The following is a 288,358-nucleotide window of genomic DNA, read 5'->3' on the forward strand; positions in this document are numbered from 1 at the left end:
GATCTGTCCACACACAACCCCACACAGGGCTTGAACTCACAAACTGTGAGATCATGACCTGAGCCGAAATCAGATGTTCAATGGACTGAGCCACCCCATGAATATTTTTATTTCTCATCTTTACTGAACCAAAAGTGATACATCAGGCTTCCTAATATAAAGTGTTAGGATGAAATACCCAAATAGAAGCACAATGTGTCCAAGAGGCAGGTGGGGGCCAGATAACAGGGGTATTGGTTTTTACAGGTTTTTTTTTTCCCCCATGATTTTCAGGCTTTCCTACTTGGGGCTATAAGTCCATAATCAGATGTGTGTTTGTCTGATTTTGAAATCCAAAACCGATTCCTTCCTACAGAAACCCTAGCTTCTGAGTAGCAGCCCATTTGCACATCCATCTCAAGTTGGGGAGCCAAAGGCTTGTGACAAGGTTTCCCGGACGACGCGCCTGGCTAACCTGCCACAATTACAATCCATGGGGAAAACCAGAAATTCCAGTGCCTATTATGTTGTTCCAATGCCCACGAATTGGGTTGGGGGACTGCCTGAAAACAGTATTTTTAGTTTGGCAGTAGTTTATAGTGTCATTTGGCAGGAAATGCCTGAAATTCAGTTATTCAAATTCACTTTTTAAGCCAGTCAGTAGAGCCTGTGTAGAGGATCAGATTGTACAGATGGAATTCTTGGCAAAATCTCTGGAAACTTCCAGGATTATCTGATTCTACAGGGGTCTGTGTCTTTCACTGCCCTTGACTATTTTGCCAGTCTGTAGAAACTGAAGTTAACCTGTAAAAGGCTGACAGAGATGCAAATAATTCCCACCTAAGAAATGCAAATGAATTTTGTCCAATGAGGATGTATTGATCTCTACTTAGTGCAAGAGGCCAGTTTTGCCTCTATCAGCAAATTCAATTCAATATTCCAGATTACCTGTAGATATGTTTTCCTTGGAGTCTCCTTAGAATGAGTTTTTTATTTTTATTTATTTTATTTATTTATTTTTAATGTTTATTTATTTTTGAGAGAGAGAGAGAGAGAGAGAGAGAGACAGAACATGAGCAGAGGAGGGGCAGAGAGAGAGGGAGACACAGAATCAGAGGCAGGCTCCAGGCTAGGCTCCGAGCTGTCAGCACAGAGCCCGAAACGGGGCTCGAACTCACGAACTGTGAGATCATGACCTGAGCCAAAGTCAGACACTCAACCGACTGAGCCACCCAGGCGCCCCTCCTTAGAACGAGTTTTTATTTCTTACTAGTTTCCTCATTAAAGAATGAGTAAAATAAAATCTTTGACACGTACTCATTTCATATTTGTATGAATCACATTTTTAAAAATTACCTTTAACACCTTGGTTCTCTAGCACCTTAGTTCATCCCCAAAAGTGAGGTCAAGGAGCACCTGGGTGGCTCAGTTGGTTAAGCTTCCGACTCGTGCTCAGGTCATGAGCTTGCAGTTAATGAGTTTGAGTCTCACATTAGGCTCTCTGCTATCAGCGTGAAGACTGCTTCAGATCCTCTGTCCCCCTCTCTCTCTGCCCCACCCCACATCCACTTGCATCCTTTTTCTCTCTCTCAAAAAATAAACTTAAAAAAAATCAAAAGTGGGGTTGACAAGGAGTGAGGGGAGAACCCTGAATTTTTGACTGAGTATTTACCCAGAAGTGACTAGTGGAATGAGCTACTTGAAAGAATAAGATAATATTTACCCTTATTCCTGGATATAGAGGTTCTAGATTTGGGTTGATTTCAGTATAGAGTTATAAAAGCATTTTATGTTTGTATAGGCAAATTTGAGGACTGCTGTGATTCTCTTTTTTTTTTTTTTAATTTTTTTTTTTTCAGCGTTTATTTATTTTTGGGACAGAGAGAGACAGAGCATGAACGGGGGAGGGGCAGAGAGAGAGGGAAACACAGAATGGGAAACAGGCTTCAGGCTCTGAGCCATCAGCCCGGAGCCTGACACGGGGCTCGAACTAACGGACCTCGAGATCGTGACCTGGCTGAAGTCGGACGCTTAACCGACTGCGCCACCCAGGCGCCCCATCCTTTTTTTTTTTTTTTTTTTTTTTTTTTTTAAATCCTACCATTTTAACTTGTTCACTTATATAACAACAACAACAACAACAAAAATGGTAATAACAGATGTGCTAGGCTTAAGAAGCAGGATGGAAACTTGAACACCATTGGATATCACTCTGTCTCTGCCTCCATCTCTGCGGCCCGCCCCCCCTCACCTCTCCAGCACCTGTTCCCGTGTTAATTTCACTCTCCCAAGCTGCCTTCTCCATCAGTTGTGGTCCGGCTGCTAGCATCTCAGCACCTCTTACTCATATTCTCTGTGGAAAAAAACAAGAGCACCATTAGCATAAGTCTTTTTCAAAACTGTCGGCATGAGAAGGAGCGTTCTAACTTGAGAAGGAGGTGGAATCTTGTATAAGGCTTCAGCAGGCAGGGTCAGCTGAAGTTCAGCTAGTTTCAAGAATATTTGTTCAAGGGTGGTACTCAGGGAAGGGAGCAATTATTCTGGTTAATGAACAGCCGTGTTTGGACAATTTGGATTTTACTAAGAGAAGTGGAAGGAACAGTGAGGGGCTGAGGTCATGTGCAAGAGGGGGTGCAAGCTACAGTGGACAGGGACACGGAGGGCCACAGTGGACACTTTAGAGTTCTTCAGCGTCTCTTACACCTCATAGTCCTCAGACCAGAGAGACCATTTTCCCCACATGCAGTTGGCTAAATCCTAGGGACGAATTTTGATTGATCGTGCTTATTTCTGGACCACTCACTGTGCTCAGGGAGTCAGAGCCAAGAATGAAGAGGCTGTTCCTAGGCAGATCCAAAGGCTAGAACAAGGGAGGAAGAGCTCTTATAAGGAAGGAGTAGCTCAGACCTGGCCCATGGGGGCATCACAGTGAGTGGGACAGCCCCCACCCCTCATCCTCATCTGTGTTCACAAAACCCTCCTTTTCCTCCTCCAGGTGAACAGCTCAATTTTGCCTTTAGGGGACACTGCTTAGGGGAGGACCACTCAGAGATCTATTTGCCTAATGTGCAGAGATGAAAATCCTTCTGAGAGCAGCCCTAAGCACAAAAGCTGGACACAGCCCTCATGCCCAGATTTCTTCCACAATCCTGAGAACTGTCTAAATGATCACCATGGACACTTAGGGAAGATAAACAAGTTTGGTTTGAATAAACATCCCAATATTGGCAGTGTTCCCCTCCTCCTCATTCTTTTCTCTCTCCCCTTTCAGGTATTCAGTGCCCATAACCCCTTCTCTCCTATTATAGGGGCCAAGGGCAGGCTGCCCCAAGATGGGCCACTTTGGCATAAAGATTATTTTGAGTTAAAAGTAATCAAAACCAAACAGATGCAGGAAAAGCTCTCTGCCTCCCCCTCAGCTGCCTAAATTTATATTGAAAAGGAGAGTCTGTACCAGGAAGAGAGCTATTAAGAGACTCTCCTTTACCTAAGAAACTTATCTGCATAATAGAGCAAACTTGCTTTTCCAAACATCTTTCACCTTCCTGCTAATGGGTTTTCTCCCCTTTGCATCCTCAGACCCTACCCCATCTTTAGCTCATATACACTCCATGTTGCCTCATCGTCTTTGCAATTTCATGTTTGGGTGGATTCCTTATATGTGTTCCTATTAAATTTGATTTTCTCCGGTTAATCTGTCTCATGTCAATTTGCTTCTAAGTCCAGCTGGGGCAGAGGAAGGCCTTCCTTCCCAACATGGTAAAAGTAAAACAGATCTGCCCTACAAACATAGTTAAAACAATTAAGATTCAGGAGAAGGAAATATTTGTCCTTATTATTTATATTTTGCTAGAAGAACAAGTTGGTGACATATCATGGACTTTAAAGTTCAAATCCCCAGAATATGAATCTTAACTTCCCACTTACTTGCTCCATGATTGTGGGCAAATACTTAACCTCAGTAAGTTCCAGTATTCTCATTTGGGAAATGGATAGTAGTGCCCACCTCACAATTTAAAGGGATTATGGATATAAAGAATATATGGAGTATATTAAAATCCAGTCACTATCATTTTTCTGGTGATGATGTGGTGATAATTATGAAGGCACTAAAACCTACTCACCTATATGTTTTCGTCCCCACTTACTATTTTTAAAATGGAATTTCGGGAATAGAAAGGAACTGGCAGATGACCTCAGCCAGTGGTCAAGCCTTTCTCAAGAGATCTCTGTTGCTCCAGGGCCAGGAAGGAGGGGAATAGGGTAAGGACTCATTGATGGAGAAGAGTAAACCTCTGTCCTGCAGAGCGGGGCTAGTGAGCCAGGGACAAAGGAATGCTCATTTTAGAGACTTGGATCCAGACTTGCTCTATGTGTGTGTGTGTGTGTGTGTGTGTGTGTGTGTGTGTGCGTGCGCGCCCACGCGCGTACGTGCGTGATCATGGTGTATGTATCCATGTATGCCTGTGTGTCTGGATCTGTGTATGTTCATAGGACGTGGCTGTTAAATGGAATAGGACATCAAGAAATTATCAACACTGACACTGATTACAGATACTGGCAAATTAGCAGTATAGAAAGGGGGAATGAAATTTGGCTTAGCTGTGTAAAAGTAATACTAATTATAGTCACTTACATCAGCCCCTCACCATTTATGCCTAATTACTGTGCAGCACAATCATAATCATGTGTGACATTAAGTATATGCCCAGTTAACTTCCATGTAACCTGCCTTGGTTAGGATCAACATATCTGTTCCACTTAGACACCTGCTTGGAGATACACCGCCTAAAGTGTTTGCTACTTTCGGGGCTAACAAGAGGGACTTGACTCCCTGGAGTTCTAGAACTATCTGCCAGGTTGTACTGACAGTTACTCTAGTTTGGGAAAGCAGTCCTCTCAAACATACCCGAATGCAGGAGGAGGCACAAAGGATCTGAGGTTTTTTCCCTCTCCTTCCACACCTTCAGAGGGCCCAGGGAGTTCATCTCCCACAGCTGAGGGGACAGAGACAGAGAGAGTGAGAGAGTATGAGCAAGAGATAGCAACAGAGAGATATAGAGATAAACAAAGACATGCAGTCCAAGAAACAAGAAGCCAGTCAGAAAGAGGCAAAGGAGATTCAGAGACACAGACAGAGGTGGCGACAGAGGAGAAAGTAGACACAGAAAGATATAAAAAGTGGGGGTAGAGGCCCAGAGTCAGTTCAGTGAGGAGAGTGAATTCAGATGCCTCTGTAGGCCTGGTTGATTTTCTCTGATAATTTATGATACAAAACAGTTCTCAGAAGCAGACTCAGACAATTCATTGGAGGGTCCCTCATTGTCCTGGATGGTGTGGAAACAGGAGGAGCAAGGTGAAAAGAAACGGGAGGTAGAGAGAAGATAGACAAAGACAGAAAAACAGAGAGATGGGGTAAGACAGATAGACATGGAGGGGTCAGGGAAAGGGAAGAGGGGAGTGAGGGGGTTAGTGAGTCTTCTGGATGCTTGGTCAGTACCAGGCTGTGGAGACAGAGAAACGAGGATATATTCATGACTTCCTTGTGGTGATAAAAATTTCCATGTCCTTAATGCACAGTGGGGATATGATTCGTTTATTGGGCATCAACTATGCACTGGAACCAGGCTAAATGTTTTTACCTATACTGACTCATTGAATCCTCAAAATGACACTAGCTGGCAGGTACTATCATGATGCCCATATTATAGAAAAGGAAACTGAGGCATGTAACCCGCCCAAAGACATCCAGGTAGTAAATGAGATTCAAATCCTGCCATCTGGCTGTAGATCCTATGTTCTCAGCCATGACATATCACCAGCAAAGCTAGCAGTAAAAACCAGTTAAGGGATCCATGATTTCAAAACATTCTTGCTTAATGATAATTAATTTTTAACTTTTAGAGAGAAAGAGCTAGTGGGGTAGGGGAGCAGAGGGAGAGGGAGAATCTTAAGCAGGCTTCACGCTCAATGCAGAGCCCAATGTGGGGCTCAAACACAAAACCCTGGGATCATGACCTGAGCCAAAATTAAGAGTCAGATGCTCAACTGACTGAGCCACCCAGGTGTTCCAATTTTATTAATTTAATATGCAAGTCAATCAACATTTCCAGAATGTAACATTTCATTCCATGAAGACTTCAATATCTTGTTAGCTCAGCAAGAGAAGCAGGGGCAGAACCCTAGTGTTGTGGCTGACAAAGAAATAGAAGGCTGTAGGGGTCTTATTCCCTCATGACTTTCACACAGTGAGATGGGCAGATTGCCGTGTCTCACCTCCGTAGGTCCTACTTCTGCAGTGAGTGTGGCTCCTGTTGCTTTTCCATTAAGTGACCTTGAAGAGACTGGTTTCTCAGTGACTCCAGTTTTCCCTGTGGAAACTCAAGCAAAATCTCTTCATCAGCTTTCTGATCTGGTAATAAATAATGATAATTTGTAAGAGAACTCATTTGGTTATCATCCTTGGAGATTAATTGAGTAATTAATTTTAACCAAGTGCTTATGAAATATAAAGTGCTTCATAACTCTTAAGGATTTATGCTCCAGTGTTCTTATTAGGCCGGCAGGGCAGAGATCCTCTGCTTCGAAATGAGAAGCTGATTATGAATGCCCCTGATCAGGGCTGTTTCTCACTAGACTGCACCAATCCCCACTCAAGAACTCATCGGGAAGGCAGATGATTGTCATTTTTTACTTGCCAGACTGAAACTCTGAGCACTGAACTGCAAATTGGAAGGAACCAGAAAGAATTTGGCTTCCTGGTTACTCAATTGCTGGTCGTGTGTGCACCATATTGATTTTTCAGTAGGGGGGATCTTTTCTGGGAGTGGTGGTGCTGGTGTAAATGGCTTCCTATGTCCGTGGAACCCTTGCCACACCAAGCACCAGGGGATACTGGCATGATTGTAGCCCGTGCTTCCTTTCCATCACTGCTCACTTTTGAACATACTGACAACTAACACGCACAAAAGGCAAGAAGGTGACCTTATTAGTTAGTGATTGAAACATAAACTTTGGAGTCATACAGGCTGGGTTTGAATCTGGCATAACTGTTCCCCACCTCCCACCGTTTCTTCTGTGCAGATAACGCCTCAGTTCAACTTATATTATTGTAAAAAAATGACTATGCTAGAATCTTTAGAGAACTTGGTGACTGTGGTAGACAGAGCCAAAAAGATCTGTCCACGTCTGAATCCCCAGAACCTGTGAATATTATCTTATACGGCAAAAACATATATGGGTTACCCAATCATGGCAAACGATGTGATTATGTTAAGGGTTTTTTGAGGAGGTGTTTACCCAGGATTATCCACGTGGGCTGTAAATAATCCAGTGGCAAGTGTCCTTATAAGAGTGAGGCAGAGGAAGATTTGACAGAAGAGGAGGAAGCGGCAATGTGACCATGGAAGCATGGATTGGAGTACTGTGGTCACAAACCAAGAAAGCCCTGGAGCCACTAGAAGCTGGAAGGGGTAAAGGACAGATTATCCCTGGAGTCTCCAGAGGGAGCACAGCCCTCTTGCCCCCTTGACTTCAGACTTCTGAGCTCCACAGCTGCAAGACAATACATTTCTGTTGTCTTATGCCATTCAATTCGTGGTAGTTTGTTAGGGCAGCCACAGGAAACTAACACGGTGACTAATGGGATGAGGGAAGTGGTAACAGGGAAACTCGTTTTGCTTGGTACCTGTTAGTGGTGTTAAAACAAAATAGTGGTCTCTTAAATTCCGCTGTGAAGTATTCTTGTTGATCTTAGAACGGCATTCACACAACAACGTCTTTTCAGAATAAAGATAGAGCAACCAAAAAGTCAGCATTTACATTACAGCGACTTGATTTATTACCTTTGAAATTTTCCCTCCCTTCAGGCGTTACATCGTTGTGAGGACATGTTCCTTATAATGCCAAAAATGATACTATATGTAGTTGACTTTGATATGTGTTTATTCCCCCTGCAGAACACACACACTCACATTGAACTCACTCCTACGGACTGCGTGCAGGGTTTAGCTACAGCACCGCTAGATAGGTTAAATTTCCTTAGGACACTCTTCTGTTGATATTGCAGGCGTTAAACCTGTTGGGGAGAAATCCAAACCCACATCATAGAAAAATTCAATGTTATGGTACCCCTCCATTAAAGTGCCTGCATAAAAGCATATTTTTTTTAAACTCAGGTTTATTGAAATGTAATTTATATGTAGTAAAACTTACCCTCTTTAGTCTACAGTTCTGTGAGTTTGAACAAATGCATAGTCTTATAACCACCACTGCAATCAAGATACAGAACAGTCTGTCATCCCAAAAAGTTCTTTCACACCCCTTTGCGGTAGCTCTGCTTCCTAGCAACCAGGGTCTCATGACAGACACAGATAAGCAGGTGAGTTACCTCTCCTGCCTTCGTGCACAGTGCTTCCTTGGCCATGGCCACACCAGCCTTATTGGGTCCCTTGTCCTCTCCACGCCTCCACCCTCAAGTTTTACCCCTCTTGTCCCTTTCAGCTGGAATACTCTTCTCTTTCTTTTGCACCTAGGCAGCCCCTACTCATCCTTGAGATCTCAGCTTTGACACCTTTCCTCAGAAAAGGCTTTCCTGAGTAGTTCCAATCCCTCTCTGTTGCACTGAACACATGTCAAAAGGCGATTTCACATTTGTTTGTGTATTCTTTGGTTAGTCTTCCCTTTAAACCGTAAGCTTCCTGAGGGTGGGGACTGGGTTTTGCTCATGATCTAATGCTTAGCATATAATACAGTAGTAGTGGGGCGCCTGGGTGGCTCAGTCGGTTAAGCATCGGACTTCAGCTCAGGTCACGATCTCGCGGTCGGTGAGTTCGAGCCCCGCATCGGGCTCTGGGCTGATGGCTCAGAACCTGGAGCCTGCTTCCGATTCTGTGTCTCCCTCTCTTTCTGCCCCTCCCCCATTCATGCTCTGTCTCTGTCTCAAAAATAAATAAACGTTAAAAAAATTAAAAAAAAAATACAGTAGTAAGTACTCAATAAATATTAAGTAAATGAATCCATACTTTGAAACTAGTGATGTTCTAGATGTTTACTTTTGATTCTTTAAGATCAATATTATCATTGCTGTTTCACTTTAGTGATTTTTTTTCTGATGTGATGATCTTAAACCATACATTGTTAGACATTCCTCCTTTTACAAGGTGGACTCTAATTCCTCTCCCACTGAATGTAAGCTGACTCAGTGACTCACTTCTAATAAACAGAATACAGCAGAAGCGACAGTATCATAAAGGGTATGGCACTTTCTCCTTGCTTCCTCTGGGGACACTCAGCTTGCGGTAAGCCAGCTGCCATGTCATGCAGACAATTCAGCAGGCTTATGAAGCCCACGCAGTGAGTAACGGAGGCCGTCTGCCAACAGCCATGTCAGGGAGGGAATTGGATCCTTCAGGCCCCCGTCAAGCCTTCAGAAGGCAGCCCTGGCTGTAACCTCACTGTAACCTCATGAAAGACCCTGAGCCAGAACAATCCAGCTAAGGCCCCTCCCAGATTCCTAACCCAGGGAAACTGTGTGAGAGGATAAATGTTGGCTGTTTCACGCTAGTAAGTTTGAAGATGATTTGTTACACAAGAGAAGCTGAAAGAGGTGATGAGGGAAGAAAAGAACAGCAAGCGTAAGTAACTTGTTTTAAGGTCACACAACCAGTAAATGGCAGGTGCGAGATCCAAACACAGGTCACGTGGCTCCAGAGCGTGCTTCTCTGTGTCACACCATGCTGCCTCCTAAAGGTGCTTAGCATGACAAACGCAAAATCGTTGGGCTGCTTTACAAAATCTTTGCAGATTTGTTCATGTTACAGTTTCAGGAGGCTGCTTTCTGGATTTCCAAAGAAGCTGCTGACTGGAGGAGTTCCTCAGAGAAGAGTAAGTCAAAAGGCAATTCTAATGGAGAAGTTTAAGTGTACTGAACTATTTAAAGAATTTCTGTGAAGATGTTCTGTTGGATGAGTGGATTGAAGCAAGTTTGTTATAAATTTAAAAAGAGAAAGTTTAAAAACCTGAAAGTAACTTTTTTTTTTCTTTAGCTCACTATTGTGGTGTAGTAAAATAGTTTTCACAATGTGAATGCATTATACTAGATTGCTCAATTTTTTATATATTCTACGTATTGATGTGTTTAATATTTTATATATTACACATCTTTAATAAATATTTATAAATATATATGGTATATATATGATATATATATGGTGTATATATATGGTGTGTGTATATATATATATATATATATATGATGTGCATATATATATGTATATATATATGGTATACACGAGGGAATTACTGAAAATTCGGTATTTCACTCAGATTTCCTAGTTATTATTCCAAAGGTCCATACCTTGCAGTAGGCAAAGATTTCTTCAACAGGACACGAAAGCAGGGATCTCAACATACAACCTTATGTAGCCATTGCAAGCTATTTACATGCCTGGTGCCCAGTGGTTTTGCAGTCTATGCTGATTAGAACTAATATCTTCATTCCATCACCCTGGAACGACTCATTTCCCTTCCTCCTTCTATTCCTTCCCTCTTCTCAAATTAACAAAACATTTTTTTCATCTAATCACTCCACTCATCTTTACTGTCTTTCTTTATTAAAGCATTGTCACTAGTTTCCTCCTCACGAGTATTGGACTCTTTAAGCTAATTTATGATGAGATCCTCTGGCACCTGAAGCAGGAATGTTGCTGCTCCATGGAAAGTTCTGCAATTGTGAACCAGAGAGATGTCTCTCCATCCCTTGAATGTGATGGCATCTTCATGTCTGTGCAGGAGATTTAACTTGAGAATTGCTCCTCGGTGGCAAGGAACATGGAACACTTTGGTTCTCCCAATAACTTTGCTTTTTAAGAATCTCAAATCACCCTGGAGCTGGAAAAAAAATTAATAATGCCAAGTAACAGCACCTAGGTCTCCTTGGCTAAATAAAGCCCATTCCAGTGGTTGCTTTTATTTTTTTTAATTTTTAAAAATATTTTACTTATTTTTGAGAGCGAGAGACAGAGGCAGAGTATGAGTACAGAGAGGGAGACACAGAATCTGAAGCAAGCTCCAGGCTCTGAGCTGTCAGCACACTGCACACCGCGGGGCTCGAACTCGTGAACTGCGAGATCATGACCTGAACTGAAGTCAGGCGCTCACCCGACTAAGCCACCCAGGCGCCCTCCAGTGGTTACTTTTGGAGCCCATAACTAAAATCTCAGAATCCTGTCCTCTTCACAGCCCATCCCCCAACGGGAGCTCAGTTGTCTGTGACGTGGAGTTTGGCCTCTCTTTTCCACTCCTCTCCTGGGGCCTGCTTCCCAGCTGGTGGGGTGAGGAGAGGTGGGAGAGGGTTCAGGCAAGTGTAGATGTGAGTGCTGGCACATTGGAGGTGATGGTGGGGACATGAGTATCAGTTCCAATTGGTCCTCACTGCTTCTTTACTGACTCTTGGCAATAAAAAGCTGGTGATGTCTCTGGCAGGGATGGGACTTTTGGGGACTCAGTAAACAACTCCCCTCTCACTGGGAGGCAGACCTGGGACTCAGGCTGAGGGAGACAGGAACACCACAGTAACTCCTGATAATGCTTATACATCTCTGCCTCAGACACATGGACCCAGTCATGATCCCCAGCCTTGCTGATTCCTGTTGCAGGCCTGCAGGGGTGAGGCTGACCATGCTTCCTTTCTCATAACCAAGAGAAAGAAAGGGAGTGCTGAGTAAACACATAAAATTCTTCTACCCACACTCACCAGTCAGGCAAGTCCCTCTGCCTCCTGGGATGGGCAGTGAGTGAGACAAGAGCTGAGGGAAGTCTCAACCAAGAAAGTAAAAAACAATCCGAATGCACATGTAGGAATATGTATGCACATTTTTATCTGATTTTGTAAGCAGCAGAGTGAGAGATATGGAAGTATACCTGGTAAGTAGTTCATAGGATTGCCCAGTTTGGCGGGTGGTGGCTGGGATACAATGTGAAAGGAGAAGAGGAACAGAGTATAGAGAGATAAGCAAAACGGGGAAAATCACCAAAACCCAGTATTACGGTGTCACCACAATATATATATATATATATATATATATTATTGTAGTAAGAAGTGATATTCAGGGCACCTGGTTAGCTCAGTCAGAAGAGCATGCGACTCTTGATCTCAAGATCATGAGTTCAAGCCCTGTGTTGGGTGTAGAGCTTAAATAAATTTTTAAAAATCTTAAAAAAAAACAAAAAACAAAAAAAGAAGTGATATTCACAATATTTCAACCTGTATGGCATGGTTAATACTCTACCAATTAAAGTAGATACCAGGGGCGCCTGGGTGGCTCAGTCAGTTAAGCATCCAACTTTGGCTCAGGTCATGATCTCATGGTACATGAGTTTGGGCCTCACGTTGGGCTCTCTGCTGTCAGCGCAGAGCCTACTTCAGATCCTCTGTCTCCCTCTCTCTCTGCCCCTCCCATGACCATGCACACGGTGCTTTCTCTTTCTCCCTCAAAAAATAAACATTAAAAGAATAAATAAAATGATGTTTAAAAAAATAAAGTAGATACCAAAAAACTGGGGCAGGATCCCTGAAAATTCCCTCACTGAACCAGGCGTTAATCTGAATTGTAGGGTGCTCCAAGGGGTCCTGGGAGGAGACCGGGAGACCAGGGTGGTAGGATGTAATTTTGAGGATTGAGGGAGTGTGGCAGCACTTGAAAGGCTCAAGACCATAGCTATTTACTAAACCACTTCAGAAGCACGTCAATGTTTTGACAACGTGTACAGCTCTATCAAGGCATTCCACTTAAATAACATACTTGTTGACTTACTCATAAATTAACAGCAAATCCTTAAAATATAACTGGAAAGTTTTCTTCCTATACTATGTTATCTAATTCAACTGGGAATAGGCATAGCTTGTATGAAGAAAACCTCTGAATTCTGGGTGCTGGAGGATCACTTTAAAGCCTCACTCAAATGACTGGAAAGTTGATGCTTGGCTGTTGGCTGGAAACTTCATCAGGGCTGTGGATTAGGGCCTTAGTTCTTCTCCATTTGGGCCCCTCCTCAAGCTGCTTGAGCTTCCTTACAGCATGGTGGTTGGGTTCCAAGAGAACCAGGAGGTGGCCTTTTATAATCTAAGAAGTCACACAGTGTCAGTTCAGTATAGTCTATTGGGCAGGGCAATCGTCCAATTTTTAGGGGAGGGGACCACTCCATGGGAAGAGTGTCAAGGTCTTACCATAAGAAGAGCATATGGCTTCAGATTCTGTGTCCCTCTCCCTCCCTGCCCCACACACTCTTATCTCTCAAAAATAAATAAACATTAAAAAAAATAAAGAAGAGCATATGGCAAGGAAAATATGGGAGGAAATACAATACACCACAACAAATTTCTGCTATGTCTGTGATATGCATATTCCATGCTGGCATGGGTCCCAAAGGTCTCTGCTTTTTTCCATGCTGCCACATGAAGGGCAGCGATTAGCTTGTATAATTGAAAAATTGGAGGAAAAAGGGAAAAGTTAGTATTTTATAGTCAACCAAAGGAAGAAATAAAGTTAATATTTGTTAAGTTCCTATTTAACAACATGGCAGGCTTTGTGTTGGGCACCTGTCATGGATCTTTATTAATTTCAAGATTTCAAGATCCTTATTAATCTTCACCACATAATATGTACTATTACTACCACTTCATAGATGAGGAAATTAAGACAGAAGAGGTATTTAGCAACTTGTCCAGCTATACAACCAGTAACTGATGGAATCAGGATGGCAATACTGGTCTGCTTAACTTCAAAGACTATGTTCTTTCTGCCATGCTGTGCCTCAGAGTGTAGACTATAAACACAATCTGTAAAATGTCCCTATTTTGTTTTTTCTATGTAGTTAATTTTGTTTCTTCTTATGCATACATAAAAGATCTTTTCTTCTCAAAAGGGTTAGAATAAAATATGGCAAATAGTATAAATGTATGAATGGACTTCTTTTTTCTAAATAACCAACAAAGTCTTCTCAAGGAGCATTTAATATAACTCCCTTCTCAATTAATGCCCACGTTATCATTTGTCCATGTAGCAATGTAGAAATTACTACATGGGGGAATTCTATGAGAAACCCACATTAAGGGCACCTGGGTAGCTCAGCCGGTTAAGTGTCCGACTTTGGCTCAGGTCATGATCTCATGGTCAGTGTGTTGAAGCCCTGTGTCGGGCTCTGTGTTGACAGCTCAGAGCCTGGAACCTGCTTCAGAGTCTGTGTCTCCCTCTCTCTCTGCCCCTCCCCCACTCTCACTCTGTCTCTCTCTCAAAAATAAATAAACATTAAAAAATAAAAAAAAAAGAAACCTATGCTAATTATTATGCTAATTATATTGTAAGGTAATGTAAATTTTACGACATATAGAGGAATTCAGTATGGGAGTTAATTAAGTACACAATGATGGGTAAATTGAGATACAAGTTCCATGTTTTGTACATATGTACTTTAGGAATACATATTAATATTAAATATACCATGGGACTCCCTGTGTAGAGAAAATGGACATTTCTGTTGTTGCAGAAGGGATTTCCCTATTGTGGGGCACAGATAATGGAGTTCATCATAATTAGAACTCCTCAATCATCAATTAGGTGTGTTTAATCTGGGTGTAAGGACCTCTGTTGCAATGATCAGGGAGGTTTTCACTCAGATATCTATTTATAAGATCTGGCACTGGTGATGGAGGGGATAAGAATGCCCCTCTCTTACGTGGTGCTAAATCCAAATCTAAAGGAGTAGTGAATGACAGAGACTGAAAGAATTACACATACTTTACCATACTGTTAACCCAAGCAGGAATGCAATTCAACCGTAACACAGTATGTCATCAATCCATGCTGCTGAGAGGCTTTTGACACTGACTTGGAAATAAAATTTCCTACTGAAACCTACTCTTTATTTTACTTATTTATTTTTTTATGTTTATTTATTTTGAGACAGAGAAAGAGAGTGGGGGAGGGGCAAAGAGAGAGGGAAAGAGAGAATCCGAAGCAGGTTCTGTGCCATTAGCACAGAGCTCGATGTGGGGCTCAATCTCACACACGGTGAGATCATGACTTGAGTGGAAATCAAGAGTCAGACGCTTAACCGATGGAACCGTTAGGCACCCCGTGGTCTACTCTTTAAAATGAATAAATGATTGTTCGGAACGGAGACATGCTAAGTCACTTGGAGGGAACAGAATGGCTTCCAGGCCAGCAGGGCTTTGCGGTGATTTAGTGTTTTACGAAAACACCGTTGTCCATCAGAATTTAGGCGGCTTTGAACACAAACAAAAATGGTCACTGAGGCAAATGCTGGTTGGGTCTATTTGATCATTGTTCAGGAGGAGGAAGCCTTAGTCTTTTAAATGGTCCACTCTTATTCATTCATTAACTGAACTTTATCAAGAGCCTACCCGGTCAGGCATTATCCTAAATGCTGGAAATATGGAAGTAAAGAAGTCAAAGTCCTTATGGAGTCTACATTCTAGTGGGGAAGGCAGTCAATACAAAAAAATAAACACACATACCAATAACATAAAGTCTGTGGTCTGAAAAAAAGCTTAAGAAGGTAGGAAGACTGTGAATGAGGGCAGTGATGAGGAAGGAAATGGCATTATTTTAGATTAAAAGGTCAAGAAAGGCGCATCTGAACAGGTGACCTTAAGGCAGAGATTCTTGAATTAAATAAGAAAATGAGCCATATAAAGATTAGTGGGGAAGAGAGTTCTAAGTAAACACAACAGCAAGTAGAAAGCTCAGAGGTTGGAATGAATTTGTATGTTCAAAGAACAGAAAGGCCAGTTTGGGTACCCATTAGTGCTATTTGCCAAATGTGCTGGTTCTCTCTCCTTCTAGGAACAAGGTAAGATTGCATTAGCTAGTTCTTCTGTGCATAGGTAGGACCATATGACTTATTTTAGACAGCAAATCATGAGCAGAAATGACATGTGCCATTTAATGGACAGGATGAATGCAAGGCTGTCTACAACTCTTTTTTCTCTTTCTGGCATGTTGATTGGAAATACTTCAGACAGTGACTGCTCCATCAACCAGAATCTAAGAATGAGGAAGAAAACAATGAGGGCAAAGTTCCCAGCTGACTTCTAATAGACATAAATGTGAGCAAGAAACAAATTGTATTGTGCCAAGCCTCTGAGATTTGGAGTTTTTGCCTCAGTATAGCATAACCTGTCCTAGTTGATACAGTCAGCGTAACTGATGGAAGAAAGCTAGAGGGAGAGAGGTAGGAGATGTCATCTAAAGGATAAGCGGTGGGCAGATCATGTGGAGCCTTGTAGATTATGATACATTTGGATTTCATTCTGCATGAAAGAAAACTCTTTGGAGAGCTTCAAGCTGGAGAATGACATAACGACTTGCATTTTTTTTTTTTTTTTAATTTTTTTTTTCAACGTTTATTTTATTTATTTTTGGGACAGAGAGAGACAGAGCATGAACGGGGGAGGGGCAGAGAGAGAGGGAGACACAGAATCGGAAACAGGCTCCAGGCTCTGAGCCATCAGCCCAGAGCCCGACGCGGGGCTCGAACTCACGGACCGCGAGATCGTGACCTGGCTGAAGTCGGACGCTCAACCGACTGCGCCACCCAGGCGCCCCACGACTTGCATTTTAAAAGAATCATTGGGAGTGTCTGGGTGGCTCAGTCAGTTAAGCATCTGACTCTTGATTTCAGCTCAGGTCATGATCTCACAGTCATGGGATCAAGCCCCACGTTGGGCTGTGTGCTGAGGGTGGAGCCTGCTTGGGATTTTCTCCCTCTCCATCTGCCCCTTCCTTCCTAAAAAAAAAAAAAAAAGAATCATGCAGTCATGTAGGGGAAGTCCTTATTCATGGGAAATACATAGTGAGGTATTTAGGGATAGAGTATAATGTCCTCAACTTACTTTCAGTATGTTCAGTATGGTTTAGTAAAACATGTGTTTGCATATATGTGCATGTGCACATGGACAAAGGGGTAAAATGGTATTTGGAAAATCTAGATGAAGGGTATGTAGGTGTTCATTGTATGGTTTTTTCAACATTTTTGTGGATTTAAAAATGTTTAAATCAGGGCGCCTGGGTGGCTCAATCGGTTAAGCGCCAACTTCGGCTCAGGTCATGATCTCGTGGTTCGTGAGTTCGAGCCCTGCATCAGGCTCTGTCCTGCAGCCTGCTTCGGATTCTGTCTCCCTCTCTCTCTGTTCCTTCCCTACTTGTGCTCTGTCTCTGTCTCTCAAAAATAAATAAACATTAAACAAAATTTTCAAAATAAATAAATTTTAAATAAAAAATTGGGGGGAAATAACTGAAGAGAAGTACAAGATGAGACAGAAACAAAGGCTGTAGGAGGCTGCTGCAGGTCAGAGGTGAGGTGATTTGGGCCGCACTAACAATTGTGAGGATCTGAAATCTATTTTATATGTGGAACCAGAGGATTTGCTGATAGACTGGCTGTGGGATGTGAAGTTTAGAGTCAAGTTGTCTCTTCAGGTTTTATTCTGAGCATGTGGACAGGTGGTGGATACCATTAACTTAAGACAGGACAGCAGGGAAAGAACCAGGTTTAGGGGATGGGAAATAGCAATCCCGTTTTGGACACGTTAAGGGTGAGTCTCCAAGTAGAGACTGGGTTGGCAGTTCAGTGAGTGAGCCGAGGCTTCAGAGAAGAGGCTGGCTGGGAAAACAAAATTTGTAATAACCAGCGCATAGTGGCATACTGAGAAATTACCTTTCTACCTCTTCCCTATGCATGTTCCCCCCCAAGTTACTGCCCCTACCCCTTTTAGTTTGTGTATCCACTTAGAGTTTAGATTGTCACCAATGTCTTTCTTACAAAGCTGCAAGGAATAACTATAACATGATAGACAGACAGATAGATGGCTCCTGAGCTGTAGTTTTTGTTTTCTCTGCTGCGCTGTGATGATGGGAAAGACATATTCTATTCCTTTTGAGAGGGGGTAAGTAGTATCTGATGAAAGTTCAGGCTGCAATTGCATTCCTCTTCCCTCCCCTAGGGTGACACATGGACACCATGCCACTCCACTTCCAGTATAAAGTGATTAAATAGCTCCCCTGGCTTCAAAGAGTTAGGGCTATTCAACAATCTAATGCCTATTGTTTAGGGGATAAAAATAGCTTGTGCTGGCCCAGTGGAAAAAAATCAGGAGGTTCACGAAAGTTATCAGGGAAATGCATTTGTGGGAAGTGGTCATGTAACTTCAGGACACAATAATAAAAATCCCAGTTGAGAAGTTAGCACGTATTTGTCCTTTTCTCCCTTCCATGGTGTGGCAGATTGTATTTTCCAAAGATAGCTGCCTCAACATATCTCATCCCACATGATCTTCTAATAATGTGACATTGACACTCTTGCCATTGAGTGGTGAGGCCTGTGTTCCCTCTCCTTGAACTTCAGCTGAACTTGGTGATTGCCTGAACCAACAGAATACAGTGGAAGCTGTCCAGCTAAGGTTGGGTAACCCCCACAACCATGGGAGGTAATAATATAGTAGTTCAAATCTAGTAAGTTAGTTTTGAAGTTATTCATTATGCAGCAACAGAAAACAGGAACATGGGCTTGACTTCATCTTTTATATTTTCTTTGGTCTTGATTCTTTAATTTATATTCAGATTTTACAGTAATTTTGTCTGCTCTTGTTGCAGGCAGGCCATCTCAAATTCTTTGTGGAAGAGGGTTTAAATACAATGTAATTACATTTGTAAAAGTGCTCTCCTGTCTAACCCAGTGATGTAAACTCCCTGGTGTTATTCTGTAAACGATAAAGATAACCCATGAAAGCTCTATCACCATTTTTGAGGGATATTTTTTTAAAGAGATTAGAAGAGATTTAAAAGAAAAAAGATTGCTTCGTGTAGACCTGTTCTACATTTTCTGCTCTTTCTCCCCCAAAACAGATTCTTTCCCATGCAACTTTGACAGAAATAATTATGACCTCCTCTATGACGATCAAATGACTGATTCAGTCAACAAACAGTTCTTCAACAGACATTTATTGGCTACTATTGTGTGCCAGATATTAGACCAGGTGCCAAACATACAAAGACCCAGGCCCAGCTTACAAAGGGGCTTCTGGACTCCTGATTATTTATAGCTATAAAATGCCTACCATATGCAAGGACATATGTCTGGGCAAGGACATATGTCTGGGCACGGCTAGAAAAGCCTTTGAATGCCTTTAATGACGGTGTATTTAAAATAGCAACAATAAAATAAAGTAAAACTATCTAATGATCTAACAGACAATTTAAAAAGTGAATGGAAAAAATTGTACAGCAATATTACAGTAGGTTCATACATCTATGAATTCAGTACAAGAAACAGAATTAATTTACTCTCTCCATCTCAGAAGTGAAACAATGCTATCATATGGCATAAACCTTAAAAAAATGAAATTACAGTTAATTTAAAAGATCATGAGATACTGCAAGATGTTAGTTTAATATGTTCTTAGTCATCACTTTTTCAAGTTTTACTGTAATTAAAATTTTTAAATCAGGTTTCCTAAATTCAATACCAATCCAAGACAGTGTCATTACCTTTTCAGGAAAGGGGTATGGAGGCAGGAACTACAGTTTACCACAGTGGAGTCAGCATTTGGCACATGAAAAGCACTCATTAAGAATTTGTTGACTTTGTGAGGTGCCTGCGTGGCTCAGTGGGCTAAGTGACCAACTTCAGCTCAGGTCATGATCTCGTGGTTCCTGAGTTCAAGCCTCATATCTGGCTCTGTGCTGACAGCTCGGAGCCTGGAGCCTGCTTCAGATTCTGTCTCCCTCTCTCTCTACCCCTTCCCCACTTGTGCTCTGTTTCTGTCTCTTGAAAATAAATAAAAACTTAAAAAAAAAAAAAAAGAATTTGTTGACTTCATAAGTTGGAAACATGTACTTAGGAGAATGGATTAAAGGTAATAGTTTTATTCAACAGGCACTTCTGAATACTTGGTATAAACTTGGTATAAACTTGGTGTTTTGGGTGTTACAGAGAACTATTAAAAGTAGAGGACACTGTCCTTATCTACGGCTAGATGCACATCATTTGCACTTATAAACCTTTATAATAAAATATAAATATATGAAATTCACATTAGAAATAAATAATTTTCAAATTCTTTATTACAAATTAACTCTGGCTATGCACCAAATATAAGAAAAACTAGCAAATACGTGAATTATTTTTACAAGCTCTTAGAGAACAGGAGAAAATACAGTATGAATTTCATAAGCTTTCTGAAATTAACTTTTAACTACAGAAATGAAAGTAAGTTTGCAATGCACAAAGTCATATTTCTAGTTACATATTCAGTGATGTATGGACAGTGAAAAAATATATACAGGCTTTTCCACATAAAACAGAAATAAATAAGGGGATATATAAAAGTAAAAACTAATTTAGTTTATATGCTTCTTGAGAAAAGAAATCAAGACTTTTTATTCATTGCTTTTTAGAAATTAGGAATAGAGAAAATACATTATTTTAAATGAAGCAAATAATGTTTAATATTATAAACAATTAGAATAGGATGACATGTGAAGACCTTATCCAAATCTCAGATTAAATAATCCTATGAACTAAATAAATACAGAAAGGCAAGGAGGACAGATGAAGAAAGTGAAAAAATGTACAGAAAAGTAAGAAGGACTATAAAGGAACACCCTCTCGCATATACACGGACTAACACAGAGCTGAGACACAGGGAAACTTAAGGGGAAGAAAGACACACAGTCATATCTTGGCTTCCCTCATGTGGAAGGCTTCCTCCTCAGAACAGTTCCAGAATGTTGTCTAATATTTGTGTCTGAATGTCTGCTAGCCTCTTACTGTAGTTCTTCTAAAGATTTTTTTTAAGTTTTGATGTTTTCCTAACTAGACCAAATTGATTTGAGAATCAGTGGTCACATTTTTTACTTTATGGCTTGAGTTGGGTTAAAATTTTGGTTAATAAAAAAACTTCCAATTTTATACTTCCTCTTCTGAATCTTGATCATAAACTTCCTGAGGTTGTCTCTTAATATTGATTACCAAATCAATGGTTAAAATTTTTGTTAAACATTGAAGAACGGAAGTTAGTAATTGGTATTTACTAGCTACCGATTCCAAACCTGTCTGACTGCTTACCATGGGTTGATGGGTTTGTATCGCATGGAGAGTTCTTACATATATTTGTGGAAAGCTATAGTTTCCCTTCTTAGACTTATACAGGATTTTGGGAATGCCTAAAAGAGCATTAGCTATTATCACGCTAACCATAGTTTCTTCTGATTGGTGACATTTTTTGGCGTAGTTAAGAAGATAGTAATGTAACAAAAACTCAAAATTACCACCCACTGGCAAAACACAACCTGCTGGTATTGATGAGAAGCAGTAACCGTGGGATGTACACATCTCCAGTGACTTCTCTCTCACTGCTAACATGCTTCCCCTTCCAGCAATTTCTGTGACTTGTAAATTTTCATAAGAAATTTCTATTCTAGTGTTTTCTGTTGTTGAATTAGCAGAATTACTCTCCATAAATGGTTCACTGTCATCAACTATCCTGGTTTTGGCTAGAGACAAATATCTCAATGTTTCATCTGTCTGGTATGTATCTGTTGGTGTCACTTTTGGTATTGAACGTGGAATATGTGTTTCTAATTCTATACTTGGAACTACAAAATTTGAATATACTTTTAAATATGTTTGAGTTGTTGCCAGCTTACCTTTGTTCTCTACAACTGTGCCCTGATATGGGCTTTGCATTGAGCCATTAACAATTTCTGGCAATGGCGTACTTTCTCTGCTATTCTTGTAGGTAAGAGGACTTGATGCATAATTTTGATCACTGGCTTGTATCATGTAATTTAGATCAAGGTCTTTAAATAACTGCCGAAGCATTTTAAATGCTCCATGTAAAGCACTTTTATGCTGTTCCACAAGACCCTGCACTGGTGCACAAAGTACTATACAGTGTGGTATAAACGAACATGTGCCAATCAAGCCAAGATGAACATACCTTTTGGATCTAAGGATAAGGGGCTTACAAAAATTCATCAAAGCAGAGTTACAGATTTCATACCGCGAAGAGGTATGCGGCAATACAAAGGGAGAAAGACCAACAACCCTCTGGATAAGAGATACTTCTTCAGAGGATAAACACTCCACGACAGATATGCCATTCAGTCCTGCATAATAAATAACTAAATCTGGTTGTTTCACACTAGACAGCAGCAATTTTACATTCTGACTCTGTAAATGTTTCATGATTGCTTTCGTCCTTTCCATAATCCAAAACTGAGATGTCCGAAACTGCGCTTCTGAATTTAAAACAAACTCTGATCCAGAAGTTGAAAAAGGGGGCTGAATAGTCTCTGTTACTATCACTATTCTTATGTCACCATCTGCTGGACAGTATACAGAAAAGTCTCTATGAAGCACAAGCCCAGCTATGATCCTGGAATCTGAGACAGGAAGGCCAGTGACACCAACGTTCAACTCTATAAAATAGTCATCCACTAACTCAAATATTTCTTCACATCCACTTTCACAAGCCATACACTTGAAAAAGTAGTCACACATCAATTGTGAAATAAAGTTTTGATTATTTCTTCCCACTCTTCCACAAAAGTATGCTTCTAAGAGCAACTCTAAAGAGCTTCTACACAATGTTCTCTCTTTAGTGGATGAAGAAAAGATGGACAAAAAGTGTTTGCTTAAGTAGTGGCCCATAATATGATCTAATACTTGTGTCTGAAACTTCAGAAGAGCCTGAGAAATAAATTTCCACTGACAACAATTTTTCCAATGCCTTCTAGGGGTTTGAATATTTTTGGAAATCAAAGAATCCTGTTCTTTGTCTGTGACTGCATGAAGTCCTCTGAGTAAGTGACAAAGAAAGATAATAAATGTTTTAGCACCATCTCCTGTTTTTCTTAGATGACTGGAAACACAGGCTACCACCATCCTGTACAAAAAAAGAAATAAAGCAACTCAGAATTTCAGCGGGCTGCCTTCTTACAAATAAATCAAGTCGAAACCATGGCTTCACAGGTAAAGGCATAAAATAATACTGTCCTTTTGATATCTTTAGTATTACTTTTTCCTTTTTTTCAAGTTACTTTGTTCTATTTCAAGATTCTGGGGTTAGGTGGAGCAGGGAGGAGGGGGAATCAATGTTCTTGGAAGTTTGGTAAGATTTGACGTCCCCAAGAACATTCCATTGCACACCGCTCGAACCTTGAGCATACAATAGTCTCACCCGAGGTCAGTCTTCCCAATAGTACATTCTAAGGAAGGGTCAGGAGATAGCCTGCGGTGCCCGGCTCTGGGCAGGAGAATGGGACAATAGTACCTGGCTAAGGGACACGATAACGAGCTGGAACGCGGGACACGGGTACCTGGCTATGGGATGTTCTAAGTGTAGCGCCTCCAAAAGGCAGCCTCCATCCCGACTGATCAGCACCTCGCCGGTGGGCTTCGTACACAGAACTTGCCGCCCCTCGGGGCCCACGCAGCAGCTCACGATGGTCTCCAGCACTTCCGCCACCCGCAACGCCACCTTCGCGGACCCCGCGGCGGCCATAGGGCGTAACACCCGCGTGGCTTCCGGCAGCCGGCGGCGAAGCCCTAGCACCACCAGAAGGAGGGAGGAGCCCGACGGAAGCGGAAGGGGCGGGGAGGGGGCTGTCAGCTGACACAGCTCGGCTCACTCCCCCCTATAACCCACTAGCGGAGTAGCCTGCTGTTCGGCCACCTGGGACTAGCGTTCCAATAGCTCGCGAAGCTAGGAAAGAGGGCAAGGCTTCCCGGGAGCTAGCTGTTCCTGGAGCGGAAACTGCTGGCCCTTTCCCAGTTCCCTGGGTAAATTCATTCCCTGCAGCGGCTTCAGCTGCCACCAAATCTCTCCGTCTCCCAGGAAACGTCCTTCCTCTCTGGAAGTCGGCACGCCTGGGGAGCGTATGTGAAGGAGGGAATGGGCACCGCGGGTGGACCTGGGCTCGTGCCCCACCCCTGACAAAACCTCCGCGTTGGACTCATGAATATTCTGTCCACAGTATCATCAGTTGCTCTTCTTCCCATCACAGAGGCCGGCTCGGGATGCCGGACGGATGGGCAAAGGCCTGGCCTTCACGGTCACGAGCTGCAGGCTTCATGCTTTCCGCAGGGGGCTTTGCCAGATTTCCTTGACGTGGATATCACTTTAAGTACCCCAGCCACCACAACTTACTTTTTCTTTAGCAGAAGGTATAGACATGGGAAGACTTAGCTACACTAGTGATCACTAGTATGCCTTTAAAGCACACAAAGCACAGGGGTACCTGAGTGGCTCAGTCGGTTAAGCGTCTGACTTTGGCTCAGGTCATGATCTCATGTCCGTGGGTTCAAGCCCCGCATAGGGCTCTGTGCTGACAGCCTGGATCCTGTTTCAGATTCTGTGTCTCCCTCTTTCTCTGACCCTCCCCTGTTCATGCTCTGTCTCAAAAATAAGTAAATGCTTAAAAAAAAAGAAAATAAAGCACAGTGGCCTAAGATTGTTGGGTACAACTGCAGAAGAAAACAGGCAGAAAGAACATACACCTGGGTTTGCGATGACACTTATCTGCGACATTAAGTAACCTCTTCCATCTCCAGTTAAAAAAAAAAAATAGTAGTATATAAAAGAAAACCTCACAAGAGAGTGAGAATGTTTGCAAAGAGTTTTTTTTTTTTTTTTTGGCATGGTGCCTGGCATATATTAAGCACTCAACGATTATTTACAGCACCCCCCCCAAACTGTGATATTCAGTCGCGTATTGACCCACTCTCTCTACAAGAAAATGATATTTTGTAAATTGCAGAAGAGCCAATTAGGATGATAGCACAACACAGGACGCCTATTACAGTGCAGTCAATATTAGTAACAAAATTACTTATCTTGCAGCTTTTTCATTGAGGTTGAAGAATGAGGGGCTGTTCTCCTTTCCTCTCATTCCTATACATAGGCTAGGGAAAATCTGTAATGCCCTCCTTTCTATTCCCCCCAATTAGTAAGACAGAACCAACTATTAGCCAGAAGCAAGTGGATTCTGAGGAGAGAGCAAAAATGGAAGGGGAAAAGGACAGAGGAAAAGAGAGGAAAACCAGGCAGGAATGATTTGGAACTCACCTGATGTTGACTCAGTATGGACTAGTAAGTGATTTGGGGGGGGGGGGGGGGAGAAAAAACTTCTATATAGGTTTTGTATATATACTTGTTTAATGGTAACATTTTTTCTGGTTCTACCCATCACAAAGCAGCAGTGGATATAGCTATAGTATACTGATTGAAGCAGTGGATTAATCTAAACATTTAAAAGTGCTACCATCAGAGTTCTACTTAAGCGTACAGTGGAAGGAGAGTGGATATTGAAGTCAGACATGAATTCAAACTTATGCTTGCTATCACTTTTACTGTATAGCTTTTGGAGTCATTTAACTTCTCTGAGTCTCAGACTCTTCATCTATAAGGTCGGGCTAACTTCCACTTAGCTTAAGGTTATTATGAGTAGTTAAGAAGAATGAATATAAAGCACCAAGGAAAGCATACAGTAGGGATTCTATTAAATCCCTTCCCAGCCCTTCACCCTCCTTCACAACTACCCCTACAAAAAAAGATTTTTTTTTTTCAATTTAAAAATTAGGATGAAGTAATTCAGTCACTTCAAAGTCATTATGTTATATTCAAAGTCATTTGATCACAGTTTACTCTTTTTAAGAATTTTATTCAGAATGCCTACCTGTAGAAGTTAGCATAATTTTACAGATTAGAAAAATTCAATTGTTTTGTCTCTGCAAACATTTATAATAGGTTAGGAATAATAGATTAGAAACGTAATACATTACAAAACAGTTGCCTATGACTGTCTGTACATCTACTATGCACCTTAGGGAAAGGATGTGACAGTGTGCTGTACTTACACTGCAGATAACACACTTTTTATTCTATTATACAAAACTGACCAGTGGTAGTGTCTGAATTTATAAATGGCTATTAAACAGGATATTTAACTTAAATGTATATTTAGCATGCTAAAAAGTGAAAAAATTTTCAACTGAAGTAATTCTGTGGCTCATCAATTCAAATGTTTCATGGCATTTTTCTTTAAATAAACATCAATATTGTAATACTAAATAATTTTACATGATAAATGCAAAAAGATAAAATTTTCTAAACATTTTAGAAAGTATGTTCACATTCATTTTGTCATGGGTTTCTTGTGGCTCTTCTAAATATGTTAATCATATTAAGGAGACACTGGTCCTATACGATTTTAACAGTCCATCTTCAATTAAAAACTGTAACCAAACAAACAGTATATTAAAGAGTAACAAAAAGTAACTTAAATATACTAAATTCACACACTATACGTAAACAAAATCAAGTCAAATTACATAAAGTCAAATGACACAATAGTGGCAGGTTACACATTTTAAAGAATTTCTTTATCCATGTAGTCACATGAAATAGAAGCTGAAATGTAAACTCAGTGATTTGTGTGGTGTTACCCCTTACTGGTTCAAATTGGAAAATTTGGTATAAATGCTAATATTAGTATTTTATTTCTGTACATTTAACATAATTCAAAATCATCTACAGCATCAGGTATGGCTCATCAATTTTGCCATCATCACCGTATATCAACCAAAAAAAAAAAAACTCAAAAATATATATTCATTGCTCATTAGAAATGCTAAACACCGGAAAAAATGGAATTTTGTTTTCTTAAATAGTTGACTAAGATATTCTTCAAAAAGTTAAAACTGCCTTCCACAGAATTTTATGTGTAGTATGGCACAAGTTGACACCCAAAACAGTGTGAATTCCATCAAAAAGGCACTGTTTACAATACTCAGAATAATCTGACAAATCTACTTCAATGATGTCTGAGAGTGAAGAATATACTTGAAATAGTTAAATAGACAAACCCTTATAAAAGTACAGCATTACTGTTTAAATATACTATAGCTATATAAAAGGAAATAAAATGACACAGAGAAATGACCCTTTATGGCAGTTAAGCCTATAAACACTTAGAATCATATTGTAGTTCTGTAACACAAAAATAACAAAAAGTAGTTTCTTAAAGGCACAAAAGCGTGAATACTAAATGAGTGTTGTATTTTACAAGGCCAACTTTTTCAATGGAATGGTGACAAAGATTACACTGTACCTTTATAAGTGATGCAAAAAAGTACTGACATGAAATACAAGTGAAATAGCTATTGCTGAAACTTACTTATTTCACATGCCCTATTTATTATCTGTTCCTGGGCCAGCTACACCTCACTAAATGGTGGATAATTGAAGGCATAGTACATTTCATAACTAAAACAAATGCACATGTCGATAATTATTACTCATGTAAATTTTCATGTGAAAAAATAAAATTTTTGATCAAATGAAAAAAAAAGTGGTCATAAGATCTTAAATCCTAGAAACCATCATGAGGCTCTCAAACAACTGGGAACTGTAAATCACAATTTTTATGAATCCATGTTTGAAGGAGTATTAATCTCAGGTAGGGAACATTCAAAGTCAATTACATATATGGCTACATACAAAGTTAATTACGTGTCTTAAAGGATTCACATACTAAGCCTAGTATAACCACTGATCTAAAAACTAAGCCACCAATTCCTGAGTTTTGTGTTCAGTTCACAGAAAGGAACTCATACAACTAAAAGCATAAGAAGACTATTAGATTAGATGTATGCTTTCAGTGTATAAGAAACAGTCATGAGTAACCCTGCTCTTTTTCATGAAAGTTTTTGACTCCTTGAGTAAGAAGAACCCAAAACATCTGCTCTAAAAAGAAAAACATAAAGAACATAACTACCTTCCCAGTCTTAGAAGATACCTGTACAAATAAAACACTATTTCGACCAAATGAAAAGAACACACAAGTGGGTAGGACTAAAACCCCAAAAGGGGGTTATCAGCAAAAAATTTTAAGTTTTCAGGGTTTAATGATGAAATTATTTTTGTGATCAGCCAATCAACTTATATATAAATACTAATTGAAACCATAAAAAGGATCAAATTGTACAATATTTACAAAATATCATATATCAATCAATAGGCAGTTGAGCATGACATTGGTAACAGAGAGTGAGGACAAAAACGACACAAGTATGAAATACAAACAAATCTCACCTGTTCTAGTGTAGACATATCTATACTTATACCAGGTATAGGTACATCTTATTTATAATTCAGTCAATTAAAAAAAGTGCTTTCACATGTACATATGGAATACAGCATTATTTTGCCCAAACTATATGGCTCTTCTTAAAACCGAAGACTATTAAGATAGCTAAATTGGTAAGGGAGAAAAAAAGCAGGCTCTTTATCACTTTCAATTTTTGTAATTTAGCAATCATTCCTTGACTGTATATATTTTGGCATAAACAGTTGATTGTAATTTTGCTAGTGTCTCACAGTCTCTTCTTAGTCAAAGGCAAATGTAGCCAGAATAATTATTCTGACTTTTCATTAATAACCATTCCGAAAGGTATACTTTCAGGATTCTAAGACATATCTTAGGACAACATGTTCCTAAACTTAGCTACATTTGCAAAAATTGCTTCTGAGGGCTATAAATATTTATGACAAACATTAAAATATTAACCTGAAAAAAAATTAGGAAAAAGTGTGCCTGAGTCTGAACAAAAAAAAATCTTGAAGTGTGGTTTGTCACAGAATGAAGTTACTGAGAACAGAGGAATAATTAGACCTCAGAACTTGATGCTCTTCTTAGATGCTCAACTTATTGCACATTTTAAAGAAATAAATTTTAATGCACACATAAATGCTACGACACAAAGTTTTTCTTACTGCCTTTCTCTTATTTGGCTTTTGAAGTAAAATATTGGTTATAATTTTTTCTATTCTATTTACTCACTGAATACACTACGTTCTGAACGAAAGCTAAAATAAGTTTTTCATAATGAAAAACATAAATTATCATATGCCCTATAAACAACTCTAGAATTTGGCCTATGCTACTGGACCAACGGGGTTACAAGAAACAAAAATAAGAAAAAAGGACAGCAATTTTGACCACAATTTTTTAAGCAAGTGCTTAAGGTGGTATTATATAGGTATAAGAAAGATATAATCAATAGATCCAAAGAGCTGCATATCGGTTTTTTATGTCGATAAACACACACACAGATTTATACCTGTCTCTATAAATATTAAAATTCTAGGGGTTAAAAAAACTGTGTGTAAACCTTTAAAAAAGCAATCTGCCACCTTGTCTCTCTCAGTACACCAATTTCGACTACACTTTTTTCTTGCTGTTTCTAGGAACACAATTGAGCTGGGTGCTTTGGAAATGATATTTCTAACAAGACAGTGTTTTGAACTATTTATAATATGTCTATTATGCCATCATTTCCCATTCTGTAATTCCTTATTGATAAAAGTCTTGTGCCTGTTGTATGAAGAAAATAGATTGCTATGTATATATTTTATAAGATTGACAGCATTTTTGTTATGAATGTTAATGTTATATCTCAGAACACACTATAGAATACAAAGACTACTGTCAGGTATACATAAGACACAATTGTGTATACATGTGGACTTATTATACTCACATGTAAACACACTGTCACAAAAGCTAGAAATGTTCTGGCACTTAACACATAGCTCACTTTAATGACCAAGAGTTCTTATTTCAGGTTAAGGAAAAAAGGTATGAAAGGTCAACACCTCTACATTTATCTCTAAGATTTTTGTTTTAGAAATATTGTGACATTTTAACAAAGACCAAACCAACTTGAACATTGGTCCCAGGCCAAATTTGATCATTCCAGTTCATTGATTCAACTGTAAGGAACTTCTACTTAAACATGAAGTTTATTATGACTTGAAGCAAAATCAGGAGGAAAATGATGAAGTAGTCTTTTTGTTGCAGAAAATAATCTGTGGCAGGTGTGCTTGAAACTAAATGATTTCGAAGAGCCATAATATTTCTACAAAAATAAGAAACAAATTTTAAAATTATTTGTCAAAATGTTAGCATATAACTCACAATTTGATACGTGAGACTTAATTAGTAAAGTCTTAGTTAAGAGAACACTTAATTACATTATCTAAGGTAACTTGTTTAATCAATTACTACTACAACATCAACAGGAAGCTGATTATGTTATGTGAAGCCGTTATTAGGTCTTGTCTAAATCTACATTCCACATTGTACCAAATATATTACTCGATGATGTGCATCAAACAGAATTATTAAAGTTAGAGGATATAAAAATATACCACTTTTCTCTGTTATCACAGTGGTTTTAAAACAAAAATTGTGCTTCTTAGTTGGTCTAGTAAAGTTCTTTTATCTTTACTTTGGGGAAGATAGAAGTAGATTTGGAGAAAAATTCCAAATTCTCTAAGAAAACGTAATACAACAGATTTCATGACATTCCTAATTTGAAAAATGCTATATAGGCATTTCATATACTAACGAAAATAAAATGTTAATTTAGTCATTAAATGAGCTTACATTATCCTCATGCCATCCTAAATGCTTTTGGCTAAAAAAAAAAAAAAAGCTGATTTCATTCCGCCCCCCCTGACTTCTACACTGGTATACCAGTATAGAGAAAGAAAGGAGGCAAATGAACAAGTAGGCTCATTAATTTATAAAGAAATTAAACTAGGAAATGAGCATTTTATATAAGGGCTGATGATATCAAGATGCAGAAGACATGTTCCCTCCTCTAAAGGAGCTCATTGTCCAGTTGCGGGAGGGGGTGGTGGTCGTGTGGTAAACAGACACACATAATAACAACTCTGTAATCCAATAAACGCTCAAAAGTAGCATGCAGAGGGAACTGTACAAGGACAGTGCAGGGATTAATAACTCTACAGGGCAATGTGGGTAATTAGAAATGTTACAAAAAGGGTGGCATTTGAATTATATTCTGAAGGATAAACAGGGATTTTCTTGATGGGCAGGGTGGGAGGAAGAACAATCTAAAAAGTGGATTCAGTGTGGGCAAAGCTCCAAAGATGAGACAGTACAGTATATTCTGGAGCTGTAAGGAGTTTCACAGAACTGGAGCATGGGACAGGCACAGGGGAATGGCAGGAGATAAGGCTATAAATGAAAGGCTATAAATGAAAAAAACAACTAAATGTAAGCTGTAAGATCACTAAGAACTGAGAAATCTTTTTTTTTTTTTAATCCTCTAATATAGTAATGGGAGGAAACCAATCTACACTCCTACTAGCCTTAGCAATGGGGCAGAAAGAATCAGGAGTTCTCCTCCAAGGAATTTTCTTTTTTTTTTTTTTTTTTTTTTTTTAATGTTTATGTATTTATTTTTGAGAGAGAGAGAAAGAGAGAGAGAATATGAATGAGCTGGGAGGGGCAGAGAGAGAGGGAGACAGGGAGTCCCAAGCAGGCTCTGGGATGTCAGTACCGAGCCCAATGTAGGGCTCCATCTCATGAATTGTGAGATCATGACCTGAGCCCACTTAACTGACTGAGCCACTCAGGTGCCCCCTTCAAGGAACCTTCCTAAGTGTTAATGATTTTTTGTTGCTGGATCTGGGGAGGAATGTGTGAGGAAGGGTCTGGGACTACAAAAAGAGCCCTCAAAGGTCTCAGGGTGGTGGCTATTTACCCCTTGCTATGGAAGCATTTCAATATGTCAACACATGATGCACTCCTATTAAATATTAGCCAGGTACAAAGGGACTGCAGAAACCTTTGCTAGCCAACTTTCTCAGAAACCACCCCTCTACCACATCCAACACACCTACATTTCTAGGTATGCTACAGCAATAAGATAAAGAGATTCCACTTGTATAATCACAGAGGAGAAATCACCACTCTCCCCCAATATTTGAATGGTGATGGAATTTCACAAGTTGCAGTCGTCAGGCGACAGAGGCCAATCTATCTTAATAGCTCAACAATGTTATAAAAATGTAAAGTTTGCATATGATTTCCTACATAACAGATTCTTAACTATCTCTCTAGACTTAAATAGCCACTGTCCATATATATTACCTTTTAATTTCTTCCTGCGTTTGTTTTATAGATTCGATGGAATTTTGAATGTCTCCCAGTTCTATCCCTTTCTTTCTTCTCGTATTTGGTTTTACTGATTGAGCTAAAAAGACATTTGGAATAAAGTTGATGAAAATAGCAAACACATTTAATTATAAACAATTTACATTTCAGCTTAATGAGCCTTATATAATAAAATTTTTCCTAGGCATTATTTTTATGGCTTAGAATGTAACATAGTAATAGTAATACTCTGCATTAAAAAAAAAGTGTTTAGTTTTGAGGGGGTGGGGGAGAGGGGTGGAGAGAGAGACAGAATCTGAAGCAGGCTCCAGGCTCTGAGCTGTCAGCACAGAGCCTGATGCAGGGCTCAAACCCACGAGCCATGAGATTATGACCCGAGCTGAAGTCAGAAGCTTAACTGACTGAGCCACCCAGGCACCCCAATACTCCGCATTTTTAAAGTTTCAATCATTAGTTGAATTTTTTTGTGGCATCAGTTTCATTTTTTTAACTAAATGAAATAGACAACAAACAGTTAATTAAAAATACATATATTAATTTGGGGGAAGGTATTATTCTTGTGTCTCTTGTCCATTTGCTTACTTCTGAAGAAGTCAGCTTCTTAAGCTCCCTTTTCAGTGTTTTATTAATTGTTATCTTTATTTCCCTGGTCACCCCAATTTTAAGCCTTTTCAGTTGGTTTTGCTACCTCTTCTACAAATTTTTACCGTCAACGAGTAAACTTCTTTTTTTTTTTTTTTTTTTACCTTCAAACCTATCATATCATTCCTTCCTTTCCATTTTTGTTCGTTTTGGTTCTCATTTGTAAAATAGGGATAATAATACTACTCAAACTCCACATGGTTGTGGTATGGTATGTTAAACATCTAGCTTGGCACACGTTACGTGTTATTTACCTTATAAATTACAGGTAAATAGTGCAGTGGATAAGAGAGTGAATTAAGGAGCCAAAATATCTTCATATATTACATGTATATATACTGTCTTATGGGATATGTGACCTTGTGCAGGTTAACCTGTATCTCAATTTACTTTTCTGTAAAATGGGAACAAAACAGCGCAACTAATATTCCCTGTCTAGCACACTGGTTCCATATGACTCCTACTTTTAAACTTTTATTCCTTTTTGACTGCAGTATCTCTTGATCCCACCCACATCCCTCAAGCTTAGACTGCTGCAATCCATTAGAAATCCTAATAATTCATCAGGGTTCTTTTAAAAACTGCCCTCAAAGTGAATTCAGCTCCCTCTGCTTTAAACTATTATTTGTTATCTACTCATTTCCCGGCATTTATCGTTTATTCACTTCTACTGTCATCTCTGTAAAAATAAGCTCCCAGCTTAGAGTGAGCTTAGTAGAGAACTATGGCTTTAAAAAACTGTATTTTCTCAGACATTCATTACTTTAATCCTTTCTTGATTATATGTCAGTGTAATTCAAGACATTTTACACATTATCTGGCTTGTACAAGAATGGCATACTAGTTAATCTAGTTCATAATTTTGATATATTTTTACTTGTCTGTGACTTATAAACACTACAATAATTTAATCTAAAAGTGAAAAATTTTTTTGAAGCATGGAACTGAGTTCAAAGCTCAAAAACTGGTCCCTGCATTGAATCTAGGAAACCATCAACAACTTCTCAGGAGCTAACAAGATGTAAAAAGAACGAGTACTACAATGTGGTTCTTGATTTGCATGTTTTCCCTCACCTTTCCCTTGTGGCCTGGTCTTGCAATTTATCTATAATCTAAAACTGCTTTTTAGGCACACCATCTCTGTCCCCACCAAAACTCCCAAATTATCTTGAGTTAATATGAAAAATGCTTTTTATACATTAAACATAATACAGTAATATCCTTTTAAAAGTTTAGACGCTTATAGTGAATAGTCTGCAGTAAACATTTTTACCTTCACTTCCAGATGAGTCTTGGATATCAGGTTCTGGGGAAGAATAGCCTTTTGCCACTTTCTTCTGTTGCCTGGTTGGCTTATGTTTCATTTTTGGGACACTAACCTGAAGAAAAAGCCCAAACTATAATGTGAATTTGCAATGAGTTTTGTAATTAAATACCAATGTTGTAAAACTGTCAAAACTATCAGTTCATGGGCACTTTAAGTATACTGAAATAAAAACAAAGATGAAATAGTCTAATTAAAACCTAACAAGAGGTGGTAACACTTATACAATCATTTAATCTTAATAGGAAACATTAATTCAGCACAAACAAGAAAAATATTAAAAAATATACAATGAAGAGTTTCCCTTCACTCCTGACCTCTACTAGCAATGCAGTATCTCCATCACAAAATAGATACTGCTATTAGTTTGTATATCCTTCAAAAGACAATTTTATGTACAAATGTGAATACAGACGCCCCCCCCCCCCCCCGCCAAGCTTCTAATTGCACCAGTCAGTACCTTTTTCAGTCATACTTATCTTATTCCCAACATTAGAAACATTCCCATTGGATGATGTTGAGTTTCCAATAAAATTATTTATTTACTTTTAATAATATCTGGATATTGCAGAAAGCATCTTATAATAAATAAAAATATTATTTGGCAGAGCATGATTTAAACCTACAGAAAGCATTTGAATGCATGCACAAGATTCAGAAGTATATTAAATGTTCAACCAGGACTAAATTTTTCTTAAAATAATATACTTCAGAGTCTACCCTATTAATAGGCTTGCAATTCTGAAGGTCAATCCTAAATATAAAAATTCAAATTCAAGAGGAGAAACTAGAATTAGAAGGGTAAGGTAATTTACATGCTTAGAAAGAGGGAACCAGTCATCGTTAAGTCTTTAACTCTATTCAGACCTGTTTACTATTCTAAATAGGAATTATCCTCTATTACCTATTCTTTTACAAAATTTTATTCAAAAGATTGAAATTAAAATAAAATTTCTATAATTTTATTATAGAAAATAAACAATGAGCAGGTAAGTTCTGGATTCAGCCTGTATTATGCCCTCTTACTTCAAGTCATAGAGACCAAACACTGTTACATTAGAATCCAAATCCACCTTAGAGTAGGTTCAAATTGGAGATTGATGAAGACTGGTAAGAAGTATTTAAAATGACAAAGGGAGTCAATAAGCTATGTCTCTCTGTATGCAAAGATTTACTGTCATCAGTAAACTCTACTTTTAGGAGGAAATACAGAAGCCCTGTCTGTCTCTACCATGTTAGTGTTGTTGAAGGAAGAAACAAAATTTTAAAATGTTTTAAAATTTCTAAATTGTAATAACGTGTGTGTGTGTACATATATATATATGTATATAAATAAATTTTGTCGTCTTAGCCATTTTTAAGTGTACAATTCAGTAGTATTAAGTAGATTCACAATATTGTGTAAATATCACAGCTACTTCCAAAACATTTTCATCATCCCAAAGAAAGACTGTTAACAATTAAGCAATGACTTCCCATTCCCTCTTCCCTATGGTCAATAGTAACCTCTTTTTCACTTTAGTTATTGTATTTTTGAACCCCAGAAGTTGTTTGGTTCCTTTATATATTTTCTTTTTGTTGATATCCTAATTTTGTTTATGTATCTTTTTCTTGATTTTCTTTTGTTCTTTGTTCCTGTTTCATTTAACTCTTTGGGCACATTTAAGACAACTGTTTTTGAAGTCCTTGTCTGCTAAGTCTCGTGTCTAGATTTCATCAGGGATGGTTTCTGTCAATTTATTTTGTTCCTTTTAATGGGTCATGCTTTCATGCTTCTTTCTATGCCTTGTAATTCTTCATGGAAAACCCTGGACATCTGAGTGTGATAATGTGGTAACTCTGGAAATCAGATTCTCCACCTTCCCCAGGGTTTTTCTGTTTCCTGGATTGATGAAAGCTATAGTACTCCATTTGTTCACAGAAGTTCCTAAACTATTTCTGCAAAGACTGTAATGTTGTTCATGGTTACTGAAATTTCTGTTCCTTAGCTTATGTTCGGTTAGCATTTTGACAGAAACTTCCTTGAACACCAGTAGCCAAATAAACCGAAACAAAAGACAAAAACGAAAACAAAAAAATACTCTCCCACTCTTAGCAGACTGTTCAGTGTAGGGGCACTAAGCCAGACTTGCACTGAGCTTAGGAGTTAGCTCAGTGTTCTTTCACTGTTCTTTTCTGAGCATAAGCACCTTACCTTGGACATTTGGTTTTCTAAAATCCCTGATGCCCCAGTTTTCCAAACAATCGCTCCCCAGCTTTTGTTCCTAGGCCTTACATAGTCTATTGTATTGTTTCAACGATAGTCTTTTGCCCCAAGTGTGTGCAGGATGTCAGTATGGTTCATAGCACTTCCAAGAAATGCCTGCAGCCTTTCTGCCTGGGCTCTGAGTTATCAGCAAAAACAGAAATGCCTGCCCTGTCAGCATCCTTAAAGTAGCCCCTAGACAGGTTAAAATAGACGTACACAATTTGTGAATAAGATCTACTCTGTTCCCTCTGGAGCCAGGGCTCTCATTGAGAATGTGGGGGCCCTTCAAGACAACCAGTGCATCAGTGAGGAGTTGGGGCAAGGGCAAGTAAAAATAACTGCTTTGAAGTCACTTCTCTCTTGATTCATTATTCACTCTGTTGCTGCAAACCTGACTATTTTCCATAGTTTTGGCAAATTTGGTTCTGACAGCTCCTGCTTGCTTTTTTGTTTCTTTGAAGGGAAAAGAGCTTGGAGCTGCCTATTCTGCCATTTTGCTGACTCAACATTTAAAATTTTGAAGTTAAATTTTAAACATTGGCTGCCAAAGATACTATGGGTTTGAAAAGTTCATATGCCTAGCAGATCTTGTTACTTTTTTATTACATACCATTGGAGTGCGATGTTTCACTTTGGTCTGGATAACACCATCTTTTTCAAACTGTATCATATCATTAAGTGGGTCCCACGGTCTAGTACTGCATAAATGAAAAAAAAAAAAACCATTTATCTAATAACTAAACACTCAAATACTTTTCCAAAAATGTTGTCTATAATTAAATTTTCATTAGTAATTATGAACCTAGCTGTAAGATTAAGAATTATCATATCTAATCTTCTGATCCTCAGCTTACTTTATAGACCACTATCATGGCATCAAATTTACAATGAATGAAACATGAAATTTAAAATCTCATACTAATTTATAGATAGGGCTTAATAAAAAAAAAATACCCCAACAGTAAAAATTCTAGAAATAAAGGCAAAAAACAATGCTCATATACTGTTTGTTATTTATGTTTTAATTACTTACTCTGCAAACTTGTAATGCCATTCTCCTGTGAGTGAATCAAGCTCAAATAACTTGCACGCCCACTCTTCACTTTTTGTTTTCCGATCTCTGGCAGCTTGTCTTTGAGCTTCTTCTAAAACGTACTTCTCTTGAGTAGCTTCTGTTTGGTCTTTGGCATTTATGGCTCGAGTTACCCGCTGCCAGAGTCTAATACATGTGCAAAAATAGCATTAAAAAAGCAAAAGAAAATCAAATCTACATAGAATAGACTTGAATCTCCTTGAGAGAAAAATGATGCCTACGTGGGTTTTTGGTTTTGACAAAGCTTATGCTCACAGGCTTAGAAATGAGTCAAGATATAAAAAGTGGTGTCTTGAGTAGAAATACACAGTGGAAACTAAGTTTCTTCTTGCCAAGGAAAAGTTTTTACCTGGGTTCTTAAACATATGGTGATGAATGGTGCTGACCCAAGATAATAAGAATGTACTGAACGCTCAAGAATCTACATTTTTAAGTTCTTGGGATGATTCTTATACACACTGTGTAAGATCCACTAGCCTCAAAGATCCAACACTGTAATGCCATGCTTTTCAACCTTGAATGTAGGAATTATCAGAGAACTTTTAAAATCAGAATCTTGGAAGTAGGCCCAAGTACTGGTTTTTTAAATGTTTTCTGGGTGATATTAATGTGTAGCCAATTGAGAACCACTGACTGAGGTAAAATCTTTTCCCCTACTAAAGTTTAGTTTTTTATTAGACAAATAAAACTATGACATCTATATTACTCTACCTGTGAAGACAGCATGTTGTGACTGAAAGAACACAGGTTTTGGAATCAGACAGACTTGGGTTGAATCCTGTTTCTGTCACTGCTTGGCTGGTGAACTAAAAGTTACTTATCCTAAGACTCGTTTCCTCATCTTTAAAATATGTGAAATTACATTCACACCTCAAAAATTGTTGTATGCTTTGCAAAGCTTCACCCTGGATAGAGGGCATCATGTGGTTATAGCTGAAACCATTTTTAGAACTGCCGCATACATATTCTTTCATTTCTGACAGCCCCAATTTTGGGTGCAAAAGAAAAGTACACAGACTTGAATCGCCATGACAAAGAATGATATGCATGTGAGAACATGTAGTGAGGACTCAACTAATGTGTAAAAAGTACCTGGTAGAGTGTGTTTTACACAGAAAACTTCTAACACAAATAAATATAGTAAGAATAAAACTGGGCAATATTCATATAATTTTTTGGTTCAAAAGCATAAGAGATCCAGCAAGAATTCCATGACTTGAGAACAGAAACTATGTCTTTAATTATTGCTCAACTAATGGAAGTCCTCTAGAAGCCTGCATATCCAGTGACATAGTTCATATATTTTGCAAATCAAGAATAATTAGTCCCATAATTTTATACAAACAAAAGCTTTTGTTTTTAAATAGGCCCTGGAGCAGATAAGAGAAAGGAAAAAATGGGAAGTTTTAGTTTAGAGCTGCAGAAAACCAGTACGATTTTTTAACTAGTATGATTTGCATATTTATTTGACATTCACATATACAAAAAAAAAAATCCTGTCACATCACACAAATGTTAAAACTATTTTTGCTGAATTAAAATGTGACTGAAAAGTGACAGAGAAAAGTGGCCAACTATTGAGGGGTTAAAAAATACTCTTCGATGCTCATGAAGTGGCTGAAAAATGGTATACTTACTTCTCTGATTCAAAATCTCCCTGCTCTTCAAATTTTACAGTGTGCCTTATTAATCTCCACTGCTTAATGTCTGGTGTTGGATTCCAGAAGACCTCTGAATTATCAGTCTTTTTGTCATTAATAAAAACTTCACTGTCCTGTATTTAAAGAAATTAAAAATTAATGTAAAGAACTATCATTATTTATTTTTATTTAAAAAAAAAATTTTTTTTTAACGTTTATTTTTGAGACAGAGAGAGACAGAGCATGAACGGGGGAGGGGCAGAGAGAGAGGGAGACACAGAATCCGAAGTGGGCTCCAGGCTCTGAGCTGTCAGCACAGAGCCCGACATGGGGCTTGAACTCACGGACCGTGAGATCATGACCTGAGCCGAAGTCGGCCGCTTAACTGACTGAGCCACCCAGGCGCCCCAAGAACTATCATTATTTAAATTAGGATTATTTAGTATAGTAATATAAAAACTTTTTCCGGTACTTAATCCCACAGTTAAACACATTTCTAAAACAAATACAACTAGCACTTTTCTAAAAGCTCCAAATGTCTTGTCATTTCATAAAACCATTAAATAAGTACTTCTAGTCATTTAAAACTTTTGGTTGAACACACAAAAAAGTTCATGAGATTTCAAAAGTTTTACTTAATAAACAAATTTCCAACAATTACTTGCAAAACCTCAACAACGATTTCTGAATTGTCACAGAGGAGCACAGTATTTGCTAACAGCTACAATGAGATGCTGCTATCTACGTACTCAACATAAACCTCAAAGAACCTTTCTTAGCATTAAAAATTTGAGTACAATCCTAGAAATTTCATTTTTTTAAAAAAGATAGTTTTATCTTTTTTTCCAAATGATTTTTAGATAGAAGTAAAATTTGAAAATTACAGAGCATATGCTACAGAGCATATGCGGCCTCTTGGTTGAATCTCCAGATCCAGTTTCACTTTCTCATCACATTTCTCATCATTTTCTGATTATAATGCAGAAAACAGCATACACTCAGTGTTCACAGTGACAGTGCATCTAGGCAGTACCATTATATACCCTTTTTCATTTAAGCTCCTCTTAACAAAATTAGGTAAGTGCGAATTTAGGTCAGCAGAGAAATAAATAAAAGCTGTTGCTTCCAAATACCACTATACCCTTTCCATGTCCCTGAAAAGGAACTGTAACTCTAACTGGAAATGCCTCTTTCTTCTAGGTGAGGGGCAGGACACTGCTCCAAGAAGCAGCCAGCCCTGGAGCCAGAGTGCACAGGCTGGAACTCTTGCTCCATCACTTTGAGCAAACTGTTTAAACTCTCTGTGCCTCAGTGTCCTCCTCTGTAATACGGAAACAGTTATTACCCACTTCATACAGTTATTCAGTATCAAATGAGTCAATACGAGTAACATTTTTAAACAATGCAGTATATTCTAAATGATAAGTGTTAGCTATTTTTATTGAATTAAACTTTTGGAAAGGTAAAGTATTATTACAAGACACGAAATATTGTTGATAACAGATCAATGCCCAAATATTTGTTAAGCTGAAGCTTATAGTGAATAGTGATGTTTTTAGCAATGGAATAAGTGAACTTTTAAAATGTGATTTTTAATTTTTTTCACAGAATAAAATTCTTTTTGTTAAAGCTAAAATAGAAAAATACTTACCCAATGGCCTTCCAAAGTAGCTAGGACTTCTTTTCCCAATTTAAGTTTCCCTGATATTTGATTAACACAGTCACTACTACCTAGAAATGGCTTTTAAAAGAGAAAATGTTACAGAAAGAGTTTACTTTTATCTTATATTTACATATAATGTAGACAAAAACAAACGAAAGAAGTAAGTATATAGTTACAGTGCTACTAAAGCATGAAGGGTGAAATGCTGACTCAAATTTTAGTCAGAAACGTTCAACGAAATCGGAATTTGTTGCTGTGGAAAAAATAGGTAAAAATAAACAGACTGTGTGAAGTCCAAATAAACATGTTGAGAAAGATCACAAATGATAACTCATGCTCTCTGCTCTCTCCTGACTCAACTGAGCTGTCAATGCTACGGTATGTTTAAGCAAGAACAATTCAGTAGACTTAAGGGACTTAACTCATCTGTTAGAAGTAATAATACCCCTGCCTTCAAAACTAAACAGTAAAACAATACTTAACCAAAAATCCTCCAAAATTAAGTTATAAGGAAAACACTTTGAGTTACTATATTGCCTTACTAATGTCGCTCATCTGTGACAAAATTTTGATGTTCCAATCTAACCCTTAAAAGTATCATAAATTACTTAAAACATCTTTAGTCATGATTTTCTTTTCTTTTTTTCAACGTTTATTTATTTTTGGGACAGAGAGAGACAGAGCATGAACAGGGGAGGGGCAGAGAGAGAGGGAGACACAGAATCGGAAACAGGCTCCAGGCTCTGAGCCGTCAGCCCAGAGCCCGACGCGGGGCTCGAACTCACGGACCGCGAGATCGTGACCTGGCTGAAGTCGGACGCTTAACCGACTGTGCCACCCAGGCGCCCCTTTAGTCATGATTTTCAAATAACACTATCACCATACCAAAAAAAAAATTTGCTAAGATTAAAAAAAAAAAAAAAAACAACAAAGGGCACTCCACCAAATAATACTTAAAAGAGATACTTTTTATTAGAACAAAGTTGCTGATCAGCTAGATAGCAACATAGAAATTTAACAAATATTAAACAGTTCATAGAAATATTCTTTGAATATAATATGTTGTCCTATACCAATAGCAGCCATGGTAAAAAGGTCTTAAATTTCCCTTTCACTCAGAGGCAGAGAGAATTTTCCAAAGATGGCCATCTTCCCACTGAGAAGTGGGGTCCATATCTCTTCCCCTTGAAGTTTTTTTTTTTAATTTATTTATTTTGAGAGAGAAAGTGCAAGTGGGGGAGGGTCAGGGACAGAGAATCCCAAGCAGGCCCTGTACTGTCAGCGCAGAGCCTGACATGGGGCTCAAACTCATGAAGCGTGAGATCATGACCTGAGCCGAAGTTGGATGCTTAACCAACTGAGCCACCCAGGTGCCCCTTCCCCTTGAATCTGAGTGAGCTTATAACTCTTCAACTAATAGAAAATGGTGGAAGTGATGTAATTGGACTTCTGAGACCAGGTCATGGATGGCAATACAGCTTCCACCCTGGTCACAACAACACTTGCACTTGGAACCCTGAGCCACCAAGTAAGAAGTCTGACTACCTTGAAGCCACTATGCTGTAAGGAAGCCAAGCCAAATGGAAAGGCCACATATACTAGGTGCTCAGATCAGTAGTTCCAGTCTTTTAGTCTTCCCAGTCCAGGCACCAGACATGGAAGTGACTGAGCCTTCAGATTATTGGCCCCAGTTGCTGAGTCACTCACAACCTGCAAGGCTTCCCAGCTAAGGCCCCAAACATGATGTGGCAGAGATAAGCCATCCGCAATATGCTCTGTCCAAATTACAGAACCCCTATGGATCAGAACAAGGTTGTTTTTAAGGCTGTGAGTTTTGGAGTAAATTGTTAGGTATACAATTCTTAGTGTACACAACTACAGCTCAAGCTGATACATGCTTTGTGGTATTTTGTAATGTTTTAATTTACTGAGAAATTTCTATCCATTTACTCCATATATCTCATTTGTTATATTATACCAACAGTTTTATTAATTAAAATTAAAACAAAAAAAAATGGTTTTGTGTGGACTTGGATCTGCCAAGGCTGTCTTTTGATGAATTCTGTGTTCTTATATTTATTTTTTAATAAGGAACTAAACTGTGCTCTTTGTTCAATATTTATAGCACAGATCTTCTTTAATTGGGTGATACCTTCTATCCCTACTAACCTTTAGTTTGAATTCAAGTATTGCACTGTATCCAGTTTTTTGACACGTAATATTGACTATTCCACCAAGCTCCAGTGTCATTGTGCCATAAAGAATTCCTAAAGAAAAAAAAAACAATTTCGAAAAAAGGTTGGAGAGAGAGCAACACTGGCTAGTAACCAGCAGAACTTTATAATCTAATCTCCTTCTAGGAAAAACCAATAATTCAAGAGCATTCTGTCCCACCCAATAACAATCAGTAGCATACACATAAAGTTGTTTCTGTAGGACTTAAATACAGGATACAATTATTTACAGATTCCATTCCATTTGTAGATGGAACTATTTCAGAATTCACATTCTTACGAAAATATATTAGCAATCCCCAAATAAATACTCACAGCACTTTTGTAATCATTCATGGACATGCACAGAGTGGTGAAAAATTTGAGTTGTCCAGTGTGCAAACTGCCAGCTGAGGTTGAACAAGGTAACACTGCCTTCTGGTTTCATCTCTCATTTGGTAAACAAGTGCCTTTTTTGCAGTATATTTAAGTGCCACATTTTTCACATTTTGGTGCTTTTTGGTGGGGATTTTGTTGTTTAAAAATGACCCCCAAATGGAGTGCTAATGTACTGTATAGCATTTCTAAGTACAGAAGGCTATAATGTATCTTGTTAAAGCTTGACTCAGGCATGAGTTATAGTGCTGTTGGCTGTCAGTTCAATGTTAATGAATCAATAATATATAATAAGGCGTCTTTGAATAGAAACAAGGTTAGGCATTGATTGATTGATGAAAATGTGTCAAGAGGCTCACAGGAACCTAGCCTTGCGTTTCCCCTAGGATCAATAGTTTAGTATTCTTTAAAACAGTGTTTGTGATGACTTTATGGAACATAGCTATTACAAATAACAAAAATCAACTGTATAAATAAGACAAACATATAAAAAATTCCCTCAAAAATAGGTTCTGTGGTGAAAAGTTGAGAAAATTCATTTAACTCTGTTAAACTGTGTGTGTTCTTGTATGAAACTGTTAAAGCTGCCTTTAATATGCAAATGTACAATGTTAATTTCCAAGAGGGGACCAGACTATGCAATGTTTCTCATACTTATTTGGCTATGGAACTCCTTTTGTAAAGCAATTTGTGAGATTAATGATTTGGGGAACACATCTTAGAAAATACACAAGGGTAGAAAGCAATCATTATTTCCTATGCTCATTCACAAAGGGGTTATTATAATCTCCTTTTTCATGCCAAAAAAAAAAAAAGCCACTAGCATTGGGTATCTATATAAAATATCATTCTGTTTATTCTAAATGATATAAAATTTAAAAATATATTTCTTATCAATTCCATTCATAATTTCAGATATTTCACTTCATGTCTATTTTAAGAACCACACATGAAGCTCTAAGAGTTATCCAGCCTGAGGCCACAAGGTGGCCACTCTGTACTTCACACAAAGTAGGTCCATGTTACAGTCGATAGGAGTCAACAAGCCTAGAGTTTAGTCTCAACGTTCTTACTAAGTAGCTGATTTGGCCTTAGGCAAGATTCTTAAAACTTTCGGTTTTTGTTTCTGTGAAATGAGGCCACATTAAATAATTTCCATGTTTACATGAATCAGTCCCTAAAAAAGGATAAGTACCCAAAAAAGTTATTTTTAAAAAATGGGCTGGAAAGGAGTATACAGATAATGACCAAGCTGATGCCCTATAGTATAGTAGTGCAGGTCACAGAGATCTTGACTCTGCAACATCCTAGCTATGTGATCTCTGGCAAATTAACTTCTGTGTGCCTCATTTTCCACATCCATAAAACAGAGACAATATTATCTACTTTATAGGGCTGCTGGATGGCTGGGTACCTGGCCTGTTGTAAATGATAGTTTAGTATCTTTATTTTAGTATAATACATTAGTTTTTAAGAAATTGCCAAATGAGAATAAGAAACATTTTTAAAGTATTTAGTACACTGAGAAGCAGGAAATTAAAATTTTAATAGGGGGTGGTAGTACAAGAAAATGAAAATCACTTGTGAAGATTTTGAAATAATGGGCAGTTTCATCCATTTTAAAACCTGCACATTAGGCAAATGAAATTCGATTATTATAAATCAGCCTCTTCCAACTAGGTATGTTTTATAAAAAGTCTGATGTAGGTGAATTAATTCACCACAGAAATATTCAGCAGATGATAGCAATAATCTTCAGTACCTATAAACCAAGGACACTTTCAAATGAAAGGCTGACTCCATCAATCAGAAAACCCAACAGATTACAGCCATATACATTTACTTAAACAGGTTTAAGGAATATCTAACTCAAGCATGGGAAATACTTACCTTTACAATGAGCATACGGCATTGTCATGACATAATCTTCGCCTCTATTCAAGAAAGTTAATCGTGCTTCTCCTTCTAATATTGCGGATAATGAATTTCCTAAATTAAATATTATTTATTAAATTTAACAAAACCAATGCAACCAATTCAAAATAAAATATATTTAGGACACCCTTCATAGATCTACAGTGGAATGTCTTAAAAACGTCTCAATCTCAATGTGCCCAAATATATATTTGTTATCTTATGTCCAAAACATACATGACCCATATTCCTGGTCTTATAAAATGAGCACGTTAAAAAGGTACAGTTATGTGCTTATTATGTTATTTTATATGAGGCTCTTAAAAATCTTAGAAGTGTGGGACGTGCAATAAAACATTGCTTTATGGCATGGCTTAATGTATCTAATGTTTGAATAAAAACATTATTATTTATCTGCAAGTTACATAGGTAAGTCCCAAGCTTTAAGTACTAAAATGGACACAATACTACTATAGATAATTTAGAAAAAGAAAACATAAGCACAAACCATCAAAATGCAATTGATGATAGAATTTCATGGTATTTTCTTCTAGCTTTTCTCCCAAGTGTATTTTTCTTTTCCCCTATCATCAGTTTTATTGAGGTACAATTTACATACAATAAGTGACCCACTTTAAGTGTGTATTTTGATACTCTTGACAACTGTATACAGTCACGTAACCATCACCATCACAATCAAGATATGGAACTTTGCATCAGCCCCATAGAGTTCCCCGTTCCTCCAGCCTCAGGAAAACACTGGTCTGTTTTTTATCACTGTAGTTTTACCTATTCTAGAATTTGTATAGATGGAATCATAAAATAGTTTACAGTGTGTCTGACTTCTTTTACTTAGCAAAATGTTTCCCAGAGACATCCGTGCTGTCGTACCAACATTTCATACCATTTTAACAACATTTATTTAAATTCTCTTTAATTTCCTCACCAATGCTTTTTAGTTTTTCACTGTACAAGTCTTATACATCTATTATTTTATTCCTGAATATTTTATTTTCACATAGTATTATAATTAATGAGTTGTTTTTTAAATTTCATTCTGCAAATGTTCATTTTGAGTATACAGAAATACAATTGACTTTTTATTTTGGCCTTGTATCCAGCAACCTTACTAAACTCATTTATTAGTTCTAGTAGTGCTTGGTATACTCTTGAGAATTTTCTATATAGATTAGGTATGCATATGGTTTTTAACTTCCTCCTTTCTAATCTGTATGCTTTTTCTTTAACTTGCCTACTGCATTGGCTACAACCTCTAATAACAATTTTATAAAGAAGTAGTGAGAGTCAACATCTTTGCCTTGTTCCTGGTCTTAAGTAAAAATTATTTAGGGGCACCTGGGTGGCGCAGTCGGTTAAGCGTCTGACTTCAGCCAGGTCATGATCTCGCGGTCCGTGAGTTCGAGCCCCGCGTCAGGCTCTGGGCTGATGGCTCAGAGCCTGGAGCCTGTTTCCAATTCTGTGTTTCCCTCTCTCTCTGCCCCTCCCCCGTTCATGCTCTGTCTCTCTCTGTCCCAAAAATAAATAAACATTGAAAAAACAAATTTAAAGTAAAAATTATTTAATTTTCACCTTAAGAGTATGAAGCTGGCTATTATTTTTCACAGATACCTTTAATCTAGTCCTAGTTTGTTAAGAGATTTTATTATGAGTCGGTGTTGAAATTTGTCTAATGCTTTTTCTGCATTTATTAAAATATAGTTTTCTTTTATTCTATTAACATGAACTACACCAATTTTCAATGATATATCAACCTGTGCCTTTAAGATAAACCCACTTGATAAACTGATTATGATATGTATCATTTTAATATATCCTTTTATGTGTATACTACTCTTCATAAATACTGATTTGTTACTAATTTGGTAAGGATTTTTGCATGTACTATATATTCATGAGAGATAATCATATGTACTTTTCCTATAATATCTGGTTTTGGGATTAGGGTATGTAGACCTCATAAAATGAGCTGAGAAACATTTCCTCTTATTTTCTATAAACAGTTGTATAGAATTGGTTTTTTTTTTTGTTTTTGGTATTATTTCTTTGGTATATATTTTGGTATTATATATATTAAATTTTTTTTAATGATTTTTAATTTTTTTCTTCCAAAAAATTTTTTTAACGCTTATATATTTTTTGAGACACAGGGTGCCAGTGGGGAAGGGGAAGAGAGAAAAGGAGACACAGAATCTGAAGCAGGCTCCAGGCTTCAAGCTGTCAGCACAGAGTCTGATGCGGGACTCGAACCCATGAACCATGAGATCATGACCTGAGCCGAAGTCTGACGCTTAACTGACTGAGCCACCTAGGTGCCCCATAATGTTTATTTTTGAGACAGAGAGAGACAAAGACAGAGCATGAGCAGGCGAGGGGCAGAGAAAGACGGAGACACAGAATCCAAAGCAGGCTCCAGACTCAGAGCTGGCAGCACAGAGCCCGACGTGGGGCTCAAATTCATGAGCCGTGAGATCATGATCTGAGCCGAATTCGGATGTTCAACTGACTGAGCCACCCAGGTGCCGTGGTATAATTTCTTCTTTAAATGTTTAGAAGAACTGAAAACATCTGGAACTGGAATATATCTCTGAAGGAAGACTTTAAATTACTAATTCAATTTCTTTCCCTGATTTAAGACTATTAAAATTTTATGCCTTTTTTGGGTCAGTTTGGTAATTTTTATTTTTCAAGGGATTTGCCCAATTCATCTAAGCTGTTCTAAGGAATATTATTGTTCATAATGTTTCCTTATCATTCTTTCAGTATCTGTAGGATCAGGAGTGATTCTGCTCATTTATTCCTGATTTGTACCTTTTTTTTGATCAGTCTACAATCAACTCTTATAATTTCTGATTTTCTGTACTGTTTGTCTACATTCTACACTGACGTCTGCTCTTCATTATTTCCTTTCTTCTACTTAGTTTGAACTTAACTAGCTCTTTTTCTAATTTCATAGGGTAAGAAGTTAGATCACTGATTTAGATCTTTCTTCTTTTCTAACTTAAAGTTATAAATTCCCCTCTCAACACCACTTTTGCCGCATCTCACCAATTTTGGTATGTTGCATTTTTATTATCATTTAGTTTAAAATATCTTCTAATTTCTCTTGCAATTTCTTCTTTGGTCCATGGATTGTAGAAGTGTGTTGTTGAATTACTAAATATTTGGAGCTTAACTTGGTATCTTATTATTCATTTCTAATTCTATTTCCTTCAGGGGCGCCTGGGTGGCGTCCGACTTTGGCTCAGGTCATGATCTCACAGCTCGTGAGTTAGAGCCCCATGTCAGGCTCTGTGCTGACAGCTCGGAACCTGGATGGAGCCTGCTTCGGATTCTGTGTCTCCCTTTCTCTCTGCCCTAACCCCCTCGCATTCTGTCTCCATCTCTCTCAAAAATAAACATTAAAAAAAAATTAATTCTATTTCCTTGAGGTTGCAAAACATACTCTGTATGAATTCTTTTAAAATTTATGGAGAGTTATTTTGTCATCAAATATCATCATTACCAGTGAAAATACCATATATATACTTAAAAATAATGTGTATTCTGTCATTGTTGTAATATTTTAGAAATATCAATTAGGGTAAGGTGGTTGATAGTGTTCTTCAGGTCTTACATGTCTTTGCTTATCTTTTATCTAGTTGTCTCATGTTCTAGAATTGCCTATTTCTCCCCTTAATTCTATTTTTGCTTCATGTATTTTGAAGTTCTGTGGTTAGGCATACATTTATTATTATGGTGATGTATTAAACCTTTTATCTTTATGAAATGTTCTTACTCTGTTAATACTTTGTCTTAAAATGTATTAATATAGCCACTCAACTGTACTTAATGCTTGCATAACACACCTTTTAAATTTTCCATTAACTACAAAACGTCAAGAAAGAAACAGAAACTACATGTTAAGAGGAATACACTCTATCCAGATGTCTTTAAGTTTAGCTTCATTTAGACTAAAAAAAAAATGAATTCCTAGACCAATATAAACTATCAACTCACCTAGCAGTTTCTATACAAACAATTCAAAAACCAAATGGAAGAAGGAAGTTATCAAAAAAGTGCCCCTACAAGGCCTGAATTTTGTAAATTCTTTCAAAATATAAAGTAACAGAGAGCGCTGATATACACAAATCATAATGTAACAGAAAAAAACAAGGCTAACTGCTGAAGTAATCTCAGAAAGTGAGCGATGCACTTGGTACTCATAAAAATTTCTCAAGTGCAGAACACATGCTCATAAAAGTCATTTATGTTATAATCAGAGGAGGGGCATGGAGGGATGGGAGGTAAGCGGGGAGAGAACAACCTAAATATAGAAGAAAAAAAAATCATCTTCTAAAACAAGCAAAATGTAAAACTAGGCAAAAAAACAAAATCAAGACCCCAAACATCAAAACACATAAAGGATAGCTTAAAGAAAAATAAAGGCATATACCATATTCTTTTATCAAAAACTATTGTTAGATTTCCCTGTTATAGACCCATCTATGGTTCTCCACTCTATCAGGTAACCAGACCCTTAGTTTCTGTTGACATATTTTCCCAATCTTACAATAATTATTTTTTTCTCTCAGATTTAAAATTCTTCATTTAATTCATTGATTTTTCTCCATTTAAAAATTAATTTTAAAAAACAAAAGCAATTAAGGTTAAATACATTCTACTAGTATACAGCTTTAGCTATTTGCTTGTTTGAATTGTCATAGTTTTTAGATTAAGGTTTCCTACAGTAACCATATTTCACTATTTTCCCTTATACTAATGAAAGTTTTTATTAGTATGTTGTTTGGCCCAAGATTAATTATCATTACTGACTGACCCTGGACCAAGTATTCTAACTGTACTTGTATTCTTTCCCTCTTTATTCAAAGACTAAATAGAATGACCAACCCCTCAGATACAATGAGATAGAACAAAAACCTTCAGTGGGACTAAAAGCAAAAAAATACATTATGCACTAAAATGGCTAAGAGTGGTCATTCTATCTTTTGATAAATGGTGCTTGTGATGAATTTACATATATGTGATGAATACTTACACAAAATGAGTCTTATTTATGAATCATACTTATGAATGGGCAAAGAAAAACACTACAAAGGAAAGACCATTATCCCAGTAAAGATGATACTTAAAATGACATATAAATTCCTTTCTGAAAACAACCTAAGACATTGTCTATAGAAAAGCTCACCAGGAAATACTACCTTCCAGAAAAAAGGGGCAGACTGAGACAAGGGGAAACTCACCATAGAACTTGGACTTAGCCAGGATACTACCACTAAGGCAAAATCCATCCTTTCGGTTACTAACATAAAAGGCAGATATTGGTGGATGATGGGACACCTATTGAACACAGAAAAAAACATAAAATATAGTAACATAAGCATATTATTGTACTATTGTCAAAGTTCAAGTCTTAACTGTATACTCTAATAATTAGTACGAAGAAATGTTTGGTAAGTGGTAAAATTAAACATTGATTATAGTAACCAGCCTCCAAGATATCTCCCAAGGAAACCACCTTCTGGTATTCACACATTAGATAGGCTCCTCTTACAGTGTACCAAACCAAGTTTGTATAAAAGTGATAGTATGTCACTTCTGAAATTAAGCTATAATGCACCATCCATTTTGGTCTCTTTCTCTCTCAGATCATTAGCTCTGAGCAGCCAGCTTCCATGTTGTGAACAACTCTACAGAGAAGCCCATATGAGGGGAACTGAGTGCTCTTGTCAAAAGCCACGTGATGAGCTTGGAAGTGATATCTTTCAGCCCAGCTAAGTCTTTTTTAAAAAAATTTTTTTTTTCAATGTTTATTTATTTTTGGGACAGAGAGAGACAGAGCATGAACGGGGGAGGGGCAGAGAGAGAGGGAGACACAGAATCGGAAACAGGCTCCAGGCTCTGAGCCATCAGCCCAGAGCCCGACGCGGGGCTCGAACTCATGGACCGCGAGATCGTGACCTGGCTGAAGTCGGACGCTTAACCGACTGCGCCACCCAGGCGCCCCCCAGCCCAGCTAAGTCTTTAGATGACTGCAAAGCTGGCTGACATCTTGACTGCACACTCATGAGAGACCCTGAGCCAGAACCACCCGGCTAAGCAGCTCTCAGATTGCTAAACCTCACTGTAGGAGCTAATAAATGTTTGTTTTGAGCCATTAAATTTTGGAAGCCATTTATTTATACAGCAATGGATAACTAATACAGTGGCTATTTTTGTATAGATTACTTAATAGGCTGTAGGAAACAAAAGTTTTAACAAATGTTACTTCAGTAATCTAATATTTTCAAAATATATACACATTATGTTTTCTGAAATGAGTCAAAGCTAAAATCAAACTCTTCTCAAGCTTCTCAATTTAGCAAGGATTTACAATGAACTAAAATGCAAGGTGGCATAATCAATAATTAAAAAATTAATACACAGATAAGTGGTTTCAATTTGAAAGGTATATCAAAATTTCTAGGGAAGAGGAAGGTTTTTCAAATGAAACATAGTCTCCTCATTCTTCTTAAACTTCTCGTGAGAATTATTATAGTAAGGGGTCACTGTTATTGAGAAATAATGTCATATTCCTCAGGACCAGGGAGTAAAGGGGAGGACAGGGGAAAGATTAAGAATCATGAGTAAGATGTATATATGTCTAAATTAATGAAAGATTAAAACCAAGAAAAAAATTTTAAAGACATTTTATCTCTACCCTCAACGTGGGGCTCGAACTCACAACCCTATGGTCAAGAGTTGCATGCTTCACTGACAGAGCCAGCCAGGAGTCCCAAAATTAAGAAATATTTTTGACTGCCTACTATGTATACAACAAAAAGAGAGATTTGTAGGAAGGGCATTCCTTCGAGGAGCTGACAATTTGATTAGGGAAATAAATATTCTGTACAAAGTTAATGTAAGTGTTAAAATAACAGCTTAATGGAGATCACAAAAAAGAATACAGAAGAGAGAAATCAGTGGGAGGTGTAGTCACTTGGATCATGAAAGAGGAGTAGGTTAGGGTTGATTTAGATGGAAAATAGCTAAGAAGAAATATTGGGATGGGAGAATTAAATTTAAAAATAATGAGGCCAAAAAGTACAGTATCAGGTTACCTAGTTGTGAATGCACAGACAGGTCTAACTACTGCCAAAGGTTCAGAAAGGCATCAAATTTGAGATTAATTTAGAAAGATAAGGAACACTTTGAATGCCAGACAAACAGCTGTAAAATCTGATTTAGGAACTAGGAAACCACTGAACAATTTTGGTCACAAAGAAGACAAAACCAGTGTGGGAGGATGGCTCAGGAAACATAAAGATTTATTTTTGGTCACAGGATTCCATGACTATAATAGTAATACCTATAAGTATGGTATTTAGTCATATTCAGTACTAAATGATTAAGTGCTTACCAAATGTTCACTAATAAGAAAGGTTAATAATCAACAGTGAGTTTACTGAGTTAATATTTTTTATTAAAATATCCCAGTAACTTCTGAACCAGTTTTGTTTCTGTAACATGCACTTCTAATACCTGTTCAGCAATATAAAATGTTTTGCTGTTTGTTCTGGGATGAATCCACAAACAACGGAAAGTCTCACCAAGTATAGGATTGTAAGGTTTCTTCAGTCCCTAGGAAAAAAACATACAAGTTTCAAAATACACATCTGGAAGACTTCACCTCCTCCCAGTCAAAATGGATTTAACTCTTATCCTTATAAAATTTCACAGTAGAGACAGGAAATAAAGTGAAGTAACTTCAATCATAATATAGGTCTAAATGATTAAGTATTTTACAATTTTTCTAACTCAGAGGCCTTGAAATGCTTTTCAATAGATAAAGATAACATAAAAAATAAAGAACTCATATTAGGCTAAAGAAAGTTAAATATAAACATTACCTTTGGCTTTTTATAGAATCCTGACAAATACCATTTCACTACTTTCTTCAAACGGAAGTAAGGATTTTCTTCAAGAGCAGCCCTAAAAACACAAAATGGTATAAACAAAACTTTTACAAAATATCTCACAAATTCTCCCTCGTATTTATCAAGTAAACCAACTGAGTATATGATTGGAAAGTGTAAGTCATATTTAAAAAAATTTTTTTTTTTTTAGCATTTATTCATTTTTGAGAGACAGAGGGAGACAGAGTACAAGTGGAGGAGGGGCAGAGAGAGAAGGAGACACAGAATCCGAAGCAGGCTCCAGGCTCGGAGCTGTCAGCACAGAGCCCGACGCAGGGCTCAAACTCACAAACCGTAAGATCATGACCTGCGCCACCCAGGCGCCCCAATTATAAGTCATATTTAAAACAGATGGCAAAAACAACCATGTAAATCAGTCTGTAAGAATAACTTTTCATAATCTGGTTATTTTTCTCCCCATTTTTCCCATTGTTTGATACACTGCTCAGGTCTTTGTTCAAGTAGTTTTTACAAACTCTCCAAACCAAGGTTTTTCAAGTGGGGTTCTGGAGAGCCTTAGATATTGCCAGGGGTTCTGTGAGAAATTATCATTGAAAAAAATGAATGTATTTTGAGATTCAAGAACTGCGTGATGCCTAGTATTTGCAATGATGGGGCAATGGCCAAGCAGCCTCATCAACAATTTTGTGAGAGGTGTTCAGTTCCATATGTCAGAGAAGGATCACGTTCATTTGATTTAGTCTATTCTCAGTCACTTATTTCAATTAGAGGAGATTAAGGATAACTGGTGAATGCTGCCCTACAAGAAGGGAGGACAAGAGGTTGATATTAGCCTCTCCCATGCAAAATGCCCCCCTAGGAATAGGACTGTATATCCCTTGAGCTCCTATTACAAAACAGAGAAGTTTCAAATCACAAATATGGAAGTTTTAAGATAATTTAAGTCAATCAGCGCTATTTTTAGCCTTCAACCCTAAGTGCTACCAAATGATTTTCCAGAGTAAATAAATTCGATCATTGTAACTGATAATCAAAGAACAATTTTCATTTTAAAGAAATTTTTAGAACCATGACTCAGCTACCCCTTTACCCTTTTGCTATTGCTCTAAACTGCAAAATGTTGCAAAACATTGTAGATGTCAGAAGTGAATTCTGAGTTTTCACATGTATATGTATGCATATATAATATATATAATATACATTACAACTTCGTACATACGTATATTACAATTTAATTATTTATTATTTCCTTCAAGCATGTCTGAAGGTTCAGTGTATGATTTTTGAAGATGAAGTGTGAAATGGAAGAGACCAGGCTTAGGTTTACCGACCACTGTGCCAAGTTGAAACGCTGCTCTTAAAGGGAGTAGCAACCTTCTGTGCTCTTCCTATCTTGATTTAAATTCTCTTGCTATTCAACTTTACTTACTATTTTGTATTTGCATAGTTCAGAACGCAAAGCAACACGGAGAAGTATACATGTCTTGCTATTGTCCCATCTCTCCATATAGGCAACTTTTTTCTTTTTTTAGCTTCTTTTAATAAAGTTTTCTTTAAGCATAAAGAAGCAAATAAAAATACGCAGCCTTCCTTTTCTTAAAAAGATAAAAAAGGAAACAAACCACATATTTTTTGTACCTTGCCTTTTTCACATACACATAATCCTGGAGATCCCTCCAAATCAGGTTACAAACTTCTTCCTTATATGTAAATGCACCGTATGTTATTAACCCACCAGTCAACTGTGGCTCAATACTTGAGTTATCTAATCTTTTTCTATTACAAGCCCTACCACAACAATCTTGTATATATGTCATTTTGAATATGTAGAGATATATTTATAGGGGCTATTCCCAGAAGCAGAATTACTGGATCAAAGGACTGACTGCATCTATAATTCTGGTAAATACTGCCAGGTTCTTTTCAAAAGCACTATGCTGGTTTGTGTCACGCAGCAGTGGCAGCAGCAGCAGGAGCATACAAGTGCCTGCTGCCCCACAGAGCCTTGGCAACAGGGTGTGTAGCCAGAAAACTGCAACCTTTCAACTTAGGAAAGTGGGCATCTCTCAGGAAGATTGGTCATTCATAGGAACCTGCCTCACACTCAGAGAAATGAATTTCTACACAGAAAAAAGAACTATAATATATAAAGCAAAACTGGGGTATAAAAGCTTTTGGATTTTGGTCACTGTGATTGATAAAAAAACTATCTTTTTGTTTGAATCTGCACTTTTCATATTTTGAGTGAGATTTACACATTCAAGCACTGTTTCTATTCATCTTTGAAGTACCTGGTCATTTCCTCTACTCCTTTTTCTATTAGGTTGCTGGTCATTTTCATTAAATTTCTAAGAGCCCTTTTTATTTTAGGGAGATTAACAATTTGGGTATGCCTTAATTTGCAAAAAATTTCCCAGTTTTTCAATTATCTTTTGATTCAGCTTATGACTTTTTTGCAACGTCCACTAATGCAACTAATAGCCTAATAAAGCAACTAATAAATTTAATACAGATATTGATAAAGAATCTAAAAGCCAGGCCACAGGACCAGAACCTAGCATCTCAGAACACGCAGTGTCTTGAACAGCTGGAATGGGGGCAGCATGTGAAACCTGGAAAGGTATACATAAAGTTGATGTCTTTTACTGGTTCCCCAAGAAACCGCTGGGAAAGAGATCGGCAGCTCCTCCTCCACCTCCTTTACGCCTGCCTTCCCCAGAATTACATCCAGGATCAGCTGGCAGGAAACAAAGCAAAGATGAAAGTGGGGATTTATACTGTGAGCCAGCAACTGGCGGAGCATTCTGGTTGTGGAAAGCAGCACATCCCTCATGAGCACGCGGACAGGATAAGCACAAACAGAAGCACAAGCCCCAGGATGGGACCTGAACAAGAGCTTAGGTGACCTGGGGGAGAACAAGGAACGCTACCACCTCTCCCCATGTTAGGTCAGGAAACAGGTCAGGGAGCCTGTGAAAGCAGTACTGTCTGTCAGGTAAGGGACAGACTCCTTGTCTTCCTCACACTTGTGATCTCTCAATTCAACTGCATAAATGGAAACATTAGAGCAAAGTATTAAGTATTCTTCTTATTAAGGTCAACTGTAGAACTGGTGGAGAGAGGGACATCTCATTAGAGCCTAGTTTTGGTAATGCATAACCACTGTAATTTGCACTCTGAAAAAAAAATCTCTTAAAACCATGAAGCATCTTTCATTTTAAGAAATGAGAATCTGGGGCGCCTGGGTGGCGCAGTCGGTTAAGCGTCCGACTTCAGCCAGGTCACGGTCTCGCGGTCCGTGGGTTCGAGCCCCGCGTCAGGCTCTGGGCTGATGGCTCAGAGCCTGGAGCCTGTTTCCGATTCTGTGTCTCCCTCTCTCTCTGCCCCTCCCCCGTTCATGCTCTGTCTCTCTCTGTCCCAAAAATAAATAAACGTTGAAAAAAAAATTAAAAAAAAAAAAAAAAAAAAAAGAAATGAGAATCTACTTACTCAGATAAGAAATCTGCATGATAGTAATAATCTGAAAGTTTATCCAGGAAAGAACGAGGTTCCAAAATAAATGTCGGCAGAACCACCCTGGACAGGTCCATGCCAGGACGGACTTGTTTCAACAGTGTCCAGATAAGGCTTTTGTTTTCTTCAGACACAGTTTCTGTTTGAGAAGCCTCACCTGCCTTTAGCAATTGACAAAAAAATACTCAAATATCATATTTATCTCAGACACATTAGATATGTAAAAAAACAGCTGATGTTGAAATATGCATACTCTGTAAGACTATCCCAAGCATTCTTAAAATGGGAAATAACTCATTAGGTAATAAGTCTATAGCTATAAAACTTAGGTAAAAAGAGTAGTTGTTAAGAGACATCAAAATGAAGGATATACACAAAGAATTCATTACAAAAAATATTACATGCAATTATTTTATACCATATTCACTTCTAAGAATTAGCAATACCAGGAACATTACAAACTCATGTGTCCTTGCAATTCACATTGTACCTGGCGTACTATCCTATTTCAAAAACAAACCTGAAGAAAATGTAAACTTTAAATTTAATAGAATTTATTGGTACTCATGTGAGTACACGTTATTTATAAATCCTGAGATATTTCACGTGTATGCAATTTTTAAAATAAAATAGGTATCATCTAAATGTTCTCTTTTAGAAAAATAAGCAATAGGTCAAAGAAACGTCTTCAATTTCAGCTGAAAATTTCCAAGGATCAGAAAACCAATATCCCTGAAAATCATAGACTTTTACCTCTCCTAGTTCTTCATGGCTCTGTTCAGTGTAGGTAGTCTCCTTTAAAGGCTCCACGGGCTCAGGTTCGATGTAAGAGTCATCTTGCCTTTCGGATGTATCTGTGTCACTTTCTTCACTTTTCCCCATCACCTCATTGTCAGACTCATCATGTTCTTGATCATTTTCTTTATCAGATTTATCAGAATACATATCTTGGTCCTTAAAATGCTGCCGTTCAATTTCACTATCATTTAACCTTGAAGGTAAGAAATATTAAGAGAAAGAATAAAAGAGACAAAGAATATTTAATTTATAAATCAGAATGATATGAACATTTATTCAGAATTTGAGTGTCAGGCACTGTTCTGTGTTTTAGATAATTTTACTCAGTTAACACTCAAAAATAATCCTATGAGATAAGTAATATTATTATTCTCACTTTACAGATTAATAAATAAAAGCACAGAGAAATTAAATAACCTGGGAAATATTACAAAAGAACATTCTGAACTCTGCCTCTTTACCATTTAGGGCAAAAAGCTTCCAACAGTAAAGTTTTGGACTTTGCCTTGCTAGATTTTTTTCTTGGTTTTATAAACATCATCACTTGAATCAACCTGTCACTTCTGGCCTAAAGAAAAACTTCCAGGGGCGCCTGGGTGGCTCAGTCGGTTAAGCGTCCGACTTCGGCTCAGGTCACGATCTCACTGTCCATGAGTTCGAGCCCCGCGTCGGGCTCTGTGCTGACAGCTCAGAGCCTGGAGCGTGTTTCGGATTCTGTGTCTCCCTCTCTCTCTGACCCTTCCCCGTTCATGCTCTGTCTCTCCCTGTCTCAAAAATAAATAAAAAAAAAAAAAAAAAAACGTTAAAACAAAAAAAAAATTAAAAAAAAAAAAAAAAAAAGAAAAACTTCCAAGTCAAGATTATTATCAGATTCTCAAGTGAACTCAAATGAATTATGACTTTCCCTCTGTAAAGGTCTCTCCAAAGTCACTTGAAGTGAGTGAAAATGTAAAAGATAAGTAATTATATCTCTTTAATACTTGACTCACAGGTTTAATCTTGAGAAAAAAAAATCCAAGGAGAACTAGAAATGGATATTTCAGTTTATGGAAATAAACCTATAGCCTAAACAGATTAAGATGCTACCCTCACCCTACTCATACAGTGATTAGGGTTAATAATCTGTACAAAATAGAACTTATAAAAAAACTCATTTCCAGCTTCAAAAAATTAAAAAAACTTTTTTCCAAAATCTTCATTTGGATTCTAACCAAAGAATTTCTAATAGAAATTCATTCTTATGGTAATTATTTTCTTTCTTTCCCTTTATAATCATGTTTTTTTTAAGTTTCTTTATGTATTTTGAGAGAAAACAAGCATGCGTGTGAGGGAGGGGGAGAGAAACAGGGAGAGAGAATCCCAAGTAGGTTCCTCGCTGTCAGCACAGATCCCAATGCAGGGATCGATCTCACAAACCGGGAGATCATGAACTGAGCCAGTTAAGAGTCAGATGCTTAACCCACTGAGCCATCCAGGCACCCCTATAATCATATATTTTAAAATAGCAGTCTAAAATTGCTGTCTCTGCTTTCTTATCACCTATTCACTCTTTAATCTCTCACGATCTGGTTTTCACTCCCCTAAATCCACTGAGTCTGTTCCTTTAAAGGTAACTAATGACAGCTTAGTTGACAAATCCAGTGGCCTTGTATAATCTTCACCTTCTGTGACTTCTCTGCATTACAGGATTGTGACAATTATTTTTCTTAAAATGGTATTAGTGCCTCAGTTCCATGTAACTGTGGTTTGACTTTTTGAGCTCTCTGATCTTTTTTACTTCCTTCCATCTATAAGATATTTTAATCTTCCTTGACCCTCTTTTATTTTCTCTGTCCTCTCTCCCCTTTGGCAGGCTTGCCAGTTTCAAGCCTTCACCATCATTTGTTTGATTTTCAAACCCATGCATGCAGAAATAAGCTTCAGACCTATGTTTTTAAATGCTTGGCTGATATCACTTATATGTCCTGGGGCCAATGCATCCTCAACATGTGCAATTATTTAACATATTATCATCTCCCAACATGGTTCTTTATTTTACTATCATCTTATCGGTCACTGAGATTTAAAACTTGTAATCTTCTTTAATTTTACCCACTCCCTGTCCCTTACATCTAGGCAGACTATGTATCTCAAAGGTAGGCCTCCACTTACCTGGTCTCTGCATCTCTTAGCTCATGTTTTGTCATACGGCCAAATGAAAATGTTGCTATGTTGACTACCTTTGTAAAAATCTGTTATATTGATCTTCCCTCTGATTCCCTAGCTGAATGTTATCTTTCCAACTTCTAAATTCTCCTGATCCTGTATTACCCTACAGCATCTCTCCTTTGGTTGTTTGTGTCATTCTTATCTTCCTATCATTTATAGTTGCCTGGCATTTTATAGGTTTTAAACAAAATAAAACATCTCTCCAGGATCAGAAAGCTAGTATGCTGTTGCACTGGATTCAAATTTAGGATCATATCTGATACATCTCCCTATTTATAATGCAGTGAATAATACAGCAAAGTGTATGTCTCATATACAAAAGAGGCTCAAAAATTTAAATGAATAAATATGTGCAGATGAATTTTTAAGATTCCAAAATAAGAGCATTTAAAAATTATCTGGTATTCAATAAAAACAATGGACTATTTACAGCTGAAGAGCTTCAAGGGAAAAATCTTGGGAAGGGGCACCAACAAACACCCATTCCTAACTTTGAGGAAAGTAACCTCAGTGCTGTTGGGAATAAGTAGCTTCAGAGCAGAGGCTGAATACTGGGGCAAGGAAGGAGAAGTCTAAGTTTCCCTCCAAAGCAACAAAAGAGATTTGAACCTCAACTAAGGTACTTGTTTGTTTCCCCAGGGAAATATTTTTTTTTAGTATTAACTACAACGAATGTTTCAGGGTATAAAACCACAAATAGGATACAGTTCCAACTTGAAACACCTGTGGTATAACAGGAGCATTCCACAAATACCAAGCAGAGCAAGTCAAGTGCCATTACCAAAAAAATTAAAAAGTGCTACAAAACAGTAATAGAAGAACAGATTATATCTCATTATTGTGAAGCAAGAAACGCTTTGCATTTGATGTAATATTTGAGATTGGTCTTGAAGAATGGGATTATGAAAGGAAAAAAGAGCAAGGAGGACTAGAAAACATTTTTTTTTTTAATTTTTTTTTTTTTAACGTTTATTTATTTTTGAGACAGAGAGAGACAGAGCATGAACAGGGGAGGGGCAGAGAGAGAGGGAGACACAGAATCGGAAGCAGGCTCCAGGCTCTGAGCCGTCAGCCCAGAGCCCGATGCGGGGCTCGAACTCACGGACTGCAAGATCGTGACCTGAGCCGAAGTCGGACGCTTAACCGACTGAGCCACCCAGGCGCCCCTAGAAAACATTCTTAATGGAGGGAACACCATGTATAAAGAAAAGTATGTATTTGGGAAAGAACAACTACTTCACATTAGCTGAAATAAAGGAAATAACTTTCTATACCTTATTACAGCAAATAAGCAAATGGTAAATCAGGCCTCAGACCATATAATGGGAAGAAAACAGCCACGTTCAATTCTAGATACACCACAAAAATTCTAGGCCTGCCACTAACCTAGTGAATAACATCGTCCCTTCTAAAAATCACCAAATTAGTGGCAATAGCTACTTACTGAAAGTTGTCACCACTGTGGAGATTGTTAGCACGTAATAAGCCATACAAAGTCACATGTGTGCTCTCTGATGAAATGCTCAGGTCATGTTCCTTTCCTTCTCTGATCATTGTACGTTTAAGAAGACTAGAACATTTCAAGGCCAACTCCAAAGCATCCATCCAGCACCTTCCTAGAAGAACACAGATTCATAAGCAATATAGTTCAAGAAACTATAAAAACAAGGATCCATCTTAATTTAATACTGTTAACCTTTAAGCATACTATTATTTCTTTGAGAAACACTCACTGGAAAAGTTCATGTGAATATAAAATCTTGCAAGGATTTTTTAATGCAGTTTTTCAGTTTAGCAAGTGCTTTTCACAGACCAAGCATCTAAAAACCACTGGTAAATGAACAGTATATAGAACACATTAGAAAGTACACCTAATCTAAAATAAATACACTTTACTTCTAAAATCTTAGAACATTAACAGGTAGTATAATTCGTAGCTACCAACGAAGGTACAGAAAATACACTAAAGGGGTTATGCTTCTACTATAAACAACCTTATCAAATTAATATTTTGTTTCTGATAAAAGGTCTAACCTCAGGTTTACTACCATCCACTTTACTTATAGGTACGAAAATCTGAAGTCATGGAAATAAATGCCTGTACAATATTGTCATTAACTACCGCATTATTAGAAACACTAATAACTTTATTTTTAAATTAAAATTTAGAACTGTATTAGCAAAATAAAAAAGTTAGTTGCTCTTAAAATGTATATATATATTTCCATATCTGTTGGAAACATCAGCCAAGTAAAACGCTTTTCATAACATAAGCTTGTGCCTATTATATTTTAAAAATAATCATCAGGTAAAAGTAAACTCTAAAAGGTTACAAGATTCCCTATGTTAAGTTAGTCTAAACTATAAAACATAAAAGTGAGGAAGAAATCCATTATCAATTATTAAGGTTTTAAAGTTAGTGTGGCTTTCCCATTAAATAAGTTTTACCCTCTCCATATTGCTTCAAGAATTAAATATTAAGTTACTAACTGCAAAAAAATTTGTATTTGAATCTTCTATATAAAAAAACTCAAAACAGTATATACGTGTATAAATGTTAATTTTTAACAACAAAATACAAATAATATTAAATGTACCTCTAAAAGTACAAAACCTAGTGAGTTACCACAAAGAACACTAACGAAAGTAAAAAGAGTGTTAACATATCAATGGAGGATGAAGAAGAAAACTTTCGCTAATTCATCACTCAATTATACAGTGCTTCCTATCAGATTTTTGTCTACAAAGTTAATGTTTTTAGTATTATAAGCAATTTATAATTACAATATGTCTGCTCCAGTACCATACTAAAGAGATTTTCCCCAAAGGAAAATACACAGTGGCATATAAAATAAACCCTTAAAAAAAATCAAATCCATCAAAATCTGTATTTACCATCTGACTCTGAAGTAGCTCGGATGATCAAGTAACTGCTAGGTAAGGGTTGAGTTATAGATCCAACTGCTTCGCCTTTGGGGCCCTGAAAAGCAAAGCAAAGCAAAGAAAAGCAAAGCAAAGGTATACAGTTCATATTATGAAATCTCAACTTCATATTATCCACTATTACCTATAATATTCTAAAAGCAAACAAGCTTTAATTTTATGCTTAAAAAATATTAGGTAAAGTTTTAAGAAAGTAAGTATTAAGGAAAGTTTTCCCCCTCCAACAAGTATACATCTTTAATAGAAAGTTGAACAACTTAGAGCTATCATTAAACATGATCTCTATTTATGGTTCACATAGTAAAGAAAAACCTGCAACTTATTATACTAGACCAAAGTTTAACTTAACAGAGAATTTCCATCCAAAAGATACTAAGTAACATTAAATTTCTAGAGGCCTAAAAAAAAGCTGGAAATAAAATTTATAATAAAAAGAGAAATGAATTTTGAATAGGTCTAGGGGAAAAAAAATCTCTTTTACAACCATTGATATACTTGTTATAAAATACTTGTTATGAAATACTAACTAAAAAAGTTAATTTTATTTTTCCAGAAATAAAATGGAATTTTTTCTTTGTTGTTGTTGGCGAGGGTGATTTGTTTTAGAAGTATACAACACCAAGAACCCTAAATAATTAGTATCACCAAGGCTAATCTTAGGTGAACGCAGTTATTCTTTGGGAAGGAAATCTGAGGATGAACTCACAGTATAATTTTGATAGTAAAGCATAATTTTAAGTTGTAAGATCAAAGAATAAAATGAATTTGAGAAGCATAAACATAAAGAAGGTAAAGATTCAAAATGAAAAAGTAGAAAAAGTCAATATAATTTTAACTAATACTGTAATATCCCTTGGGTATTTTCAAATAGCTTTCTAATTTATGGGCCAGTTCCTAGAACCATCACAGAGTAGGATCTAGTCACACTGCTTAGGTTTCAAGCTTGGTTCCATGCTAGAAAAATTTCTTAGGTAAACTCTTTAGGCCTTAATCTCTTTACCTAGGTAACAGGGAGAAATTATAACCTCCTTAAAGGTATGAGAATTAAAAAAGAGTCCATATAAAATGTTCGAGTCCCTAATACAAAGTAAAAACTCACAAATATTACTTTTACTTAATCACAGATACTGACTTTGAAGGTGTTTAAACAATATCCTGAGCATATTTTGCTTGTGGAAAATATTCTGATGATTGTCTAATTGTACAAATTTTCCTCCCACCAGTATTGGGAATTCAATAAATTTGACATTAAAAATTTTTAATAATTTAAAAATTCATTAAAATTCTGGGGCACCTGGGAGGCCCAGCTGGTTGAGCATTCGACCTTGGCTCAGGTCATGATCTCACGGTTTGTGGGTTTAAGCCCTGCATTAGGCTCTCTCTGCTGTCACCAGAGAACCTGCTTCAAATCCTCTGTCCCCTTCCCCAGTTACATGCTCTCAAAAATAAATAAAACATTCAAAAAAAAAATAAAAATTCATTATAATCCTTACAATTCCTAAGAATAGTAGTAAAGAATACTGTACATAAAAGGTTTTGAAAGTGTTTTTTTTTTTTTTTCTTACTTGAGAATCACATGATATATAGTTAACAGAGGTTCTATGGGTTAAATTCTTTCCCTATGGGAAGTACCTAATTCCAGAATGAAACTAACTCTCTAATCCTAAATTTATTCCTGGTATGACTACAGACTAGTGAAATAAAGGTTAAAAGTCCAAGTTTTTAAGAGGTGTATGTATACTGCCTAATTAAGCAACACTAAAAAAAAAAAAAAAAATTAAGCTGAAGCTATTTTAACTCTATATCTCAATTAGGTGGTTTTCCTTAAGGGAGAACATCTAAACCCTTTATTCATGTATAACTGATCTTCTTAGAAACTGAAACAATTATTGCTTTGTAAGAATTTAACTAAATTCATTATTTCAGTTAGCGTATATGGAATGTCTAATGTTTGTAGAATCCCTCGGTAGTTAATCAAATAAGGCGTTTCTATTTTCCTGATTAAGTTTCTGCTTTTATAACACAGGAGTGATCACAGTTATGCTTTTTAGTTTTATTATTTTTTAAATATTTTTATTTATTTTTGAGAGAGCATGAGTGGGGCAGGGGCAGAGAGAAAGCAAGACACAGAATCTGAAGCAGGCTCTAGGTTCTGAGCAGAGAACCTAGCAGGCTCTAGGTTCTGAGCACAGGATCTGCACAGATCCTGACGTGGGGCTTGAATCCACAAACTGTGAGATCATGAACTGAGTCGAAGTTGGACACCTAACCAATTGAGCCACCCAGGTGCTCTGGTAATTGGAAATTTTTAAAAACACACTACAAACTGAATCCCCATGGATAAGAGTTTATAAGGTACAGAGTAAATTTGGGAGACATTTTCCTCAAAAAATTTTAAGTCAGATCTTTTTATAGTTTTTTTTAATGCTTATTTATTTTTGAAAGAAAGACAGCTTGCTCACATGCAAGCGGGGAAGGGGCAGAGAGACAGGGAGACACAAAATCTGAAGCAGGCTCCAGGTTCTGAGCTGTCAGCACAAAGCCCCATGTGTGGCTCAAACTCACAAACCATGAGATCATGCCCTAGCTGAAGTCAGACACTTAACTGACTGAGTCACCCAGGTGGCTTAAGATCCCTTAAGTTAGATCTTAACGGTAAACAAAGCCTTTTGGTACACAATTCATTGTGGGTAGAGAAAAAAGAGGAATAATGCACTTGAAAACAAGCAAATTTAGAAGTGCTTGCAGAGGTTAACAATCATTAGGTTAATTAATTTATCTCTGTTCTACTCACAGATTGTCATCTTTACCTTTCACCTATATAACAGAGTGCTTACCTTCACTGCCCAAATAGACTGCTCCAAAGGATGAAAAAGTTTGAAACAAAAGCCGTCCTTTTTTGATGGACGCTCAATGATTTCACAGGCATTCAGAAGGACTGTTCCTACCCACTGACCATTTTTCTGGGTTTTATAAATCAGTAGCACCCCAGGTTTCAAAACACACCACAACTTGGTCCAACTCTTTAAAGTACCACGAATCTACAGAAAGATAAGTTAATTTAGGAAATAAAGCTGTTTTTATCTTTTTTGCTCCACAAGATACAAATTCAGTAATGGCAAATATCTAAAATTTCTACAACATATACACTTAAGATTCAATAGATTTTTTTTTAAGCTACTAGATGTCAAGGACTGCACAGAAAGACAAAAAGCATGGCTCCTGCTTCTGAAGAACTTAAAGTCTACCTAGAGGCTAGGTCAACAGTTTCAAAGTAATGTGCCAAGTAGAATAGAATGCTTTTCCTAACCCTCCACGCCAGCTCAGGGGCCATTAAAATATACTTTTCCTAGTCCCAAGATTCTCTTCTTCTTACCGTCTATTGTAATTTTATTTGTGGGAGTATAAGATTATTCCATCTTTTAAGATTCTTTCCCCTTTTACCCCCTACATCGACAGTACTGAAGTCACTGCCAGCATGCACACCAGGCATTCCCTAAATATTCACTGAGTGGTAGGAAGAGGGAAGAACCTCCTTCGAGCCCCTAAAATTACCTTTTTTAAGTTACTTTGTTCTTAGTAATTACATAAAATGTGCCATTTAAGTTCTTGGAAAAATTTTAAAACACAGTTACATGAATCTCTCTCTAGTCTCAAAATGTTCCTCATCCCAGGGTTTAAGGCTATGTCAATAGTAGGTCTATAACTGGTTTTTCCTATCAATGTCTATTTCTGTCATCCGTTAAAAATGTTTCTATGCAAATCACTGAATTCACAATACTGAAAAGAATGCTAATCTACTTAGAATAAAAACTAGGATTATCCTCACTTTTATTTACTATAAAACATCTGCTCTCTCAAAGCACTTACCTGAATTATGAAATAAATATAGGGCTCCCTAACCCCTGAAATAGGCATACCACAATAACTCTAAACAAGAAAAAGTTAGAAATGGGGAGTTTGGAGTCAGGAATGAAGAAGAGAGAAAATCTTTGAGAAAAGTACATGTTTATGTAAAAGAAACGGAGAGATAAGAGAAGCAAATGGAAGAGTTACCCTGAGATAACATTTTGTATTTGGGACATGTGACAGTATAACATGGATGGAAAATGATCAGAATGAAGGTTATGATTTAGAAAGTCAGCCAGGGGATGTGTTAGGGACACTTTTAGGGGGTTAGCTGCAGAAATCCTATGTCAGAAGAGGAAGCTTAGCTCTGAAAAACCCACATGAGATATACAGCATAAAGATTTCTAAGTAGAGTCAATATAAGTCAGAACGTGTCTTTAGCACAACACTGAAGAAGATCCCAGCACTACCTGAACTAACAAGGAAACTATCATTGGGCTCCCATTTTAGTAAGAGAACTCTGACAAAAGATCTCATAAGGATTATACGTTGGAGGCTGGACCAATGTTTTGGGAGAATAGAAAGCTTTCAGGGCTGGGGTGACTTTTAGATTAATGCCAGATACTAAAATTTCCTGGGAGACAGAGTCTCATTAGATCATTCTTACACTTTGCATTTAGTCTGAAAGATTCCTACCAAAGAAGAATGAGAAAGAAAGAGTGGGATGATAAAAAAAAGTAAATAAAAGTAAGTGGAAATAACCAGAGGCCAAAACAAGGTATGGAAACAGCACTATGCATGTTGGAAAATTAATCCTTTCCAAATAACAATTTTTATATTAACTTTGTTTCATATCTTCTCAATAATGCATGCCACACCTATAAAAATACTAGTAATTTAAACAGCAAAATTAGATTATATAAATGTCACACAAATCAAAAAGCCCTTTAAAAAGAACTGCTATCCATTTTCAATGTTATTGTCAAGACAGACAATATTAAGTTTCCTTCTCCCCATTATGACTAGAACATAGAACCTCTGGGATACAATTAATAGTTTGCCAGTGAAAAACAATCATCCCAGGAGTTGTTTTTGTCTTGTAGGCTTTAGGTGCTCTTTGGGCTTTCCTATTCCTGTAGGTAAACATCCAGCAATTTGAATTCAAGCTTCAATACAAACTGACCTTCAACCAATCAGCCATAACAATAACAGAAGGATCTGTGATTGTACTGAGTAACTCCTTTGTGGCTCTTTTCTTTTCTTCTCGGTAATTTTTCTTTTGCACCTATTTTACACAAATAATAGAAAAATTAAAAATTCACTAGAAATGGGCAATTTCTGTCCAAATTTTTTAGGTCTATAGAATGTAGAGCATACAATTCTAAACCTCTTTTAGAATTCTAGCTTCTTAGGATAAAAGAACTTTTAAAGAGCTGGTAGGAATTTTTAATGTTTAGAATCTTGTTTTTCTGATCACTAGCTCTGTATGTTTTTGAAGAATTTTACTTTTAGTTACACAATACTACATGAATCCAGTCTCATGGTAAGAATTTCAAACAACACAAATAAAACTAAAGCTGTCTTTATTATACCCTATCCTATTCCAATCCTCAGAACTGACCACTGTTAACACTTCCAGAAAACACTATCCTTTCAGGCTTTTTCTATGTATACCACCTAAAAAATATACAGCTTTTGTGGTTCTGCCTTTTTAAACACATTTTTTAAAAAGGTTCTTCTATTCAATATTTTTTGGAGCATTTCCATGCCTATCTCAGTAAGAGCTAATATTTACTGGGCATATTCTGTGCACCAATTACTGTGCTAATAAGCACTTTACATGTACTACCTCATTTAATCTTTGAAATAACCTTGGAAGTAGGCCAATTATTATCTTTATTTTACAGATGAGAAAATTGAGGCACAGAGAGTAACTTGCCCAGGATCACACAGCTAGTAAGTCATGCAGGCACAACTCAGAGGCAGACTGTCTCTAAAAGACATGGTCTTAACCACCATGCTATACTGCTTCTATAATTTTTCTTAGTAAGTTCTCTCACTGATGGAAATCCACTCTGTTACCAGTTTTTCATTTTACAAACAATGCTATGATTATTTGCAACTGGCAATTTTGTTCTTTCTTTGTATTATGATGTAAGAAATAATTAAGAAACCACAAAGTGGTATTTATTCAATCAAAATATTAAAGTTTTACTTTCAAAAGTCACCTGTGAGATAGTCTAGGAAGGCAGGAGTGGATTAACATAGTCTCATTATTGCTCTGTTGTTATTACACAGACGAGAGAAGAGTAGTGGAAAACTCCCAGTGATGAACTTCTCTTAGCTATAAAACCTTCCTAGTTGCACTTAATAGTAAAGAAGTTTTAATAATTATACAACCAAAATACTTCAGACTTTGGTCTTTATTAATATTCATATCTGAATTAACAGATTTAATATGGGATTGCAAATACAAATGCATATAGGATCAGATATAAGAAAAAAAAGGGGGGTAAAATAGACCATGCAGGGACTTAGAGTGGACTGGAAAGCATGTTATTTCTTAAGGTCAAGGATCTGTGGTCATTCTGGAAGACAGTCCAAAGGGAGTATTTCTTAGACAGGGGCTGGAAATCTGAACTTGTAACTGTTACTGCAAATTTTTAAACCATTGTGTGGGTCAAACAAAATATCTATCTGTGGGCCAAATTCAGCCCATGACTTTTAGTAAACTTGAATGTCAAAAAGCATCACAGCTTCCCATCATGTGTTCTACAACACAGTGATATGCCTAACTCAGGTACAATTGTGCAGATACGCCAGTCCTCAGCCTCTGGACGGCAAGGTGAGGCCTGAAGAGGCACTGGATGGTCATCAAGTAGCCTTTTCAGTTGACTCCAGTGTGCCACACAAATAGTAACAGTTTTTATGTGTGCCTGTCTGACATTATTTTTCTTTCTTTAGGAGATACATCTCTTTCTGTTATCCTACTTTCAAAAGCACATGCAAAGCATAATGTTATTTATGAAATAGCTGTGGAAACTAACCTTGAGAGATTCTTTTTTTGTGAGCTTGCTTGAAGCTGAACTATCCTTCTCCGAGCCATTATAAAGTTTAGATTCAGACTGAAATCACAGGGAAATGAACAAAAAAGAAATAATAATTAAAACCTTCACTTATTCTATACATACAGCATATAAAAATTGTTAAAGCTATGTTTGTGACATTCTTCCCATTTATCACTGTGATACAGCCTATACAAATTATATACATTATACACAAATTATATACAGCATATACAGCCAAATACAAATTTTCAAATGTCAATTTTCCCTATAAAGCATTTGTGTTTAAAAACTAATCCATGTTAAACCCACAAAAGTACTAAAATAAACGCTAATCAGGGGCGCCTGGCTGGCTCAGTCAGAAAAGGATGCAACTCTTGATCTTGGGGTCTTGAGTCTGAGCCCCACATTGGGTGTGGAGATTACTAAAAAAACAGACTTAAAAAAAAACCTAGTCAATAAATTAAACCACATTATAAGATTAAGTAAGATCATTTGTAAATTTTTGCATTCTATTTTCTAGACAATTTCTAGGAAACATACGCAATTATTTATTCTTAAAACAAAAGTATCCAAAGGAATGTTAATTTTTTAACACTTAAAATATTCCAAATCAAAAAACCAAACCACGTGTATTCTAGCAAGTTACCGCATGTACTGCCCTATTGCTACTTCTCCAATGGAAAGAAATATATAGATCTTCAGAAATTAGTATTAAAACACTATCTCATTTGTAGTGTTTAAAAACCAATATTCCTAACATCTATTTCTTCCTACCTATCCAGTGCCCCTTGAGTATTATGGTCTTAAACTTGTTTCCAGACTTTGTTTATATTTGTTTTCATTTGATCTTCACAAGAACCTTGAAAAATAGATTTAACAAGTGGTTTTATCTCCATTTTACAAATCATGATCTTCTAAACTAACAATAAATAATAAATATACAGGGATATCTAGGTCTCTTAATCCAACACTCTTTTAAAGAAACTACATTCTTTAACCAGAATAAAAGAGCATAAACATGAAAACTGCTTCTGTAAATCTTGGAACAATACAATTAAACATGTTTAGTGCTTTGTGTTCTATGATTTTCATTTTTTCTATTGTTTTATCTATTGTTAGACACAGGTACTTAAAGTTCTAAGCGTGACTCCTAGTGCCAAGAAAGTATGGGGGGCTTGATCCAAATGGTGGTTTTCAAATGCTGAATTGCCAATGTGCATATCACTAGGTGTGCTCACGGATAAAAAAAAAACAAAAAAACAAAAAAACAAAAAACTTTGGGTATAAACTCCCTCACTCAACTTTAAAAACCATGAAGGCAGGGACCATATTTTTTCACCAATGATACCCAGGTAACACCTGGGGAAAAAAAAAAGGGCTCACCAAATACCTGATGAATTAATAAAATGAAAATTAAACTAACATTTGCAACTCACTTCTTTTACCTCTCCTGAAAATGCCTCTGCTACTAGGTATAAAATATGGGTTATTACAGTGGTGATAATAATAACTGGCTGAACTAGACAGAAGAGAACTACAAACTACTGGAGGTGGGAGTTAACCCAATTAAATTTTTGTTGAAGTCACTCCTTTCAGGACTAGACTTGAAACACCATACAATTTACTCTGAGAATGGCACAGATTATGATATCAAAACAATTTTACAAAATTCCTCAAGCCAAACAGGTCTCTGTCTTCTTCTTGCCGCTGAGAACCCAAGGATGGCAAAGGTACTGTCAGAAGAACAGGATGATTTCTATTTCCCCCAGCTTAATAGGAAAATGTGTATTATAATGTACTTCTTAGATGCTGGTAAATGAAGAATAAATGCTAATGAAAATTAATGGCTACTTATTCTTTACCAAAAACTATTCTAAATACTTCATCCTCACAGCAACCCTATGAGATAGTAGTTAGTATCTCCCCTTTGCTAATAAGGAAACCAAGACTAACCAACTAAAAATAACTTCCCAAAGTCATAGAGGCAGTAAGTAGATGAGCTGGGATTTGTTCCCTGGTCTACCTAATTCCCAGTCTCAGGTTCTTGGCCACCTTTTTAATGATTTCTCACCTTTTAAAATTATTCACACAGACTCTCAGCCAGACTCAAATTTAAGATTTATCTTCACAAACAACAGGAATTAATGATTCCTTTGATGATTAAATGAGGTAGTGTATATGATGTGTATAGCATAGTTGTATGTACTGTGTTTCAGGTTTGTGACTATCTCCTAGATTGCAAATGCTGTCAAAAATTTGACCTTTAAATGAACATTATATGAGAATACTTTCTACTTGCTTTGAAAACTAAAAAATACTACATATATAAGGGATAATGGTGATGATGATGGTGATGATGATGATAATAAGTTACTATATCAGATATTCTGATTTGGAAAGTCCTTTTAAATGTCCAAGTAAGTATATTTTTTATAGCAAGTGATAGATGATTCAGAGTATCTATAGATGGGCAGATGTATGGCTGAGGGGAAAATCAAGTCAATAAATAGATCTTGGCTCAAAAACCCACTATCCTTGTAACAGGATTCCTTTTATCCCACTAGACACAGTACCCTTGCTGGTAACTCCTTCTGTTGAGATGGACAACATTTCTTTTAGGGGCGCCTGGGTGGCTATGTCAGTTAAGCACCTGACTTCAGGTCAGATTATGATCTCAGGGTTCTTTAGTTGAAGTCCCACCTCTGGCTTCATGCTGACAATGCAGAGCCTGGTTGGGATTCTTTCTTTTTTCCTTCCTCTCTCTCTGCCCCTCCCCACTCCCCCTCTCTCAAAATAAATAAACTAAAAACAAATTTTTAAAGTAAAAATTCTTTTAAAAATGCTAACATGGTGGCACCTGGGTGGCTCAGTTGGTTAAGCATCCAACTTTGGCTCAGGTCATGACCTCACGGTTCATGAGTTCAAGCCCCACATCGGGCTCTGTGCTGACAGCTCAGAGTCTTGAGCCTGTTTCAGATTCTGTGTCTCCCTCTCTCTCTGCCCCTCCCTCACTCGCATTCGGTCTCTCTCTCAAAAGTAAATAAACATTAAAATAAAAATGCTAACAGGAAGATGGGATGACTTCATTAACTGACTTTTCCAATTCACACTCATTTACAGAATGCATGAGAAATAGAAACCATATTTTTTTAAATGGGGGGGGTGTAAAAAAATGCGGGGGTAAAAAAGGGTGTATTCCAAAAAAAGGATATATTCCATTTTGCTCACTGGTCTTAATCATGTATTTTAAGAAATAACTTAATCCCAAATCTTATGATCAAAATGGCAGTATTATTACTTTTTGTATCAAGTTCAGAAAAGTATACAGTTAAAATTATGATGAGCTCAGTTACATATACTGATTTTTTAAAATTTTTTTAATGTTTATTTATTTTTGAAAGAGAAAGAGAGAGACAAAGTGCAAGTGGGGGAGGAGCAGAGAGGGAGACCCAGAATCCAAAGCAGTCTCCAGGCTCTGAGCTGTTAGCATAACTCATAAATTTAAAAAAAAATTTTTTTAATGTTTATTTTTGAGAGAGAGAGACAAAGTCAGTTATGCACACTGATTAAAGAAGGAATAACAAAACTTTAAGACTAAAATGTTCAGAATTCCATGTGAATGTAGTTTAATGACAAATGTATAAATTTTAAGATTGTTGTGAAAAACAAGAGAATAGGTTATGTGTTAAAATATTTAAGGACAAACTAGCAATTATGCATCTCTTCAGCTAACAGAATTAACAAGCATTAAACCTAAAGATGGAATCAATAGGTTCCAGCTTGGAAAATAACAGGATGAGTATAATCTTACTTACACTAGTTATCACATTAAGAATCCCCAGTCATTCACTGTAATTCTTTTTTTGTTTTTTTTTCTTTTCAAGTAAGCTCTATGTCCAAAGTGAGTCTTGAACTCACAACCACAAGCAAGAGTTGCACACTCTACCTACTGAGCCAGCCAGGTGCCCCTCACTGTAATTCTTATTCAAAGAAAGAAAATGAATCCTCAAATACCTACTATTAGTCAGGTACTCTGCCAGGCACTTGCGGTATCACAGTCTGGGGTGTGGATCTTATTTGCCTTGCACAGGCAAGAAAACTAAAGCCACTTTGACTCTTGAGAGTTACTTAATTTCTCTAAGTTTCAGTCTGTTCACTTATAAAATGGGGCCGATAATACCCGTATCCTCAAGTATCGTTATGAGAGTTAAGAGGACACACAGTAAGCTTTTAATACAAAATAGCTATTAATATCACTGTAATTAGTATCTATATAGGTAACGAATGTAAGATTCAAGCTCACACTTTTTATTCTAAAACAGTTCTGTCCAACAGAACTTTCTGAATGACAGAAATGCCATATGTGGCTACTGAGCACTTGAGATGTGGCTAGTGTAACTGAGGAACTAAATTTCTAATTTCAGTCAATTTTAGTTAATTCAAATTTAAAGAGTCATATATGATCAGTGCTGTTGTTCTCAAAGTGCATTTCTAAAGCCTGTGCTTTTTTCATTAACGCACCCTGCTCCAGTAAAGTATGTAAACTTTCTTTTCAGGCTCCCTGCTCTCTCTGCCGCCCACCTCCTAATTTAGAGACTTCATATGGGTGACTGTGATATGTAAGTATTTAAGTATTTAGGCTTCTGAATAGGAATACTGCTCTACTAAATATTCACCAATTCTGGCATTAACTGCCTGAAAATAGGTCTTTACAGTTCTATAAATTTCACTGTATTTCTAGCACTGAAGACCCAAGATAAATTATTTCCTCTTTAATTTTCGTTAATAAAACATCTCATATAAAATGAACAAGGAATTTCTCATTCATATGTTTTATATATATATGAATTACTATTAAACTTTCATCCCGAGTACTTTTACACATATGATATTTATGTAATGAATACTTGAAAAGTGTGGATAAAATTTATGTAAAATTATATATACATATCATGGACTCCTCCCAATCATTCCCATGAATGGAAACAAAAATGTAGGGTTTTTTTCATCTTCTGTTTATCACACATATGCCCACTTCAATTTTGCTAAGAAAGAGGTGCTTAATCATGGAACAGTTTCTCTCCCACAGAGGTATGCCACAACTGCTACATAAGAACAGCTGCAGACCAGTAGCTGTGGAAGAAAAATAAGGGGTTTTAAAACCAAAATCCAGTGCTGAGAATAGCAGAGAATTTACTAGTTTAAGAAATAGGTTTTCTTACAGTCACTGAAGTTTGATTCCACAAACAAAAGCTGCTTCTGCTATTAAACCTGACCAGAAATAATAGTCAGAAGTCAAATTCCTTAACAAATTATAGCAAATCTAGTGAATTAAGAAAGGAAAACCAATGTGTTACACAATGTTTCTCAAATTTGAATATCTACCCTTTAAAGAACAAATTCTCAACAGTAAGAATATGCATAAGTATCCCAGTTTGAGAATCACTAATTTAGGAAACTTTATCTGATTCTATCTAAGAAGAGATCTTTCAACTGCAGGCTACTGCAGGAGATCTTCAGCCTTTGGTAAAATGTATGTATTTTGATAGTCATTCAGATAAACTCAAAACACTTAAGAATTAAAACAAAACAAAACCACACACAAATCCTCAGAATTTATCTGAATGGAACCCTCAGACTTCAGTCTGTTACTATAATAGACATACCAGAAACAACAGAACTCTGGAGAGAACACACTGGTTACCAACAGACTGTATTCCCAAGTAATCAACAGCAGCCACATCAACCCCAGTGGATCATGGTTTAGATAAACCAACATAAAAACATGTCATAAAATTGGATAGGATTTTAGTGTTAGTTCCTCATCTTAAATATTAGAAAAATGCCATAATAATGTATTTGGGGACAGCATATGCTTACCTTGCTCTTTGACATAGAAAGTGAAGATTCATCTTTATTTTGAGAAATGTCTTCCTTTCCTCTGTCAAAACCTTTAAAACACATTGTCATCATTTCAATATTACTATATAGCATGTAGGCATTAGAAAGTAGAGGCATATAAGTCATCCAATTTCAAATATACATTATATTTTATGAACACTGGTATAAAAAGCCTAGACCAAACATAGCGTTAAACTATTATAGTTTAAAAGATTTCTAAGGGATCATACGTAGCTTAATAACTCTTTAAAATAAATTAAGGCTTACAAAGGCAATGAAGTCTTTTCCTGAATCCATCAACATAAAGCTCAAGACCTCTTTTCTGTGATCTCAGAACACTTTGTATAAATTCAGGCCTCATGGAGCTTTTATTCTAGTGAGCTGTTTTCTAATGAAGAATCCTAACTGACAGAAACAACTCAACATACTTTTCACACCTCTTGCCAAATTGGAAACAACTCCAGAACTGGTTTTGAGAGACTAGGGAAATAAATCTAGGTTGAGGGACAGACTTAAAAACATCTAACAATGTGCTTACTGTGAGAATTACATGAGGATCCATTAGAAAACACTTAGCATTAAAAAAAAAAAAAGAAAAAGAAAACACTTAGCATAGCATTTTCCACATAGTACACATTCAGTTAATATTGACTCTTAAGATGATCGTTGGCACTAATGCTGCACAAATTGTAAAAAGATAAATCTAAAATACACCAATGCACTGGGATGAACATGCACAGATCCCTGCACTCATGTAACACATTAATGTAACACTGTGCCAAGGCAATTAACAAATTAATGTTATTATAATACAATGAGAGAAATGTTAATACTGAAATTTTTGTGTCAAGTAAAAGGAGTACTCATTTTAATAATGTTCTTTCTACTTTTGAGGGAAAGTATTATTAACTCTTCCCTATAATTATTTGTTCTAAGTCTAATAAAAGCCTGTATTAAATAAATATATATATATATAATTGTTCATAAAGCAGCACTTAAAAAATCATCAGTAGCACCACTGCCTGAAGCATTTAGAAATCCGTTCTAACATACCAGTGATACCATTTATTCTGCATTTGGTTTATATTAGCTAAAAATAAATCCATTCCAATTTCCTAATCCAGAGATTTGGTTGAATTATTTTCTGTAATATGAAGAAGGAATCTCCCCCTGTCCTCCCAACTATGGTAAGGAGAAGGATCACTCAAACCCAATACGAGGGGGAAAAGAACTTTCATAAATGCAACATGAAATTTTAAATAACCAAAATTTTAGACTTGAGTATAAAGCAAACTGAAGTTATATATTTACTCAGAATAATAACATTTTGTTAATATGTAATCCTTAATACTAACAAACTCACATAAGTTACTTCAAAGATTTTCTACATATATGTACAAAAGAAAAAAATTTTCTAAAAGTATATAAATATTAAAAAAATGACGCCATTTATTCTCACAAGAACAGACTTTCACTTCAATTTCTCTACTGACTTGGGTTTCAGCTGAATCTAGCCCAATCCATTTATTAGATTAACATCCATTTTGAAGTAGAAACCATTCTACTTTCACACATTATTTTAAAAGCGTAATAGTAAATTAAAACAAAAGTAAAGGTTATAAATCTGAATAGACTTTGACATGCAAATAAGTCTCAAAGAAAGTTTCTAATGTTAAAAAAGGACAATCATAAACCTTTGTTGTATATTACCTGCCAAACCCAGTAAATGAATATACCACTTTAAAAGATTCTTTATACCTCAAACTTGCCAATCATTATTTTAAAAGCTGGCCCTGATGACTCCCAAGTTACTTAAAATTATAGAGGGATAAAGCAAGATGCCAAGTCTGGTCAAATACTTGAGAGTTTCAACTAAGGATAAATACAAGTAGATAATCAGCATAATGTGCAAGGAACATACAAAAATGTTCAAAAGCCTTAAAAAGGAAATATTGCCAGATTGTACACTAAGTTTTCAAGGGTAATTCCAAAATAAGCAAAGCACAAAGTGTCACTCTAGACACTTTAGTCTGTATAAAGCTGGTTTCCTAAAGACGTGTAAAATAAAAACATATTTATTAGAAGCAAAAAGGGGTCTGCTAAAATACTTCTTAGGTTTTTATTTTCCACCATGTGTGGTGATTCAAAATACTTTAAAATTACTCCTTTATTTTTAATACTTATTTATTTTTGAGAGACAGAGTGCGAGCGGGGAGGAACAGAGAGAGAGGGAGACAGAATCTGAAACAGGCTCCAGGCTCCGAGCTATCAGCACAGAGCCCAACGCGGGGCTCGAACTCACAAACTATGAGACCATGACCTGAGCCAAAGTCGGCCGCTCAACCAACTGAGCCACCCAGGCGCCCCACTCCTTTAATTTTTTAGAATGATATTTATAGACAAAATCCTAAAGCCTCCACTCCTTTAATTTTTTAGAATGATATTTATAGACAAAATCCTAAAGCCTATGACACATTATTATTGACCATAATTATTAATAATGCAGAACAGGGGCGCCTAGGTTGCTCAGTTGGTTAACTGTCTCACTCTTGATTTTGGCTCAGGTCATAATCTCCTGGTTTGTGAGATCCAGCCCAGTGTCTGGCTCTTCACTGACAGCACGGAGCCTGCTTGGGATTATTTCTCTCCCTCTGCCCCTCCCCTGTTCCTGTGCACCCACTCCTCAAAATCAATAAATAAACTTAAAAAAAAAAAAAAAGCAGAACAGTTTCAGATCATGACTTTTTACCAAGTTTGTGTATCAGTGACTTTAGCAGTAAATGATCTTCCCGCTATTCTCCCTACTGCCTCAATGATAACAGAGACCTATAGCCCCATCAAAATGCTAAAACTAAAAAGGCTAACACTTTCCAAGTACAGATGAGAATGTGGAGCCTCTGGAAGTCTACTTGCCATTGATGAGAGTATAAAGGGGCATAACTATTTTGGAAAACTATTTGAAAGTATGTACTTAATCTGAATATATGGGTATTCTACACAAACCAATTCTAATCCTAGATATACCTGAAAGAAATGGTTGTATATATATCAAAAGAAAGTACAAAAATATTCAAAGCAGCTTTATTCATAATAGCCAATATCTGAAACCAACTCAAATGGTTATTAATAGAATATATTGCAGTATATTTACACGATGGAATTCTGCACAGCAATGAAAAAGAGCCAATTATTATTACATAAAACAGACATAAATATTGAGTGAAAGAAGCCATGTCTTCCCATTAAAAAAAAAAAAGCACACATTGTATGATTCCATTTATATAAAGTTCAGGAAATGGCAAATCTAATCTATAGTGTTAGAGGTTGTTACAGTGGTTTATCTTTGTTGTAGGAGGAACTGATTTGAGGGGCATGAGGGAGTCTTCTGCGGATTTGGGAACTGGTTACATGTGTCTATGTGTAACTTAAAATTCAAAAAGCTGTGCGTTTAACTACATGTAAGTTATGCCTCAATTAAAAAATAAATAGGGGCACCTGGATGGCCCAGTCAGTTGAGTGTCCAACTCTTGTTTTCAGCTCTGGTCATCTCACAGTATGTGAGATCGAGCCCTATGTTGGGTTCTGTCGGGCTCTGCACTGACAGTGTGGAAGGAGCCTGCTTGGGATTCTTGCTCTCCTCTTTCTCTGCTGCTCCCCCACCAGCATTCTCTCTCTCTCTCTCTCTCTCTCTCTCTCTCTCTCTCTCTCTCAAAATAAATATTTTTTTTAATGGGGAAAAATAAAAATGAAAATAAAAACTCACCCAGCCTTCTCTATTCTATTAGTTTATTAGACTTCCACTTTGACATCCTTCCTCACTTAGTCTATATCCCTTTAACCAATTTTTTACCTGCCTAATTCTGATTCATTCATCAATAATGATAAGTAACACAGTATTAATGAAAACAATAAAGCAACCAATATCCATTTGTAAGAACATTTGTGATTATGACACTTATGCTAGTGCTTTAGTTTCTAATCTTTAAAACACCACAAAAAATTCCAAATGTTGGGGTGCCTGGGTGGCTCCATCAGTGAAGTGTCCAACTTCAGCTCAGGTCATGATCTCACAGCTCGTGAGTTCAAGCCTCACGCTGGGGTCTGTGCTTTGGATTCTTTGTCTCCCTCTCTCTGCCCCTCTCCTGCTCATGCTCTCTCTTTCTCTCAAAGATAAACATTATAAAAAAATTATTAAAAAATCCCAAATATTAACTATTTTATAGAATTGAGGAAATCAAGGCTCCCAGAAATTAAGTAATTTGATTAATGTCACTAAGTCAAAGTGTCAGAGTGGACAGAAACTTGGGTCTAACTTTAAAATTCATGCTGTTTTTATGGGGCACCTAGGTGATTCAGTCAGTTAAGTTTCAGACTCTTGATTTCCACTCAAGTCATGATCTCACAGTCATGAGATAGAACTCTACATCAGGCTCTGCACTGGGTGTGGAAACTGCTGAAAGTCTCTTTCTCCCTCTTCCTCTGCTCCTCCCCTGCACGCACATGCCTCTCCCTCTCTCTCAAATTAAAAAAATAAAATTTAAAAAAATAGTAAAATAAAATTCATGCTGTTTTTAGAATGCCAGGGTACCTCTGAAGACCTAAGGCCACCTCTTCTGATAGGCCTTGCTTTGTGTAGGCATAGTTAGCAGTCCTCTTCTCTGAGACATAGAGCATTTCATACATTTGTACTACCATATTTATCACAATCTGCTTCAATTATTTTTCATGTTCATATTCCATACTTGACTGTGAATTCCTGAAAGGAAAGGTCTAATCCTTATTTACCCTTTCAAACACAGAAATTTGATAAACTGATCCAAAAAATAACAACAGTGTACTCTGTTACTTGCAATTATTTTATTAAATATGTGAAAGACAGCTTCAGAAAAATGCATAAAACATAAATGTGTAATTTAATGTATATAGTGAATATCTGCATAACTACCACCCAAATAAAAAAAACAGAATTGTCAAAATCCTGTAAGATCCTCCCCACCTCCCAGTGCCATTCTTGATCACAATCCACTCTTCTCAAAAGTAACTACCTTGACTTTTGCAAACATTCTTTACCAGCATGTCAAGCAGGTATTTCATTCATTTGCATTGATGATTAGAATCCTATTGCATGACTATATCACCATTTATCCATTGATTGTAGGTAAACATTTGGGTTGTTCCCAGTTTGTCTCTTTTATGAACAATGGTGCCACAAATATACTCTGAAATGTATCCTAGTCAACCTATGTGTGTGTGTGTGTGTGTGTGTACACACACACACACTGTATATATATATGTGTATGTATATATATACACACACAAATATATCCGTGAGTTTCCCTAAGTTTAAACCTAGAAGCAGAATTTTTGGGTTATAGTATATGTGTGTCTTCAATTTCAAGGATAACAAAATTGTTTATTTTTCTACTAATAGTGTGTAAGAGTTCTCCTTTCTCCTTATTCATGTCCACATCAATATTGACAAACTTACTATTTTTGCTAATCTGTTGGGTGTGTATTATCAATGTGTACATATATGTGTGTATATGTATGTGTGTGTATATATCCGTAAGGTTCTAGTTTGCAGGTCCCTGACTATTAACAATGTTGAGCATTTTCTCACATTAGTCATTTTAACTTTCTCTTTGTGAAGGACCTCTTTAGATCGTTTGTGCATTAAAAAACAAACAAACAAAACACAACTTATTGCCTATCTTTTTCTTATTGATTTATATAGCAATTCTGAGGTATTTCAGATACTGCCCTTTACCAACTGTGTTTTATAAATAACTTCCTATTCTATGGCTTGTCTTTTTATTCCATGTATTTTTTTTTTTTTTATAAACAGCTCTTAATTTTAATGTAGTCAAATTTAGTCATCTCATCCTTTAATGGTTAGTGCTTTCTGGTCTTAAAGTCTTCCCTAAATCTGTGGTCATAAAGATATTTCCAAGTAGTGTAGTAATACACAGAGTTTACTTCCTCCTACTAATCCAATGGAATATTCTTTTTTTTTTAAATTTTTCTAAATGCTTATTTATTTTTGAGAGATGGAGTGTGAGCAGGGTAGGGACAGAGAGAGAGGGAGACACAAAATCCGAAACAGGCTCCAGGCTCTGAACTGGCAGCACAGAGCCTGATGTGGGGCTCAAACCCACAAACCGTGAGATCATGACCTGGGCCGCTTAACTGACTGAGCCACCCAGGTGTCCCTGGAATATTATTCTTAAACAAATGAACACGCTGTCCTTAACTTCTACGTTGTTAACAAAATACAAGTGTTATCATCATTGATAAAGTATAATTTTTTACATACTTCCATAATAATTCCATATAATTCCAACATATTTGTTAAGGTACAAGTGACAAAAAAGTAATTTTTTTCCCCAAGGAAACTAAAATGAAAAGAAGGTTATGCTCAAAATAGTAAGACAAAATTATCTTTCAATGTCACTAGTGGAGAACCTCTCCTCTAATAATGTCAGATAGACATTATTATGCATCTAATTATAATTATAAATGCATCTAAATTTATTTTTCAGTACAATGAAATGTCCCAGAAGAAATATATGTTTTGTTTTATTTATTTGTTTATTTATTTTTATTTTAATTAGAGAGAGAGAGAGTGCATGTGCAAGTGGGAGAGAGGTGCAGAGGGAAGAGAGAGAAAGAGAGAGAGAGAGAGAGAAAGAGAGAATATCTTAAGCAGGCTCCATGCTCAGTGCAGAGTCTGACATGGGGCTTGATCCCATGATCCTGAGATCGTGACCTGAGCCAAAATTAAAAGTCTGACGCTCAACTGAGTGAGCCACCCAGAAGCTCCTATGTTCTACTCTTGAACTGGAAAAACAACAACATAAAAAGCCACTTCTTTGAAGTACCTAATTCCATTCTATTTCTTAGTTGATAAAATATATTGAAAATTGCTTTCTATCATGGCTAGTTGCAATACAACTGTTGGTTGTAAAAAGGGGATGTGGAAGCATCCCTATGAATATGATTTTCTCTATTTCAAGAATCAGAAAACAAAGATAACCATTTACTTTTTCTTTCAAATAAGTCGATCCAGGGTAAACTTTAGTATATTCTTTGACAAGATAAACAGACAATTCTGCCTTTAGTTACCTAATTAAGTAAATACCAAACTTTTAAAAAGTGAAGTTTTCTGTTGTTTAGTAGAGTCACATGATTATTCTTTAATATTAAGTAGACTCAGTGCATGAAGGTTAGCAAACATTTGCTAGCAACCTTGCTGGCTAAAAAATGAAATAGACAAATGCAGAAATAGAACTAAGTCACACTGTAAAAGCAAATAGAGTATTTAATAACATTAAAAAATTTCAGTACGTTGTATTTTAAAAGGCACTTCTGATAAATACAAATACTAAAAGGTATTTGTACATCATTTTGAGAACATAAGAAGCATGACAGTAACCATGCTATACTGAGAAGACTAAACACAGATTATGAATGCTATTTACAGCTTATGCTACTTAGTTCAGGCCTATGGTTTCCAATTCTTTTTTGAAACACTGTTGGACAAGAAAATGAAATCAGTGACTTTATAATAAATTAATTGTCCAGGTAACACCTTCCATAAGGTGTTTCAGTATTTCAAAATGATGCATATAACCACCTGTCAGCATGAATCTTCACAAAAAGCCAAGAAAAAATACTTGTGTGAAAGTAGAAAATATAATTCAAATTTAACAAAACGTGTCAGAAAAATATATAAGTGGTCAAAGCAAGCCACCAGTTTCAGTCAGTATTTCTTTGTCAGGAGTATTAAAAGAATATTTTTATTTTAAAAGAAAAATATAACCTCAAAAGAATAGATAAAATTATGAAAAGATTTATTTAAAATTTTGAAAGGAAAACAAAGATTTTTAAATATTTTAAAATCTATATCCAAATATTTGCTACAATAAATCTTTTTCATACAATAAAAGACCAATTTATATCTACATCTTATTAATCATTTAATGTCTAAATCTTAACTGTCAAATGGCTAATTGCAAGATTAAAAATATTACCTTAAAAATAACAATTTCTTAGCAAAACCTAATTATACACAAATACATCTAACAAGAAGGGAGGCATTTCAAAAATTATACTCAGGTAGAAAATTTCACTTTAGTCAGGACTTGAGCTAATTAAAGTTTAAACTAAACATCAATTGTAACATAGCTACTATTCTGCAGAAAACAGCCAAACAAGTATCAATATTAAATATTTGGGTTTCATTTGCAAAAGCCTCAGAGATATTTGTTTATTTATAGAATTTTACATTTATCTCAAGTCCAGAAAATGTTTAAATTTTATCGAAGGGTCATGATATTTATTTTTACAATTAAACAAAGATTCATGCGCTCAGCATGCCAGATTTGTACTTCACTGAATCACTAGTTCTCAAGTTTGAGATTAAGAGATTGTAAGAGAAAAAATGGAAAAGCCAAGCCATATAGCAGCAGTCACTAAAACTGAACCTTTCACTATATAATCTGTTTCATTTAAATGAAAGCAGTTTTTAGACTTTAAAATACTAGTTTAATGAAAAGTCGGCAAGAAATTAAGAAAAAAGTGCAAGATTAAACAAACAAACCTGGCAATGAAGGAGAAAGTTCATTGTATCCTCCAAATGAAGCATTCCGGACAAGCTTTCGGCCATCAATTCGTGGAGGAAATAAAACAGGCGAAAACACAGTACAAGAAGAAAATCTACGTTGTTGTGAGCTCTCTTCTTTCATGGCTTAGAAGGTCTATTTAACGTATACGTTCACCCAGAAGGCTAATTAGATCAGTACAGCAACAAGAGGCTTTTCTCTCAAATCCAAATGTAGCGAAACCCACCAGCACAAACAAAGGACACACACATTTAACAGCAAAGGAGAAGGACCAGAGACTGTCAGATCAGCAATAAACAGAAAAGGCATTAAGCCATGCTAGTGGGTTTTTTCTTTTTTTAATGAACTGATAAACAAGAAAGGCTATTCCCCTAATGTTTCTCCTTTTTATCAAACCAGCAATGCCCTGAACTGAATTGGTGTCTTAGTAAAACAAAGCAAGATCAATACTTAGAGATTCAGGATGAAGTAAAATGCAACCCTTTTCTCACATCTGTTATGTTTTTGTAGTATCCGCCACACTTCCCACCGCTTCCGATTCTTTCTAGTTTTTGCTTACTTTAGAAATGGATATAAACACAACACTGTTTATCTTTCCTGACACCTCTAGATCTATATCTAACCTACTGCTTGCCTCAGCCATGATTAAGAATTCATAAGGAAAGATACTCTTTCAAGTGCAATTTTGCTGGATTCTAACAGCTAAAGCAGAAAATAAATATTTAAGTTTTACCTCTAGCAAAGATACAGGAGTCATTGACAGCGTTACTGCAAACCAATCAACAGAAAAGATTGAAAAGACACCATAATAATGCTGAATGCTCCAATACATTTTCCTTGAAACAGATAATGAGCTGCTATAGTTCATCTTCACTGCATTTAAACTTTTCAAAATATATCATCTACCAATGAGGATTTTCCACTTAAAATTCTCCTATTTAAAGTAAAATGCAGCTTTATTATCACAATAATAAATGGAAATATCTTTCTTTACTAGGTTAATACTAAGTTACTAGTATTATCTCACATCATTAAATCTACAGGAAAGTACCAACAGCCAAAACAATACACTATGCTCTCTTTATAAGTAACCTTTAACATTTCAATGAATTCTTTCCTAGTTATATTAAAATCCATTTTCCTTATTCTACCTTAATTGAAATTAAAAAGCTCTAGTCAATTACTTCCTCTATATATCCTGAATTTTTTCTGGTCAGAGTTCCAACCTAGAAATACACTCTCTTAGTTGAAAAACTAACTCAGTTACAACTGACTTAGTGGTTCATTTTTACAGGTACTTTACCATAAGATCTCAGTTTCCTTCCTTTTATTATGCATATGGCTCCAGGCTAGTTCTCCACTCCTATACAACAGCATCCTGTATAGTCCAAGACTGTTTCCCTTTACTAGACAGGACATTTAACAACAAACAAATTCAATTTCCTTTATGTAACGTGATCTTTCTTGGGCAAAGGCATTTCAAAATCAATTAGTGGTAAAAATAAGTTAATGGTTGATAATTACAACTACAACAGGGATTTGAGGGTTTTTTTTTCTTTTCTCCATGTCATGAAATATAAATGACCATTAATTATAGACAAGAGAGAAATAATTATAATTAATTCATGCAGTGGTGCTTGCCTCTCAAGGCATTATAGTGTAATGGTTAAGCAGGATTTGAAATTAAATTGCCTGGGTTCAAATCCCAGCTGGATGCATTGAAGCAATTAAGTTAATTTATGTGGGTCTCTGTCCTCTCATTTATAAAATACTACTACCTATATTATCAGATTGTTATATTACCAGATTGTTATAAGGATCAAACTGGAGAATATATATAAAATCTAGCAAAGTTCCAGATTAAAATGGCAGAATAAAGACACTAACCTAATGTGTTCCCTCCTAAAACTCAACTAAAATTATAATAAAGGGTTAATTTTTTAAAACCATAAAAAAGTATAGGTTATGTATCCCACAAGTATGTATCCAGGACAGGATACATCAACAACATATATTTGACACTGGAAAGCATGAAATTAACAAAGAGTCATTGTTTTACAGATCACACAAAGCTTAAATCACAAACCAGCAATGACAAAAACGGAAAACCAGCCCTATTTATGCCAAAGAATCCTTTTGCACATAATTGATAACAACAAGTTCCTCTAGATCAGAAATCAGATTAAGCTACTGATATCAGCAATTATTCTGGAATTAGGACAAAAATACAGTATAAGCAATGGTTTCAAGTTGGAAGGAAAATGACTTTCAACTTAGAATTCCATACCCAGCCAAACTATCAATTACATATTAGGGTAAAATAAAGATATTTTTACACATGCAAGACCAAAAATTCACTTTCCATGCATATTTTCAAATAATTTACTAGAGTAGCCCCTCTCACTTAGGGTTCATTAGGGCTAGTGCACTAAAATGTCCACTCTTCCAAAATGAAGTAATTTTTCTTCCATACATCTATAATAGCTCTAACCATGCACCATAATCCTTGGGAGAACTTAGAAAATACTCACTTAAATTATTTTCCACAGGCCTTACTTCCCTCAAAAGACACCACTTGAAAATGGCTGTACTACAATACATATTCTATCAAAAAGTGATAGCAAAAGGTGATACAGGAAACAGGATACTCAATATAAAAGAGCTGTCATCACCCAAAAAGTCCTGTATCATTGTACTATTTCTTTGTAAATCAAGGAAAAATTGTTTGGGTGAACTCTGCCCAATTTTTTTTCTGAATTTGGCTCTTGTCTTGATAATACACTAGTGAAGTTTCTCCTCTTTGCCCCATGCCGTGATGTTTGGGTAAGGTGAGTATACTTCCAGTACACTGATTTTTTTTTTTTTAAGATTTTATTTTTTAGAGTTTTAAGTTCACAGCAAAATTGAGATCTCCCATATATCCACATGGCTCTCCACATATGTAGTCTCTCCTATTATCAATTTCCCTCACCAAAGTGATACATTTGTTATAACTGATGAACCTATATCGACATATCATAATCAAAGTCTATAGCTTATCTTAGGGTTCACTTTTTTTTGATGTACATACCATGGGTTTGGACAAATGCATAATGACATGTATCCATCACTACAGTATCATCCCGAGTATTTTCAGTGCCATAAAAACCTTCTGTGCTCTGCCTATTCATTGTTGCCTCCCTGCTAACTCCTGGAAACCAAGCATCTTTTTACTGTTTCCATAGTTTTGCCTTTAACACAATGTCATGTAGAACTCTAATGAATAACATTATTTCTAAGTCTCTGTTGTGTTTCATTTGTCTCTATTTCAGCACCAACACCTACTGTCTAACTTACCAGAGCATTATGGTAAGTACTAAATAACCCCTGACCCTTGCCTGGCTCTGATTCTTCAGGAGGGTCTTCACTCTTCTTTGCCCTTGGTTATCCTTAGACAGTTTAGGATAATCTTATCAAGTATCATGAAAAAATCCTGTTGAGATATGGATTCAAAATACATTGAACAGATAAAATCAATTTGATAAGTGACATACTAAATAATACTGAATTTTCCTACTGGAAACATGGTATGTCTATTTAATTGAAAATATATCTCTCCATTTATTGAGAATACATCATCTTAATGTTATACTTTTCTACATAAAGATATTATGTTAGATTTATTAGATGTATGCCTACGTACACCTTATTTTCTGTTGTTTTAAGTGGTATTTTTTGAACTGCATCTTTCCAACCATTTGTTACTGGTACATAGAACTGGAGTTAACATATATTCAATAATTTTTTAATGATTTTAATAATTTATCTGTGAATTTGGGAGAGGTTCTATATAAACAACTATACACTAGCTGCAAATAAATTTTGTTTCCTCCTTTATTTTTTTTACATTATTCACTAGCTAAATTTCAAGTACAATATTGTTATGAAGTGTAGATAGTACACTACTTTCCTTGTTCCTAATTGTTACTTTACAAGGTTAAGAAAGCATTTGTTCCTATTTCTAATTTGCTACAGTTTTTTTTTTTTTTTTACCATAATGGATGTTAAAACTTTCAAATACATTTTGTTAATGGGATGACAACATAGTTTTTCTCCTATAATCTGTATGTTAAATGACAATCACAGATTTTCTAATACCAAAGCCATCCTTATAACGCCTGAAATAACCCCACTGTGGTTATAATGTATTATTTCTTTATATCTTGCTTGATTCAACAGTTTGCTAATAATTTGTTAGAACTTCTTCATCTAAATTGACGAGCAAGAATATCTTGTAGCTTTTCTTTGTAATGTCTGCTTTCCATATACAAGAATTTTTATTTGTCCATTTCTATTCTAAGATGCCATCAACTATCAGCTACATTCCTGACTTCAGAGATGTCATAAAAATATGAGGAGAAGGAGACTGATGGATATTATTACATTGTAAAAGAGATCCCAAATTCAGAGATGATATCAAGTGTTTAACAATTGCCAATGGAGATTGCAAAACACTATCAATTAAAGATCTAACCCAATTTCAGAGATGTTAAAGTCAGAGGACGGGTACTGTTTTAGACTTAATGAAATACAGTATTAATGTGATATTGGAATTATATTTTTCCCTAAACATTCAGTAGAACTTGTTTGTAAATTTGTCTGAGCCTATGATGTCTTTGTAAAGATAATATATATTAGTAATTAGATAATAAAAATCACTAGAATTTCCTATTACTGAATAAATTTTGGGAAGTACTCTTTCTAGAAATTTGTTCATTTAATCTAATTTTTCAAATTTATTGGCTAGAGTTGCTGCCTACATTTTTAGTAAGTTAAATGCTTGCTTCATTACTTTTCAGCATTCCTGCTTGTCAAGTATTAGCACTGAAACTATTATTTGTTGTTTAGATTTCCTGCTTGGGAATTGTGAGGCCTCCTTAATCAGAGGGTTGTTGTCTTTCATCAATTCTGAAAGGTTCCCAGCATTATCTTTCAATATTGCCTTCAACCCAGTAAATCACATTCTGTCATTTATAATTCCAGTTGGTGCAGACATTGGTTTGGATGGTAGCTAGTTTGTGTAGATTCTGACGGTGCCTTGTCTCCTCATGTTTTTCCTCATTTTTCCATCTTTGCTAGCATTTGGTACTGTCAGTGTACCGGATTTTAGCTATTCTAATAGGTGCATGATGGTATCTCATTGCTATTTTGTTTACTGATTTTTAGTTATGAGCTCATATGTAATTTTTGGAGGCTTGTGCTTAAAACTCTCCCTTAACAAGTATCTGTGTTGATTCTTCTAGGCCCCTTTGAATACTAAAAACTCAAGATCATTTTAAACTAAATGGAGGGATGTTTTTGTTTTTGCCACAGAGACCGTGTGAATTCTGGCTCCAAGCCTACATGAGTATATTGTGTTTCTCAAAGTATTGAGTCTCTCTCTCTCCCCCGTTCTACCTAGAGTCACATCAAAGAAAGGCAAACACACTAGTGTCTTCCTCTATGGGTATGTTTTCCAAGTTTGTTTTTGTTTTTTTGTTTTTTAACTAAGAAGGACTTGCTATTTCACATGGAGAGATCTCCAATCCAAATTTCCATCATGAATGGGCTGCAGGCCTTTTGTCCCTTTTTCTTGCTAAAACTCAAGTTTCAGACCTTCAGAAAACAGTAAGTGCTAGTCAGGACAAATGCTGGTTGCAGAGCTCATCATTTCTCTGGATTCCCACTCTCAATAACCCTGCCCTTCCTACTAATTCCCTTACTTTGCTGACAGTTCAATCACACATTAAAAATAGAATTTTGAAACACTGTATCCGAGTCTGAAGGGGGTGGCCTGAGAAAGAGATATGCTACCTGGTAAGCGACAGCCTCAGACAGCCTCAGCCTCTTCTCGGGTTATGCCTGGGACCTGCTGCCAGGGAGGCTTTTATCTCCATGGCTCCGCATGGTGCAGTTTCAGCTTTCTTTACATCCAGAAAGAAAAAAAGTTGACACCTTGCATCCTGGAAGTTCATTTAAGACACTGAAAATTAGGGCCTTCTTTCAAATCTGGACATGGCTAATTGAGGAGCAACAAGACCCAACAGGCCAAATACTGGAAATAATATATGCCAGTTCACACTAGTCCTTCTGGGAGAGTCTGCTGTTGGCAAATCAAGCCTGTAACTGCATTTTGTGAAGGGCCAATTTCATGAATTTCAAGAGAGTACCATAAGACACTGCTGTGCCTTGATGACACAACAGTAGAGTTTGACGTATGGGATACAGCTGGTCAAGAACGCTACCATAGCCTAGCACCATGTACTACAGAGAAGCACAAGCAGCCGTAGTTGTATATGATATCACAGATGAGTCCTCTGGCAGAGCCAAAAACTGGGCTAAAGAACTTCAGACACAAGCCAATCCAAGCAATGTAATAGCTTTATCAGGAAACAAGGCTGACCTTGCAAATGAAAGGGCTGTCGATTTCCAGGAAGCACAGTCCTACGAAGATGACAACAGTTTATTATTCATGGAGCCATCAGCTAAGACATCGATGAATGTAAATGAAATATTCATGGCAGTAGCTAAAACGCTGCCCAAGAATGAACCACAGAAACCAGGAGCAAATTCTGCCAGAGGAAAAAGGGTAGACCTTACTGAACCCATGCAGCCAACCAGGAGTCAGTGTTGTAGTTACTAAACCTCCAGTTTGAGCTTGCTGAAATATTCTCCTGCTTCTTAAATGTTAAGGACAGTGGAATTAGAGCATTTAACCAGCCCAGTATAACTTTCAAAAAGAAGAGACCTATGACAGAGTCAAGTTTCTAATACAGAATTATTTTAAGTGTTTTGAACTTAATTTTTAATAACATGCAAGTGACCCTCTAATGTTTCAGAAGGAGGAGGGGGGAATGAGAGTTATGTATGTGCATATGTTTCTGTGGATGGTTAGGGGGAATCATTTCTCATCACCATGGATAGAGATAAATGATGATGTAAACCCACAGTTAACCAGCCAGTTCTATGAAAAAGATTTGGAACTTATCAATTAGGGTTTTTCAAAAAACTTTTTTTAGAAAAGATTCTAAAAACATTTTTGTTTAACTACAGTATTCAGGCAACTGGTAATTTCTCTTAGTATGCACATTTAAAATGTACATTCCATATTTTAACAAATTAACCACAAGAAAACAAACCCACATCTTTAGGGGGAATAAATGAACATTAGTGGGATCTAAATTATAGCCAGTCCTGGTATTTTTAATGGGGTAAAAAAAAGTCTAATGTAACCTCATCCTGTTTTAGGAATATGAAACCTAATAAATGCATCTTAACGGACAGTGTTCCCTTCAAACATGTGAACTCCTCAACAGAAATGCAACAAACCAGGTATCTGTGATTTCAATCATTGTTGGCCATTATACACAGGCTTTGTTGTCTGGGAGCAGAGAAGGGGCTTTTGTTCCCCTTGGACATATTATTGTCAATGCACTAACAATTATGTACATTCAAACTTGATTATTTGAAATTTGATCTTCAGCCATATAAATAAGGTACTGCACTACAGTCTCCATAAATGTTTATTACTCTTCTGTGATATTTACGAGTTGCTTAAAAGTATACAAAATTACGAAACAACTAATTTTTCCTTGCTCTCCCTTTGAGAGGAAGGGGCTTGCTTAATTTGTTCCCACAAGGACTAGAACCATGATAAACAATGTATCAGTAATTTGTAACGTAAGTATTGCAGTATGTTAGCAAAAATCTTGCAGACTTGTTTTCCAAAGTTCATTTTACTTTGATCAGTTCAGTATATTGCACTGTTTTAGGTATTTTCCTTATAGTATGAAATCTACCATGTGTCAGAGATGATTTAATCTATTTAAGTGTTGAACTGGTAGCACAACTTGTACATTTATAGTAATTCAGAATTAGTAAGGAAAACCATTCACCAGTGTTTAGTTTTATATTGAAGACAACTCATGTTGTCCCTAAATTCCTAATTATAAATTAAACTCAAGGCAGGGGCTGAAAATATCATTTTTGGTTTGTCTTGTTTTCTAGTATAGAACTCTGTACCAAACAGAATAAATAAAGGCCAGCTTGATGGAGGAGACCCTTGGAAAATCCTGTACTCCATAGGAGGAAATGTCCATTTGTCACAAACATTCTTCCTTCACTTGGAAAATATGAGTTTGCTAAACTTTCACTGTTGCATTCTTTCTTCTTTTTTAAAGTTCATGTATTTATTTTGAGAGAGAGAGAGAGAGAGAGGGAGAAAAGGAGAGAGAGAGAAAGAATGAATGAATGAATGAGCAGGGGAGGGACAGAGAGGGTGAGAGAATTCCAAGCCAGGCTCCACACTGTCAGCATAGAACCTGATGTGAGGTTCAAGCCCAGGAACAATGAGATCATGACCTGAGCTGAAATCAAGAGTTGGATGCTTAACTGACTGAGCCACCCAGGCCCCCCTTACTGCTCCACTCTTAAAACTTATGTATGTTCAAACTTACAACAACCAAAATGAAAACCGAAAAATTTCTATGAAACTGTTTATTTTCTCTCAGAAATTATGCAAATATTCCTTGGTAAATTAAATTCATATCATCTTGCTATAATAATACAGAAACGTGCCTCTCCATGCCTCAAATTAGGAAAGGAAAATTGTAGCAATCAACTCTATAGGTGAAACTATTTTACCAGTCTTGCTAAGAAGGTGATCTCAACGTCTCAGACTTTGGAAACAAACGGGAGGAAATCTCAACGGAAAAAGCACTGAGAAACTAGTACAAGTAGTACCTTATAATTCTTTAATGTTATCTTAAGTAAACATACACACACACACACCTTTCTAAATATTTTTCTAGTTTTTATTTATTTTTGAGAGAGAGAGAGTGAGTGTGTGAGCAGGGGAGGGGCAGAGAGAGAGAGAGAGAGAGAGAGAGAGAGAGAGAGACAGAAATCCGAAGCAGGCTCCAGGCTCTGAGCTGTCAGCACAGAGCCCGACATGGGACTCAAACTCAAGAGCCGCGAGATCATGACCTGAGCCAAAGTCGGGTGCTTACCCGACTGAGCCACCCAGGCGTCCCCACACACATACATATCTTAAGTAAATATAAATATGTACACATGCATGTATTTTAATTAAATACACACATGCATACACAAACACAAAGAACATTTATAGGAAAACCAGTGCTTTAGTACTCTTAATGTTAATCTTGCTGCTTTGTTAAAGAAGCAATTAACAAGGCCTGGCAATGGTAAGACAGACTCGTCTCATCCTTGCAAAGATGCTTAAAACAGAGCTAAATTATTTTCAATAAATGTTTTCAAAGTATTTCAGTTTTATCTACAGGAGCATAGGAACATTTGAAAAACACAGATATAGCAACATTTCACAGGAGGGATTTAAAAAATATTGCGTTCTCATTTTTTTAATTTGCCAAATATTTTAATTTTTTAATTATTTAATAACTTCCATACCTCTGAAGCAACTATCTGAAGACAAGGAATTTCAAACAGAAAACAATTCTGTCTTAAGAAATAACTTCAAAAGTCCAACAGTGAGGATTCAAAAACTCAGAAGAAAATTAACATAACCTCTAACTTATATACTATTTGTAATGAAAATGACCTATGGCTACTAACCAAAGCACAGCATTTAGGAGAAAAAAAAAAAAAATAAAGATGGTGGGGATAAATTCAAGTACTCTTTCAGGTAAAACAATTTTCATGAGGGGCGCCTGGGTGGCTCAGTCGGTTAAGCGGCCGACTTCAGCCAGGTCACGATCTCGCGGTCCGTGAGTTTGAGCCCCGCATCAGGCTCTGTGCTGACAGCTCAGAGCCTGGAGCCTGTTTCAGATTCTGTGTCTCCCTCTCTCTGACCCTCCCCCATTCAAGCTTTGTCTCTCTCTGTCTCAAAAATAAATAAACATTAAAAATTAAAAAAAAAAAAGGGGCGCCTGGGTGGCGCAGTCGGTTGAGCGTCCGACTTCCACCAGGTCGCGATCTCGCGGTCCGGGAGTTCGAGCCCCGCGTCGGGCTCTGGGCTGATGGCTTGGAGCCTGGAGCCTGTTTCCGATTCTGTGTCTCCCTCTCTCTCTGCACCTCCCCCGTTCATGCTCTGTCTCTCTCTGTCCCAAAAATAAATAAACGTTGAAAAAAAAAATTTTTTTTTTTAATTAAAAAAAAAAAAAAAATTTTCATGAAATATAGCACATACATTCAAGACACATTTGTTACGTGTCTTGAGTCTTATCAGTGTTTAAGAATTGATCCTAGGAATAGCTTACCAAGGAAGGAGGAACTGCTTCGATTCATGGAGGAAACTGACTTCTTGGTCTCCTTTCGTCTATAAACCACTTAAATGAAGGTGTCACCTGAGACTTATACCAGCGATGTCTAAAACTGTCACCCTGGGGAATACGGTACAACATCTTCGCACTAGTAAACTCTGCAAAGAAAATCCCCCTTTACTTTGAAGTCTTCTATTAAGTAGTAGATACACACCCATCACATCATGTTTAATGCTACCAGGGCATTCAAGGTGAAGGGACTTTGAGGTTTAAGAGAATTTACTAAAGGATAACAGAAACTCATTGTACCTTTAATTCAAAGCATGTACCTTTTAATTCAAGTCTAGATAAACCAAGCATGGTCTAAATTATTTTAGCTAAAACTAGTTAAGCAGATAACTGATTAAATAGGTAACTTTTAGTGTTAAAAGTCTTAACATTTTTAACATTTAAAAATTAATTTGAAACCTACTCCTTTAAGTTTTGACAAAACAACATTTTATATTCTCTCACAAAGCACTACAACTGAAAGATGGTTTTATAAAACTAAAAGTATGCAAAATCGCTTTTTATGACCAAAGAATGAAAGGGTAGCTACAGGATGAACTACAGTTAACTCATCAAGCTTCGACAACAATTGCAAATGTTCTCTAGAGGGAACAGAGTACATGTGAGATGAGCTATAATTTAGTCTCTAGGCTCCCTGGGCACTGTTCTTATTCAAAAGTAGAAGAAGAAAGGGGAGACAATAACCTAATAAATATACATATTTCTCTTTCTTGACAAACAACTGAATTACATAAAATATGTCAAAGAAGTCAGCATAAAACATATACTATCCTATTTAAGAGACTGTAATCATTCTAAAGTTTAAACTATTTTTTAAGGAAACTGGTATACTTAAGGTAAAAATCTGGCATGTAAATAAGTTCTGGTATAATCTCATTACCATAATTTAAACATATAACAAATAAAAGACTAGCCTGATATGTGTGGGCTTTAGTGAGAAGAATCAGTCTCCCTAGTTTCTTCAAAAAAAAGAAAAGAGAATCCTAAATCAATGGAAGGAAAACACACCACAAAAAAAAAAAAAAAAAACAACAAAACAAAACAAAACAAAAAACTAACAACTTAACTGTTTTTAAGGGATAATGACCTACATTAAATTGGTATGAATCAATATGCATGAAGGAGACTCAGCCAGAAAACAGGAACAATCAGACTCTTTGCCATGCTAAAGTACCAGCAAAACAAACTTCTAACATGACAGCATGTATAAAACAAAAAGAAAACAGCTGACCCTGTAATTTACTCCCGCAGAGTGGAGTATTAAGACTATAGGCTATGACAGTCCTGAGACTGAAAACTGCCTCTGACATTTACTAGTTTTGTGAATTTGAACAAATGTCTTAACATCCCTGATCCTTAGTTTTCTCATTTGTGAAGCAGAGTAACTGCTTCTATGTTTTATGAGGTTGTTTCAACAGTTAAATATAATTTTGCACATAAGACTTTTAGCATATTAGCCAAACTTGGTAAGCGCTCAATAAATGGTAGCTAATAGCAAGAGTTCAGCAAATGGCAACAATATAATGCCATTTTTTTCCTGATGCATTGTCATCCACTCTCTTGTGGGACTTTCTCTTTAGCAAACATGGGAACAATATCATAGATGAGATTCATGTTAGAGAACAGGTTCAAGTACATGAACATTGCCCCCAGAATTGCATCTATTCGGTAAAAAAAAAAAAAATGAGACTAAAACTTCACAAGGGCAGGGACTAACACATAAAAGGTGCTCAATATAGGCATTCATTCAGTTATTCAACACAAAAGTACTTACCATGTTCAAGTTACTATGTATGCTAGGAACAGATGAGTATTTTTTTTTTTTTTTAAAAGGACAATCTCTTTCCTGAGGAGCTTACTGACAATGCCATTTACTCTCCATACCTTTCTTCCATTTACATTAACCCTCCATTATTCTATCAATTCAGTATTCATCTGTGGAGCTTACCTCAGCCCCCAAAGCCACTTACTTACACACTGAGCTGTCCACTAATTCTGACATTTCCTCCTACAGATCCCACCCCCTCCACGAAAGCAATTAACCAAACTCATTCATTAAACCTCCACTCCCCTGCCAGCATCCCATGCCTACTCTGCCACTTTTATTGCACATACCTAGTAAAGCCTAACCTCACAGAAGACAATCTCACACTGAGGCAGGTTAATATCAACCTCAACTGAGGCCCAAACACTATCTGGCACCCCATTACCATGGTTCTTCCACTTTCCAGCTGTGTTCCTAGGCCTGTCAACACCTCACCTTCACACTGAACCCCATCATGGTTGCCTCCTCTGAGACCTGCCCAACTAATTATGTATTTCTCTTTACTGACTTTGTCCTGTCAACATTTGGACATGCTCAAATATCGCCTTTCTTAAATCTCCTTTTTGCCCCATTGTCTTTCTCTAGCTACCATACACATTCCTCCCCTTCAAAGGCACAATTCCTGAAAGAGTTTGCCAACTGTCTTCAATTCCTTATCTTTCTTACTCATCCTATTGCTCTCATCTTCTGCCTTCATCACTGTTCCCAAAACTGAATTCACAAATGTTAGCAATGATATCTTGTCAATGGATCATTTTTCTTAACTGGCTTGACTTCTGAGCTGCACGTAAAACTACAGGTCACTCTTCCTCCCTCATAAAACCGTCTGTTTCCTTCTTCTGGGGTACAACACTCCTTTACAAAGCTCCTCTGCCAATACTTTCTCCATCATATCCTTAAATGTTGACATTTTTTAGGATGGTATTCCAACTACTTTTCTCAAGCTTCAATTCTTCCCAAACTTTTTACAACTTACAATGAGAAATATATTTTACATAAGTATACGTATGAGTGTATGAAGACAAAAATTTCACAGATCACACAAGCTTTGATCTTTTGAATCTATTTTACTTCATTTAAAACACAATACTGTCTGGGAATCTCTAAACTGATGCATATGGTTGTTTTAACAATCTCAATTACTCTATGCTGATGACTTCCAAATCTACACTTCCAGTGCAGAAGTGTCTACTAAACCCTGAACTCATAAAGCCAATCTCTTCCTTAACATGCTATATGGATAGCTCTAACACACTTCAAACTCACCATGTCCAAAACTGGAATCCTCAGCATCTTTCCCCCAAACTTGGGTCTTCCTCCATAGTTCCCTATCTTGGTAAACTTTTAAACTAGTTTCCCAAGCAAAATATGTAGGAGTCATTGCAGATTCTTCCTTCCCTCTTTCCACTGTCGCCTCCACCCAAATCATTCACTAATCCGGGACAAATTTTCCTTTTTTTATTCCCACAACTGTCACTCTCATCCAGGCTGTATTCACCTTACCTAGATAGTACAGTTTAGTAGTGAATCTTCTCATTGGCACTATATTCTTCCCAATTTATGAATATAATTCTAATCACTGTGTTGCCTACTATTATAGTTATCTATTGCTGTACCTTAAACTACACAAAACTTAGTGCTTTAAAACATTAAATTATTTGCTCACAATGCTACAATTAGGCAAGTTGAGGTTGGTGGTGGCTTGTCTCTGATCCACACAGTATCTGCCAGAACACCCAATATGGCTTGTCACTCTTACGGACCTTCAGCTGGGATGACTATAGCGAGCTGGGGCTAGCTATCTTGGGCTTCCAGACTGCACGTTGAAAGGGTAGGGGTAAAGGAAGAATAAACTCCATTTCTTGATGGGCAAGTTGCAAGAACGCATAAAAAAAAGGCATGTAAGATGAAAGATATTGTTGCAGTCATCTTTGAAAATGAAATACACCACAGTCCACTTAATTCACATTCCTTCTACATCCAAAATACACTCAATGTCTCCCCCAAGCCAAAATGTCATTCTATTATGGCACTGATTATAAGGCTGGGTCTAATTATTTAAATCAGGTGCAACTGCAAATGGTACTCCTTGGGTTTAGTTCCTCACATGTAGCTTCTCAGATGTACCTCCTCTGAAGCCAAAATCCCATCAACTCAAAAGATAGCTTCTCTGCCCCACTGTAGTAAGCCAGGGGTAGGACTACAATGGTCACTGGGGTTCAAAAGATGAAGGGGATGAGGAGTTACACAGAAGGCATAATAAATAGTCTCACAGCTGTTGTGAAATCTGCTTGGCACATGTCATCAGCAGTTTGATTAGAACAGTTATGGGGGTGCCTGGGCGGCTCAACCGGTTGAGCATCTGACTCTTAATTTCAGCTCAGGTCATGATCCCAGGGTCATTGGATCGAGCCCTCCATCATGCACTGAGAGCGGGGCCTGGTTGGGATTCTCTCTCTCCTTCTGCCCCCTCCTCCACTTGTGCGCTCTCTCTGAAAAATTAATTAATTAAATAAAGCAAACAAACAAAAAAGCACAGTTATGTTCTTTGAAAATAGTCCTTTGGGGCTCTTGACTCTGCCTTCTGGGCTCCTGGACCCATCCCCTGAGTCAGTCTTCCCATTTCATAAGAAATGGTCCGTGATTGCAACAGTGTAGTTTTCTCAGCCTGCTTCATGCCCACACAAGATTGGGATTCTCCCCACACACAAAGGCTTTTAGTTGAACTATCCTTTTCCATCTACGCTGGTGGTGTTTCTATCAGCACCATTCTTGTAAAAACGTTGTGAGTTTCTTATGAATTTTATTAGAATTAACTCATTTTAACAGATGCCACATCCACAAATTTCTTTGAGATAGCCAGTTCACTACTCTGGGCTATGTCATGGTGCTGTAGGACAGCAGACTTAAAAGCCTTAGAAGCTCTTCTGGCTAGCTGAGATATTCTGAAAGGTACACCTTTTAGACTCTTTAAAGCCCTTTTAAAAGGCTCCAAGAGACACTGCCTTTCTGAACTCTCAACACAGAATCTTACAGAAGCCTGATCTTGATTGGATCCTTATTCTGAGGCCATTTTTTACTAATGGCACCCTGGGATTTGAGAAGCGTTTAGATAAGTAAAGGGAAGGGAGAAGGCATTCATTCCATTCCATTGTGGAGGATACCAGGATAAATAAAAGCACAGTCTTGCGGGAGAATAGCAAAGAAAGTCATCCCGCTGGGTTCATGATGAGGGGAAACACAAAATGAAATTGGAAAGGTAGAATAAAATCAGACAAATTAAGAGTCCTGATTACCAATTTACGGAATCTGGAATTTAAGCTCTCGACGGTTTGTCCAAATGTTACTACATCAGAGATACCTGGAGAGTTTTATAAATACAGAGCCTCACCCTAGAGGAAAAAACAGCTCCCAGAGCTTCTGAAAGGCTGGAGTAGAAATCTGTATCTAAGCAAAGCTCCCAGGTGATTGATTCTCAGACACAGCCAGACTCAGGAGCCACTGCTCTAGGCAATAGTCAACTGGTGACTTTTTGAGAATGGGAGGGACATAAATGCAGTTATCTAGTGAAATTTTTGGTTATAAATCTGAATAAAAATAAATTACCCTTACCAAGTGCTCAGTTTCCTCACTTGTGAAACAGGGAAAATGATTTATACACCATAAGGTTCTTGCAAGAATTCTAGGAGCTAATGCATGTAAACAATCACTTAGAGACATGAAGAGCATTAAAAGTTAGTCATTATTACTGTAAGTTTCTAGAACTCTTAAGTCTTTCCATTCACAAGCTGATAATACTAAGCAAGAGTATTTGAGATACTGTAGACAAATCAAAGAGGTTTACAGAACATTTGTTTATCTCCTCCAGCAGTTAATCTTCCTCATAATCAAGAGTTAATGAATCTACCTTATTTCAAAACAAATCTGACACCTGGAAACTCTGATATGGAATTTCAGTAGGTAAACCCAAGATATTTGCGTTACACAAAGCCAATAGGTTGACTTTAATAAAAAGTATATTCAGTATGTAATTCACTCCATAAATATTAATCAGGTGCAAATCAAGATATAACTGACACTAGAGCTGCTTTAAATGCAAAAATTAGAGGTTTACATGGGTCACTAAAATAATTTCTAAATGAGCTTAAGATGCTTAAGATGCTTAAGTACAGCAACAGCTGAAATATCAGCTTACAACTCAAACAGAATAATTTATTTAAAATAATCATAATTATTATTTATTAAACATTTCCCACTGAAATAAAGTACAAAATGATCATGTAACTTACTATTTACCAATTAATATTCATTTATTTAAAAAAAATTTTTTTTTTCAACGTTTATTTATTTTTGGGACAGAGAGAGACAGAGCATGAACGGGGGAGGGGCAGAGAGAGAGGGAGACACAGAATCAGAAACAGGCTCCAGGCTCTGAGCCATCAGCCCAGAGCCCGACGCGGGGCTCGAACTCACGGACCGCGAGATCGTGACCTGGCTGAAGTCGGACGCTTAACCGACTGCGCCACCCAGGCGCCCCAATTAATATTCATTTAAAAAGAAGTCACTAAAGCCTACTTTCAAAGAATAATTCATAGTCACAATACCAAAACCTGAATAATTATAGAGACATTGTGATAGTTAAGACTCCAAATTAAATTTTTAAAATATTTGATAACCTAAGTATACATTAGCTTTAAAACACCAAACTTAAGTGCTTAGTTTTAAAAGCAGAAATCTTTCCACCATTGCTACCGTAGTACCGCAAGAGAGTTCAAAGCATCTGATTAAATAAACTGTGCTAAGAAGCAGAATTCGAGATATGAAATTTATCAAATATGAATTAGGAAGGGAGATCCATAATCCTTAGGAGTCCCCAAGACTCTTTTAGAGAGTCTGCAAGGTTAAAACTAGTTCCATAATAGATTTTCATTGTGTTGACATTTGCACTGACGGCACAAAAGCAATGTTCAAAGTGCTAACACCTTAGCACAAATCAATGCAGAGACTAACTGTTGTAGGGTCACTGATTTCTTCACTGCCATGCACTTACAGTAAAAGGACAGTTTCACTTACAGATGTTGTCAATGAAGCATTAAAAATTATTCATCTTAAACCCTGATGGTTTTAACATTTCTGTGTGACAAGATGAGAAGTATGCATAAAGTACATCTTTGTATTGTATTTTAAAATGTGTCAACACTTAGTAGATCTACATAATTCAGTAACTATTTCCCAAATGACTAATGCTTGATGTTAAAAAAAAAAAAATCATGCATGAGTAAAGAACCATTCAAAGTTCAACAGAGATGAATGGACTTTAACTTAAGAGAGTATGAAAAGATTATTGATGCGGTTTCAGATTCTACTCTGCAACCAGTATTTAAGAAACTACCACTTGTGGGTGCCTGGATGGCACACTCTGTTAAGTGTCCTACTCTTGATATAGGCTCAGGTCATGATCTCATGGTTCATGGGATCAAGCCCTGTGCCAGACTCTGCACAGACAGCACAGAGCCTGCGTGGGATTCTCTGTCCCCTTCTTTCTCTGCCACTCCCTCCCGCCCTCCCTCCCTCCCTCTCTCTCTCTCTCAAAATAAATAAATAAACTTAAAAAAAAAAGAAACTACCACCTGTCAAATTTTGGTGTGTATAAAAGACTATTTGCATTTATGTATAAAGCTATTAATGTAATCCTCCCTTTTCCGACTATGTATGTGTGTGAGGCCAGATTTTGTTCATATACTTCAATCGAATCATTACATCATGATTGCAGAAGCAGATATGAAAATCTGGGTGTCTGTTTGTAAACTAGATATTAAAGAGATTTGCAAAAATTGTAAATAGTAGTTCTCAACCAATGACAATTTTGTCCCTCAAGGGACATTTGGCAAAGTGTCAGCTATTTCTGGTTGTATACAACTGGAGAAAATGCTATCGTCATCTAGTGGGTAGAGGCCAAAGATACTGCTAAATACCCTACAATGCACAGGACATCCCCCGCAAGAATTATCCAGCCCATAATGTTAATAGTGGCAAGTCTGAAAGACCATGAGGGAAAAGAATACCACTCTTCTCAATACTTTTTTTTTGAGGAAAAGGAAGGAGGAACACAGTTATTTTTAATAAAAACGTTATTCATATTAACCTGCAAAAGGCTTATTATAAATTTAAATGATTAAGTATAAACATTTTTAAAATTTCTTCCTTCTATTTTACGATAAATATCAATAGGTTAATCCACATAAAAGTTCTTTGAGGTCTTCAATAATTTTTAACAGTGTAAAGGAGTCTTGAGACCACAAAGTTTGAGAATCACTCAATTAGAACAGTATAACTAACCAAGTACACTGGGGAATATAAGAGGAATTAAAAGGACTCTAAAGGAAAATAAACTCATTTCAAGAGTAAAATAGATGACCAAAGCAAACAAAACACCCATAAAACCAAATAGCTACAAAGAAAAAATTTGATAGACCTAAAATGTCATTCTCCCCTTATAACCACAACTAAATTAAAAGCACAATTTCTTACCCTGACTATGAGGACTTGCTGGACTAAAAGATGGCTGATACAAATCTTTGGTTGGTGTTGGATAAGCTTCTTTCCCTTGGCGCTGACTCATCTTTCCTGGTGTCAGATGTTGAGATTCGTCACTGTTTGCTACCACAGCTCAAGGAAAGAAGAAAAAAAGAATTAGTACTGATGTTACACATTTACATAATTACACAGTTAATAATACGGTATAGAACTATGATTGAAATAGCCTCAATAGTTATATTTGTTTTCCAACTCTACTTTAATAAATCTGCATAACTTTTATTTTCTTTTAATTGTAGTTTGCCATCAATCCAAGAGGAACTGATTGCTATGTACGGGTACAATTACACAAAATTTAGACATTATAAAAATGAAAATACAGTCAACTAAAAATGAAAGGTACTCCAAAGTTTACTATGGCCTTTTCATTGTGCTATTAACTCTTTACATTTGCCAATAAAAAAATAAGCAAGAGACAAAGTCATTTCATTAAAAAAAAAAAAAAAAAAAAATGGGGGCACCTGGGTGGCTCAGTCAGTTGAGAGTCTGACTTCAGCTCAGGTCATGATTTCACAGTTCGGGAGTTTGAGCCCCACATTGGGCTCTATGCTGACAGCTCAGAGCCTGGAGCCTGCTTCAGCTTCTGTCTGTCTGTCTGTCTCTCTCTCTCTCTCTGCCCCTCCCCCCACCCCCCCCCACACTCTGTCCCTCTCAAAAATAAACAAACGTTAAAAAAAATTTTTTTAAAAGAAATACAAACGGTCACTAAACATATGAAATACTCAATCTTCATTAATAATCAGAAAAAATACAAATTAGTAGCAATATAAAATATTCATATTCACTAGAATTTCTACTCTAATTTCTAATTTTCATGAAAAATAGGTATGATTCTTGTTTTAGAAATAGGAAAACTTGAGGTTCATTCAGAGACTGCTCTACCTAAGACTCAGTAATAGAGGTAAGATGTCTAACTCAGGAGCATTTGGTTCCAAAGTCTAATCTCTTAAAAGCTTGCTGCCCCAATAATCAATTTAAATAGTGTTTAAAGTCGTTATTCACTCATTTGCTAATGAAGAAGAGCAATGCCCACTTGCAGAGAGGGCAGAAAAGAGAAAAATACTCAAATGAAGGAATAGGGCAAATTGTGACGAAATCCACAGTGCCCTAGCCATCTCCATGTCCATTCATTTTATGTTTCTGTGCTTTCTGCCTACAAAAGCTTAGCTTTATCTTGAGAAAGAATGATTCTGTCTTCACTACAGATTTAATTTGTAACTTAACCAGAACATCATGTTCACATTTTTATCACTGTACCTTTTAAATCAACTCCTTTAAATTAAATTGTTTTCTATTGTGCTCAAGTTTTCAAGATCTATATTTTAGCTCTGTACATTTCAATGTAAAAACTAAAACAAAAACAAAAACAAAAACAACAACAACAAAAACCCCAAAACACAAAAACCTTTCACTTAACATCCAAGTAAAGATATAAAAAGTCTATGTTCCCATCAAGTCCATAAAAAAAAGAATCTATACACTGAGGACTCCTGACTTTATCTCTTCCTGAACTAAACTCACACGTCCAATTGCCTGCCTTATACTAGCCTCTACTTTTTAACAGGCATCTCAAATTTATCCAGAGCATAATTCTTGATTCTGTTTATCCTCCAAACCTACCACTCACTATTCTCCTCCACCACTTTCTCAGGCCAAAAACTTTAGATATATTGTTTTATTTTTCTCTTTCTTAAACACTTCACACCTGATTTATTTGTGAGATCTTTATAGTTTACCCTCAGAATTTATCTTGAATCTTTTTACTTCTTCCTACTTCTACAACTATCACCCTATTCTAAGCCACCATTACCTGTCCACTGGATCACAGCAACAGATTTTTACCTAGTCTCCAGACTTACTGTCTTGCTCTTTGCTTGTTTAGAATTCATTCTCTACACAGAAACCTGAATAATCTTTGTAAATCATGAATCAGATCTGCGCCACACAGAAATATCCTCAACGCTTTCCATTATACTTGAATCCCATGGCATACGAACTGAAAAGTGTCTGGCCTCTGCTTACCTTTACAATCTCATTCTCTACTACTCTCCTTAGTCACTTGGCTACTTGGCTCCAGCTAGAATGGCCTTCGTGGTATTCCTTAAAACATGCCATTTTGCTCCAGTGTCTGGGTGTTTCTATCTCTTGTTCTCTCAACCTGGAAAACTCCTACTGCAGAGGTTCACATTATTGACCCCTCTCTACGTGTTGTCTGTGCTCTAATGCCCTATCTTCAACAAAGCTCTTCATCATGCCTATGAAATTTATCAATTCTTTTATTATTTTGGTTAGTGTGCACTCTGCCACGATTATACTCTATCACTTTATCATACATGATTTTCACTGTTGCTCTTATCACTATTTGAAATTATATCATTTGTTTATTGTCTGCCTTCTACAGGAGACCATTAAGTTCCATAAGAGAACGGAGTTTTATCTGCCTTATATTTCCATAAATCCTCAAGTCCTGGTATGGTTCTGACATAATGAAGGTGTTCAACAGAGTCTTGCTGAATGAACCAATCAACAAATTTTATACCTTTATCAAACTTTATTATCATAAAGTAAATGGCAGCTCCTTTGGTTACTAAATCCAAGATCCACTTAATTCCTAAAAATTACTATTAAAATTAAAGATGTATGGTATAGATGTAGGAAGAGACAAATTGACCTAAAGAACAAAACAGAGAGATCTCATAATCAAACACATGCATACGCTGAGCCTAGATATACAACAGAAGTAGGGACTACCTCCATTAATGATACTAGGAAAATTAAGTATTGGAAAATCAGGTCCCTACCCTCATACCATGCACAAAGAACAGTCTTAGGAAAATTAAAGACATCACTGTAAAAAGCAAAACTTAAAACCTTTTAGAAGAAAATATAAAAAAATATCTTTATAAACTTGGGATAGGGAATGATTCCTTTAAAAAGACAACAAAGCACTAACCAAAAATAAAGAACTGATAAATTCTACTATATTAAAATTAAGATTTTAATCAAAAGGTACCATAAAAAGTTAGAAAGAAAAACAGGATATTTGCAACATATATAATTAACAAAGGGTTGGTATCCAGAATATGTTAAGAAAGATAACAAGCCTATAAATCAATTAGAAAAAGACCAACAACACAGTAGAGAAATGTAGGGATACATCAAAAAGAATAAAATACCTAGGAATACATTTAATCAAGAGGTGAAAGACATGTACAATGAAAACTATAAGACAGTGACAAAAGAAACTGAAAACACAAATAAATGGAAAGACAGTCCATTCTCATGGATTGGAATAATTAATACTGTTAAAATGTCCATACCACCTAAAGCAACCTACAGATTCGATGCATCCCCTATGAAAATTCCAATGGCATTTTTCACAGAATTAGAACAAAAAATTCTAAAATTTGTGTGAAACCACAAAAGACTCTGAATAACCAAAATAATCTTGAAAAAGAAGAACAAAGCTGAAGGCATCATGTTCCCTGGTTTCAAACTATAAAACAGAGCTACAACAATCAAAACAGCATGGTGAACACATGTAAATTAATAAAACTGAATAGAGGGCCCATAAGTACACCTATGCATATATGGTCATATTAATTTGGGACAAAAAAGTCAAGAATATACAAGAAAATGGCAGTCTCTTCAATAAATGGTGCCGGGAAAACTGGACATCCATATGCAAAAGAAAGAAACTGAACCACTATCTTACATCATATATAAAAATTAACTCAAAATTAATCAAAGACTTGAATATAAGACCTAAAACCCTAAAACTCCAAAAAGAAAACATAGGCAGTAAGCATCAGACTTGGTGATGGTTTTCTGGACCTGACACCAAAAGCAGAGGCAACAAAAGCAAAAATAAACAAGTAGGACTACATATCAAACTAAAAAGCTTCTGCACCACAAAGGAAACCATCAACAAAAGGAAAAGACAACCTCCTGAATGGGAGAAAATATTTACAAGTCATATATCTGATAAGGGGTTCATGTCCAAAATACACTAAGAGCTCATATAACTCAACAGCAAAAAAAAAATAAGCAATTTGACTTAAAAATGGGCAGAAGATCTGAATAAACACTTTTCCAAAGACAGAATGGCCAACAGGTATATGGAAAAATGCTAAACATCACTAATCATCAGGGAAATGGAAATCAAAACCACAATGAGCTATTATCCCCTCACACCTGTTAGAATGACTATTATCAAAAAGAAAGGAAATAACAAGCGTTGGCAAGGATATGGAGAAACATGACTCCCTGTGCACAGTCAGTAGGAATGTAACTTGGTGTAGCCAATTCACCACTGTGGAAAACAGTATGGAGAGTCCTCAAAAAGTTAAAAGAAACTACCATAGGATCCAGCAATTCCAGTTCTGTGTATTTTCCTGAAGAAAATGAAAACACAAATCTGGAAAGATATATGCACCCCTATGTTCACCATAGAATTACTTACAGCAGCCAAGACATGGAAACAACCTAAGTGTCCACTGAAAAATGAATGGAATACTCAGCCATAAAAAAAAGAATGAAATTTTTGCCATTTGTGACATGGATGGACCTTGAGGGCATTATGGTGAGTGAAATAAGTCAGACAGAGAACGTCAAATACTGTATTATCCAAGTTGAAAAACCAAGTTCATAGATACACAGACTGGTGGTTGCCAGAAGCAGGGCGGTAGTGAGTGGGAAAAATGGGTGAAGGGAATCAAAGGTTACAAACTTTCAATTATAGATAAATAAGTCATACTAATGCAATGTACAGAATGATGATTAATAATACTATACTGCATACTTGAAAGTTGCTAAGAGAATAAATCTTGAAAAGTCCTCATCATAAAAAAAATTCTGGGGGCGCCTGGGTGGCGCAGTCGGTTAAGCGTCCGACTTCAGCCAGGTCACGATCTCGCGGTCCGTGAGTTTGAGCCCCGCGTCAGGCTCTGGGCTGATGGCTCAGAGCCTGGAGCCTGTTTCCAATTCTGTGTCTCCCTCTCTCTCTGCCCCTCCCCCGTTCATGCTCTGTCTCTCTCTGTCCCAAAAATAAATAAAAACGTTGAAAAAAAAAAAAAATTCTGTAACTATGTGTGATGATGGATATTAATTAGACTTACTGTGGTGATCTTTTTGTAATATATACAAATATTGAATCATCACTGCATACCTGAAACTAACATAAATTTGTATGTCAATTGTGTCTTAATAAAAAAATTTTTTTTTTAATTAAAGAAAAAGAAAAATGGGGCAGGGACCTGAACAGTGAATTCATGGAAGAAAAAATGCAAATGGCCAATAAATATACAAAAAAGATGTTTATCCTCTTGGTAACCAGGAAATACAAATCAAGATCCCAATGAAATAAATATTTTACACTCAGTAAAACTGACAAAAATTAGTAAGTCTGATAATACTAAGTGCTGATAAGGATGAGAATCAATGAGACATTTAAGCACTGCTGCTTGAGAATAAACTGATCTAAGCACTTTGGAAAAGAAATTTAGAACTACCTTATAAAACTGAACACCAGCATACCATAGGGATCCAACAATCCCACTTTTAGCTTTATACCTAGAAATAATACTCTTATACGTGTTTACCAAGAGACAATAAGAATGTTAAGAGTAAAAATCAAAACCATTTCAATATTCACCAACTGAAAATAAATGGCTTTGTATACTGTGGTATATGCATTTAATGGAATAGCATATAGCACTGAAAAAGGAATGATCTATATCTATACCCCAAAACATGGCTGAATCTGGAACATAAAATATTAACTACAAAAAAAAAATCCTAGAAAATGACATACAGTACTCTCATAAAATTAAATACCAGCAAAACTTAGTGACATATACGGAATTTAAAAATAAGTGCCTGCTGCTAGGAATTTACCCAAGAGATACAGGAGTACCGATGCATAGGGGCACTTGTACCCCAATGTTTATAGCAGCACTCTCAACAATAGCCAAATTATGGAAAGAGACTAAATGTCCATCAACTGATGAATGGATAAAGAAATTGTGGTTTATATACACAATGGAGTACTACGTGGCAATGAGAAAGAATGAAATATGGCCCTTCGTAGCAACGTGGATGGAACTGGAGAGTGTGATGCTAAGTGAAATAAGCCATACAGAGAAAGACAGATACCATATGTTCTCACTCTTATGTGGATCCTGAGAAACTTAACAGAAACCCATGGGGGAGGGGAAGGAAAAAAAAAAAAGAAAAAAAAGAGGTTAGAGTGGGAGAGAGAGCCAAAGCATAAGAGACTCTTAAAAACTGAGAACTGAGGGTTGATTGGGGGTGGGAGGGAGGGGAGGGTGGGTGATGGGTATGGAGGAGGGCGCCTTTTGGGATGAGCACTGGGTGTTGTATGGAAACCAATCTGACAATAAATTTCACATATTGAAAAAAAAAAAAAATAAGTGCCTGGCATCTCAGTCGGTTGAGCAGTCTGACTCTTGTTTTTGGCTCAGGTCATGATCCCAGGGTGGTGGGACGGAGCCCCGTGTCAAGCTTTGGCTGGGCGCAGAGCCTGCTTAAGATTCTTTTTTTTTCTCTCTCTCTCTCTCCCTCTGCCCCTCTCCCCCACTCGTGTACTCTCTCTAAAAAACAAACAAAAACAACCACAAACAAAAAACAAACAAAAAAAAACAAAAAACAAAACAAAAAACACCCAAAAATAACAAAAAATACACTTTTTAAAAAAGCAAAGAATGATGAAAAATAGAAACTAGTCATCACCTCTTGGGGGCAGGCACAGGGATAGACGAGAGAAGAAGTACATAGTTGAACATGAGGGATTTTTAAGACTCAGGTTCTTAAGTTGAGTAGTAGGTTCAACACATACTGGATGATTATGCTTTATAATCTACATATGCTACATAGATTCATTTGTAGTATCAGACAATACTTTTTAGGCTAATTTAAAATACATTATGAGAAGAACAACTAATAGAATTAAAGTATGTTTCAGGATTCCATCAGTAAGATATAGGTATCTGTATCTTAAGTAACTACACTATATAAAAAAGGAAATAGTCTGAGAATTATAAATTTAGTTGTATTCACCTCTAACTCCTTACCAGTTGAGGTATTACTATTTATGATTTTGAGAACCTTGAAGTGGGAGGGTTTATAAAAGTACTTAGAAAAACAATGGTTTCCTACTTGTTCTCTCTTGCCCCATTCACAAGTATTAACAACTATACAGACAAGTGGATTTGCAGAATAGAAAAATCATTTTGATGTCCTACATCATTTGTACAATCTTAGACTATTTGAATGTAAGCTCAAGTAGGGAACTCACGGTTTTGATTTGTACCCTTTGGCATAAAACTGACAATAAATATTTGCCAAATCACTGGACAGATTTTGATAAATGAATCACTGCATGATTCCAATACAGTTTCTAACACTACAACTGCCTCATCTACTAAAGACAGCATAGCAGTGCCCTCTCCTGGTTCTACTTTGTAGTAGAAATAAAGTAACCTATTTTGCTATTCATATTGCATTACTATCTTAACTACTGTAGAAACTAACCACGCTGGATAATTAATAGTAATATAATTAACTTACCAACTGCAACTTCTAAGGAGGATATGATTCTATAACTACTATCTTTACTTTCTGAATTCAATACATCAATATAAAATCTGAAGAATTTTCCAAGCTTCATAGCCTGGTATTGGTCCTTAATCTAAGGAAGCTAAAATCAAGTTAAGTAATTATTTTAAAGTCTTCAATAATTTCTATGTAAATCCTAGTATTCCCCTTACAGATGATGTACCTTTTCTCAAATACTTAAAGAATTTAAGTATGTTTGTATATATCGTTATAGCTTTTTCATTCAGTACAAATCCTAATATTAATGAAATTACTTTTCACTCTAAAAGATACATGATCTCCAGTAAGTAATTATATATCCTCAGCTTTTTAAGAGTTGGCAGAATACAATATAAACTCACCTCTAATATATATTGTATATTTCATTTGTGTATCCAGAAAATGTATAAACACAATAAATTTTCTCTAATCCAAGCAGAAATTAAAGACCTATTATAAAATCCAATTCCTAAAATAGGATAACTGTAGTTGGTATTAAAAATGCAACTGTAGGGCACTTGAGTGATTTAGTCAGTTAAGCAACCATCTCTTGATTTCAGTTCAGATCATAATCCCAGGGTGGTGGGATTGAGCCCCATGTTAGGCTCTGTACTGAACATGAAGCCCACTTAAGATTCTCTCTCTCCCCAACTCGTGTGCATTATGTGAATGAATTAATGAATAAATAAAAATTATCTTTAAAAAAATGCAATTCTACTGGTCAGTTCATCATTGCCAATCAGTTCACCTGAGCCGACATCTAAATACATAAGGTAACTAAAGGAATTGAAAAATCCATTGAAAATATCTGCCAGGTATCACAAGCAAGGCTGACAAGAAAACATAAAAATGTTTTCATATTTGTATACTTTTTTCAACTTTTAAAATTTCTACTATTCTAGGGGTGCCTGGGTGGCTCAGTCAATTGAACATCCAACTCTTGGTTTTGGCTCAGGTTATGATCCCAGGTTTGTGGGATCAAGCTCTGTGTCGGGCTCTGGACTGAGGGTGGAGCCTGCTTAAGATTCTCTCTCTCTCTCTCTCTCTCTCTCTCTCTCTCTGCCCCTCTCTCCCACTCATGTGCTCTCTCAAAAAAAAAAATTCTACTATTCTAATAATGCTGGTTGTGTAATAAAAAATATATTTAAAATACTATGAATTGTTAAAATTAAGAATTTTAAAAAGGAATTTTAGCATATTACTTTAAATCACCTCTTTTTAGAAAAAAAATACATTATATACTATAATCAATATTAGAGACAAATAGCAACCAATCCATACCAAAGAATTTTACAACTAGAAGAAAGCTTGCTATTTCACCTTGTTTAGTCAATGGGAAAAAAATGAACCCCAAAGCATTGAGCTGACTTACTGTGGTCAGATAACGGTTTAAGAAGAAATACTAAAACTTCCTAAATCAATATAATTTCTACAATACGCTTCAATAAAGTTTAATTTTTGTCTGATTTATGACAGTAATATTTTAATTATTTGGTCAGATTTGAATTTAGCAAACTGATGGCTTCATTATGATTTTTGAACTCAAAAGAATCTTGCTGAAGACACAGTGGCATAGTACCCATTTCTAACTCTTTTTGGTCATGTAAGTTCTTAGCTTCAGGCTCTTTGTCTAGAAAATTAATGCTTGAAGGGAAGTGGAAAAAATAGTTTCAAACAGAGAGGGAGGCAAACCACAAGAGACTCTTAAATACAGAGAAAAAACTGAGGGAGGGAGAGGGGAAAATGGTGATGGGCATTGAGGAGGGCACTTGTTGGGATGAGCACTGGGTGTTGTATGTAAGTGATTAAGCATGGGAATCTACTCCCAAAGCCAAGAGCACACTGTATACACTCTATGTCAACAATACACTCTAACTTGACAATAAATTATATTAGAAAAAAAGATGATATTTTAGGTTTCTTTCACCTCAGTAATACTATGATTTTTTTAAAAAAAAGTTGCCCCTGTCACAATGCTCTAAAATTATCTATTCATAGGTGTAACCCCCCTGCTAGACTATAATGTAGGGGTACAGGCAGGGTGCATATTTTATTCACCATATATTCCCCAAAGCTAGCACAGTGTCTGGTCAAAAAAAATTTTTTTTCAGACATAAATTTAATGGGTACATCTTTTAAATCGCTAAGATGACACACGCTTCACTTATAAAATCCCAGAGTAAAAATAAATGTGTTTCATAACCAAATTATCTATTATGTAAAGATTGTGACAAAATAAAACAATATTTCTCATTTTCACATGAAAGTGAATTTCTTTTATCATGTCCAGTCTCAAAGAAGTCTGATCTATGCTTTATGATGACTATAGAAAGGATAACTATGAAGAGGTCTTTTTTTTTTTAACCCCTCCCACCATGCCTGAAGATGAGGTCTAAAATTATGAATTAGATAATTTAGCTAAGTATATAATCCATCTTTAGACAATCAAGAAGCAAATACACAAACATTATCAATCTCATATGGGCACTGACAACAGATGGGCACTGAATCACCATTTATATTCTTTGCATTTCAGTGCTTGGGAAGAAAAGTAGAAGACTTAATAAGAGAAATACTGTATGCCTTTTATAAGTACACATCAAAACATTCTGTCTCCAAATATGCCATTCAAACTTTAGCTACTTACTTGATGGCCCAAGGACATCTTTGCTATCACCAAGAAGCTTTTAATGCAGGGTAATTGAGCAGCAAACAAATACAATCCAAACCAGGAAGAAGCAAAATGCATCAGGATTGAAGCAGCAGTGAAACAAAAGGACAAGGAAAATAAGCATTAGTTTATAAGTAGAAAGCACATGCAAATCAATCCTAATAATCATAATTCACAAGGAATTTCCTCTGCCACACATAAAAAGACCTTGGCCTAAGCATTATAAAGTATTTGTTTAAATTTTGGAAAATAAAGATGGAAAGGCAAAACTGAAATCAACCAAGTACTTTGTTTTGAAAATTATTCAAGTCAAAAATTACTTTCAAATTTTAACTCATGATATGGGTTAGGAGTGGTAAAATTATTCAGAAATGTAAAGGACAGCCCAAAGTTATTCATTCTTTAAATGTAAGTGGTTTAAAAAATCTGTAACACCCATGCACTATTAAATATTAGTTCTGCATGCCATGAGAGCACTTAACAGTACATAGAAATTCAGTCTGTTTCTTACATAAAAAGAAAGGAACATTTACTAAGTGCTTATTATATGCCAAGCATTGTGCAAAGAGCTTTTACAAAGACATCAACAAAGTAAATTTTTTCTCAAATACCAAAAAAAGAAGAAGAAGAAAAAAACCGAAGAGGAATATTGATTAGAATGATACAATTTTATTGTCAGACAAAATTTTCTTGGGACCCACTAAATATGAAGTAAAGCACCTAGAGCTACTGGGCTTTAAGAAGGAAGAAGACCCAATTCTTTTTATTTTTATTTATTTATTTATTTTTTTTTTTAATTTTTTTTTTCCAACGTTTATTTATTTTTGGGACAGAGAGAGACAGAGCATGAACAGGGGAGGGGCAGAGAGAGAGGGAGACACAGAATCGGAAACAGGCTCCAGGCTCTGAGCCATCAGCCCAGAGCCTGACGCGGGGCTCGAACTCACGGACCGCGAGATTGTGACCTGGCTGAAGTCGGACGCTTAACCGACTGCGCCACCCAGGCGCCCCGCGACCCAATTCTTAAATGAATAACATGCAATCACCTAAAAGAAACTGGGAAAGACTGGTGGCCTTTTGTCTGGAAACTGTCTTAACATATAACATTATGCTAAATGTTGCTTAGGCATAAGAGACTCTTAAAAACTGAGAACAAACTGAGGGTTGATGGGGGGTGGGAGGGAGGGGAGGGTGGGTGATGGGTATTGAGGAGGGCACCTTTTGGGATGAGCACTGGGTGTTGTATGGAAACCAATTTGACAATAAATTTCATATATTGAAAACACACACACACACACACACACACACACACACACACAAAATAAAAAAAAAAATGTTGCTTAAGGACAAGTGTTTTGGTCTCCCTTGGCAGAAACAGAGTCTTCAGCTTTGGGGTGCCTGGGTGTTCAGTCAGTTAAGTCAGTCTGACTCTTGATAATTGGCTCAGGTCATGATCTCGCAGTTTGTGAGATGGAGCCCCCCATCAGGCTCTGCGCTGACATTGCGGAGCCTGCTTGGGTTTCCCTCTCTCCCTAATTCTCTGCCCTGCTCATGCACTGTCTCTGTCTCTTTCAAAAATAAATATAAACTTAAAAAAATAAAAGAAACAGTCTTCAGCTTTACTTCAGCTCAAATACCAAGTACAGTAACATCAAACCTAAAGTAACAACAAAAATAAAAAATTCCCACTGATTATATTATTGCTTGCTCTTATTTGAAGGGAATGAAGCAAAATTATCTGTGACCAAAAAGAAAGGTAGCAGTTGTTCACTCTGCCTCCTAGGAAAAAACTCTTGGCCCTGTTGCTTCCCTAAAGTGATGGTTATTTCACAGTGCTTTAAACCATGTTCTAATTCCTTTAAATGCATTTGCTCTAGTCATTTTCTATAGTTTCCTATTCTTCTATAGACTGGTTTCAGCTTCACAGATAAACTAAAAAAAATACAACTGGAATGACAACAAACTAATTGTGCTCAAATCCTTATTACTGATGACCATGTTACCACAACTCTCAAGCATGTGGAAAAAGATTAAAGTATTTGTGGTAGGCAATCTCTGAAAAGGCTCCAGTGATCCCCATATCTTGGTGCATAATCCCCTCTCTTTGAATGTTTCTGGACTTACTGAGCCACTTCTAATGAATAGAATATGGCAGAATTGAATGGATGTCACTTTCAAGATTAGACAGTAAAAAGACTATGACCTCCATCTTGTTTATAGTCTGTTACTCTCTCTCAGATAGATCACCCTGGGGAAAGCCAGCTGCTGAGTCATCAGGCAGCCTTGCAGGGAAGCCCATGAGGTGAAGGAATGATGTCTGTTAACAACCAGTGAGTTTGTAAATGAATCTCCTGCCTTGACCTTTCCTCCCTCCCTTACACCCAGTCAAGCTTTCAGATGAGACTGCAGCAGCCACACTCCCCGGTAGCTTGACCACAACCATAGAAGAGATTTTTGAGCTAGAGACACCTAGTAAACTGCTCTTAGATTCCTGACCCACAGAAACTGTAAAATAATAAATGTTTATTGTTTTATACCACTTAAATTTTGGAATATTTGTTATGCACCAATAAATAACTACTATGATATTGGAAAACTGAAAGAAGTTAGAAAACTGACAGAGATAACCATGGTAAGCTTGACAAATATTTCATAGACATCCTCTAAAAATATCTTTCTCTATTGATATGAATAATTACTAATTTCCCTGAATTTACCAGTAAATCTAAATTTCTTAAAGGAAAGCAATGGTTCTAACCATATATGCAAAGTTTGGAGTATTTAATTTCACAAGGCCAGTCATTTTTGAAGGTTTTTTAGTTGGTCTTCTATTTAGGGTAAGTGATTAAGTTCACTTTTATTGTACATATTCTCAAATTTTGTTAAGTAACAGCATTACGTCAACTTCTTTGTAGGTGTACTCCTTGCCTGTTTGCTCCCAGAAAATAATCCCTAGCATATACAGCAACTTCTGAATATTTGTTTCAGATTATGCTTTCAACATTGTATCTTCAAGCATGTTTGGGTCATGTAAATCTGATTCTAATTTTTTTTCATATTGAGACACTGGAGAATAATCAAAATAAACACGGTCTATTCCTATTATTGAGCCATCCATTCAAATACTTGTGATATGATAGGTATCATATAGACAGTAATCATTTTAGGCACCAAAGGATACAGTGAACAAAAAAGACAAAAATTTGCCCTTTGTGGTAGTTATGTTCTAGTGGAAGATATGAGTAACAACACAGTAACAATTAAAAATTTGTTACATATTATATAGTAAAAATGCTAAGGAAAAAAGCAGAAAATGAGGACACATAAAATATTAAGGAAGGGGGGGTCATAATTGAAGATAGGGTGGCCTAAGAAATCTTCACTACAGAACTGAGTAAAATGAGGGAGTTCAGCATAAGGACATAAAAGAGAAGAGTATTCCAGGCAGAGAGAAGAACAAGTACAGAATGGAGGATTGGGATGAGAGCAAGTCTGAAGGGCTTGGAGAAGAGTAAAAAGGCCAGAGAGGCTGGACTAGAAGTACGAGAGAAGCAGGAAATAAAGTCAAAGAAGTAAATGAGGGCTAGATTGTGTAGGACCCAGTCAGGACTTTGGCTTTTTTTCTGAATGAGACGGGGAGCCACTGGATTTCTGAGAAAAGGAGTGACATAATTTGAATATGTTTTAACAGGATTGTTCCAGCTGTAATGTTAAGAATAGACTAGAGGAACAAGGGTACAATCAATTAGGAGTTACCATAATAATCTACGGGAGAGATGAAGGAGACTTGGACCAAGGAAGTAGCAGTGAGGGTGAGAAGAAGTAGTTGAGTTCTGAATACATTTTGAAAAGAAAGTCAACAGGATTTCCAAACAGAGCAAGTATGAAATTAAAAAACAAAACAAAACAAACAAAAACCCTGGAGGAATCAAAATGGTGTCAAATGTTGGGGTCTGAGCACCTGGAAGGATGGAACTGTCACTGTCGGAGATGGAAAGGACAGTGAGAAGGACTAGTTTACAGAAAGAAATGTAAGTGCTAAGTTTGGGACAGGTTAAGTTTGAAGTGTTTGTTAGACATTCAAGTTGAAATGTCAAATAGGGAGTTGGACACACAGACCTGTACAGACAAAGGTTCAGGTTTGTAAGAAACAGTGTAAATTATGGTATGTATGAGAGTTAGGGTATATGACCTGAATGGCTATTCACAGAAGACTGAAAAATGCCACAGAATAAAAGAACAGGCAGGCACTAGAAAACATACATTATAATGGAACAACGGAACTAAGAATTAAGCTGAAACACTCAAAACAAAAGTGGAAAAACAATAAAAAAAATAAGCAAGACTTCAGAAACCTTCCCCAGAAGATTGTGGATACAAAAGCATTAAACTGGGATATAAGTGAAATGATCTTCCCAGAATTGCCTGTAAGTGATGCCAATAGGAAAAGTGATTTAAGTAATTGAAGATTACATATTAATTTTACCATGTAACTTACATCACTGGTCCTGTGTGCAAGGCTAAATTGCACGCTACACTTATTTTTACTGCTTTTAGGACATGGGCCTAATTCGCACAGTCCCATGTTGTGTAACACATGAATAAAGACAGTGTGAAATTACTGATGTGGAAACATTCCATATAAGTATCTTGTAAGATAGTTTAAAAAATATAAAGCTAGCCAACTCTTCTTGGCTTTTGTTAGAGAACCAAAATACTACTAGAATCTTGGAAGAATCCAGGAACTTTTCCTCATCGTGTTCAAAAAAAAAAAAAAAAAGACCATTAATATATGATGGAAACATTTCCCCTAATTGAGTAACATCGTATTTATCATTATCACTTCAACAATGTCCACACAGTCATTTCAACAATTTGTGTATCATATAAACAGATTCTCTATTTTGGCAGAAACTATGGATTGAAAATAGTAAAATAATACTAAGATGCCTAGCATTTTTCTATTTATTATTAATGAGTACACTATCAACTACTTTTAACTAAAAGCATGAAATATAGCCATTACCTAAATCTCTACCGGTTTTAGTCTACAAATCTCAGGAAAAGAGCATTATGCAAACATTGGGATTTTATTTTAATGTGCTTCTAAATATTTACCACGCCACCAACAACTAGCATACACCATCTTTCAGAAGTGTAAAGGAATAGGCAGAAAAAGTTCACAATCACACACTCATCCTGGGAAGCCCCTTAATCCCAAGCAATTCAGGACAGATGACCACCCTAAAACACAGAAACAATCCCATAAGAGCTAGAGCTTGAGTCCACTGCCAGTAGCATAGCATCTCCCTCTTAGCATACATATTGATGTGACGTAAGTCATCCTGTGAGCTTAAGCCAAAGTACAGCTCATCAAGCATTGATACAACTTGAAAATAAAGTTTCAAGCAAGTAGCGCCTCTTCCCTCAATGAAGTTGATCGAGCTGTACTCAGAGAAGCAATCCTGCTGCAGCTGGCTCTCAGGAGCCACAATTGGGAAGGAGGATTATATAACATATCCCAAAAGTACTGTATTTATTGTTATCTTTGTCCCTTAGAATAAGAATCTTCAGTGAGAGATGTTTGTTTGTTCTTCTGACAGGAGTCATCTCTCTATACTTAACAGAACTTTTCCTATTCCTACAATCATCAGCAAAACACACACTGTGTACATTTTATCCCTGAGTTTTATAGGATATATTTTACAGAAGTGCTTTTCTAGGAACCAGAGCTTATCACTGTTAGATAGAAAATATTAACTGGCCTGCCAAGGAGTTATTTTAAAATAACCTAATCATCCTTTTGACCCAGCAAATGCACTTCTAGGAAAGTATACCAAGATGATCATCTGAAATATCCAAAAAGATGTATCCATAGGTATTTATCACATCATTTGTAGTAATCTCCAACAGTAATCTATTATGAAATAAACAATAATACCTTCACACAATGAAATACTGTGTAGTCGTTAAATTTTTTTTTCACTGACTGAACAATTCATTATATATTAACTTTTAAAAATAGGCTACAAAAAAGTTTGTAGGACTCTGCTTTTATAAAATTACATATGTAAGATATACACATATGAATAAACTTAGTAAATTACAGAGACCACCAGAATATTAAAAGTAGTTGCCTCTAGAAAGTAGAAGTTTATTTATTACATTCTTTTGTATTGTTTAAACATGCCACATTTGTATGCATTATTTTTACAGCAAAAAAAAAAAAATTAAACCTATTTACATTTTGGAAAAAATGAAAATTTTAAAGCTGATCTTTTTAACTTATATTAGCTACCTTGTATAATGACATAATCATCTATGATAAAATACAGTGAAAAATATATTTTAAGAATCCAACTTTAAATCCTGAAAAAATATAAAAATGTTAACATTTCAAACATAGCACCATATATTACTCACTGTCTCTTGAACTTCAGCAACTTCTGAATATGGCAAGATCTAAAAAAAAACAAATTTTCTCAGCAGTGATTTAATGTCATATATTTGAATCTGAATTTAGAGAGCACCCATGGTTTATCAAATGAATTAAGTGGTGCATTAATCTTTTAAGAAGTAGGAAAAAAGTGCAATAATATGTTTATACTGGAAGCTAAATCCTTTAAAAAAAAAATTCTGAGGCTCCCGTAAATTCCAGTCAATCTGCCAATCTGTGAAGTCCTCTCTGGCCTGTTCTGGAGCTTTTCACAGTTCTGCCTTCCCTGTAGGCATATAATTCTACCAGCCTTTTCCCCATGCGAGCTTTCTCTTCCCTTGGTTCCTAAAGTACTCTACTCCTCTGGCTTCCCTTCTCCTATTTTCCTGCCTGTAGTTTGTTTTCTCATTTGGTAAGTGAATGGCCATCATCAGTGCTCAGTCCTCAACTATTTGTTGTTTTTTCTCTACTGCTCTTTTCCAGCAGACTGCATTCATTCTCTAGGCTTATTTATTACCTTTATTTAGACAACTTTCAAGTTTCCTCTTCAGACCTAGTCTATTTCCAAATCTTCACTCCAAAATATTGCTACCTGTATGTTCAAACATTATTGCAAATTGACTTCTGGTTCTAAAATTCTATAAACAAGGGCACCTGAGTAGCTCACTTGGCTAAGCATCCAACTCTTGATTTCACCTTAAGTCATGATCTCATGGTTTGTGACACTGAGCCCTGCATCAGGCTCTGCACTGACAGTGTTAAGCCTGTTTGGGATTCCCTCTCTCTCTGCCACTTCCCCACTTGTTCAAGCATACTCTCTCTCAAAATAAATAAACTTGAAAATAATAAAATTCTGTAAGCCAATTTTAGAAATTATTTAGCTTGTTTTAGAAAGCATCTTTAAGTCAAAAACAACACTCAGTAGCTTCCCTCTGAAATCAGCTTTGATGCCAATCTGCCCAAGTTTTCCAATGATAGCCTCTTTCTTTCACTCAGACCTAAACCCTTTAATAATCTGAGATTCTCTTTCTCCCCATCTTATGAAGTCATTACGTTGTGATGATTTTTACCTAGACAATGTCTACCTCACATCTAGTCTTTTCTTTCAATTCCCATCAATACTACTACCTAAGCCAGACCAATTATCACCTTTTCTCATATCCTTGCATTCAGTCTTACCTCCCTCATTCATTTACTATGCTATGTACAGGAATTCAAAAGCACAATAAAAACATGGTCCCCACTGCCAACAAGATCACTTGACTGAGGAGGTGAAAGACACTTCACTCACCTTTCTCCCTCGACACTTATAGCCTAACCACCATAGTCTGCCTAACAGACCCGCAAACTCCACACTTGGCTCTTATCATTGCCTAGAAAACTACTTTTAGGACTCTGTTCAAAAGTAACTTCATCAGAAGACTTTCATAATATTCCCAGAAAACAGCAATACCCATCCCCTATTCTGCCATTCTCTATCCATCTTACCATCACAACAATCACCACATAACAGTATATATTTATATTTTTTTTTTTTTTTTTTTTTTTTGTCTTCCTCCACTGGAATGTTAGCTCTACTGAAGTAGGAACTTAGTCTGTTTTGGTCACTGTTGTATCCCTTAAGACTAGAACAAAGCCTGGCACATGGCAGACACTCAACAAACACTGAATGATAAATGCACGAATGAAAAAAAGGTTTAGCCATTATTGTAACTCTAATCCCTAGCAAAGAATTTCTTGTATGTGGTTTGCTGAGTTCCTTTGTTTATGATATGAGTCAAATTCTCTTACAGCAAAAAAAAAAAAGTCTTACACATCTTTGTATTTTCCAAACTATGACATTCTGCATGCTTAATATACACAAAGAACTAATATGGACTTGAATTCTGAAATCTCAGTTTTAACCCTAGCTCGATTCCCTGGGTAAATCTGAATAAATATCCTGAATTTAGTTTTCTTATTTGCTTATAAGATCTGTTCTGATCCTAAAATTCTAAATAAATAAATTCTAAATAAATAAAAATTTAAAAAGAGAAAGATGTAGATCATGTCTTAATGCTAGGTACAATTTTCAAATAGTCAAAGTTTAACTTGGTCACCACTCCCTCATTCCTGAAGGCCCTATCATTTCTTCTTCCTACCCTGCTCCCAATCCCCGTCACCTTGTGGATCCCTCTTTTCCTATCAGGTAACAGTCAATTATTCTTCTTTAAAGTGCTAGTTCCTAAAGGTTTAATTGAGCAATTCTCAAACTTTTGGGTCTCCAGATCCCTTCACTCTCCTAGAAATTACTAAAGACTCCAAAGACCTGTTGTTTATGTAGATTATACCTACTGATATTTGCCCTATTATAAATTAATATGAGAAATTCACCATCTCAGCCAAGTGATGAAACTAACATCAGAAATGATAAGTCAGGTTGACAGTATATACCCTTGACAATGATGTGACAAAATGGCATTTTACCTTTGTGGTCTCTTCCCCCAAACCCATAAGGACCAGTTTAATTAGAGAAAAACAGACAAATCTCAATTGAAGGACACCGTGCAAAATATCTATACCAGTACTCCTGAAAATTGTCAAGGGCATCACAAACAAGGAAATCATAGCCAAGAGGACCCTGAGCAGACATGACTACTAAATATTATGTGTTATTCCAGATGGGATCCTGGAACAGAAAAGGACACTAGGTAAAAACTAAGGAAATCTAAATCAAGTATGGACTTTAATTAATAATGTATCAATCTAGAGTCATTAATTATATCAAATGTACAATAAGTGGGTTAATAATAGAGGAAATTGGGTACAAAGTACATGGGGACTACAATTTTTCTGTATGCCTAAAGCTATTCTAAAAAATAAAGTTTATTTTAAAAAAACTGGTTAAGAAAAGAATTAAACTAAGAAAACCTGAAGACTAAGAATACACAAGCACACACTCCATTTCACTAGCCAGCAGATTATGACCTCATCACCTCACATAGTCTCTGGAAAAGTACACCATATACTCATGACAGAATGAGAAAAAGGGCAAATAAAATCAAATACCATTGTATTACTCAAAAAATTATTCTAATATCACAAACTTTCTGAAAGGGTCTTGAGGAGTTTCATAGTCATGTAAACATACTTGGACAAGTTCTCCAAACATAAAGGAAACACAAAAGATTGCTGGGTTAGAATTCTGCTAATGTACTGTGTAGATCACTGTTTATTTTTCTTTTTCAAAGATAACTCTTTCTCTGACTCCCATTAGAGTTTATTACAGTTCCATTATATCTGCAAATTTTTCACATATTATTCAAGCTTCTAATAAGTACAAGAATGCTTAGCAAATAAAAAAAAAAAAGATATAATAAGAATCTAAGTATTCATACAATAAGAAATAACTAAGTGAGGGGCACCTGGGTGGCTCAGTTGTTAAGCATCTGACTTTGGCTCAGGTCATGATCTTGTGGTGAGTTAGAGCCCCACATCGGGCTCTGTGCTGACAGCTGAGAGCCTAGAGCCTGCTTTGGATTCTGTGTCTCCCTCTCTCTGCCCCTCCCCCATGCATACTCTGTCTCTCAAAAATGAATAAATGTTAAAAAAAATAGAAAGAAAGAAAAAAAAATAACTGAGTCATATTTTCCCCACTCAGGAAGTTCAAACATTACAAATATTTAAGTACTAATTTGTAACTTTCATAAGTTAAAGAAGATAATAAAGCATAAAGTATACTTATCACATTGTTTTATCCTTTTAAAAACTGCCTCCCCTTAGAAGTTTCAATAAAGTTGTAAAATGGCAAGAAGATTCATAGTCTAGAAGACAAAATACCTAATAAAATATAGGTTGGCTAGTTTGTTTGCTTGAAAAGTATGGACTAGGAGCGCCTGGGTGGGTCAGTCACTAAGCCTCAGAATTTAGCTCAGGTCATGATCTCACTGTTCGGGAGTTCAAGCCCCACGTGGAGCGCTGTAGGGCGTGGAGCCTGCTTCTGAGTCTGTCTGTGTGTGTGTGTGTGTGTGTGTGTGTGTGTGTGTGTCTCTCTCTCTCTCTCTCTGCCCTTCCCCCACTCACACTCTGTCTCTCTGCCCTTCCCCTACTCACTCTCTCTCTCTCTCAAAAGTAAGCATTAAAAAAAAATTAATCAAAAAAAAAGTATGAACGAGTCACAGTTATTCTCTCGAGTCCCCATTTTTGTAAACCAGTTAGGATATTAATTTATACCTTAGTGAATTAACATATCTAGGCAATGATCATCAATGGCTGCTATTAATACAAGAAGAATGACTGACATCATATGCCTCCTGATGGTAACACACAATACCCTTAATGTATTCTTGTCAAAAAAAAAAAAAAAAATTGAACCTGAATTTGAGGAAGCCGTTCATTCTAATGACCAATTTGCAACAAACATAGGAGACTGATGAACACATGAAATAATCACCATAGGGGAAATCCACATTGTGGGAAATTTAACAAGACAAACTACCTTATTTATGTATTTCAATAAGTTGAAAAGGAAAAGTTAAAAAGAGATGCAAGGGAAACTTAAAAGATTAAAAAAACTCAGTGACTTATCAACCAAGTCCAACATAAAAATTATAAAAAAATATTTAGGAGACAATCAGGAAAGTTTAAGCATCGATTAGTTATGTGACTAAAGAATTACTCATTTTTAGGATTCTAATGTTGTTTATGGTTAAAGTTTAAAGAAAAGTCTTTAGATTTTAGAGATACATACTGAAATACTTACAAATAAAATGATTTGTCCATAATTTGCTCCAAAAAAAATATGGAGTGGGAAGGTGGGACTATAGATGAAACAAGACTGACCTGAAATAATAATTGTTGAAGTGATGGGTACATGAGGATTCATTATATTAGTCCATCCTTTTCTAAATATATTTGAAATTTTCTATAATAAAAAGTTCAAGATAACACCATTCATGAATGTGTAATTAAAATACAAATTCTTATACTTAGTGAGCAGCTATTGGAAAGAGACAGAGCTGTATTAATATGAGAGAGAATGAGTACGTACACGACCAACTGGTGACTAAAATTTCTAGTTATTTTATTACTTCATAGAAGAAGATCTCTGGCCAACTAATCTTTGACAAAGCAGGAAGGAACATCCAGTGGGGGGTAAAAAAACAGTCTCTTCAGCAAATGGTATTGAGAAAACTGCATCAACATGCAGAAGAATGAACCTGGACCACTTTCTTACACCATACACAAAAATAAACTCAAAATGAATGAAAGACCTAAATGTAAGACAGAAAACCATAAAAATCCTAGAGGAGAAAACAGGCAAGCACCTCTTTGACCTTGGCTGCAGCAACTTCTCATATGACATATATCCGGAGGCAAGGGATGAATGAAGCAAAAGCAAAAGCAAAAATGAACTACTGGGACCTCATCAAGATAAAAGTCTTCTGCACAGCAAAGGAAACAATCAGCAAAACCAAAAGGCAACCAACAGAATGGGAGAAGATATCTGCAAATGACGTATCAGATAAAGGCTTAGTATCCAAAATCTATAAAGGACTGAACAAACCCAACACTCAAAAACAAATAATCCAGTGAAGAAATGGGCAAAAGACATAAATAGACACTTTTCCAAAGAAGACTTCCAGATGGCTAGCAGACACATGCAAAGGTGCTCAACATCACTCATCATCAGGGAAATACAAATTAAAACCACAATGAGATACCACTTACACCTGTCAGAATGGCTAAATTAACAACTTGGGCAACAGATGTTGGCAAGGATGTGGAGAAAGGGGAATGCTTTTGCCCTAATGGGAATGCAAACTGGTGCAGCTATTCTGGAAAACAGTATGGAGGTTCCTCAAAAAATTAAAATCAGAGCTACCCAAGGCCCAGCAATTGCACTACTAGGTATTTATCCAATGGATTAAAAAAAAATGCTGATTCGAAGGGGCACATGTACCCCAATGTTTAGAGCAGCACTATCGACAATAGCCAAAGTAAGGAAAGAGCCCAAATGTCCACCAGCTGATGAATGGATAAAGAAGATGTGGTGTATATATATACAATGGAGTATATTACTCGGCAATCAAAAAGAATGAAATCTTGCCATTTGCAACAACATGGATGGCACTAAAGTGTATTATGCTAAGCAAAATCAGTCAGAGAAAGACAAATACAGGATTTCACTCATATGTGGAATTTAAGAAACAAAACAGATGAACATAGGGGAAGGGAAGCAAAAACAAGAAAAACAGAGGGAGGCAAACCATAGAGTCTCTTATACAGAGAACAAACTGAGGGTTGCTGGAGGGGTGTCGGATGTGGAGGTGGGATAGATGATGGCCATTAAGGAGGGCACTTGTTGGGATGAGCACTGGGTGTTATATGTAAGTGATGAATCACTAAATTCTAATCCTGAAGTCATTATTACACTATATGCTAACTGGGATTTAAATAAAATTTTAAAAATTAAAAAAAAAAGTTTACTAATATTTTAAAAACCAGTGCATGCAATTTTTAAGAACATTACTAACTCATACTGACATGCTGCTCATATTTTCAAAGAACTTTCCGGTTTCACTAGATCATAGTGTCCCTATCAAGTAGTCAGAATGAGTATGCCTGCCTATATATTTTTCTATTGTAGTAGAATATTTGCCTCAACATTTTAGGAAGAAAAACTGAGATTCTGAGAAAGTATAAAGCCAAAATTACTGAATAGCCTAGGCTTTTTTCAATGTTTTATTGCCTCTCCTGCTTTGTATTTACCTTTTTGGAGAGAAGGGTTAATATAGCTAGTTATATCAATAGTAGCTTTTATTTATTGGATATGTATAATGTCTCTGACTTTGTAATAGGTACTTTATAGATATCTTATCTCAATTATAATTTAAAACAACTCTAGAAGGTAGATATTACTATCACCTTTATATAATAGATGAAAAAACTGAAAACCTGGAGAATTTAATTAATTACCCAAGTTATACAACTAAGCAACCGAGGTTAGATTTTAACATGCAGCTAAATGTCTACAGAGCCCATGTTCTTACCCACTTCTCCTAGATCTAATCAGTAACCAGCTTAGGCTGTGCAGTTCAAAGGTGATATTTTATAAATAGGTAATTCAAAAGTAACTCTCAAGATTAGTTTCAAAAACAGAATATTTCAGTAGTTTACAATGAAATTATTGGTAGTATTCTCCCTAAAATAAGCTACAATATTTCACAGAAACTTAATGAAGACAAAGAAAATTGTCTCATTGCTTTTTAAATATCTTGCTCAAACCTCTCAGTATCAACAGGAATTAGATTAAAAATGAATAAAACTTTATTAATACAGCACCAGTGTTCAGTACAGAATTTAATACTACCTGTTTAGATATTAGTTTAAAAGATAACAAATTTAAAGCAATTCTATTCAGAAAGACAGGTACGGAGTCAACACATTAGTGGCAAAGTACTCAGAGACACCTCTTAAGCTGTGAGCTCTTAGAGAAGTTAATTAACCTCCAGCTTAGAGCCCATTTCTCTATCTATAAAAGTAAGGATAAACAAATACCTACCTTTAATGGCTGTTGTGAGGACAGTCTGACAAAGTATACACTTAGAGAATAGCAACTGTTGTTACTACTGGCATTTTTATTATCACTAAGAGATTAAAAATATTTCAGCTAAAACAAGTTAAGAAAGCCCATTAGTTTTAAGTAAAATATTTATGGCAAAGTAAACATGTTCTAAGAGAAGGCTTTAATCTTAACTTTTTGCTGAAATCATAGCGAAAATAAAATAAGCTACCATCAGTTTTCCTTTTATAATCGCTGTGATAATAACCTTCATAAAACAAATTACTTCCAGGTCCATTTTATTTTCTATTAACAAATTATTTTAAAGTTTAACTTTTTTTGACCCTTTAAGAAACTAAAACAAGTTTAAACCAGAAATCTAAAAAAGGCTGGGAACAAAGTAACACAAGTAAACAAAAGTGCATTTTGCTATCAATCATTAGACTATTCTTACATTTGAGCCTGAACGAAGGACATTCACTAAATTAAAATTTATAAACATCTCAATATAATAGTCCCTTTCAATTCCACAGCAATATGAAACACAGAAAAATCGGCCTCTGCATTAACCCAAAGAACCTACCGTCCCAAGGGCTGGAACCAAGTCAATATAAGTAAGCAGAGAAAGATATAGGACAGAAATATCAGAAAACTGGGTTATGCTTCAATAAGTTTTAAAATATGTCATTTTCATATGAGCATAGGAGTTAAAGTGTTACTTTAAAATTCTTTTAAGTTTGTTTTAAATACATTTTTAAAATAAAACGATGGCTTGTATCAAACACTTTACAGCTAGATGATAGTACCTTATTATGCTGTATTTGAATCACTCACCGAAGTTTGATCAGGTTCTCCATCAGCCAAACCTGCATCCATAGTGAAAGAAGGTAAGTTTACGCTTCTCTTTCCATTAATCTTTAGCCATCCTGTAAATATGGAAATCCTAGAAGAAAAAAATTACATGTATTAGGACTAGTATAAAACTGTGATAAATGAGAAAAAAAAAAGGATTAAGTATTTTAGGAGAGAGAAATTATTTTAGGCTGAGGTAATTGGGAAATCCAATAATGGGAAAAACAGATTTTGACATGGGCCTTGAAGAATGGTGAAGGTTCAGAGAAAAATGGAAGAAGGACAGACAATATTCCAAGTGAAGAGGCATAGCAAGAGCAAGGTTACAGGCATAAGACTGTTCAATGTTTAAAAAGATGTTTAAATCTACTTTACAATTAAGGAAATAAAATGTTCTTTTTTCATGATTATATTGGCAAAAACTTTTAAAAAGTGTGCTAATATCCAACACTGACAAGAATGTAGGAAAACAGATATTCTCATACTTGTGTGAGAAGAATATAAATCATAACAATTTTTAGAAAGATAATTTAAAATATGTACACTTTAATCCAGTAATTTAGAGGCTAATAATTATGCCATATGTACTTGTTTATATAAATGCACAAAGATATATAAATACATCCAACAAAGTAACAGATATGATGAGAAGAACTGGAACAACCTTAATGTCAATCATTAGGAGTTTGCTTAAATTATACTATATACATACAATGGGACATCATGCCAGCAACTTCTAAAAATGAAGAAGGTGTTGGGGCGCCTAGGTGACGCAGTCGGTTAAGCGTCCGACTTCAGCCAGGTCACGATCTCGCGGTCCGTGAGTTCAAGCCCCATGTCAGGCTCTGGGCTGATGGCTCAGAGCCTGGAGCCTGTTTCCGATTCTGTGTCTCCCTCTCTCTCTGCCCCTCCCCCGTTCATGCTCTGTCTCTCTCTGTCCCAAAAAAAATAATAAATAAATAAAAAAAAATGAAGAAGGTGTTTTTACATACTCTTATGTATTTACTTCATATAGAGAGAAGGCCACATTAGGTGGAAAAGGCAAGTTACAGAACATCATTGATAAAATACTCTGCATTTTCCCAATTTTACAATGAACATGTATTACTTCATAGTTATTTTTATTTTGAAAGTCTTACAAGCATGTCTTTATCACAAGTCTTTTTCTTCCGAACTTTGTAAACAAAAACTCCAAGTTGAAGTCTTTTTTTTTTTTTTTAATGTGTATTTATTTTGAGAGAGAGAGCAAGCACAAATGGGAGGGGGTAAAGAGGGAGAGAGAGAATCCCAAGCAGACACCATGCTGTCAGTGTAAAGCCTGACGCAGGGCTCAGATCTCACCAACTGCGAGATCATGACCTGAACCAAAATCAAGAGTCAAGATGCTCAACCGAATGGGCTACCGGTGTGCCCCCAAGCTGAACTCTTATCATATAAAACTACATATACTCAAAAGCCTCTAATAAACTCTCTAATAATTCTTCCTTAAAAAAGCTAACAAAACCAAAATCAACAAGTCAGCAGAATTCTAGTCATTTCTTGAAGTTCTAAAATCACTTTGTTTCTGCAAGTATAAAAAAGCTTCACTGAAGTGTAAATGCTGGTGAAAATACTTCTTAACTGGGCTTTGGAGGGCTGTCATTTGGTTTCTCTCATATAAACAATACAATTAGCCCAAGCTAAGTGAACTTGCAGTTTATAAACCTTAAGTATACTTCCCCACTATATGTATTACAATGCACCATAATTATTTATTCTCATGATCTAATTCTCTTCAGGGACAAAGACTGCATTTTACTGATCTGTCTACCCAGTGCTGGTTCATGGCAGACATTTCATAAACGTTTGTTGCACTAAACTGTCACTTCAATTACCTATATGAATAAAAAATAATCCAAAACAGATGATACAAAAATTATTTATGTCTATATGATGCACACTATAATTCATACTTGAATACTGACACACATATTCTAGAAATTGGCAATATTAAAAACAAAACGATAAGACACCCACTGGAAGCTTCAACTTCAAAAATATTTTACTGGGGAGCCGGGGTGGCCCAGTCAGTTAAGTGTCCAACTTCGGCTCAGGTAATGATCTCATGGTTCGTGCGTTTGAGCCCGCATCAGGCTCTGTGCTGACAGCTCAGAGCCCACAGCCTGCTTTGGATTCTGTGTCTCCCTCTCTCTCTCTGACCCTCCCCTGCTCATGCTCTGTCTGTTCTCTCTCTCTCTCAAAAATAAGTAAATATAAAATTTTTTTTTAATTTTACCAATTTTTTCATCTTATCCATTCCATTCTAAGGATTCCTTTATTACTAGACATTATATTAGGCACTTAAAATGCATCAATGAAGGAGTTCCCCTCTACTTGGTAGATGGGATACTGCCTGATTCATAAATCATTTAATAAAGCCAATTAGATCTATAAAATAAAATTAAAATAGAGATGCCCAGGTGGCTTAGTCAGTTGAGCATCTGACTTCAGCTCAGGTCATGATCTCACAGTTCGTGAGTTCAAGTCCCACATCAAGTTTTGCACTTATACTGCAGAGCCTGCTTTGGATTCTCTGTCTCCCTCTCTCTCTCTCTGCCCCTCCCCCACTCTCTCTCTCAAACATACATATTTTTAAAAATTATGTAAAATAAAAATACATCAATAAACAAAACAAAGCCCTACTCTCATGGAGCTTATATACTAGGAGACAAAACAATAAATACAATAAACTAAAAGTTATATGTTAGAAAGTGATGCTATGAGGAGAGGCTTGGTGGCTCAGTCAGCCAAGCATCCAACTCTTGATTTTGGCTCAGGTCATGATCTCACGATTGTGAGATCAAGCCCTGCATCAGGCTCCAAGCTGGGTGTGGAGTCTGCCTGGGATTCATATTCTCTCTTTCTCTCCTTCTCTCTCTCTTTCTCTCTCTCTCTCTCTCTCTCTCTCCTTCTGCCCCTGCCCTTCTCTGGCACGCTCTCTCTCTCTCTTACACACACACACACACACAAGCACGCGCACGCTCTCTCCCTCTCTCCCTCAAAGAAGAAAAAAAAAAAAAAGGTGATACTAGGAGAAAAAAATAAAGCAGGCTAAGAAAAACCAGGGAGGAAAGGGTTACAATTTTAAGTCAGATATTTATGGAAGGTCTCATTGAAAAGATGACATTTGACCGAAGATTTGAAGTAGGGAGGAAAATAGCCACGTAGATATCTGAAAAAGAGTTTTCAGGTCAGAGGAAATAGCCAGTGCAAATGTTGTAAGTGACTAACATGTAAGTATGAGGAAAAGCAAGAAAACCATGTGGCTAGAACAATGTGAGCAAAGGGAATAAAGAGCAGCAAGAGATATGATCACAGAGGTAAGGCCTGAAGGACTGAAAAGATGGCCATCAGACAAGAAGACAGATGGGAAAGTAAGGTTTTTTTTCTTTGGGGGAATTTGGGAGGGGGTAAACAGGTGTTTGGTTTGGGGCATGTTAAGTTTGAGAGGTCTATTTGATATTCAAGTGGGTATGTTGAGCAAGCAGTTGGAGAAAATATAGCACCGTGAAGATTCAGATAGCAAAATGAGGGGTAAAGTTTTTGAACACGTTTAGTTTTTAAAGACATGAATGTATTCTTGGTATCAGGTATGTGATAAATGTTAGCCTGTGAATAGCATATAGATACTGTACTTCTCAAATGACTTTTTTAAACCAGTATTTGGTTTTGCAGTAAGTTTATAATGAGGAGATTTGATTCCATGAGGAGTATTTTATACTTGAGCAATAGGCAGCTCTCGAAAGCTTTATGAAAACAAAACAGTAACAAAACCATACATGACAAGGAATATGTAAAACAGAAGTCACAAAATGTAAGGCAACTGGCTGTGGTTTTGGTTCTTCTTTCCAAACCAGTATTTCAAAATGTATACATAACAATGGAGTTTGTTTTGTTTTTTTCAACGTTTATTTATTTTTGGGACAGAGAGAGACAGAGCATGAACGGGGGAGGGGCAGAGAGAGAGGGAGACACAGAATCGGAAACAGGCTCCAGGCTCTGAGCCATCAGCCCAGAGCCTGACGCGGGGCTCGAACTCACGGACCGCGAGATCGTGACCTGGCTGAAGTCGGACGCTTAACCGACTGCGCCACCCAGGCGCCCCAACAATGGAGTTTTAAGACTAGTCCTAACACTATGGAAAATGTGGCAACACTGAGGAATGATTGATTACAGCTGAGCAGCAGCCAACTACTTGACACAGGTAAACATTCTCCAGTTTGCACCCACCTCTCACACAATATTTGCATCTGTACTTTTCATTGCTTCCCTCATTTTTTGCTACCTGCCTAGGTTCTGTAAGTGCTTGAGTTCTGACCACTCATTTAAGGTAACCTGTACAGAATCTTTGCTAACACAAAGAAACACATTCAATAACATACACAACTGCTTTTAGTAGAGCAATTTTATAAGCTCCCATTTTGGATTTCTTCTATCAGCCACCATCCTTTCTGTGACTAAGTTTTCTACCTATGCTTTCTGAGCTATCCCTTCTAGTACCTAATGATAGTAAAAGCCTTTACTTATATATCAAGAACTTGTCCTGTCAGTCCTTCTGCTTGTCCCTAATGCTCAAACCCCACTGATTGTTAAAAAGGCCTTTCTCAGTCCTACCTCCCTAAAAGCTACCCTCCTCTATTTTACCTCCATTGGAAATTTTCTTAAATATTCATGCTTCATTTCCTCTATTTCGTTCCCCTGACTTCATGCCTACATGTATTATGTTGGTTCTACACCTAGGTTAATCTGAAGCACAGATGTATGTGCATATATGTGTGTGTTGTACGTATAGCTTTTGATGATTTTAATTAATGTTTTCTTGACTTTATCCCAATTTATGATTAAAACAAATACTATGCCTTCCTTGACCATCACTGCCTGGAAATATGGATTTCCTGCCAATATAATTTTCACTTAACTGTACCTTCCCATGCTATATTAAATAAAAGGGCAACAATGGACATCCTTGTCTTGTTGCTGATCTTAGGGGGAAAGCTTTCAGCTTTTCACCACCAAACAAGATGTTAGCTGTGGGCTTGTCATATATGGCCTTTATTATACTGAGGTACATTCCCTCTATATCTGCATGTTGAGATTAAACGGATGCTGAACTTTGTCAAACACTTTTTCTGCATCTATGGAAATGACCATATGATTTGTATACTGGAGTTTATTAATATGGTATATCACAGTGACTGATTTGTAGATGTTAAACCATTCTTGCAGCCCTAGAATAAACCCACTTGATGATAGTGTATGATCCTTGTGATGTATTATTTCAGTTTGCTAATATTTTTTTGAGGATTTTTGCATCTATGTTCATCAGGGATATTGGCCTGTAATTTTTTCTTGTGACATCTTTGTCTGGTTTTGGTATCAGGGCAATGCTGGCCATATAAAATGAATTTGGGGAAGAGTCCTCTCCTATACTTTGGAAGAGTTTGAGAAGGATTGACATTAACTCTTCTTTGAATGTTTGGTAGAATATACAAGTGAAGCCATCTGATCTTGGACTTTTGTTGGTAGGAAGTTTTTAAATCACTAATTTGATCTCTTTACTAGCAACTGATCTGTTCAGATATTCTATTTCATTAGGATTTAGTCTTGGTAGCTTGTATATTTTTAGAAATGTATTCATTTTTTTTTCTAGATCGTCCAATTTGTTGGCATATAATTATAATTGTTGCTGGTAGTCTCTTACAATCCTTTGTATTTCTGTGGTGTCAGTTGTAATTTCTCCTCTTTCATTTCTAATTTTATTTATTTGAGTCCTTTTTTTTCTTAGTAAGTTTAGCTAAAGGCTTGCCAATTTTGTTGATCTTTTCAAAGATGCAGCTCTTAGTTTCAATGATCTTTTATACTGTCTTTTTAGTCTCCATTTCATTATTTCTGCCCTAATCTGTTAGTTCCTTCCTTCTACTAGTTTTGGGCTTACTTTGTTTTTTTTCTGTTTCCTTAAGTGTAAAGTTAGGTTGTTTATATGAGATTTTTTTCTTATTTCTTCAGTGAGGCGTTTATCACTATGAACTTCTCTCTTGGAATGACTTGCTGCATCCCACAAATTTTGGTATATTTCTATTTTTGTTTCTCTTAGGCATTTTTTAATTAAAAAATTTTTTTTAAATATTTATTTATTTTAGAGAGAGAGAGAGAGAAAGTTCAAGTGGGGGAGGGGCAGAGAGAGAGGGAGACACAGAATCCGAAGCAGGCTCCAGGCTCCCAGCTGTCAGCACAGAGCCTCACATGGGGCTCGAACTCATGAACCATGAGATCATGACCTGAGCCAAAGTTGGACACTCAACCAACTGAGCCACCCAGGCGCCCCTTGAGGTATTTTTTAAAATTTCTCCTTGACTCAAATGGTCAGTCAGTAGCATGTTGTTTAATCTCCACATATTTGTAAATTTTCCAGTTTTCTTCATGTAAATAATTTCTGGTTTCTAACCACTGTGGTAAAAATAATGCTTGATATGATTTCAATACTCTTAAATTGATTAAGACTTGTTTTATAGCCTAACATATGATTGATTTTGGAGAATGTTCCATGCGTACTTGAGAAGAATGTGCATTCTGTTGCTTTTGGATGGAATGTTCTATATGTCTACTAATTCCATCTGGTCTAAAATGTTTAAGGGCAATGTTTTCCTATTGATTTTCTGTCTGGATCATCCATCCATTGATATTGGAGTATTAAAGTCCCTTATTATCGTATTGCTGTCTACTTCTCTTTAGGTCTTGTTAATAGTTGCCTTTTACATACTTAAGTGCTCTCATGTTGGTGTATAAATATTCATAAATGTTACATCCTCCTGTTGGATTGATCCCTTTATCATTATATAATACTCATCTTTGTCTTATTACACTTTTTGTTTTAAAGTCTATTCTGTCTGATATAAGTATAGCTACTCCAGTTTTTAGTTTCCATTTGCATGGAATACCTTTTTCCATCCCTTCCCTTTCAGACTGTGTGTGTCCTAACATCTAAAGTGAGTCTCTTACGGCAGCATGCAGATGGGTCTTGTATTTTGTTCTTTTTTTTTTTTTTAATCTATTCAGCCACTCTCCAATCTTTGGAGAATTTAATCCAATTACATTTAAAATAATCACTTTTTTAATTTTAAAAAAATAATTATTGATAAGTATTGTGCCTACTACCATTTTGTTAATGGTTTTCTGACTATTTTCATAATTCCTCTCTGTTCCTCTCTTCTCTTACTCTTCCTTTGTGGTTTGGTAACTTTGTTTTAATGGTATGCTTATATTCTTTTCATCTTTTGTGCATTTACTATCATTTTTTGCTTTGTGGTTATCATGAGGCTTACATATAACAACTTCTAACTACAGCAGTCTATTTTAAGTTGATAAGTTTGATCCAATTGTAAAGCTTAACATTTTTATACTCTTCCACAACCCTACCCCCCAAATTTAAAATTTAAAACCATGAGACTGGATGATATCTCCTGGTAATCTGTGCAGACAGAAAAAAGGACCAAGGTCAGATCTCTGAGGTACTTCAATATTAAAGGATCAATATTTATAGAATGAATCCCACTTCAATTTGCAGAACTACTCATATAGTTTATGTAAAGACTGAATTAACTAATATAAAAGGCAAAGAAGATACATACACACACACACACACAGTAAAAGTCAAATCATAACATGACTTTTTAAAAAGGGGGGGGGGGCACCTGAGTGGCTCAGTTAGTTAAGCATCCGACTTTGGCACAGGTCATGATCTGGCCGTTCAGAGTTTGAGCCCTGTGTTGGGCTCTGTGTTGACAGCTCAGAGCCTAGCCTGTTTCAGATTCTGTGTCTCCCTCTTTCTCTAAAATAAGAATAAACATTAAAAAAAAAAAAATTTAAGGAATTAGGAAGCAGGAAAAGAAAGATAAAATTAAGGATAAGTGCCCTAAATTCCTTACCTTTGATAACAAGAAGTTGAGATAAGAGACACTGCTAATAAGTCAAGAAACAAGTTTTTAGTATTTTCTATCAAGCCAAAGATTACAACTAAAAATATAAAACAAAAATCCTAGAGGAAAGGTTGACTGACTAGTGGCCTAAAGTATAAGCACAATAATTTTCCCATCGTTCAGAGGTGAAAGTCAAAAGATGTTTAAGTGATAATAAGTCTAAGAATTACAAAGTTTAGTTTTTTAAGTTAAAATGGTAATTAAACACAAATTTAATAGCAGGAGGCCCTAGGGAATAGGTTGAGAAGAAAGGCAATCTCTCCTGACACTTAAAAAAATTTTTCAACAGTGTATGTTACTACTATAATCAAAAAGAAAGTCTAATAATTTTTTTGCAGAAGAGTACAATATATCAAAATCCTGAAGGCTCCTTTCTCCAAATTGCCAGGCTAGAGCTAGGCCTGCATCCAAATTTAAACATAATTACTAGCTAAATTCAAAGTTTAAAGAAGACTTTGTTCTCTCTTTTGTTCTTTTTGTTACCAGTACTTTAGATGTTGTTTGGAAACCTGGTGCCTCGTTGTCTACACTTAAACTAAAAAAGTTCCTAGAAAAGGTAATTTTTATAATAATTCTTCTCTATTTTGGGCTTAAATTGCTATTTCAGTCACAGAAAAAAAGGAATGATCAGCCACTAAGCAAAGCTAACATCTTTAACACATGTCATTTAATAGTAACAACCTTCTGATGCTATAATGAATGATGGCTGCTTCTGAAGGCATTGACAGGTTGTGTACGATTGGTACGATCTCATAGGATGCCCCAAGGTTTCTGTTTTGTTAAAAATGTAGCAAAAACAAAAATTCTCAAAAGCAAGAATGCTTATCAATGAACACACCATACTTCCAAAGAGTAACACACCGAAAAGTAGGATTGGATTCAAGAATTTGAATTTCACTCACTGCCAACTTGGCAATAATAGGTTGCAAATAAAAACAATTTGGTTTGGGTGCCTGGGTACCTCCATCAGTTAAGCCTCTGGCTCTGGATTTCGGCTCAGGTCATGATCTCAGCGTTCCTGAGATGGAGCTCAGTGTTGGGCTTTGTGCTGACAGCGTGGAGCCTGTCTGGGACTCCCTGTCTCTCTCCGCCCCTCCCCTGTTCTCACTCTTTCAAAAAACAAAACAAAACAGAAAAACATTTTGGTTTAGTTAGTCTGAACTAATCTACAGTATTTACACTAAGTCAAATCCTTAAGGTAAGCCTAATATGAGAAATTCATTACATAAATGTGATAGTTCTCAAAAAGCACGCCAGCACCAATATCCTATTCATAAGTACTTTGACAAGGATGCCTGGCTGGCTCAATCAGAAGAGCATGTGACTCTTGATCTGCGGGTTGTGAGTCCAAGCCCCACATGGGGCATAGAAATTACTTAAATAAAACTTAAAAAAAAAAAAAAGCACTTTGACAAAAAATAAAAATCATGTAAGTGAATTGCTCAATTAGAGCAGTCTGATATATCCAAATGGCTTTCATCTAAATTATTGCAAGATAGTGTAATATATACATTTCTTACAGTGTAATAATATTTTGGCACCTATGAATTATGTTAAAATTCCTTCCCCTCTAAAAATAACAAGAACAACAACGATGATGATGAAATACACAATATATAGAGTTCAGCCAAAACAATACCATTAGCAATTTGCCCAGAGGAAAACCAACAGCGTTGGACTAAGTTCAATGAAAAACAGAAAATCACTACTACCAAATTTCTAGCAAGTTACGAATCAAATTCTATTTCCCAATTTCTCTAGACCAACCATTAATATACCAACCATTAATATAATTCATAAAACTTATGGCTTATAAGCCTTTACTTATGTTGCTTCATGATCAATTACATGCCCTTTGTAGGGCTCAAAATACATTCATCAAATATTTATTTACTTCTTGTCACGTAGAGACACTATTCTGGATTCTGGACATATGTAGAACAATAATCATCATTCCTGTCCTAGCTGAAAGAAAGCAAAATAAACTGACTAGTACGCTACAACATATGAGCCTATGACAAAGCTACATGCATGATGTTACCTATAAAAACACATAAGGATATTAAACTCAGACTTTTGGAGGCAGTAGAGGAAGAATACAAAAAGCAAAAACAAAACAAAACACTGTGCAAAGCCTTTTTACATTAAATAAAACAAATTAACTACCAGAAATAGAATATATAAATAATCCTAACTAGAATTAATGCAAAATCTTTTATAAATCTTATAATCTAATGGCTTTTTTAATTTATGCAGACTATTTTGAACTTAAGTTTTCATTTTTTTTTTTTTTTGAGATTCATCTATTTGGCTTTGGACTTAGTGATAGACAAAACTAGTTTACATCATCTCCCAATCTATACTTAATTCTACAAAAACAAACAAAAAAGAACTGAAGTAATCTCAAATAAATTACTATACAGTTTACAATCCGCCTAAAAAAATACATGTGGGAAAGGAATATATCAGAAATGTAACTGCCTAGTTTAAAAATAAATAAACTTTGGTTACAGCAAGACTCTATCACATATGAATCCCTGGACATTTTGCACAGTTGGATACAGGGAAGAACGTATGGATAGAGCTCGATACTTCCTTAAAAGTATCAAGCCGGGGCGCCTGGGTGGCGCAGTCGGTTAAGCGTCCTACTTCAGCCAGGTCACGATCTCGCGGTCTGTGAGTTCGAGCCCCGCGTCGGGCTCTGGGCTGATGGCTCAGAGCCTGGAGCCTGTTTCCGATTCTGTGTCTCCCTCTCTCTCTGCCCCTCCCCCGTTCATGCTCTGTCTCTCTCTGTCCCAAAAATAAACAAACGTTGACAAAAAAAAAAAAAAAAAAGTATCAAGCCAACCTGCAGAAAACTGCATAAGATACCTTTTACTATACTTCCCTTTTAAAACTTCAAGAAAAAAACTATTCTGAAGTGAAATATCTAGTTTTATAGGTTTTAAAGGAAATAGCAAAATAGCACCCAGTAGCAACCAGACCCACCACCCAGTCCGTGATCTCCAGTATTTCTCATTAAAAGACAGCAGGGCTTCCTGGAGAAATGGCATATTCTAGGTCTAAGACAACAAATGTACAAGATGAGCCTAGAGTATCTTACATTCCAGTATCTTGCATATCCAAGCAAGAATGCTATGAAAGTCTACCAGAGTTATATAGTGAAGACTCAGGAGCCACCTCAAAAGGGCTCCCAATAGCCAAAGACAGGACCACTTTGCAGAGAAAACTTATACCTACATAAGACAGTATGAAAGTCAAGGGGCTAATTATCCAATTCATATAGGGTTCAAAAACAAGACAAACTAATGGCATAGAAATCTAGATAATGGTTTATCTTTGAAGAAGCTGTATGGGATAAAGATAAGGATGGGACAAGGAGGTTTCTGAGTGCTATCAATGTTCCATTTCTACACTCTCTAGAATATGCTTCTGGAAATAATTATAATTTTAAAAATTTAGGTCTTAAAAACATTTTACGCTGATTATCTAATAAAATTCTAATGATAAAGCTAAGTTATTAGTGTTTTATCAAATACTATGACAAATATTAAATACAAGTATTATCTACTTGTTGATGTATTCATTTATATTCTTCTATCATCTGGTACTTAAACTGTTTTCTAGTTTGTTTGTTTTTAATTTTAGAGGGAAAGAGCATGCAAGCAAGGCAGAGGGACAGAGGGAGAGAAAGAATCTCAAGCAGGCTTCACACTCAGCACAGAGCCCAACAGGGGGCTCAATCCCACGACCCTGGGATCATGACCTGAGCTGAAATCAAGAGTTGGACACTTAACCCACTGAGCCACCCATGCACCCCAAAACTTGAACTGTTTTAAGAATGGTAAATGATATCTAATTGTATATATAGTACAAAAAGGTTATTTTTTCTGAAGCAGATGAATATGGTAAATTTCAAATATTTGGCTTCAAGAACCTAAAAAATCAAAATGACATACAAGGAGCTTGCTTATAAGTTTAATAAAGACCACTAAGAAAAAAGTATCAGTTTCCCCTATTACTTACCTTCCACATACTGTTCTATAAAACATCTCCGAGACAACAACTCAAAACAAAAGGCTACAAGACCCAAAATATGGGTAATTTAATCATTTTGAAAAGCTTTGTGATAAACTACTTGGCATTAACAGATACTATAAATGTTTTCAAATGAATTAATGCACTTGAAAAATACATACTAATATCACACTAATTTTAAAAAAAGAACAGACAAGACCAAATGGATTCCACTTCCTCTCTATTACAGAGGTATTTCCTCCTCTTTGCACTCAAAGTGCTTCTAGTACATCTGTCTTCTTCATTTAGATCCAAAGCCCCACAAAGACAGTTTATACAGAGCACATGGTAAGTGCCAAGCGTTATACTACCCCCAGGAGAACCAAAGTACACAAAATACACATGGTCCATGACCTCAAGGACTTTACATGAGGTTATGGAAAATTTCTCATAGAAAATGTTTTAAGTTGGGACCTAAAGCATTAGTGGCAGTTAGCTAAGTAAAGAATGGCAAGCAACACATTCTCACCAGAGAATATGCATAAGCCCTTAGACAGGAGGCCACTCACATATTCTCCCATACTTCCAGTAATACAGTGCATAGTAAATACCTCACATTATTGATAATAATCTGATAGAGGAGCGGTGTGAGAAGATGGAAGGGGGCAACGTGTATTCTGAATTTGATAACTGACATTTAAACATGCTATTTAGTTAGACGTTTTAAGAAATGAAAATCAACTATTGGTTTGGGTCCATTCAGTAGCTATTTCTACTAGCCACAAGGTAATGTGGAAGAGAAGCAATTAGAGTGGGTAAAATTTTGATGTTTTTCCTTCTCAAGAACAAGAAAGTTGTCAAAAAAATAATGTGTGAGGCAAAAAGAGCTACATATTTCTTTCCATCACCTTATTCATTTGCCATTTTCTTCCTAAAAGCATTTCTTGTACTTTAAGAATCCAACAACAAGGTCCAAATCTCTCTTACACCTACTAAATCAGCACTTCAAATAGTGTGAATAACATCCTTAACTGTTTATAATACACACCTTGGGTTTTCACAGTGGCCAAATTCAATGCCTAATTATGCAAACATGCTGTGACTGTAAAGGAGTGTAAATAACAAGGCTAATGCTTCTGCCTACCAAAATGAGTTATTAAAAGTGGTGTCTGGCAGGGGGCATGTGAGTGGATCAGTTGGTTAAGTATCCAACTGTTGATTGTGGCTCAGGTCATGATCTCATGGTTGTGAGATCAAGCCCTCTGGCAGGGGCAAAGAGCCTACTAAGATTCTCTCTCTTCCTCTCCTTCTGCCCGTCTCCCCAGCTCACGTATGCGTGCACTCTCTCTGTCTCTAAATAAATAAATAAAGTGGTGTGGCAAATGTATTGAAACTGGAACCATTGTGCATCATTTGGTGAGAATGTAAAATGGTACAAATGCTGTTACAAAGAATATAGATGTTCCTCAAAGACATTAAAACTAGAATTACCACATAATCCAGCAATTCCACTTCTGTGTATAAACTCAAAAGAACTCTAAGCAGAGTCTTGAACAGGTACCTGCACACATCCATGTTCACAGCAACATTATTCACAACAGCTAAAATATGTAAGTGTCCACTGAAGAATGGTTAAGCAAAATTGGTATATACAGTGCCCTATTATTCAGACTTAAAAAAGAAGGAAATTCTGGTACATATTACAACATGCATGAACCATGAAGACATTATGCTAAATGAAATAAATCAGTCACAAAAAACCCACAAATACTGTAGGATTCCACTTATATGAGTAGTCAAAATCATAGAGACAAAGAAGAAGGTAGGATGCCAGGAGCTGAGAGAAGGGGGAATAGAGAGTTACTGTTTAATAGTATACAGTTTTCGGTTTTGCAAGATGAGTTGTTCTGGAGATGAATGGTGGTGACGGCTGCACAAGCACTGAACTATCATACACTTAAAATGGTTAAGACCAGGGACCCTGGCTGGCTCAGCCGGTAAAGCATGCAACTCTTGATCTCAGGGTTGTGAGTTCAAGCCCCATTCTGGGCACGGAGCCTACTTAAAATACATACATACATATAAACATATATATAATTTTTTAAAAAAATGGTTAAGACAGCAAATTTTAGATCATGTGTATTTTACCACAATTTTTCTTAATTTGGTGGGAAAAAAGCAGTGTGATTCCTTTCTTCCTATTTAGAAATACCTTAATTACAGATCAGATTCAAGACCTATTAACTTTCCTCAAAGATGACAGGTTTGACTGGTTCTATTTAGAAAGAAATCAATTATGGCGGCCCTGTGATCCCTTTCCATGATGCACTACTTATTCACACTGAATCATTTAAATCTAATGATCTCTTGTCTCATTTGTGCACAAAAGATCCTCCCCTTCCTATTAACAGGTTAAATCTTAAATCTTTCAAGTAAACTGGACTGTAACTTTGCTGCTTTTTAAGGACTGGTCATAAATTAAGTAGTTCTAGAACTCCTCAAGTTTTAGAAGAGAAAGAAAAGTACTTAATAAACTAACACCTGAAAAAAAATGTCACAGGGTTAACGTACACTGATAAGGCCCTAAGCCACTATTTGACTTATGTGAACTTTAAAATGTCTACTTCCGGGGCACCCGGGTGGCTCAGTCAGTTAAGCGTCTGGCTCTTGATTTTGTCTCAGGTCATGAAGTCGTGGTTCGTGGATTTATGCCTGGCAGCAGACTCTGTGTTAACAGCATGGAGCCTGCTTGGGATTCTCTCTCTCCCTCTCTCTCTCTCTCTCTGTCTCTGCCCTGCTTGTACGCACACACACTCACTCTCAAAATAAACAAACTTTAAAAAATAAAAGTAAAAAAATAAAATAAAATGTGTACTTTCAAAGTGAAAAAAAATTGGGACCACAACAAAATTAACTGCAGATCGAGTAAGACAAACATTTTACGTTAAACTATGAGAAGAGGAATGAAAATGGAATATTTACCTAATGCATGAATAACTTATCTTTAAAGGTACATAAGAAATACAGGAAAATGGTTAGATGTTATAACATTTTAAACATTTAAAAATATATAAAAATTATGTAGGAAAAAATACAAAAGGAAAACTGTTAAGTTTAATAATAATGTACAAAAAAATCCCTTCAAGTATATAAAATCTTAAGGCCTCATTCATTTAATATTTTTGAGTACTTACTATGTGCCAACCACTGTTCTAGGAGCTTAAGAATTAGAGTAAAGTGATTATCTTTGGAGGGGGAGTTACTGACAAGATGGGACATGAGAGAACCTACTAGAGGACTGGAAATGTTTCGTAGCCTGACTCGAAGTCAGGTGGTAACCTGAAGTCAGGTGGTAACCACGAAGTCAGGTGGTAACCTGGGTTTACACATATGTAAACATTCACTGAGCTGTACACCTACAATTTGTGCAATTTAGTATATGTAAATTTTACATCAGTTTTTTGTTCAAGTTTATTCATACTGCCTTCCATTGTTGCTAACTGTTCTTATATATACTACTTCAATTTGAATTCAAAGAAGCTTGCAACAAATTCCTGGCATAGCCAGAGTACTACATGTTTCAGTGTGATGACAGATGTTTTAAATAACACAAGAGGAAAAAACAGAGGTATATATTAAAAAGAATATTACTGTTAATAGACAAATAATTAAAGCATTGGGTTCTATTAACAAATATAGCACACAAAAGTATTAACTGAATTTTTTTAAATGTTCATTTCTCCATCAGCCACATAATTATGTTGCCAGATATGAACTTAACTATTTTTCTATCAGTGTTTCTCAATAGCCATTCATATACCAACTTCACAATTTCTGCCAGTACTACTACCAGCATACAGTTATTTACTTAACTTTTTTACTTGCCTTTATTTTAAATCTAATTAGCCTTATCTAATAAAACCCATAAATCTATTGATTTGAGTCACAAGTTCCCATTTTCCTAATACACATAATACATAACTCTAAAAAGGTAAAATGCTCATCCATATACCAGTTGAAGTCATCCCACACCACCATACCAAATATAATGACATAATCACTGCAACGCACTGCAAGACAATATAAGTTGTAAGGTACCATCTCCACTTTAAGGTCCATACTAGAAGTATCTTCGGAGTGATTTATATATAGGGGAAAAAAGAATGTGAGGCATCTTACAATAACCTCAACCAATCAATAAAACTACATTACAGTTTTCTAAGTTTTTTCAAATTCACTTAAAAACTTTTTACCCTACATAAAAAAAAAAGTTCAAGTAGGTAATTAGAGCAATATTTATACATCTTAAATATTTTATTACAAGTGAAATACACACACACGCATACACCTCTAGGCTTCGAATGGAAAGGCATTTTCACTGAGTACACATGTGCATATTAAAGTTGAGCATCACCTTTCTTATTTAAATCACAGGTATGATACGTATTATCTGAGATCTCTAGTGTTAGTTCTACAAATGAAGGAAAACTTAAAAATACTTGTACAGCAATCAATTTAGAAAATCCTAAATGTTTACCATTACCTTTCCTATCTTTTCTAGTTATCTAAGCCCTACCAAGTCCCAAGGAAGCTATGTGCACAGGTCCAGAAAGATTCCTATAGGAACTGTGGGTTACAATGCAGGAGAACTCTGAGCTTAGAAAATCCATATTTTTTACAATGGTAATAAGTATGCCTGCCCTTTCCTTGGAAGACACTAGCTCTGTCTTCCAAGATTATTCACTACCAAAACATCCTTAAACAGATAGTCCAGAACAAAGGGCAGTTAGTACTTAACTTGCAAGATATGTAAAAACACATCGATAGACAATTGTCTTCTGTCTGTTCATCCCTATCTACTTCACTACTATCCGATACAATACTCTGCGCTAACATTTCACCTTGTACTATCTAGCTATCCGTAAACAAAAAACAGCTTTAGGAGAGATCTTATGTCCATTAAAAAACTTCAGCAACGAAACAGAAAAATGAAGAATAACTGCACAAAAAGGGAAGGAAAACAGTTTTATTTTGCCTGCATCACCCATTCCCCCAGGACAGCATTGCTCAGTACAAGAGGGAACTCCCTAGCTAGAAAGAGATCCCCTTGCCAGGAAAGGGAGAGCAAAGTGAACTATCAGGTTCCCCAGTCCTTCTGGGCACTGCACAAAGGGGCTGCTTCTATTTCACCCAAGTAGAGACCAGAAAAACTGAAACACATAGGCATGGCTAGGAACATAGGCATGGCTAGGAACAAGGAAGAAAAGTAGGGGCTATCCAGCAGCCATACAATGGAAGCAACCACAGTTCCCAGTGACCTGCTGTGCAGAGGACCCTAGAAACTTTCTACATTGAAAAAAACCAACAGTCAGCACAGATACCTGTCCCCTCCAGAGCCTGGGAACCACACCAGCAGCCAGCCCAGGTCTCTGTGGCTGCTGAGTGCAAGATACCAGCCCAGACCCCCAGTGCTCACCTCTAAGATTTGCATGTGTTCAGATTAGCCCCTCCAGTTGTGTACTTGCATACGACTGCCCTGACATCTGATACCAGCTTTTATTACCATGTACAAGTACATGCACATTTGGTAGGAGACTGTAACTAAAGAAGAGCACACCAATAGCCAGGGCCACCGTAACTGCTGTGGGTCCAAATCAGGCCCTATCTTATGTCACTGGCCTATGCCATTGAACTCACCTGCAGCTAGCCTCCTGCATGCCATAGGTCCAACCATATCACTGTCCTCCACTGCCATGCATGCATAGCAAGACACAGTAAGCATGACAGTGCACACCTACAGCCAAGGTCCCTGCAGCCATCTATCTGCCCTGAGCCCCACCATTACATGTGTGTTTGCAAACACACCTGCCACTAGCTGCACCTGTAGCTGGCCCTTGCAGCTGAAGGTGTTCCAGCCACAGGTTCCAGCCACTACCACTGCTTGCCCTGGACTCTAGCTGCTGAACCAGCAGGCCCTACTGAGGACCTCAATAGTCTTCAAAGACTCCACAGATCTCCCACAGAGCTAGCCAAAGACCCACACATTTGTTGATGCTGTGGACCCTAATGGCTTTAGCTAGTGAGCCAACATGGCCACTGAGGACCCAGTGCTGTCACATGCCTGTATACCACTAAACTCAGGGACACAGCATGCTCCAGTATGCCCCACCTGCAGATAAAAGTCTTCCTTACTGAAGTCAGTCTATAAAATCAGGAAGGGGTGACAGATTCTTCAAATACACAGACACAAAGCTGTAAGGCTCACAAAATATCAAAAAACCACAGCTCAGCCAAAGGAATACAGTAAATCTCCAGTAACTAAGTGGCCCTAAAGAAATGGAGATCCAGGAATTGCCCAACAGTTCAAAACAGTCACTCTTTAGATGCTCAGAGAGCTACAAAAGAACAGAAAAACAATTTAACAATGTCAGGAAAATAATACAAGAAGATGAGAAGTCCAGGAAAGAAACAGAAAACAAAAAAGAACAAATTTTGGAGCTGAAGAATATAATAACTAAACTGAAGATTTCAACAGAGACCTTCAACAGCAGTCTAGGGCACAGCAAAGAAATAACCAATGAGCTTGAAGACAGATCTTTTGAAATTATGCAGAAAGAAGAGCAAGAAAGAAAGAAGAATGAAAAGGTATGCAGAAATCAATGGGCCTTGTAAGACACCATTAAGAGAATCAAGTACACATTATGGGAGTCCCCGAAAGAGAAGTAGGGGAAAATAGAGCAGAAAGTTTATTCAAAGAAATAATGGCTGAGAATTCCTCAAACTTGGAAGATATATGGACATCCAAGTTGACCCAAATTTTCAATCTAAAACAATGTTCTCCAAAACACATTATAATAAAATGGTCCAAAATCAAAGAGAATTTTAATTTTTGTAATGTTTATTTATTTTTGAGACAAAGAGAGAGCATGAACAGGAGAGGGTCAGAAAGAGAGGGAGACACAGAATCTGAAGCAGGCTCCAGGATGTCAGCACAGAGCCCGACACGGGGCTCGAACTCACAGACCATGAGATCATGTGACCTGAGCCAAAGTCGGAAGCTCAACCAACTAAGCCATCCAGGTGCCCCAAAATCAAAGAGAATTTTAAAAGCACCAAGAGAAGCAAAACTCTTGCAAAGAAGGGAATCCCAATGTCTAGCAGTGGATTTCTCAGCAAAGACCTTGCAGACCAGGAGAAAACGGTGATATATTCAAAGTATGGAAAGAAATAAATTGCCAATCAGGAATGTTTTACCCAGCAAAGTTGTCCTTCAGAAATGAAGACAAGGTAAGACCTTCCCAATCAAAACCTGAGAAGTTCTTCACCACTAGACCTGCCTTACAAGAAATACTGAAAGGAGTTTTTCAAGCTGAAATGAAAAAACACTAACTAGTAATAAGGGAAATTTATGAAAATAAAGAGTACATTGGTAAAGGCAAGTAAGAAGTCAAATACAGAATACTCTAATATTGTAATATGGTGGTGTATTAACTCAAATGTAAAGGTTAAGGGACAAAAATATCAAAAATAGTTATAGCTACAATAGTTTGTAAATGGACACAAAATAAAAAAAGATGTAAAATGTGGTATCAAAAACACAAAATGTGAGCGAGAGGAATGAAAGAGCAGTTTTGTTTTGTTTTTTAATGAGACCAAAGTTGTTATCAGCTTAAAATAGACTATAACATCTATAATATATTTCAGGTAAGCCTCAGAGTAACCACAAAACAAAAACCTATAGAAGGTATACACAAAATAATGACAAAGTAATCAAGATGTACCACTATGGAAAATCATCAATTTACAAAGAGAGGAAGAAAGGAACAAAGGAACTGTAAAATATCCAGAAAACAATTAGCAAGATAGCAATAGTAAGTCCTTATCTCTCAATAATTACTTTAAATGTAAATAAACACCCCAATGGAAAAGCACAGAGTGGTGGACTTGATTAAAAAAAAAAAAAAAAATGAGGCGCCTGGGTGGCTCAGTCAGTTAAGCATCTGACTCTTCATTTCAGCTTGGGTCACGATTTCAAGGTTTGTGAGACTGAGCCCTGCATCAGGATCTGCACTAATAGCACAGGGCCTACTTGGAACTGTCTGTCTCCCTCTCTCTTTCTCTCTGCCCCTCCCCTGCTTGTGCTCCCCCCCACCCACCAAAATAAATAAACATTTTTTTTTGTAGTGACTCAACTATATGCTGCCTACAAAAGACTCACTTCAGCTTCAAGAACACACATAAGCTCAAAAGAGAAGGAATGAAAAACATCTCATGCAAATGGAAACCAAAAGACAGCAGAGGTAGCTACAGTTACATAAGACAAAATAGACTTGAAGTCAAAAACTTTAACAAGAGACAAAAAAAAAGGTCATTATATGATGATAAAGGGGTTAATTCATCATAAGGATTTAAAAACTGTGAATATATATGCATCCAACATTGAAGCAACTAAGAATATTAAGAAAACACTAACAAATCTGAAGAGAGTACCAGACAGCAATACAATACCCCACTTTCAAACATGGATGAATCATCCAAACAGAAAATCAAGAAGGAAACACTGGGCTTATATATATATTTCAAAACAAATACATATATATAAACAAATAAACAAATATATATAGACCTAACAGACATATACAGAACATTCCACCCAACAGCAGCAGAATACACATTCTTCTCAAGTGCACATGGAACATTCTCCATGATAAATCTTATGTTAGGTTACAAAACAGGTCTTAACAAATTTAAAAAGACTGAAATCACGCCAGTGTTTCTTCTAACCACAAAGGTAAGAAACTATAAACCAATAATAAGAGAACTAGAAAATTCACAAATATGTAGAATTTAAACAACAGACTCCTGAAAAACCAATGAGTCAATAACAGGGAAATAAAGAAATATCTTGAAGTAAATGAAAATATAAATACAACGTACCAAAATTTATGGAATCCAGCAAAAGTAGTGGTAAAAGAGAAGTTTATAGTGATAAATGCCTAAATTAAGAAAAAGAAATGATCTCCAACAACCTAACTTTACAACTGAAAGAATGAAAAAACAAGAACTAAGCCCAAAGTTAGCAGAAAGATCAGAGGTGAAGTAAATAGAGAATAGAAAGACAATATAAAGACCAATGAAATTAAGAACCAACTTTTTGAAAAAATAAAATTAAAAAGAAAAAAAAATGAAAAAAGAGACAGTACAACAGACACCACAGAAATGCAAGGATCATAAAAGACTGAGATGAACAATTATACACCAAAAAATTGAACAACCTACAAGAAATGCAGAAATAAAAAAACAGAAAATCTGAGCAGACCAAATAACAAGTAAGGAGACTGAATCAATAATCAAAAGCCCTCAATTAAGAAGAGTCTAAGACTAAATACCTACGTGGGTAAATTCTACCAAATTTTTGAAGAATTACCACCAGTTTTTCTCAAACTTTTTCAAAAAACTGAAGAGAAGGAAACACTCCCAAACTTATTTAATGAGGTTAGCATTATCCTGATACCAAAGATAAGGATACAAGAAAACAGCCAATATCCTGATGATTATAAATACAAAATTCCTCAACAAAATATTAGTAAACAGAATTCAACAGCATATTAAACAGATCATATACAATGATCAATAGGATTTATCCCTAGGATGCAAGGATAGTTCAACATATGCAAATCAACAAATGTTATATACCACACTACTAAAATGAAAGACAAAAATCATATGATCATGTCAATAGCTGCAGAAAAAGCATTTGAAAAAATTCAACATTCTTCACGACTAACTGAAAAAATTTTTAAAAATTCAACAAATTGGGTAGAGAAGGCACACATTTCAACATAAAGGCCATATATGAAAAACCCACAGGTAACATCATATTCATTGGTGAAAGGCTGAAAGTTTTCCTTGTAAGATCAGGAACAACACAAGGGTGGCCATTCTCACTTCTCCTGTTCAGCACAGTATTAGAAGTCCTAGCCAGAGCAATTAGGCAAGGAAAAGAAATGAAAGGCATCCAAATTGGAAAGGAAAAATAAGTGTCTCTGTTTGCTGATGATATAATCTTGTATACAGAAAATCTTAAACACTCTATCTAAAAACCTGATAGACTTAATAAATAAATTCAGTAAAACTTGCAGGATACAAAAATCAGTAAACAAAAATCAGTTCCATTTCTATATCACAATAAGCTATCTGAAAAAGAAACAAATCAATCTCATTTATAATAGCATCAAAAAGAATAAAATAGTCGAGAATAACATTTTTTAAAGAATTGGCTTTATTTTATTTTTATTTTTTTCAAGTAAGCTCTACTGCCAAAGTGGTGCTTGAACTCACGACCCTGAGACCAAGAGTCTCTACTGACTGAGCCAGCCAGGCACCCCCCCTTAGGAATAAGTTTAACCAAGGAAGTGAAAGATCTAAATACTGAACACTGTAAGACACTGAAGAAAGAAATCGAACAAGACACAAAAAAGTGTAAAGACATCTCATGTTCATGGATCAGAAGAATTAATAGTTATATGTCTATAGCATCCAAAGCCATCTATTGATACAATGCAATCCCTATCATTATTTCAAAGGCACATTTCACAAAAGTAGAAAAAACAATCCTAAAATTCATATGGATCCACAAAACTCTCCAAATACCAAAACAATTTTCAGAATGAAGGAAGAACAAAGGTAGAAGCATCACAATTTCCCTTTTCCAATTATATTACAAAGCTACAGTAATCAAAATAATATGGTCCGGGCATAAAAACAGACACAGACCCAATGGAACAGAATAGAGAACCCAACAATAAACTCAGACACATATGATCAACTAATATTTGACAAGGAAGCCAAAAACACTCAGTGGAGAAAGGTAGTAGTCCCTTCAGTAAATGATGTTGGGAAAACTGGATAGTCACATGCAAAAGAATGAAACTGGATCCCGATCTTATACCATACACAAAAATCAACTCAAAATGGATTAAAGACTTAAACATAAGACCTGAAACCAAATAACTCTTAGAAGAAAACATAGGGAAAATGCTCCTTGACATCAGTCTTGGCAATGAGTTTTTGGATATGTACCAAATACACAAGCAACAAAAGTAAAAATAAACAAGTTGGACTATATGAAACTAAAAAGCTTCTGCACAGCAAAAGAAACAATCAATATGAAAAGGCAATCTACAGAATGGGAGAAATTATTTGTGAACCATATGTCTGATAAAGGATTAATATCCAAAATACATAAGGCACTTATACAACTTGATAGCAAAAAAGTAAATAAACTTAAAAATCTGATTTAAACACAGGCAGAGGACTTGAATAGACATTTTTCCAAACACGTACAAATGGCCAACAGTTACACGAAAAGGTGCTCAACATCACTAATCATAGAGGAAATACAAATCAAAACCACAATGATATATCAACTCACACCGGCTAGAATGGCTGTTATCAAAAAAAAACAAAGGTACAAACGTTGGTGAGGATATGGAGAAAAGGTAATCCTTGTGCACTGTTGCCAGGAATATAAATTGGTATACCCACTATGGAAAACAGTATGGAGGTTCTTCAAAAAGTTAAAAACAGGACTACCATACAATCCTGCAATTCCATGTCGGGGTATTTATCTGAAGGAAGTAAAATAACTATCTTGAAGAGATATCCCATATTCACTACAGCACTGCTCCCATGTTCATGCAACATTATTCACAACAGTCAAGACATGGAAACAACCTACGTGTACATCAACAGATGATTAAAGAAAATGTGATATATGTGTATACATCTGTGTGTGTGTGTATAATGTATTTATAAAATTGTTCAGCCATAAAAAAAGGAAATCCAGGGGCGCCTGGGTGGCGCAGTCGGTTAAGCGTCCGACTTCAGCCAGGTCACGATCTCGCGGTCCGGGAGTTCGAGCCCCGCATCAGGCTCTGGGCTGATGGCTCAGAGCCTGGAGCCTGTTTCCGATTCTGTGTCTCCCTCTCTCTCTGCCCCTCCCTCGTTCATGCTCTGTCTCTCTCTGTCCCAAAAATAAATAAACATTGAAAAAAATAATAATAAAAAAAAGGAAATCCTGTCATTTGCAACAACATGGATAGACCCTAAGGTCATTATGCTAAATTAAACTAAGCCAGAGAAAGACAAGTACTGTATCGCCTCAATTATATGTGGAATCTAAAAACACTGAACTCATACAGAGCGCAGAATGATGGTTGCCAGGGGCCTGAGAGGTAGGGGAAATGAGGAGACGTTGGTCAAAGTGTACAAACTTCCAGGTATAAGATAAATAAGCTCCAGGGGCTCCTGGGTGGCTCCGTCGGTTGAGCATCCAACTTTGGCTCAGGACATGATCTCCCAGTTTGTGAGTTTGAACCCCACATCGGGCTTGCTGCTATCAGCCTGTCAGGCAGAGCCCACTTTGGATCCTCTGTGCCCCTCTCTCTGCCCCTCCCCCACTTGATCCTCTATCCCCATCCCTCTGCCCCTCTCCCACATGTGCTCTCCCAAAATTAAATAAATATTTTAAAAAATAGGAAGATAAATAAATTCCAGGGATGTAACATACAGCATGGAGACTATAGTTGACAATACTGTATTGTATACTTGAAAGCTGCTGTTAACAGCAGAGCTTTAATGATCTTACCACAACATAACAGAATGGTAATTACATGAGATAAAGGATGTGTTTAACACATAATAGTGGTAAACATTTTGTAGCATATACATGCATCAAATCATGACACTGTATACCTTAAACTTACACAATGTCAATTATATCTCAAAGCTGGGGGGAAGAAAGCATATTTGCTCTTACTTATTTTTGAAACCTCAGCTTCTTGTGCCAGGGCACATAGCAAGCACCGAAAAAAAAAAAATCATTAAATGAATAGTGGAAACAAAAAACTTTCTTACAAATAATTAACATTACATGGTTTAAACAGTCACTTAATAGTATGAACAAAAGATAGAGGAAAAGCAACTGAAGTATAAAGCAGACCAGTCTTCATGGGCATTTAATAAACGGTTTATTATGATCATGGCAAATTTATAAAGGCTGAAACGTCTGGGTTCAGCCAAGAAATAGTTAACACTGCATTGTAAGATTAAAGAAATATTATGTCACCCAAGAAACTATAGCAGTAATTGATTTTTTTTTAACCTGTCCACATCCACTTCTCCTTCCTGTGGTAACATGCACCTTGATCTTCCTTAAAGAAAGCATCCCTTCTCTAGTGTATGCAATCCTGGTACCCTGCCCTCTCCTAGCAGAGAGTGAGCAATAAACCCAAACCAAGTCAATCAGTCCCCATCTGACTCACTGAGATATGTGAATCATGCGCAGAGTGATCACATGAATGGAAAAACAATTAGAGAACTATGTAGCTTAAGGGAGGCTCTACAAATGCAAGCCTATTCATTGCTTCCTGCTCTCGAGATCCCTGGAGCTGCTTACATGCCTATTCTAAAACTTGGTTTTTCAACTTTTACTTCAGAAAATAAGCTTATCATTCTGGTATATTACTTAAGTCAGCCAAAGCTACCTGTTGCTTAACCCAAAGAACCCTAAATGGACTAAAATGGGCAAACTTTGAATAACAAAATGAAAGTTAACTCCAAAATACTTTTAAATGAATGTAGACCCGAAACATAAAACACCATATAAGCTATAAAGTAAAAAAGGCAACAATACCTATGTGTTTCACCTATGTGTTTCTAGCTAGATGTTTTAATTCTAGTAAATAAGACCTATCACATAAACATCATTAAGATCAGGTTTTGATCAGAATCATAAGGAGAAACAACTGTGTTTAATTGGAAATGTGATCTCTACCTCAATTTTAATTTGGTCTTAGTATCCAAAAGAGCTCTGGAGCTCTTGCTTTTTATTTTCTCATCCACTATCAAATGAAGGATTTGTGGTCAACTGCATGATTACTATCAAGAGGAGAAACATATCTAAAAATATCTATTTGAGCAGCTGACTGACAGTTCCATTTGTCTGATCTTATAATCTACTGCAGTCTTTCTGAAGCAAATAACAGGAGTGGAAACAAAGTGTATGACCAATCCTTCTAATGCCCTGGACCATAATCAATGTATCCCAGCAACCAAAAAAAAAAAAAAGGGAAGCTATAAATCCCTATCTCATCACCTTCGTGGTTTCCAAAATTCTAAGTTGTGTCAAGTGCAAAGCTTAGAAACATCCCTCAAGGATAAATGTCATCTCAATAGGAAGAAAAAATACGCACATATTTCTACCATAGCCTAGACTCATTATTCACAAGAATAAGTTCATTAAAAGGCATAATCAAGACTCATCATTTCCAATATATGCAAAGTAAAGAAAAAAGATACAAAATAAACAGATGATGAAGTCCCTAAGAAAGCATGCAATTGGAAGGACAAAAAAAAAAAAAAAAGACAAATAAAAGATTAATAAAAATATGTAATTGAATATGTTACATTTACCTTTTCTATTATTTTTATTCTAAAGTATGACAGCTTAAGAAAAATGAAGGCATCTGGGTGCTAATTTAAAACCACAAATAGTATTCATTTTTTTACTTCCATTTACATGTAGTTAAACCAAATTAAATGCAATCTGCATCTAACATTTTTCTTCAATTCAACATGTTCCCACTTAGACACCCTTTAGTTTTAGCAACTGCCATTAGTGTTTCTCAAATATTCATGCAAAAGACTACTTTAGGTAAGGCTAAGATGTCTGTTAAGGAGAGACAGGAAAAGGAGAAAAAGAAACATGATTTTAAAGTAATTGAAAAGTGTTATAATTTCATATCCTGTCCAAATTCAGATCTGGTATTTAAATACTTGGCTTCTGTAGACCCTACGTCCTGACCTACTCCAAAATCATATAGATATACCACTGGAACCTAGAGTTGCTTACTACCAGTGATTTTGAACAAAGGGAAGAACATCAATTGCTGCCTAACTCCTTCTATCCAGCTCAAAGTACTTAATGTCTTCCTTAATATAAACAATATCTGCCTCCGGAAAATATCATGCACAAAGCCCTGTTGGTGGCAACAAAAAGGGTAAATGAAAACAAAAATCAACATGTACAAAAACACAAGCAGTGAAAGCAAGAGAGTAAATTATGCAAAGATTTTTTTTTTTCTATTTCCAAAATGATTTGGGGTTAAGGGATTTATATTACCTTCAAAACTTCTTATAAAGCAAAAGAGATGATATTGGCATACCACAGTATACCAACAGAATAGCAAGTCCAGAAATGGACCACACATATATGGTCAATTAATTTGCAACAGAAGTGCCAAGAAAACCCAATAAAAAGATTTTAAATAAAAACTTCATTAAAAGGAAAAAAAAAACCAAAAACACCTGACTCTAATGCTAAACACAAAAATTAACTCTAAATGAATCAGAGATTTAACTATAAAAGCCAACATAAGTGTAAATATAAATATTTCAATATAAAGCTTTTAGAATAAAATAGGAGAGAAAATCTTCACAAATCTAGAGTAGGCAAAAATTTGTTAGGAGACTAAAAAACACAAAAGAAAAAATTGGTATGCTAGACTCCATAAAAGCTAAAAGCTTCTCTTCAAAAACAGAGTTAAGAAAATGAAAAGGTAAGCCACAGGCTAGGAGAAAACATGCACAATACATACATTTGACAAAGAACTAGGATCCAGACTATATTAAGAACTCTTAAAAGTCAATAATAAAAACAAAAGTTTTTAAATAAACAAAAGATTTAAACAATTTACCAAAAACAAACAATAATACAAATGACCAACAGACCCATGAAAAGATGCTCAATATACCACTAGTCATCAGTAAAACGTAAATGAAAAAAACCATAATGAGATACTACTACACAACCACTAGAAACACTAAATTTTTTAAACTGACAATATCACTGTTGACATGGAGGAGGAACAACTAGAACTCTCATGTATTGTCAGTGGAAATGGAAAATGGTAAATTCATTCCTAGGTATTTACCCAAGAGAAATGGAAACCTATCCAGCCAAAAACTTGCAAATGGGTTTTTCATAGAAGCTTTATTTGTAATAGCCAAAAACTAAAAACAAGTCAAATTTCTACCAATGGGTAAAATGAATGAACAAATTATAGTATATTCATTCATATAATGGAATACTATCCAGCAATAAAAAAGAACAACCTCAAAAATAATGCTGAGCAAAAGAAGCCACACAAGAGTACACATTCTATGCATATATATATGAAATTCTAGAACATACAAAAACAATGTATAGTGGATAGAACCCAGATCAGTTGTTGCCTGAAGAAGAGCTGGGACAGTGGAGAAGGAGATATATTAAGTGGGGAAAGGGCACAAGGGATTTGGGGGACTGATGAGTATGTTCTATATCTTGACTGTAGACATAGTTACGTGGGTGTATACATTTGTCAAAATGCATTAAATTTTATACATAAAATGGGTATATTTTACTCTATGCAAATTATATTAAATAAAACTTTTAAAGACCCAAAGCAAAAACTATTTTCAGTGCTGTTGGTCGGTTAAGTTGATAGCAAGAAAAGAAAGACTACAGAAATACATAAGGCAGAATGACACTGTAAAAAGCAATTTTTTTAGTGATAAGTTCAAATTCTAGCATGGCTAAAACTAGGATTCTCATGGAATTTAATTTCATCTGTAAAATGAGTATAACTCGGGGCGCCTGGGTGGCTCAGTCGGTTAAGCAGCCGACATCAGCTCGGGTCATGATCTCGCGGTCCGTGAGTTCGAGCCCTGTGTCGGGCTCTGTGCTGACAGCTCAGAGCCTGGAGCCTGTTTCAAATTCTGTGTCTCCCTCTCTCTGACCTTCCCCCGTTCATGCTCTGTCTCTCTCTGTCTCAAAAATAAATAAACATTAAAAAAAATTAAAAAAAAATGAGTATAACTCACAGGATAGCTGTAAAAATTGAGTGAAGTTAACACTATACCTGGTATGTCAGAGAAACACAACTCAGATTGGTCCAATCTGTATCTATCCATGTTAAGTGTTAAGGTTAAACCAAGAAAACAAGTAACAGTTACATAGAATAAATCATGAAAGAACTTTCAGAGGAAATCACTTTAGATGCCAATTTTAAAAGGAGAAAAGGAAATGGATGAAAAAAAGAAGGGCATTGCGGGTGGAGGGAATGGTAATGTGCAGAAGAATAGAGGCATAAAGGAGCAAGCATGTAGGAGAAAAATTAGCATGACTGTGGCAGTAAGTCCATATACAGGAATAACAGGAAAAAAAAACACAACAGGGTAATCTTCCCATCTGACATAAATATTCATTTAAATTTTACAGTAGGATCCAAAATAGGAACTTCATCCAATTGATGCCATGGCACAACATAAATAAACTCAACTTCACAAGAAAAATAGATTCAACTATTTAAAATAGGAAAAAAAAAAAAGAAAAAGTTCTTTCTGTTGAAAAAAACATAAATGATTACAACCATCAGCTTCAGTCTCTTGGAGGTTAGCCATAGTTCTTTCCCTAAAGAAAAAATTATTAAAATATAACTATAGCTAAGTAACATATGGACTTACTGTGCAGCTGTCCTTGCACTCCTAAAATTATGAAAGCTACATTTTCCAGTATGTAAAATCTGTGATTATTTTGAAAAACATGATATAAAAAATCTCCTCAAAAGAACTATTCAGCTACAACAAAAATTATCGCATGGCATGCTGCTTAAAAGACGTCAAAATGCTAAAATTATTTTTCAGAAGACCTAAACCAACCAAGCTCAGGATTCTTGAGCATTTACAATTTCGGAGTGTTATTCCATATATGCATTTAAATATGTTTAATAAAAGAATGCAAAGTTAGCATTCTTATAGCATTCAAATCAATTTAAACCTTTATTAAGATTTTACATATTAACCAAAGTAACTCCTTTCTATATTCTATGCATAGAACAGGAAAGTGTCATTTCAGGGTTTTAATTCTGGTAAGTGACAGCCAAGATGGCTAGTAATAACTTAAGCTAATTTAGTTCCCAGTTAAGACAGAAATGTATAGAAATGTAGAAAGAGAATGAGATGCACAGTGAAAGAGGAAATATTAAAGGGCAATAACACTGACCTTTAAACAGAGTAGCAGCAATGTAGCTATGGTGAGGACAACATAGCTACAGGACTAAATTAACTCAAGTCTCTTATTGAACAAGAATGTAATGTAGTGACAGTCAGATAACACAAAAGGTTTTATCTGTTCCATCTACACCAAAGCAATATCCAGTTAGAAGCCTTAGCTGAAAGAACATGTAGGGACTAAAGAATGACCTTATTATCTACTTTTGCTTTCTTGGGCTCACACGATATACATCAATGTAATACCTGAAATAATTATGAATGCATGAAAAAAATATTAATGTGTTATATCATTCAGAATCATGATTTTCCCTTTAAAATTTCCTTTGATGATTGTATTTTATACTATAAACTACTTTTTAAAGCATCTCATAAATACACACACATACACACTAAAAAAAAGGAAGTTACTATTTTAAGAAATATAAAATAGAAAAAAAAGCTTTTAATAATAAGATTAGCAATAAAATATTAGTTAAGTCCCAACACTGTTTCTTGCTGAAAGGAGATTTTCAGGAGGCTGAAACTGCTAAAAATTATTCTTTTTAAAATGAGGATTGTGAACTTTTTAAATTAAGCACCTTCAAAATGTCTAAAGGGATGACAATCAACATGAGAGCAGTCCCCTTCACATGTACTTCAAAGGCTTTATCACTGTAAATAATCTTACCTTATTTAGAGGTGGGAAATTTGCCCATCACACATCTGTATTATTCAGATTAAAGCTTTGAGGAAGAGGCTTAAAATTTAAAAGAATACGAAAGTCTCTTATGAGAAGCACTGAAAGCTACTTTTAGATAAATGGAAAGGGGTGGCGGGAGTTGCCTGAATCTCTTGCTGAGAGCATGAAGCATCTTTTTGTTTATCTTAGAAACAGCCACCCAACAGCCAGCTTTATAGAAAAAATAATATAACAATAAAAAGTAAATCTAAATTAAAGCTCTCCTTGGGCAAGCCATTGTTGGAGTCACTAGTTTTCTCAATGCTTCTTCTTGATAGCTTTTTGTGTCTCTGCCTTACTAAAGTCTTATTTTAGAAAAAAAAATAACTAAATTTTAAAAAAGAGATTAAAGCAAAAAATCAAATGAGAAGGCCAGATAAATTTAAAATATAAAAGGTAATATGAGAGAAATAAAAGCTGGGTACCTGGGTGGCTCAGTCGGTTAAGCATCTGACTTCGGCTCAAGTCATGATCTCAAAGTTGTGAGTTCAGGCTCCGCATCAGGCTCTGTGCTATCAGTTCAGAGCCTCGAGCTTGCTTCAGATTCTGTATCTCCCTCTCTCTCTGCCCCTCCCCTACTCAGGCTATGTCTCTGTCTCTCAAAAAATGAAAAAACATTAAAAGTTAAAATAAAAAAAAGAAAAAGAAAAGCTAAAGATTAGGAATAGGAGTGCAGATAACCGGGGACCGGATGGCTCAGTCAGTTAAAGGTCTTCCAACTTCGGCTCAGGTCATAATCTCTTGGTTCGGGAGTCCGAGCCTTGCATCAGGCTTTGCGCCGGCACAGATTTTTGTGATTTTTAGTCAAAAAACCCAATAGGCTCTGAGAAAGTCTTTTTTTGGTTTTGTTTGTTTGTCTGGTCAGCACAATCCTAAAAGCAACAGGTATGCACACTGAGTACACTAGCAAATAATGGGATATCATTTTTTTGAATCTTGTTTCTAAAGTGCTCCCTCTCCCAACTATTGTGTTTTTAACTTGGCAAGAACTTACCCCATTGGGTGTAATAGGCAGGTTAACATAATCACTTTTCGTATAAAATTCAAGGAAATGTCTGCCCTGTGAAATCCTAGCATTCCTAAATAAATTTTAGAGCTATCAGAAATCTTCAAATCATCCATTCACCATCTCTAAATTTTACAGATAAGGAAACTAAAAACAGAAGGGCTAAGTGACTTGCCCAAGATCAGAAAGCCAAAAGAAACCAGAACCCAGGTCTCATAAGTTCCAGTCTAACGTTCTAAGAACAAAAAATAAAGTCAATGGAAGGAATTATTAGGATTTGGCCTTTTATATTTAAGATGTACTACTGACTGGTGAAAAAACTGCAAAACAGTACTATAATACCACTTCTGTTTTTTAAAGAATTATATATACAAATACCCACACAGGGCATGGAGAGTGGGGAGTAAGGAGACTACCTAAAAGAATAACACCAAACTGCACATACATGGACTATTCTGGACATAAAATGGGGTCCAGTAGCAGCAGAGATTAACTTTATGAGTTTCTGTAACTGTTGAATTTTATAGTCAGCACATGTTGATGTAATAACCTAATTTTTTCTTAAAAAAAAAAAAAAAATTAGGTCACCTGGCTAGCTTAATCCATAGAGCATGCAACTCTTGATCTTGGGGTCATTAGTTTGGGCCCCACATTGGGTGTGGAGCCCACTTAAAAAATAAAAATAAAATTTAGACAAATACATACTTCCAGAAAAGGAAATACATCTCAAAATGGTTTAAGTCTCAATCTCCCTCTCTCACTGTCTCTCCTCCACCCCACTCCTGAGTGTTACTGTGTGCACACATATGCTTCAAAGATATTACTATGTAATTGGGGTTCACCTTCAAATTATCTTAATTTGTCTTCACGTTAAATGTGGTTGTCCTTTAAGAATAGCAGAACATTTATGTGTTCGAATAGTTCTAACATATAGGGTAATTTAAGTAAAAGGCTGAATTATAAAACTCATTTAAAGACATTTTCCTTTAGATACATAGTAGTAATACAAAGTAAATTAATGTATTTGTAATAAATAAGAGTATTTGTAATTTAAAAATTATTTTTACATAAATGCATATTACTAAAGTGGTTTTAGTCATGCTAAAAACATTCTTGGGGCATGTGGGTGGCTCAGTCAGTTGTGCATCTGACTGTTGGTTTCCACTCAGTTCACGACCCTAGGGTCCTAGGATCGAGCCCCATGTCAGGCTCCACACTGAACGTGGAGCCTGCTTGAGATTGTCTTTCTCTCTCTCCCTCTGCCCCTCTCTCCTGCTTGTGCTCTCTCTCTCTGTTGCTAAAATTAAAAAACAAAAAACAAAAAACATAATTCTTAGTAGGCTAAACATTCCTCCACATAGTTTATTATTTTACTATGGCATTCCTTGCAACATGGTAAAGACAATGGTAAACTTGAGCTCAGTCCTCTATGTAAATTATGAATTTCAGAATCAATGAGCTCAAACAGTGAGATTATATAGCTTTCCACAGACTCTCATGCTGTCTCTCAAGGTTATTTATGATACTTCTTATGGTGTCCTCTATGTTATTTTTATTTCCCATAATGTTGGAATATTAAATATCTGTCCAAAGAGTAGGGTAGGTGTTAAATGAGTAAATTATATTTCCTTCACTCCTCTCCCCATTTCTTTTTCAACCTGTTGACACTGGTGCTCACCTGTAATTCCACTACAATCACATAAAGACCATTCATTGGCAAATTTAATGCTTGCTTTGCCACTCCCTTATTCAAAGACTTTCCAGACATTCTAGTCCCTGTAGTCAATCCTTTCGCTAGCTCCCTTCACTCTGTCCAAGACTTTGAGTCTAAATTTAGTGTCTCAGGGTTTCATTCTGTTGGAACCTCTTCTCTACCCCCCCACTTTCAACTACCACTTTCATGCAGTAACTCCCTATTCATACCATCAGTCTAGAACTTTTCTCCTACATTCAAAACAACATGTCTAACGACCTGCAGAAGTTCAAAAACGACCTGCATCAGAACCATCTGGAGAGCCTGCTCACAAAGAGATTTCCGAGCCCCACCTCCTAAGTTTTTGATTCAGTAGGTCTGAGCAGAAACCCAAGAATCTGCATTTCTAATTCTCAGGTAACACACTTTGAGAACCACTGGCCTACATGATTCTCCCTTGGATAAACTGCAGATACCTTAATTTCAACACAACCTAATATGTCTCCCAGCATCTGCCCTGGCTGCCTTCAAACCATTCTTTACATAGCATCCAGAGTGATCATTCTAAACCATGATCCTTTAACATATTCTAATCATTTCCAAGAGATCTTAAGACAAAAATCAAAATCCTTAACATGATCTATCAAGCCTTACATGACCCAGTTTTTTGCCTACTGCACCACACTGCTATCAATCCTTCTGTTTTTTGTTTTTGTTTTTGTTTTTTTTTACACACCCCCCCATAGTAGACTCTTTTAGTTCCTAGCAAAAGCCAAGTTCCTTGCTGTTCCAGGATATTTAAACAAAATGTTCTGCCAGAAATATTATTTTTTCCTCAGCTGAAGTCACCTTTCTTGGCTCCCCTCCCCCACTAGGTCAGCAAATTCTTGTATCACCCTATATTTCTTCCTCTTAGCACTCTCCACATGATAAATACAGTGAATTGTGCAATTAGCAGTTTACAGTCTATTCCCCATCCTTGCCCCTACCACAAGCTCAAAGAGGTCAATGTCTGTGTAGTCTCCTCTGAATTTTTTTAGCCACTTGCATAGTGACCTGTACTCAAATATCTGTTGAATTAATGGTCCTATAACATTAAATTATTTTGAAATCCCAAAAGGAAAAGTATTATTAAAAAGGGATTACAGGCATTTTTTTACTATCCTCCAATGTCTACAAATGAGGAAGTTTCATTAAATTCCACTACCTGGAAATTTAAATCAATAAAAATACCACCTTCAAAAGGTAAAATGAAATCTTCCTATCATAAGTTCCTCTACAACAGGATATATAGGCATATTGTTTATTAACTGCACTAATAAAGTACTGATATCCAAAACCTATTCACTAATATTTAAGCGTATAAGGCAGCCTAAGATAATTTTTGCACAAAAATTAATTTACATGTATACCTGCATCAAAGAGTACATCCAGGCTTAGCAACAGAAGTAGTTTTAGTTCATGCCAGGAAATGAGATGGGAGTAGCTGTTCAGAATTAAACCTATATATGGATAACCACAAATATTAATATGACCAAAAATTCAATTAGTGTGCAAAGAAATGTTCTATACACTCTGATCTCCTTTAAAACGGAAAGAATATCTGCTGTCTGTAATTCATTCAACTCTTCTTCTCTAAAGTACATGCTAAACACAAAGACCATGCTCTCGAGTGGTGTTCAGATGAAGGCCAGGACTGAGCATTAGGTGCCCAGGACCCAAGGGCACTGCTGCCCACCTTGCCTAGCCAGCCCCTGTTCAGAATTAAACCTATATATGGATAACCACAAATATTAATATGACCAAAAGTTCAATTAGTGTGCAAAGAAATGTTCTATACACTCTGATCTCCTTTAAAACGGAAAGAATATCTGCTGTCTGTAATTCATTCAACTCTTCTTCTCTAAAGTACATGCTAAACACAAGGACCATGCTCTCGAGTGGTGTTCAGATGAAGGCCAGGACTGAGCATTAGGTGCCCAGGACCCAACGGCACTGCTGCCCACCTTGCCTAGCCAGCCCCAGTGGCATCTTGGCCCCTGCGCCTCCCCAGAGCTTCAGCCCACAGCCAGGCGGGCCGACCTGGAAGGACCCTGTCTGGCTTACCCTGCCAAGCACAGTGAGAATGAGGCCTCCTTGCCTGGGGCCTCAGCCCTGTCTCTGCACTTCTCCTCTGGGGAGAAAGGGCACTGCCTCCACTACTAGTTGGGCCCACACTGCTGCCTTGTCCCACAATGGAGGCATTTGGATCCTCAGACCCCAACCTCATTCAGCCAAGTGTCTTTCTGTGTCTGCAGGAGGTGGGGGACAGACACTAGGTGGTTCAATGTATTTTGAAGCTCCTTGAGCAGGTGGGTCAGTGTCTGCATGAAGTGGATTAAACTGTGCCCACCACCAAAAGAAAATTAAAAATTAAAAAAGTAATAATAAAGTGCACGCTAAGTCGGCATAGTACTAACCTACGTGGCAAGCAGAACAGGTATAACTATCTCAAGATGTAACTTTAACAAAGCAGAATTTACATCCAAATAAAGGTTAACTCCATTCAGAGTAGTCATTTTTAGGGGATATTCCAAGTTGTCATCACACAAAACAATTTTGGAACTCCTCTTTTCTAATCTCTTTCTTAACCACCTTCCAAGTGACATTACAGTGATAGGTTTCATCCCTTTTGGCCTTCTGATTTTTAACTAAAAATGTCATTCCTTATTTTGATCCCTAATTTTATGTATGAGACTTGGTCCAGAATGACTTCCCACTGTTTCCACGTGTCAAATCCATCCTCAAAAAAATGTCATTTGCCACCACAGAATGTAGGTTAAAAGAATGTGACTGAGGAAACAAAAGAAACAAAGAAAGAATAGTTCCAAAAGGTTTTTGAACAACAACATTACTGAAATAAATCTAAATAACTGTGAACACCAGTTATCTCTTAGACACGTAAGTTCTAGTATATTTAAAAATTGGTCACATTTCTACTTCAGGCACAATTCATGGATAGGCCTGACCCTTGACTTCTGGTGTTCTTGAATAACAGATGCTGTAAAGCATAAGCACATTTACTATGAACTAAAGATTAAAAAATGAAATAAATTTTAGGAATAAAATCTGGTGGTCTACTGTCACAACATGCCTTGCAGAGGCAGTTTGGTTCACTAAATAGAATATGAATATAAAATGAGATAGGCCAAGATTCAACTTCCGGCTTGGCCTCTTTGTAGCTACATGACTGAGCATGCTACTTAAATATGGAGTCTGTACAACATGAATCACGCCATTGCCAAAAATGGGAATAATGCCATCTATTTCACATCTATTATAAAGATTATATTACATAGTATATCATCTGACTAGAATTCTAGCCCTTAACATTTTCAAGGAATCCTCAAAAGAACTTAAGCAGCTATCTGTTCCAAGCTCTCAATTTTACTAAGATCCACAGGACCAAGTGGTTTGCCAAGGTCACACAGTTACTTAGTAGGAAAGACAATACTTCTGGCAGGTTTCTTATTCTCCCAGTGCATCAGTTTACTAAATTAGTTGGTGTTTGTAATGTTATGTAGCCCAAGCCTGTGACAGAGGGTCTCAAAGAGCATTTTTGAGACAGTAATAAATCAAGACCACTTAAGGACAGTGCTTGCAAATAGGATACTGGCAATCATATATTAATAATTTAGTCCTACAGGTTAAATGTCTCTCTTGGATTTTAAGTCTTTGTTTTTAAAGTTAGGTACAATATTTTAAATTACAGTTAAAACTACTTGATTATGCATAAATTTTGTTTTCTTGAAAGGTTCTTTTCTAAGAAAAATATGAACCTTATCTTAAATCAAGATACCAGGAAAAAATGAATGTGTTTCTCATTTATTAAGTATGGTAACTGGTTTTATAATAAACCAAAAGAGTTACCTAGCTTCCTACAAGTAAAATTAATGCCCATACTTAAGCTAAGAGTTCTTATCAAGGATCAACATTTTAAAATTCAAAATTTAAAGTTAATTCAAGACAATCTCAAAAAATTTTGGTATTGACTTTCTTATTCAATCCCACAATCAGTTTCTTCATATTTTGATACAGACAGAGAATGGCTTTCTACCTTGGACATGAAAGAAAAATGAGTATCTGGGTGCCTAACTCTGGCCTAGATGCTTTTGGGTTTTGAATTGTAGGTATAAATTACCACAACCAAAGTACTCATCATCTTTAATTTATCATGTGAGAACCAAGACTCATAATTATACTTTTGCATGCCAATTCAAAAGGGATCTATGAGAACCAACACAATTTTTAACACTTTAAGAATGACTACCAAAAATGAAAAACTATAAAGATAATTCTAACACTGAAATCCTGTTCCTAAAAGAAAACTAATAAATATGATGACAACGAAAACATTTTTAGAGAATACTAAAAAAACATATATTTTCTGAATTTAACTAAAATCATACTTTGCCCCACAGACACAAAATGTTTCACTAATTTCAACTTTTAAGTTTGAAGAGGCTGTGAATTACAATACTGTGAATAAAGAAACCACAAAGATAACCAAATACATGACACCTTGCTAGTTAAAATGTTAAATATGTTAAGCGATCAACCTTTTAAGTGTATCTCCATTTTTCCTGACGAATTTTTTGTCAGTAATGACAGGCTATTTTTTTTTAATCCCTACATCATAATCATAAATTCTTGGGAAAATAAAGATATAAAAACCATAATCCCCCAAACAATAAAACCTTTGAAAACAGTTAAATATTACCTATATAATACTAAAGATTATATTTTGAAATTTCAAGAAGTGTAAGAAAAAGTACCAAAACTCTAAACATAATAGAAACAGTAAAGGACACCGTAACAAGCCAATCAAGAAGGAAATTAATTGTGACAGTAGATACCTGAAAATGTTAAGGATATGTGAAAAAAGTAAAGCAAAAGACCTATAACCACTACCTAGTCCAATCTCTGAATTCTAAAAATCAAGAGTTTCAGAGAATATAAAAAAAGTTCACAAAATAATCAGTAAATAGATGTCCACTGTATTAGGGAATATTTACAACATTGACCTCCCCTGTATTAGGCAAATAAAGAGCTGACTTATTTCCTAAGCTACTTTAAATTTCAATTAAGTATTTACTGTGTAATTCCCATAATATATAATCAGGCCAAATCTGGGGGTTTAAGCCTTCCATATCACAACCCTTCTGACAGGATTTCAAATGCAAAGTAGTCAGCATTTTTAAAATCTAAATTGTAAAAACTTGATTGCAGGAGAATTATGACTCTAATCATACACACACATTTCAGCAGCAGATATCATAGCTATAGAAGAAAGAATTACAAAGTCATAAGAGAAAACTTAACAAGAATAATGGGGAAATGCAGCAATACCACAGAAGAGAGGGGAAAGAAATAAATTTAAATGTATTTCCTCAGGATAATTTACAATCAATCAATCTGATATCTAAAGATTCAGTAAAGAATGGGAAATAAAAAAGAGAACAGGTTAAAGAAATTTTATGACTATAAAATGAAAGAAGGAGATGAAAATTAAGGCCTCCAACGAACTAGCTAGGCAATTTAAGTTCAACATTTTTTTTAAGTAGGTTTCACACCCTAAATGGGGCTTGAACTCACAACCCTGAGATCAAGACCTGAGCTGGAACCAAGAGTTGGATGCTTAATCAACTGAGCCACCTAGGCGCCCCTAAGTTCAACATTTAAAGCACCAAAGATTGGGGCGCCTGGGTGGCGCAGTCGGTTAAGCGTCCGACTTCAGCCAGGTCACGATCTCGCGGTCCGTGAGTTCGAGCCCCGCGTCAGGCTCTGGGCTGATGGCTCAGAGCCTGGAGCCTGTTTCCGGTTCTGTGTCTCCCTCTCTCTCTGCCCCTCCCCCGTTCATGCTCTGTCTCTCTCTGTCCCAAAAATAAATAAACGTTGAAAAAAAAAAAAAATTAAAGCACCAAAGATTATAAGGTAGAAGTGAAGGAAAATAGAGAAAAATATCAGTAACTACTGAACCAAAGTAGCTATAACAATTAAGGGAGAGAAATAAATATAAAAGAATAAGCCCTCACCTATCTGGACACAGTGAAGACACAGAAAATAACATTTCTCAGTAATCAAAATATCACAAGAGCCATGGGCTTAAAGCTAACATGTTATTCTCTGGAGCAAAGTCAATATTTTATCCACAATTTTAAATGGTCTCATTCAGTTTCCAAATAACAAAGAAGAAATGGCAGAGAATCATAATGACATGTGCAAACCGGGATAGAGGAGAGGACAACAAAAGGGGAATCAGAAAAACTAAGAAGCAAACAAGAATTCAAAAGGAGTACAAGTTTTAGGACCAACTGGCAAACAGATATAAACACCTATACAAATCACTAATGAAGGAACATCATTATATTTTAACATAGTATCATGATCACAATTTCTATGAATAAGCCTGCATTTAAAAAAAAATAATTCAATACTTCTATATATCTGACGTTTAAGAAGCTAGAAAAGGACTCTAATAAAAGACGATGGACTAAATACAAAATTTCCCTCCAGTTACCCCACCCCATTGAAATAAAAATTCATACAGTTCATACAGAAAGAAGTAAAGCCGTAAGAGCAAATAAATTTAAAATTGGAAATAGGGGTTGTGTGTGTGTGTGTGTGTGTGTGTGTGTGTGTGTATAGCTTGACATAACAAGCAGAGAAAACCACACGCCCGTTATACCCTTTAAGAGTGACACAAAAGGGTGGGAACCCATATGTGTGACAGGACCCAAGAGAGGCATGATTGCAAACTAAACGATACAGCAAAGGGTGAAAATTGTGGGGTGAAAAACAGAATTAAATGTTACTTGACTATATGAGAACAACTACATTTCCCATCCCCCATCTCCAAGCAAGCACCTAAACAACTAAGGGCAACATTTACCCCCAAGCAAAAAGACACTCTGCTTTTCTAGAAGATAAATGACTAGGAAAGACTAAAGTGAGGATGCTGGCAGAGTAATAAACCCTTTTCATCTGGCATTTAGAGGGCCAACAGGCTGGAAACTAGCTCCTCTCTCTCGTACCCTAAAACAATGCTTGCCAATAGACAGGCCCTACCCTGTACTGTCCAGCCCTGAAATGCTGTGGCTAGAGTTCCTATTCAAAGAAAAAACTAGTAGGGAAAACAGTCCAAGGAACAGGGTGGGAGAGGGGAGACCCAGACCAGAAGCCCAGTCCTTCTTTCTAAACATGAATGGACAACCAAGAAACACCAGAGATATAAGGAAAACTAATCATGAAAAATAATAATTACAAAAACAAACATAGAAAGTGACCAGAATGGAAAAAGAGATAATCGAAGAAGCACAAAAGAACCTTATGTTTCAAAAACCTATCTTACATATTCTGAGACTAAGAGCAGCAAGTATTACAACATAAAACAGAGAAGAATGATAGGAAAAGAAAAACAGAACAAGAAAATTCACAGATTACCCACCCAAAAATATCAGACAAAAAAACTAGGGAAAAAAAATCCCCTGAACAAAGAATCACAAACTATGAAAATAAAATGAGACAAAGATGGTCAATCCAAGAGAGAAAATACCTGCCTACCTAAGAGCACATAGGCAAACAAAAAAGTGAAGCTTGGAAAATAACAAAGACCTAAGAGAATTTCTGAGAATTGAAGACTCTCATTTAGACAAGAAGAACAGCGGAGTGCCTAAAACAAATAACCAAAACAACAACCTAGGGGCACCTGGGTGGCTCAGCTGGTTAAGCATCCCTTGATTTCGGTTCAAGTCATGATCTCACGGTTCATGAGTTCAAGTCCACATGGGCTCTGTGCTGTCAGCTCTGTGCTTGGGATTCTCTCTCTCTCTCTCTCTCCCTCTCTCTCTGCCCCTCCCACCCTCTCAAAAATAAACTTTAACAACAACAACAAAACAAAAACAATCTTTATTAGAACAGAATAAAAAATCATCTTTGAAAAAATAGTGATTAGCCAACATATGGCTTCTAATCAGCACCCCTGGATGCTAGAAGACAACCAAGCAATACTTTCAGAGTTCTAAAGGAAAATTACTTGCAACCTACAATATTGTGCCCAGCTATCAGTCAAATGTTAGAATAGAATGGAGACAATTTGTACATAGAATAAGTTAGAAGTTTACCCATCAAACACACTTTTTCAGGAAGTTACTCAAGGACTCCAGAAAAAAGATCAAGTAAATTTAGAAAAAAAGATCTAAAATAGAATGGATTCAATTCAAGAGTACACTAAAAGGAAGTTCCCAGAAGAGACTTAAAAAGCAACTAGTGCAAACTGAAGCAGAATTAGAGGCAACTCCAGATAAATAGGGAACACAATATAAAGCACACTATGCCAAAGAATTGACGGGAAGGGGAAACTGATTTTGACTCAGGTCATGATCCCAGGGTCATGGGATCAAGCCTTGCACTGGGCTCCATGCTGAGCTTGGAGTCTGCTTGAGATTCTCTCTCCCTCTCTCTCTGCCCCTCTCCCACTCACTCATTCTCTCTGTCTCTGTCTCTGTCAAAATAAAATAAAAAGAAAACAAAAACAACATAGCTTCCTTTTTTGCATGTTCAGAAACAAACCTCTCCCATGAACTCTACCTCTCTCCTAAGAGGAGAAAAAGTCTTTTAAATAAAGCTAAGTGTCTTTCAGTCTAAAGTAATTTCTTTCAGCTTAACTTGGTTAAGACAGTGGTTCTCTACCAGGCGCAATTTTGCCCCCAAGAGGACATTTAGCAACGTCTGGAGACATTTTTGGTTGTATGATCAAGGGGAGGTGCTAGTGGCATGTAATGGATAGAGGGATGCTGCTATGCATACTACAATGCACAGGACAGCCACTCACAGCAAAGAATTATCCAGCTCAAAATATCAATAGTGCCAAGATGGAGAAACCTGCTTTGAGGGAACGCTTCAGACTTTTATAAAAGAACTTTCATAGTTTCTCATGGCTTCTCATTCTTATAATGGTGTCTGAGCACAGAGCATTCATGGGCACAAGAAGTATTATGATGGATCTAAATGTAGATCCATGCCCTCTGGGTCCTCATGGGCTTCAGAGTTTTAGGAGAGTCATAACGGCACATGCTGATGAGAATATAACAATATCCAGTGGATCTATTAACTTGGTCCCACCTCAGCTCTTGCTGGTATGGATACTCTTAGGAACTCAACTACCTATCCTAGGCAGCCCAAGCTTACAGTTAAAGCAATACTAGCTGCTTAACAAACCCCAGATCTTCCATTAACTTTACACAATTAAAATCTCCCATTAAAATTACAATATATTACGGGTACACTCCTCTTTGATGTACAGCTTTCTTCCACATGGTAATTTAAGGACTCTAAATCCTTCCAATCTCATGGCTCTACCACCCTCTTAAGTGCTCCTGGTTCCTTGGATCGGAAAAAAAAAAGTTGGAGAAAGAACACCTGCTTTTCTGTCACTCTATGCTAAAGTGAAAACACATCATTTCCATTCACATTCCACTAGTGAAAATCAGTCACATACATGGCCCCACCTAGATGCAGGGAAGGATCACAAGGGTAGAGGAGAGAATGACAGAAATGCACTCCTAGCTGAGCAACTACTTCCCAGTGTTAACTATACTACAGCAAGAGGGAGTACCAACTGTGGTGGGCACTGAGCTGAATCTTACAGAGCTGCCCTCCCCCCCCCCCAACAATTACTGCGTGGTCCCTCCCTTCACAATAGTAGCCTCATGACAAGCTTGCTGGCTCCCACTCTGTTAACTTCTATTTTTTTCACTAGGATTATGTGAGAACTTCTAGATCTCTTTCATACTACATAAGAACCATGGAAAACTCTGGGCCCTACTCTGCCTAAATATACTATCTTCTTCTGCCATGTCAGCACCAGACCACGTACAGGGCAATAAGCTAATAAGAGGCTGTGCAGGTTGTGAACTTAAGTAGTCTGGCTCCAGAGCCTATGCTATTCGGCCTCCTTAGATTTATAAAATAATAGGTAGTAAGAGAGTAATTCTATGATCATTAATAAATATTTATAAAGCCCCCACATCTTGCAAAACAGGCTAGGAACTATTACAAACTCCCCACTATGATGCACAGCATTGTTTTTTCTTTACTTTTGACTTGCTGATTTTAAGTGCTATTACAGTCAAAACAGGCAAAAATATACAGTAGCAAGGCTGGTCTTCAGAATTTCCTCACCCCCAATCTGTACTTAAAAAATGTACCTGCGCCCTCATGTTCAAGGTGTTCTACCTGTTTACTCTAACCCAGATAATGCTACTTAGAGTGGACTGCTCTCTCCCCAGACCTACCATACTCCCACACCATCAAAACTTACCTACCCAGATTTCATAACTTCCACAGGGGCCCGAGTCTTCTCTGTAAGAAATTATGTAATCTGATAAACTACTGTGGCACTTGGCAGTCAAAACACAAGTTGCTTTTTCAGTGGTGAAAAATTTCAATAGGATAGATTTCAATTACACAGATTTGTGACCCTCAAATATTACTATATAAAAATCCTCCGTACTAAGTCTGTATGTCAGTCTTACCCTAAAAAAGTATGAATTCAAAAAATTTTAACAAGTCACCTTAAAAATACTATATCCACTATGTTCTTTTTTTTTTTAATTTTTTTTAACGTTTATTTATTTTTGAGACAGAGGGAGACAGAGTGTGAGTGGGGGAGGGGCAGAGAGAGAGGGGCAGAGAGAGACAGAGAGAGAGAGAGAGAGACAGAGAGACAGGCAGAATGTGAAACAGGCTCCAGGCTCTGAGCTGTCAACACAGAGCTTGATGTGGGGCTCGAACCCACGAACCATGAGATCATGACCTGAGCCAAAGTCGGACGCTCAACTGACTGAGCCACCCAGGTACCCCAACATGGCAAATACTTCAAACTAGTAACTGGTACATAGCAATCAACACATATCAGCTGTTATTAGTAATAGTATTACCAGCAACAACACCTACTAAGCTACCTGCAGGAGCTCTAACAATCTCCTTCTGAATCCATCATGTTTTTAACAATCCTAAATCAAAGGTTTCTCCTTTTTATGTGAAAAGAGTCTCCAATCCCAAAACCATTTCCTCTTTTCTTTGATGGTCTGTGAATATGGAAGGTAGTAACTGGCGTCTTTATCATTTCAAAACTCCAGACTTTTTTTTAGTTTTTTTTTTTAATAATAAAATTCCCTTCCAAATATTATACAAAGGACAGATTGCTCCAAGGATTATAAACACTACAAAGAGTTCACAAAGTGTAGTGAAAAATTGAGATTCATAACCAAATAGCTACCACAGCAAAAAGCTTAGATAAGAAATGATACAGAAGTCCATTAGCCTACTCAAAAAATACTGAATTCTAAAATAAAGCACACAGGTAGAGATCCACCATGGTTTATAGTCATTCAAATCACCAAAAACATAGAGGATGTTTTGGGTAATTTTTTTTTTCCTTAATAGCAGGAAAATCCCCTGTGTCTTCACAACAATGAACACATGACATGATAGGCATGGACTATTTCTTCAAAAACAAATTCTATAAAGAAGAAAAGCCTAAAGGCTCAGATTTTCAGCCACACATATCCCTTACTTAAAGCTTTAAAAATTTAAGGCATCTAGCATTTTTCCTGGTAACATTAAAATGAAACAAGCCTCATTTCTGTCAGAAAACATTATGCTTGACTGAAAGAAAACTAAGCATCTAAAATTGATACTTATAAATTTAAAGGTAATTTAAAGGGTCAACTCAAAGATCAAGTAGATATGAGGTCATGATAAATACACCAAAATATTTTTTAATAATCTAAAGACAAAGATCCATTTTAAACAACTTAACATAAAGTTCTATGTCTTAGATATTGAAGTAGGCACTTCCATACACATTATGAAACTTCATTCTCCCAATAACCATATGGGATAAGGATTATGGTCTTCCTTTTACAAATGAGATAACTAAGGCCCAGTGATTTGCCCAAAGGCACTTACTTGTATAAGATTTAATCAGAAATCCGTTTCAAATTTTCTGAACCCCCTAGTTCAATGCTCTTGCTTTCAGTATACCACTGTCACTTCCAAAACTCAAGTACTCTAAATCTTAGTTCTTATAAAGTGTGCCAATCTTTTTATCTGGGAGAGAGAACAGTTATAAGGGGAAGAAAAATTATTCATAATTTACCAAAAAAGACTCACTGTGCTTAATCCCATGATTACCCAGTCCAATTTAAATGCTTTGGTTCATGCTGTCTACCCCCTTAAAACATCTGCTTATCTTCAGATATACAGCTTTCTGCAAAACCTAACTCACGAATTACCTCCTCTAAGAAAGTTTCCCAGTTATGACCTGCTCCCTTCCTCCTAATCCAACATCCTTCCTTATCACCTCACTCCTTGTATCTATTTCGGACTACATTATCACACACTCCTTTTCATTCTTCTGTCATATATCTGGAACTGTATGTTTTCATTCAGTAACTATTAAGCATTTGCAGAGTGGATGGTGAGCAAAAAAGACAGGCCCTTGCTATCATAGATGGTTTACATGGTTGCAACTTTAAAAAAGGTAAAAATAACATGGGGTGTAAGAGTATGATCAAGGACAAGCATTCATTTCCTACAAGGCCTCTGAAGAAAGCTTTCTCCCTTGCATACTTGATAAAACTTTTCAGGGAGGAAGAAGTCTGGAAGGTCTCTCAGATCAGACCTTCAACTTCATGCCTTCGAGAAAATGAGGGAATGGAATGGGGAACCAAGATAGAAAGGACAGATCTAAAATCTCTCAGGGGTTTCCCACACATGGACGTGAAATCTACCTCTACAGGTTAGTCCAGACATCTCTTCCTGAGTTGTATCCACAAGAAAATGATACTTTAGCTACAACTGCTCCAATCAAGCATCTCCACCAATCTCCTTGCACCCAGCCACCTTCGTTATGCAGTACTCAGAGGCTTTTCAATTCAAATTGTATATATGCATTACATGTACGTCATATTCACAAGGCACAAGCAGGACTTACGCCTCCTACTTTTGAACTCTTGATGCTCCAAGATCATTGCTATAAGTGTGTTCAGCTTGGGGTATTATATTCAAATATAATACTTCAGGTGTTGCTATTAGCATAAGAATTTTCCACAAAATTTGAAAACTACATCTAAGCATCAATTCCTATTTTGTCACCCATGCTCTAAGGAACCTGCTCTTGAAGGATTATTTCTAAACCAAGTTTAAATGTAGGAGGAGTACTCACTAAAGAAATTCTGCAATTTGCTCTTTAACAAGGCCAAATTTATAAGTGCCATAAATGTGCTATAAGAAACACATCTGATTGCCTCCAAAATGTAATAATATTCTAACTGAAAAATGACAGCAGCATCTTTCCCATATCACAGATACCACACTAATATTCAATAAGAAATAAACCATAGCCATTTTTAATCAAACCATTTCTAAGCAGCTGTAACATATTGTGGCTCAAACGGTTCACATGGAAATTGACCGCAACAACCTAATCTCCATAATTAAAGACCTAAAAAGTAATTCTTAGGTTTCATCTATTCCCTTTCCCAGCACTTTGAACAGGCATATTGTAGTCATCTCATACACAGTTACTAACAAAAAAGGGGCAACAAATATGTAAAATTAGCTATATCTTCTATAAAGGACAAATTGCATACCCTTACTCTCCCTTCCCCAACCTGTTCTATAAAACTAGTATGATCTTAATTTCACTGTAAAACAGGTTCTAGCAAGCATAAAAATTGACCATAGTCGCTAAGCATGATCAACTTTAGATAACACCTGATGGAATGAAGAAGCCCTAACAAGCAATTCACCCATGTCTCTCCACAATCCTTGCTTTCTTTGGAATCCTAAGGGAGGCAAAAACAAAAAACCAAACAAACAAACAAACAAACAAACAAAAACCGAAAAAAACAACCACACACACACCAAACCTGTTTTAAATGATTATCTGAAAAGACCTAAAGTGGCATTAATTTGAGGCTAAGTTTCAGGGGGCATAAATAAAAACTAATAACCCCACCATACATAGGACATTCTAATACTAATTAGAAGTCACTCAGCTCCTCTAGAATTAGAAAGGCAAAAACTTCATTAAACTATTGAACGCAAATATGCTTACACCATAAGTTAGAGAAGTTTTCCCATCTGCTTAAATAGGCGCCCAAGTTATCTATTATTTCAAACAGCATTTAGATAAAATGAAATTAGGCAAGTTCCCCAAGGCAGATGTCTTTCATAAGGAAGAGTGTGTTAAATGACTTTTGTGAATGGAAAATCTGCAAGTACTGTTGCTTCACTCAGCTGGTCTTGAGTGGGTGGCTCAATGAACCAGAAGCATGCTCCATTGGAAGCTCCTTAGAACCGGATTCCACCCTTGAGAAAAGGCTTGGAAACAAACAATACATTTAAAAGTACAGCAAAGACTTCGCCTTCCTCCCATGTTACAAGGAGGCCACAGGAACTGAGTTGAGAGCAACAACACCGTGTCACCGTGTCGGCTCTGCAAGGGCGGGTGCGGTCTGCGGTGCGCGGCACAGCCTCCTCTAGGGCTGTCACAGGAAAACTGGAGCCTCGCCTTAACCGCACCAAGTGACAAAGCGCCAGCTCTCCCCCGGGCGGGGGCTTCCGGCGAGACCCCGAGGTCGGCCCAAACTTCGGGAAGAGTCACTCGGGGCAGTCAAAATGCTCTTACCAACCCCCCCCCCCCACCGCCCCTTCCGCGGCTATGTAAGGTTTGCAGACGCACGTCCTGTGGGCCCCAAAATACTCCACCCCCGCCAGCCTTTGGAATCCCCCACTCCGAAAAGGGACAAAGGAGCCAAAGAGGAACTCTCCGGCTCGGGGAGTCCCCACTGGCCCGAGCTCAGAACGTGGGGATGGGGGTGCGGTCTCCCGGAGGGGTGCAGACCCGCCACCACCCCCCCCCCCGACCCAGGGACCGGCGTGACACTCACCGGTGCGGAGCCCCCGGAGAGGCGGGGAGGAGCAGGCCGATTCCTCCGGGGCCCTGCACGCGCCCGGGCGGACCCCAACTTCTCTCGGCTGCTGTCGCCGGAGGCAGCTAGGGCGCGAGCCCAGACCGAGGGCGCTGGCTCGCGGCCGCGGAGGCGCTGCCGGCTCAGCCCGCGAGGGGGGCGGGAACTCGCGGCCCACGGTCCTCTGGCCAGGGCGGGCTCCACTTTCCCTCAGTCCGCCCGCTACTGGCTGCGACCACTGCCGCGGCGAAAGCTAACGCTGCAGCCACTCGGGCTACAGCTCCCACCACCGCCTGGCCCCGAGCGCGTCGCGGCCTAATGTTGTCATGCGCCGCGTCGCCGCCTCTCTCAGCACCCACAGCCGCCAAGATCCGCTGCATTCGGGCGCCCTCCCCCTCCAGGCCCCGCCCCCAGCTCGCGGGCTCCAGCCCCCAGCCCCCCTCCCCTCTTTCCCGTCACGTGACGGCGCGCGGAGGCGGCCGCGGAGACGCCTCCCCGGCGGGCCGGGAGGGAGTCGCGCGGGAACAACTGTCAACACCTAGTTCTGCCAGAGTCTTATCGCATCCGAATTGCCTCCGCACACCCGAGGGCGGCTTCGGGATTCGAGCCCACCGCCGCCCGCCCGTGATCTACTGAGGCGTGGTCTGGACCGGTCTTGCAGGGCCCTGCCTAACCTGAGAAGACTGCACAATAGAGCTCACTGGTATTGGCCCAGGACCCCACGCCCACTCGGAGGCCCGGAGGCCCGAGCTTGAGACCCGCCTCCCCAGCCTCGGCTTGACTAAAGTTTTAGACAAAGGAAAAAAGAAGGCATCGTGGTGTCTGGTTTGAAAAGCAGTAACAAATTGTTCCTATTTCTAGTACCACGTTAATTGTGGCATTTAATTTACTGTCTTCCTCATTAGAGTTTGTGGGGTTTTTGTTGTTGTTGTTGTTTTTTAGGAAAGGATGGTGTGTCTCAATCACGCTGGGATGAAAATAGCCTAGCAAACTTATTTTTGTTCCTAGTCAGGTTCAGCATCCTTCGTGCCAGTTCTACAGTCATTAAGTCTCACAATGTGTTAGGTTGGTGGCAGTTTAAACAGATCCACAGGATTTAGCAATTGGTTGCAATTTTAAAATAAAGCCTAATCTTTTTTTTTTTTTTTTAAGTACCTAACTTTTGGACGTAAACTTGCTTTCCTTTTAAACCCAGGTCCGAGGAACTCTCCCCGCCTACCCCTGGTGATGAGAGGAAAAGAATAGAAATGCCAATGGCCAGAGGAAAGAAAGTAACAATACAGAAATGAAGGAAGTAGAAAAGCAGAAAGATCATAATCAAACCCTAACCATGCAAGCACATGAGAAAGTTTTCTCAGTTTGTAAGTCATTTTTCCTTGTGGCCCAGAACTAAGGGTTTTTGCTTAAGCATGTTTTATGCCCTCATTACGTTTTCTTAACAAGACCTCAAAAAGCATTCTGATCACCTGGATACTTGAATAACCAATAGAGTTTGGCCTATATGATCGTAATTATCAATGTATTTCATGACACATTAAGAAATAGACTTTAGGACTCACCGTTATTTCATGTGAAGAAAGAAAAATACTGCCATTTAAACTATGCAAAGCCACTGATATTTTTTAGGACACATCTTGAATTCAGAGATGTTAAAATGTGAGAAACAATGGGTCTTGGAATCTATGAGATATTGTAATGAGCTGGTGTTCCAATGAGGGAAAGATTCTACAGGTTCTGTTCTGAAGTCTGAGATACTGTATTTGTAGTTCAAATAAATACGAAAAAAGTTTTATTATTCTGTGAATGACACTAACTCAGTAACTTTGGAGTTTGGCATCAGATTGAAATGTCTTCTATTTTCTAGAGCACTATTTTTTAAATTGACTTAAAAATCAATTTTATTTTTTAACAAATAGGCTGGAATGGAATAGAATATAAAGATCAGAGTACACGTTTAGTGTGGACAAGAAATTGCTTTGTGAAATTTTTGTTTCATTTGTGGGGAAGGATAAGAGTGTGTCCTATGTTGTGATTTAAACTGTGTTTCTTTGTGTGAGTTGCAATCAAATAGATTTGAAAAAGAATGTTCTTGGAGCACAAATAACATGCAAAATATACCCTCTGGGCTCTGTTTCTCTGGTTCTTTTCCTTTACTCTGGGAACTAAAACTACAGATCAGTAAAATAAAGCAAATCTCCTTGACAATCCTCTCCTGCGTCAGCCCAAATTTCTTCTATTGGTTGTTGAAAATAAACAGTCTTTTGTTGGAACGGAAAGCACCGTTCTGGAAGCAAGGTGGTGGTGGTTTACAGACTCTGCTAATTAGATGTGTGACTGGATGAATTACTCTCTGCATATCAAGCTCTGATAAAAAGTAGGCAGTTGGTGGGGGGGGGGCGCCTGGGTGGCTCAGTTGGTTAAAGCGTCCAACTCTTGGTTTTGGCACAGGTCTTGGTTTCAGCTCAGGTCATGATCTCACAGTTTGTGAGTTCAAGCCCTGCTCCACGCTGATGGCTGAGAGTCTGCTTGGGATTCTCTCTCTCCCCACCCCCCCCCAAATAAATTAATTTTTTAAAAAAGTAGGGAGTTGGACTATATGCTGTTTAACCAATGTTATTCAACCTTTTTTTTTTTTTTTTTAGTGAATGATATTCACATTGGAAACAAACAGCCAGGATTATGCAAATTATTGTCTGACTACCTAGAACTCCTATCAAACACACTCAAAAAAAAAAAGTCAATGCAAGTTCATGAAAGTGAAGATATTATGGGACAACAAATGTAAGTATATCTTTTGTAATTGTATTTTAACTGTTGCTAGTAATAGTTGCTTGTCATGAATGATGATTTTGACATACCTCACAATTGATTGCAACAAAATGATGTATCAATACATTGCAAATGAGAAATACATACTTTTCAGATCCTTTCACATCTAATATCGTATGATTTCAGGAAATGATCAAACTAGCATTTTGATGTAATCACAACATAAACAAACTGTAATGTGTGATCCTGTGCTATAACTGAAAAATATCCTAAAACTCCCATTTGCTATGTTTACATACCCTGCAAGTTTGCTACTCTTAAAATTATTTTGAGAATAATATTTTTAATAAAACTTTTTAATGTAATTGTCCAATTTTATTATAACTATTCCATTTTAACTCCAGTAAGAATCTCTTACGCCTAGTGTTTAATTCATTGTACATTTCTGACAATCAGAAGTTCTTTTTCCAAATCAGTTAAAGCACTGACAGGCACGATAATTTTTCCCACAGAATATGCATCATCCCTGACCTAGAATGAGAGAGATTGGCTTGAAGTTGTTTTCTGTTTTTTTGTTTTACTTTTGCCTATCCATTTAGACATTTATGTTGCCAAAGATTGCTAATGAAGATTTTAGGTTAAAATCCTCATTTTCTCAGAGAAGATTGACAGCAACCTCAAACATAAATAAGGTATTCGATACAACTTTGAAGACTGTGGTAGATTATGTTATTACTCTCGGCCATGTAACTTGCTCTAACGAATGGCTTATGAGCAGATGTAACACATGCCAACTGCTTTTTTGAGTGCAACATTCAGGTCAATCTCTTGGTCTTGTGCTGCCTGGCCATGAGAAAGGCGTGTTCCAAATAGGGTCTCAGAATGAGAAAATACGTGGAGCAGACCTGAAACTGACCTTTAGAGCAGTACACCAGCAGCTGACCTGCAGCTACTAACATGAAGCAAGAGTGAATCATAAATATTTGTTGTTCTAAATCACAGAGATTTTTGAAATTGTTATATAGTATAATCTCACAAATCAGCTTAAGTGAATTTAAGCCAACAGATAAGTGGTTCTAAGGCTAAATGCACTGTAGAACAATAATAATCTTCAATTTAATAAAACAAAATAATAGACATCTACAAGGTGCCTGGCTGGCTCAGTCGGTTAAGTGTCCGCCTCTTGGTTTCCACTCAGGTAATGATCTCATGGTTTGTGGGTTCGAGCCCCATGTCAAGCTCTGTGCTGACAGCACAGAGCCTGCTTAAGATTCTCTCTCTCTCTCTCTCTCTCTCTCTCTCTCCCCCTCTCTTTCTTTCTCCCTCTGCTCCTCCCCCACTCAAGCACATGTGCATCCCCAGACTCCCTAAATAAATAAATTAATTAATTAATTAATAGACATCAACTAGATATGTGGTAAGCACCCAACCAAAAATTTATATTAGGGGCTCCTGGGTGGCTCAGTCAGTTAAGCATCCGACTTCAGCTCAGGTCACAATCTCACAGTTCATGAGTCTGAGCCCTGTGTTGGGCTCTGTGCTGCCAACTCTGAGCCTGGAGCCAGCTTCAGATTCTGTGTCTTCTTTCTCTCTCTGCCCCTTCCCCACTCGTACTCTTTCTCTCTCCCTCCCTAAAAAGTAAGCATTAAAATAATTTAAATAAATTAGGGGCGCCTGGGTGGCGCAGTCGGTTAAGCGTCCGACTTCAGCCAGGTCACGAGGTTAAGCGTCCGACTTCAGCCAGGTCACGATCTCGCGGTCCGTGAGTTCGAGCCCCGCGTCGGGCTCTGGGCTGATGGCTCAGAGCCTGGAGCCTGTTTCCGATTCTGTGTCTCCCTCTCTCTCTGCCCCTCCCCCGTTCATGCTCTGTCTCTCTCTGTCCCAAAAATAAATAAACGTTGAAAAAAAAAATTAAATAAATTAAAAATTTTTTATATTAAAAAAGTAGTCTGGGGTGCCTGGCTGACTCAGTTGGTTAAGCGTCCGATTCAGCCAGGTCACGATCTCGGGGTTCGTGAGTCTGAGCCCTGCGTCAGGCTCTGTGCTCACAGCTCAGGGCCAGGAGCCTGCTTCGTTTTCTGTGTCTCCCTCTCTCTGTGCCCCTTCCCCAGCTCACACTCTGTCTCTCTCTGTCTCAAAAAGAAATAAACATTAAAAAAAAAGTCTATTTGAAAAATCTACAGATTTTCTTGCAAAGTATTTACATATTGATTTTAAGTATTTCTGTTTAATATTATTTGTCTTAAATATCCCTCAATGAAAATTTGGATAATAAAATACAAAGAATATAGGCTTATATTTCTGGCAATATCATGGCTTATATACCTCACTCAGGGATCACACTGGAAACAAAAATCCTGGAAAAATGTTTTAAATTCTATTAAATGTATTGATTAACTGGTGATAAAGAAATTAGTAGTTCAAAACTGGAATGAAGGCAGACATCTAGATAGAGAGTTTCACTCCAAATGACCCCAAGGGCATTTGCCAAATCCAGTTAACATGAGCTTTGGTGTTCATGGCCTTATAAAAGACAAAACCTATGACCTGCCCTATGCCCACAGAAAGCTGCAGTTCCAAGGATTATTCACTTACTGTAAAGATGTATTAGAAATAAACTTGCCCCTTAGTAGCATACACACCTCTCCCCTATATTCTACAAAGAAAATTACTGTCTTAAACGTGGCACCTAGTGGAGAGGGGAAAAGCAAAATCATATCTGAGAATTTAGACTCACAATCCAGCTCTTATGCACACAAAAAAATATAACTTGAATTCATATTACCTGGATGATCCCAGAAGGTATTCAGCTGATAATTGAGAAGAATGTTTGACTGATAGTACTTTCAGACATCTGGCAGAAGCAAATGCCAGTCCTCTCTGGAGGAACCCATCTTCAATTTAAGCCTTAAAGAATAATAAGTAAAAGTCTTAGGAAAATAGCTCACATTTTAAAAAATAACAAGCACAGAAGAAAATAAGACACCATTAGTGAGAAACAGTGAACATAAGATAGCAAAAACATTTAAAAAGACTTCAGATATTGAAATTACCAGACACAGACTATAAAATAACTATATAAAATATGAATAAGGGAATAAAAGATGACCTTGAAAATACATACACAAAACAAGAAAGTATAAAGAATGACCAAAGATATTTTTTAAATGGAACTTAAAGAATTAAAATATATAAGTTATTAAAATTTAAAACTCAGGGGACACGTTTAATAGTCTATTTGACATAGCAGAAGCACAATTTAGTGAACTGGGAGGTAGAGATGAAGAAGTTGCCCAAATGCAATAGAAAAAGAAAAAAATGAAAAATATAAAAGAGACTTTATGTGACATTGAAGACATTGTGAGAAAGCCTGAAATAAATTGATACTCCAAAAGAATAGGAAAGAAAAAACTGTGGCAGAAGCAATATTAGACATGATAATGGTTGAAAACTTTCCAGAACTGCTGAAAGATTCCAATTCACAGATTAAGAAGTCCCCCAGTTCCCAAGCAAATTAAAGAATAATAAATCTACACTTATATACATCACAGCAAAACTATAAAACACCAAAAACAAAAGGAAAAGAAAACTTTGAAATTAGTGGAGAAAAAAATAGATTATTCTCAAAGTGTCTGGTAATCGACCTTCATTAGTAACAATAGAATCAGAAGACCATGGAATAACACCTTCAGTGGGCTAAAAGAAAATCCAATGCCTATTTGAAGAGGTCTTTTAAGAAAGAGGCCAGGGGTGCCTGGGTGGCTCAGTTGGTTAAGCATTAGACTCTTGACTTTAGCTCAGGTCATGATCTCACGGTCATAAGATTGAGTCCTGCATCATGAGATCCAGCCCCAAGTTGGAATCAGGGGTGGGTGTGGAGCCTGTTTAAGATTCTCTCTCCTCTCCCTCTGCCCTTCCTCCCCCACCACAAAAAAAGAATGGGGCCAAAACAAAGGCATTTTTAGGCCAACAAAAGCAGAGTTTGCTGCTAATAGTGATTCTCACTAATAGAAAGTCTAAAGAAATTTCTCTCTTCAGACAAAAATAAAATGCTCCCCCTATAAAAGGTCTGGAGTTAAGACTGAAGTAAGAGCATTGAAAGTGGTAAATGCTTGCATGAATCTAAAACCCACCAACTATGCAAAACAGAATTGTTAAAATTATTTAATAATATTTTTAAAAGAAAATATAGCTATCACTCATATTCCTAACATCAGAATAAGTCCAATCAGATTCTTACCTTATACCTACTATTAAACAGACCTCATCAGAGCAAGTATTTTTCCCATTTGTATTATTATTTCCATCTGGTATATGCCCTTAAAAGCAAAAACACGAGGGGCACCTGTGTAGCTCAGTCGGTTAAGCATCTGACTCTTGATTTCAGCTCAAGTCATGATTTCATGGTTGGTGGGATAGGGCCATGCATCTTGCTCTGTGCTGACTGCACTGAGCCTGCTTGGGATTCTCTCTCCCCATCTCTCTCTCTCTGCCCCTCTCCCACATGCTCTTTCTCTCTCTCTAAATAAATAAAAATTTTTTAATTGAAAAAAAGCAAAAGCACTAAACATTTTCATTTATTTTTTTCTCTTATCCATATAGGCAAAACTATATTAATATTTTATTGATATTCTCTTTTTAAATAACTGTACTGCTGTAGCATTTTAAGTGTTTTTCGTCATGACATTTTTATTTCAAATTTGCATAATGTACCAGCAGAGATGATTTATTAATAATCAGACTAAGAAATTAGCATATATTTAGGAGATCATGATTTAGAGTAATAGAGTATTAGAGTTATTTTTCACATATCTATGAAGAATTAATGAGTCCCACCATAGAAGTCTAAAAATGAAAGTTCATCATAACAAATTATATAATTATGTATTCACAGGTTAAGGGCAATTAAGTCTTATTGAAGAGCTCTGCCTACCCTTTCCACCCACATTGCCTATTCAAAATTAGATGCATGCTATGACTTTTAACACTATCTCTGGAAATAGTTAGAAAATTTATGCTCAGGCTGTAAAGATTGACTCCTGAGGTTTAAGTCAGCCCAGGGGGCATCCTGAACTCCAAATAAATTTTTAAATGAAGAAGAAGAACCCATTTCTTTCTGATATCTACCTGGACTACACATTCCCAGCTATAAGTATGGTTTTCATTTCAATTTCAAGAGAGCATAGGGGTGCCTGGCTGCTCAGTTAATGGAGTATACAACTCTTGATCTCAGGGTTGTGAGTTCAAGTCCCATGTTGGGCATGGGACCTACTTAAAATAAGAAAAAGAATTTTTAAAAAGACAGTGTATAAAAAGCTGTTTGTCACAATTATGTAAACATGAAAAGCATAGGATGCATAATTCCTTAAATTTCCAAAGTTGTGGTAACTACAATGCAGAGAAATTATAACTTACTTTTTTTTTTTTAACCAAAGCTTTACTCTCTTTGTTTTCCTCAACCACATGAGATTATTTGAAACAAACTTACTTCTTTAATGCTTTCTTGATGAAACCAAATCTATAATTTCACTGCAGAATGTCCAAATGAATTCCATTTCTTTATAGTTTTTAATGTTCGAGAGATTCTATATTATACTAGTATAGATTATTCCAGTTAGCTTTGTCCAACCTGTATTATACATCTATAAACTTTCTGACAGTTCACAAGTAATTCATATAAACTAGATTGTACATTAATTCTTTCAATTTAATAAGTTATCAGTTTTTACTGGGTCCAAGGCCCATCCTAGTTACAAAAAAATTAAGTATCTGTAAGTTACTCCACCTCTTTTCTGAAATGAATGGGAAGCTATCAAGAGACTCGCCCTATAAACTAACAGTGTTTCAAAACTCTCATTTCTGTTGTTCTCTGCTGGGAATGAAAGTTCCATACACACAACATCATCAGGTAGAAATCTACGTACCACTCCCAACAAGGGCAGGTGTTACCTAGATGCCTTTTGTCAAATCTCCTAAGAATTTATTATCTTTCTAACTCCTCCAGAACACTGGTACCCAAAGGTGACAAGGTGAAGAAAGAAGACACCTATCCTATATTCCAGTAATGTCTGTCCAATGCATTCTTGTCAGGTTCATCCCTCTGTTCTAAGCCCTGTTGATATTTTCCCTTAGTTGTTTTCTGTCAATACCCATGGGAGCCTAACTTTTGCCTGCTATTATATGCACAGACAGCTGAGACCAGACTCCCAATCCAATTCTGCCACCGGTTTCCTTTAACCCTTAATCCCTATAACACCCTCCTGGAAATGGAGTGGAGTTGGGATACATCTATTTATGATTTCATTTTTAAATGTCAGCTCCTTTCCAGAGATGGCCAAATACTTCACTGCTTGTGGTCCTACGGTGTTGATTACTTCTGACTATCTTTTGCTGTCAGCCAATAGTCTTGGACCTGACATTGTTTGCATCCCAACCCCTCCTTCCTGAAGTTATTACAAAAGTAGTACACCATGAAGACAATTATCTCAACGAAGAACAGGGAAAATTACAGAGGAAAATGACCTTTATGCCAAAATAAGGTCAAGAAAAAAAGGAAGTTACTATTAATGTATTAAAATAGAGTCACTCGAGATATCAACCAAATGCAATGCGTGGACCTCTTTTAGATTCTGATTCAAAGCACTTTTACAAAAGACATTAATGAGACAACCAGGGAAATATTAATACTAGTTGGATATTACCTGATATCAAGGAATTATTGTTAATTGTTTTAGATATGATAATGATATTTGATTATGGTGTTTTTAAATGTCTCATTATCTAGAGACACATGCTATATAATTGGGCCCATGCTTTAGGGAAAAAAAAATCCTTCATATTATGTCACTTTCTTTTCTTTACCTGTAGGTCAAATCCATGGGCATGTACTCTACACCTACTACTTGTTATTTTCTACCTGTAAGATAGTAATCATTTCCTCTTTGTCTTGTCTATGATTATTTTTTGGTAAAAGTATTCAAGTCAAAAGCAACTCATGCAATCTGTTATTTGCTCCAAACCTCTGTTAAGCCATGGTGAAAGGCCAAACATCATATGAACTGTGGTAAATAAATCTGATTAAGCACGTTAGCATGTTCAAATTTATATAAAGCCTTCTGCAAATACAGATTAGAGATGCTAAGAAGCAGATGTACTGATCTCCTTGGCATTCACATGATTCAGCTACAAATAGAATTTGAACAGATTCCAAATGCACAACTGTCAAATTCATAAAAAGTAGCAACAAAAAGTCAAGTGAAAGTTTAAGCTTTGCCTGACTAGCACTGACTGTTTTCTGGGGGGGGGGGGGGGGGGGGGGAGTTGAAAGTATTCTGTTAATGTTTTATTTCTTCAGTGCTAATATTTGACAAGAACTAAGTGCTTTCATTTCATGCATGGATGTTCCCATTAGGTTAGCAGTTATAATCCAGAAACTGTTATGAGTTAATATCACTATCAAGTCCAAAGAAAAATCTCAACCAATTTAATCAATGTTACAAAGCTTATCAATATAACTTTGACTCACTGAACTAGTACAGTATAGTGCAGTTAACCTCCACCTCTAAAGTCAGATATATCTCAGTTCTAATGTTAGCCCTGCCATTTACTAGCCCTGCCACCTCACCCAGCCTCTTTCCTCATCTGTAAAGTAGAGTTAAATTTTTTTTTATTTTACAGTGTTGTTATGAGAATTAACTCAAGAAACATAAATTATTATGATTACTATCTTTGGGGAATATTACATTGTACACAATTTTACTAACTGTATTTTCACTTTACTCAGTGGTAAAAACAATTACACACAGACTGTATACTCTACCAACCTTACGTTGATACCAAGGCTTTGTGGCAGCTGGCCTAATTCTGAGAATTATAGAATATACATAGATGGACATAACCTCAGGCTACGGAAGTAGATTTATCTAAGAATCTGTACATTCCCCGATTTAGGTATCAGTCTCACATGTGATGTAAGAATGAAAGCTTCTTCTACAGCAATCAAGAGATAGACTCAACTTCAGAGTTTTGTTTTCCATTCAAGTAAGACTTCAAACAGCCTTTAGAGTGTTGCAGTACATGGAGTCCACACTCTAAGCCAATCCCCTCTTGCCAAACTTATTTCTTAAGTTTATTATAATTCGGTTTACTACGAATCATAGTAAAAAAAAATTATCTTTAAGCACAATACAGGAATACATGCATTTCCTTATTCTTCTACCCTCACAATGTTTCTGATATTCAATAGAATATCCGGGATATCTTGTTTATGATATTCAGTAGATGTAAAAATTGCTTTTTGAAATGTTTTAAAGATATCAGATGTAGAGATTTGGTGGATTCAAATTAAACATTTGGGGCTAGAATATTTATAGGTGATGTAGTATATTGTTTTTACAGCATCTTTCATGCTATTTGATTCAGTTATTGATGCTCAGACTGATAATTGAATTAATGATATGGCAGTCTCATTTCTACTTTATAAACTTGTGACTGGGAAGTAATTTGTTTGGTATTACTTTGATACTATGCATATGCCCAGTTCCCTTTCTATAAACCTCATGTTTTAACACTTGTTGTAAACCCTTGCACAAGTCAATAATCTTAATAAAAATTGCAAAATAATTTTAATTCCATTATTCATTTTATATTCTGACATTTTTTCAGTAAAATAGAGCTTGCCTTTATACCTAGAACTATTTGGTTACCTTAAAATATGGTTTATGCAGGAAAGGAAAAATAAATAATTCCTTACTTTTAGTTAGTAATCTTCAGAGAAAAGATAACTTGGAGACTAATGGGAAAATCTGAATTTGGGTTTTAGGTAAGATTAAAATTCATTTATTGGAAAGGTTAGAGATTGTTAATTTTTAAAAAGCAAGTTGTAAAACTGCACAAGTATGAAATTATTTTGGTTAAATATATATATTTATACGCATATATAGGGATAAATAAAGGTATGCAAAGATATACAATAAGCTGTTAACAGTGGTAATAGATGGGAAATATGGATGTTTTTATTCTTCTATTTTACTTATATATAGTTTCCAACTTTCTGTCCTGCACGTACTACTTTCATAGTAACAGAATTTTTTTTTTTAAGAAAATCACTATTTCTTACTAAGCCTTAACATATAGCTTCTGAATCATCATCAACACGAGACTAAACATTCCAGCATTAAGAGGCTGCCAGGGCATCAACCTAGCTGCTTACTTTTTTTAAAACCTGTCTGCTTGCAGATTTTCCTTTGCCTTTTCATCTTACCCATGGTTCATAGGGCTCAGCTCTAGATTCATGTAGCCTTTTCACTGTAGCAGTCCTCACGAATTGGCAACTTCTTTGTATGCTTCTGTTGATCTTTGGCAGAAATTCACTTATTTATTATTTAGTTTTTATGTCGTCATATTAGTTTTCTTCTTACCTTTCTGACTCTTCCTCATTCTTTGCAAGTTTCTCTCTCTCTGCTATTTCTTCATTGCTCCAAAATTTCATACTCAGCCCTCTTCTCTTTTCACTCTATATCTTCTTCCTAGAAAAGAGAGGAGAAAATGGATCTTGTGTTCTCATTCTTTTTAGTCTATCTAATATGTATTTCTAGCCTAGTCCTCCCTCCTGAGCAACATAATCATATATATATAATCTCTAATTATTGTAATCTTCAGTTAGACATTTATGTATTTATAAGTTTATATACTTATATATTTAGGTGTTCTCCTACCTGGATCTTAAATTAGAAATATGCTACTTTCAGAACTTTAGGGAAGTGTACCTTCCACTTTTATTTCTGCTATTTTCCCTAAGTAGAAAGAGCTATTTTATTTAATTCGTGATTTAAGAAGAAGAAAATAAGACCTAGCCCCTTTCTTGCCATATTTTTCAAATCTACCTACCCACAACAGATTATGTTCTGTCCTGTTTCTCATTCTGTGTAATAAACTAAATACACATGGATCAGAGCCTGGGCTTGCTTTTACAGGCAGGCCTGAATCCTAACCCTCATTCTTTCTACATTTGACCTTAGTGAGTGTGGAGCACTGATTCTGTCCAAGTTTATCTGTCCTGAAGACCCAAATTTTCCTTTTATTATGCCATCTCCCATTTGGACCTGGGGAAAAGTATTGAAAAGCTTCATTGTGGCTGTACATTGAAGTCCTTTGTCTAAGCGGCTTTATCAGTAAGAAGGTGGTTTTCATCTTTATGTGACACCCTATCAATTGTTTCTGAATTCAGAACAGACTAAGATATATAAGGAGCTGTCACTGGCTAAGCCCCATTATTGATAGAACAATTATTGAGAAGCTAGGTCTAATAAAAAAAAAATGGAAAATGGAATCTTGCCAGTCTAACAAGAGAATAAAAGATCTCAGAAAAAAATGATAGCAATGATCAGATAATCAGCAAAACAAGAATTTGTTCATTTATTGCTGAATGCCTACTGTGTGTTAGGCAATGTTCCAAGGAGAAGTTCAAAGAGTTAGAATACTTTAAACAAAAGTTACCTGGTACTCTAATTTGACTGAGTTTTGAATCATTATAATAATCAACAACAAAGCAATGCTTTATATTCGTTGATTCAATATCAATGATTGATTCAACATAATAATTACAATATTTGAGTTCTTCTTGTTTATCAGACAAGCAATTCTCATACTATGATTGAATCATCAGAACAACTCCGACAGAACAGAATAGTCTAGGTTATTCTGCAGCTGGAAAATCAATGATTTAACTGAACAGAGATTTATGTCTAATTCCAAAATGTTGGCTCTGGCTCCAGGTTGGCTCTGGCTCATGTCTTCCATGTGATGACATAATAATCTAGGCTCTTTAACCTTGTGGTGCCACCATCTTAATATGAGTCTTTTTCCATGATTGTCCCAGTAGGAGAATAAACACTAAAAAATTTCATATTGACCTTTCATGGCCTCATCTAGAAACTGACACGTGTCAATTGCACAGTATTTCATTGACCAGACAGAATCACAGGTGCCCATCCAGTTGCAGGGGTGCTGAGAAATGACAGTCATTCTACTGAGCGCCCAGAAGAAAAAGAGAACTGAATATTGATTAACACTAGCAATTTGTACTATGAATAGCTATTATTACTGTCCTTTTTGTATAGGTGAGGAAATGGAGGATTAGCAAATTTAAGTAACTCATCCAATGTTACACAGAAAGTAAGTAGAGAACGCATTATGTGAACCTGGATAATCTGACCCCTGAATTCATGCTTAACCTTTATCCTATAGTACTTCCCAACTCCACACTGGAGCTCTGGCAGAACTCCACCACTACTAGACGTATTTAATTCAATTTATTTAAATTTAGTTTAAATTTAAACTAGTTGTGCCACTTATTGTAGTTTTGTCTGGAGGAAGTTTGGATTATTTGACCATATAGGTCTCTTCTAACACAGTTGGTTCTGTTTCTTTTTTTTTTTTTTTTTTTTTCTTTTTCAATGTTTATTTATTTCTGGGACAGAGAGAGACAGAGCATGAATGGGGGAGGGGCAGAGAGAGAGGGAGACATAGAATCGGAAACAGGCTCCAGGCTCTCAGCCATCAGCCCAGAGCCTGACGCGGGGCTCGAACTCACGGGCCACGAGATGGTGACCTGGCTGAAGTCGGACGCTCAACCGACTGCGCCACCCAGGCGCCCCATAGTTGGTTATGTTTCAATGGAGAACCATGACTAATATAACAACCTAAAAATTAGTCTTAAAAGAAACTTAGGAAATGATACTTTATTAAATTTTGGGTTAAAAATGAGATTCTATGCAAATCTTAATTACTTTGATTTTAGAATATCAAGTGAAATCTCAGAATCCTAGAATAACCTACAGGTGTATGTCAATGTGTATTATATATTATATAACACAAAGTTAAAAAAAACTCAATGGTTATAAAATTCATAGATTTTTGCAAAGAACCTTGTAGACTGAAAAAACAACCAAAACAATCTGCCACATATAGGCCTTAGTATATAGATTTTACTTAGGGGAGTGTTCTAATTGTCTTCACAAATTCAATATTGTGAGAATGTGTGGCTAGGTGTTACTTATCATTTTAAATTTTTTTTTTTTTTTTAATTTTTTTTTTTTTTTCAACGTTTATTTATTTTTGGGACAGAGAGAGACAGAGCATGAACGGGGGAGGGGCAGAGAGAGAGGGAGACACAGAATCGGAAACAGGCTCCAGGCTCTGAGGCATCAGTCCAGAGCCCGACGCGGGGCTTGAACTCACGGACCGCGAGATCGTGACCTGGCTGAAGTCGGACGCTTAACCGACTGCGCCACCCAGGCGCCCCTACTTATCATTTTAAAAAGAATTAAGTTCTGTACAACTGAGAACGTTCATAGTCTCCAATTTTAATTTGTTTTCCCGTATATGATGCTGTTTCTGAAGTATTTAGTTGCCCCCTGCTGGTCACATAATTATAAAATTCCTAAAAATATATATTTCTCAGATTGCTTGTGATGACAAACTTCTAATGAGATACATTAAACTTTTTCATTAAATGAATTCACCATGGATTTCCAGTGCTCAACTGAGATATGTAAGTTAACTGAGAGTTCTTAAATACAATCTTCTTCCTATAATATATATTTCATATTTTATGTCTCTTTAAGCCCTTTTTGAAACCATGTAGGGATAAATTATCAAACTGAGAGGGAAAAACAGTACTTTTTCATGAATTTTTAAAACTGTATTTTATCCTGTCTCTGCTACCGCCTCTCTGGCTAATCTTGGACAAGGGACTTTAACTTCTTGATATCTATTTCCTCATCTGTAATATTAAGAATAACTGACACACAATAAACTGTACAATTTAAAGTATGATTTGATAAGTTTTGACATGTATTCAACTGTGAACTATCACTACCATAGTTCAAAATAGTGAACATATTTATCATTCCTAAAAGTTTTTTGTGCCACTTTGTATTTCCTTCTTCCTGTCTCCTGGCCCTCCCAACCCTCTCCCATTCTCCAGTAACCACTGATGTGCTTTCTGTCACTACAGATTAGTTTGCATCTTCCAGAGAAAAACAAATTTTAAGCTCACTAGTTTAAGATAGACTAAAATGAGGTACAGAAAAACTTAAATTATTTTTAAATATTAAAAACTTTTTTGAGATTCCTCTATCTTGAAGCCTGAGGCAACACTGTAATGCAGTGGCTAAAGGCTTTAACTTTAGAGTCAGCAGGTATGCTCTGGCATCTTGGCTGTCTCATTTACTTGTTGTGTGACCTTGGGCAAGTTACTCAACATCCTAACTGAGATGAACAATTTCCCCATACTTAGGAGAAAGGATTGAAAATAGCATCTATCCCATAAAAATGTGTTGAAATTGTGGCCTGTACATACAATACATTCAACCAATGGTAGCCCTATTTCTTTAGACATTTCAAAGAACACTAACCCAATTTTAAGTAAAGGAAACAACCCTATTTAGTCAGTATAATCTTAAGGTAACCATTTTAGAAGTTTTATGTGAGAATTTTAAAAATTTAGTGTGCTAGCCATGGTGTCAGATGACTCTGACTCAAGTCCTTTTCTTAAGTCCTCCATTGGTTTTCCTTCCTCATAACTATATCCCCGAGTGTCATGATTTTCCTTTCTTTGTAATTCCATCCCTAGCCAACATGTGACCTGACAGTCATCTGATTTCATCTTTATGATTTGGCAAATGACCAAAGTAAAGTGAATGATAGTCATTCTAGCAAAGTAGAATGAGTGGTGGCTACCACTTGAGGTGACAGACACCATGTTAATAGAGATAACTGAAGAAACTAGTTTTGTTTTGTTTTGTTTTTTTTGTGATAAATGTTCTTTAACAGTTTTCTCCTTTATATTCAATTACTTCTGTTGCTCTTTCTGAGCTGTCAAGATCTGCCAGGTTCATACTTGATAAAATGCTCTGTCTACAACAGAAACTAATTGAGCTCCACTTACCAGCCTAGCCCAATCTAATATCAGGGCAAGTTCTGCTTTTATGGAGGAGAGATACTGCATCTTGGAATTCCTTTATGTGCTCTTTTCAATGAAGTTTTAGCATTGCGTCATTAAAAATAGTCCTGAGAAATTATGTGTGTGTGGCAGATAGACCCTAAGGTAGCTCCCAGTGGTCTCTGTCTTCCAATATTAATGTCCTTCTTTAAGCTCCTACCCCTAAATATAGGTTGTAAACCTTAAAGATAAAAGGTATTTTACCAGCCAAAAATGGATTTATTTTGGAAAAACAGAATTGCAATTCAGGAACGGCAAGTTATAGCAAAACTATTGATTGTCTAACAAAGGCAAAGAATGTTATTTTATGGAAAAGGAGGACATTGGGAGGGTTTGTTTTTGAACAAAAATCCATTGGAGAAAAGCACGAGTCTAGGGTAGTGGCAGTTTCTCATTGGCAGGGTTACAGGGGTAGTTTCTTGTAGCAGATGCAATGTACATCTTTCCCTCTTGGGGCCTGTGATTAATGATTCTTGCCTGTTGAGAATGCTTGTTTCAGGGATCTGTAATTGACAATTCTTCCTATAATTGACACTAAGTGGTATGGCTTCCCATTCCAGCTTTTCCTTCTATTATCCCAAGTTCACTTTAGTGAGGTTTCCCTTTATTAATTTTCATAAGATGGAGCCTGTAAATTGCTTTGAACCAATATAATTTGGCAAAGGTGATAGGATATTATTCCCATAATTATATTATAATATCATAGATGTGGTGGGATACATCACTCTCGTCATTATGGTACATTATGTAAGAATCCATCTTGGTAGCAGAATTGTTCTTTCTCATTTTCCTGCTGGCTTTGATGAAGCAAGCTGCTGTGTTGTGAACTGCCTATGGAGAGGACCATGTGGCAAGAAACTCAGGTGGCCTCTAGAAATTGAAAACAGCCTCTGGATGGCAGCCAGCAAAAAACATCTAAAGCCCCGAGTCCTACAGCTGCAAGGAAATGGATTCTGCCAAAAGTCTCAGAGAATCTGGAAGCAGATTCTTCTTTGCTTGAGCCTCCAAATGGGAACAGAGCCCACCCAAAACATTCGGTGTAACCAGGAAAGACCCAAAAATGGAAACCCCAACTAAGGTGTGCCTGGGCTCTTAACCCACACAGAAACAGAGATAATAAAGTGTATTGTTTTAAGCTGCTAAATTTATGGGATTTGTTGCGCATAAATATAAAATATACAGATTTTGGTATCTAGAAGTGGGGTGCTCTTGTAACAGATACCTAAAAATATGTCCATGGTTTAGGAACTGAGCAGTGGGTGGAGGCTGGAAGAATGTTGAAAAGCATGATAAAGCATGAACAGATTATCAGTAGAAATATGAAAATGAGGACATTAACATTGAGAACTCAGAAGGAAATGAGGAACATGTTCTTGGAAACTAGAGGAAAGGGAATCCTAGTTGCAGACAACTTAGTAAAATTACCTCCTGCCATTATGTTGAAAGCAGAACTTGTAAATGATGAATTTGGTTATACAGTTAAGGAGATTTCCAAGCAAAGTGTTGAAGGTGACTACTGGTTTATTCTTGCTACGTAAGAGTAAAATTCAAGAAAAGAGAGACAGTTTAGGGAAGAACTATTAAACAAAAAGGGATCAGGACTTGATAATTTTGAAAATCTTCATCCTCCCCAGATGGTAAAAATATTAACACTAGGAAATGGATTCTGAACACTATCAGGAAAGCTTGTTCTAGGGATGCCTGGGTGGCTCAGTTGGTTAAGCATCCAGGTTTCAGTTCAGGTCATGATCTCATGGTTTCATGGGTTCAAGCCCCATGTCAGGCTGTATGCAGGCAGTGGGGAGCCTGCTTGGGATTCTCTCTCTCTCTCTCTCTCTCTCTCTCTCTCCCTCCCTCCCTCCCTCCCTCCCTCCCTCTCTGTCTACTCCTCCCCTATTCACACAGTCTCTGTCTCTCTCAAATAAATAAACTTAAAAAAAAAAAAAAAAAAAAAAAAAGGAAAGCTTACTCTAGAGAAAATTCCCAGGGAATAAGTCCACAACCTTTTGTTAAAACCTGAAAGAGATCAAAGGACAAGGTCTTTAATCACAGTCCTAGGCTCTCAGCAGGAGCCAGAGATAGAGATGAGGTTATTTTGAAACAAACTATAGCTTGTGTGGTGTTTGTCTAATGGAGTAAACCTCACTGAAATACATGAAGACCCATCAAGTTCTTGAGGAACTTATTTCAGCAAAAACAATGCCAGTTTGGAATGAGAAAGACAGAATTATAAAACAAAAGGAGGCTGCCAGACCCCCCCAAATTTTACTGGCAGGAAATAGGCTGATAAACCTACTCATGTGTAAAAAGTCATCCATAAAAAAGGAAAGATGACTCAGAGGGCTGAACCCAGAGGGCAGAATCAAGAGCCATGGAGGATTATCCCAAAGACAAAGAACCTAATCAAGGAACTCCCAACATTTACCTAGTTGTATTTCAAAATGTTATGGACCAAGGACTTCTTTTTACCTTTCATTTTCCCCCTTTTTGAACTGTAATGTTTATAACTATTATACTAAATCTGTGCCACCATTGAATGTTGGGTATGTTGGAGGCAGATAACTTGTTTCTTTTAGTTTCTCAGGTCCATAAATGAAGAGTAACTGTACTCAGGAACTATCTTTTTCTGAGTCCACTCAAAACTGGCAGCCTTCCAAGTGACAAGTGTTGTATACGATGGTTTCCTGTGCCTTTTTCCTAGTGGCGAAGATGCTTCTCCCTCATTTTCCCTTCTGATCTCCCACTACTACCTTCTATTTGCTGAAACTAACTAGTGACCAGTTGGCAAATGGATACTGGGAAATATGGTTTAACCTGGTCATATCCTGTGATTCAGAGTGTAGAGCAAGGGAGAGCCTGGGAATGATGAATCTGAGAGAAAATAGGCCAGTGACCACCACAGAGTCTGCACTTAGAGTGCTTTTTACACCTGGAAATTTGCTACAACTCAACCCTAATTTGGTCTGTTCTCACGAAAGATTAGACCCTCTTTCCCATTTCTATCCTGTTTTTGTCAGTGTCTTTTTGCCTGTTAGGTCAACATTTACTTTTTCCTTTATTGACTTAGTCTAATTGACAGGACCATTGCCTACTATCAAGACAAATAATTAGATCATTATTCCTTTTCATTACTGAATTCCCCCAATAGCAATAATATAACCTTCCATTTTATAATGGAACCTTCCCTCCACATAAACTATATTTTCCATTTTCCTAGTGCTTCATCTCTTTCACTGTACTTTAGCCATGTACAAACCATTTAAACCATCTACAAACCATTTAAACAGATGCTCATTCATCAAATTGAAGCAATCCCCAAGGTCTAATCCAACTTATATCAGGGAAACTCTTGCATACAGGAAACTAAATTTAGGGTTGTTTATGAAATCTCATTCCTAAAGCCCTGTAAACATTATCCAATCTCTTCTTGGGTCTCCTCCCCACCACCAAGATCATAAAACTGAAGCTTCTCGGGGCGCCTGGGTGGCGCAGTCGGTTAAGCGTCCGACTTCAGCCAGGTCACAATCTCGCGGTCCGTGAGTTCGAGCCCCGCATCGGGCTCTGGGCTGATGGCTCAGAGCCTGGAGCCTGTTTCCGATTCTGTGTCTCCCTCTCTCTCTGCCCCTCCCCCGTTCATGCTCTGTCTCTCTCTGTCCCAAAAATAAATAAACGTTGAAAAAAAAAAATTAAAAAAAAAAAAACAAAAAAAAAACCCTGAAGCTTCTCTTCATTTTCTATATCTATCCCATATTTCACCAGTTTCTCCTCCTCTAAAGCAAAATAAGCACCCCAGTTTCTTGCAGCCCACATTCTCCACTTGCATCCTAGTGGATGATATAGATTATGAGCTTAGACCACGTGATTACCTAACAATGGTGAAGATAATTGTCGTTTTCTTAACTAGGAAGGGTATGATTCGTAAGAACAGACCTAGGAGTTCTATTAATCTAGTTGTATTGCCAGTCTGTCCTTGAGAGGCTACGTTGAGGTGAGGATATCAGAACTCTGACAAAATAAAGCTAAAGTTTGGAATAGACATCAATAAACCAGGGGATGCAGGTAATCCTAACTTCATCTGACCTTAGATTCTCTTCTACTTTGGCCCAAGACAGATTTGAACAATTTCTGAACCAAAACACACAGCCACTTAAACAGGGGAGCTATCCATTCCTTAACCTCTGTTTCCTAACAGTCCTAAGAAGGCTGCCCTGGGCAGCTGTCAAGAGCAGCAGTTCTTAAATGTTTAATGTTAAAAAATTATGGAAAATTCCAAAGAGCTTTTGTTTATATGGATTAAATTTGTTGATATTTATCATGTTAGAAATTATAGCAGGATTTTTAAAAAAATTAATTCATTCCTGGGGCACCTGGGTGGCTCAGTTGGTTAAGCATCTGACTCTTGGTTTTGGCTCAGGTCATGATCTCACAGTTCATGGGTTCAAGCCCCAGATCAGGCTCTGCACTGGTAGCACAGAGCCTATTTGGGATTCTCTATTGCCCTCTGTCTTTGCCTCTCCCTCCCCCAAACTTCAAAATAAATAAATAAAACTTTAAAAAGAAATCGATCGATTTTAATTGAAGTATAATTGATATACAATATTAGTTTCATGTATACAATACAGTGTTTGACAATTATGTACATTACAAAATCCTCACCACAATCAGTTTAGTTGCTGTCTTTCACCATACAAAGTTATTACAATATTATTGATGATATTCCCTGTGCTGTACTTTCCATTTCTGTGACTTATAACTGGAAATTTGTACCTGTTTTTAAATTTTTCAATATTTATTTTTGAGAGAGAGCGATAAAGCATGAGTGGAGAAGGGGGAGAGAGAGAGACACACAGAAATCCAAAACAGGCTCCAGGCTCTGAGCCATCAGCACAGAGCCCAATGCAGGATCAAACTCACAAGCTGTGAGGTCATGACCTGAGCCGAAGTTGGACACTCAACCAATTGAGCCACGCAGGCCCCCTGGCAGTTTGTACCTCTTAGTTCTCTTCCACTATTTCACCTATCCCATAATCCCTTCCCCTCTGGCAACCCCAGTTGTTCTTTGCATTATATGAGTCTCTTTCTGTTTGTTTGTTTTGTTTTTTAGATTTCACATGTAAGTAAAATCGTGTAATACTTGTCTTTCTCTGTCTGACTTATTTTACTCAGCATAAAACCCTCTATGTCCATCCATGTTGTTGTGAATGGCAAGATTTCATTCTTTCTTGTGGCTGAATAGTAATCCATAATCAATTGTGTATTTTTTTTTTAACGTTTATTTATTTTTGAGAGCCAGAGACAGATAGAGACAGCACAAGTTGGGGAGGGGCAGAGAGAGAGGGAGACAAAGAATTTGAAGCAGGCTCCAGGCTCTGAGCTGTCAGCATAGAGCCTGACACGGGGCTCGAACCCTGAGCCATGAGATCATGACCTCAGCTGAAGTCAGACACTTAACCGATAAGCCTCCCAGGTGCCCCCATTGTGTATGTTTATCACATCTTCTTTATCCATTCATCTATTTGTGGACACTTAGGTTCCTTGCACATCTTGACTATTATAAATAGTGCTGTAATATGCATAGAGCTGCATGTATCTTTTTGAATTAGTCTTTTTGTTTCTTCAGCTAAATACCCAGAAGTGGAATTACTGGGTTGTATGATATTTCTCTTTTTAATTTTTTGAGGTAACTCTGTACTGTTTCCATAGTGGTCGTACCATTTACAGTCCCACAAACAGACTGGTGTGAGGTAATACCTCACTGTGTTTTATTTGTTTTTATTTTAGAGAGAGAGAACACGGGGGAGTTGGGGAGAGGGGCAGAGGATGAGAGAGAGAATCTTTTTTTTTTTATTTTTTTTTAACTTTTATTTATTTTTGAGACAGAGAGAGACAGAGCATGAATGGGGGAGGGTCAGAGAGAGGGAAACACAGAATCTGAAACAGGCTCCAGGCTCTGAGCTGTCAGCACAGAGCCCGATGCGGGGCTTGAATTCATGGACTGCTAGATCATGACCTGAGCCAAAGTCAGCTGCTTAACCGACTAAGCCACCCAGGTGCCCAGAGAGAATCTTAAGCAAACTCCATGACCAGCATGGAGCCTGACTCAGGGCTCAATTCCACAGCCACAAGATCATGACCTGAGCCAAAATCAAGAGTCAGGCACTCAACTGACTGAGCCACTCAGGCACCCCCCTCACTGTAGTTTTGATTTGCAATTCCCTGATTATTAGTGATGTTGAGCATCTTTTCATGTGTCTGTTGGCTTCCTGCATGTCTTCTTTGTAAGAATGTCTGTGCAAATCCTCTGCCCATTTTTAAAATTGGATTATTTGCTTTTATGTGTGTGTTGAGTTGTATGAGTGTGTGTTGAGAATGTATTTTGAATATTAACCTCTTATTGAGTATATCATTTGCAAATATATTGTCTTTCAGTAGGTTGCCTTTTCATTTTGTTGATCATTTCCCTCACTGTGCAAAAAAAAAAAAAAAGTTTTTATTTGATGTAGTACCAATTTTTAATTTTTGCTTTTATTTCTCTTACTTGAGGGGACAGATCTGGAAAAATAGTGCTAAGGCCAGTGTCTAATTACTGTCTATGTTTTCCTTGAGGAGTTTTATGGTATCAGGTCTTACATTTAGGTCTTTAATCCATTTTGAATTTATTTTCATGTTCAGCATAAAAAAGTGGTCCCATTTCATTCTTTTGCATGTATCTGTTCAGTTTTCACAACACTATTTATTGAAGATACTGTCTTTTCCCCGTTGTATATTCTTGTCACATTTGTCATAAATTAATTGACAATATAAGCATGTGTTTATTTCTGGGCTTTCTGTTCTCTTGATCTGTCTATTTTTGTACCAATACCATACTGTTTTTATTACTATAGCTTTGTTGTATAGTTTGAAATCTGGGATTGTGATACCTTCAGCTTTGCTCTTTCTTTCTCAAGATTGCTTTGGCAATTCAATGTCTTCTTTGCACAGTTCCATACAAACTTTAGGATTACTTCTTTTAGTTCTGTGAAAAAATATTATTGGTATTTTGATGAAGATAGCATTGAATCTGTTGATTGTTTTGGGTAAGTATGGACGTTTTAACAGTATTAATTATTCCAGTCAATGAGCATATCTTTTCATTTGTTTGTGTCATTTTTCAATTTTTTTCATCAATGTTTTATAGTTTTCAGAGTGCAGATCTTTCACCTTCTTAGTTACATTTATTCCTAGGTATATTATTCTTTTTGGTGTAATTATAAATGGGATTATTTTCTTTATTTCTTTTTCTATTAGTGTATAGAAATTCAACAGACTTCTGTATAATTGATTTTGTATCCTGCAACTTTCCTGAATTTATTAGTTCTAATAGTCTTTTGGTGGAGTCTTTAGGGTTTTCTACATACTGTATCATGTCATCTGCAAATAATGACAGTTTGACTTTCCCCTAATAGTTTGGATGCTTTTTATTTCTTTTTCTTGTTTGATTTTTGTGGCTAGGACTTCCAGTACTATGTTCAGTAAAAGCAATGAGAGTAGACATCCTTGTCTTATTCCTATCTTAGAGAAAACACTTCCAGCCTTTCACCATTGAGTATGATGTTAGCTATGGGTTTGTCATATATGGCTTTTATTATGTTGAGGTATGTTCCCTCTAAACCCATTTTGTGAAAGTTTTTATCATGAATGTTGAATGTTGTCAGATGTTTTTTTCTGCATTACAATGATCATATGATTTTTATCCTTCATTTTGTTAATGTGATGTATCCCATTGATTGGTTTGCTGATATTGAGTCATCCTTGCATACACTGGACATCCTGAATGATTCTTTCAATGTATTTTTTTTTCAGTTTTAATTTTAATTCCAGTTAGTTAACACACTAATGTATTTTTATTTTTTTATTTTTATTTTTTTTTACATTTATTTATTTTTGAAAGACAGAGTGAGACAGAGTGCAAGTGGAGGAGGGGCAGAGAGAGAAGGAGACACAGAATCTGAAGCAGGCTCCAGGCTCTGAGCAAGCATTCAGCACAGAGCCTGATGCGGGGCTCGAACCCACGAACCGTGAAATCATGACCTGAGCCGAAGTCGGACACTTAACCAACTGAGCCACCCAGGCGCCCCCACTAATATATTTTTAAATTCAGTTTGATAATATTTTGAGGATTTTTGCATCTATGTTCATCAGGAATATTGGTTTGTAATTTTGTTTTTTTGTACTTTGGTTCTGGTAGAATGAATTTGGAAGCAGGCCTTCCTCTTCTATTTTTTAGAATAGTTTGAGAAGAATAGGTATTCTTTTTTTAAAATTTATTTTCAATGTTTATTTATTTTTGAGAGAGGGAGAGCACAAGCAGGGAAGGGGCAGAGAGAGGCTCTGAGCACAGAACCCAACTCAGGGCTTGAACTCACGAACTGTGAGGTCATGACCTGAGCCAAAGTTGGACACTTAACTGACTGAGCCACCCAGGTGCCCCTGATATGGCCTTCTCTTTATGACTTTACCTGTGGAAGGTCCATTCTGCTAGTCTTCAGGTCATTTTCACAATGAGTTTGCATTACATGTAGTTGTTGCCTTGGTGTGTGTCCATGGGAGGAGGTGAGCTCAATCTTCCTTCTGTTGGTGAATCTTCCCCTGCCTGTTGGTGAACACTACTTTCTGAAAATCTAAAATCATTCTTGTTCAGTACATTATGATTGTTACTGTTTAAACAAGAGAGTACTATTAACATCAGCGAATGTTTTACTTCCAAAATGAGGCTACCTTCTGAGCGGGGTTGCCACAGAGCAAATACAGGACAACTCAATTCTTATATCTACTTCTATCTTTAATCTGTTCTGATATGTTGTTTTAGTTGAATTAAATTTAGAGAATCCAGTCTCATACACATATGTAATTGGAGAAGGAAGGAGAATTTTAATAGTTTTTTTAAAAAGATAGTTGTGAATATTCTTCTTTGATATCACACCTCCAAAACCCTACAAGTGATAGTTTCTTAAAGATTAGTAGCAATGTGGAATCTGAAGCTGTATGGATGGACATTTGTATACTGTAACATTAAAATCCACTGATGTATAATGGGGTATCTTGAACTTTGAATGGAACTATGCATTATTTTGTAACATCATGCATTGGTCATTTGGAAAATAGTGGTTCACTGAGGTATACATATCTTCCAAATTCTGATACATCTCATTTGGAATTATCAAAAACTCACATTTATTACCATCGTCACTGATCTCATCAGAAAAGTCCTTAAGAATTAGGAAATTGTCAGGGTGCCTAGGTGGCTCAGTCGGTTGGGTGTCCGACTTCAGCTCAGGTCATGATCTCATGGTCCATGAGTTTGAGCCCCGTGTCAAGGTCTGTGCTAACAGCTTGGAGCCTGGAACCTGCTTCCGATTCTGTGTCTCCCTCTCTCTCTGCCCCTCCCCCGCTCATGCTCTGTCTCTCTCTCTCTCTCTGTCAAAAATAAATAAACATTAAACAAAAATTTTAAAAATAATAATAATAAATAAATAAAAGAATTAGGAAATTGTCAAACTCATGGATGGATACAAGTTTCCCAAAATTCTGAATTTCTCTTGAAAGCTCAAATTTTATCTTTTAACAACAAATGCTGCAGTTTGTTTTCATTGAAGCGACAGACTTCACTACGTTTTGAGACAATATCTGCCAAATACCCAAGTCTGAATAACTGTAGTTTGTCTGTCATTCTTTCAAGTAAAAATGGTGTTCCATATAAAAAAAATGGCTTGTTCAACTCACAACCGAATCACATAAATCCTTGTCCTCAGGACAACCATTGTGCCTAGGTATGCAGCAGGAATGCTGTATGCATTTTGTATCATAGAATTTTTAAAAGACATGGAATTAGTAGTTCATGTGAAATAAAATGAGTAATTATTGCTATTTTATCGAGCATATTATTAAATGAAACTTTTTTTTTCTTTGTGAGTATATAGCAGTGAAGAATGCAATGGCTATCAGTATAGGCTGGTATCACTGCGATGATTTCTGTTAAGGCACCAGCAATTTTACCACCATTGCCTTCGAATTATAGTACAAATGTCAACACAGTTTGCAAGGCAAGTAATGTCTTAGTATTATTTTGTAAATAGTTTTGACCCTGCGGTTACTTGAAAGGTTTTCAGGGACTTCATGTCGTCCACAGACCACATTTTGAGAACTGCTGGCCATAAGCGAACCTAACTTGTAAGTGTGGTAGCAATCCATTTTCACATAATTTGCATTTATGCACAACTTTTCACACTCTCAGACGAGTCTATGCTATTGTAACCAATACTGGCCTAACTGTTCTCACCAACTTAACTGGTAATCATAACCCATCATAGTCTATTCTGGCTCTAGCTCAGTCCCCCATTTCTAACCCTCCGTTCTTCTTGCCAAAATAAAGACTCCTGGCCTCTATTTTTGTCTAACTAGTCAAACCCCCACACTAATTTTCTAATGATTTCATTTTAATTCTTAATCTTGTTGCCAGGAACAAACCTAATCCTTCAGGGTAGGATTTTATTTCATTGTATGTGTTTAATGAATTAAATAAATTCATCGATTTTAAAATGAATTTTCTGTAATCTACTATTTCACTTGCTAGAGAGATGGCATTTGGTTTGGCCTTAAAGAGTGACATGAGTTGGACAGGTGAAATGAGATTGTAGGCTTTTCAAAGTATGAGAAACAATAATAGATGTATGAAGGTAAAAAGGCACAGGGACTTCTTGGGAAGAGGCAAGATGGATGCAAATAAAGGAGTAATTAAAGATAAGGTCAGAAAGGTAGTAAGGGGTCATCTTGTGGAAGATGTTGAAAGCCTAGAGTTTGGTAAGCAATGAGGAGCCACCAGAGGTGTTTCAGCAGAGGCAGAGGTAATGGGGTAATGGGGTAAAACAGGTTCAATTTTCTGATTCAATAAATCAGAAGCATTATTTGCTTAAGATTTATTTGGGAACTAGAGATGAAAAGAATTTGATGGCAAAAAGGGACTTGAGGCAAGAAAACCGGGTTGGAGGCCTGAACTAGGATGGTGACCCTAGAAGGGGAAATAGGTAGAAATAGAGTTTGAAAATACTGTGGGAACTATGATCAGTTAAGTGGTGGTGAGGGAGAAATGGTTGTGAAAAAAATGATTAGAGCTTCAAGCACGAGTTACTGGGAAATGTTTGATGTTATTCACAGGAATCAGGAAGTCAGAAAGAGGAACAGTTTGTGTGAGGCAAAATGTTGTGTTCAGTTCTCTACCTATTAGGCAAATAAGTAGCATACTCAAGGGGGAACTAATTTTGTTGCACTTACAGGAACTGGAACCTAACACATATTAGAAGATTGTGGTTATTAGGCATATAAGTGGCTATCCTCAAGGGGAAACTAATTTTATAGCACTTACAAGAACTGAAAGGTAATAGATAGTAGGATGTTAGAAAATGGTGGTGAGAGCTGGACTGGCTTTATATTGTCTCTTTACAATATAAACACAAAGGGGAAGATGCACTCAGTATTTTAATTCTCTGTAGAGTTTCTCTGTAGACATCTGTAGCTTTTCTGTGGTCCATATATCACAAAGACATCTGTAATAAAGTGATACATGTTTATTGAATGATTTGTATTGTTCTTTATTATGCTAAATGGTGTCAGTTGATCCTCACAACCACACTTAGATATTTTTAATTGGATTTTCATAAGAGAAATCAAGGTGCAAAGAGGCTCAGTAACTTTCTCAAGGGCAAACGAGAATGACATTTAAAACCAGGTTCTGTACAGTTTCAAAGTTCTTGTTTCTTCTACTCTATATGGCTAAAGTATTTACTTGCCCTTGTGCTTTTTCCTTTTCACAAAATGAAAAGGAAGTAGTACCTTTTAGCATGGAGTATTGGTTTTTACTATCTGATTGCATCCAGAGATTCATGTAATTCTTGCTTAGGACATCTATCTTAAGAAAGGCTTGTACTCAGGGACTCTTTTTTTTTCTTACAATTTTATTGAGATATATTTGACATAACATCACTGTATAAGTTTAAGGTTATAGCATAAAGATTATGTTATTAAATTATTACTGCAATAAGTTTAGTTAGCATCCATCATCTTATATACATAAAATAAAAGGAGAAAGTAAAAAAAATTTTTTTTCTCCTTTGGTGATAAGAACTCTTTGAACAATTTTCCCATTTATCACACAGCTATGTTGACTATAGTCAGCATGCTGTATGTCACATCCCTAGTACTAATTTATCTTATAACTGGACCATCTTCCTTCAATTCCCCTCTCGTTACTCCCTGCCTCTGGTAACCACAAATATGATCTTTTTTTTTTTTTTTATGTGTTTGATTTTTTAAAAAGATTCTGCATGTAAGTGAGGTCTTTCAGTATTTGTCTTTTTTAAAAAATATTTTTAATGTTTATTTATTTTGGAGAGAGAGAGACAGAGAGTGAGAGCAGGGAAGGGGCTGAAAGAGAGACAGGATACATAGCAGGCTCCAGCTCTGAGCTGTCAGCACAGAGCCCGACGTAGGGCTTGAAATCATGAACCATGAGATCGTGACCAGACCCGAAGTCGGATGCTTAACCAACTGAGCCACTCAGGCACTCCCTTACGGTGTTTGTCTTAATCTGTCTGACTAATTTCCCATAACATAATGTCCTCAAGGTCCACCCATGTTGTCCCAAATGGCGGGATTCCCTCATTTTTATGGCTAAATACAATTCTGTTGTATATAGATACCACAGTTTCTTTATCCATTCATCTACTGATGGACACTTAGGTTGTTTCCATATCTTGGCTATTACAAACAATGCTATGATGAAAATAGGGGTACAGATATCCTTTTGAGTTAGTGTTTTTGTTTCTTTCAATGTATTCCCAGAAGTGAAATTGCTCGATCAAATGGTATTTCTATTTTTAATTTTTTGAGAAATCTCCATACTGTTTTTCATAGTGGTTGTACCAGTTTACAGTCTCACCAACAGAGCACAAGTTTTCCCCTTTTCCCACATCCTTGCCAGCATTTGTTATCTCTTGTCTTTTTGGTGATAGCTATTCTAACAAGCTTGAGGAGAGATCTCACTGTGGTTTTCATTTGCATTTCCTTAATGATTAATGCTGTTGAACATCTTTTCATGTACTTGTTGGCCTTTCATGTATCTTCTTTAGAAAAATGTCTATTTAGATTTTTTGCCCACTTTTAATTGGATTATTATAATTATGGCTTTTACTCCCTGTTATCCCTAGGGTTGAATGGGTAACATTTTGTATTGCAAAAACATACCAGTTATTTAATTTGACAGTTTTCAAAGAAAGTCTCATGGAAAGTCTTAGACATGAGGTGGAGATCAGGGTCCTTCAGTCTGTGAAAAGAAAAGGGAAGGAAAGCACAATGGTTTGAGTAACTCAGGGGAACCACAGATCTCATGTTCTCTAAAGGAGAGTAGGAGGAGGTACCTGGGTGGCTCAGTAGGTTAAGTGTGCAACTTTGGCTCAGGTCATGATCTCCCGGTTTGTGAGTTAGAACCCTACATTAGGCTCCCTGCTGTCAGCAAAAGCCCACTTTGAATCCTCTATCCCCCTCTCTTTCTGCCCTTTCCCCATTCACATTCTGTCTCCCTCTCTCCCTCCTTCTCTCCCGCTCTCTTCCCCTCTCTCTCTCTCTGTCCCCCTCCCTCCTTTCCTCTCCCCCTCCCCCTCCCTCTCAAAAATAACATTAAAAAAAAAAAAGTAGAAAGAGTTACTCCAAGAACATTGTGGGTGAATTGTTTTTTCCTCAACTAGTGTCTGACATGAGGAAACTAAGAAAATTTCCTTATTACACTAAATTCAGACCCTGCAAAATCAGAATCCTGTATATCATGAGATGGTTAAATTAGGCCTCCTAATTGCTTTTATATAATCACCTATAAAAGACAAAATGGCATTCTGATAAGCCAGAATACCTGCAAAACAAATTTAAATGTATCTGCATTGGATCCAGTATCTATGTATCATACCTAATATCTATATTCTTTTAGTTCATTCAATCAATATGTATAAATTCCCTACTATATGCCAGCACTGAGGATACAGTGTTTATAAGACAGATATGATCCCTGAACTAATGGAACTTGCAGTCTCCTGGGGGGAAATAGGCATTAAATTAACAATGCATTCACTTTTACCTGCATAACAAACAAATATCTTTTGAGGTTTTATGCTAGGTGTAGGAGATACCAAAATTGCTGCCCTCAAGAAAGTGAAAGTTGAAGCTACTTGGTGGGAATGCATTACATTGGTAAAACTTTTCTAATTACTACTTAAAAAAATTTTTTTTAAGATTTTATTTTTAAGCAATTTCTACACCCAACAGAGGGCTCGAACTCACACCTCTAAGATCAAGAGTTGCACACTGAGCCAGCCAGGCACCCCTCTAATTGTTATTTTTAATGACCAGTAATGCTGGACATCTCCATTGCCTCATAACATGATCCAACTCAAATACCCTTTCTGTTCAAATCCCCATCTCAATCCATTTGCACCTATTATGAAATACTATCACTTGTTACCACTGAAGGCTAATCGAAAGACCCTATGAATTCTTCCACTAAACAGAATTTCTCTGCCATATTGAACCTCAGCTGACATGAAACAGGCCTATTCATTTCTGTTTCAGAAAGCAGAAAGCTGCTTTTTCTTTGATCTGAGGGTTATGGAATTCACAAGGTCTGAAAATCCCATTTTAGAAAATGGCATGGTAGAGAACCTGAACATAAAGACCCTGGTCCAATAGCTTTATGTGTAGGAGTTGTCCTTATGTGTTAACAAGAGATTGGATTGTAAGAAATGAATTACCTCACATTTATGGTTTAAAACGCCTCTTTAAGGCAATGTCACCTGAGGCAAAGGTAAGCTGATCACAGTGCTCTCAGAAAATATCAGAGGGACTGTTTCTGAGTCATCAGACAAATAAGAACTTCTATCCTTTGAGTTCACCCCTCTAAAAGGAAGGTCTCAAAGCATATAGAGCATTTAGGTTTCTGATCCCAATTTTGGAGCTATGTAGTTAATCATCACTCCTATTAGCTGACGATCATCAGTACAAGGAATCCAAATGCCAGGACTGGTAAAGACTACAATTTGAGATCTATTACCTTTATGCAATAATTTTAATAATGAATAACCTTTTAAAAGTTCACTCTGGTCTCCTCCAACTAAAGAAAAATATAAAACTCAAATAGTATTTCCTAAAAAATTCCATAGTGTTCCAAAATTTGGAAATGTGTATTTAAGTAGAAACTTACTGCTTCATGGAATGCTTTTTTTTTTTTAATTGGTAGACTCAAGGGAGAACAGAGGTATGTATAATATGCTGCTAAACTGATTTTCTGAAATAAAAGCAAAAACAAAAAAACCAACAACTCTGATTTCAAGTATCTCCTGATTTCTGTAGCAAAAATACCCCCACCATGGCCAGTTTCAAGTTACCAACCTGAAATCACTGAACTTAGAGTTGGGAAGAGATGTGCACAGTCAGCTCTCATGAGCCTATGGAAGCCAGCTCCCCAGCACCCACTGACTGTGATCTGGGGGAAAGATAAATATTAATTTATTTTTTGTTAAAGAGCCAAAAGGCTACATTTTTTTTCCAAGGTAGTTCTTAGAAAATCCAGTTTTTGGAATTATACGTGTGTTTGGTTTTAATATTTTATCAAACTAAGGATTCCTCTTATAAATCTTTCCAGTACTGTATACTTTGATGTGATTTAGGTTTAAATGTTTTCCCTAATGAGAAATACAAAGATGTAAATGTTTGTTAGCAAGACAGTGATATTAGAAAGACTTATGTTGGTCAACTTGGCAGTAATGTTTCTATTCCATTGGATGAGAAAAATTTACATCTAAATTTATATTTATTTATGTCCACCAGATGGCAGACATTTCACAGCAACCTTACAAATAAGGCACATCTTCATTTCTATAAGACTGAACAATAATTTTTGAAGATTCTAAATGAAATTGAAAGCACTTTGATTAAACAACAAATGCAGGAGCACATTTGCAAACTGGATTGTTCTCTTATTTTCCCCACTCCAGCCCACACCTTTCTTTGGGTTCCAGAGGGCATTATCTGAGTGTTCTTTTCTGATATTTTCATTATGGAAACATCTGAATTTGAACATGGCTGAAACTGAACTTTGAATCTTTCCTTCCCCTCCACTTCTCTTTTAGCTTTTTCTTCCAGCTGCTCATTTCAGAAACCCTTGATAATTTCACATTTCCTGATTTCTATATTGAAGTCATCATCAATCCTACTGATTTTTTTGTTTATTTATTTATTCTGAGAGAGAGAGACAGAGACAGAGACAGAGAGAGGAAATCCGAAGCAGGGCTCCACACTGTCAGCCCAGAGCCCAGCACTGGGCTTGAACTCACAAACCATGAGATCATGACCTGAGCTGAAGAAATCCAGAGCCAAGCACTTAACCAACTGAACCACCCAGGTGCCCCAATCCTACTGATTTTTGTCTTATCATCTTTCTGTGGGATGATTGCCATAGCCCTCCTATGGCATCGCCTTTCTATTCTTCACACAACAGAAACAGCATAGTTTTAAAAATGTAAATCAGGGGCGCCCCGCCTTGGTGGCTCAGTTGGTTAAGCTTCTGACTTTGGCTCAGGTCACCATCTCATGGTTCCTGTGGTTCATGCAGTTCATGAGGTCAAGCCCCATGTCGGGCTCTGGGCTGACAGCTCAGAGCCTAGAGCCTCCTTCGGATTCTGTCTTTCCCTCTCTCTCTCTCTCTCTGCCCCTCCCCTGTTTGCAGTCTCTCTCTCTCTCTCTCTCTCTCTCTCTCTCTCTCTCTCTCTGTCTCTCAGAAATAAACATTTAAGAAATTGTAAATCAGAACATGATATTCTTTTTAAATCCTTCAGCGACTTCCATGAACTTGAAAAAAAATTTTTTCTTTCACTGTTGACTGTTTTTTTCCTTTAAGGTATTTAGCATTGGCTTCCTACATATTAAAACAGAGTCTCAGAATGAACTAGTAAATGTGAAGAGATAAAAGGAAAAGCAATAAACTGCAGTAATTCCATTGGATGCAGCTACTTGGTTCTGTAGTGTAGCACAGTTTCTGTCAACAGAAAATAAGTTGTTACTTTAGTGTCCTTAGAGTCATAATCTACATCCTACCTAAGACAGGAAAATTATTTGCTTGTTTACCTCAGAGAGGTTAAAGGCAGATCTTAGGATCTTATTTTGAAGGTATGAAAGTCTCTTGAGAGAAATTGTGAAGAGAACTTTAGGATGATGGTTAGATCTGAAGACAATAATACTAAGTGCTTTTACTAGAAGATGTTAAGAAAAAGCTGCCTCAGTTTCTTAGTAGAATTCGTCACTGTTCTAATTATCAATAGCTGTGTGTAATAAACCACCTCAACTCAGTTGCCCAGAACAATAGCCTATTTATTTATTATTATTATCATCATCACTCATGGCTTTGGAGGCTAACTAGACTCAGTTAAGCGCAGGCTCTTGTGGCTGCAGTCAGACTGTGGCTGGAGCTAGAGTCATCTTGAGGCTTCTGCACCCACATGTGTACAGGAGATGTGGGCTGTTGACTGGGACCTCAGCAAGGGCTTTTGGCTAAACATGTATACATGTCCTTTCTCTGTGGCTTGGGCTTCTTCAAAATAATTGATCAGTGTGGGAGTATAAAGATCTACTCTTTTTGGCCCACCTTGGGCAGTGCAGAAGGACCATTCCAGCTCTAGAGTTCCCTGTAGCATCAGGTCAGCCTGTCATTGGGACCACATCACAGCAGCATCAACTTCTCCCTCTGTCTACTCTTGCTTCCTTGCCTTCCCTTCCACAGTTGCTGATCCCAAGGCATCCCTTAATGAACATCATACACATTAACTTAGTCTTAGAGTTGGCTCCTGGGGTCCCAGCTTACGACAACATGGGAACTGTAAATTCAGTAGGGAAAGCTAGCTAGTGAGAGCCAAATGAGCTTTAACCATATGAGGCCAGTCAGTATTGGTGCCAGAATTTCCATTTGGGGACATTGGGAACAGCATTTGATTTTGTGTTTGTGTGTTTGAAGATATTAGGATGGGGGAGGGGAACTCACTTTGGGAGCTTATTTTGAAGTTGCTTGTATATAAGTACACTATGACTTCATTGTATATTTATTTGTCAGGTTTGTCTGGGCAGCTGATAGAGATAAAGGGATGAGAATAAAAAAGATGCATACATATACACGTCCCCTTACTCCACCCTTACCACTCTTAAGATGACCATCTAAAGGTTGGCTGAAAGAGTTGTGCCATTCTCCAGAAAGTCTTGTAAAGAACCGAGGAACTTAGTATTGTTGGTGGTGTTTTGTAGCCCAAGATGAACAAGAGAATGATGGTGGGGGCAGAACCAGAGATTGCAGTGGCAGAGCTGATGGAGAGCACATGAACCAGTACATTCACTGCCTAAACTAAGATTGTCCTGTAGGAAAATTCACTTGATGACTTTAAGAAGCTTGTTGGATTCTGTTTGGGAATCAACCACAGTCAGAATTTCAAAACTCATTATCTCCCAAATATTAACATAGTTTACTCCTTTTATTTCCTTTAGATTCTTGTCAAGTATCACCTCAAAGAGGCTTCCTTGACCATTCACTCTATTTAAACTAGAACCTCTTGCACTCTTTCCCTTCATACTGTTTTTATTTTCCTTTATATTTCTTATCACCACCTGACATAATTTTATGGATTTACTTGTTTATTAACTGTCTCTCCCACTAGATGTAATCTCTGAAAGGGAAAGGAATTTGTCTGTTTTGTTGGTCACTGTATGCCAAGCACCAGACAATAGCAAAAACATAATAGATATTTGTCAATTGAATAAATGGGCATTTTCTTGAGTAATCAAAATTTTCTTCAATTCTTTATATTCCAAATTCTCCTACAGATGGAAAGCATAGGCAACACCAGCTTTTTACTGAGTGGTTCCTAAATAGTGCTTATCTCGTATCTATTTTTATGAAATTAGAGAAATAGATTATTATGATAAAATAGAAGAAAATAGATCATCTGATAAAAATCAAACATCCATACTCAGACTTTGGTAAATTGAACAATATCTTTTACTCCCCAAGTTTTCTCCCTTGTTTCTCTTCATAAGGCAAGGTAAGACCATCGCTTCTCAGTGCTTATGAGCTTAAAAAGACACTTCTAACTTTTTAATGGATAGTTCATGTGAATCAGAATTGCATATTAGCATATAAACTTGTTTCTTGCAAATAAATCAGTTGAAATGGAAACACTAGTTTATTTGAGTGAGCTTGTTATTACTGCTCTGAAAACACCATCACAAATAGGCAATGATAATAGCTTGAAATGTGCTGATACAGAGTTTATTATATTTCCAATGTAATAGGGTTACTTAACCTATGAAATATATAAAGGCAATCACCTGGAATGGAATCATTTTGCAAGAATGAGGGACATACACTCACCCTGGGGATCAAGATGGGCCAGTGAGACTCCTTCCCTGGGGATTTGGAATCCTGAGGATTTCAGCTGTCTTGAACTCTAGAAAAGGAGTTGTTGATGGTGGGTATTTTCTGTCCTGTGGCCTAGAGAGACAGCTAGTGTGCAGGAAGAGAGAAGAATGAAGACTTGGAGGGGAAGCAGAGACCTAGGGTAGAGAGCCTCTTTTGATTTCCCATTGGTGCTTGGGGCCCTGGTCCTGCATCTCTGCCATTTTCCCTTTCTATGTAGCTCGGCTGGGTCTCTATCAGTTGCTGCCAGAAGTTCTAACAAACTTAAACTTTAAGTTTTGCCCTTTTCCTGCTAAGTATCCCTGGAATTTTTCAGAAAAACAAAGAAGGCGAGAAGTGTTCTTTCTTTTATTATAGAGAAGCAGACATTGTTCAGCAGTATAAAGGTATTTCTGATAAAAGGTTGAATCTAGAATGTTCAGAAAAGTATCAGTCTAATTTTCCTGTTCAGTTTGGGGACACTCATATAAAAACATAATACCTAACTGTTTTCTGTTGTTATAAAACTCTCTTTGAAAGGTATTTATACAAAGGAGTCTTTTAAAGGCAGCCAGACCTGAGAGGTTGAAAAGTTCTCTACAACCTGCAACAGTCTGCAGGTCTAACTGGTTATCTTAATAATTTGCTTCCCCAGTAATTATTTTAAAAATGACATCTCTGGGGGCACCTGGGTGGCTCAGTCAGTTAAGCATCCAACTTCGGCTCAGGTCATGATCTCACAGTTCATGAGTTTGAGCCCCACATCTGGCTCTGTGCTGACAGCTCATAGCCTGGAACCTGCTTCTGATTCTGTGTCTCCCTCTCTCTCTGCCCTTCCCCCACCTGTGCTCTGTCTCTCTATCTCTCAAAAATGAGTAAACATTAAAAAAAAATGTTAGTGACCTCTCTACTTTTTAAAAGGTAATTGAATATTTATGAGGTTCTTTGTTAAGAAGAGTTTTAGCATGTCTTTTTCCCCTATGCACAAATGAATAACACATCTTTGACTCTTGGTTTCCTTATTCAAATAGGTGAGAGCTTTGTCTCATTAACTGGGACCAGTCAAGGTTGCAACTACTCCCCATTTCAAACTTACCTTAATTGTTATCACCTTAATTGTTATCACTCAGTTTATTTTCATTAAATAAATGAAATGAAATAAATTTTCATACTTTCCATCCCTAGTACTGGGGAAAGTATTTTAATTCCATGGATCTTTACTTCCTGTTATTTCCCAAAGAATATTAAAAGACAGGGGTTTTCATATCTGTATTATAAACTAGCTGCTTATCAGGGTCTTAGGAGGCTGAGTATGAGTGCTACTTGAAGAAAAAATAATTTGATTTTCGTAGTCTCTTAGAAAAGCATAAAACTCTGCAAAATCATTTTATCAGGAAAACAGACTGGCTTTTGTGTACATATCCAAATATTTATCTTATCTCGTGTGCTTGAATGGTGTCTCCTGGATTTTAGAGATCTGCTTGGTTCCAGAATTGTTTGTTTTGTACATAGCCTAGGCCTGAGCAACACAAAGGAAGGAAGGGAGCTATGTTGCTGGTGAATTGAGGCCTTGTATCTTTGGTGAAACCAGTCAAAGGTATCCCTTAAATGGAGGTTGCCTACAATTTCTCAAATGCAGGTGTTGTTTTTATTTTTGCCATATCTATCCAAAGAATAGATTTTGTCTTCTCCTTTATTACTCTTGGTCCATACTGGGTCATCTGCCTGTTTTATCTTAGCCATGCAATTAAAGCACAAAACTTTTGTACTGTATTTGAGGAAATCTTGGTACACATATTATATACAAAAAGGTAATCTGATTCAGAATCTAATTTCTTCATTTTCTTCCAGTCAATATAGAGAACTCTCTTACTTTTCTTGATTTCTTACAAAGTGAGATTTCTTTCCTTCATTATTTTTCTAGGTTAACTTTTAGATTCAGAATGAAGTTCATTGTATGGCAGCTTATAACATCCTGTATGTTTATATTTTTTAAGTCTCTTACTCATTGAAGCTTATTCTTAACCGGTCCCTCTTTCTCTGGGGCGGGTAGATTCTGGGCAATTCCCTTGATTTTTTCTTTCTTTAAAAGGAATATCCCAATTGTTGGAATTTTAAAGCCACCTAACTAGTGGATGGAGAAGCCATAATTCAAAACCAGGCAGTCTTTCTAGAGCCTGGAATCTTAGTCACAGCAGTACCTCTACTAAAGAATGGACATGGGATGGGCATGAGACAGAGGACTGAGGCTAGGGGAGAGGTTCCAGTGCAGTTATTCTCAACACCTCAGGGATCCTCTTGAGAGTAGGTGGGGTAATTTTAAAGGCCAGTTTTAAAAAGACAAAACCAAAGTCAGGGTGGGTATAATTTTTGTCTCATCACTGTCTTGTAATAAGACTGTCTTGTATCACAACTTGTCACAACTAAGTATTAGTTGTGGAAAATACTATGATATCAATTTCAAATCCTCATACTTTCTTCTTGTAGACTTTCGGGTCCATATGAAAATAGAATTCTTAGATAATCTTTTTTTTTGTTTAAGTTCCCAAAGTAGAGCATGCAGATTGGTACCCTCCTCCCCGACTGGGCACATATCCATGAGTGCTTGTGTACACTCACCACCCCCCCACCCCCGCCACATACACAAACAAATCCGTTCTCTATATGACATATGCTGTAATTAGCTCTTTAAAAACTACCGAAGTGCAGACTTCTCTCGTTTTTACTTCTTTCCCTCCCAGGTCTTCCCAGTCCTTGTTTGTTTCTTCCAGTAATATTAACTTACTTGCCCTCGTCACAGTGCTTTGTAATAAACCACCTCCAGCTTAGTGGAGTAAAACAACAGTAGTCATTTTATTATGGTTTCTGTGAGTCAGGCTCAGGGACTCTCATGCTAGTGACATCAGACAGTGACAAGCTTTAACAGTATTAGGGGCACTTTAGGGCTATAAAACCAGAGTGTTCCAGCCAAAAGGACAGAAACTGCATCACCTTTAATGACCTAGCCTTGGAAGTCATATAGTGTCACTTCCACCATATCCTTTTGACTATAAGCAAGTCACAAGCCTGCCCAGATCGGCTATCCCATTGCTTTCTGCCACTCCATTGCTAATAAGGTCATGATGGAATCCTAGGTCCAAAAGGAACCTCAGCAAGTGACTTAGTCCATTCCTCCATTTCATACAAAGGTTAATTACTCTCTGAAAAAAAAGTTCTGTTGTTTACATTTTCTCTTCAAATTTCAATCATTTTATTTAAATGTGATCTCTAACAAATTTTGCACTTTGTTTAATTTTAATGATCATATATGTTTTTGCAGAACTACTAAAAAATCTCAATAATACGGTAATAATTACTTTCAAAGAGTTGACAGTTTAGATGAAACAGGGTAACCGTATACACAGGAGAAGGACAAGCCCAGGCCCATACTGTAAATAAGAGCTCAAGGAAAGGACAGTTTAGGAAATAGTCAGAAACGTCTACTTACAGACCACGTGAGGGTGGGGTTCTCATGATGAGATTAGTGTTTGTGCTCCTCTCTCTCTCCCCTAACTCCTCAACCCCCATATGAAGACACAGCAAGAAGGAACCATCCACAAACCGTGGAATCTACCAACCTTGATCTTGGAATCCCCTGATTCCAGAACTGTGAGAAATAAATGTCTGTTGTTTAAGCCACCAGTCTATAGTATTTTACTGGCATGAATTGACTGACACCAAGGAAATTGAATATTTGGATTTAAAAATGTAGTTTCCCATAGGAAAAGTTGATTTAAATAAGGATTCATTTCTGAGATGATGTCATTAACTGAATCCATAATGTAGTTGAATATTAAATATTTCACAATAAAAACAGTTACAATATTAATTTTTAAATAAAACGGGTCAGGGGCACCTAGATAGTTCAGTGGGTTAAACACCTGACTCTTGATTTTGGCTCAGGTCATGATCCCAGGGTCCTGTGATCTGGTCTCATGCCAGGCTCTTCACGGAGTGTGAAGCCTGCTTAAGAGTCTCTCTCTCTGCCCCTCCCCCACTCACACATGCATGCACGCACACTCTCTATCAAAATACATAAAACATTTTTTTAAAGTCAAACAGGTAAATAAAGTGTTTGTCTATGAAGCAAGTACCCTGGGTTCAGTCCTTTGTTCTGCTCTTCTCTGTCTGTATGAATCCAACCAAATCATTTTATCTCTCTGGCTCTCAATTTCTTCACTTGTAAAATGAAAGGGTAAGAAAGGCTGTGGAAAAAGTACATTAAAAAAAAAATTCCTGGGGGCGCCTGGGTGGCGCAGTCGGTTGAGCGTCCGGCTTCAGCCAGGTCACGATCTCGCGGTCCGTGGGTTCGAGCCCCGCGTCGGGCTCTGGGCTGATGGCTCGGAGCCTGGAGCCTGTTTCCGATTCTGTGTCTCCCTCTCTCTGCCCCTCCCCCGTTCATGCTCTGTCTCTCTCTGTCCCAAAAATAAATAAACGTTGAAAAAAAAAAAAATTAAAAAAAAAAAAAATTCCTGGGGCGCCTGGGTGGCGCAGTCGGTTAAGCGTCCGACTTCAGCCAGGTCACGATCTCGCGGTCCGTGAGTTCGAGCCCCGCGTCAGGCTCTGGGCTGATGGCTCAGAGCCTGGAGCCTGTTTCCGGTTCTGTGTCTCCCTCTCTCTCTGCCCCTCCCCCGTTCGTGCTCTGCCTCTCTCTGTCCCAAAAAAAAAAAAAAAATTCCTTCCCATTCCATACCTACTAAAAGGAACTGAAAGAAGCCAATTAGAGAAGGGAACTTTGTCCACACTGAAACTAAGAAATGCCCTAACCACATACTACAAACTCTGAAGAACATGACCCATGAGCTAGCCGAGAAGCCAGGCTATGGGGCAGGGTTCTCTTGCTCCTGCAGATATGCAAACCATGTAGAGAAGATTGAGGTACCTCTAATTCTATTCAGTTTAGAAGAATGAGGGCTTCAAAGGATAGAATGTGGCCTTCAGGAAAAACCGCAAACTCCTGCTTTGAGTCATTGCCCTGATAAAGGTCTCCAGGAGACAATGGCATGTCCAGAAGTTCTATTTAGGATGGATAGTTCTATTTAGGATGGGAGTTCTATTAGAAGTTCTATTTAGGATGGGAGGCTGAAGTTTGGTTAGAAGGGGAGCCCTAAAGCTGATTTTGCAAAGCACTTTATATTAGACTGAGGAACTGTCAAAGGTCAATATTAAAGAATTGGGGAGAGGACATCCCTGAAATTATGGGACCAGCAATTTCTAGGTCCCTTTCAGCTCTGCCATTGCCAAAAATAATAGGATATGAGAAGAAAGCCTTCAATAAAGGAGATACGTATTTTTTCTTCTTAGAAACTACTTAGAGGGCGTTAGTGGGAAATAATGCTGAAACCCTAAGCTCAGAACAGCTGACAGCTTTGCCATCCTTTGTGCCACTCTTGGCGTCCCTAGTGTAACAAGAGGAGTGGGGAATTGGGGCCATGGAAGCCTACCAGTTAATCCATCTCATGGTTAACTCCTGTCTAATGGAAGGACAGGAGAGTTGTGCAGGTTTTGGCGTCAGTCAACAAAATAATTATAACTGGTATTAGCAAAGAGTGAAGCCAAGTTCTAGCCCTGACAGGATTGCCTCTTTGGCAAATGATTTGAGCAACAGCGTAGCTATTGTCCTTTTTCCGGCTACAGCTGTGGCTGTAGTAGATGGAGCTGGATACCACCTTATTACTCAAGACACCCAGCTAAATCTTCAGTTACACCTGAGGAAACCACAGATCTTGGATGAAAACTAAGATGAAAAGCTACTAGAAGATCCAAATCTTCATTTGAATATTGAGGAATTAAAGAGTTTATGGTGAAGCGTGTAGAACTCTACAGCTCCTTCATAAATTGCCACTGGCAGCCTCTGGATATACTTCACTCTAAAATCCCAGGTGAGACCTCAGAGAAGCAAGATGTTCATTAAGCTACCCAACTATCATATTAACTGTTAATTGTATCTTGTTTTTGTTATATATATGTGTGTGTGTGTATATATATATGTATATATATGTGTGTGTGTGTGTGTACAGACTGTATGTGTGTATATATATATGTATATACATATATATATAGTATTTTTCCAGGAATGTACTGGCTTCTGTTTATAAATACAAACTTCCAGGATTTAAATGTCATTGACATAATAGAATGTAATGTAAATAAACCAATAGCACAACAACAAAGAAGTGAGACCTGCCAGAGGCATGGCATGCCTAATTATTGAAGGAGCCCATCCTAGCTACCAACATAGGCCTTCCTTTATGAATGACAGCAGGGGCTGTGGAGAAAAATGTAGAATCAGGAAGGAGACCCAGTCACACAATAAATAAAAGGCTCCCTATGAAATGGATTTTAGGTGGCAAACAGAGTAGAACCTTAAACAGAAGGGTTAAGTTCCAAATGGTCTCTGTGGCTCCCTCCAACTCTAATATCCTAAGACTAGATGGATGAGAAATCTTTATCTTGAATGTTGGTATTTAGCAAAATATGGATTTAAGTGAAAGAGAATGAAGTGGTCACTGAGGACTTCATGATGAGTCTGAGAGGGAATGTGAACAACTTTTAAACACATTGGAGTCAAGTTTTCTGTTATCATTGATTTTACCCCCAGTATTGGGACTCTTCTGCAGGAAGGTCAAGAGCATGATCCTCAAGGTGGTAGACACATGGGAAGTACTGAGTTTGCAAATGGAGCAAAGAAAGTGGGAGTGAAATTTTTCTGTGAGTAAGCCAAGAATTGGAACTGAAAAGAAAGACCAGTTAAAAATGGTGTGTAGGCCACAGCCTGCCTCTTGCCTCCAGGAGGGTCCTCTGCTAAAGCCAAAGGTAGATCAAAGTGGCTGCAGAGATGAGAATGCTCTTGAGGAGGACTCTTCCATATCTTATCAGTGCTTACTCCCTCAGTGCCTTGCCCTCGCTCTCCTCTGTGTCCTCGTCCTGGAGCCCCACCAGCCCTGAATGCAGCCTGCACACCAAAGAGAACAAAGAGTGATCCAGAAGGTGAAGCTGGCCGAGCAGGCTGAATGCTCCAACATACCCACCTGCATGAAGGCCATTATGGAGTCTGCTCTAGGTGGCCTATAAGAACATCTTCAGGGGCTTCAGGTGCCCCTGGAGGATCTTCTTGAACATAGAGCAGAACAACACGTCTGATAAGAAGTTGCTACTAATTAAGAACTACTGGGAGAAAGTAAAGTCTGAACTGAGATCCATCTGCACCACTGTCCTGCAGTTGTTGGATAAACACTTAACAGCCAATGCAACTAATCCAAAAAGAAAAGTCTTTTATCTGAAAATGGAGTTTACTTCTAGAAAACTTTGTTGCACATGGTGAAAACAGAAAACAAACTATAGATAATTCTGGAGAAGCTTCCCAAAAGGCATTGATATAAACAATAAAGAGATGCAACCCACACACCCATCCACCTTGGGTTGACTCTTAACTTTTCTGTACTTTACTATGAGATACTTAATAACCCAGAACTTGCCTGCACACTGGCAACACTTTTGTTGTTGTCGTTGTTGTTGTTTTATTGAAGTATTATTAACATATAGTGTTATATTAGTTTCAGGTGTATAACATAATAATTTGGCATTTCTATACATTACTCAGTGCTCATCACCATAGGTTACTCTTAAACCTCCGTATCTACCCCCCATTCTCCCCACCCACTTGCCCTCTGGCAACCACCAGATTGGTCTTTGTATTTAAGAGTCAGCTTTTTGGGGGCACCTGGGTGGATCAGTTGGTTTAGTGTCCTGACTCCCGATTTTGGCTCAGGTCATGATCCCAGGGTCATGGGATTAAGCCCCATGTTGGGCTCTGCATGAAGTGTGGACTCTTCTTAAGATTCTCTCTGTCTCTCTCTCTCTGTCTCTCTCTCTGTCTCTCTCTCTCTCTCTCTCTCCCTCTCACCCTCTCACCCTCTCCCCCACTCACTCTCTCTCTCTCTCTCTCTAACATAAATAAAATGAAGCCCAAATGTCCATTGACTGATGAATGGACAAAGAAGATGTGGTATATATACACAATGGAATATTATTTCGTGATCAAAAAGAATGAAATCTTGCCGTTTACAACAATGTGGATGGAACTTGAGTGTATTATTCTAAGCAAGATAGGTCAGTCAGAGAAAGATACATGTCATATGATTTCACCCATATGTGGAATTTAAGAAATGAAACATGAACATAGGGAAGGGAAGGAAAAATAAGATAAAAACAGGGAGGCAAATCATAGGAAACTCTTAAATACTGAGAACAAACTGAGAGTTGTTGGAGGAGAGGAGAGTGGAGGGATGGGCCAAAAGGGTGATGGGCATTAAGGAGGGCACTTGTTGGGATGAGCACTGGGTGTTGTATGTAGGTGATGAATCACTAAATATTACCCCTGAAACCAATACTACACTATATGTTAACTAACTTGAATTTAATTTTTTTAATGTTTATTTATTTTTGAGAGAGTGCAAGTGGGAGACAGAGGATCTGTCTAGGCTCTAGGCTAGACAGCTCTAGGCTCTAAGCTGTCATCACAGAGCCCCACACGGGGCTTGAACCAACGGAACTGAGAGCTCATGACCTGAGCTGAAGCCTGGTGCTTAACTGACTGAGCCACCCAGGCACCCCTACCCATTCATCTATTGATGGACACTTGTGTTTCCTCCATATCTTGGCTACTGTAAATAATGCTGCAAAGAACATAGGGGTGCATATAGACTTTTGAATATCCAGTAGCGGAATTTCTGGATCACATGGTAATTCTATTTTTAATTTTTATTTTTTTTACATTTTTTTAATGTTTTTTAATTTTTGAGACAGAGAGAGACAGAGCATGGATGAGGGAGGGGCAGAGAGAGAGGGAGACACAGAATCGGAAGCAGGCTCCAGGCTCCAAGCCATCAGCCCAGAGCCCGACGCGGGGCTCGAACTCACGGACCGCGAGATCATGACCTGAGTCGAAGTTGGACGCCTAATCAACTGAGCCACCCAGGTGCCCCTATTTTTAATTTTTAAAGGAACCTCCAAACTGTTTTCCATAGTTACTGTACCAATTCACATTCCCATGAACAGTGTGTGAGGTTTCTTTCTTCTCTACCTCTTCACAAACATTTGTTTCTTGTCTTTTTGATTCTGGTCGTTCTGACACATGTAGGGTAATGATATCACATTATGGTTTTGATTTGCATTTCTCTGATGATTAGTGATGTTGAGCATCTTTTTATGTGTCTGTTGCCATTCTCTATGACTTCTTTGGAAAAATGTCTATATGAGTCTTCTGCCTATTTTAGTCAGATTATTTGTTGTTTTCCTTTTTGGTATTCAGTTATATAAGCTCTTCATATCTTTTGGATATGAACCCTTTCTTGGATATATAATTTACAAATATCTTCTCCCATTCAGTAGGTTACCTTGTCATTTTGTTGATGGTTTTCTTTGCTGTGCAAAAGCTGTTTAGTTTGATGTAATCCCAACAGTTTATTTTTGCTTTTGTTTCCCTTGCTAGAGGAGACCCATATAGAAAAATATTTCTGTGGCCAGTATCAAATAAATCATGCTCGATGTTTTCTTTGAGGAGCTTTATGGTTTCAAGTCTCACATTTAGGTCTTTAATCCATTTTAAGTCCATTTTTGTGTATGGTGTAAGTAACTAGTCCTATTTTATTCTTTTGCATGATGTAGATTAATTGACCATATATGCATGGGTTTATTTCTGGGCTCTCTATTCTGCTCCATTAATCTATGTGTCTATTTTTGTGTCATAGCTAAAACCACTTTTGATGAAGCCATCACAGAACCTAATGTACTGAATCAAGACTCATACAAAGACAGAACTCTTATCATGCAGTAGCTTAGTGACAACCTAACATTATGGACATTAGACAATGCAGGAGAAGAATGTGAGGTACAGAAAACAAAATGTGTCCAGAGTATCATCCTTTTTTTCCTTTAAGAAACCTTTTTACACATCTCCATTCCTCACTTGAATTCTCTATAGCAAAGAAACTCTTTCATGTTTCTGAAATCATCCATTTGGTATTTCACGGTGGATTAAATTTCTTAGAGTAAGTGTCTTACCATAGGTGTATCATAAGCCATCTCTTCTTCAGATGTAAATGGTATGTGTTGAGTATTGTGTGGAATAAAGTGGATATTTAAAACTAGAAAAAAAAATGGGGGTGATGTAGGACAAAATCCCACCAGAATAGGATTATAGGAAAGGTACTGAGTCAGATAGTTTCCCATGCTGGCCAACAGGTGGCATTAGAGTAGCTTGAATGCCAACTAGAACAGAAGATGGAAATATTTAGGATCAAGGTAGCTTTTGGGTGAATATATGGGGAGGCAGTGTGACTGGTTGTCTGTATTTAGGTATGTCTGATCTCTCTTTCTAAATTGTTTATTGCTTGAAGCTAAGAACATTTTCACATACAACAAAAAGTACTGAACTTTTCTGTGTTTTAGTTTTCTCCCTTTAAAATGGATGTAACCTACCTCATAGTGTTATTGAGATCAATGAAGAGTTAATGCACGTAAATAAACAGTGCAGATTACAGAATAAATATGCAACAAATGTTAGTCAGTATGACTGCACAATGACCATAAGGCACATAGTGACCACATGTGATATCAACAGGTATTAGTGGATGCATAAATGCACAGGATACTCATAAGCCTGATATTTATAACTGAGACTGCCTAGCATTAAAATATCCATAGAACATTTGGTAAGGGAATAATCATTCACATTGGTAATATGATACTTTATTTTAAAAAAGTATATAATCTCAGGGCCCCTAGCTGGCTTAGTTGGTAAAGCGTGTGACTGATCTCAGAGTTGTGAGTTCGAGGCCCCTGTTGGGTGTAGAGATTACATAAAAATAAAATCATTTAAAAAAAATTTTTATGTTTATTTATTTTTGAGAGAGAGAGCGCAAGCAGGGGAGGGGCTGAGAAAGAGGGAGACACAGAATCTGAAGCAGGCTCCAGGTTCTGAGCTGTCAGCACAGATCCCGACATAGGGCTCAAACCCACAAACCATGAGATCATGACCTATGCTCAAGTCGGACTCTTAACCAACTGAATCACCCAGTGATTCACCCCAAAATAAAATCTTTTTTAAAAAATATATAATTTCAAGAGTCCATTGAAATGGTATCTCTCTGAGTATCATTTAGAGTTCATGTATCTTTCATTGAATCTTTCAAGAGAGGTGTTGTATCAATATTGCAAAGCTAGGGAAACCTATTTTGGTGTATACCTTAGGTAAGAAGTGCCATTCCCTACACTTTTGCCCAGATGCAGGTCTGATCAGCTTTATGAACTTAGTTCTATCTTTACCTAGAAGGCTACTCAGAAAAGAGGCTCAAACTCATCTTGCTGTTCTAAGCTTGATAGTCAGTGGACTAGATGAGGACTCTAGAGTACATACTTAGCCATCAAGCTGCATTTTCCCTTCCTAAATTTTGACTCCAGGAGTTCAGGTCTTAGAATGGGGCTTCTAGGGGCGCCTGGGTGGCTCAGTCGGTTGGGCGTCCCACTTTGGCTCAGGTCATGATCTCGTGGTCTGTGAGTTCGAGCCCTGCATCGGGCTCTGTGCTGACAGCTCAGAGCCTGGAGACTGTTTCATATTCTATGTCTCCCTCTCTCTGACCCTCCCTTGGTCATTGTCTCTCCCTGTCTCAAAAAATAAATAAAACGTTAAAAAAAAAAAAGTTAAAAAAAAAAAACAAAACAGAATGGGGCTTCTACCCAGATTCCTGTTTTTCATGTCGATTTTTCCTGAGATTGGAATTTTTCCTGGACCTCAGCCAGGGCCCTGACAACCTGCCTGTTCATTTCTTACCCTCTTAACCTGATACCCCAAGTATTCCATTGTCCCTTAGATGCTGAGTGAGAGTTGCTTCAAACACCATGGATCCCTCTGGAACAACTATCATTGTCCCGCTGACAAAAACCTCTGTAGTCTAGGAGTCAGTAATAATCATCATATCCTCTCTTGGATGTGGACCCAAATTAGTCCTGCATTCTCCACACCACTTCATACCCTGTTATTGAGATTCCTGACAGGCCAGCAAAGGTGGGCCAAACTGCTGGGTTATCCTTCCCTTCTCTTGTCCATGCCTATTTCCACTTTCCATACAGGCTCGGAAAGCTTCATTCATGGCTGACAAGAAGGGAAGATTGGAATGGAATAAGAGAAAGGCAGATATTTCAAGAAAGAAAAGTGATAAGAACCCTTTAGCTCCAGAGATATAAATGCTATGCATAAGAAATGAAAAATAAAGTGATTCTGAAATTTTAACATGAGGAGGGAAATATAATTTCAAAGAGGCAATATGGAAATAAAATGGGATTTAATTCTGTTTGAGTCCTTACTCTTTTATTTATAGATTATTTGACTTAATGCAAGCTTAAGCTCTCTGAGTCTCAGTTTCCTCATGTGTAAAATGGGATTATAAAAATGTTTATTTTGCAGGGTTGTGAGGATTAAATGAAATAAGGCATGGAAAAATGCTCCATTTTGGAGCGGTGCTTGTCCTGCCCATGACCAATTCTTAGATTAGAAGTTAAAAAGTAATATCCTGTGGACTGGACATGGCTCAAAGATAAGTTTTGTTTGGGCTTGTGTCAGGAGTCCTCAAGACCACCCCCAGGTTTGATGATTCACCAGGAGGACGTACAGGACTAAGCATATAGTCATACTCAAGGCTATGATTTATCATGGCAAAGGATATGCAGCCAAATCAGTGAAGGAAAAAAAGCAGGTAGGAAAAGTCCAGGGTAAACCAGGCATAAGCTTTCAAGGGTCCTTTCCCGTAGAGTCACACATGATGTGCCTAGTTGCCCCCAGCAATAAGTTATGACAACACACATAGAATGCCGCCAGCCAAGAAGCTCGTTAGAGGCTCAGCACCCAGAATTTTATTGGGGAGTGATCATGTAGGCAGCTTCTGCCAGGCATGTACCAAAATTCCAGACTCCAGAAAGAAAGCATTTGCTTGGCATAAACCATATTGTTTGTACAAACAGTTCAGGCACAGTGAGTCACTCTTATCAGTTTTAGGAATGGTGGGAACCCTCCCAAAGTTCAGGTTCCCAAATGCTAGCCAAGGGTCAATTATCAGTAGACCTTTCTAAGAATAAGCAGGTAGACCTGCTAAATTAACCATTTTTGCATAGGATTTGTCCATGTAGGGTTTTCTTCTTCTTTTACTTTTTTTTTAAGATTTAAAAAAATGTTCATTTATTTTTGATAGCGAGTGGAGGGCAGAGAGAGAGGGAGACAGAGAATTTGCCCATTCAGGGTTTTCTTCTTTGCTTTTTTCTTTTTTTTTAAACTTAGTTGCCATCCTTCAAAAATTAAGAAATTTTGCTCAGGATTTCCAGCTCCTTGTAAAAAGTCAGACATTGTGGCAACAATAGATCCGTATTCCCACTTGGCAACAATTGGCAGTCCATTTTAAATAAGGCTTAAATTCCCCTAAATTCACCACCATCTCCACCACTGTCAATAGTCATTCCCACACTGAGTGCCGACTGCCATTTAATGTCATGTTTTTGTAACTCTGGCCATGAGCTGCTTGAACCAGGAGTGGCAGTTGACCAGAGTACAAGACAAGGAGGCGGGCATGTAGAATACCACTGAGTCATGGCAATTAACAATAATACATAAGGATCACATTTATGAATTTCTGCTGTTGGAGGTATCCAAAAATGCAATGAATCCAGAACTCCTCTCTGGCACTATTACAGCAATTCTTTATGAGTGTTCTTAGATTGCTTTGACAACACTTCTTTGCAATATACTATAAAGCCTTTTCATTAAAGTTAACTTGAATAAATTTTTGTTCCTATTCACCCAAAGATTACTGACTGGAATAGTGGTAATATAAATAAAACACTGTGTATATTATCAGTTAGTAGTTTGTAAATCAAAATTATTGTTATCTCACTGCCAAGAATTGTTGGAATGGACTAAAATATGTCAACAGAAAGGTAAATCTTGTTCAGAGGAAATAGACCCAGTGAATATTCAAGTAGTTCTGCATATCAGTGTATCCACTTATTTACCTACTCAACAAATGTTTATCAAAGACCTACTATGTGTTAAGATAATGCTATTTAACAAAACAAAATTTCGTCTTTATATTGCTAGCATCTAGAAAAATACGAGGTATGAAGTTTGGATTCAATAAATGTTTCCTGACTTCAAAAATAATGTTCACTTATAAGGAGATCTAAAAGTGCCAGGATAGAGATAATGAAAGGAATTTGATTGAATATAAAAAGGGGAAAATGCAAGTGATATTATTGTAGGATTATGCTGCTTGTCACCTAATCAGACAGATGTTCTAGAAGCTGCTTTCCAATTCCAGTTACAAAACTGACACAGAGGCAATTCAGAGGAGGAATGGCAACTCTTCCAATGTGTATCGAATGTTCCATTCTACTAAAGGCAAAGAATTAGAAAAAAAAATTCTTTACTTTCCTACCTGATAATTTTATTACTCAGAAGACTAAGGAAGCAATTAGGGAATTGACTTTTACTAATAAATAAAAACCAGTTAGTGAAGTATACAGAAGCTACAAGAAGATTAAGAAAGAGAGGCAGTGTCACATTAGAGTTGAACACTGGGAGTAGAGTATGAATTTGTTAGTATTCTTTAGTTGTAAGTGGCAGAAATCTAATTCAAATGGACTCAGGCACAGTCGGATCCAGGTTTTCAAAATAAGTCATCAAGTAACAGTATTTTTCTTTTGTTATTATTTGCTTTTCTGTCTACTGTCTTCATTCTTTTTTTTTATTATTTTTTTTTTAATTTTTTTTTTCCAACGTTTATTTATTTTTGGGACAGAGAGAGACAGAGGATGAACGGGGCAGGGGCAGAGAGAGAGGGAGACACAGAATGGGAAGCAGGCTCCAGGCTCCGAGCCATCAGCCCAGAGCCCGACGCGGGGCTCGAACTCACGGACCGCGAGATCGTGACCTGGCTGAAGTCGGACGCTTAACCGACTGCGCCACCCAGGCGCCCTTACTGTCTTCATTCTTAAGACAGGGTCACCATTCATAGTGGCAAGATGGCCTCCAATAGCTCTGAGCTTCTGTCCTTCAAGGTTAACAAGCTCATTAGAGATATCTCTTTCCCAACATTTTCCACAGATTTCTGGGATTGGAGAGTCATTTGACAGGTTTGTGGTATGGGCCCATCTCTAAACCAATTATGTGACCCATGTGAGGGGTGGGGGTAGGAATATACTAGGCACATACTAGGTCTGAAGCTGATGAGCTGAAGTCAGTACTAATGGACTGAAAAGGAATCGTTCCATAAAGGAAAATTAAGGTTCTACTACAAGAATTACAGGTGCTGGGGATTCATTGCTTCAACAAATATTTACTGAGCGCCTACTATATGTAGGCTTAGTTTAGATTCCAGATACATAACAATGAATAATAAAAACAAAAATCCTTGCTTCATTGGACTTTGCATTCTAGTTGGGATGAGAGAGACAATAAACAGCTACATTAATAAAATATGTAATATTTCAGGTGGAGATATGTACTGTAGGAAAATACCAGGGAAGAGGAATAGGAATTGCTGCAGTTTTATGTAGGGTTATCAGAAAAGCCCTTATTGAGAAGGGGACATTTGAGCCAAAGCAGATAAGAGAATGAGCTCTGTAGATATATGGGTAAAAGGGGGGAAGGAACAGCAGTGCATATGTGGGTTTTTATCTTGCTCAAGTGGGCCAGGGAAGAGTAGGAGAGGAGGTCAAAGATTATAAAATGTCTTGAAGGCTATTGACTTTGATTTTAATGAGTCGAGAAGCCACTGGAGAGTTTGAACAGAGTAGTGATATCATCTAGCTGACATTGAAAAACGTAGACCAAAGGGAAGAAGCAGGAGATTAGGTAAGAGATCAGTGCAATAATCCAGATTAGAAATATTAATAGTTTAGACCAAAATGATAACAGTGGACTGGGTTAAAAGTGGTCAGATTCTGGGGGTGCTTGGGTGGTTCAGTCAGTTAAGCGACCAACTCTTGATCTCACCTCAGGTCTTGATCTCAGGGTTGTGAGTTCAAGCCCCATGCTGGTTTCCATACTGGGCATGGAGCCTACTTTAAAAAAAATGTGGTTGGATTCTGGATATATTTTCAAGGTAATGAATTGGGGGGGAGGGCTGGAGAAGTAAAATAAAGTATCAAGGATAACTCTGAGGTTTTTGGTAAGAGTGATCAGGAAGGCTGGAGTTAACTAAGATGGAGAAAATTGTGAAAGGAACAGGTTTGTGGAAGAACTGGAGTTCCACTGCATCCTTATGAAATTTGAGATACTTGTTATGATTCAAAGTGGAGATATTGATGGCAGTGGAACATATGAGTCTAGGATTCAGGTAAGAGTTCTTGGCTGTGGAGTTTATCAGTATATATATGATATTTAATGACATGAGACTGAATGAGATCACTGAAGGAAAGAGAGAGTATAGAAGAAAAGAACTCCAAGGATGAAGTACTTCAATGTTTACATGTCAGGATGATGATAAGGGATCCCTAAAGAAGACTGGAGGATGAGAAGCAGCAGCCAATAAGATAAGAGGCAATCGAAGAGAATGTGATATCTGGAAGGAAAGAGAATAAAATACTTCAAAGAGGGAGAGATCACTCTGTCAAATAAAGAGAGGTCAGGTGAGGGACACCTGGGTGGCTCAGTCAGTTAAGCGTCCAACTTCAGCTCAGGTCATGATCTCATGGTTGGAGAGTTTGAGCCCCACGTTGGGTTCTATGCTGACAGCTCAGAGCCTGGAGTCTGCTTCAGATTCTGTGTCTCCCTCTCTTTCTGCCCCTCCCCTGCTCACACTCTGTCTCTCTCTCTCTCAAAAATAAATAAACATTAAAAAAAATTTTTTTAAAAAGAGAGAGATCAAGTGAAAATAAGGACTGACCTTTGGATTTAACTACTTGGAGGCTTTGTCATGAGCAGTTTAAATGTCTGAAGGTGAAAAAACCCTATAGAGTCTGTTCAAGAGAGATATCTTCATGAGAAGAGAATTTGGAGGCTACAAATATCAAAAACAACAATACAGGGGCACCTGGGTGGCTCAGTTGGTTAAGCCCCCAACTTTGGCTCAGGTCATGATCTCACAGTTTGTGGGTTCAAGCCCTGCATTGGGCTCTGTGCTGACAGCTCAGAGCCTGGAGCCTGCTTCAGATTCTGTGTCTCCCTCTGTCTCTGCCTTTCTCCTGCGCACACTGTCTCTCTCTTTCAAAAATAAACATTAAAAAGAAATTTAAAAAAACAATACAGTTTATATCTGTGTTTTGCAATAAAACAGAACAGAGAAATGGAGCTGTAGCTAGAAGAGGGATGTCAAGAGAAGTTTTTTTAATGGGAAAATTTTATATGTTGGTAGAATGATCTAGTGGAGAGAGGAAACTGATGATAATAGGAGAATAAAGGCAGGATTGATGGAGCAGTGTTCTTGAGGAGACATGCAAAACAACAGATGTCCACTATAAAAACATATGGAAGATTTTAGAAAAACAGATTTCTAAAAGCTCAGAGTAAAGACAACTCTGATTTTATGGCCAGCATCATTAAAAATGGACAATAGATTAAGAAAAATGAGAGAGACTAAGGGGTAGAATTCTTCCGATGCAGTGGAAGATTCTGGCTTGAACCTAAATTTTAATCACCACTGGCATTCAGACACGCCTGCATGTATAGTGTCAGGGCATGAGTCCTCCATTATTGTGCATGATAGGAAGTGGAGTTTCCTGGGAAAGAATTCATTCTAAAGGAAGAGAAAGTAGTGCTCTTAGGTTTGGACCAATAACTGGCCACACAAGAGGGGCAATTAGTGGAGCACGGTGTCTATGTCTCAGGTCTAGCCTCTGACCCAGAGCCCGTAAACCCTTGTTAGAGTCCTAAGGAGGGGGGAATACAAGAAATGAAATCTCTGTTTCAACGAACTGTGTAAGATACTAGGATAACAAGACAATCCTATCTTGTTACTCATCTGCTAATGCTAACACACAGAGGGGAAGAGCTGTGATCCTACTTTGGCGCAGCAGGCTTCAGCGCATTAAAGACTCTAAAAATTGCCTCCTCCAACTCTAACATTTAATGAGTCTACAATGGTGACCAGCCGGGATGGTGGTAGCAGCAGTAAAGGCCAGCCCTCATTACCCTGCAGCAGTGAGAACCAGTTTCAAGAGTGGGAGAGATTTTAATAGTTTGTAGCTATAGGAGAAAACACCCTTGGTATGGATATCACCTGCAGTAGAGGCAATGGCCAGGCACTATCAACTAACTTCATGGGAAGCAAAGGTTTGGACAGCAGATGTCATCAAAGAGGGCCTGAGTAGGAGAGAATCATGGCAGACAGAGGTGATAGCTGACATGACTTGTTTATGAGCACATGAGCTTCCTCACACCTCCTATGAGCTTCCTAGAGACAACTGGACGAGACTTTAAGAGCAGCGACAGGGGGCGACAGGGTGGCTCAGTTGGTTAAAAGTCTGACTTCGGCTCAGGTCATGATCTCATGGTTTGTGAGTTTGAGCCCCGCATTGGACTCTGTTCTAATAGCTCAGAGCCTGGAGCCTGCTTCGGATTCTGTGTTTCTCTCTCTCTATCTCTACCCCTCCCCTGGTCACACTCTGTCTCTGTCTCTGTCTCTGTCTCTCTCTCTCAAAAATAAATAAACATTAAAAAAATAAAAAATAAAAAAAGTTTAGCTACAAGTCCCACAATAGAGGGTTGGGATGAAAATCAGAAAAAAATATTATTTATTACGGTTCTGTGGTTCCATTTTATCCTTAGGTTTATCCCTTCCATAGGGAAGCATGGGTTGTAAGAAATTACAATCACATATAAAGCTGATAAGAAAATACCAAAGAAACAACATGTGGCTGAAAGGAATGGGGCTCTGCTAAGATAAATGCTGATGATAGAAAGAGGTGTTCACAACCAAGGACACACATGGAAGAAAAACTCAGGAAGGATAAAGTGCAGAAGCAGCTGAAGTTGAGGATAACAAATATGATTCAGTTAAAACAAAACAAAACAAAGCTATGTTTGGAGGTAGAAAATGATTTAATACTGACAGATGGCAGAGAAAGTGTAACCACTTAACTGTTGCTTTACTTCTTTTTTGTTTTTTCAGTAAAGAGAATAGTCTTCAAAGGGGAAGGTAGAAAACATAAGCAGGAACTGATATGAATGCTATCATTATGAGAGATTCTCATTATTTTTACTTTTCTCTGTTTTTTGAAAGTTTTAGAATGAGAATTACTTTACTTAAAGATTTTTAACATTTAATTGAAAATGAGAAAATTAAAATTTGATATATATGAAAGATTTAGTAAGAGTCTAAATCAATGCTTTAGAGGGTGCCAAACCCACAGTTCCAGATGAATTATATCTATTGGGAGAGTACAGCTGTGATAATGGGACAATGGCTGATAGTCTTCAGGTCATGATGAAGAACAGGAAAGTTGCCAATAGATTGTACCTAATGTTTACATTTTATAAATCAACGTTATATGTCTAATATTAGCTACTGTCATCTGCTATGTGCTAGGCATGGTAAGTAAAGTATGGCTTATAGGCCAGTTTCAGTCCACTGCCTGCTTCTGTGCCAAGAATGGTAAATTAAATGGTTTGAAAAATATTGAAAGGAGAATATTTCATGTCATGTGAAATTTATATGAAAACCAAACTTCAGTGTCCACAAAGGGTAGCAGGATTCTCGCACAGAGAGTTGTGACACCGAGCTTTTTCTTTCCAGGAAGCAACTTTATTCCTGCTGGCACGGCTCAGTTTGGTTTGTACCCGAAGAACTGAGCCCCGAACGCCATGTGGCTTAGTTTTTTTTTTTTTTTTCCCTACTTCTTTGTCTCTCATATATGGTAGCACACAGACATGTAGTCTGATTAAATGGTCTCATGTTACAAGGTCATGAGGGATGTTGTCACATACGTGTATAGCCAGGTTGCCTTGAGGTTTGTTTTGTTTTGTTTTCCCCTTAGGAGGGGACCCTACCACAAAAGTCTTATTAGAACACAGCCATTCCAGGGCACCTGGGTGGCTCAGTCAGTTCAGGGTCTGACTCTTTGTCTTGGGTACAATCTCACAGTTCGTGAGTTTGAGCCCCACATTGGGCTCTGCGCTCACAGCACAGAGCCTGTTTGGGATTTTCTCTCTGTCTCTATCTCTGCCTTTCCCCCACTCTCTCTTGCTCAATAAATAAACAAATAAAACTTTTATTAAAAAAAAGAATACAGCCATGTCAATTTGTTTATATACTGTCTATGGTTGCATTTGTGCAATGATGGGAGAATTGGGTAGTTTGGCAGAGGCTTATGGCCTGCCAAGCCTAAAATATTTACTGTTCAGTCTTTATGAAAAAAAATTCACTGATTCATGGGCTAAATATATATCTGATGCTATCTTCAACCTATGCAACTATGAGAATTTGTATTTCATTAGGTTCCCTCTAGGGCCTACCTAGGGAGGTGGGCTGTACAGCTACTATCATTCCTGTGATAAAACCAGAAGCTCAGAACATTTAAATGACTTGGGCAAGGTCACACAGCTCACATGGGACCTGTATTGGTCTTCTGTTCTCAAAACCCACACTTTTTATACTATACCATACTAGACAGCTAGAAGACTAGTGATGGCAAAATGTTTCTTTTATTTTTAGTGGAGAAAAGGACACTGTGGAAATTTTATTCTAATGAGTTTCATTTTAAATCTCAGAAAAAGGGGAGCCTGGGTGGCTCAGTTGGTTAAGCATCTGATTTTGGCTCAGGTCATGATCTCACGGTCCATGAGTTTGAGCCCCACATCGGGCTCTGTGCTGACAGTTGGGAGCCTGGAGCCTACTCCAGATTGTGTCTCCCTCTCTCTCTGACCCTCCCCCATTCATGCTCTGTCTCTCTCTGTCTCAAAAATACATAAACATTAAATCTCAGAAAAAAATTAAATTGCTAAATAAGTGACTATAAAAATGTAAGAAAAGAAAGTATTCATTCAGAATACTTTCCTGCTTTGATCATATTTCTATTCTATAAAATATTTCATATAATTAAATGCATTAAAATAAGGTTTATAATAAGAGAAAACTATAAAAAAGGATTTTTGACTCTTTCTATTATATAGTGCTTTGCAGTTTTCTAAAGCACATTTACATGTACTATTTTATTTGAGATCACAACTCTGTCAGCTTGGCAAGGCAGGGATCGTGAGCCCTGTTTTGCAGACAAAGCTCAGAAAGGTGAAATAGCTTATCTAAAGTTACAAAACTAGTGACAGAGCCAAGACTTGAACCCCGGTCTTCTGACTTCCAGTTCAGTGTTAGGGACATAATAAAATAGCTATATTTATTGCCTTTTAAATTTGTGCCAGGAACTGTTCTAAATTCTTTATCATGTTAACTTATTTGAGTATCACAATGATATTGTGAAATATGCTTTATTATTATTCCCATTTTACAGATGAGAAAATTGAGAGCAGAGTGATCCATTTACTTGCTTAAGACTGCAGAACTCATAGTAGATGATAGAGCCAGGATGTGAACTATATACTATCTGGCTCTAGAGTTAGAGAGCTTAGCCACTACAAACTCTGCTTCTTCCTGGGGTATCTGACATAGCTTCCCATGACAGCACTCTGGACTGATAGCAAACCTGTGTGCTGGATGAAAATGAAGTTACATGATTACACTGCCTACTGAGTAACAATACTAAGAGTAGTAATTAAAGGTTTGCAGTATCCTGAGTGGTGGGTCCTCAGAGGACGAGGGTTATTATAGTGAAGTCTTAAGTTGATTGTTGATTTTTTGCCTATTGCATTGTATTGCACTGTATTACAAATATAGGAAGTGGATTTGATTGTATTATCTGCATTTATCTTCTCAAAACGAGAGGATTGTCTGAAAGGATCCATACGAAGAAAATGTGTGTAGTGAGTAGTTTATACCAATAAATATGTATGTATTTGCACATTCTAATAATGCAAGCACAAGATGATAGCAGAGCTGCTACCTGTAAAGTGAGGGGCAATCCTTTGTGAACAGCAAAGACATAAAACAATTGAGAATCTAAGCATATCTAATATATGCAGTTTTATTACTCTCTTTGGAAATATAATTAAAAATACAAATTATAGAGAATCATTAATAAAAATAATTTCGCAGTCAAAACAGAGAACACTGACATACATCATATACAAAATAATACTGAACCTTGGGCAGTGAGCTGGATCATTGAGTTCAGTAAATAGCAGGAACATTTAGATAGGTTAATGTTTGGGGCTTGTTCCTGTGATCTGTACAATTTCTATCTTGTTCTTTGTTTTTCAGATGTTACAAGCAGAATGTCTAATTTGAGTATTGTAAACAACACCCTGAAGTTATTTGCTATCAGTCTAAACTAGTGATTCATGGCACATATACCTGGACCAACAAGAGTAGCATCACCTGGGAACTAGTAAGAAAGGCAAATTTTTGGACCCTTTACCAAGGGTCCAGATTTACCAAGAGAAAAACTGTGGGTATCAGTGTCCAAAAATCTGTTTGAACGAGCCCTCACGTGATTTTAAGAAATGTATATTGTATGTGTCTAGAACAGTTAAATTAGAAATAGTTGGGAGGATAGAGAGGAGTTTCTTAATATTCAGAGATAATTAGTATTGAATAAAGGCCATGCAAAGTGAATCTACTGAAACCACAATTTTACAGTCTTATTTTTCAAGTAAGGGCCAGAGACTACCAGAATCAGCATTCCTGGGAGTTTGTTACAAATGCAGACTCTATGGCCCCTCTCCTGACCTGGTTGAATCATCATCTGTATTTTAACAAGATCTCCAGGTGATTCCTATGCACGTTAATATTTGAGCTACTATGTTATAGAAAAAATTTTTTAAATGTTTGGGAAAAAACTTAAAATGTTGAGATTTTAGCTTTTTCTTTTTAATATAATTTTATCATAGTATGTTATAATATTCTTCACCACTTTATGGCTGACATTTATAGTACTATCATAACTTTTGTAACAAAAATAATTTGAGGGCTTCATTATTTTCCAAAGAGCCTCTTGTAATGTTTAATAGTTGAATCATTCTCTTTTGAAGTGCTTATCATCAGACCTGTTTATTTTCTTTTAGTACAGGCACATCAGGTCGACTCCTTATTTTTCATGGCTTTTACATGACCCAGCAGTTTTCCAACATTATGTTCACTGACTTTATGAAGTATACCCTGATTTTTTAAAAAATTATAATTCACTTTAGGGTCAATTTCCATTACATTTGTGGATGTTTATATCCAACATTCAGGCAATGGCTGCCTGACCAGCACTTTGACAGGATGGGTGGGGATGAAACCTCATGTTAAGCTAGAGGATGTTGGGTGGGAACAAATTTTATAAGTGGTTGGGTCATTATGTCCATATTATGATAAATATTGTTTTATTAGGTAGCCTCCTAAATGGGATGGCGGGATGATGGAAACTCGGATAACAGTGACACAAACTGTTAAGGGTGATTATCTCTGGGCAATAAAAGTCCACATAATTTTTATTTCCTTCTTTGTGCTTATCAGTATTTTCTAAACTTTCTAGAATGAATGTATGTTATTTTTGCAACCACAAAGAAAATCTCTGTTACTTAATAATTTTTTAAAAGTTTATTTATTTTGAGAGAGAGAGTGCGTACGAGTTGGGGAGGGGCAGAAAGAGAGGGAGAGAGACAGAATCCCAAGCAGGTTCCACAGTGCAGAGACTGACTCTGGGCTCAAACTCATGGACGTGAGATTATGAACTGAGCCAAAATCATGAGTCCAGCGCTTAACCAACTGAGCCACCCAGGAGTCTCTCTATTACTTAATAATTTTTCAAATTGAGTTATAATTTATTTGGCATGATCTGATAGGGTAGAGGCCAGAGGCACTGGTGGTGAAAGAATTCACCCAAGGCAGAACAAAGGAAATAGAAGTTTATTGAATACACTGCAAGGGAGCAGCGGGCTAGACAGCAAAGGAGAGACTGTCAGCCAGGAGGCAGTGGTGGGAGGCTGTAGTTAAGGGGGGGAGGGGGGGGGAGTAAGAAGGTATGGGAACTTAAGGAATTTTCCTTTTTAGGTACCTGTGCCTGGGTATAAGTTGGTCAGCTAGGGCTTATGGATATTTTGAAGTGGCCACCTGATGGGCCTGTTTGTATTCAGCCCCAGTGGCCACTATGGGATCTTTTAAACTTATTCAGGTTTCCATTGCTTAAGTTAGTTGCCTAAAAGCAGCCTCTACAATTTACATTCAATAAAATACACAGAGATCCTACGTGTTTAGTTCAGAGAGTTGTGGCAGTTGTATACACCCATGTAACCACCACTCCAACACGATATGAACTATTTCCATCACCCAGAAGGTTCCTTGGTGCACCCTTGAAACCAGAAATTACCTTAATATAGCACTCCTCCTGTAATACACACTGCTTCCAAGACTTTCTAACCTGTACAGTTTTTTCAGCACATTACATCCAGATTTTAGCAAATACACATTTGTGTTGGCCTCAAGCATAGAACTTAGGTATGCAGAGGCAGTCTGCATTTCTTACCATATATTCCCCTTTGTGTATTCCTAACTCAAATTTTAAGTAGAAAATGAGAAAAATGTTTTCCTCTCACAATTTCCCACAGCCATTCCTTTTACTGTTTTTCCTTCCTGCTTTGAAACAGCTACTTACTGCACTGCCAGCAGAGGATTCTATTAAGATGAAAGCTGTGTCCTTGCCAAGGCAGACAAAGGGCCCTAAATGGAGCCTGCTTGCCAGTGTCTAGGAGAGGAAGAGGTGTGTTTCACCCCTCTCTCCCATATCATATCCCCACTGACACCCACATCTGCCCCTCAAGTGTCTCCTTCTTATTGTTCTGGTTCATGGTAACAACAAAAACAGCAAAAATAATGCTGATTAAAAGATAATGAAGTTTAAAACACACAAAGCACTTCCATAAAGATTATCTCATTTTCTTGGGCATCCCTACAATACCACTTAAATTGTAGAAAAGTACCATCATTCGTTAACTCATTCCCTTGTTTATTCACAGAGCACATATTTATATATGTAGGTATTATATGCCAGACAAAATACTAGGCAGTAAGTAACAAAGGCATAAAAGAAATAGTTCCTCCCAAAGCTTATTGTCCAGTGTAGGGAAGCAGATGAGTAAATAGGCAATTCTGACTCAGAGTGTAACAATTTGTCTAGGAACATACTGAACCCAAGTCAATTATACTGAAAAATTGGAAACAACCTAACTATCTTAGCAATAGGAAGATGTCAAATTACTACACAGCTGCTTGATGAAATGTTTTGTAACCATTGAAAGTCATTTTGGGTGAAGACACATTTCAGGATATATTAATAGACACATATTTCTTTTATAATGAGATAAAAAAATTGTAATGTGAAAAACAGGATTGCTATAAATATGCCAAGGTACTGGCTAGCACCTAGTGATGGAAATTTTTATCTTCATCAACATCTTAATTCTTTTAATTTTAATTTTTTCTTTCGAAAGAGAAAGAGTGCATGTGAGAGAGAGCAGGGAAGGATCAGACAGAGAGGGAGAGGGAAAGAGAGAATCCCAAAAAGGCTCTACACTGCCAGTGCAGAGCCTGACACGGGGCTCAAACTCATGAACCATGAGACCATGACCTGAGCCAAAAGTCAGATGCTTAACCCACTGAGCTATTCAGGTGCCCCTATCTTCATATACATTTTAAATTGAAATATATTTTCTAATGAAATTTTAATTTTATTGTTTTTTGAAATTTTAATTTTAAAATGTGCCTTTATAATTCTTCTATTAATAGGTTATCTATAAGTATTTTTTGTTTTACTATCTAATATTTAAAACAGTTTTCAAATATATACCTGTATTTATATAACTGTTTACAGTGCTTTCATACATTATTTCACTTCATCTCAAAAATAATCCTGTGAGGTAAGCATTGTTACACCCCCTTTACAGAGGGAAACTGAGGCTCAGTGACATTCAAGAACATAACCAACATCAGAGTTAGTGAGTGGCAGATTTAGAACTCCAATTTAGGCTTTTTTTTTCTTTCTTTTTTTTCTTCCAAATCTGGAGTTTCTTGCATTTCACATTGGTACCTCACTGGTTTTATTTACATCCCGATGGACCCAGACATTTCAATCAAACAGGGGTGTTTGAACTAGCATAGTGTAACCACTCATGTTCTTAAATTTATTTTCACTGTTGCTTCTTAGAATTAATTACTGAAATAAAATCAAATACTTAATAAGTATAATACTTGTAAGTATAAAATGTAGAAGGACCATATCAGTGAGTCCAACTCATCTATGCTTTATGTATTTTAAAGTATTTTTAGTATGTATGTTTATTTTCCTGATTATAAAAGTAACAACTGTTCATGTAGAATTTTTTATACCTGGGATTATTCTGTCATATCTGTTAAAAGAAACTTTTTCCTCCTCAGTGTGATGGGTCTGCCATATAGTTTTTTCAAATTTAATGTTTTATCAAAATAATGCATGGATGAAGATTAAAATAATAAGATGTCATGATTAAAATTGTAGTGAAAAAGAGCAGTCCTTTTTCTATTCCTCCTAGTCCAATTCCCACTCTCCAAAAGATAACTTCTGCCATTTTTTAGCTGTATGGGGGTGTATACCTTGATAATCTGAAATAATATGTGAATTCCACTCCTTTCTGTCATTGTTGTTTTTAATTGCAGTATTAGCTTTTATATGCTGATTTCTGTTGGGGCCCTTCCTCTCTCTCTCCTCTGGCATTCCCTCCTCTATAGAGGAGGAGTGACTTACCTGGCTAGTAAGGAGGCCTGCCTCAGCCCACTCTTCTTTCTCTTGTGTGCACCTGCCTGAGGCAGGGTGCCTTCTGCTTCCATTCTGTGAACATACTGAGGCAGAGTCTGCCCTCTGTGTGTGAGGCCAGTGATAGAGTGGCTAAGTAGGCCCAACTCACAGTTGAAATATTAGGAAGCTCACCCTTCATGGTTCAGTCCAGCGGATGTCTGACAGAAGCTGTTAGCACCTCACCCCTATGCAACACCGGTCTCTAAGCTTACCTGCCTATGGCTGTGGCGATGGCTTCCATCTGGCTGACCCCTCTGCATCTTTGCTTTTCCACAGAAGGGCTTTCTCTGGCCCCACAGGTGCACTTAGTGCTACTGGAAACAGAAATGCAGAGCAGTCAACACCATCTTCAGCTAGTGGGACCAGCTTCCCCATTCCCTGGTAGGACAATTCTAAGATGGGTTCCACACAGTTTCTCAGAAGTTTCCCTGGGGGATTGAGTTCCCTGGCCCATGTTTTACTGGCTTTTCTCCCTTCCCTGTCTCTTTCCCACATCCTCACTCTACTTCCTAGGATCACTTCCCCCCCAAATCTTCCAGAACCCAAATCTTGTCTCTCAATAGGAAAGTTGATATTTTTATCTTAGTATGTCTGACTCTTACGTCCATCTCTCAATTCATTCTGAACAACCTCTTATTATGAAAGATGAAGGTTGAAGCCTACCTCATCACTTTCTCTTCCCCATCACACACATGCTTTTCCAATTCCCATGCTTCAAATATAGTTTTATAACCTGTATTAGGTTAAATTAGTATTTATTAGTAATGACTTAATTAACATTAGATTAGATGATTACATTATTATGGCCATGCATATAAATCTGATCTTATCTACATACATACTAGATTACAGTGTCTTTCTACCACAACTTTTGTTTGTAAAACTCCTCTGACCTGGTCAAACACACTGATAATCAGTCCCAATTTTCTTTGGTGACATTGCTCCTGCCTCCTATTTCAGCTTGGACTGATTGCTGTTGGACCTAAGCAGACTTAATTTGTCAGAAGGATTGTTTCAGTTTAAACTCACCCATGCTATAGGAACCATACCACTGCAACCATTGATGACCTCTCTCTGTCTTCCTCTCTCTCTCTCTCTTGTTTTTAATTCACAAATTAAAAAAAAAATTGCACTAATTAGATACAACAATTTTTTGGGTGTTTATCAGCCATTACTACGTCTTATTTTAGAAAATATCTTTCATGGGCGCCTGGGTGTCTCAGTCAGTTAAGTGTCTGATTCTTGGTTTTGGCTTAGGTCATGATCTCACAGTTTGTGAATTAGAGTCCCATGTTGGGCCCTGCACTGGCAGTGCAGAGAAATTCTCTCTCTCCCTCTCTCTACCACTACCCTGCTCATGCTCTCTTTCAAAATAAATAAACTTAAAAAAAGAGAAAATATCTTTCATAGTTTTTTTAGTAAGCAAGAAATTAAAAATAAATCAGAACAAATACTAAAATGCTTCTCTGGCTCACAGAAAAGGTTTTCTTCTTAATTGTATTTATTTAAAGACTTCTAAAGCTTTGCAAACTGAAGTCAAAATGATACATAACAACACAAAAATTCTCCAATTCCGCCAACCTAAGATTTTCTCTTTTTCTTCTGGCAGATTCTAGTATTTATAGTCTACATTTCTTTTAAAGAAGAGAATAAATTCCCATGAAATGCTTCTTACTATAATCATTACTACCAGACATCTTACAACATTTCTGTACTTCCGTGCTGCCAACAGAAGTATAAGGTCAAGTCCAGTATTTATTGATGAAACAATCGTTTAGCAAAGCAGCCATAGGCACCTTAAGTATGAGGGAACAAGTGCTTGACTTGAGCTAACAAAAATCACCTGCATAACTCTGGCAGTTATTTTTGAATTATGAAGACCTGATCAGAAGGTTAAGGAACAGCTGGAGACACTAAAAGGATCTTTCTAGGAAAATATTGTTCACAGGTGTATGTGTTGCTAGTTCTCCAAAACAGTGAGCATCTGAATTTGATAACTGGGGTCCAAATTTTCCCCCCAGTGACTTGGCCTAGTGGTTTCCCGCTTCTTAGAAGATCCTAAAGGTGGGTGTTGTAGGGTATGAGTTAGCTGTCACTGACACACAGCCTCTGTTCAGCTCATTACCCCAGGGATGATTCAGCCGGACTCAGCTTGATCCCACTGAAGGGTAATGGCTGTGACCGCATTTGTGAAATTGACCCCCAGAAGAGACTTCTTGCTAAAAGTAACTTTTCTTGGCACTAAGCAGCACAGAGGATGGTGATCAGGAGATAGAACTGTCTAAAAGGACTTAAAGACACAGAGAATATCAGGGAAAGTAGCTTGGGGTACATTTTTATAAGTGGATAGAAGACTCTAGTGTGTAAGATGTAAACCAAGTATTTCAGCAGTATTTGCCAGTGGCCTGTCTGGGTTGTTGAGAAATGTCCCTGGTAGCTGAATATTGAGGTTTAAGAACTTGAGCTCTGGAATCTGACAGGCATGGATTGAATTCCAGTTCTACCACATACCAGGGACAGGCCCTCTGGTAGTTTGCTCAACCACTTTGTTTCAGTCACTCATTCAAAGATACTAAAACCTCATAGAGTTTTTTTTTTTTTAACGTTTATTTATTTTTGAGACAGAGAGAGACAGAGCATGATGAGGGAGGGTCAGAGAGAGAGGGAGACACAGAATCCAAAACAGGCTCCAGGCTCTGAGCGGTCAGCACAGAGCCCGACGCGGGTCTCGAACTCACAGACCGCGAGATCATGACCTGAGCCGAAGTCGGACGCTTAACCGACTGAGCCACCCAGGCGCCCCAAAACCTCACAGAGTTTTTATGAGGATCAAATGAGAGAACGCATGTGAATGTTAAAACACTGCTTTCTTTGCAAGTACAATAGTAACACCCTGCTTTGCTAGCAGTTTATATCCATTTATCAAGATTGTCATATAATTACTTAAAACTATAGCCTTTTAAATACCAAGAGAGACATGTGAGTGACTCAAATAACTTCTCTAGAGAAAGACAGAAATAAATATTTTGTTTGTCTCTTTGAAATAGCAAGTCTTAAATCTCAGCTTGTGAATCATCATTCTGGAGTCCAGCGTAGGACAGAGAAACCGGGCTTAGCAACAATCAAAGTGGCACTTTACAAAGCTTCCCTGAGAGTGGGTGGTTCTTGTTTCTTCCCGGAGTACATTGTCAGTGACCAACCAGGAACAAAAAGTCTTCAGAGATTATAAATAATAATATTAATGACTAAAAGAAACAGGTGACAGAGGCAAAACAAGTTGGTTCTGAAACAAACTGACAGGGATGGATCCTGAAAAGTCTTGTACTTACAAGGAAGATATGGTGGGTGGGCAAAAAGGGGGGAATCTACAAATGAAATCGTAAGGTTCTTTTAAATGATTATTGTTTGTGTTGCAGAGGGATTTAGGTAAAGCTGATAGATTTGTTGCTGATCTCCCTCAAAGTCAGATAGGAGACCTGCCCAGATTTTTTGCTTTGTCTCGGAGTCATTTGTTTTTGTTTCCAACAGCCTTGACAGAAGTAGGAGTGGAGGAATAAGAATCAAGAAGTGAGGAGCTCTTTCCTACTTAGATATTAGCATGTAAAGTAAATTAAAGTTAGGATGACAGAGATCTTTAGCACAGAACATTTATGAACTGTACAGTGACGAAAAAAACTGTAGGCCTCGTTTGAATTTTTATGTCTCAAACAACCCTAGTTTTATTAAGACAATGTTTTACCCTCAACAGTAATTGTCTTGTTGAGAAGAGAAATCTTGCAAATGTATAAAACAAATTGCTAGCACCGTGTCTGACTGCAGCATAGCATAGTAGTTACCAACTTGGAACCTGGAGTCAGACTGCCTGGATTCAAGTCCAATTACTGGTTGTGTAACTTTTGGCAAGCTGTTCAACATCCTAGCGTTTCTGTTTTCTCATATGTAAAATGGGGATGATAATATCATCTACCTCATAGAGTTGCTCTGAAGATGAAATGAGTTTATACATGTAAAGTACCTAGAATATTATTATCCATGATAGTCTGGTATACGTACTTGGTATTTATTATTTTTTTAAGTCCTCATAACAATCCTATAAGTAGGTATTATTAACTCCATTTTTCAGTTGGAAACTACTAACCTTCGGGGCCTGAAAGACCTTGATTTGAATTCAACCTCTTAGATGTTTGGCCTGGCCAAGATATTTAAAAGTCCCTGAGCTAATATTCAGGGGATACTGCCTACGTCCCAGTATTCTGTTAGAATTGCATGAGTTGTTGAAGGTGAAGTGCCGTGCCTGGCAAATGTTACCACGCCTGCTGCATTCCACATGTCTAGAAAACATTGTTCTTGTTACATTTTATTTCATTTCTAATACAGAAATCCTTATTTAATCACATTCAACCTTATTTGAAGTTTTTAACGATGAAAAATTCATTACTTTATGTGGTCTACTGTTTTTGAGGATTTTTTAATTTTTGGGAGATTCTCCATTATGTTAACTGAAATTTGACTTAATTTTTTTTGCCTGTTATATAATCTTAGTATTTATTTCTAAAGTATTCATCAGAAATGAAACATACTGTTACCCAAATGTTTTTACTGGTAGATGTGGGCTTTTTAAAAAAAAAAGTTCCAGTGTGGTTAACATACAGTGTTATATTAGTTTCAGGCAAAAATCTGTCTTTCTTATAACATGAACCCACTGAGCCTGGTTCTGCTCTTTTGAATGGCACAGAATAAGTCTAGTACAGGGTCCTTATAGTCCTTACACAGGATGGGTGAAAGGAAGGCATGAGCCAGGGATAACTATGCATACATTTCAGGGTCTGTACACCTAGATAGGGAAAAAAAAAAATGACATCTTTATTTTAATTTATCTCTAATTAAATTCATATATCCTTCAATTATGAATGAAAGCAATGAACAAAAGTCTTTTTTTTTTATCTCTGGTCTTGTCCTCTTTCTTTCTTTCTTTCTTTCTTTCTTTCTTTCTTTCTTCCTTTCTTTCAGAGAGAGCATGAGTGAGCAAGGGGTAGAGAGAAAGAGAGTGCAGACCCCAAGCGGGGCTCAGGCTCACCCAAAGCGGGGCTTGGGCTAACATATCTGTACTTTATTGACACCAAGAGAGGCCCTTTTTCTTTTTTTTTTTTTTATGTAGCCTATCACTGAGTTTCATAATAGTCATTCAGTTCTATAATGGTCACAAGACCAGTGTAAGGGAAATGTCAAGATGTTTTAACTGGAACCATATTATAACATGGTTGAGTATAAAGAAAACTCTGTGTGTGTGTGTGTGTGTGTGTTATTGGTCAAACCACAGTCTGAAAAATTACCACATAAAATAAAACCCCTTTATTTAACTGATTATGGTGTTAAGCATCTTTTTACATAATACCAAAAAGACTTTTATGGAATTAAAATCAATTTTCCTGTCTATATTAGTATGTGAACTTTCAACCACATAAATTAAAATTACTTTTATGTGTATTTGGAAATGGAAAGAGGTCGTTAAAATTGAAACAGCCATGGCTTTCACCTTCAGAATATTTAATATTCCAATTAAAATGTAAATTAGGACTAGTTTGAAAACTGAAGCTTCTTCCTTAAAAATCTTTTTTTTTGAATTTGAGTACTTGAATAAAATGGAAAATATACTTCACACTTAAAGCGATTTCTTCTTAAGGTTCACAGAGATTTACGAGTGTGAAATAATGTGCGAAAGCATTAGCTCTTGTTATTCATGACAATTCAGTTAAGGAAAGGTAAAAGAATAGTCTTCAGGACATCTCTTTTTAAAAATAAAGTTCTTTAACTATTGATATTGTGAGTTGCAGTTAAGTGCCATATGTTGGGGTTAAGTTTTTAATCTTTCTTGTAATGCAGGTAAGCCCCAAGGAGCATGTAGGCCAAGGAAAAGTGGCTCAGAGGAGACGTGTAACAGTGACAGGGGAGCAATAAGATGTGAAGCTAGTCAGAGAGGAAATGCCCAGGCAACTGGAGCCCCTCCCAAGTTCCTCTAAGACTTAATACCTCATGTCCAGAACAATCCCAAATCCTGTGAGAACACACCTAGGACTACCATTTGCTTAAGGGCTAACTCCTGTGCCTCTTAAAGACGGGTACTGGATGCTGTGAAATATGTGAATGGAATGATGACAAGAAAGTGTCATTTCCTGAAGTGTGAATATGCCCTAGGCATTCTAAAAATTTAACAAATGATAACTCTCCAGCAGAACATTTCTTTAAGACTCATACTCTTTTAAACCATTTTATCCCTTGTTGTTTTGCCACCAGGCACCCACCAGAGGAAGGAAAAGAAAAAAACAAACAAACCCTGAAGTGTTATTCAAATAATATTCAATAACCATTAGCAGAAATCATAGTTCTAAAATATCAGTGTGATGTTAGATATTCCAGAGGCACATGAAAGTGTAATGTGAATATCAAACTTTGTCAAAATTTGGAATTTTAGTAATAACTACAAACATTGTTAATTGAAGTAGATAAAAAAACAGCACCAGAAACCACCCCCCCTTTTTGTAGGTCAGTGTTCACTGCTGAGTGTGCTGTAATTATGTACACTAAATGAGCTACAGCTTGAGCTAATAATACCATACTGAGTATTAGAAAGCTGTAATTATGCAACTACATAATGTATGCTTGGCAAGATTTTCAGTATTGGAGAATCCACTGTCAAATAGCATCTGGCAGAGTTAAAAGTCCAAGTTGGAGGTTAGAATAATTGGTCTAGACTGAACTAATTCAGGGTATTGTGGCTCAAGCAGAGTAAGTCATATGCCTATTTGACAACCCAGTGATAGTGAATACATCTAGAAATAGTTCAAAGTCTTAAGTCATGTAATCAAATCACTTGAAAACACAAAGCATTTCCAAGATTGAACACCTACTACACACTTATCCACCATGCTGAGTACAGGAAATTTTAAAACAAACAAACAAACAAACAAAACAGGAGAGGAAGGGATAATTTCTGACTGCCAAGTGCTCAAAATTATGACATAGGGTGAACTTGTGTTTTCATAGAGATATACACAAAGTACAGTGAGTTAGCAATACCATTGGTGGCTCTGCCGCCTTTAATGATGACCTACATTAAATCAGTACTGTTCTGTTTGAAAACGTTTCCATTAAATGTCACGTTCTCGTGTCTTAGAATTATACAGGATCATCTTCATAAAGATGTTTCTGTTATGATTTTCTCCCTTCTTGCTAAGCCATTATATTTTGCTTTGAGTCCTACTCTACTAAAGGCAGCTAAGATTATCCCATTGTTACAAATTTGTCTATCTGTCCCACTTAATGGATACATAGAAGTCTGTTCTCTTAAATAAGAACTAATCTTAGTGTTTCTTTTGTATGCCTCAGCACTGTATTTAATTTAGCTTACAAAAAGCTTTATGTAGAAATCCAAGTGATGATGTTTAAAATACATATGCTTAGGGACACCTAGCTGGCTCAGTCAGTAGAGCATGTGACTCTTGATCTTAGGGTTGAGTTCAAGCCCCATGTTGGGCATAGAGCTTACTTTAAAAAAAGGTTTTTGTTTTTGTTTTTGTTTTTTTCATTAAAATACATATGTTTAAGTTTTTCCAAGTGCTACACTTTTATTCTGGTAGAAACTACTTGTTGGCCAAATGATTTCTTGGATTTTTTAGGTGGTGAAGAAATTTTCAGTCCCAATTGATTTAATCATTTTCAGGAACTTGTTTCTAAAGACTTCTAGTTTTGGGGCACCGGGGTGGCTTAGTCAGTTGAGCATCTGACTTCAGCTCAGGTCATGATCTTGTAGTCTGTGGGTTCAAGCCCCATGTTGGGCTCTGTGCTCGTAGCTCAGACCCTGGATCTTGCTTCGGATTCTGTGTCTCCCTCTCTCTCTGACCCTCCCTCGCTCACACTCTATCTCTGTCTCTCAAAAATAAATAAACATTAAAAACATCTTAAAAATATTTAAAGTCATCTAGTTTTTTTCTTGTGACTATTTGGGGAAATTTTCAGATTCTGTAGTCATATGTTTGCATGGAAACTTTGTCCAAGTTTGTTGCAATGGAGCATAATTTCATTTTGTAGATAGTGTTCAATTTAGAGAATGGTATATTTTGATGCAACTAATCTCTTAAAGCTCTTATTAAGCAATAAATTTGGATCATCAGGCAAATAGGATCACTTTGACATAGCCATTTTTGATAGTCATCATTCAGGAAACTACTGAAGAGATTTTTTTTCTTCCTCCAACCCATAGGACTAAATTTTTTCCTCATTTTGAGTACTGGTGAGAATGTTCAGAATTATTAATAATGACTGTTCAAAGAAAGACATAGAATATTGACTACTGTTCTGCTTGCCGAGATAAAGCAATACAAGTGGTTCTGATCTTTTGTAATAAAATACCTTTCTGAAATTCATAATTATAGAGGGCAAAAAGGACTGAGCATATGAATAAGGAAGCCAAAAGTAATTGTAAGTATTTATGAGGCAGAATTGAATAAGTTGATCATTGCAAATGCAAAGCAGAAATTGCCTGTGCCATTAAACACACCAGCTGATTATTATATAGTGTGTTCCACAAAGGTTCAATTCTCTGTTCTTCCTGCTACATATAGGTTACTAGATTTGCTCCTTATCTGCTTCAGAGAAAGTAATTCTTTTTCTTTCCTCTTCTTTTTTTTCTTACCTTCTTCTCCCCTCTCTCTTTTGTTTTTGGATTGTTTTATTTTGTTTTGTTTTTTGGTGTGGTGGCACAGGGAGGGGAGAGCATGAACACAGTTCCCTACTACCACAAATTATGCAGTCAAGTTTCCCTCACTTGGGGAAATCCCAAGAGTCAAGACATCTGGAATGCAATGGATGAGCCTCATCCTGGGAAAACTACCTTCGTGATCATGGTATCTCCCCTGCCATAGTATCTCCTCACTCTTCTTTTTTTTTTTTTTTTTTTTCCCAGTTGAGATAATCCCGAGTAAGTTAACAGAAAGACTATAGATCTCATAAGAGATTTCATAAGAATGTCAGATATAAGATCTATTTACAAAAGTCAGTAGTGTTCCTCTGCATCAGCAATAGCTAACTAAAAATATAACAGATTCTGTGATGCCATTCCTAATAACAATTAAAACTATACACTATGAATTTAACTGAATAAATAATGCATATGATCTCTAAGAAAAGAAAATTTAATTTATTAAGGGCATAAAGGCCTTAAATAAATGAGTGCTACACCATGCTCAAGAAATGGATGCCATCAGTGTAAAATGTCAGTTCTCCAAAATTAATCTGTAAATTCAGTTCAATCCCAATGAAAATTCCAGTAAGACTTTATTTTTTTATTATTTATTATTTGTTTTGAGAGAGAGAGAGAGAGCATGCATGAGGAGGGGAGAGGAACAGGGAGAAAAGGAGAGAGAATCTCAAGCAGGCTCCATGCTCAGTGCAGAATCTGATGTGGGACTCAATCCCATTACTCTGGGATCATGAACTGAGGCAAAATCAAGAGTTGGACACGCAATCTACTGAGTCACCCAGGTTCACCGCAGTAGGACTTGTAAAAAAATGAATTCAACACACTTATTCTGCCAGGTATAAGAAGACTAAGTATGTTAGGAATAATTAAAACAATTTTGAAAAAGGACCTGCGGGTGCTCAGGTATTATACAGCTGATATGTGCAGGTGGAGAAAGGATTGATGAAACATTTAATAGATAGAATTAGGAAAGTGTCATTTTATGGAGAAAAGTAATGCTGGATTCTTAACCTATAGCAGTGTTTCTCAACCCTTTTTCATATTGCCTACTTAAGAAACTTTTTTGAACTCCCGCCCCCAATTTTCCATCTTTTCCAATGACATTTTAATACCACAAATATTATATATATATGTATATATATATATACACACATACACACACATATATATGCATATGTATATATACATGTGTGTGTATATATATATATATATATATATATATATATATATATGTTTATGTCCCTTGGGAGAGTGAAATTTACTTGAATTAAAGTCGTAAATGGAAAATGTAAATCTGAAAAACTAATATAAAAGATAAAACAGAAACGTAGATTATTTTTCTGACTTTGGGGTATGGGAAAACTTCTTAAAATAACTCCAGAAAGCACAAACTCTAAGATAAAAAAGAAATGGATGGAAAAGACATTAAAATTAAAGGCTTTGCTTCATCAAAAGATATAATAAGGGAAATTCATATGCAGATTACAGATTGGAAAAGGATATGTGAAATAACTAAAGTCAACAAGGGATAAATATCTACAGTAAATAAGACATTTTGTTAATTGCAAGAAAATGATAAACCCAAGAGAAAAATGGGTAAAGGATATGAAAATGGCAGTCACATAAGTGAAATACTAATAACTAACATATGAAGTGATATTCAACTTCAGAAATAATCAGAAAATAGAGGTTAAGATTATTGAAGGAGAAGTCATGGAACCAAAAAGCTATGGTAGTAAAGGATCATCAATACACTGATTTCTTCAGAAATCTTCAGAAAATGAGAGAGAGTAACATAAAGTTTGTAAACAATTGCAACAAGAAAGAGTTATTTGATATTATAAGCTTCATAGAGGGGTGTTTGAGAAAGAAGAAAATTGCCTATAAGGAGGTTTGGGAGACAATCTCCAAGGGTTCTCTTAAATTTTGCATATCTCATGAGTGTACTGCATTTGTTCTATCTTTAAAAGGATGCTTGTATAGTGAACAGCTTTGGAAGACAGATAACAAAGGACAAGTTTGTTTACTGTTCATTATAATAAAAATTGTCTCTCTATATGGCAAACATCAGCCAGGCTTATTATCCATTTTAAAAGATTTGTGTTCCCTAAGCTCAGGGTTCCTCTCCTGTAATGCATCCCCATGTGTGCAGGTATTACCTGACTCTGTGTCACCCTACAGGAATTGGTCTTTGACAAACTGGTATAAGAAAAAACAGTGATGGGGCACTGGGTGGCCCAGTCAGTTAAATGTCCGGCTTTGGCTCAGGTCATGATCTCACGGTTCACAAGTTCGAGCCCCACGCCAGGCTCTGGGCTGACAGGTCAGAGCCTGAAGCCTGCTTCGGATTCTGTGTCTCCCTCTCTCTCTGCCCCCCCCCCCACTTTCACTCTCTCTCTCTCAAAAATAAATAAAACGTTAAAAAAAAAAAGAATAAACAGTGATACTCTGGCAGTTGCTATTGCTGTGAATAATAAACTGTTCTTTGTCCCTGACCTAGGAGTCTCGTGTCTTCTGCCAACATCTGTCAAACTATGCCAAGGTAGCTTTTAGCTTGCAAGTGGGGTAAAATCTCAGTCTCTTACAATTCTTTTTTTTTTTTTTTAGTTTATTTTTGAGGGTGTGTGCAGAGAATCTGAAGCGGGCTTTGCACTGACAGCAGAGAGCCTGATGTGGGGCTTGAACTCATGAACCATGAGATCATGACCTGAGCCAAAATCAGTGTTCAACCAACTGAGCCACCTAGGTGTCCCTCAGTCCATTACAGTTCTTGACATGAACATTCTTAGGCACCTCCAAGCCCAGTGGAGCGTGGTATATGGGCCAGAAAAAAAACCTCACAAGTATTTGGCTCTGTTGGTCTATCTATAGGCAGATTGTGGTGAATGTGGTAAGGTAAGGAGTGGGAATCTTTTCAGATGCACAGGGCTCTGGGAATGTGAAAATGAGGGACATTACTTTTCATTACTGGAGCACAGTATGTTCCTTTGGACATATTCGAATATTGACAATGAAGCTGTAAAAGTCAGGAGAAAGTGGGTCTTACCTAAATCATGTTGAAGTTCTTTCACATAGTTACTATACATAATTTGGAATTTACGAATTACAAATACAGACACAAAATAATACTATATGTTTTACGATGATATAAACATAGTTAAGGACGTGTATCATTTATACGCTAGGGTGGGTCCTTGTGATGGAGAGGGGAACAAGAGTGGGAATCAAGGATTAAAGAAGAAAATCAAACAAAACCAAATAAAAGGGAGCCCTTGCTCAGACTGATAATAGCAGTGTGCCATCAGTAAATAAGTTCTCTCTTAGGTTCAAATCAAAAACAACAAAGTTGTTTGATTACATTCCAGCAAGCAACCTGAAATGGTCTGAAACATGTAACTTCCAACTTCAATTTGACTTGTTTTCATTCATTTTTTTTTTTTTTTAGCTCTGTTGCCCTTTTATGATGTTACCTTAAATGCTCAAAGTCTGACTCTCTGCTCTCTCGAAAGGCTTTTTTATCAAACATATCCCTCATTTTCACAAATGCTTATTGTGTCAGGGTAGGATCCTCCTGGTCTTTGAGGGCCCAACCTGCCTCAGCCCACATGGCTGGCACTGTGCCAGGCTATAGAGGACCTATAAGTGGAACCACTCAGTACATGGAAAGTATCCTGGGTGAGCAAAGGTCGCAGAATTGGTTGCGGATATAAACACTTCCTGGGGATATTGTGAGCAAGTCTTTCTGGAACAAGGCAGTGGTGTTGGTGGGTGGTAGGAAATAATTGATGTGTGGGAGACATAGGATTAAGGACTAAGGAGAGGAGCATAAAATAATGAGAGAGGAGTGAAGGAGGTGATTATGAATGAAACTACAACTTGTTCTCATTACATTTGGTCAGAGTTCAGCATGTGATCTGTGAGTTTCATTGAGGGTAGGAAGCCAGCCACACTTGAATGACCTCAGGGCAATGGAAGGACAGGAACTAGAACATTTGACTTCAGCCTTTTGGAGTTGGACCAATGGATATTTACGTGGTTGACACGTGGCTGTGGAAATGATGAATGCTAAAGGGAAGATTTTTCTCTCATTTCACAATTGAAAGACTTAAAATATTAGAAGTTTGATAGTTTATAAAAGAGATCCTGACAATTTCATATGCCAGCTACTGACTTATTATGGTTATTTAGATATTAAACTCCTTATTATTTTGTGCCAAGAGCATTTGTAAGGTATGATAAATAAGAAAATAACACTGACCGTTTCCTTGGAATGATTATTTTTATATACAGCACACACCAAAGTGATTATTCCATTATTTTAGTTAGATAGAAATTTATTTCTCCCTCACAGAATTTCATGGTTTAGAGGTGAGCAGTCCAGAGGTGTTGTGATGACTGTGTTGTCAGGTCCCAGGATCCTTTTAGCTGTTTTTTTCTACCATGTCTAGAGGGGGGCCTTTGTCTTTAAGGGTGGAGATGGTTCATCACCAAATCTGTGATCCAAGATGCAGGATGTGGAGGAAGGAAGATATTCTCCTTCTGTTTCCTGGCACAGACTGGGAGTAACACTCAACACTTCACTCACAACCCAGTGGCCAGAACTACAGTATTTACTGGGTTGTTTTAGGTCCACCTAAGATTTTTATTACTCTTGAATAAGAGGGAAATCGTGTTTGTGATAGCTGCTAGTCTTAGCCATGGTGTAGGATATTCACAAAAATATTTGATCTCAGTTTTTTTGAGGCGAAGGGGGGGAGGGGGCTGAGCTTACTCTGACAACGATGAAGGCTATGAAGTGTTCAGTTCAAATGTCTGATATAGTCCCTGTCCCTGTAAGTTCCATCAAGAGCCTATAGCCTCACCAAGAGAGACAGGAATATAAACAAATTATTTAAGTATAAAATAAAATTTTAAATTAAGTATACACAAAATACAATAGAAAACAAGCATGGAGAATTGATCCAGATCTGAGCTCTTTGAAGATTTTCTCATGGAACACCAGTGATGAACCAAGTCTCTCAAAAAAATAAACATATAAAGAGCTACAGAAATTAAATGTTAAAACAACTCTTCAACAATACTCCATAACATATTTGTGATAGCTGCTAGTCATAGCCATGTGTAGGATATTCACAAAAATATATGATCTCAGTTTTTTTGGGGGGGCGGAGCTTACTCTGACAACGATGAAGGCTATGAAGAGTTAACTGTAGTTTAATTCCTTCAGTGGAGTGCTAAAATTATCAGTAGTCCTGGCAGTGTTCTCGGTGACATCTTCCGTGGGTCAGCAGCACCCCAAAAACAAACAGCACATTCCACTTTTGCTACTCCTGGTGCCAAAGCACTTCAGGAGCTAGGCTTGGGCAACATGGCTCTCCATCTGTCCTTTGAAAGAAAAACCATCAAGAGTCTGTTCTCTTGGTTATTCCCTGCAAAGTAAAACCACACTTAGGAAAAGAATCAATTGTCTTCTTGGTTTCACTGGCTCTTGTTCCCATCTGCTAATACAAGATCTCAGTGTTCTGTAAAGGATCCTCTCAAACCAAGTATTTATGAAGGTCCCCAGGGTGTAACTCCAAACAAGGCTGTTCAGTTAACCTACAGAAACAGCCATTTTCGTTCCATCCTCTCACCTCTACTCATCATGTCAACCTCCTTCTCTAGATGGAACCAGTCTGTGAGACCCTGCTCTCACTTACACTGGCTATGCTTGCTGGGCAATACAGATTCCTCACACTGGATACTTCTTATAGAGCAAAGCGCTGTAGGAGCCAGTGATGTGTGCAAATTGTCTCTCCTTTTAGAAGTTTGCCAAGACAGTTCTGGTGTCTCACCAAATTTTTGTGAACAAGCAATTTTTACTTAGAAGTTTTCTCAACTAGCCATCCCTACATCCTATATGGAATGTGAGTCTTTGGGGCCTGATCTGACGGCAAGACTGTGTTGAAGACACTATGTAGTACTCAGAATTGCCTCTCCCCTCCTAGAGCTGTAATGTCTCTTCTCTTTTCTCTGGGAATGATTCTCCCCATAGCACTCCTCTTGCAAATTCTTGAAGCCCCACCCTTGTTGCTCACCAGGAGAGCCCTGAAATGTCTGAATTCCACTTGAGTTCAAAGTGTGGCACCTTCCAACAGCAAGTCAAGGAAGGAGGAGGCACATACTAAACTACGCTCCCTATTTCCTGACATTGACTGTGAGCCACAACTCCTCACCCAACCCAGCTGTAAATAGCAAATTTCATTGGAAACCTTGAAGCCCATCTCTTTGCTATTTGGGCACAGAACAGTCATCTAGAGATGTGCAATAAAGATTTAAATAGTGCAATAAAGATTTAAGAACTAGCTCCTGATGTGTTTTCCCTTTGCCAAATGCCATTTTGTAAAAGAGAAGGATGGTGTGATGTGTGGACACTTCCTGTCGGACAGGAAAGGGAAGTAGCCTTTCCTGTATTAGTTGAGAGGGAAAAAAAAGGAAGCAAAGGTTACACTGTCGGATGGGAGAATGCAAGCACCAGGAGAGAAAACAGTTTCCTTAGGTGAGCCAACAAAGGCCAGGAGGCAAGAAACACGAGACTTCAAAAGCCCTTCTTTTTCATGCTAATAGACCCTTTGGGTGGGTGGTGCTGGTGGAGGTAGCTTTCTGCAGAGATAATTACTGTTTGTTTTGTTTTAGTAATCTCTGTGTCCCGTAGTGGAGCTTGAACTTCTGATCCTGAGATCAAGAGTCACCCGCTCTACAGCTCTACCGCCTGAGCAAACCAGGTGCCCCTTTTGTCTTTGATTCCAGCCAAAGCTGTTGGTATCTGGCTCTTGACAGCAGTTTAGCCTATTATCCCTGGAATTAATCTGAGTGATGCAAAGATAGAGTAAATCCACATTGGTTTAACAACATGGATTCATGACTTTTACCAGCAGCATAAGTCATGCTGGCAAGTAAAAATTTCTTCACTTCTTAGGTGATTTTAGAAGTGAGTTACTCAGAGAGCATCAGCTCTAACTCCCAGGGGTAGCCTATTAACGTTGTGCGGAATGGCAACAGATGCCCGCAGCGAATTGCAAACAGTGACTATGCAATCAGCTGTGCACTTTTAGAGCCCAGCTTCTGTGACCATTGAACCATTTACACTTCTGCCACATTTTTTTTCCAAGGAGATACTCCGTGTTTCATTTAGTTGGTCAAGACAACAAGGACCCTTAGCTGGAAAGAAAATAATGATTTAATAGTTTGTCTTATTCCTAGTGAGGGAGAAAAACATTGTATTAGTGAATTCAGCATTTAGCGCTGAATACGTAATTCCTGTCATGGCAACAAAGAACAATAAAAGCAATTCTACCTGTTCTGAAGCCTTGCTTTCCCCCCAACCCCTCCCTGAGGATTATCCTGAGGATTATCCTGAGGATTATAAAAGACTACTGGATGCTTTGTAAAATGGGGGAATCTGAATCCTTTAAATAGAAGAGATAATGGTCTCTGAATTTCATCAACAATCTATATTCCTCAAATAGAATTAGAACTGCTTCCTGTATAGAAAAATGTTTACTGAATGGAAATTTTATTACCTGAGTATTGAATTCAGTGATACCAAAGACATTCATTTATAGACAAAGGTCCTGTCCAGGTTTGATTTCTATCCTTTTACTAATGTAAGTACAATTTAATAATGCCTTTGAAGTACTGTTCAATTTTTTTTTAAGCCAGTTGAACATTTCTTTTGGAGCATCAGCCCTTTTTTTTTTAAATTTTTTTTTTAACGTTTATTTATTTTTGAGACAGAGAGAAACAGAGCATGAATGGGGGAGGGGCAGAGAGAGAGGGAGACACAGAATCTGAAACAGGCTCCAGGCTCTGAGCTGTCAGCACAGAGCCTGACGTGGGGCTCTAACTCACAGACTGTGAGATCATGACCTGAGCCGAAGTCGGACGCTTAACCGACTGAGCCACCCAGGCGCCCCAACATCAGTCCTTTTTATACACGTTCCCTTTTTACCCACTGGTAAGGAGAGAGTTACTAAGGATCCATCATCCGAGGGAGCATGCCTTCCGCAGACACCTAGGGGTGAGTATAAGGAAGACTCCTCTCTTGGACTCTTTTCTTTCCTGATGTTAACGCTGCTTCTTCCAACATTTTTTCATCACGGTCTGAAAAGCAGTGATTTGGGGGACATTAAAACTGGTGAAAGTAAGTCACTACTGGAAAAGGTACTCAGGAGACAAGTGCAGTGCCCACTTTATGGCTTCTTGCCTCCCTGCAGGCAAGCAAATTCAGACATGAATCATCCTTGTCTAGCACTGGTTTTTGACTAGATAGCTGGGACGATTCACTCTGATTCAAGTTTGCTTTGTTTTGATAACATAATTTTTCCCTGAATATTTTGAGCTATTTTGAATTGCTAGGGGGAGGAGGAACAAGTACTCAAAAAGAGATTAATATTTAACGTGCATGCTGTAGATAAAATTATATCTGGATTCACAAAACATTTGAATTTGTGTTCAACTAATGACAGATTTCTGATATTTCTTTAACTGCCTGTGGGTTTGAGCAATCATATTTGAAATCCACTTCTTTCATGCCTCCCTTTACCTTTGTTGGCTTATGTAAGTGAACTGGAGATTTACTCTTACTGAGTCTTGTTATGTCCATTTCCAGGGTTTTTCAAAAACTCTCTCCTAAGAGCTTGAAATCCAATCATTTGCACCATCCCTAGGCCTATATTGGCCCTAGGAAGTGGGGAGTGTAGATTGCCGCTACTTCCACTGCTTGGTACCTTTGCTCTCCTCTTAGATTTCTGCGTTATTGACTTAGACTGCATTCCTCCAGGTGGGCGGGACTTCTTGGCCATCTTGGGCAGGTGGGGCTACAGACTTCTCCAACATGGAGCCTTGTGATTTGGGTAGGAAATAATGGGAGTCTAAGCTGTGTTCCCCAAAACCAAATCCAGTACTCTTATCAGAAAACAAGGCTTCCTGGGGTGCCTGGGTGGCTCAGTCAGTGAGCGTCTGACTCTTGGTTTCAGCTCAGGTCATGATTCCAGGGTCATGGGATCAAGCCCTGCATCGGGCTCCATGCTGAGCATGGAGCCTGCTTGGGATTCTCTCTATATATCCCTCTGCCCCTTTCCCCTGCTTGTGTGCACTGTCTCTCCCTAAAAGAAGAAAAGAAAAGGAAAGGAAAAGAAAAAGAGAAAGAAATAAGGAAAGAAAGAAAGAAAGAAAGAAAGAAAGAAAGAAAGAAAGAAAGAAAGAAAGAAAAAGAAAACAAGACTTCCATTTCTGTAGTTTTCTTGGGCAAAGGATACTTTTCAAAAATTTAAAACCATGTTTCTCATACATAGAATGGGCAATGTCAGAGATTTGTTCAGTCACTAATGAAGGAGACAATAAAATGGCAAAGCTGATTCACAGAGGATTTAAGTAAATGGGTATTTAAAGACATTAGAAAAAAGAATATTAGATTAAGATTGTTAGGGTGCATATAAAACTGGTTAATGTCCTATAAGGCAATAAAACCATAAGTTTAGGATAATTCTTCCACTAGACAGAGATCATTTATATCTCTCCCAGAAGAAAAAAAAATCTGTAAGGTAAGACGTGACTTCACAAAATCTGGGTGCTTGTTTTTTTTAATCAGTGCTAGGTGGTGAGTCAAACAAAGGTATAATCCCTTAGATACTTAAATAACCCTTGAGTGGCTTTGTTAAAATGTTTAATATTGAAAGAACATGGTGCTTTTCCTTTGCCTTATTTCTAAGTTTTGGATTTTTCTTTTTCTTTAAATTTGTTTATTTATTTTGAGAGAGAGAGTGAGTATGAGAAGGAGAGGGGCAGAGAGAGAGGGGGAGAAAGAGAGAATCCCAAGAAGGCTCTGTGCTGTCAGGGCAGAGCCCAACACAGGGCTCAGTCTCACAGACTAAGGGATGATGACCTGAGTCATAATCAAGAGTCCGACTCTTAACCAACTGAGCCACCCAAGCACCCACTGGGTCTTTTTTTTCTTAACACCTCTTTCCTTCATTTTAAAGTAGTCCAGGTGTGGGGATTAAACACCCAGGGCTGTGTGACTTAGCTACATATGGTAACTATTTCTCAACACATCTGCTTGAAAGCTGTGATGACATGCTTCATGAGGTGGTTCACTGTGGGCCAAGGTATTATGGAAGTGTGGTGGGGAATGCAAGAATGACACAGAAGTCATCTCTTTGTCATAGCAATATTTTACCTTTAAAATTTTATTGTAAAGGAGCCAACTTTTGAAGCTTATGCTCAAGCAGAACACATGTTACCACTGCATTTGGTCTGGTAAGTAGGTGAGAGAAGTATATAGGTTTTTATTCAGTAAAAGAGCATGAGCATGTTTCAAGTGCCTACACTGTATAGCAGCTAGAGAAGCAGATCATTTCTAGGTGTGGTAATTCAGAGAGGCTTTTGCTGAGAAAGAAAGGAAGGAAGGAAGGAAGGAAGGAAGGAAGGAAGGAAGGAAGGAAGGAAGGAAGGAAGAGACAGAGAGAAAGAAGGAAAGAAAGAGAAAAAAGAAAGGAAGAAAGAAAGAAAGAAAGAAAAGGAAAAGAGAAAGAAAGAAAGAAAGAAAGAAAGAAAAAAAGGAAAGAAAGAAAGAAAAAAAGGAAAGAAAGAAAGAAAAAAAGGAAAGATAGGTAAAATTCCAAACAATTTATAGAAACTATTAGTTCATATTTTAGAGTCTTTACCATATTCAAACCCTAAATGTCTCATTGAGAAACAAAACAAAACTAACAGTTTTTGAGCTGGGCTTCAGGTAGCACTCAGTGACAGCTTCTTATGACAGCCCAAGCCAACTGCAAGGTACAATATCACAAGTCAAGCCTGGGTGGTGGCCCCTTTTATAAACCAAAGCCTCTGAAGGTGATGGATGAAAAGAAATTCTTATTTTTATAGGATCTGCAAAATCTAGATGGTACAAGATCTCATGTGCCACACCTAGCAGAGTGCTGGACTTGTAGTCAACATTCAACCATTGTTGATTTCCTTGAACCAAATGTGCCTAAGGGTACTTTAGTTGTGACTTGCAGACACCTGAAGTGGGAGAGACTGAACACAGATGAAGCAAATTGTGTCTCCTCTGTCCTCTGCAGTGAACTCTACTACAGATGCTTGGGGTAGAGGAAGGAGGCAGGGCAAAATGGTGCTGGAACTTACAAGCCAAAATATGACAGAGGTTAAATTTGGTCCCAGAATCAGAAGTGCCTGTGAGAAGCAATTATTTGGTAATACCACAGTATTTCCAGAAGAAGCCTTTGCCAAGTTTGTGCCAGAAGAGGGCTCCTCTCTGTGAGGCTCTGGAGAATGCCAAGAGTTGGGATTGGCCTGGCCACAACTAAAACCGTTAAAGAGTGCAGTGATTCTCTGGTTTTCACAGCACTACATAGAGGTTAAAGAATATGGTCTTTGCAGCCAGACAGTCTGAGTGCAAATTTCAGTTCCTTTGTTAAGATTTGGAGCCACAATATCCAGATTAAAATCCTGGTTTAGCTACTTACCCCTGTGACCTTAGGCAAGTTCCTTACCTTCTCTGTGCCTCTGTATGTCCGTCATAAAATGGGGATAATCAGTGACTATATCATTGGCTTCTTTGTGAGAATTAAATGAGTTAATATATGTAAAGTGCTTACAGGATGCTGGCCACGATGTAAGTGGTAGGTAAACGCTTGACCTTCCCTTTCTACCAGCTTAACTTAAACATCTTATGCAGAAACCATGTATAGCTAGCTGAAGCCAAACCAAAAAAGATGTGGGGTTTATTATAAGGATATAACTATGACTTATAAAAACCTAAGGACAATTGGGGCGCCTGGGTGGCGCAGTCGGTTGGGTGTCCGACTTCAGCCAGGTCACGATCTCGCGGTCCGTGAGTTCGAGCCCCGCGTCAGGCTCTGGGCTGATGGCTCAGAGCCTGGAGCCTGTTTCCGATTCTGTCTCTCTCTCTCTCTCTCTCTCTGCCCCTCCCCCGTTCATGCTCTGTCTCTCTCTGTCCCAAAAATAAATAAACGTTGAAAAAAAAAATTAAAAAAAACAAACAAAAAAACCTAAGGACAAGAATGAAGATGGGCCTCTGATGAAGATATAGGAACTGAGATGCCATCATAATATTTTTATCCAATGCTTTCACCCCAGTTTTATTTTTAAAAAAAATTTTTTTTTTCAACGTTTATTTATTTTTGGGACAGAGAGAGACAGAGCATGAACGGGGGAGGGGCAGAGAGAGAGGGAGACACAGAATTGGAAACAGGCTCCAGGCTCTGAGCCATCAGCCCAGAGCCTGACGCGGGGCTCGAACTCACGGACCACGAGATCGTGACCTGGCTGAAGTAGGACGCTTAACCGACTGCGCCACCCAGGCGCCCCATCACCCCAGTTTTAAATGACTAATTGACTTCTGAGTATAATATCTAATAACATTTTTTTTCCCATTTGGATCACCAAGTGTCTGAGCACTAGTTATTGAATATCTTTGTCCTTTTCCCACTGACTGACAATATCACCCATATAATATGTCAGGAACATTACATGTGTGGGTTTCTAATTGTAGGTTCTTCATTTTATTCATTGGTTGTCTATTCCTATATCAATATCATATTAATTAATGGTTTTATAATGATATCTACCAACAAAATTTCCATAATTTGTTATTCTTTTTTTTCAGGAGTGTCTTAGTTATCTTTGGGACTTTCTTCTTTGGGATAGTTTAAAAAATATGGGTGTAGATTCTTTAAATACTTCCCATTGAGAGGTGGGATCTATGTTTCTTCCGCTTGTCACATAGCATCACTTCTGTTATATTCTATTGGTTGAAGCAGTCACAAGCCCACCCATTTAATGTGTTATCCTGGACTAGAAAAGTACAATAGTGAAACAATTGGTAAAATTGAACAAAGTCTGTAAATTAGTTTATAGTGCTATATCAGTGTTTCCTGGTTTTAGTCATTGCACTATGTTAGGTAAAATGTTAACATTTGGGGAGAACTTTAGAACACCATAAATCTGATCACCTCCCTCCTGATTATAATGATATTTTGTCCATTATTTTACCCTTTAAAAAAACCTCTACAATACCCTGAATAGCCAAAGTAATGTTGAAAAAGAACACTAAAACTGGAAGCATCACAATTCCAGACTTCAAGCTGTATTACAAAGCTACAGTCCTCAAAACAATATGGTACTGGCACAAAAACAGACACATAGATTAATGGAACAGAATCGAGAACCCAGAAATGAATCCACAGTGTATGGGCAACTAATCTTCAACAAAGCAGGAAAGAATATCCAGTGGAAAAAAGACAGTGTCTTCAGCAAATAGTGTTAAGAAAACTGGACAACGACAGACAGAAGCATGAACCTGGACCACTTTCTTACACCATACACAAAAATAAACTCAAAATGGATGAAAGACCTAAATGTAAGACAGGAAACCACCAAAATCCTAGAGGAGATAACAGGCAGCAACCTCTTTGACTTAGGCTGCAGTGACTTATTACTTGACATGGCTCCACAGGCAATGGAAATAAAAGTAAAAATGAACTATTGGGACCTCATCCAAATAAAAAGCTTCTGCACAACAAAACTAAAAGGCAGCCAGCATAATGGGAGAAGATATTTGTAAATGACATATCGGATGAAGGATTAGTATCCAAAATATATAAAGAACTTACCAAACTCAACACCCAAAAAACAAATAATCCAGTGAAGAAATGGACAAAAGACATGAATAGATACTTTAACAAAGAAGACACCGAGATGGCTAAGAGACACATGCAAAGGTGCTAAACATCACTCATCATCAGGGAAATACAAATCAAAACCACAATGAGATACCACCTCACACCTGTCAGAATAGCTAAAGTTAACAACTCAAGAAACAACAGATGTTGGTGAGGATGTGGAGAAAGGGGATCTCTTCTGCACTGCTGGTGGGAATGCAAACTGGTGCAGTCACTCTGGAAAACAGTATGGAGGTTCCTCAACAAATTCAAAATAGAGCTACCCTACAACCTAGCAACTGAACTACTAAGTATTTATCCAAAGGATACAAACATGATGATTTGAAAGGGCACACGCACCCCAATGCTTATAGCAGCACTATTGACAATAGCCAAATTAGGGAAAGAGCCCAAATGTACATCGACTGATGAACGGATAAAGAAGATGTGGTATATATATACAATGAATGTTACTCAATGATCAAAAAGAATGAAATCTTGCCATTTGCAACAATGTGCATGGAACTAGAGAGTGTAATGCTAAGCGAAATAAGTCAGAGAAAGATAAATATCATATGATTTCACTCATATATGGAATTTAAGAAACAAAACAGATGAACATAGTGGAAGGGAAGGAAAAATAAGATAAAAACAGAGAGGAAAGCAAACTGTAAGAGGCTCTTACATACAGAGAACAAACTGAAGGTTGCTGGAGGGGAGGTTGCTGAGGGGGGGATGGGCTAAATGAGTAATGGGCATTAAGGAGGGCACTTGTGATGAGCACTGGGTGTTATATGTAAGTGATGAATCACTGGATTCTACTCCTGAAACCATTACTACACTAAAAACTAGCTTGCATTAAAATTAAAATAAAATAAAATAAAATACCTCTACAAATTAGATGATAATATTTGTTTTTCACAGACAGTGTTTAAATAGCTCTAGATGTTTACCAGGGTCTTTGCTTGCCATTTGTCTTGCATCTCAGACCCTCCTGGGATCATTTTCTTTCTAAAGAACCCTTTAAAAATTTCTATGGTAGAAGACGATAAATCATTTGTAATACCTGATTATTATTCTCATTTGAACAATGAGGCAAATACAGGGAGTAATTTGGTGTGGTGAAAAGATCCCTGAACTGGGCATATATTAATATAAATTCTAGTTTCAGCTTTGCTACCAATGGTTAAACTCTTGTGAGCCTCAACTTCCTTGCGCTTAAACTGGATGATTGCTACAGCCCTCTGCAACTGTAAAATGAAGCTCACAGTCAGATAAACTTTTAAAATGAAGTATTGACCCTTCTGTCCTTATCACTTATATGCAACTTCTCTCAGAAAGTACAGTTGCAATACAAGGTTCACGTATGATAACTTAGAATATTTCAATAAGTATAGAAATGTGAGATATTTACTCGATTTCCCATTTTAGACATTTTCCCCATAAAGATCTGCCATTCATGTAAAAGTACTTGTCAGGTATTAAAAAGGACAAGTATTACATGTCTTCTCTCAAAATTGACAAAAAACGAAAACATCATATTCTCCTAAAAAGAAAATGCAGCCAATTTATCTCCCTATAAGTAGAAATAATGAATAAAGAGTAATGATATCCCCTGAAATATTACCATAGATACAATTAAATATGAAAGAACTCAGAAAAGTCATGTCTTTGAGTCGGAGAAGCTTTGTGGTAAGCTTATTATAATTTTCCATCTCATGTTCTTTAGAGGGCTAGCAATGAGTGTTTCTTGATGGATTTCTTTTTCCCTTTGCGTATTTATGACTATTTCTGTCCACAATGAATTTTATGCATATTTTTCTTATTAAAAATATTCCTTATACTTTAGTCAGCTTCTCCAACCAGTCTTCAGATGGAACTTGGATGTGGAAATGGTCCCTCTCCAAGGGCCTTACTGCCTCTTTTTACATGGAAAAGAGAGTCTCTTCTCTGGAGGTACTTTCCAATCCTTGTTTCCTTTCCTTTCCTCAATCAATTAAAGCTAATTTCACAGAAACAGAATAGAATATTGGTTGCTATGGAAGGGGAAATGTGATATTGGTCAAGGGTACAAATTTTCAGCTCTAAGAGGAATAAGTTCTGAGGATTTAATATACAGCATGGTGATTATAGTTACTATGGTATTGTAAACTTGAACGTTGCTGGAGGTAGATGTTAAAGCATTTTCACCACACGTACACAAAATTACATTAACTATGTGATGTGATGGATGTATTAATTATCTTCATGTTGGTAATGATTCTACAATGTGTATGTATATCAAATCATCACACACTTCAAATATATACAGTTACATTTGTCAATTATTTCTCAATAAAGTTTTAAAAAACTAGAGGAAAGGATATAATTGCAGTCATTTGAGAATTCGGTATGAACTTGAGTTAATATGTTACACTCTCTGAAAGTATCTGTATCTTATGATCTATAGCTTTATTATTTATTATAGAAACACAAGTTTTATCTTTCTGATGATATCTTCTGATCTCTCCAGTTCCAGGCATCAGAAAAGTCTATATGGTGATGGGATGCCTGGGTGGCTCAGTTTGTTAAGCGTCTGATTCTTGATTTTGGCTCAGGTCATGATCTCATGGTTCATTAGTTCAAGTCCCACCTCAGGCTCTGTGCTGACAGTGCAGAGCCTGCTTGAGATTCTCTCTTTCCCTCTTCTCTGCCCCTTTCCTGCTCTTGCTCTCTCAAAATAAATAAATAAACTTTAAAAAAAGATTTTTTAAAAAGTCTATATGGTGAGACTTTTAAAATTTTGTTCTGACTCTTGTAAGAGTCGGGGGAACGGGAGGGTGGTCCCAACGTGGTATCACATGGCACGTATAGCCCAGCATAGCTCTTTCCCTCCTGTGCTTGACATGTGAATAGAAGCTAAATAAACTTCCTCAATATCTGAGGAAGCTTTTTTTTTCCTCCTGCCTATTTTGTGAGAACATTTCTACAGCGAATAAGTCAATTAGGGTCTTAGAATTTGAGAACTGAAATTCATCAACTTTTTTTCTCTTGTCTCATGATGTTCATGGGTACAAGTCACCTTATGAATACAATCTCTCAAGGAAGTGGGGATAAGCATTCTCTGGTGGACTCTTACCCAAATAAATCTCCTCAGTACACAGATGGCGAATCCAATCTAGTGGAAAAACCTTATACGACAAAGGGGGGGGGGGTGGGAATCTTCTTTAAGATAAAGAATACACAAATATGAATGAAACAACAGGCACACAAGCAAATATCTACTTATAATGAAAAAAAATTCACAACACATAAATTTTTAAAAGCTGATAACTATCACAAATACTACAAAATCCAAAAAATATCAGAATATTCTTATTAACCATCTGCTCAACACACCTCTGTTATTCTTTCCTACCTTTTTTGACTGCATACTTCTTAGTCACCTCTCCAAATAATTGAAAGGTAATTTGATTTTTCCTCAAACATGGTTAACCAACGCTTATTTTTTATTATAGTTCTTAGAAAAGGTTTTTTTTCAGTTTTATAATTCTGATTAGTAGGATTGTGTAAATTTTTAGGATTGTCAAATTGGAAAAAAAAAATCCTCTGTCAAGTTTTTTTCATGTATAAACTGCAAGGTTCTCAGGGCATTTAAGTTTTCTTGAGAAATGACTAATTTTATCCTCTTTAAATTGATAATAGCTGTTAACTACTTTATCATCAATGTTTTCCTTGTAGTTGTGTAGAATGAGTTTTGTGTTATTTTCATAGATATCGCATTTCATATTGTCTCAGTCTGGGTCCAATCAGGAGAGAAAACCACACAGTAATTTGATAGGAAAAAGTTTAATAAAAAGACATAAAAAGAATAAACTAAAAATAATATATAATATAGACATAGCAAATAATAGAGGCAGCTACTACCTTCAGCGCTGAGATAGAGCATCCCAAACCCCCTCGCCCCCCAGTCAAGACTGACATACATGGTCTGGCTGTAAGTCACTGAATGACAGAGAAGTTGCTATGGTGCCCCCTGGCGGAAATAGCTGGGTGTCTGGCTATGGAGTGCTGACGAAAGCTGATCGTGGATCTAGGTCGCACCTCAGGAACTCCTTAACAGAACTGCCCCAGAGGCTTGCCGGGGTGTGTGTGTGTGTGTGTGTGTGTGTGTGTGTGACGGCGAGGGCAGAGGGAGCTACAGGCTACAGTGCGCGGCAGGAGTTGAGTAGTTGGGTACTGGAGAAGCTAAAGCAATGTAGGAGCTCGATGGTGGCAAAACCACACACCGTAGGAGTCTAATGCTGGAAAAGCTGTGAGCACTTCTTGTGTGTTGCAGGAATCTGCCCAAGCACACCGGGAATTAGGAAGCAAAACTCTTTCCCTCCTGCGGTGCTTCTCCAGCACCCTCTACTGACAAAGACTCAATGCTAGCTAGGAAAGAAAAATTGTTTTAAGGGCCAACATCAGTTTTTCAAAGAGCGGACAAAAAAGGGTGATTTGAAACTGAGAGGCAGTACACCAGTAACCACGCATCTATCAAATAAGTGAGAAATTTCAAACTTTCTCCATGTGATCTTCTTTTGATGACAGTATCAAACCCCTTTTCTTCCTTTTTCTTATCAAAAGTTATTGCTTTTGTTATGGTTTGAAAAAAATCTTGTTACCATTTGCCTCTCAATGTCAGAATAATTGCCATTGGTTTTGTTGTTATTCTTCATCCCTTTTGTTTCATGCTGCATTAAATTTTTACCAGAATTTTTTATCAGCTCTTTAATAAATTTAAAGCTGACAAAAGAAGTTACCTTTGTATATTTCCAAATTAAAAGTCTATCATTTCTGACTAGTTTTGCTAAAATGGCTTTCCAAATTGTAGTTAAAGTGGCCCCTTTCCAACTCAGCTTTCCTTAGCTGGATTCTAAAAATGCCTGTTGCCATTCCGATGCCATCTGACATGAGAGAAAATCTAACAAATGGGAATTCTGAGTGGAAATAAATAGTAGTTAAATATCTTATTTTTCCTAATTTTTAGAAAAACATATAATCATATAAAAACATGTGATCGGGGCGCCTGGGTGGCGCAGTCGGTTAAGCGTCCGACTTCAGCCAGGTCACGATCTCGCGGTCCGTGAGTTCGAGCCCCGCGTCAGGCTCTGGGCTGATGGCTCAGAGCCTGGAGCCTGTTTCCGATTCTGTGTCTCCCTCTCTCTCTGCCCCTCCCCCGTTCATGCTCTGTCTCACTCTGTCGCAAAAAAAAATAAACGTTGAAAAAAAAAAAAAAATTAAAAAAAAAAACAAAACATGTGATCATGTAAAATTACATAGCTGCATAGCAGCAGAGCCTGACCAGCAGTTCATTCTTTTTTCCATCTTACTAAACTTTCTGCTCTACTCTGCACTTTTTAAAACACAGAACTTATATACTATTAAAAGCCCATGGTGGGACCAGGCAAAAAAAGTGATCTCAGATGGCTACATAGGTGTCTAGGCCTGCTCCCCACTGCTCCTTAGCTCCTGGCTTTCCAGATGCTTTGGATCCATTCCACACCACATTTTGGCCCCTGTTCTTTTACTAGCCCAGGGTTTGAAATTTTTCTAGAATTCAGAAGCAAGCAGGTATTGCAAATGTGAGTAGCTAGGTTAGGAAAGGAGGATTTATGAAGAGTAAAGACATTTCCTGTTGAAAAGAATCTTGTTGCCATGCAGACATACCCACCCAACACAATTCTATCTTCTGATTTTTCAAGGGAAGGTAAAAATGTAGATTTTTTGGTGAAATCTCCCAAATATTAAAGATTGGAAATCAATTTAAAAATATTTAAAACACCGTGGATCAGTTTTCTCCTGGAGTCAATCTGACATCTGAAAGACCACTCAACCAAAAGTGGCCATCTTCTACCCTCCAGTCCCACCTTCTAATTATATGATCTTGTTTTATGATAACAATAGCACTTATTGCTATCTGACATTTATTATCTGAAACACACATACTCCATGCAAAGACAGCTCTGTAAGGACCCTGTATAAATTGTTAACAGATGTATCCCTAGCACCAAAAGAGCACTAGACATCCAATACACTCAATATGTCTGTTGAATCAATGAATGAATGATTTGTGATTTAATGCTTTTGAACTGGCCATCTTTGTTTTTTTTGTTTTGTTTTGTTTTGTTTTAAGTTTATTTATTTATTTATTTGCAAAGAAAGAGCAGGGGAAGGGTAGCGAGAAGGGGACAGAGGATCTGAAGCAGGCTCTGCACTGATAGCAGAGAGCCCAATGCAGGGTTCGAACTCACAAACTGTGAGATCGTGACCTGAGCCAAAGTCAGATGCTTAATCAACTGAGCCACCCAGGCGCCCCTTTGTTTCTTTTCAATATGAGTGTAAGGATATTCCCTCTGGTTCTTAGAATACTGGCAGCACTTTCCCCTTCTGTCTAGGCCCCAAACTGACAGGAGAGGAAAAGCAAACATAATTATCATTATAACCATTTCAAAAAGGCATAAAGTTTTTAATATTGTTTCATATTAAATCAAGATTTTTAAATTTACATTTAAGTTAAATTTTATTTAAATTTTTAATTATATTTCAGTTAAAAATGTCAGTGTGTTGATCAAAGATACAAAATATCACTGATAGAAAATACAATAAACATAAAAATCCAAAGTTCTTATAGTCCCATGAAAGTGGTTTTTTTTTGTTGTTTTATTGTTTTTTAAGTTTATTTATTTTGAGAGAGAGAGAGAGAGGATGCTTGTGCAGGGGAGGGGCAGAAGGAAAGAGAGAGAATCCTAAGCAAGCTACACATTATCAGCATGGAGCCTGACATGGAGCTTGAACCCGTGAACCTTGAGATCATGACCTATGTCAAAATCAAGAGTTGGATGCTTAACTGACTGAGCCATCCAGAGACCTCATTTGTTTGTTTTCTTTCAGTGTTTTCATATAGGTGCTTCTCATCACAGGAGTTGAAATTTTAAGAAACTGAGGTTTGATGAAATATCTAGCATCCACTCTCCTAATTTGCTGTCTTACAAATATTCACATATTGATTATAGAACCATATAGCATATATTAGATCCATTCTTTTTACAACAGAGCCAGGTAAACCAAAGAGTTCATTTTATCTTCCGTTTTGGAAATGTAGGACAAAAGACTCCTTCTATTGCCACTGGTTGGAATTTATCAAAGCAGTTTTAAGGCCAAAGATTTACATTTGCTGTGCTTAAACTGGTCTCTTTATAACTGAAGACCAATCCATAATATTGTATCTTGTGTGAATAGAACAGATGGATGATGACAGCTATCATAAGAAGGGACACTTCAAGTGTTGAGCAAGTGACTAGTTAGTTCTCCAGCACTAATCAGAAGAGGGTATCGTCCTAGGCATGTCAAGCCTGCTTAATTTGATATAATAACCCATCATTAGAAATACACATCTCACTCCATTTGTTTTGATTCTCTACCCAGTGAACTGTCCTCTCTGGCTTCCCACACACATTTGCTGTTCTAAAGCACATCAGGTTCTCAATCCAAGCTGCCTCTCAGAATTACCTGGGGAACTTTTAAAAAGTAACAATACTAGAGCCTCTCCTGAGGCCAATGGAATCAGAATCTCTGGGGCCAGGAATAGTTGGGGTTTTTTTGTTGTTTTTTTTTTTAAGTTTATTTACTTATTTTGAGAGAGAGAGAGAGAGTGAGAGTGAGGGAGAATGAGTGAGTAGCAGGGGCAGGTGGCAGAGAGAGAGGGAGAGAGAGAATTACAAGCAGCCTCTTCACTGCCAGCACAGAGCTTGATGCAGGACTTGCTGTCACAAAACATGACCTCATGACCTGAGACGAAATCACTAGTTGGGCACTTAACCAACTAAGCCACCCAGGCACCCCAGCATAGGTATTTTTAAAAAGCCCCTTGGTGATTCTAAAATATAGCTAAACTCTAGAGAGGCACTGGCCTACAGGAGACAATGTGCTGATTAGATTTCCCTACCCCAAATCCTCTAATGGAATAAAATCCCAAATCCTTGCCATTGACTATCATTCCCTGTATGGTCTGAGCCCTGTCTACCTCTCTGAAGCCTATCACCTACAGCATTCCCCTTGCTTCCTATTTTATAGCCATACTGGCTATATTAGTCATCTATTGCTGCATAACAAGTCACCCTAAAACTTAGAGGCTAAAAACAATAAACATTTATTATCTGACAGTTTCAGCAGGCCAGGAATCCAAGAAGTTTTGAACCAGGTGCCTCTGGTTCAAAGTCTCTCACAAGGCTGTAATCAAGGTGCAGGCTATGACAGCAGCTTCATCTGAAGGCTCAACTGGGGAAGGAGTCACTTCCAAGCTCACTCACATGGACTGCTGTTCCTTACTAGCTGTTGGACTGAAGGCCTCAGTTCCTCCTTGCCAGCTATAGGCCACAGGCTTCCCACATAGACCACTGCATAGAGAAGCTCATGGAAGCTTGCTTCATCAGAGCCAGTGTGTTGGAGATCCTCAAGACCACTTCCACATTTAGGGATGAGCTAGGAGGCACTCATGGGACATAGCATGTAGTTGTACTCACACTAAGATTCATCAAAGGAATGTAGTAAGGATACACAGCTGGATCATAAAGGAAAAAGACACAAAGAGTCTGGAGGAATCCATTTACAGAATTCCTTATGCTCTCACTTTCCTATAAGGGCTCACACAGATCACACACTTCTCCTAGCAGAGAAAATGCAGCAATGTGTGTGCAGTATTTCTGCCCAGGGAAGCCCATTAAAGACCTAGCACTTGAATATTTTATTGGGGGCTTCTCATGCAGGCACCCTCTGCCTAATGCATACTGAAATTCCAGACTCCCGGGAGGAAAGCATATTGTTTGCACAATCAATCTAGACACAGTGAGCCACCTTATCAATTAGGGAAAGTTTTATAGCAGTGTAGGGAACTGCTAAATGCTAGCCAAGGGCCAGTGTTACAAGTTGGCCTTTCTAAGGATAGCAATCTCAGGTCTGCCATGTTAACTTTTTCTGCACAGTGAAAAAACAAGACAGTAAAAAATGCCCAAGACCAAAGCCACTGTCTTTTTGCAACACAATATCTACAGTGACATTCCATTACCTCTGCCACATTTTATTCATTAGAAGCTAGTTACTACATCTAGGTGACATCGAGGGGAGGGAATTTCATAAGGGTGTGAATACCAGTAGCCAGAGATCATGGAAAGCCATCTTAGATGCTGCCTACAACACTGACCTACTTTCTATTCCTCAAACACCCCCAGGATTATTTCTGCCTTAGAGTCTTTAAATGTAATGTTTCCCCTTTCTGGTATTTTCTTCCCTCACTTAATCCAGGTTTCAGTTTAAATGTCACTACCTGAGGATACCTTCCCTGATTATCCAATTTAAAATAGCAAACACTCCTTCCTAACAATTTTAATCCTTTTATCCTGATATATATAATATATATTATAATAATTACCATTATATGCAATTATATATTTGTTGACATAGTTGTGCAAATTGCCTGACAAGTAATAACCTTGTCTGTTTTGTTCACTGTTTATACAAAGGTATTGCAATACCTAACACATAGTAAACACTTAAGATTCATTAAATGAATAAATGAGCAGAATTCCAGACCACCCAAATGTAGTATTTCTTAGAGGAAATAAATACAGTTTATACACCAGACTCTTAAGAGTTTGTTTAGTCTGAGTCTACCTCCAAGAAAATAATCAACTTTGGCTAAGGCACAATATTGAGTTCCTAGGTCTGTGGAGCTGAGGACCTATCCTAGATCAAACTACATCACTGAGATAACGCCAACCTAGTTGTCTGCCCAAGCCCCCAGCCACATACCTGTGAGATGCCACCTCTATCTCATTAAGAAGCTCACAATGGGGGCGCCTGGGTGGCGCAGTCGGTTAAGCGTCCGACTTCAGCCAGGTCACGATCTCGCGGTCCGTGAGTTTGAGCCCCGCGTCGGGCTCTGGGCTGATGGCTCAGAGCCTGGAGCCTGCTTCCGATTCTGTGTCTCCCTCTCTCTCTGCCCCTCCCCCGTTCATGCTCTGTCTCTCTCTGTCCCAAAAACAAATAAACGTTGAAAAAAAATTAAAAAAAAAAGAAGCTCACAATGTACCTCCTTCACAAATATTTAGTTAGGGTCCACCCGTGTCAAGCACTATGCCAGAAAATAAAATCTAATTGTGAACAAGACAGTCTCTGCTTTTAAGAAGCTTAAAGTCTAGTAAAAAGTCTCAGAATAATCAAGCTGTAATTCAGAATATAAGTAGACCATTTCAAAAAGGCATACCGATAAAGGCAATATTAAATATAGTTCTTAAATGTGGATCAAAATCACTAAAGCATCATTATATAGTCCAGTATGTAGGGGTGCCTGGGTGGCTAAGTCAGTTAAGCATCCAACTTTGGTTCAGGTCATGATCTTGTGGTTTCTGAGTTCGAGCCCCACATCAGGGTCTGTGCTGACAGCTTGGAGCCTGGAGCCTGCTTCACATTCTGTGTCTCCGTCTCTCTCTACCCCTCCCCTGCACTCACTCTCTCTCTCTTTCCCAAAAATAAACATTTAAAAAAATGTAATAAATAAAATTAAATACCTAGATGAAATTAGGGACATGTTGTTAATGACTGTTACTAATAGACCCATTTATTGAGTGCTCTCTGCTAGTCACTGTGCTGGGTACAACGAAATCAACCAAAGTTCTTGGTAGCCAGCAACCAAAGCTAACTCTGGCAGATAACACTAGAAGAGTGTAATCAATGGCTGTTGGTTGCTCATAGAATTGCCTGAAAACCTGGAGAAACAGGCTTTCCGCTGAATTTCCAGGAGTAATGGCAGGCACAACACAGGGCTGATAGAGGAAACTGCTGTCCCTGTCACAAAGCATCGGACGGTATGGTTTGCACTGATGCCAGTTCTGCCCCAGAGGCAGTTTTCATGCAGTCAGGGCTGCCCATGCCAGAGCTGTCTTTACATCAGACCCCTGCCTGGTTGTCTCCGCTGCAACTACTGCTCTGGCAGCTGTGCCGCTGGTCCTTCCTTCCTGTGCCGTTAACTCCTGCGTCAACAATTAATTACAGCTGCATGATGAAGCCCAGAGTTCCATGTTTACGGCCTCCTTTCAAGGAAACCCAGGAAAACAAGGGTGAGCACTTAACACAGGGTAAGACGATCTTTGCCCCACCCAAACTCATTAATGGGAAGGAACTTCTACAACACAGAATTTAAATGCTGAGAAGCCTAAAAGAATAATAGCATTTCACTCAATCCTCACAACGACTCTGGACATGGGTATCATTTTCCAAAAAGTCAGAGTTGAGGAAATACCGTACCTAAGATCACACAGCTGATGAGTAGCCATGTTGGGACTCAGACTCTGATCTGTTTAGCTCCAAAGCTATATTCTTAACTAAAACCCTGTACTCCCACTAGTTATTTCCTGGAAGTGTGCTTTAAGAGATTGAGACTAGTTTTCTTTATATAAACAGAATATTCCATTGGTCATTCTAAATATAATCATTATTAGCAGTAAAAATTCCCTAAACATATGTTCCTGAATATGATGATAATGTTACTGACAAATAAAACACAGTACATATTTCTTTGCAATTAATTTCTAATAGTGGTGACAGATTTGTACTGGATTATATACATAGAACTATCCAGACTCCACTGTGGCAAAAGGTACTTGTAAAACAAATAGATGATGTTACCACAATTTCCATAATTACAATGTAACCATGATTTGTGACTAACCATGATTTGAAATAGCCCCAAATTTGATTGACCTGCGTTGTGACTGAAGCCACACCTTAACATTATCCTTTCAGCAATGGAGTGTACTGGCTAACACCGTCTAAGGGCAAGGTCTCCTGGCAGCCATTTGTTTACTCAAGCGTTTTTTGTAAGTGCGATCATCTCATCTCCATCGCATACCAGTCGCTGGGTTGTGTTAGGGATCCTGAGATAAACAAGCTGTAGAAGTTACAGCCTAGGAAGGGGAGATAGGTCAGCATGAATAGAGCTTGAGCTCGGGTACTTTTCGTATCTTACCCAATCCAGTAGTTTATACTGGACTTTTGCTGCCTGTTTTTCAAAGAGCAACCACATGAATGAACTTCATTTAAGTAAGTCACATTACACTCCCCACTCCTGCCTTGGACTTTGGCACTGTTTCCAATTGCACTTTGAACAACATCCAGACTTCTTACCATAGCTATAAAGAGCGAGGTTGTCCAGCCCCTGCTTACTTCTGCAAACTCAGCAAATACTCTGATTACTTACTCAGTGCCAGGCACAGTGGTCTACTTCCTCATCCTTGACATACAAAACATAGGGTTGTACTTGCCCTTCTCCTTAATTGAAACCTTCTGTCCCTCTGACTTGCCCGTGGGTGCCTTCTTCTTGTCATTCTGGTCTCTGTTCACATGCTGCCTCTTCAAAGAGGCCTTCCCTGGGCCTCTGCCACCACAGCCACACCAAGAACCCGATTTCTGATAACCTTGTTCTACTTTCTTTATAGCAGCTACCACTAAGTGAAATTGTTACTATTATCATTTTAGTTTCTATTTATTTTTTATTTTTTTAATATGAAATTTATTGTCAAATTGGTTTGCATACAGCACCCAGTGCTCATCCCAACAGGAGCCCTCCTCAGTGCCCATCACCCCCCCTCCCCTCTTTTCCACCCCCCCATCAACCCTCAGTTTATTCTCAGTTTTTAAGAGTCTTATGGTTTGGCTCCTTCCCTCTGTGTAACTTTTTTTTTTTTCCCCTTTCCCCTCCCCCATGGTCTTCTGTTAAGTTTCTCAGGATCCACATAAGAATGAAAACATATGGTATCTGTCTTTCTCTGTATGGCTTTTTTCACTTAGCATAACACTCTCCAGTTCCATCCACATTGCTACAAAAGGCCATATTTCATTCTTTCTCATTGCCAAGTAGTATTCCATTGTGTATATAAACCATAGTTTCTTTATCCATTCATCAGTTGATGGGCATTTAGGCTCTTTCCATAATTTGGCTATTGTTGAAAGTGATGTTACAAACATTGGGGTACAAGTGCCCCTATGCATCAGCACTCCTGTATCCCTTGGGTAAATTCCTAGCAGTGCTATTGCTGGGTCATAGGGTAGATCTATTTTTAATTTTTTGAGGAACCTCCACACTGTTTTCCAGAGTGGCTGCACCAGTTTGCATTCCCATAAGTGAAATTATTTTATGTGTTGATTTCTTTACTTATTTTATTTAACTCTGTTGGAATATAAGCTCTCTGATGCCAGGACCTGTCTTGTTCACAAATATTTCCTTGGTATATAGAATGGTACCTGGCTTATCATATGTGCTCAAAAAAATATTTTAAAAACTTTTTAATTGTTTATTTGTTTTTGAGAAAGAGAGAGAGAGAGAGAGAGAGAACGAGAGATCATGAGCAGGGGAGGGGGCAGAGAAGGGGGGAGACAGAGGATCTGAAGCAGGCTCTGTGCTGACAGCAGTGAGCCCAATGTGGAGCTCAATCCATTGGACCATGTGATCATGACCTGAGTCGAAGTCAGATGTTTAACCGACTGAGCTACACAGGCACCTCCCCCAAAATATTATTTGAATAAAGCATGGACTACAGTAATCTTTTATCTTCTTTTCCTGCCTTAAATCTTGCTTGCCCTAATTTATCTACCATATTCCACCAAAGTCTTTCTAATTCATAAAACTGATCCTATTGCTTCCTTTATGAGTGGCTTGTATGATGAGTTTAAAAACTACTGAATGTGGCCTGGACACAGATAGCCCTGAGATGGTATTATTTATACATATATGTGTGTATATGTGCATGTACTTTATTACATTTTACTTTTATATCCTTTGTACCTCTACTTTTTTACCTCACTATTCTAGTAAATAAGGGGAAAAATCTTTGCCAAATTCATCTTTGTATTAGAGAGCCCAATGGGATACCTGATACTGATGAATTTATTGATGGAATTCACTTATTTGTTTTATTTTTGTCTTAAGTTTATTTATTTATTTTGAGAGAGCGAGAGCAAGGAAGGGACAGACAGAGAGAGGGAGAGAAAGAGAATCTCAAGCAGGCTCTGCACAGACAATGCCGAGTCAGTGCAGATCCTGATGCGGGGCTTGAACTCACCAACTGGGAGATCATGACCTGAGCTAAAATCAAGAGTCAGATGCTTAACCCACTGAGCCACCCAGGTGCCCCCTGGAATTCACTCATATATTCATGAATTCATTTCAACATTCAAGAAATAGTTGTTAAGCTCCAGGCTGTGCTGTCAACTAAGCACTGTGTTCTGGTCACTGGGGATACAGCAGTGAGCCAAAGTCCCTATTTTAAGAAGCTTACATTCTGATAGAGAAACTGGCCATAAAATATTAAAGAAGTAATTATATAATATAATATAATGTTGAGAAGGGCTATGTGCCTTGAATAAAATGAAGAAATTCACTTTTTCTGAGGGAATTTTTCTTTATAAAGCAGCTAGATCCCACATGAAAAAATAGACCTTGCCGGGCTTATGGGCAATGAGAAGGAGAAAAAGACCGTGGGCTAAAAGAAGACTGGCAAGCCCCAAATGCAGGAAGGACAGGTGGATTTTCTGAAAGCAAATGCCAAAATTGGCACTGCAGTAGATTTGCTCTGGACTAGTAGCAACATCGGGGAGGTGGGGCAGAGACTTTTAGGTTAAACTGAGATCCCAAAAGAGAACTTGTGTGGTGCCAGGCCATCACATTTCTGGATCCCAGCAAAACATCACAAAACCTCTCTGCAGAAGGCATCCCCCCAATATATGCCCTCAATATTAGCTCATGATAAGGTTCAAATCCCAAATTGACACACCACCAGTAAGAGTGTGCAGAAACAACAAACACATTAGACCCAAGGACTATATATATTGAACATCAAACATAGAATGCAAAAGCCATACGTAAAATATTTAAACAAGAAAACAACCGCAAAATTAAGAAACAAGGCTACAAAAATTATTTGGAAAAGAATTTAGCAGATGATTATAATCATTGCAATGAAAACTCAGTGGGTGAGTTAATTAGCAGATTACACATGGCAGAAGAAAGTAGTAGATTGGAAGATAGATTTGGAAAATGCAGCATAGGAGTTTGAAACGATGAAATATTCTCCCGTTTTGTAGGAAAGTCAGTCAATGTAGATAAAATAACACTAATAATAGCAGTCCTTACGTGAATACCTTCTACTTGCTAGGCATATGTAATCTTAATTAATTTTTACAGTGATCTAGGAAGTACATACTATTCCTGCTTTACTAGTGAGAAAGTTGAAAGCAGAGCTTGAAATTGAACCTGGTTTGACTCTCAAGCTTGCCATTTTAAGGAAGCATGGCTATGAATTGATTACAGCCAATTTCGCTTGTTTTGTTTTTACTATTTTAAAAATGTGCTATTTGCTAGTTTTTACTAACATTCAAATAAGTGGTAAAATCAATACTTTTTAAAGTCCCAGCTTTCTCCTTATTTTCATGTTATAAATGGGACAATAAGTTCACTGAATTTTTGATTCATCAAATTGTTTCACTTGGATGCCTCCTTTAAAAAGTAATATAGGTCAGGGGTGTCTGGGTGGCTCAGCCAGTTAAGCGTCCAGCTCTTGGTTTCAGCTCAGGTCAAGATCGCAGGGTTCGTGGGTTCAAGCCCCGTGTCGGGCTCCATGCTGACAATGTGGAACCTGTTTGGGATTTGCTCTCCCTCTCTCTCTTTCTGCCCCTCCCCAACTGCCCCCCCATAAATAAATAAATAAATAAATAAATAAATAAATAAATAAATAAATAACTACATAAATACGTAAATACATACATACATAAATAAACTTAAAAAAAAAAGTAAATTAGGTCATGTCAATGCTCTACTCAAAATCTTCCATGATAATAAAAGCCAGGGCTTTTACCATTGCATTTAAGGTCCTCATAATCTGGCACCCCTCATTGCTCTCGGGCTCTGCTGGCCTCAGAACCTTTGCATTTGCTGTTTTCTCAGAATGTAATATTTTTCTCTCAGATATACACTGGACTCTCACTTCTTCCAGGTTTCTGCTCAAATGTCATTGAATCAGAGAGGTTTCTTGACCACCCTGTCTAAAAGTAGCATTCCCTCTCTCTCAGCCCATTGCACTTTGTCTCCATGTCCTATCATATTTGTGTATGTAACATTAACTTTACATTATGTGTTCTGTAGTCCTGTTATATGGTTATTTACTTCTTTGTAGTCCTGTTATATGGTTATTTACTTATTTGCCTGCTCCCACACATTAGCACATTAGAATGTAAACTCCATGAGGACACTAGACAAATGTTTCCTGAACGAATGAACAATGTGGAAATGTCTAGAGTGAGTTTCTAGGCAACTGTTTTTTTTAAGTAGGCTTCTTGCCCAGCACAGAGCACAAAGTGGGGCCTGAACTCACGACCCCAAGATCAAGATCTAAACTGAGATTGAGTCTGACGCTTAACCACTTAACCTCTTGAGCCATCCAGGCATCCCAGAGTGAGTTCCTAGGTAACTTTTATCTTCTTAGTGGTTCTCATGGTCTGTCTTTATTAGAATCACCAGGGACATCCTATAAATACAGATTCCTGGGCACGATACTTAGAGATTCCCTGGATCTGAAAGTGAGGATCCAAGAATTTATAGTTATCCTGTATGATCTATTTGTTAATGGTTTGTATTTTTCAATTGATTCCTTTACCAGAAAATTCCTCCATACTCAGTTTAATATGTAGGGCAACCAGAGGTCCTGTTCAGTTGTTTGCATGATTTGATAAGTCTGAAAACTTGGATCGGGTAGTTCTTCTAAGATAAAAATTTCCTCTAGAGATGGTATAATCAGAGGTATGGCAAGAGGGTATTAGTATTAGATATTATTCTTTCAAGTTTGCACACAAACAGCTAGCTAGTAGCAGGAAGGAAAAGTTTCCAGCACTGCCTAAATGGGAAGTTTCTTCTAAATTTTTTCATGCTGCAGAGTCTTGTGTTATGAATACTGAAGCAGTGGCCTATGGACATCACCTGATTGCAGGAAGATCAGAAGCTTGAGGTCTGTGTCTTGGGTCAGTGCAGCATAGTCCAAAAAGAATATTGACTAGCCAAGGTTCCAGTTTCTTCTTTTACTCAGCCACCAACTGTGCCCAAATGATCTTTTGAGGTCTTCATTATCTGCAGTCAACTGAGATGTCATGTTTTATTTGTTTGTTTTGGTTTTGATTTATTTTTAAAAATCTTGATTTTTGAGAGAAAGAGAGAGAGATTATGAGAGCAGGGGAGGGGCAGAGACGGAGACAGAGAATCCCCAGCAGGCCTTGCGCTGTCAGCGCAGAGCCTGATGGGGGGCTCAGTCTCATAATGGTGAGATCACGACCTATGCCAAAACCAAGAGTTGGACACTTAACCACCCAGGTAGCACGTTTTAGTTTTGGTTCTGAAAGTCCTATACCCTAGAATCTAGAAAGCAGGGTTAGCATGGAACACCAGAAAATCAGATACCGTAGAAATTGTGGACTGAAAACACTTATTTTAGAATGTCTCTGGATGATAGTTTCTGTGTGTATTATATGCGCAATGCTGCCTTTTTTAAAATTATTATTATTAACTTGGGAGAGGCTGATTTTTGCAAAGCCCTTCTTCCTTGAGCATGTTCGGTAATGATTTGATTGGCTATTATAAGTTGGATGAAAATCAAAGGATTTTTCCCCGCATATATTTGCAAAGACTAGATAGAAGGATGTACAGGCTGTATCCTGCACAAAGACACCAAGCCTGACAGGATGCAAGTGGAGGCTGACATCAAACTGTGCTCTAGTCATCAAGTTATAGGCCTTGGAAGGGACTGCAATGGCTGAAAGAGATACCAAAGCCTCCCCATAGTCCTGTATTAGACTTCAGTTTAGTATCATCTTGACTCTTGTAGATTTCTATGTAGTAGTGACTAGTTCTACAACCAGACCACCAAAGTGAATAAAAAAGATATCAAAGGAACCAAGAAACATATATAATTACAGTATGTGTATCCTGGCAAACATATTCTCCCACAAAATGTCCATTGTTTATACTCATTCTCTATTGGTTCAAATTAGATATCAAAGAGTTCATAGTGGGCAGTGACCACATTCAATAATGAGACTGTAAAAATTGGTCAAAAATCAGGTCCTAATTATGGAAATCATGCAGGAGTAAAATATAAATGTAATGAGTGTGGGAAAACCTTTGGTTCTTGTTCATATTTTTTTTATGTAACACCAGAGAATTCATACCCAATTAAGTATGTGGGTATGCAATAAATATGAAAACATGAGGATTTAGTGGAATGGAAAATTTCCCATTTGGAGTCAAGATCCTTTAGTAGGATTTTTAGCTTATCAAGAATAAACCCAGTGAGTTTCTGGGGCACCTGGGTGGCTCAGTCGGTTGAGCATCCGACTTTGACTCAGGTCATGATTTCAAGGTTTATGAGTTTAACCCTCTGCTGTCGGCACAGAGCTGCTTCAGACCCTCTGTCCCCTTTTGCCCCTCCCCTGCTTGCCCTTTCTCTCCCTCTCAAAAATAAATTAAAAAGAAGAAAAAAAAGAATAAACCCAATGCTTTTTTAATTGCAATTTGATTATACCCAGCAAAATATCACTCAATGATTATTGGTTGAAGTATTGAAGATGAATGTGAAGCCTCTTACCATCTGAGATTTTTGTTTTTCCTAAATGTCTATTGCGGCATAGTCCCTTGACTTTTCTTACATTGTCTTCTATGCCTGGAATTTTCCCCCCATCTCTCCAACTTAAAATTTTAAATGTCAATTTCTTTGTCCCACTGTCTTTGATTTTTCTAAGATGTAGTGACTCTCTTTAGCCCTAATTTCATTCTTTATTCATAAATGTACTTCAGCTCTTGGCACTATAATGGCTTGTTTATGACTTGCTACTCACTAATTTTTATTGTTGCTTTAGTTGTTGTGGGATGAATGGGTATTTTGGCAGTGCTAAGAGAAAATGTTTTCATGTAGTTCAATGTTTTTAGAAACATTTGTAGCTACAATAAAAAATAAGAGTTTAAATCAGTCTTTTTTATTGTGCTCATACTATATGGAAAACACTACAGAGAATTAGACGGGATCCTTTTCCTTAAAAGAAGTAACAACAGTAACAGTATATAAGACATATAATAAATAACTACAAAATGAGGCAAGAAGAGTGTATTAAGTTGTCAAGAGAAATGCAGGTAAAGTGCTATGGAAGAGCAGGAGAAGGAGACATTACTTCCCACTTCGGGTTGGAGTGGGAGGATTAAATGAAACTATTGGCCTTTTTTGTTTTATGTCCATTTTCTAGTCTTACTGTAATTAGTTTAATAAGTAAATATAATATTGTGATTTATAATAAAAATATATACTGTATTAGGTCTTGCCATTTCTAGCACAAAATCCTTGGAATTTCCTAAATAATGAGAACAATAAAAAATAGCCTTTGTTATGTTAATGAGGTAACTTTGGGAAAGCTGCTAAGAAGGGAGGCTGGTTTCCACTGGAGCCAACCATGTGATTAAAGGGTTGGGACTATCAGTCTCCCCCATCCCCTGCTGACCTCCTAGGAGGGAAGAGAAGCTGGAGGTTGAGTTCAGTCCCCAAAGGCCAATGATTTAATCAATTGCCTATGTAACGAAGCTTCCGTAAAAACCCAAAAAGATAGAGTTCAGAAAGCTACCAGGGTTGGTCAACATGTGGAGATCCTGGGAGAGTAGCACTCTCAGAAAACATGGAAGCTTCATGCCCTTTCCCCATACTTTGCCCTATGCATTTCTTCCAACTCGTTCCTGAGTTATATCCTTTTATAATATACCTGTAATCTAGTGAATAAAATGTTTCTCTGAGTTCTGAGCTGCTCTTGTAAATTAATTGAACCAAAGGAGGGGTCATTAGTTACAGGTAACAACCTGGACTTGCATTTGGCATCTAGAGTTGGAGGAAAGACAGTCTTGTGACTATCTCCAGGTAGATGGTGTCATAATTGAGTTGAATTATAGGACACCCTGCTGGTGTTGGAGAATTACTTGATGGTATTGGGAAAATTACCATGCATTGGAATTGGAGGCAGAATCATTAGTGAAAAACAAAGTTAAAATATATGTAACAACGGGGGACTCTTTGAAACCTGGAGAAAATAAAAGAATATTCCTGAACATTTAAGCAAAATTTAACGAGTTTTCTATAAGAATACCATCATTACAACCTTTGTTAGCACCTGATCGTCTTCGTTAATTTGTAAATTTCTGTGGGTAAAAATGGCATTGTTATATACTTGTCTACATCAGGACATAAAATTTTAGGCATCAGTAAATTAAGCAAGCATGATAACATTGTAAACATTTTATCAGTTAAGGTTTAAAGGAGTCTTTATAAACGTGAAAGCTTTACAACTTTCTGCAAGATATAATGCCCTATTAAAGTAGTGAAAAAGGAAGTAATGGAAAAAGTTATGGACTACATTATCAGAGAAGAGCTATTTACTTTAAAAGCTTCAAGAAATGAATGTAGAACTTGGTATACATGGTATATTTGATCTGAATGTAAATTTTACATGGGGAAAAAAAGCAAGGTTATCCTCAAATGAAATTTCCAGTTTTCTTTTGAGAGTAAAATTGAGAGAAATCATGTCATGAGTGAAATCAGTTGTGGTAGACAGGCTAGCTGGGCACTTAGCTAGACATTTCCTCGTCTCCCTTGCAGTTAGATGCAGGTGGGTGACTGAGTTCTAGCCAATAAAATGTGAATCGAAGTGATGTTTGCCACCTCCAGAACTGGCCCATAAGACTCCCCCTCACCCCGTGGTCTTTTCCTTTTCTGTAGTTTGATGGAGATGAACACTAGTTTGGAAGTCATGTGTTGAAGATGAAAGACATAAGATGGGCTGGCTCTTAAAGGAGAGTCATCAGCTATCAGAAGCAATCATTTTGGGCTTCATGCACATGTGAAATAAATTTTTATTGTGTTTAAGCTAACATTTTGAGGTTTGTTTATTACTAGCAGTGGCTAGTTTTACCTTGACCAGTATAAAAGGGGTCTGTAAATCATTTCTTACTCATAGTGGCACACTTCAAACTAGATTAACCTACAGGCTTCCCAACAAAAATGACTGCTATATCCCGCCTTTATCTGTCAATGCAACCCATCCCCAGTATTGACCTAGGTCTTGGCTAAAGGTGTAATTGGATAGGCTATATTTAATACCATGAGGTCTTGAATCAGCCTAAGTTGAATCCCATCTCTGCAACTTACTAACTGTATGGCCTTAGGCATGTTATTTAGCCTTTCTATTCCTCAATTTCCTCATCCATTAAATGAGGATAATAACTCTACCTTAGAGTTTGTTGTGAAGATTAAACAGGTGATATAAGAAAATCTCTCAGAATAAGGTTCCCATGGAGTGCTTAGTAATTAGGTTAGCTATTATTGAGATCCTGTGGGGAAATATATCCTTGCATTTGTGTGCTTCCCCCCCCCCCTTTGGGGTTCTCCTTTTGTCTGTGTATTTCTCTTTTTGGATTCTCCTCTTTTTGAACTCCATTTAAGAGTTTCTGTGAATTAACGCTCATGGAACTCCATGTGGCTAGTGCCATAAACTGGACATGGGGGAGTGCATCCTGTCCTCCTGGTCCATGGGAAAGGAGACCAACCTCTCCCAGGCCTTCCTCTAATCCAGGCATAAGGAATAATCTTGATTCAGCTTGAGTACTAAATTCCATTGGAGCTTACATACACAGCTCCAGAAAGAAATACTGACTGATTTTGCAACCTAATGGTCGTTGCTGTGGCTTTGGGAAGTAGCTAGCCCAGGATACCAGATTTTGGGCATTTCACTATCTCTCTCTGCCTGGAAGATATGACTGCCATTCAGAGATATCAGTTTCAACCTTGGTGATCTCAACTTCAAGGGGTTAGACAAAAACATTATCTTAATGAAAAGGAATAATTGATATCAGTTGAACATTTACTGTGTGCCAGCTACTGCTCTTAAGAATTTTATACTCTTCTGCATTGCTTGAGATAAATAGGAGTGTTTTCTTCTCCTAATTGATATCTTTCCCAGTGTTCTCTGTACACATCACTACTATTGATCCAGGTGTTCGTATCAAAATCCTGAAGATGTCCTCAATTCCTTACTTTCATCATACCTTAGATGCATCAGCAAGTCTTATAGGCTCTACCTACAAAATATATAATTTCACAATTTCTTAGTTTTTTGTGGTTCCCACTCTATCTCTTACCTAATCTACTGCTGTAGCCATTTAACTGTTCTACTTCTTCCATTTATCAACTAGAGTGCATTCTCTATGTAGAAATGAGAGTGACCCTGCTATAAAGTGTAAGACACATTATATCCCATCATTCATCCTTCTTACTCTCCTAATGGCCTCCAGCATCCATTCCAGTCTTCCAGTGTGCTTTCTCATCCTGCAGGGAGTGGAAAACTAAAAGGCAAGTTTCTTAGACTCTGTTGCAGACTTGGACACATAGGAGAGATTAGGAGGATGGAGGGGCAGTAGAGTCATGTTCTGGCTGCTTGGACTGTGGTCACAGAGACCATGCTTGAATTGGTGTGGGTGCTAAGAGATGGTTGTGGTGGCAGCAATGAAGGCTACCTGTCTCCTGGGGGTCACAGCCATGGCATCTGTTCTTGAAATTATCAGTTCCTTTGCAAAATCTTGATTGCCCATCTTTCTGATAGTGACAGAGGTAGTAGCTTTTCTGGCAAGCTCCTTTGGGGGTAGTGTTCTGAATCTCATTCCTAAAGATCAGCTTACAGCTTGCTTTATAGCCTTTTTAATGGTTTTATAAGCACCCAAATCCCTTTCTCATTAAATAATGACAGTATTTTCTTTTTCCTGTGACTGAAACTTAGCTGATACACTTCTAATCACACTTAGAGTCAATCTAAAGCCCTTACCAAGACCTACAAGCCCTGGATGATCTGGCCCTTAGCTACTCTCTCCCACCGACTCCACTTAAACCACACTGGACTTTTGCACTGTGCTCTTAGTTTGCCCTTGCTTAGGGCTTTTGCACCTACTATTCTTATTCCCCTAGATCTATAGCATGACTCATTCACTTTTTTTCATGTCTCTGCTCAAACACCACTTCTTTAGAGAGGTCTTTTCTGACTACCTATCTAAAATATTGCTCTGTCACTCTCGTCTCTTTATCTTCCTTTATTATTTTTTCATTATACTTAATATGTACCATTATAGTATATATTTGGTTAAAGTGTGTCTGACCCACTGGAAAATAAACTCTCAGTTTTGCTAATTGCTATATCCTCAAGAGAGTCAAATGATTCTTGGCAAACAGTAAGTATTTCATATTTTCTGTACAGGTTCCCATTTTACAGATGAGGAGGCTTGAGGCGAAGAGTGATCAAGTAACTTGTCCAAGCTCATACAGGAGTGGAAGCCTGATGTGGGAGCATTTAATATCCTCTCGAGCAGGATACCACACTGCCTGTCCAGCATAGCTTGCCTCCAGTCAAGTGCTTGCAGACCCATCTGAAGAAAGACCAATAACACACCATTGGGGGATAGAAGGCAGGTACAGCAAAAAGGTTGAAAAAGAAAGGGAACAAAAATGCTTAAGGATTTGCCTGTCCAAGAGAGGGATGTCCTGACCCACAAACACAACTGCCTGCCTGTGAGGCAGGCCCATCCCTGGGGTGGGGGCCAGGTGGCAAAAACAGAAAAAGAGAGATGGCTCAGTGCCCTGTGGGACCATCCAGCTAACTCCCCAGCTGAGCCTGATTCTAAAACCACCCATTCCTTTGCTTTCTAGTCTCCAAATATACTGAAATGGCTTCAAAATTACCCTACCCCACTCAGCACCTAGACACTCTCTAGGTTATTGTGGATTGTTCAATACTACAAGGGCTGATCTTTACTCTTCTTTATTCGTTTTTCCTTTTTAAAAACTTTTCTTTCTTTTTTCTTTTTTGTTCTCTCCTTATAATTTAATGAACAAAAGCAGTTCAATGCTAATTTTACAACATATTAAAGTTCAAAAATAATGAAAGAGTTAACTTGTTCACATTTCCACTTCAGGCCACCAGAGAGGGATGTTGATGGTTTTGTATCATCAGTCCCTTTTGTCACTAGCTGAGGGTCAGGATCTCCATCATTTTCTCTCGCATGAAACCTTATTGTGTCTCTCTGGGAGTCACTCTAGCTTGGCGGAAGTTCTGGAATCAGACAATCCTCGGCTCAAATACTGGCCTACAAGTTTCTTACTTCTCTCAGCCTGATTCCTTATCTGTGAAATCAGAACCAAAATATCTTCCTTGGGGGCACCTGGCTGTCTCGGCTTATAGAGCATGTGACTCTTGATCTCGAGGTCATGAGTTCAAGCCCCACTAATGGCGTGGACCCTACTTAAAAAAAAAAAAAAAAGTTAGGGGCTCCTGGGTCGCTGAGTCGGTTAAGTGACTGACTTTGGCTCAGGTCATGATCTTGTGGTTAATGAGTTCGAGCCCCATGTCCGGCTCTGTGCTGACAGCTCAGAGCCTGGAGTCTGCTTTGGATTCTGTGTCTCTCTCTTTCTCTGTCTCTCTCCCTTTCTCAAAAATAAATAAACATTAAAAAAAAGTTTTTAAATGCTTAAAAAAAAGTTAACAAAATCTTCCGTGTTGAGATTTGTATCAGAGATCGTGAACATAAAGAACCTGGCACAAGTAATAAAATATAAACTACCAAAGGAAAACAAGCATTTTTCTCTTTTTCCTCCACGTTAAAGCATAACATGAAATGATTCTTCCTGTGATTGCACATGGAATTAATTTGCACATTTCAGTTCCTGAACCATACGTGCTTTCTACTGGAGATTATACATACTTTAGAAAATTTTTGTTCAAGTGCCTGTTGCAAGATATTTCTCTTAAATATGTTTTAAATTGATATTCTATTTTCTTTTGTACCTGAATTTTCTAAAAGCAAGACTTTTGTAAAAACAAGATCATTTTTGGTCTGAGTTTTAATTTTATCATGTAACACTGTGCTAGTATAATCCATTTATATTTAGACTGAAAAACTCCACTATTGTTTTCTCCCAGAATGAAGGCAGATTAGTGAAAGTAATATTATATTGGGAGCAATAGTATTCTGATGCTCCATGCTGACTTTAGTGCCTTCCTTATATATTTTTTTATTGTAAATGCTCGACACTTAGGATGCAGGGCAATGGACACTCTTAAACATTCTGATGGAAGTATTAACTGAAACAATCTTCTTGGGAGCTACTTGCCTTAAGAGAGTTCTTTAAAAGTTTATACCCTTGATTTCAATAATTCCACTTACAGGAATTTATTCTAAGAAAATAATCAGGGTATGGTCAAGTATTTTTTGAACAAGGACATTCATCAAAGCATCACTTAAAAGTAAAAAAGAATTATAAGCACCCTAAGTGCTTAACAATAGAAGAATAATTAAATAAGATAAATATTATATGTCCATAAAAATCATTTTGGTCCTGGAACATTTTAGAATAGAAGTTTAAGAAACAAAACAATATATGATTATATAGGGCTGTAATATCTGTAACAATATAAAATTATATATATATATATGCCACGATCCCAATTTTGTAAAGAAATAACTACACATATAGTGCATAGAAAAGTGAATGACAAAAAATACAGGAAAATGTTAATAGTACTCATACCTGGGTGGTAGAAATTTTATTTTTTCTTTGTCATTTTCTGTATTTTGCTAATTCCCTACAATAAAAGCATATTATTTTGATAGGAAAAGAGTTATAAAGCAGAACAAAAAATAAATGTAAGGGATTTCATTTAACCCTTAACTAGAATTTAAAGCATCAAGTAGCAGGGTAGAGTGCCCCCAAGCTGCATGTAAGTCCTGCTCTCGCTGCAACTGCTTCTCATCATATCTTTCTGTGAGAAGGTAACTGGTTCTTGATATTATCAAGTCTGAGGCAAGATGAGTAAGGCAAGAGGGCACACAGAGTGCCCAAGAATGCCCAGTGAGTTCTGGCCTCTTCCACGCTTAATGCCCTAGAGAGAGCCATTCCTTACCCTGTATACCCAATTAAACAGTCTGTGTTCATATCTTCTGCTATAGACTGAATATGTTCCCCC

The 288,358-nt window shown here is 37.2% G+C and overlaps 2 protein-coding genes, 2 long non-coding RNA genes, 2 other non-coding genes and 2 pseudogenes across 16 annotated transcripts in view; 4 read left to right on the forward strand and 4 right to left on the reverse strand.

Annotated features, from left to right (window-relative positions):
* Nucleotides 1-20,105: 20,105 nt before the first annotated feature.
* BBS10 (Bardet-Biedl syndrome 10) lies at nucleotides 20,106-24,238 on the reverse strand. Its single transcript, XM_045466504.1, has 3 exons — nucleotides 24,212-24,238; nucleotides 23,382-23,674; nucleotides 20,106-22,948 (listed from the first exon to the last, which is right to left on the reverse strand). The coding sequence occupies exons 1-3, from the start codon at nucleotides 24,236-24,238 to the stop codon at nucleotides 20,968-20,970; spliced, it is 2,301 nt and encodes a 766-aa protein (XP_045322460.1). The 3' UTR covers nucleotides 20,106-20,967.
* Nucleotides 24,239-25,703: 1,465 nt separating this feature from the next.
* Nucleotides 25,704-178,054, reverse strand: OSBPL8 (oxysterol binding protein like 8). 10 transcript variants are annotated; one of them, XM_045467086.1, is made up of 25 exons: nucleotides 178,034-178,054; nucleotides 127,871-127,979; nucleotides 119,481-119,519; nucleotides 113,034-113,070; nucleotides 102,707-102,844; nucleotides 75,381-75,451; nucleotides 69,480-69,557; nucleotides 67,616-67,717; nucleotides 65,421-65,624; nucleotides 62,536-62,620; nucleotides 61,085-61,256; nucleotides 57,388-57,625; nucleotides 56,611-56,795; nucleotides 53,095-53,176; nucleotides 52,727-52,825; nucleotides 50,449-50,545; nucleotides 45,161-45,259; nucleotides 42,831-42,928; nucleotides 40,650-40,739; nucleotides 38,996-39,132; nucleotides 37,299-37,484; nucleotides 36,876-36,963; nucleotides 33,967-34,072; nucleotides 32,028-32,130; nucleotides 25,704-29,982 (listed from the first exon to the last, which is right to left on the reverse strand). In XM_045467086.1, the coding sequence occupies exons 2-25, from the start codon at nucleotides 127,910-127,912 to the stop codon at nucleotides 29,850-29,852; spliced, it is 2,709 nt and encodes a 902-aa protein (XP_045323042.1). In that variant the 5' UTR covers nucleotides 127,913-127,979; nucleotides 178,034-178,054; the 3' UTR covers nucleotides 25,704-29,849. The 10 variants fall into 10 exon arrangements, with proteins under 10 accessions (XP_045323042.1, XP_045323043.1, XP_045323040.1 ...); XM_045467087.1 differs by lacking the exon at nucleotides 178,034-178,054 and adding an exon at nucleotides 176,454-176,859 and having other exon boundaries at nucleotides 102,707-102,835; XM_045467084.1 differs by lacking the exon at nucleotides 178,034-178,054 and adding an exon at nucleotides 176,454-176,859.
* On the reverse strand, nucleotides 74,511-74,641 carry LOC123592325. The gene has a single exon (XR_006709713.1). It is a non-coding gene; the product is annotated as a small nucleolar RNA SNORA41 (small nucleolar RNA).
* LOC123591003 lies at nucleotides 90,056-90,683 on the forward strand (annotated as a pseudogene).
* On the forward strand, nucleotides 176,939-209,280 carry LOC123592132. 2 transcript variants are annotated; one of them, XR_006709598.1, is made up of 4 exons: nucleotides 176,939-177,177; nucleotides 177,670-177,835; nucleotides 179,117-179,255; nucleotides 209,155-209,280. It is a non-coding gene; the product is annotated as an uncharacterized LOC123592132 (long non-coding RNA). The 2 variants fall into 2 exon arrangements; XR_006709599.1 differs by lacking the exon at nucleotides 209,155-209,280 and adding an exon at nucleotides 185,248-186,332.
* Nucleotides 209,281-218,857: 9,577 nt separating this feature from the next.
* Nucleotides 218,858-245,668, forward strand: LOC123591878 (annotated as a pseudogene).
* A 2,805-nt stretch (nucleotides 245,669-248,473) lies between these two features.
* LOC123592350 lies at nucleotides 248,474-248,634 on the reverse strand. The gene has a single exon (XR_006709737.1). It is a non-coding gene; the product is annotated as a U1 spliceosomal RNA (small nuclear RNA).
* Nucleotides 248,635-285,601: 36,967 nt separating this feature from the next.
* Nucleotides 285,602-288,358, forward strand: part of LOC123592133 — a 52,586-nt gene continuing 49,829 nt past the window's right edge. The window contains exon 1 of the long non-coding RNA XR_006709600.1: nucleotides 285,602-285,807. This is a non-coding gene — a long non-coding RNA (uncharacterized LOC123592133). The remainder of the gene's footprint in view (nucleotides 285,808-288,358) is intronic.

This window comes from Leopardus geoffroyi, chromosome B4 (assembly GCF_018350155.1).
Source record: "Leopardus geoffroyi isolate Oge1 chromosome B4, O.geoffroyi_Oge1_pat1.0, whole genome shotgun sequence".
NCBI lineage: Eukaryota > Metazoa > Chordata > Mammalia > Carnivora > Felidae > Leopardus > Leopardus geoffroyi.

Bases quoted from the DNA above. Each gene is read 5' to 3' on its own strand.
- OSBPL8 (XM_045467086.1), bottom strand. From the start codon at position 127,912: ATGGATGCAGGTTTGGCTGATGGAGAACCTGATCAAACTTCG. The intron at 69,558-75,380 runs GTAAGCATATGC...CTGTGATTTCAG, and splicing joins TTTCTATGTCAAAGAGCAAG to TCTGAATCTAAACTTTATAA. The intron at 50,546-52,726 runs GTATTAGAAGTG...TGTGTTCAATAG, and splicing joins CATTTTATATTGCTGAACAG to GTGTCCCATCATCCACCAAT.
- BBS10 (XM_045466504.1), bottom strand. From the start codon at position 24,238: ATGTCTATACCTTCTGCTAAAGAAAAA. The intron at 23,675-24,211 runs GTAAGTTGTGGT...GAGCTGTGTCAG, and splicing joins TACCTTCTGCTAAAGAAAAA to CTGACAGCCCCCTCCCCGCC. The intron at 22,949-23,381 runs GTACCCGTGTCC...TTTTTTGTACAG, and splicing joins TTAGAACATCCCATAGCCAG to GATGGTGGTAGCCTGTGTTT.